General features: G+C 36.8%; 4 protein-coding genes across 9 annotated transcripts; 3 read left to right on the top strand and 1 right to left on the bottom strand.

Moving 5' to 3' along the window:
* The first annotated feature begins 18,514 nt into the window (after positions 1-18,514).
* LOC131435030 (homeobox protein orthopedia) lies at positions 18,515-143,635 on the top strand. Of its 4 annotated transcripts, none has more exons than XM_058602492.1 (8): positions 18,515-20,115; positions 66,447-66,631; positions 66,713-66,871; positions 141,767-141,836; positions 141,968-142,096; positions 142,246-142,371; positions 142,459-142,712; positions 142,775-143,635. In XM_058602492.1, the coding sequence occupies exons 1-8, from the start codon at positions 20,082-20,084 to the stop codon at positions 142,967-142,969; spliced, it is 1,152 nt and encodes a 383-aa protein (XP_058458475.1). In that variant the 5' UTR covers positions 18,515-20,081; the 3' UTR covers positions 142,970-143,635. The 4 variants fall into 4 exon arrangements, with proteins under 4 accessions (XP_058458475.1, XP_058458478.1, XP_058458477.1 ...); XM_058602494.1 differs by having other exon boundaries at positions 18,516-20,115; positions 66,737-66,871; XM_058602493.1 differs by having other exon boundaries at positions 18,517-20,115; positions 142,474-142,712.
* A 355-nt stretch (positions 143,636-143,990) lies between these two features.
* On the bottom strand, positions 143,991-155,319 carry LOC131435029 (uncharacterized). Of its 2 annotated transcripts, none has more exons than XM_058602490.1 (7): positions 155,145-155,319; positions 153,655-153,944; positions 153,190-153,584; positions 152,696-153,130; positions 152,282-152,633; positions 152,081-152,225; positions 143,991-152,021 (listed from the first exon to the last, which is right to left on the bottom strand). In XM_058602490.1, exons 1-7 carry the CDS (start codon positions 155,209-155,211, stop codon positions 151,552-151,554), a joined length of 2,154 nt encoding a protein of 717 aa, XP_058458473.1. In that variant the 5' UTR covers positions 155,212-155,319; the 3' UTR covers positions 143,991-151,551. The 2 variants fall into 2 exon arrangements, with proteins under 2 accessions (XP_058458473.1, XP_058458474.1); XM_058602491.1 differs by lacking the exon at positions 155,145-155,319 and adding an exon at positions 154,859-154,998.
* Positions 155,320-160,207: 4,888 nt separating this feature from the next.
* On the top strand, positions 160,208-162,957 carry LOC131438754 (uncharacterized). 2 transcript variants are annotated; one of them, XM_058608996.1, is made up of 4 exons: positions 160,208-160,482; positions 161,330-161,447; positions 161,511-161,716; positions 162,218-162,957. In XM_058608996.1, exons 2-4 carry the CDS (start codon positions 161,381-161,383, stop codon positions 162,746-162,748), a joined length of 804 nt encoding a protein of 267 aa, XP_058464979.1. In that variant the 5' UTR covers positions 160,208-160,482; positions 161,330-161,380; the 3' UTR covers positions 162,749-162,957. The 2 variants fall into 2 exon arrangements, with proteins under 2 accessions (XP_058464979.1, XP_058464977.1); XM_058608994.1 differs by having other exon boundaries at positions 160,208-160,466.
* A 17,558-nt stretch (positions 162,958-180,515) lies between these two features.
* LOC131436326 (uncharacterized) lies at positions 180,516-248,845 on the top strand. The gene is made up of 3 exons (XM_058604991.1): positions 180,516-180,850; positions 193,893-194,056; positions 247,356-248,845. Exons 1-3 carry the CDS (start codon positions 180,784-180,786, stop codon positions 248,493-248,495), a joined length of 1,371 nt encoding a protein of 456 aa, XP_058460974.1. The 5' UTR covers positions 180,516-180,783; the 3' UTR covers positions 248,496-248,845.
* The last annotated feature ends 39,513 nt before the right edge of the window (positions 248,846-288,358 follow it).

The raw sequence follows: 288,358 nt of genomic DNA on the forward strand, positions 1-288,358 counted from the left end.
GGTGGGCCAAACATCATATACCATTCAATTCAGCTCGACGAACTGACCAAATGTATGTAGATGTATGTGTGTTTGACAGATATTGTCACTCAATTTTTTCGGAGATAACTGAACCGATTTTCGCGAACTCAGATTTCTAAATTTCATTTGTATCCGACATCCGTTTCCGGAAGCGAAGCGATTCGAAATTTGGCCTCGCGTGTCACTTTCTTCAGATATCATAAGAATATTCCGATTTTTTTTTCAGATCCAACCTTCGGTTCCGGAGATAGTGTGCTTTGAGTAAAAATTTCATTCTCAAGATTGTTCTTTTTTTTTTAATTCATATTTGACTTTTATAAAATAAACTCAAATTAACAGGTCTGATAGTGCCATAAAAATATCCAAGTCCGATTTCCGGTTCAAGCATTACAAGGTGATAAGTTTTCATAATTTCAAATCGTCATGGAAAATTGTAAAATATCTTCTGAGTTGTGCTCGAAACTATTCCAATTTCTAGGTCATGCTAGTTTATGACTATACGAACTGTTTTTAGTAATACTGGATCCTTGATTTATTTCAAATAGCCATTGAATTCGAAGGTGCAAAAAAAATAGAAAATTCTTTTGAATTAAGCTTAAAACCTTTTCCAGTTTGTAGTTCATATTATCTGATGGTTTAGTTATATAAACTTCATTAGACCGGTATTCATTTCTCGGTTCCGGAAATCCGAGAAACTGTGGTTGAAATTTTTAAAATGGGCTTTACTTAATTTTCTCAAATATGGTTGGATCGATTTTTACTAATATGAATTCAAATGAAGTATTTAAATGTAGTAGTATTATGCAAAAGAAGTCTTTTAATTCAAGAGCAAAAAGATTTTAGAATGTGAACATAGTGGCCCTTATTACCGGTATCACTACACGGTGAAAAATAGTGAAGTGATTGTGTGAAAATAGAGTGAAGTGAGTTTAGGTCCTCAGTACGGAAGGCGCTTCAAAGGCAAAAGTAATTATTTGGATGAACTTGATGTCATAATAAACATCACGCCACCAACATTTTGTTGAAAAAATTAGTTTTTTTCCACCACAGTGATCACTTCACTATACGTGATACTGGTAATAGGTGGAAACAAGTGAAGTGACATGTAAGTGAAGTGAATGTGAAAGTGGAGGTGAGAACGGTAATAAGGGCCAGTTTCCCAAATATTAAAATTTTAAAGATACAAAGTTCCACAATCAGACTTTGGACTTCAGTGAGATCTAAGCTAATTAAAATTAACATCCGTAACGGGGTTGCGATATGTGCAGAGCAGTTCAAATTGAACTGCTTAGTGCTATAATGCTATTCGTGATAAAGTAAGATTCTTAACTGCGAACAAAAAATGTCGAAGCTTCAGGTGACAGGTGCGAATTACGAAACCAGAGAGCCACGGTTTATGGGTCCAAATCTAAATAAATATAAAAATAATACGTCATAAACAGCATAAATATCTTTTTCAATATTTGAATTTCATTCGTAACTCATTATTTAAGCACTCTTATTGCATTGTGACGTTTATAATCTACAGTTGAAATTGTTACCATTATCGCCCTTTTTAGCTTTATAATAACATCGTAAAAACATGTGTAACTCCGCTGCATTTAATCAATTTCTTTACGGAATTTTTAAGAAAAAAAACACTGATTTGTGCGTCCTCTATAGTGTGCGTTTTATAGCTTTGATTTGAATAAAAAGGACATTTTTCGTGATTGATTTGCTTATTCAAAAGGTTCCTCTTCCACCAAAAAATGCTTTCTGAGAGGGATGGCTATTCCTGAAAATTTGCTATTAGAAAGACAAAATTTGAAAAAATTTGCGTGTGTATTCATTGCACTGATATCGCACATTTAGACATACGTCTTTGTTTTCCGTATAGGATGAAATACGAAAAATAAAACCGCGAAAATAGTGGCATGGTCGCATCGATTCTAGTAAATAAAATTATATATTTGAAATAATTGGTGGTCTAAACTTACATTAATAACGAACAATGTATAATTTTTCCTGTTTACTAAACCGTTCTCATAGCTTCTCCTAACAGGAACTACAATTTCGTATACATAAAGACTGTCCCAGAAAGTATGGACGCAACCAAAAACTGCCGCGATTTCGCAATGGTTCAGAATCTGTCAATTTTTATGGCTGCGTCCTGTTGTTTACACTCTTCTCTAACCACTTGTGCAGTTGTTTGTTCGTTTTCATTGATTTGTTTCGAAATGCGTGGACTTTCAGCAGAACAACGTCGAAAAATTGTGTACAAATGGTGCATAGAACGCGGAATGTCACTGAGAAAGATAGCAAAAATGGAAAGAGTAAGTTAAAAAGCCGTGCGGAATGCAATAAGGAAGTTCGGTGAGGATAGCACCTTTGAGAATAAACTGAAAACGAAAAAAGGTCCTGCTAACCCTCAGTTGGATAAACGTATACTGAAGGCGTTCGAGCAAAAGAAGGAGGTTTCAGTTCGGGATGTGGCCAAAAAAGTGGGCACTTCGAAGTCAAATGTTCTTCGTGCTAAAGAACGTTTGAATCTTCGAACCTATAAGAAGCAGAAACAACCAAAACGTAATCCGAAAAAAGAAGCATCGATCAGGCCGAGGGTTCGAAAGCTGTAAAATACGATTCTTGCTGGAAATTTGAACTGCATAATCATGGACGACGAAACCCACGTGAAACTCGATTATAAATCCTTGCCGGGACCCCAATAATATACGGTGCGAGAAGGGCAAGTTTTAAACCAGTCCGAGACATCGATTGAAGTCGAAAATTTTCATAGGAAAGCTGTAGTCTGTCAAGCAATTTGTAGCTTTGGTAAGATTTCGAAACCCTTCATCACCACTGCTTCAATGAACAGCGAAATATACATCAAGGAATGTTTACAAAAACGACTTCTACCCATGATTAGAAGCCACAAGGATCCTGTTGTCTTATGTTCAGATCCTACTTCTTGCCACTACTCGAAATCAACGGTAGAATGGTATGTCACTTTCATCCCAAAAGACATGAATCCACCAAATTGCCCACAACTTCGACCAATTAAGGCATTTCGGGCATTAACGAAGACACATCTTAGGAAACATGTCTCGGCAGCCGAAACCATTCAACAGTTCGAAAAAGATTGGAAAAAAGTATCAAAACTTGTCGCCAAGAAGTCTGTACGGAATTTAATGAGGAACGTTCGCAAGAAGGTGCGCCAGCTAGTCTACAATGGCTAAGTAGCAAATGTTGAGAATAATATTCTGTTGTTGTAGTCTAATATTATCAGTATACCGAATAAAATTTGAATGTCTAACACTTGTGAATTATTTACAGCGAAATCAAAGTGCGTCCATACTTTCTGGGACAGTCTTTAAGATCACTAAGCATTTTGCATAGCATGAACGCGACTATATAAACTGAGCCTCTTCACACACATAAAATTAGTATTGATCCGATTTGAGCTCTGTGCGGTTCGTTAACTCCGTGGAAATGGATTCTGTACTCATCAGCAAATGGATGTGGATTTTTATGCGCCGTTCTTAAGAGGAAATGATTTTTTTTCGGATTTCTGTTCATTTTTTGCATTCGAGGTGCTTAATGACTTGGGTTCAGAGGTGACATTATGCACGGAACCACCCGCGATCCCATTTCAACCAAAATATTAGTTGATTTTCTGATTTCGATTGGTTAAAATTTGGTACAACTAATCGATTGTTGTTTTAACTAAACTGTCATTTTTGTTTTTCGATTAGCAGAAACGATGGTTGATACAACTAATTCAACTGTTTGAAAAAAACTGCTGTCAATTAGTGAGGACACATACCTTTCAATTTCAACAAATATTTAAGTTGAAATAACTGGCGTTGTTATTGAAACAAAATTCTGTTAGTTGAAAAATAAATCGGTTTCATTTGTTTTAAACATTGCAAATAGTTGAATCAATTTGAACAATGTTATTGATTTGCGAAAATAATCAAAATATACTTACTAATACACGTCATGATCTATTTGAAATAAGTTCGGTATGTTGAGATTCATGAAAGAAATATCGTTGTTAAAATATAAACAGTATTTTATATTGACATGTAATATCATTAGGGCTGGGAAAACCATCGATCACTGCTGATTTCAAGTGATCTTAGCCAAGGAATAAATTATCATTACGAAATCAGAACTGATCTGATCTCTAAGTGACTTTGATTTTTGTATGATCATGATCATGTCAAGTCGAGATCAGTAAAGATCTAAATTCTAAAAAGATACTTCTGATTCGATCGGAAATGATTGATGTAGAAAAACGTTTTTAATCAGCAAAAATGCCCGGAGGGGCGAGTAAATTAGCGAAATTATTAAATTTACCTAAACTGAGTATTGAAAGATGATGCCTTCAAACGGTTGAACTTAAGTTATGCACTGATAATTTTAGTCAATTTATATGAGCTTTGGTGTATCAACCGCTGGGAATTGGAATTTTGCGACGGCAATTCAAACGCGCCATTCAATCGCAGCGCGTTCTTTGTGTTTGAAACCCTTCGCTCCTGTTACTTTTATAAATTAAATTCATGTCAAAAAGCTGTTCATTGCTAATGCATGAACATCATCATCGGTATCAAACAGCTGGAAGTAAAACAGTCTACTGGAAGTAAATCAATGATCGAATTTGAAGCATAAAATTTTTGCGCATACCTGAAAGATTACGAGATAATCATTCATTAACATTTTCTAATATTTTTTCATCTTTAACAAGGTTAACTTTATCACAACACCGCTGTTAGATAAACATTTGTTTAATAAATTTCTCAAATCGAATGAACACAATTTCACCGAACGCTTTAACCATCGATGTTGTTTTCATTGACATTTCGAAGCGACGCGAACAGATTTCAACTACAAAAGTTGTTGATTTTGCATTGCGATTATTGTTTTGCTTTCAACTGTCTCCGGCATTTGACAGCATTCAAAACAACAATTCAAAACAAACTCAAAACAACAATATTTTTCAACTACTTGAATATATGCGAATCAAAAACCATATTGGTTGAATCAAAAAGAAATTAGTTAAATAAACTATTGCAAAAATCAAAAACTGCGATATCGCAATTTTATGATCGAAGGGTTCTCCGTGTGCAATAGTTGTATAGCACTTCGTCAACAGCTCGAACAAACCTAACGAACTATCTCTTGTAGTGTTTCATGCTACGTACATATATCATATTCCCAAGTAACAAGCCAAGTCATTAGGTTTTTATTAAAATTTATAACGATTTTGTAATTAATTCAGCAATGTCTACGTGTTTCATTACAGCTGTAATTAATTCCTCCTTTGATAATAGTAATATAATAGTTTTTAGTTCGATTTTGAAGTTTGAAAAAAAATTTTTTGCAGGGACTAATTAGTTAGCCAAACTTGTGTCTTATCACTGTTTTTTTTTAGTTAGATTGCAATGTACCAAAAATAAAATAACTAGAGCGAGAATAAAACAATGTACACATTCTCAATATTGCTTTCAAAACATTAATGAAATTCTAAATTTTTCAAAATTTCAATACCTTACTTGCAAAACGGTACAATACAAGTGCAAAAAATTACGTGGTTGTGTAGGCTACAATACCGAATAATTCAAAAATTCAATGTTCGAATTCATTCATCATCCACTACAAATCGTTTCAAGCCATTCAGAATTTCTAAATTTTGGTTAGGATTTAATATGATATTAATTGTAATAACTTACTTGTCAAACCCGTCTCGGAAGTATAAATTGTATAGTGGTTTGAAAGAATATTCACAAATCGAAAGTTGTCATCTTCGATTTTACGAACTCTAAAACTAGAAATTATTGATATTATTATAATTATTGATTTTGAGCTATTTGTGGTTTGCTTCATAAACCTAATGAAGAATTGTCCACTTGGTTGGATTGTGATCTTTAAATGGTTTTTAGTAGGTTTTTGTGAGAATTATAATGTAACAATCGAGACTGCTACATGTACTCACTCAAATAGAAAATGTTACTTGTTTCACTTAAATTAAAAATGTTACTATTACAAAAAATTAGATAATGTGTTCGTCTTCATGGTGTTTGTTATGAAATTGACGGCGGCGAATATGTTTGAGTTTGCCTCGGGCGCCAGAAACGCTCACTACGTTCCTGAGTAATAGACACAAATTCTAGTATTTCGATGAGCTATTTGCAACCTTAATGAATCTGTTATGTTGAGTTAATTTACTTCGGGTGCGAAAAAGTAGTTGAATCTGGACTTACCATATTACCTTGGTCTGAATTCTAAACCTGTATTCTAGACCTAAATTCCGGAACTTAATTTAAAAATCGAGTTCTGGAATTCTGGAAGCGCACATCTGATAATCATACCCTATAGATTTCAATCGTACAGAAACTGCTTGTTGAGTCACTCCCAATGATTTTGTAAGCTCCTCTTGCGTTTATTGTTTATTGTTTATTTTTTGGAGCAGGGAAAAGCCCGATGGAGATCAATTTTGGCAACCTCTCTCTCCAGCAGGCATAAAATCTCCTCATCTTTCGTATCAACAGATTACAATGATCCAACCGATACAATAAGGCTTAACACTAACAATAAAAACTAATAATTAAAACTAAACCTATAACCCTATATCTAGTTGATGACACCAAGCACTACAGGGCAGCGATAGTGTTCTTGCTTAAACTGGCGGAGAGAGAAGAGAAAAATGGATAGGTAAATGGATGATGAAGGTTGGTGGAGGGGGTGGAAAGTAAGCGTGGGCGAACAACGGGGTTAGAATCGGCAAGTAGATCTAATTAGTGATCGAAAAGATGGTGGAAGACGGAGGAAAGAAGGAAGCGCGAGCGGGTTAGTATTTGCAAGCGAATCTGATTAGTTTCCAATAGAAATAAAGATGACGAAAAAAATAAGAGGGAAAGCGAAAGGGTTAGTATCAGCAAGCGAATCTGATTAGTTTCCAACGGTGATGGGAGAAAGACCTAGTGATGGTTGAACAAAAATACAAACGATTACAGACAAATCCTGATCAAAAGTTAATCTAACAAGTGACAATGAAACAATCGCTTGATCATATTTCGAGATAGATGAAAGTCGAAAACATTGGAGCAGCTATTGAATATTCTGCACATACTGGAAAATGGTTCATTGTAATCATAATTTGTTCGTGCAATGGGTGAACTCAAGAAACGATGAGAGATAGAGATAGATTACGTCTATGAATGTCCAGATTAATCAATTGCAGAAGTTCGGGACAATCGATACGTGATTGTAATAGATCAGCAACAAAAACGGCTTTGGAGACATTCCTACGAACAGATAGCAGATCCAGGTCAATAAGCTTACAACGATCTTTGTAGCTAGGAAGATTAGTGGGATCCCTCCAAGGTAAATTGCGCAGAGCGATTCTAACAAATTTACGCTGGATAGCTTCGATGCGTGCAATGTCGATTGGATAGTGAGGTGCCCAGACAACAGCTGCATATTCTAGCATCGAACGGATAAGAGCACAATATAATGCCTTAAGACAGTATACATTAGTGAAGCTCTTGGTAACACGAAAGACGAAACCCAAGAGCTTGGAGGCCTTTGAAATCACATAATCGATGTGACTTTTGAAGTCCAGCTTGGAATCAAGAATGATACCCAAATCTTTCACGGAAGATTCACGTTTCAGTATATTGTGCGAGATGCTATAGTCGTAGGTAATCAGTGAGCGTTTACGAGTAAACGACAAAACGGAACACTTCGAGGCATTTAAAACCATTCTATTATCCTGACACCAGTTTGTGAATAAGTCTAACTGTGACTGCAAATATATAGTGTCTTCTTGACAACTAAATAAAATAACTCGAACTCGTCTGCGAAGGATAGTTTGTGGCATTTCAATATGAAGTTGAGATCATTGAGGTAGAGTAAAAATAAAAATGGTTCTAAGTGACTGCCTTGAGGGACTCCAGAGTTGACAGCGAAAGGCACTGTAATGAAGTCTCCGATCTTCACAGGCGACCGATTAGATACGACTCGAGCCAATTTAGTAACGATCACTAAAACCAAGTCTATTGAGTTTTGCTACTGCTATTTGGTGGTTTATTTTGTCAAAGGCTGCAGAGAAATCAGTGTAGATTGCATCAACCTGTAGGCGTGCTTGTAGAGATCGAACTTTAAAAGAAGTGTAGCAGAGTAAGTTTGTTGCAGTTGATTGTTTCGGCATAAATCCGTGCTGAGTTTCTGAAATGTAGTTGTTGCTGTGTGTGTGTTTTAAGAAATCCAGAACTATAGTTTCAAATAATTTAGATATGGCACATAGTTCAGCTATACCACGAAAATTGGATACATCGGCTTTATTTCCCTTCTTGAAAACTGGGAAAATAATGATTTTTTTCCAAATATTTGGAAATGTTCCTGATCTAAGAGAAATATTGAACAACATCGACAATGGAATAAGAAGACTCTTTGAGCACTAGGATCTTCGTCGAGTAAAACCTCCAACTGTTTGTCTGCGATTTTTTTGGTTGTCTAGAGCGAGGCCTGTTTCCAACGCTGAAATCTCTATTCATGAAACGTCGAAACTATTTCTTACATGATTTAGTTTATCAGTTGGAATATTATCACCATAAACATCCACAAGCATTTGAGAGCCTGAACTCACTACTAACAGGGAATAGTGTTAGTTTAAGAAAATAAAACATTTCCTTGAATGGAGTTTTTTGGATTTAATATACCTTATTCAAGCTAAATTAGATGCTAATTGTTACATTGATGAACTACTATATGCCAAAATTTATTTGATTAATAAGCTGATTTCCAATAACAGGGATCCACTGAAAACCTTTCGATCATTTACGGTTAGACTATGTCCCTAGTAACAAACTAAAACGTCCCAAAATTGTGCATCGGAAACTTCAACAGAACCGGATTGCAATTTGATGCAATGAATCATGTTTCGAAATATGTCAATTTCGAAAAATTACAAGCGCACCTTTCGCCACAGAAACAATTCAATTGATATTGATGTTGCAGTTCGGCTTAACGCTACCGGACTGTCTGGAATGGCAAATAAAAATCCTATTTCCAACCGTCGAATTCTAGGTTCGCTCTCCCTGGAGCCACCAACCGGCGGCGGAATACTGGATCCCAACTGCACCACCAGCAAAACCACTCGTACAAAGGGAAAACGCTTCAATTTATTTCCCATTTGCATTCGCGTGTATCGTATCTGTCACGTGGAAAGGAGCGGGGGTGGGTGTCGATAGACGATGGCGCGTATGCAAATCCTCCAAAGTTCTGAATCGACACCAAGATGACCTGGAGCAACATAAAGAACCGAACGGCGGTGGCGACAACGACAACGACGATGACAACAACGACGCCGACGACGACGACGGTTTTGCGATAGTGGAAACGACTACTATTCGTAAATCGCTCGGGAATTAGTTTTACCGCCCATATCTGCAGCGCAATAGAATAGCATTAGCGCGGGCAAACGGCAATCTTGGCGCGAGGTTTCGACACGTTCAGTCGCGAGGATTTTCATGGGATTTGCTGGTAACGATTCGAAAATTCCCCTGCAAAGTAAAAGGCATTTACCACGCGGAGAATCTGGAATATTTGTCGAAACGATTATTGCCAATTTCATTGTCATGTCACATGTAAAAACTTGGAGGGCAATATATTTGAGGATGGGCACCGGGCGAAAAATAGATATGATCGCAATGCTAGCTTCTGTGTCGATAAAACTGGACAGAATGCGACGCCAAATTTTCGCTTTGCAATTTCGGGAAAAAATATTGAAGGGATTAATACTAGTGCATCTTGGGGCGAATATTATTTCATTGAAAAATCATTGAAAAGGAGGAAGTCGCCAATTTTCTAATCTTTTTATTTATTTATTATTCTTTACACTGCTGCAGTGTAAATTTCATGTAAAAATATCTAGTCGGCTATCGTCATCGACAGACCCTATGAAGGCTGTTCGATAGTCTGCCCTTCCTCTATCAGAAGCAGATTGTTACGGAAAAGCAAACCGAAATTGTTTTAAACAATATATTAATTCTTAGTTGGTTTGACGAAAAGTCGCCATAACAAAGTTCAGTTTTACAATGACTGAGTGGAAACAATCGGGAGATAAAAAATCTTCATTGAAAATCTGTATATGAAAATCTTATCAGAAGACTTTTGAAAGCATAGGGAATTACGCTACACTTGGTGTAATAAAAGGAGAAGGAGATGGGATAGTTTGTAGTGTTTACCGTATTTTACAAAATCAGGATAATGGTTTTACTTGAACAGTATCAATTTCAATTTTTAACTCATGCTATCAAAAATCTGTATATCAGGCCGAAAATCTTGGTCACAAATAGAGATGGCATTTCACTAGAGTGATACACCAGGGCGTAGGTTTCAATTCTACACTGCGGATACATTTGCTGCGCTCCACACAAAGAGGAAAGCGCACTTCTCAGTGTCCATTAGACAGACTTTGAGTGCGTGCTTGTGTTGAAAGAAGCTGGTGCGAGAGAATAATATTCTCTTTGCACGAATCGCTCTCACGTGCTCTCACTTAAATACACTTAAGTGATCACTGGCGCGTGATGGTGAGCGAACACTTCTGTGAACTTCAATTAATAGAGAGTAGATCTGGCCTTACTATGAAAAATTAGCAAGGAAAACCGATAAATTTAACGATAAATTGTTTTATTTTGATGATTTTGCGTGACCCACGCTTCTTCTACGCAAACCATACACAAGAGTGGTCACCGGCGTGTACATCTATGGTCACAAATTTATCTAAAAAATCAGTAAAATACAGATTAATCTGTATATGTGGCAACCCTGGCTAGGATTTAGATCATTGTTCGATGTACGCTTACCAACTCGGTGCTGTTGTAGAACTGTGTCTACCACAGCTCAGGATGGTGGAAATGGTAAAACGCATATGCACGGATTGCATAAGAACGCAGGTTCGAGTCCGGCTTCTGAGTGTATCTTTTTCAAAAAAATCATCTTTTCTGTGAGTTTCTCATTCATTTAACTTCTTCAACATATGTTTCCACTCAGTCATTGCAAAATCGATATTAAAGTTTTCTAAAGTGATTGATAAGTAAGTAAGGTAACAATTTGATACTTCATTAACTCTACCGCGTGAAGTTGGCTGATTAATTTCAGATCAGAATCTAGGACCAGAATTCTATTCTAGAAATCAGTTCTGAAATTCTGTTTCAGCATCCAAGACCATTTTTTTCGTTTCCAGTATACAGATATAAAATTTAGTTCTTCGTCCAGAGCCCAAGTTACAGTGTTCTGGAACTAAAACCGAATTACAAAACTTGTTTTCAAGTCTAGATTTTGGAATCGAATTTTGGAGCTGAAATTAGGATCTTGATTCTAAATGTGGCTTTTAGAATAAAATTTTGAAAATGAATTCTGTACTTGGATCTGACACTGATTCAGATTTAGAATTAAGAATTCCGAAACTGAGTTTTTAACATGATGTTATGGAGCTGCAGACTGAAATCCATTCAGATTCAGAAATTCAGATCCAAAATTCAGATGTATTTCCAGAATTCAGTTCTAGACTGAATTCAAGAATCCAGGATCAGAATTCAGTTCCAGAATGCAGCTCTAAAATTTGGTTCCACAATTTAAGAAGTTCAACTAAACTGAAGAGTTTAGGGCGAAGTTCTGGATTTTAACTTAAGAACTGAATATCTAAGCTGAATTCTAGATCCAAATTTGAAACCCTGACTCCTGGACCGGAAATTCTATAATTAAAAGTTAACTGCAGACCACAATCCAAGATCCAAGTCCAGATTTCAGTGTTACGACTCAGGTTTAGAGTTCGTTGCCGAACCTAAATCTTGGTCTCGAATTCGTTTCCGAAATCATTTGTGTTCAGGTTCCGAAATCATTTGTTAATTTAGTGATAAAGCTATAAGCAGCTACTTAGGCAAAATCACGTTGTTCAAGCGGTGAACGATTAGCTGAACCCCCGAAGAGACTAGCAGTAAAAAATATTTATAGCAATAGGCGGCTTTAGCTTGAGCTTGAGCGACCACCCCTGGTTGCTACTCCGTTACTGATCGGGATTAGCTGAAATTGTACAGGGAATTTCTAGATGATCCGACCTGGGACTGGTAAATCACCTTCAATGTACATTTTCTGGTAATCCCAGTATTCATTGATCAGTACCGGCGCTGGCCAGGCCCGAACGTAGATCGTCTAAGGAATGGGAAGGGATGTTAGTCCTTAACTTGTTGTTACTAGAGGCCGTATATACTACTGCGCACTCCACAAGTGTCACGGGTGAAGGATATTTGTTAGTAAAAATTTCAGCATTGGTTTTCTTAGCGCCCGACTCAGTATGTTCCGATTTCAAGATGCTCGGATGCACCACTAAACTCGCTGACTTCCCGAGTGAACGTTTCAACAAGATCCTATATTGAAGTCCTGGGAAGTCTTGATTCACAGATCTTATTCGAGGAAACTAAAGAAAAATTTGCAATACTATCGCGTAAAGAATAAAAACTTACCTATTTTTGTAAATGAAATTACGTGATACAAAATAAACGAGTGAATAGGATTTAGACAATATAGTTGATTCATTGCATTGACATATTCTAAACAGTTGTTATAAAATCATTTTAAATCATCAAATAAAGGTTAACAGATTTCACTCGTGTCTTGATTGTGTATTATTTCCGCTTTATTATTTCATTTAATTATTAAAATTATTAATTGGTTATATTGATTGATCTGGGCAGTCGGCTACCGAGAAAAATATTAATTTATTGTCTGAAATATTAGTATCAAGTGTTTATTTAATATGTGTTCAATATACCGGTATATGTTATCTCTATTATTAACTTTGTAATATCAAAGGATTTGCGCAATAGTTGAATTTTATCATTCAATTTATAATCCTGAAAGACAATCAATAGCATGGAAGAAGAAAACATTCCAAAAAAAACTTTTCTCCGAAGATAGACGGAAATTGATTGGTTGAATGAAGAGATAATTTAGTAAAATAGAGCAATCTGAAGTGAAACATTGAAAATATCTGATAACTGAAAGGAAAAAAAACTCCTGCAATTGTCGCCTTTTACGACATGGAAGCAGGAACTCAGTGAATCAATTCTTGGTTCATTTTTTTCCGCCGGATTCGACACGGCATTATTTATAGCAATAGGCGTCTTAAGTTCAAATAACTTAATAATTAGACATTTTTTGCTTTCATGCACACAGCTAACTTTACTGGGATTGTGTCATTGCTCAGTTGCACGAGTGACACCTTATTGAAACGTTTCATTTTCCGCTCAGGGTGCATGTCATTGCTCAACTTTAACGTTTTATTACTCGTTTGTGGTGCGTGTCTTTGCTAAATTGCAAGCACGCTAAATCAAAAATTACAGTTTAGTTAAAATAACAATCGATTAGTTGTACCCATTTTTAACCAATAGATTTCAGAAAAACAACTTGTTTGTTGTATTGTTTAACTTTTATTAATACCTTGTTATCTATCTATGTATATAAAAATGGATGTAAGTTTGTATGTTTGTAACGCCATAACTTTGTAACTACTTAACGGATAGCAACCTAACTTGGCACAGCTACTTCTTGCATTTCAGAGATGGTTTAAAGAATATTTTTATAGGGGAGGGAGCGTAGCAAGGGTCATTAACAGGAGGGGGTCAAGAAAAAAATTAAAATAACTTGACTAGAATTAATACGTTTTTTAAGACCATAGAAACATTTTGCATACCTTAGATAAGACTATACGGTGGGTGGATGTAGCAAGTGCCTTTAAAAGGGGGGGGGGGGTGTAATGTTTAAAACGGCATAATTTTGAAACTACTAAACGGATTGCCACCAAATTTGGCAAAGTTACTTCTTGCTCTTCTGAGATGGTCATAAGAATGTTTTAATAGGGGAGGCAGCGTAGTAACTCTCCTTAACAGGGGGGGTCATGAAAAAATTGTCTAATTTGACGAGAATCGATACTTTTTTAAGATCATAGAAACAGTTTTCATGTATAAGATATGATTATATGGGTGGTGGATGTAGCAAGTGCCTTTAAAAAGTGGTTGTAATGTTTGTAATGGCATAACTCCGGAACTACATAACGGATTGCTATCAAACTTGGTACAGATACTTATTGCTCTGTATGAATGGTCATGTGTATTTTTATGAGAGAGGGGTAATTAGTTAGTTGTTTATTTTAGTCCGGTTTCAACCTATCGGTCATTCACCGCGGGAGCGTAGCAACGGTCTTTAACGAAGCGTAGCAAGGGTGTCTTGAAAATCAATATGAAATAAAAGGGCAAGAATGTCAAGATCGTGCTGGATAGTATTGCTATCGTTAATTTGAATGAAGTAGTACTGCTGTCCTTATTGAGGTGGTCATAAGGGTTATCATGGATGCGAGCTGTTGTAAGTTCACTAAAAAAAGGGGAGTTCAAAGTAAAATTTATTCATCGAGAAGCGATGCATCTTGACAAATACAGATACTACTTTTATGTCAATGTAGATTAAAAGGCTATTTTAAGGGAGAGGGAGTACAGCAAGTGCCCCAAACATGGGAAGTGTAAGGTAAAATTGATTGAATAACAACATAAAACTGCTCAGAGTATTACACTAAGTAGGAGAACTTCGGGAATTTTTTTGGGCCTTTTCTTCCCGAAACATTTCCGAGCAACGCCGCGTCATTCAGCTAGTTTGAATATATTTGTCGTCAATAATTCGTTCTTTCGTATGAATGCACTGTTACAATTCCAGAAGTGAAGCAGTAAAAGTTGCAATATTCACACAATCAATCAACTAATATGAATGATTTTTTTATTTTTTTTTATTTTTATAAAAATTTTTTTATTCAGGCCAATTTGCGTACAAGCTTTACATGGCCGAATGAGCCATGTTTTTATTAGATAAAATAATTTTTTTACCGTTGGATCTCGTTGTCACCCTTTTTCTAGGGGGAGAGGAGCTTCCATTTTTATCTTGCGATGATTGAGGGGCACTTTGTTCGTGGCTCGTCTCGTCCTCCATTGCCGCATCGGTGGTATCGTTGTTGGTTTCCGTTTTTTCTTCGTTTTCCTTGTAATTCGCATTCTTGGGTTGGTTGTTAGTTGCTGTAGACGCGCCTTGTTGTGCATTAATTGCAGTTGTTGGTGGGTTTGATGGTACAACAGGAGTACTGCGCTCACTAGTTTCCGTTGTTGGGCGGTTGTCCTTATTTTTGTTTAAAGATGTCCTTTTTGCAGTTTCAGTGCAAGGTTTGCCGTAGTGTGCAGGTTGTTCACAAAACTGACATGTAACCAGTTGATTTTCATACGTAATCAGCGTTTTACACGGATGTATCCCGTCTTGATCACAAATGATGTAAGATGGAATTGCTTTACGTAGTTGCATACGTACTACTCGCACGCCATTCCGGATACCCGGAAAAAAATTCCGCCATACTTCCCTTTCGATGGAAAGAACTTCACCGTACTGCGACATACATTCCCGAACATACCCCTCGCTGGTCTGCGGGGGAAGGTCATGCACGCGTACTTCTATGGCATTGTCCACCATGTACACAGGGATTTTATATTTAACATTGTCATGATCAATACTGTGCACCCCGTTATTAACCGAAGCAAATGCAATTGCATCTTTTTCACGTTTGAACATAATGTACACACAGTTAGACGCCTTGTTGAATTGAATCTCACTTACATCAGTAACGTTTAGATGCATTCGTTCTTTTAGTAGGATTTCAATTTCATTTGCTGCTGGTCTAACTTTGCAGCGCTTGAAATCAATACAAATTGAATTTGGCCTTGTAGGCCAAGTTTCAGGCTTTGTTAAATCGTATTTGCCCATTTCGTACACTCTATTGTTCACTACACTGTATTGTCTTTGTTTCTATCGTCTCGACCGTAAGCAATTGTCGACTGAGTCTGATGAGATGCCAGCACGAACTCTAATGTGAATGATTATTGATATCCGGAAGTGTGAAAGAATCATGTTAGTTTTTATTCGTATTCACATTCTCCCACCTTTTTTTAAGGATGTTTGTTCTGGCTTGGATGTCTGTTTTCTTTGCTTACCAACGCATTCTGAGTGAGGAACTGAGATGAAAATGTGGATCAAAGAGTATACAAAGAAATGTAATAGTAGTTTTTTTTACCTCAGAGAAACATCTACTGGTATAACATCGATTGTATTTTCAAGTTTTGGACGATTGCATGAAGAAGCAGTCTTATAGACTTCAGTAAGTTGTACGGAAAGGTGTTGTGAGTGGTAGTATTCGAAAACAAAATAAAACTCCATTCACGGAAAATAATAACTAAAGACTGTCCCAGAAAGTATGGACGCAACCAAAAACCGCTGCCATTTCGCATTGGTTTAGAATTTGTCCATTTTTATGGCTGCGTCCTGTTGTTTACACTCTTCTCTAACCACTTAGTTGTTTAGTTGTTTATTCGTTTTCATTCGTTTGTTTCGAAATGCTTGGACTTTCAGCAGAACAACGTCGAAAAATTGTGTACAAATGGTGCACAGAACGCGGACTGTCACTGAGAAAGATAGCAACAACGGAAAGATTAAGTGAAAAAGCCGTGCAAAATGCAATCAGGAAGTTCGGTGAGGATAACACCTTTGAGGATAAACCGAAAACGGGTCGAAAAAAAAGTCCTGCCAACCCTCAGTTGGATAAACGTATACTGAAGGCGTTTGAGCAAAAGAAGAAGGTTTCAGTTCGGGATGTGGCCAAAAAAGTGGGCACTTCAAAGTCAAATGTTCCTCGTGATAAAGAACGTTTGAATCTTCGAACCTATAAGAAGCAGAAACAACCAAAACGTAGTCCGAAACAAGAAGCATCGATCAGGCCGAGGGTTCGTAAGCTGTACAATACGATTCTCGCTGGAAATTTGAACTGCATAATCATGGACGACGAAACCTACGTGAAACTCGATTGCAATATTATACGGTGCGAGAAAGGCAAGTGTTAAACCAGTCCGAGACATCGATTGAAGTCGAAAAATTTGTTAAGAAAGCTATGGTCTGGCAAGCAATTTGTAGCTGTGGTAAGATTCTTCACCACTGCTTCATTGAACAGCGAAATATACATCAAGGAATGTTTACAAAAACGACTTCTACCCATGATTCGAAGCCACAAGGATCCTGTTGTCTTCTGGCCAGATCTTGCTTCTTGCCACTACTCGAAATCAACGGTAGAATGGTATACTACCAAAAATGTCACTTTCGTCCCAAAATACATGAATCCACCAAATTGCCCACAACTTCGACCAATTGAGGAATTTTGGGCATTAACAAAAGCACATCTTAGGAAACAAGTTTCGGCAGCCGAAACCATTCAACAGTTCGAAAAAGATTGGAAAAAAGTGTCAAAACTTGTCGCCAAGAAGTCTGTACGGAATTTAATGAGGAACGTTCGCAGGAAGGTGCGCCAGCTAGTCTACAATGGCTAAGTAGCAAATGTTGAGTATAATACTCTGTTGTGGTAGTCTAATATTATCAGTATATCGAATAAAATTTGAATATCTAACACTTGTGAATTATTTACAGCGAAATCAAAGTGCGTCCATAGTTTCTGGGGCAGTCTTTAGGAGAATATTACCTTTGGAAAAGTCAACATATGTGTTTCCGCTCTAGGAGTTTTCAACCACAGAGCAACGGGATCCGGTTTGAACTAAGCCAACAAAGTGCAGAATAAATGGATAACTTTTATCGCATGTGCATGAGAAAAAATACTTTGCATCATTACTCAAGTCAGTCAGGCCAGTGGCCGGATAGCGGTGGAATTCATATTCTACTTGAGCTCCGTTGGATTCCGGTTGGAATGGGCAAGGATCGTTCCCCCACCCCGTTGGGGTATTCGAAAGGCAACAGAGATGTCCAGAGGATGACTGTGAATAATCCTGCTAAAGTTTGGATAGGGTTTCCGTAAAATAAGCCTAGTACGATGGTTGTTCAACGATTCGTAAGGATTGCTTGCTTTCATGAGGATCGTAACACTTAGTCATGTAAATGTCTCCGGTATACTAAGAATCGACTACGGAGATCACATAGCACAACTCAATTTCAGTTTCAATACTTTTCTTCGCAAACTCAAGTATTCCAGTTTCAAGCATACTCGCGCCGAATGAAACGTAAAGGATCGTTGTACGGTCAGGACAAAATATCCATTTTTCTCTCTTTCCGGGATACATTTCTCGAGTGGGCCAAGTCAGAAAGAAAAACAACAAAAACACAATCATCCCGAGAAAATGTGGGGGAAAAAACTGAAGTGCAGCCGATAGATTACTACGGGAAGGGCTGCATACGCGCAGGCCCTGGAAAGGAATGCATGCCAAGTTCTGCAGTTCTAGCGCTAGCAACAGCTTACCAGTAGGCCACGCCTACCTTCCAGTGCCTGCTTGACGATCGATTTTTTTCGCCAGTTGTTGCTCCGCTCTGCGATGGAATCGTAAGGCCCATCAATTGTACTGCCGAGGCGAAAGGTTTCATGCTAATTCGTACTAGCGCTGGATTTACCATAACATCACGGATAACTGATCGAATTCGGTGTAGTTTTGACAGTCGGTACATGTGTTTAGCAGCGAAAGCGATGAAGTGTTCACCAGTTGCCGAAAATTGATTAAAATCACGTGTTTACGTGCATAAAAAATGACACTCTAATGGATTTTCTGTTTTGGTACTGTTGGTCACGCCCACCGGTAAGTGCGGAAAAGAGAAAACAACTCGTCACTGGAATGGCTGTGAATAAATGATGAGCAGTGGAAGTGTGAATGAAACGGCTTGTCTCGGCGTTTCCTGTGTTGTTCTTGGGTGGTGTGCTTTGAAGATATTGCTTTTATCTGGTTGATCCATCGTCGCGCACACACACGCACACAGCGTTGTGTGCCCTGCGAGTGGCGTTGCGCCCCGTTCCTCCGGTTGTTTCCGCTGACCGGTTTTTGTCATGGTTGTGCATAGGAAGACTAGCTATAGCGACTGTTGCGCTCTGTCACTGTCGTCGGATGCTGTTCAGTACTGAAGCAGATCTCGCTCGGAGTGCGTTGTGTATTGTTTTATCGCGGGTGGCCCAGGAAGCCCCCTGGATTCGTTTGACTTCGTCTTAAGCTCGGACACACCGTTTATCGGCTCGCTCCTTACCGCCGTCCGCCGTCCTCAGCCGTAGTGTGACTGGGACCGCCTTTCCTGCTGCCTGCTGCTTCCGGATCGGTTACCACCCCTTCTGAGGGTTCTCCGGGCTCTCTGCGGGCAAATCAAACACAGAAACTAAATCCCATCAGACCAGACCAGACCGGACCGGACTGATCTGTTCGCCGAGGCCGCACTACTGTCGTTACTTGTTTGGTCAGACCACACACCGTCGGGGCGCCAACGTCGGAGAGTTTTGATAAGTAATTTACCCCGACGCTCCACACCGCCGGCTGCAGTAATGAATTAAATTTGTTACTTACTCATTCAATTAATATAGTCTAATTAATGAGCGTGAGAAGTGTTTGCCGCTGCTACTACTGCTGCTACTGCTGATTTTTTTTCTTGCTGCCAACAATTCTCCGACTTCCTTAGCCAGCTGAAGTTTTCTACTGGGTGAAGGTGAATGTGAATTTTTGCATTGAACGCACACACACACATTGGCTCGGGCCGGAAGGAAAGTGGAAAAAAAACGTGAAAGTGTACATCGGGCTGTGTAACGAGGGTGCAAATTGGACGAGGCTGAGTGATCTTAAGACCGCGATCTTTTCTAGTGTTGTTGCCTAATTAAAACCGAGCTTACCAGAAATGGATATGCGTAATTGATAGTGTAAAGAAACGGACTTTTCTCTCGCGACACTCTCTGCGATCCAGGTGGAAGTTTTAGCCTAGTTCAGCTAAATATTGTTGACTGTTGGTGTGCGGTATGGTGGAAGTGAAACATTCGGTGGCAATGAAAAATTTTAAATTTATTGGATGATTAGTGTACGACAGTGGAATCTGCCGCTCGGAGTGAAGAACAAAAGGAAAATTCTTACCACACTTGTTACTAAAACTTCAAGCTGTCAGCTCTGTCCATACGAAATTTCTCAGCAAATATGCTGAACAATCTGAGTGCAGCCGGACTGGGAGGTAAGTTTCCAGCTAGTCGGGATGAAGATTTTACGGTGCTTTCAGTCGTGGGATCCTACGCTTCTAAAGGCAAATATTTGGAAAAAGATGCTAATTTTTCGAAAAGTATGTTATATTGTTGTATATAAAAAAATACACGAATGTTTCTAGTTTGTTTAATTCAAGGGTCAGGAACAGCTTGAATGCTCTTGTTTCAAATTTCATCAAATGTAGAGAGTCACGTGAAGTGTTAAGAACATCGGAAATGGCTTGTATTTTTTCATACGATACGATACGATAGACCTTGCAAGTCTTTGTTTCATAACTCCACATGATCGAAAATTTCAATAAGTAATCATGGAACCCAAACGCTTTAGCTGTCGGCGCTGTCGATTTTCGTGTCCACAGAACGGTCCTGGAAAAACTGCACCAATTGTGTGTAGTTTACTTTGACAGGTTTCAGATATTATTATTATTATTCGTTTATTTGCCCTCGGCTTTAACCAATAATCAATAAGCATCAAACCGATCTTGTATATTTTCCTTGCATACGAATATGGAATTGTCATTAAAGTATCATTAGTCCTACATGCTACTGTAGAGCTGCACTAGTAATCTATATATATAAAAATGCAGAGATCATTCTTTGTAATCGCATCACGTAAGAACGGATGGACGGATTTACATGATTCTTTTTTTTGTTTGATCCGTTTTTACTCCCACCGGGTTCGTACATCAAAAAAATTAGGAAAACTTTGAGGAAATGTGGGAAAAATCCATAAAGTTGTTTTGTATGGGTAATGGAATTTTCCACTGAAAAAGTCGCCAGTGATTGCTAGATCTACGATTGATGTTTGGTGCGCAACGAGTTGCATAAGTGTTTGGCCGTCGAAGAAAATAATACTAGATTGTTGAAAAAATCGTTTGGCGCGCTACGAGTTGTTTTGTGTGAAGATTTCACATGCATACTTGATGTGATGTGATTCCACAAACGAATTTCCAGACATGACAGTCACGATATTTTTTGGTGCACATCTACGGTCCTCCATGAACCTGGCAACAATGATGATAAACTGGTTGCACTGTTGAGTTCTCATCATTACATTCATAACACAAATGTCAAACCGCGAGAACCTTTCGATTCGTTGGCTCATTTGTTTATATTGAGATTTTATGGTACAATTAATATTTTGTTTGTTATGATGTAATCAGCTTCTCTATTTAAATTAATAGCGAGAGGACAGTTTACAGCAGATATGAATTATAGCAGTAAAATGGGAGTTACATTGTATACTTTTCGCGTTGGAAGCTCGGAAAGCTCAGAATTCCAAGTGCTAACACAGAAGATTTCCGACGTTCCATTATGTACTACGAAAAAGTCAGAGTAGATTGCATAAATGTTAAAAAAATCAAAATCTACGGTTCACGAGTATACGGAAAAAATGAGCATAATGACCTGGCTTTGGATGCCCATTTTTCGTGCTTTTCCGTTTTTTTTTCGTTTTGCTTATCTTGTTAGTTATTTTTCGTCGTCAATCGTCTTTTAATATTATGGTATCGAAATGAGTGACAATGTTGACATTTGATTCTGCCCTACTCATGGCACACTTTAATCGAAATGATAACAATGCAATTAATCTCGCGCTCCACCAAGCGGTGAGTGCGGTCATTTTAGAAAGTACCAGGTACGAACTAGATTTTTTTAAATTATTGTAGGCACATACATGTCTTTATTATATATCTTTAGTGATTCGTCATTACGTCGAACCACGTGCTTAATTGGGTCTCAAAATTATTGCTTGCCAAATGACTTAATGACGGATTGCTATGTCATATGTTCTAGAAAACCGCTGTAGGCAGGAGAAAAAGTTCTGATATCATTTACCAGTCGATGAATTGGGTGTTCATTGGAGTCAAATGGATAGTATTGGTCATCGCGGGGGCAAGATTAACAAATCAGATTTTTTTTCAAGAATCAATGAAAAGACTGTACTGTAGAAGCGCTAAGGTCGAACTAAGAGATTTTCCTTGCATTTTTCTTTCTAATGATTTAGATTAGACTAAGCGCACACAGTAAGTGGTTATTAAATATCATTGTTCAAGATGATTACCATAATGAATTGAGACTGTTATTTTATGTTGCATATTCTGTGAAGAATGATCGAACTGTTAAGATCAATACCAAATTAAAATTCAAGCGTCGTCTCCAAGCAATCAAATGTTCCGCAGTACCTGAAAATATCGAGCTTTATTAGAGCTCTAAAGTACGCATGGTACGCTTTTTGATAACAGATTCTGAGACAAATTTCTCACTGCTTGAAAGCTGTACACACCGAATTATTTTTACGGATGTCGGTACAGTTTTACTGACTTTCAAACAGCTGAACACATTCGGTAATCCGTTCAGTAAAAGTTTTATTTGCTGAATGAGAGAGTAGAGTTCCACTGAACTTCGATCTGTCATAATTCTAATGACTTCTTCATCATTCAATACCGACGTTCGGCGAAATTTACAAAACAGTTCTAAAAATATGTAAACGTCTTGACCCGTAAAGTATTACTGTTTTTTGGTAAATTGTATTAGAGATCTGTGAAAGGAAGGAGCAATTTTGTTTTCAAAACATATTTCCATCCGATTACATAATTTATTACATTAAATTTGCTCTCCAGAAATAATTTATACAAATAAATATTTTTAGAGTGCTGAAATAAAAAGTAGTAGAAGGCTTTTTGAATATATTCACTAAATAAAAATTACCGCTAGGAATCAGTATTATCTATTTTTCGCAAGCAATCAATTCGCACCACTATCTTTTCTCTACAAATCTAGAAATTTTCACATTTTTACGTCCAAAAATTATGTTATTTGACAGATCTGTATTTCTGCTGAATGTATAGTGATGGTTACTGAAATTCTTCATTATTTTTTATTACTTTTCCGAATATTGGTAGAACTTTCACTGAGTTTGTCAAGAGAAATGACATTTCAGAGTTCACAGACCGTGTCAGTAAATAATAAATAACCGTAACTTTTACATAGGAGTTGGATAAATTTTACGTATATTTCAGTAAAAATAATATTTTACAGATCGTTGCCGCAAAAATTATTACCGAACACAAAAATAGATATTTTGTGTGTATAAGAAACTGCTTCAAAGTTTGTTCTGTCGGGTGAACATTCACATATGAGTAATTCCATAAAAATGGACTGTTCAGAATATAAATCTGTGCATTTGTTCAATTTTCGCTTAACAGAAGTATTTCATATTTTAACAATAATCTTTGGTGATGTTTCTTCTTTTGAAGCTAAAGTGAGTGTGTGTCGAATTCCGTTGATTGTAGGTTAAGTAATCAGAAAAATAATGGAAAGAAACGTTGACCACTTAGTCTTTTGACAATTCTTCTGACGAGACGAAGTTCGACGGGTCAGCTAGTGTTATTATAAAACACAATGTGAAAATGTCTAAATTAAAGGACCGAAAACAGCTTTGCTAGTGCTATTAAACATATGGAGTTTGATGTAAAAAAAACTTTCACCTGATTTATTTTTTTATTCTTTACTATTAACAGAACAGAAATTGAAATAAGTAAAAGCACAAAAGAACTGCTCTGAACAGTACAGCGAGCATGTTGTGATGGTGATTTCCTGTCGAAGATATTTATTGGGTCCCTACATCCCTACATTTATCTCCTATGATTTATATCTTATCTTTGACGCGTCTCGAACCTAGAAACTTTTTCTTGGCATTCTTTGTTGAAGAACTTCCTTTTCTATTTAAACCATGCCGATTATATTTGATAATAGTGAAATATTTTTTTTTTTTGTTTCTTTTATAGAGGCTTTAACATTAATGTCATTCACCTCTTCGGGACAGAAAAACTTTCTGACCCTATGTGCGGGGTTGGGAATCGAACCCAGGCGGGCTGCGTGAAAGGCATCGACTTACCCATCACACTATACCCGTCCCCAATAGTGAAATATGTTCAATTCATATCTTATTGCTATTTTGTTCAGAAACTTCTTCTTAGCACTGTTGTCTGGTTCGATTATTCGATTGTAAACTACATTTGATTTCCAATGAGTAGAATTAGTCGAATAAACAAGATAAATAAAAATAAAATTTACAAAGCTCCGTTTCAGAAATTCAATGCAGCTATTAATTTGTTTCCTAAAGTTTTATTTTTCACCAATCTGCTCTATTCTTAGCTAGGTTTGATCGTCGCACTAAATTAATATTTACAGTATAAAATCTCTAATGCTTGTACATTTTATATTAGCGCTTTATAGTCACATCGAGCCATAACACCCAAATAATACTCCTTGTTGACGGTCTGACCTTCTGGAGGAAATTCATGATACACAACACACTGGTTTTCGTCGTATTTCGATGTCGATGGCCTATCGCTTCCCTCATCATCATTCATAGACTCACGGCCACTTCTGAAACGTTCGCGCCACTGATAAACGACTGTTTTCTTCAGTGTATCGTTGCCGAAACACTCTTCTAACATTAGCAATGTCGTCGCCAATTCGTTGTAACAAATTCAAATCTATTTTGAAAATTGTACAAAATCGACGATACGCGCAATCGCAGATGTACTCAATACAGCGTTACTTTTACAAATGTCAAACAGAAAATTTTATAGAATATCATTGACAGATGTGGCAACCTAAAAATATCTAATCTGGTGACTGAAAGCGACACACGATGGTGATTCCGGTTACTTTTTGATCAAGATTGTAGGTTATTTCATTTTTGGTATCTCTCCAGTTGAAGAATTCAATACCATTTTAACATGTAGCACCCGTTTGCCACACTTTCGGCCTTGTCTCGTAGTTCTAAAGGGTTTAAATGGTCGCTTTTGACTAAAAAAGTATCATCTTCATCCAATATTCCTTGCGATTCGGCGAACATTTTCGATTCTTCAACATTTTCGATGGAATTTCTTGTCCTTCATTTCTCACATAAAAATAATTATCTCTAAATCTTTTAAGCCGTCTTTTGCATGTTGATTCTGATATTATATGACCACCATTCGCCTCAAGAAGCATTTGATACGTCACTGCAACACTTTTTTCAAATGAAAGCAAAAAAAAACAAATAAATATCATAAAGAGAGCTAAGTTTAAGATTGAATTTGGTAATCATTTGTTGACTTTACTAAATAAAATTGCTGCCATTTTTTAGCAGAGACTCAATTTCATTTTGATGTTTCAGTTGAATTATCAAAAACGGTGTTAATCCACTTAGCAGTAAGATGATACCTTTTTCTATCAATCCACATGTGTTTTTTGCATGAATATTCTTCGGTGTTTAAGTTCCCATGACATTATTTTACTGATTGTTGTTTTAGGCGGCAATTTGAGATTTTAATCACTCTTTAATGATGGAACTGCAAAACGGACGAATTTGCGTTGGATTGATTCAAGGTATTGAATGTCTCGAAGGTAAAACGGTGACCAAACGACAGATGCATACTCTAGAGTCGAGTGTATCAAGCTACAGTTAATTAAAATAGTCTTGGTCGATTTTCCCTTTTTTGAGGAAACGATAAAGCTTTGAGAAACGACTCGATACTGGAACCGGAATTGTTTCAAAATGTTTGTAAATCAGTGTAGACATCTTTGAGAAATCGTAGTTCGAATTAAATTTTTGAGCACCTTTAGAATCGAAAACTGAATACCACTAGAACTGAAATAAGTTTATTTGGTTATCGATTATCCAAACCTGCAAACCCAATCAACCTGATAAATTTATATGAAATAGACATTTTTATATCCCCGAAACCGGAAGTTGCATCGGACTGAAAAGCCAGATGTTTTATAGGATCTTAAAACTTTTCATTTGAATCTTAGATCGGTTCAGCCATCTACGAGAAAAAAGAGTTACACTATTTTAATTTCGTTTCGGAACCTTGTTTGGGAGCATACGATTTTTCATATGAGTCTGAGTTTGTAGAAAACGGTTGTGTCATCTCCGAAAAAATTGAGTGAAATTATTTGTCACACACGCATTTGCTGATCTCGACGAACTGAGTCGAATGGTATGTGGGAGTTATGTTCTTCCAATAAGTAGTTTAAATCAATATAATTATGGAATTGCTTTCAACTCGAAAATTCTGTCATCTTCTGGTTTACATATGTCATATTCGAACGATTATGTTGCCAAAAACGAACCGTGCTAAAATCGGTCCGAGGCAAACTGTCATTAGAATGGATGCTGTCACAGTCTTTTTGGTACTTATAAACAATTGTATGTAAAAGCATAAAAAATCGGGTTTCACGTTGCATTGCTTTGTCATACAGCGCTCAAAACTCCTACTGCTGGAATAGGGAAAAAAGTCGCTTACACAAAAATGTCGATATCTCCGTTTAAAATGAACGGATTCTAACAATCTATGGCTTGTTGAATAGGTATTATCGTGCGGAATCTAAGTCTGGACACATATTCTGTTTTCAAGGTCAAGTGTGACAGATACTGTCAAAAAATATAAAACTTTGTTTAACTCAAAAAATAAATATCCAGTCTCAAAACCGTTCAATAACGTTCAGGGTGATGGGGAGGCCTTTCATTTGCGACTAATTTGATCAAAATCGGTCCAGCCATCTCTGAGATCTCGACCTCTTAGTTGACAACACACACACACAGTTCGTCGAGCTGAATCGATTGGTATATGACACTCGACCTTCTCGGAAAATTTTTCTAAAGTTTGAGCGAATTCTATACCTATTTTTTATATATATAAAAAAAGGTAAAAAAAAATATTTTCAGCCAATTTGAATTTCTCTCTCTCTCTCTAAAAGAAGACACTGCTGAACTCAAAAGTTCGAATTAGTATTTATAGTCAATTTTAAAGATTATCTTTGCTGGATTTAATTTTAAACCTATAGATATCAATTGAAATAATATTTTGGGTTTTAGCAAAACCCAATGATAAATTCAACGTTTTTATTAGTTCAACTAATATTGACAATTGACGAAGCAATATTTTCACTAGTTTGAACTATTTTTTTTCGAAATTTGATGTTGAGTTCGATAAAATATTTGGACGTCATGCAGAATACCGTTTTTAATATAAGGTAATAGCTTACAAAGAATTTAAAATTTACTCACTAGCAGGATAGACCGGGGCTTAATCGAACACTTTTACGAAAACGAACAAATACCTATTACAATTAGGTTTCTACCTAAATTATCTACACCGTAGTGTAGCTTCAACCTTCAGATAGTTAGAAAGCAAAATTATGACATTACATTCCTTCTGTGGAACAGAGTTCACAGCTTCCTAGCGTACAGAATCATTGCTTGGTTGACACTTTGCAGGTTAGGACTCGAACATACGACAACTGGCTTGTAAGACCAGCGCTCCATGCATTGAGCCGCCAACCCGAGTAACAATCAGCTTCAGCTCCCAATTTTTAATATGGTTTAATATGGATATATTAATTATTATTAAGATGGATTAGTTTTCGTGAAAAACCACGATGAACTGACCAACCTAAAATTCCAGAATTTTAGAAATCGCGGGGCTAAACCGGACTCTTGAGTTTTACACAAAAATGAAGTACGGATCCAGCAGGGCATCAAATCTCAAAATACCTTAATGAGCGCGAAGAAATGAATTTTCTGTAGGATTCAACCTTTCGTGAGAAATAATCCTGTTCACCGAAAATATAGGTACTTTCTCGAAACTTGATGCCCTGCAAACCCAAACAATTGATGCTGAAACTGACTTTATAGAAGACTATTTGATTGTTCCGCTACAAATGTTTAACGTTTTGCTTAAATTTACTGTAAGTCTAGTATAAATAAATGATATAAAAAAGTGCAGTTACCAATGAATTAACATTGTTATTCACATCCATTCTATTTTAACTGTTTGTGGTAAAAATCGTTTTCACTAAAACTTGTACTCGTACATAAATGCTACGAATAAATTAAAACGAACACCAAAACACTGTGCAAGCAACTTCAACAAACACGTTTCGGTTTCTGTGTCTCATGTTGCGAATACTTTTTTAAATCTATGCGAAATGTACTTTCGGAAATCACTCATCGATAATTTCGGATGCCATGAAAAGAACCGTTTAGTTTGTTGGTGCTGCGATCTGTTAAGCAATGGTGTTGTCAGGTTGGATTATCTGTAAATCCGGGCAAAACATCAATGGTGCTTTTCACTCATCGTAGGATAATCACAGGAGCTCGTCCGTTACAGTTCTTCGGTTCAGAGGTGACTGTGGTCGATCAAGTTAAATACGTCGGGATTATTCTTGATTCTGAAACTGAATTGGTCTGCTCACATTAACTTCAGGATTAAAAGAGCTTGCATGGTTTTCGGCCAATGTTAGACGAATTTTAACTTGTATGGAGGAGAAAGGAGAAGTTGCGACAGTTCAGTCAAAGCTAAATCATCTCCAAAGGATGGTCCAAATGGCGATGACAGGAGCATTCACGACAACACCTACTGCTGCTCTAGAGGCGCTACAGTGTATTAAACCACTACACGTGTTCCTAAAACAAGAAGCATTATCCTGTGCATACCGTCTTAAGGTTACAGGGCTTTGGAACAGTAACCCTATACATTATGATACTAGCCACACTTGCTTGTGGTTTCAAATGGTTACCAGGGATGAGTATTTATTCGCTCCTACTGACCTTACTCATATGCAGTTTTCCTTTCAAAACATTCAATGTGAACTATCCTCTATCTCTTCTGGTTATTTGGAACGACAACTTGATGAACACATAGTTTGTTATACGAACGGTTCTCTGTTGAATGATCGTGCTGGTGTCTACTGTCGTGAAATGAGGCTAGAGCCAAGCAGAAATCTACGCGATTCTGTGTAGAATACAATCGGCACTTCAGCAGAGAATCTGTGGTAAACGAATTTATTTTTGTTCCGACAGTCAGGCAGCCTTAAAAGCCCTCAGTTTGAATAATTCACGGTCGAATCTAGTGATCGCATGTCGGACTCAAATTGAAGACCTCAGCATTTCAAATGCTGTTTACTTCTTATGGGTACCCGACCATTCTGATATTACTGGAGATGATTGGGCCTATGAGTTGGCTAGAGCTGGTGCGAGAATGATTTCGTTGGCCCGGAACCAGCTTCACCACTTTCAACTAGTTGGATAAAGCACACGCCAGCTACTGGCGCAGCTTGCAAACTTGCGCTTAGACAAAAACATTTTTACCAGATTTGAATCAGAGCTCTGACTGGATATTGCAAACTCAATTATCACATGGCTACTATTCAACGTGCTGAGTATTATTCGTGTGATTTGTGTGAATGCTATTAGGGTACTTCATATCATTTGATATGTAACTGTCCCGCATTAACGCAACTACGTATCCGGGTTTGTGGTTCTCCATACATGGTTGAGTCTGTGTATGCGGAGCTAAAATTAAACGATATTCTATCGTTTCTCACCCAATGTGGTAAGGATCTAAAGACAGAAAGGTTCATCGTTCTTCCTAAAGTGAATGAATCCTTTCTGTATTGGCCTTAAATAGGTTTTAGCAGATTGTTTGACATCCATTATGAGGTGCCGAATTTATTTCTGTCTGTACATACTGCAAATCGTTCTGCATTCCCTCCCATGTTCATTTTATCCTTCCCTTGCCATCAGGAAACTGATGAGAAGCTACGGCAAGGCACAAATCTCCAAATTACTAGGAACGTGCCACTTGAGCCAATTAGTTATGATTCCTGATTGTTGGTGCTGGCGATGAGACATGCATCATCGAGCTTTGAATTACTTCTACGACAATAAATAAAAATTGTGTTTGAATGATGATATAGCTTAGCGAAACAGAACAACAAAATTTGAAACGTTAGAAAAAGAAAATCAGCTGCAACTGTGACCAATTACGACAAGAAAGCAGCAACCCAGTTGATCTATTTTTGGATCAATTATTTGACGCCGGATTCCAGACGACTGGCTGGTTCTGTCTAGTCTGTCTGGTTCTATTAGTCTCCCAGTTGACTCCAGCCACTAATGTCAATAAGTCAAACAAAATTTCATAGAAACATGTAGACAGTTGCAGCAGATATTGCATTTCATTACTTGCTTTCTAGTCGGTTAATCTATATCGAAACGTTCGAATCCAGATATCAACATCCGAAAAGTTGTCAGAACTTGAAACACTGTACCTACTGTGCTTTCGAGACATGCTGACAATGCTGCGCTCCTGTCACTTTAATGAATCAAATTCATGCGTTTTATTGGGTTTAATCTAAATAGTACAGTGTAATCAGCCAGCTGGAATTAAAGCAGCCTTTCGTCGCTATAATCACTAGTTGGAATGTGTTAAAAATTTTGTTGTTATTATTTAAAACCCTACGTGCATTTAAAATATTGCAGTCATTATTTCTCAGTTGGGAATTTATTCAGTAGATATTTTTTATGGATGAAATATAATAATTAAATCTTGCACGAATCACTTCGGTGCCGAACTGAAACGTAGTGCAAATTCAGTATCGAATTATCATCGCAGACTCTTCTTTCTTTTGATTATCTCGCGATATTTCTGCGAGTGAAAATTCGAATACTCGAGATCTAACTTGCATAGAAGAAGATAAAAATTTTACCGTCAGTTATTGACCCGTGTTAAAAACCGGTAGCACCTGAGCATACAAATCGCGATTCGCAAAACACAAACAATTTCTAGATACCAGTAAGAAAACATGTCAAAATATTTTTAAGACCATACCACATCAAACACACATTAGCATCTGATTCAAATCGTGCCGCCACAGATGCAAATGAAGACAAACTTCGGCCGTTCAAGCAACCACAAGCACAGTTTAACGGTGCCCATTGTGGTGAAGTGGCGATTGTCGTCAGACACCAGGTCTTCCAGGTTGGACTCCACCCGTAAATTGCCAAACATTCCGCAAACGAACCAACGTACTTCGGAACATTGCTTACCTTTGCGTTCGGAAGTACCGATTCGGCTGGGGGCCATATTGGAAAGTGACATAAATCAAACGCGAATTAAGCCTTCCGATGTGGGTGCTACTGTGGCTGCTGCACCATTCGAACGTTGCAGAACTATCAGCAAATTATCATAAATTGGGAAAATTTTACCACCGCTGAAACGATAACGCTTAACGTGTCATTGCACTTTCGAATTTATCTCCATCGACCGGACCGACGACGACATGCGACTATCCGGGTAATCCCGAATAGAAAATGTAACGTAATAATTTGGTATAAATTAACAGCACATGCATAATGTAGTGCTAAATAGTGCGCCATTGTAGTCAACGGTTAGGGACAACTGCCTCTAGCGGAGGGAAAACAAAAAAAAAACCGGACTCAAGCCAGAGATCCACGAGCGCTTTTACAAGCAGTGTAAATTTGCATTTATAAAATGATAATTAATGATATTATAATTGAGCGATAACAATTGAAATTATGATAATTTAATTGGGAGTGGTATAATTGAAAGTGGTTTTGTGACGCTTCATTGTTGTCGTTGAGAAAATTCGTTGGCCTTCTGGTGTTAGTATTTAGGATGAAGAGACTCAAAAATTTAAAACGAAATAATGTTTTCACTCAGAGACTATTCTGTCGGGCAGTTCTTGTGAACTTTGAGGTTTTTTTTTGGTTCCGAAAAAGTGCATGTTTCATCTCGATTTCTTCTCGTTTCCCCCAAATGTTCTTTAAAGTTGTTACATAAATGGTGTAAACCTTTGCATCTGTTTAGCGATTTCAATTGAACTGATAAGTCGCTGGCGAAACATTATAAAATCGAGTTCTTGGTGTTTTATTGACAGAAACGTTAGCACACTTTAAAAGCTAGTGCTTTTTGAACCAGAATACTTTCAGACTAGGCGATAGGCACACAGTAGAGATGGTTGGGTAAGCATTTTTTTAAACCCGATCCGTACCCGAATGATAATAAAAATCTTTACCCGTGCCCGACCCGAACCCGAAAAAAACCCGAAATCCAACAAAATTTTTTAACCCAAACCCGATGCGTACCCGTTAAAAATGTAAAAATGTACACCCGAACTTGACAAACATATCTGTACCCGAAGCTAGCCAATAGCCGTAGAGTTCGGTTTCGGGTACAAATACCCGAAATCCGACCATCTTTAGCCCACAGACAAAGGTTGCTGTCAGAGTGCAAGTGTCACGCAACACTCACTTTAACAGCAACCTAAAACTGGCATAAAAAGGCGAATGGACAGTGCCTGTATTGATGTGATTGCGAATAAATATGATGCCTTTCTTTTGTCGTGAATACGACTTACTTTACTATAGGTCGCCTTTTCAAAATTTACCCTCTGAGAGAGTGATAAGTTTTTGATCGTGAATATCTCTTGTTGTATCTAACGAATCAACATAATTTTTGCTACAGGCCATCGGAAATATGATCACAATTTTATGATAAAATCTTTAGTTGTGTGACATAATCTAAAATAATGCAAAATTAAACTTTTCTGAAATGTTTGGTATAAACGAGTATCAAAGGGGATAATTCATAAGGCGCGTTTGCCATTCTCGTATTTTTAAAGCTCATAGCTCAGTGATCTGTGGAAGGATTTATATAATCTAACTACCAATAGAATCGAAATTTTTCTACTTAAACATGTATAGCAAAAGCATTGAAGTATTTCAATAGTACACTATTGAAAAACCTGTCTCATTTGACCCATGTCAACACCAACCAATCAGAACGCGTTCTGAGGAATAGAACAAAATATCTGCTGCTGTACAACAAATCGTTCTGTACGATTAAAATTCTGTATGCAACTATTTTTATAGCCGTTAGGACTGCCCATTAGTGAAAAAGCTACAAACGAAATTACGTAAAATGAAAGCTCCTAACAAAAATTGAATCAGTTTGGATTCTATCGCCAATGCGAGCAGATGTATTTTGTGCCGTTTGCAAAGCTAGTTTCGCTTCCGACAAGAGCGATTACGTCACAGCTGCCAGTCATTTGCATGGATGAAAAAGCAACGGTGGAGAGCATTACAAAAAAATCAGCCGTTCTAATGGCTCTAAAAGTTTTCTAAAGAACTATTGGGATTTGTTGTTCGCAAATCGAAATATCCTCAGTTTAGTGCAAATCTAGAACAGTTTGGTTAGATTTTTGCACTTTTCGCTGTGTGAAATTCACAGTAATCGAGATCAAGTGAAACCTTCTTTGTTTTTGCGAAAAATGTGGAAAAGGGGAATGCTTGCAAAATTCATACAATTGATCAACTAATTGATGTTCGGAAGTGTTAAGGAACATGTCAGTTGTTTTCGTATTCACGACATCCAGTTATGTCTCTGACATTACTCACCCGCCTTTTTTACCGTAAACAGTTATTTGGGATTTACTTGTCCATCCTAAATTAACAATCATCGATGTTTAGCAGTGTTGACTTTCTTCGATTGAAGAGAATGATACTTCATGATCCATTTTGATTCTTCTGCGACAGAAAATTTCCGAATCATCTCTTTGAGATTGATTTACTGGTTCTGAAAAGGGCCGATTTATTAAGTCTTTTCTTAAATAACAATGTTGTTGATATTCTCGATGTTTGACATGATCAGTAACTAATTAGAACAACTGGTAGAGAATTCATTATCGTTTCGTAGTTTTCAGTGCATAACTGAAGTATAACTAGTGTAAGCATTTAATGTCAATAGGGTCGTAGACATCTGAAACCGATTCTCGAACTCGGCATAGTAAAATGGCGAATCAGAATATTAACATGAAATTTTACTGATTGCTCAGTAATGGATATCAAGGGCGTAGTTAGAGTTTCTGGCACTCGAGGCGAATTTTAAAAATGTTCGCCCCTGCCAGTTTTTAACACCATGGAAACAATCACACATTCACATTTTCAATTTTATTAAATACTTTTAGCAGTCTTGAGCATTACATCACAAATCTCACTCTGTTAACTCCCCAAAATCCTATTGGACATTATTGTCAGACCTTATTCCAGTCAAGTGGACCATTCTTCGTAATGTTTATAAGGCAAAATGAAGAATCAGCATAAGCCGGCGTTAAATCTATTTTGAAATGATTTAAAGTTGAAGGAAGTTTTGAAACCTTCTTTACAATAAACATTACAAGGGGTCAGGGTCTAAATGATGAAAAAAAACTTAATTTTAGCGATTCAACCAAATAAACTCAAACTTTTTGCATTATACAAAGCATCACTTGAACAACATTTTGTAGTTTTTGCATGGAAAAATATTGATAAATATGGCGATGAAGAGATATTTTAGAGAACGCTTCTTAAAAATCATGATTTACGGTGTCCACTGTATCTCAGCACAGACTAGTCAGAAGTCAGCAAATCAAAGCAGTATAGACAGAGTAGATGTTTTTCTAAACCCCAACGTTTCTGTATGGTTTTCTTTTTCAATTTTTGATGGTTGTTTAAAGTCAAAAGTATGATTTTTCACGAAAAAATCCGCTCTTTTGTAGCTGTGAAACCTTTTCAACGGAACAAATAACGAAAAGGAAAACGGTGGGATCTGGTGTTTTACTTGTGGAAAGTGTGTGCAAAATTTGAAACAAAATGGTGCAGTAGTTTTTGAATGACGATGGACACGGACTTTCAAAACCAGGTATAGAGAAAAACGCGTGTCAAGTTCTTGGTGTATAAATCGAAGGAACAAGGAGTAATAGCTCTTGGGAGTCCGTACATTCTAAAAAAACTTATTTCATTTGCATTTTGTTATAATGCAACATTTCAAGAATGTTTTGTCAACTTTTTAAGTCAATCGAAGCAGAAATCTTGGGTCTGTGCGTGGTCAACGGGACGGGATAAAAGCCCATAACTTGCTGAGTTTTATCCCGATAGCCTTGAAAAGTCCACAGAAAACTCGTTGCGTCAAAAGTTCTGAAAATGAAACATAAAAGTCATATATTTAATCTTTTTTTTCTGTATTTTAAAAATTTATGTGATGTCGCTAAATGCTACGGTACACTCTTAGAAAAAATTTAATTTACGCTTGACGTAAATTCATGCATGCCGTATTTTCTTTAATGATGATACAATATTCCATCTTCTAACATGTAAAAAACCTGTTTTAATCCACCTAGTGGTGTAATGATGCCTTTTCATGTATTAAATTGTGGTATTCTATTCAAAATTTTTCTCTTCGGTTTTTGAAAGAAACCAAGAGATTGTATGTGCATAACACACAGCATGAAACAGTGCTTTGCTCGCGTAGGTCATCCTTAAGAAAACAAAGTGGGTTCACTGTGGGTTGCACTACTGGCACCGGAACCCAAGAACCGGTATAATCGAAGTCGGTTCATACGGCCACCAACTAACATGACTCACACACTCTACTAGTTTTTTTTTTTTTTTCAAATTTTGAAGATTTTATACAATTTTGCCATCGCACTCTAAATGACGATTTAAATATTTGTTGTATCCGAAAATATGCAGGAATTTTTGGTAGGCCCATAAGAACTTTCATTTGAGCCTAAGATTAGGAATAACGGTTTTGAGTCCAGTTTACAACATCTTATACGTTATTTGTTTCGCCGGTTTTAGTGACGGTGTACACTATTGAACACACTTTACCCCATAACTCCGGAACCGGAAGTCAGATCCGGATGAAATTCAGGAATTCCGTATGGGACCATGAGACCTTTCATTTGAATCTAAGTTTGTCGAAATCGGTTCAGCCATCTCTGAGAAAACCTAGTGAGATTATTTGACACATACACACACACACACACACACATAATTTGTCAAATGACGGAAAATTTTATTTGTAATGACTTAATGTTAGATGAGCTTGAATTTTACTGGTTTCGACTGTAATTTACGTTATGCTAGCAGGTGCGACTGTATGAATTTAAATGCACTTTTTACCAGCCAAGCAGATGCATGCTTCTGTGGCTCAGTCGACTTACTTGCGATCCAATGATTCTCGGTTCAAGTCGCGGCGGTCGCTATCAGTATTCTATTCTTTTTATTTCAATGAATTTCATGTCATGGAGTTTTAGACACAATATTGAATGTTCTTTCACGTAAATTTGCGTGAACTGCGACGCTCCATTTGTGTGCATCTAATAAGATGCAAAATCACAGGGTTTTTTCGAAGTGTGTAGACTGTTCTCTTTTTATTGAAGGATGTGGTATTTAAACTAAGAAAGTAACAAGTATGTTTCAAAAAAACATATCATGGAATGAATACTAACTTTTGCTTAACAATTTATCTACTATTTTAAAAAAATGCGCTTCTATGGTAACAAGATTCAAAGATCGTCCAAAATCGTATTAAAAATAAAAATCACCCGATTTTTTCTCAAACCGCTGTATCTCGAGAACGGTAGCATATAGCAAAATTTTGATCGGCGTTCTTTCATAAAATGTTATTAAAAACAAAAAAAAAAACTTTTTTCATGATTTTCAAAAATGTACATTAATTTAAAAACACACAACTTTCTCAAATATTATTTTTTTGTTTTTGTTTCAATTATAGAGGTTTTAACATCTTAGGTCATTTCGCCTCTTCGGACCAGAAAATCTTTCTGACTCTATGTGCGGGGTTGGGAATCGAACCCAGGCGGGCTGCGTGAAAGGCATCGACTATCCCATCACGCTATACCCTTCCCCCTAATCTCAAATATTATTTCTCAATTCTACAAATTGGACGGAATTTTATTTTCGACTTCAGCTACAACATGTCAGAAAATAAGGAAAAAATCAAAAATATATTTGTTGAGATATTTGAAATGTTTTTCGACCGCACCAATTTTTATTACATAGTCCTTAAAATCATCTGAAGCATTACTGAAGATACCAAATCGATCTAAATCACCGTTGGGATATATGTTATTGAACATTTTCCAAGGATTTTTCTAAGTCCTTTCTCAAAAGTAAGGCTAGAGTGAAAATGGCCAACTGTTGTAGAAATCTCTTTCGTTTTACCATAAATAACGCTTATGCAAAATTTGAGCCAAATTAAAATATACAATAATAAGATAAAAAAATATCTGTCATTGGCAGTGTAATTGCTGTGCTCTAACCGTGTCTAAATCCTCGATTTTTTTGCTTGACCTTAAATGAAAGAAATAAAGGAATTAATCACTAAGGAGACGGGTATAGCGTGATGGGTAAGTGGATGCCTTTCACGCAGCCCGCCTGGGTTCGATTTTCTGCCCCGAAGAGACGAATGACCTGAAGAGTCAACAGATAAAAAAAACCTATTTTATTCCACCTAGTGGAGTAATGATGACTTTCTCATACCAATCATACTATCCAGTGTTGGTGATTGCCGAAAATTTGACAGAAGCTGCTATATTGCTATCTATATTGTATACAACATTTTCAATCCGGTAGAAGATGCTACAAGAACTCGAATCTCTCAATGCATGAACCGTGAGAGAATTTTGCTACATTTCTTCGCTCCACTTCATATTCTTACTAAAGGGTGATTTTTTAAGAGCTTGAGAACTTTTTTAAACAATAAAACGCATAAAATTTGCAAAATCTCATCGGTTCTTTATTTTAAACGTTAGATTGGTACATGACATTTACTTTTTGAAGATAATTTCATTTAAATGTTGACCGCGGCTGCGTCTTAGGTGGTCCATTCGGAAAATCCGCTTTTTTATCGACAAATTTTGTTCAGCGATGAGGCTCATTTCTGGTTGAATGGCTACGTAAATAAGCAAAATTGCCGCATTTGGAGTGAAGAGCAACCAGAAGCCGTTCAAGAACTGCCCATGCATCCCGAAAAATGCACTGTTTGGTGTGGTTTGTACGCTGGTGGAATCATTGGACCGTATTTTTTCAAAGATGCTGTTGGACGCAACGTTACAGTGAATGGCGATCGCTATCGTTCGATGCTAACAAACTTTTTGTTGCCAAAAATGGAAGAACTGAACTTGGTTGACATGTGGTTTCAACAAGATGGCGCTACATGCCACACAGCTCGCGATTCTATGGCCATTTTGAGGGAAAACTTCGGAGAACAATTCATCTCAAGAAATGGACCGGTAAGTTGGCCACCAAGATCATGCGATTTGACGCCTTTAGACTATTTTTTGTGGGGCTACGTCAAGTCTAAAGTCTACAGAAATAAGCCAGTAACTATTCCAGCTTTGGAAGACAACATTTCCGAAGAAATTCGGGCTATTCCGGCCGAAATGCTCGAAAAAGTTGCCCAAAATTGGACTTTCCGAATGGACCACCTAAGACGCAGCCGCGGTCAACATTTAAATGAAATTATCTTCAAAAAGTAAATGTCATGTACCAATCTAACGTTTAAAATAAAGAACCGATGAGATTTTGCAAATTTTATGCGTTTTATTGTTTAAAAAAGTTCTCAAGCTCTTAAAAAATCACCCTTTATTTCACGCCCTTAAAAAAATTACAGTCTGATAATGATCGTTGCTGTGTGGAATTTCCCAAGAGAGAATCGCAAGTTGACAATTATCGCAGAAAATCGAATCGATGATTCAACTTGATGATTCTCATACTAGGTTGCAATATTTCAAAACCCTTGTGTGGAGCATTTACAGAAATTTTCATAGACACAACTTATACAAAGGTTATATGCACATAGTTAGAATAAGCGGCAATAGTAAAATGATTCTTTCGCAACTATCAACTGCCTGTATAGAATCGGATCGCGAAACGATAATAAGCTACCGTTTGTTGCTTCAGAGAGGATCCCCACAGCAGCGTGCTAACCTTTGATTCTCATACAGGTCATCGAGAGAAATTCGCTCTCGCACTGGTGTCGATTCTATGTTAAATGAGCCATCCCGGGTTTTTGTTGTTGCGATGATATCCGTCTCTACTGATTCCATCGTGTGAAGAGTTGCCAGTGAACGTTCTTTGATACGACAAAAGCCATCCTTGATATTGTCATATATAATACTGTGGCATTCTTCAAAATAAATTTCTTCGATTTTTAAAAGAATAACGGAAATCGGATCCGAATGAAATTCAGGAATTACGTATGAACCCACAGGACCTTTCATTTGAACCTAAGTTTGTGAAAATCGGTCGTGCCATCTATGAGAAAAGTTAGAACACATATTTTGACATTTTACCCCACAACTCCGGAACCGGAAGTCGGATCCAAATAATATTCAGGAACTTTGTATGGGACTACAAGACCTTTCACTTGAATCTAAGTTTGTGAAAACCGGTTCAGCCATCTCCGAGAAAAGTTAGGGCCAAAAAATGTTACGTACGTACTGAGTCGAATGGTATATGACAGTCGGCCTTCTAGGCCTCAGTTCAAAAGTCGGATTTCATAGTGATTGCATAACCTTTCTATATGAGAAAGGCAACAAGACTTAATAAATAAATAACACTCAATACTTAAGGCAAGCTTCAACTGTAAACGGGGCATTTCATATCTTCATTTCGAGCGTTGATTTAACAAAACTATGGGTTTCCTAATGGTTAATTTGAATTTAGTTCCTATTCTTTGTTGAAGATTGCTGTAATGTAAATTCCATGTAAAAATATGGAGTAGTTCCTGAGATACGGTTGCCAAAAATGGGACATATTATTTTCGCAGAGGTAAACGGTGTGCATTGTAGAGCCTCAGGAATTACTTCTGCAACAAACAGTATTTTTTTCTTTCTTTTTATTTGTTCTTGAGTTCTCTATGGATGGCCGTTTTTGCATGATTTTTACATAATATGAAAAATTTTCTATTGTTTCATCAAATTTGTTTAAAAACAGGAGATGATTTTTTTTACAACTTTCTCAACGATGTTCCACTTATAATTCAATGCGCTTTAATCCGGTATAAAATTTATTTAAATCAATAAAGCTGTTCTCTATTTATCTTACTTACTTACACTAATGGTGCATATTCCGTCTCCGGAACATGACCGAACGAATTGTAGATTTCCAGGATACTCGATCTTGAGCCGCCGTTCTCCAATAGCTCTGTACTCCGGCTGCGTGTGCATCATTTTCGATTGTCTACCACGCAGTCGACGCCATTCTCTGCTAAGCATCACGTGGGTCATTCTCTCTTCCGCCATTCTCGCTACATGGTCAGCCCACTGTAATCTGCCGTATTTTAGAAGCCTTCAAATGTCCGCCTGTTTATATACTTGATACAGCTCGTGATTCATACGTCTATGTCATTCTCCATTCTCTTCTTTGCCACCGAGTATTGAGCGGAGGATATATCTCTCTGTACTCGAACATCTCTTTCCTTCAACGACCATGCCCCGTGACCGTATAGGGCAACAGGTAGTATCAACTACTTGTATAGAGAAAGTTTTGTGCGTGTCTGCAAGCTATGGGACTTTAGCTGGCTACGGAATTCATCGAAAGCCTTATTAGCAGCTGCAACACGATAATATAAGAACTCGTCAATAGTCAACAACCTCGTATCGTACCACATCAATCCCCGCCTTGGATCCTAAACCGTCTGAGCTGCCGCGTTCTCTACCAGCCATCATGTACTTAGTCTTGGTTGAGTTTATCGTCAACCCTATTCTTACAGGTTCCTTCCTGAAGGGCACAAAAGCCTCTTCCACAGCTCTACGATCCACGCCAATAATATCAAACATATGTATTGAACAACAAATTTGAGAGCGCGTCGCCCTGCTTCAATCCATCTAACGTCATGAAAGCATCGGATGTCGTGACAGCTATCTTGATGCTTGATTTCAATCCATCGAGCGTTCTTTAGTTATCGTGCATACAAATTTGACAGTTTGTCCCACTTTGAGCAACGATATCTGAGGAACAACTCGATATTTTTACATAAAATTAACACAAGCAGTCCAATAAGAAAAGGATGAAGGAACGAAAAATCCCGTTTATTGGAGAATTCTTTAACCCTTTAATCTGATTTTATCAGTCTGCGCTTTATAAATCAATATTTGTCTAGTGGATTTTCAACAGAAGTGCGAAAGACTTTGAATTTATCAAGTGTGGTACAGAATTATAAAATTGTTATTTCCATAAAGAGATCCATATTGCCTGCCTTTCCGAACACTAGGAAACTTTTGAAAGCATGTTAAATATCGCTCTCGTAAAAGTTTCCACAATTATTTGCTGACATAGTTATGAACCTTAAAAGCCAATGTTATTTAAACGAAAAACCACTTCTAAATTTAGCAACCGAGCTAAGAAATCGCCGCGTTCAAATCCGAATTCAAATCCTTGCTGTATCCCAATCACGGAGATTGTGAATTCAGCAGTCCGCAGTGAAACGACGTAACAAACCGTCGCGAAAAGGTTGCTGCTCCCCGACGAAAGTTTCCTAATGAAAATGAATAAATTATCAGTATCGATCGTCCCGGCAAAAGCTTCCCAAAGGGGGCAAAATCTGTGCCTTTTATCTTGTACCTACACCACCAACCAACCGCTAGCCTCATCCGACAACGACAACCGCCATTGCGGGATTTGAAAGTACCCGCCACTCATCGATGCGAATAAAAGCAAACTACCGAAAAGTGAGAAAAATCGCGCACCATTTCGGAACGGTCGACGAAGATGAAACGACTCGATGGCTTCAGCGTGGCACTGAAATGTTCAACAACAGCTTACGAAGCGCGAAAAATCACCACAAAGTTCCAATGGTCGCCTGCGCGCCTTTCCTGCACCGCCGCGGATGGCCATCAAGGCAACGGTGGAAAAAATGGGAAAATACTCCGAAGTCGTCATGCCGTCATTACATATTTATTCACACTTAATAATGGTGTGATAGCACGAACGAACGGGGCATGTTTGTTGTTTGTCAAAAAATATGGAACGTTGTTTTTCATTTGACAGTTCTCATATCATTCCGACATAGTTTGAATTCTGTCAAAATGAAAGTTGAAAATTTGCTAATGTTTTTAGCTTTTAGATTTCAAAACTTGAATATCTAAAACCTTAACACACTGCTAGGTGGACTAGTCGGTCCAGCTTTCATAATTTGAAGTTTTTCCTCTCCTGGGATTGAGTGAAAATGGTATACAAACCCCATCCCATGGCAATCATAATATCGATCCATTTTCGCGAAACACGTTCCATCGTTTTTCAACCAAACCAAGCCGAAGGGCCGAGAGAGAGAGAGAAAGTGAAACAACAGCGTAGAATTCATGCTTCACAAATACCTGCGAACCGAATGGAAAACCTTGATGTGAAATCGGCCCATCCTTTCAGGTCTAAATTGATGGCATGAGTTATGTCGCACTAACGCTCATTTGCACGGACTCGGACTTGTTCGCTGAGTTCTACGAAAAAAAACTATGATTTACAGCTGTACTGTTTCAGTAAATTAAAGTCGTTTTATTTTTGCTCCCGAAACTCAATCAGAAGTCCATACGGCGATGACCACCACGTCCGGCACAGACAGCTTCCCGAACATCGTCTGGAGCATGCTGCCACAATTCAAAATGAAAGAGACCCCCGGGATTTGAATAGGCAGTAGAACAGTACACAAACAAACGGCAAATGTGATGTCGAAACACGGACGAAGTGCCGTCGTAGTCGTGTCGAATGTTAGCGAGTAGAAACTGATGTGAAGAAACGTTTTCGGTGTTGTAATTTTGGAATTATTCGGGACTAATAACTACCGAAATCAGACCAGAATATTATTAACAGAACGGATGAACTGTCGCGAAAACATACAAAGCTTCGTCAACGTAGGTCAAAGTTGATGCAATTGGACAAAAACTCTAAGTATGTCTTATATTCACTATAAAAAGACTTATGTACTCATAGTGTTAAGATCCGAGACTCTCAACATCCGGAGAGAAGGATTTCAAGGCGTTATCTTTAGTCATTTGTGGTTTTGATTTGATATGAACACTCTATGCAGAATACTCTGTAAATGCAATTATAGGAACCAACCAAATCAAGAGGTTAGAAGGACAAATGTTATCGACATGTGATATATGGACAATTCAAAACTGTGCTCAGCAAATACATTAGGAATCTATAGATGTCGATCGATTCATCTGCGTTTAGAACAAGTTTCAACGAACAAATCCTATAACGACAAATCCTACAAACAAGTTTTGTATAAGTGATTTTTCTAAAATCAGTCAAATGCTCGAGTAAAAATTCCGACGAAAATCCTTATTGAGTCCCACAGTGAAAATATTTTTAAATCTATTTACAACAAACCCCTGTTAAACTTCCATATGTAGCAATACAGGCACTTTACCTTATCCAGTACAGATACTTCCTGGCAATATCGGGTAACCAGCAATAGAGTATTCGGTGAAATCTTCTTACAAATGCAGTTTCATTGGAATTTTGGCTTACAGTTTAGTTTTCGATGAAAAGACACTGGATAGGAAAATCAGTTTGAAAATGAAATAGTTTTGTTTTTTTTTCTCCTTAAAAGTGCCCATATTGCAAAGTATGAATTTTTGGTAGGGAACCACCATTTGACATAAGGTTTTAACCACCATTTGACACAAGAATCAAATCATACCAACGAAGATTTGGTTGAAAACAGCAACTGAGTCACGCTTCTTCTACAAGAATATCAAAACCTCTGCTCTGAATTTACTTCTTTTAATGTTCTCAACTAAATAAATTCACTTAAATGGTTGCCTTGATTATTGCTTCTGTGGACATCCGTTACTTCTAAATGCATCGGCTGGTTCATAATAAATTCATGTGCAAACTAGTGGCAAGCATCAGAACTGACTTGACACGTAACTGGGCATGCGTGATTGCGTTGTAAATAAACACTCCAAATGTACATTGAAAATAATCCCATATGGATTTCCTCTTGCTGGTTTTGCTTCAAAATAGAGATTAACATATCGTTTACTAATATTCCATCATAATAGAAAACTTTCAGGAAGCCAAAGGCAATAAATATGGTATGTTGTCGAAAAACTCTTCATTCTTTCGGAAAACTGATTTTCAACAAAACATATTTATTTTTGTTTATTTTTAATAGTGCAATCTAAAACAGCTGCACTGAAGCAGTGTAGCTATACTTTCTAATAGGTAACAAAAATTCATAAATTTAGAATGTATGCCATTTTTCATCAAACATTTACGAGAAATTGAGCAAAATTTATATTTCAACCAAAAATCAAGCTTTATGCTATTTGAGCATATATTATTTGAGAAATAGAATGTTTTTAATTTGATTGTACATTTGATAAACTGGTTTCACTAAACCTATCTATTCGGCAGAATCAATAGGTACAGTGTCGACTCCATCACATAAGTGTTAGTGTCCCATGCTGTAATGGAAAACAAAGTATCACATCACCAAAATTATCAGCTGGTATCAGAATATTGTAGATTATTTCTTGGAAAAAATATTGATGTATTTTGCATAGTATATTAAAACATTAAATTGCTCATTCTAGCATGTTGATGTAAGGCCCCTGCTTTGAATTTAGTTTCAAACATTCTATTTTTTCATGAATATATGCTCATACAAATGTAAAGCATGATTTCATATTGAAATATTAATTTTGATCAATATTTCGTCGATGTTTGATGGAAAATTGCATACATTCTTAATTTTGCCTTTCTCATACAGAAAGGTTATACAATCACTGTGAAAACCGACTTTTAAACCGAGGCCCAGATGGCCGATTGTCATATACCATTCGTCTCAGCTCGACGAACTGAGTAAATGTCTGTATGTATGTATGTATGTATGTATGTATGTGTGTATGTGACAAATAATGTCACTCGATTTTCTCAGAGATGGCTAAACCGATTTTCACAATCACAGATTCAAATGAAAGGTCTCACGATCCCATAGATCACTGTTGAATTTTATCCCGATCCGACTTCTAGTTCCGGAATTACAGGGTGATATGCACCAAAAAATGAAAAAAAAAAATATCGCTCACTTTCCTCAGAGATGGCGTGGCCGATTTTCACAAACTTAGATTCAAACGAAAGGTCTTATGGTCCTTTAGATCGTTATTGAATTTTATTCCGATCTGACTTCCGGCTCCGGATTAACAAGGCAATATTTCAATAATTTTAAATATCCTCAAGCAATGCTGAAAAAAGGTGCACATTTTTATAAAATTTACTGATAAATTCATCTATTTAGCAGATCTTGTTAGTTGGTGGATATATAAATCTACTTTGGGACTACTAGGTCAGCATTTCCGCTTCCGAACGCATCAATAATAGTGAAGAAAAGCTCCAAAAACGGAACTCTCTTCGATTTCTCAGAAACCGTTAAACCAACTTTCACAAATCATGCTTCAAATTAAAGCTCTAAGAGTCTATAAAGATGCTTTGTTTAATTTTCTATAGCGTGCAGCAGTCACGTACCCAGAGGGGGGGCCCAAGGGGCCCGGGCCCCTCCCGAAATCAAAAACAGATATATAATTATTTAGAAGGTCTCAGACAATAATGTAATACAATAACAGTTCCAGTGGAAAAGTTTAAAGTTTCTGTTAAAAACACCCGTAAAAGGCACAGAGAGAATGAGCTACATAAGCAATCTTCAGTAACATTATTTTTTTTTATCTTTGGGCCCCTCCCGAAACGAAATCCTGGGTACGGGCCTGGCGTGCAGGGTTGCCACATTTAAATCCATATTAACTTGACATAACTGTTTGCAAATTGAAAAGGTGATGGTAATTTATACCAAAGAAAGTTTTTGATTTTATTCAAGTTTGAAAAAAACATCTTGACAAAATCTTCTAGTGTTTTTGAAAACATAGGTAATATGAGAAAGGCATCATTACACCATTAGTTTTGATTTGTTGTTACATAATAGAAAGTTTAGCTACACTGCTTCAGTGCATCTGTATTGGATTGCGCTATACAAAATTAACAAAAATGAACATGTTGTGTGCAAAATCAGTTTTCCGAAAAGAACAAAGAGTTTTTCAACAACATACCGTACTTATTGCCATTGGCTTTTTCGAACAAAGGTTTCTATTTCGCTGGAATTTTAATAAATGGTATGTAAGCCTTTGTTTTGAAGCAAAACCTGCGAGAGAAAATTAATATAGAAATGTGTTGCTTGCTGATGGAGTGTGTGGTAGAGCAAGATAACTGAAATCAAATTATTTTTCACTAGCAGTTCTCAGCAAAATGGAAAAGGTTCCGTTCAAAGTTTCTACTTTTATTGAATTGTCATTCTAAGCAGAAACGACTGATTTGTTTCATTTTCATATGGTAGTTTTATCTTATCAAATCCATTATTGACATTACCTATACGCTTGCAAGGTGTCTGTCTCCTTAATCTGAACGGTTTTCTTCAGGTGTACGATTATTCATGAACTTGTTTATTTATTAATATTGCGATGAACAATGCGACCGCTATTATGGTAGAGAAAAATAAATAGTGTTTAATGGAAATAATTTTTAATGGTATTTCGTATATCATATATGTTGAGCAGAGCTTTATATTAACATACTAGCTGACCCGTCGAACTTCGTCTCGCCCAAACATTATTTGTAAGAATTTATGTTTTCGGACAGCAGAATTGTTAAACGACTTAGTTAACGTTTCTCTCCATTATTTTTCTGATTACTTAATCTACAATCAACGGAATTTGACACACATTCGCTTTACCTCAAAGACGAAATATAATTAAAAATAATGTGAAAATGTGAAATACTTCTGTTACTCAAAAATCGAGCAAATGCAAAGATTGTCATCTCATCCTTTGAGTCAATGCACTGAACAGAGATCTCTCTTTAATGGCTTCGTCGTAAAGCGTAAAGGATATCAAGTGCCATGTTTTCTCTTCCAGATGTGATTCTTCCTTTCGGGAATTGATATAAAAGCTCACTAACCAGAATTTTTTTCTATAGTTGTTCATTCGGTGGAGTAGGATATACATATTTACAATTTGTATTTAGTCCAAGTAACCAAAAGTTCGTAAAAAAGATTTGGCTTAATCTGCATACAAAATATTCTGAACAGTCCGTTTTTAAGGGATTACTTATAATTGAATGTTCACCCGACGAAACAGAACAAACTTTGAAGCAGTTTCTTGTACCGTTTTTAAAGCAGCGAGAAAGTTTTCTCAGAACATGTTCTGTACGTTCAAGTTGCCAAAAAGTGCCACGCGTAGTTCAGAGCTCTAGTAAAGTGGCTATTTTCCAGGTACTGTGGAATTTTTGGTTGCTTGGAGAGACGACGCTTAAATTTTAATTTGATATTGATCTTACCAATTTGAACGTTCTTCAAAGAATATGAAATATAAAATGGCAATCTCAATCTATTATGGTAATCATCTTGAATTGCCACTTATTGTGTGCGCTTAGTCTAACCTAAATCATTAGAAAGCAAATTGCAAGGAAAATCTCTTAGTTTGTCCTTAGCGCTTCTAAAGCAAAATCTTTTCATTGATTCATTCAAAAATTTTATGATTTGTAAACTCGTGCTATACTATTCATCTGACTCCATTGAATACAATTCATCAACTGGTAAATATCAGAACTTTTTCTCTTGCCTACAGCGGCTTTCTTTCCGTCATAGAGTCATTTGGCAAGCAATAATTTGGATACACAATTAAGCACAAAACTACTCGCTGCACGCCAAACGATTTTTTCTACGATCTAGTATTCTTTTCTTCGACGATCAAACACTTATTCAACTCGTTGCGCGCCAAACATCAATCGTAGATCTAGCAATCATTGACGACTTTTTCAATGGAAAATTCCATTGTCCATACAAAACAACTTTATGGATTTTTCCCACTTTTCCGGCAAATTTTCCTAATTTTTTTGATGTACGAACCCGGTGGGGGTAGAAACTAAGCAAACAAAAAACGATTCATGTAAAACCGTCCATTCGTTCTTAAGTGATGCGATTACAAAGAATGATCTCTGCATTTATATATATATATATATATATATATATATATATATATATATATATATATATATATATATATATATATATATATATATATATATATATATATATATATATATATATATATATATATATAAACTAGCTGACACGTCGAACTTCGTCTCGCCTGAAATTATTTTTTTAAATTTATGTTTTCGGACAGAGTTGTCAAACGTTCATGTTTCTTTCCATTATTTTACTGATTACTTGGCTTACAATAAACGAATTATGACAAATTCATATCCAACACATAAACTTCGTCCCGAAGAAGAAATATCATCAAGAATTATTGTGGATATGTTCAATGCTTTTGTTACGCAAAAACTAAACAAATGCACCGATTGCCATCTCATTCTTCGAGTCAGTGTATTGAACAGAGATTGTAGAACTATCTCAAACTAAAGGTTTGACATATGGGATGATGGAATGGATTGAATCATATTTGACTTATCGTAGTACGACCGTGAAAATTGGGGACTGCGTTACTCCATCATTCATCGTGAGCTCTGGCATTCCTCAGGGAAGCCATCTAGGACCATTCATATTTCTGCTATATCTAAATGATATGAATTTCGCATTGCAATGTATGAAGCTATTATTCGTCGACAATTTCAAGCTGTTCCATCTCATCAAAGATCTGAAAGGCTCAAATTTCTTGCAGTTACAGTTGGATGTATTTTCTAACTGGTGCAACGTCAACAGAATGGTTATGAATGTCTCTAGATGCTCCGTTATCTTCTTCTCTCGCAAACGAACCACGACCATGTATGATTACACTATTTCGCAAGCTGTACTAAAACGGGAGACATCAATTAAGGAACTAGGAGTGTTATTGGATTCAAAACTTAGTTTCAAAGATCACATAGAATATACCCTCTCTAAGGCATTAAAGATGCTAGGTTTCATCTTTCGCATCTCAAAAAATGTCAATAACATATACTGCCTGAAATCGCTATATTGCGCTCTAGTTCGCTCTACCCTGGAGTATGCTGTTGTTGTTTGGGCACCATGTTACCAAACTGATCAGCTGCGCATTGAAGCTGTCCAGCACAAATTCATTCGTTTTGCTCTTCGTCGCCTGCCCTGAATAGATCCATTGAATCTTTCAAGCTACGAAAATCGATGTAGGCTCGTACACCTCGATTTGCTAACTGTCCCTCGTGTTATCAGTTGATACAAAAGATGAGAAGGTTTTATGCCTGCTGGAGAAGGAGAATAAAAATCTCAGCTCCAGCGGGCTCTTCCCTTGCTCCTAAATAAACAAATAAACAAATAAACAGATGGATGGAAAAGAGATGACCAAGATAAATACATTAAATTATTAAAAATTTAATAGCAAATCCTTAGGGATTATTGAAAGTAATAAATTGGTTTTGAACGGTTGTCCATAACCTGCTTCACCAAAGCAAAGTCTTGGCATTACATTCCTTTTGTGGAATTTGGCCTTTCTGTTTCGACAGACTTCGCAGCCGATTCTTAGTGTACAGAATCATTGCATGGCTAGTACTATGGGATCCTACTGACACTAAGAACCCTTCCAGGTCGGGGCTCGAGCATACGACAACTGGCTTGTAAGACCAGCGTCCTATGCATTGAACCGCCAACCTGCTTCACCGCTAGTGATATTACTTAGTCGTGTTTGATGAATGTTCGTAGCATGATAATGACAGGATCAATTTTCGATTAACGAATTAGCGATAAAATGAAAAATTCTTGGACATTCGAAAGTTCAAATTACCCGTTTATTAAATATTGTGTCCATTAACTTTGACATGAACGCTGGATTCGTTCAAGAATTGTATCAAAAGGTCTCTCATTCGTCGAGCCACCACATCGCGTTTTGCTTAGTATTCAGTCCTGAGAATCAATATTCTATTCTAGCGGAGTGAACATGAGGAGTGATTATACCAGTATTCTTCTTATCGTTAAAGCCAATGTACAAAACAGCAGATCTCACAACTAATGGTTCTTACATGCCACGATTTCGCCTTCAGATATGATATTCATGATTCGCATAAGGTAATTCGTCAAGTAATTAAAAGTTCGGAAAATGAAATGATTTGGCTTAAGCAGCTTACAAATCTGTATGAAATGTTCAAAACGACGAATGCAACAATGAGAGACAATTTTGAGAGTGGTTCATACAGTTTTGAAGTAAACCACTTTTGAAAACTTACGTTAATCGGCTGAACAAACTTCAGCATGCTAAATGCCAGGAAAATATTTTCATCTGAACTCATTATTTCAACAGCAGAATCCTATCATTGATACGTAAAAAAATGATTTTGATACCCTGTTGGCCAAATCCTTCGGGAAAGTAGAGAAAAACTAGAAAATTGGTTCGTTTGGAATTGGAAATTTTCCGCTCAATGCATGCTAGATCTCCGATGATTGTTTGGCATGTATGGAGTTGTGAAATGCTAGCTGACTGTAGAGCAAAATATGAATACTAGATTATTAATAAAATACAAACGAGCTGATTTGTGCAAAAATTTCACTGAACCTACACGCTCATTGAACATAACTCAAAACTGAGTACCCATTAACTCAATTTCATAAAAAGTGCACGTAGTCAAAACTTGAGTTTCTTCACGTTTACTCATTTTTGAGTAAAGGAATAAAGATGTCAAAATTTGAGTAATAACAAATCAAAACAGAAAAATGTGTACAAACTCAAAATTTGAGTAAATCTAACTCAAACTTTGAGTTTTTCGAACTCTAATTTTATTAACGTATTTTCACTCTTATTTGAGTACATTCTACTAAACATTGAGTTCTTCAACCTCAAAATATTCTGTTCCACAATTTGTATTAGAATAGACCAAAATCATTCAATTTTTGTCTCATAACAGTCCGTGTGTAAAGACTTATTGGACGTTGGACCAAAATGTTCCAACAACCCATAACGAAGTGACCTGTATGGGACTAAAATTAAATGGTTTTGAAACCTGTTTGACTTCTTACTGGATGTACCTGTAACCTAGAACACCCATAAGAATCGCATATATGACTAAAATGGTGAACAATATCAGGAGACGGTCTTTGAATCGTCAATGAACAACAAATTAGAACAATATGTTCTGGACAAGTGTTTGTATTTAAATTAAATTCCTGCTCTTTCCCCATCCTCCGCAGTAATTACTTTTTTAAATGCAGCTGCGAGACGGTTGACGCATGCTCTAGAGCTGTGAGATATAGTTTTGTATACCACACAAGACATAAAGTCATAAAGCATATACAATTCAGGAGGAATGTCAACTCCGAAAACCTTAAATGATTTAAAAAAAGCATCTATCGCTTCTACAGAGTTTCTCTGTTCGAATATCAATTCATTACCCACAATTAGAAAATATTTTCCTTGTTTCATTGAAGTGCCCAAACATGCTATAAATGATGCTTGCTGTGTATTGTTGTTCAAATATTGCTGTATTGCGTCGATTGAATTGTCTTGTGGCTACAAAGAAAAATTTTCTGTATAAAAGTTCTAATCAAGTCAATATGTATTGCAATCGACGTCGTTAGCCAAAGTGTCAACTTTAGAGTTTGACTCTTGGCGATCTACACCAGGTGTATTTGCGTTAATATAGTTTATAATATCTATTAAAATCATCCGAGGACCTTTCTTAATTATCCCTATTTCTTGTAGATCAGCATCACTCATCAGAGATAGGGAGTTGTCGTTGATTTTTTGAGCTGTGCACATTTTTAAATAGGTTATTTTAAATAAATTAATAAAGCAAAACTCACCTTTCAATTTGTTAAAAGTTTCAGTATCCAATTTGATTGCAGCTTGATCCATTTTCTTCTACTGATATTTGATTTTCTTGCAAGATCACAAATAAGAGCACACCGAACAACACGACGACTAGATTTTTTTCACTCAAATATTTAAAAACTCAACGCTTACTCTATAACGCATGAGTAAATGTAAAAGAACTCATAGCTTGAGTTAATTTTAATCAAATGAGAAATCAAATTTTGACAGATTGCTCCAGTTTATGAATTTGAGTACCCGGAACTCAAACTTTGAGTTATGTCCAATGAGCGTGTACTTGTTTCACGTGATTCTTTATTTCGAATCACATGTTCGAATGAGTAAGGACGCCAAATGAACAGCATACAGGTTTTCATTTTCCGATATTTAAATTTGGGTACACAATATATCCGGAGAAGTAGTGAAGTATTCCCGTTATCGGAAAGGAACAGTAGCATGGTTCCCGATTGCTGTTCTCAAAAGTGTTCTCAGTTGCTGAATTGAAACTTGATAGTTCAACGTTCGATATATGAAACCACAGAGAGCTCAAAGCCTAGTTTCTTTTTCATATATTTCTTTCGATATTACCTGATGCCACTTGGTTTATGTTTTTACGGACTCGACACCAACGACTTCATTTTACTATTGGTTATGATAAGTGAGCTCTGAAAAATGTCATCGTTTTATTAAACGGTGTTCGAAAATTTTGTGTTTTTTTAAAAAATTATATATTTTGATCTGTCTTGTTGTATATTTTGTACTATTTAAGCTCTGTGAATCTAGCTACGTACATATTTCATTCAATTTTTCATAGGTACTGTTCTCCTTTTTTGTGATAATGTCTCAAAGTTCAGTTTGAGTTGAACATTAGGAGATCGAATATCAAAGGTTGTGAAGTACGACTCCAAAAAGCTTTGTGTTTAAGTATTTATGAATCAGATTTCTTCTATCTTGAAAAATGCCCATCGAGATCCTCGAGCTTCACACTGAAGTTAGGCTTTCACAACAAAGTTGCTATAAAATCACTGCACAATTTCCACACCGTCGACTCCAATGATCCTCAGGATCCGCTTTATTGGACAACAAACTAACAGATTGTTTTTGGCACTATCAAGTCATATATCGGCCTACTGGCATACTCTAACGTGTTGCAATCTCCCGTAACATGATTAGAAATCATTTCCCGACCCGGTGTGTGTGCTTTCAGTGCATCACCCCGCCAGCACCACGCCGCATTCCCCGTTCTCGCTCTCCCCGTAAGAGATCATTTGGTGTTCTTCGAAAAATATCAACCTCAAAACGTCTCGCTTGCTGTGTGGTTTATACACGCATGACTGACCAACGTCGTTCCTTTCCAGTGGAGTTTCAATATCGCGCTTGTTCGGGATATCTGTTTTCGACGCACTGGTCGATCAAAATACAAAAAAAAAAACAAAAAGAAAAAATACAAACCTGAATGACTCAAAAAATCGATAGTTTGTGTCGAGAGCGACAGACGTTCCGTGCCCAGCGAAGCATGAATGATAATCATAAAACCTAAAAGCGAAAAAGAAAACAAACTGTCGGATACCTCATTATAATGATCATTTTATTCAAGCATCCGCGCGCGGACATACCTTTTCGTACTCACGGCGAGTTCTGCGGCCTGAACCGGGTTGGGATGAATGTTATAGGACTTCGGGATAAGTCCGTGTGCGCCCCGGGTACCGACCGTTGGACCTGCGTTGTGTGGCAGTCCCTGTCACGAACCTGTCCTCACCTGAGGAGCTCAACATTCTCGCTCGCTTTATTGAGCATCGTTTGTTTGGTGTCTCGGAGGCAAAGTGCACCACAAACGGTAGCCAAAATCGTATACATGTGTTAAAATTAACACCTGGAATGCATACAAAAACAGTGTTGAAGCTGCTGCTGCGTTAGGAAAGCGGGACGGGAACGTAACGGATAGGATAGGATCGGATCGGAGTGATGTTGAAAATAATGAACAGATTTCATATATTTTTCATGAATTAACCACAGCACAGCCGTTCTTACCTGACGAGAGCGAAAAATAAACAAACGTGAGCCAAGTAAGGATACTTTCGGGAAACGGGGATGGTGGGGCGGCAATTTGCCGTTGATGGAATCTGACAAGTGCATTTGGGCTACCGGTTGTAACCTAGATCGTGGTAGAATGAGTATCTGTCATTCTGGATTCTCGTTTCATCGAATCCAACGTTTGTTGTTTTGTTTGAATGTCTTGCTATGCCCAATACATGAAAACACTTGATTTTTTTACTCGACTCAATTTTAACAATTGTTCGATTGAACGAAATCTCTATTTCCGAAATGCCTGCCAAACAAAGGATGTAATCCGGGTCCGATACTTTTTGCTTCAGAGCCACAAGCTAGTCACTGCATCTCTGCATAGGTCGAGAGAAAAAAAATGATCCTATCCTATTTAATGATGTAATATCTCTATTTAGAAGGTAACATGCATCGGTTATAGTTGACATTGAAACTGAAGGAATGCTCAATCGTACTTCGAAACGCGATAACAAATAATAATCGACGAAAAAGGAAATGACTTCTTATCTATAAAAAGCATCTGAATTAAAATATCCGAAATGCATTGGCGAATTTCTAACAAAATGTTGGTTTTCAAACTTATAGTTTTTTTTCTCAATCTCTAGGCAATCGGTTGTCGAGAGAGAAGGGTGAAGTTATTTTAATTGACGGTGTTGTGTATCATGAATTTCTTTAACAAGGCCAGCCGTCAACAAGAAGTATTATTTGGGTGTTATGAATCGTTTGCATGAAGCGATTCGCCGAAAAAGACCAGATTTGTGGGCAAACAACTCGTGGATCTTTTGCACCACGATAACGCATTATCCGTGAACATTTGGCTAATAACGAATACAATTCCGGGAACGTTTTGATCAAGGTAGTATTTGTCAATTTTGACCTGTTTCAGGAATGTTTACAGTCAACCAAGAACTTCAGTGAAAACAGGTCTTAAGATCTGCTCGAGCAATCCGCAGCTTATGTATAATTTTTCAATACTGTTCTTTGTCATGGAGCAACATATTGCTTACCTAGTTCTAAACTGAGGTGCTATGATAATAATAAAAGAAAACGATAGTTAGCTTTTTTGAATTTATATTCGATTATTTTCGAATGAACCGATTCTTACAAACAACTTTTACTCTAGTTTAGTGATCCTTGATTTGTCTCACAGTGAAACTTTATCTTCTGTAGTTACACTCATCCATCTGTTATTCAATATAGCGCTCGAAAGTGCGATACGATGATCCGTCGTGCAGAGAAATGGAACCATCATCAATAAGTTTCGCATGCTCCTTGATTTTGCGGACGACATTGAAATTATTGGCGTGGGTCGCAGAGCTGTGGAAGAGGTTTTTGTGCACTTTGAGAAAGAAGGTGTGCGACATGCGATAATGCTTTTAGCCGTGACTCCGTAGCCAGCTGAAGTCCCGTAGCTTGTAGTCACGCCTAAAACTTTCTCTATGAAACTCGTTGATTCTACCTGTTTCCCTGGTCGTTTAAAGATGTTCAAGTACTCGACGACTTCGAGAGAAAAATCCTGCGCCCAATACTCGGCGGTAAAGAAGAGAATGGAAAATGACGCAAACGCATGAATCACGAACTGTACCAAGTATATAAACATGTGGACATTATAAAACATGGCAGCCTACAGTGGACTGGGCATGTAGTAACAATGCCGGAAGAGAGAGTGGCCTACGTGATGCTCAGCAGAGAACCTGGTAGAGGTCGTCAACTCCAAGGAAGACCTCCAACTTGCTAGATGTGCGCAATCGAAGAAGATGCGCTCGCAGTGGGAGTACAGAGCGATTGGAGAACGGCGACTCAAGATCGAACATCCTAGAAATCTATAATATTTGCTATATTGAGTACATCTGTTATTGTGCGTGCCCTCGATTTTGTACAATTTTCAAAATTGTATTAAATTTGAAACAAAGAGTTTGCATTAAATTTGCCTTAAAAACGGTTTCATTGGTGCGACGACATTGCAAATGTTAGAAAAGTGTTTCGGCAACAATACTCTGAAGAAAACAGTCGTTTATCAGTGGCCCGAACGTTTCAGAAGTGGCCGTAAGTCTGTGAAGGATGATGAGAGAAAAAGAAGGCGATAGTCACAATTTTCATTGATTGTATCATGAATTTCTTTCACAAGGCCAGCCGTCAACAAGAAGTATTATTTGGGTGTTATGAGACGTTTGCGTGAAGCAATTGGTCGAAAAAGACCAGATTTGTGGGCAAACAACTCGTGGATCTTACACCACGATAATGCCATCGTTATCCGTAAACATTTCGCTAAAAATGAAACGAATACAATTCAGCAACCACCGAATTCACCTGATTTGGTTCTCTGCGACTTTTTCCTATTCGGTCGACTCAAGAAACCGCTCCGTGGAACGCGTTTCAGCATCCGTGACGAGATTATGGCAAAAACGCAGATGGCTCTGATGTCGCAGTCGATGGGGAGTACTTTGAAGGGGACAATATCGATTTTGATGAATAATCTTGTATTTTTCATATTCAGAATTCCGGGAACGTTTTGATCAACTTCAAAACAATAAACTTCAAGAACTTCAGTGAAAACAGGTCTTAAGATCTGCTCGAGCAATCCGCAGTTTATATATAATTTTTCAATGCTGTTCATAGTCATGGAGCTACATATTGCGTACTTATATATTCTGATCTGTTTCAGATATATTTTTAGTTATCCAAGGACTTCAATGAACCAAGAGTTTGGAACGTGAAGATTAAGTTCGTTAGTGTATTTTGTTGTTCTGGTAGATCTTAATGCCTGAAATTCAGGCATTAATGTAGTTCGCTTTTAGGTCGATAAACTTATTCTAGTGACTTTTTAACCTTTCAGTATCGCCTGAAAAGTAATTTCCCGGAAGCCCTGTATAATATTCCTCCACGGAAACGGTACTCCTCTCGCGAAAAAGTTTCCAAAACTGATTCCATCTTTTGAGCTTCGAAAACAGATAACAATCCGAGGGAGTCGAATCAGGCCAATGAGGTGGACGGAGAAACAATTTTTTGTGCTATGCTCTTAAGTTTCGGTATCATGTTAAAACAATTTTGGATGTTTCAAGTGAGGACGTTTTGCGGTGACTTGGTCCTCTAACCGTTCCACCAAAGTGCTAACTCTCTATCGCATATAGTTTATAAGCTATTTTATGCAAAGAAACAAATAATTTACGTTGTGTCTTTACAGAAAGTTGTGGAACATGGTTTGTCACTTAAAAAGAATCTCCACACTAATCTTGAAGACATCAAATGGCTCAGATCAATCGTTATAGCACATTAAAAGAAACTCGCATAATATAACGATCACTGGCAGCAATGGTGCTAGATATATTAAGGAATGAGCCATTGTTCGGACCTTGTGTCGGTTTTCCTTTATTACCTTTTTCTATAAATGTCGGATTGTTTTGCAGTCCTCGAAAGTTTTCGGCCTCGTTATGTTTGTTGTTTTAGGAAAATAATAAATGCTTCGATTTTTAGAGTCTAAAGGAGGAACTTCGACCGATTTTTTTTTTTTGTAAAAAGTCAGTTTCCCCATACTAAAGCCCATACAAACTTTAAACCTCGGGTGTTTTTGCATAGTTCTTAAGGGACCCAAAAGGAATACGAAAAGTTTGGTAGAGCTGAAATCAAAATTTTGTCCAATTCTATTATCCACGGAATGTATGCCATGACTATTCCAGAAAAACCGATGCTATAACCTTTCCGACCCATTGAGTCTATCACTCATTCTATTTTTTGATATGTAATAGCGGATCCAGGTTTTATCAACAGTCACAAATCGAAACCAAAAATCCCCATGATTCCGCTTCAGTGGTTCGAAACACGCTTCTGAAGTGCGCTCACGTTCGTGTTTCTTGTTAGGAGACTGCTTGCTCGAAATATTAGCATTCAATTTTTTGATTGTTGATGCTGTCTTTTGAATTTCGTTTCAGAAAATAGATAAAACCTTTTGGATGGTGTAGAGAACAGATAAAAGCTATGGTCATGGTTAAAAAACTATTGACACTTTTTCAATCACTTCTCTGCTCTAAACTCGATAAGACCTATACACTGGAACCTCAATTTATGCGAAGAGCCGGAAGTGCGTAAATTAAATTTCGCGTAAATTAAATAAAACATCGCTTTATTTCAAACTTTTCGCGTGAAAAAAGGTTTTTCAAATTTCATTTGAGTTTAGTGTAAATAACATGAACAATCCTACTAAGTTCGATGCTTTAGCGCCTGAGAACCATCTGAGTATGTTCTGAGACTATGGAAATGCTTAAGAGATGTTCCAATATCCAAGAACTACTTGGAGTATTGTTCTTAGGGACTACACTGTGTCACAGCAAGAACTACAACGGCCAATGCCTGTTTTGATTTACTTTTAGAGCTACACACACTGTTCCAGGTAGGTTCTCAATCGTCCAAAAACTTCAGTGAGTACAGGTCTCGAGATCTACACGAACATTCACCAGTTTATGTATAATTTTTCAATGCCGTTCATAATCGTAGAGCTACAACTCCAGGTAGTTTTTGGATGGCCTAGAACAATCACAATTGTCATATTGATCGCATGTGGCATCACGAATATGGACCGGGATCGATAAGGTCGTAAATGTTAATGTCTTCGATAAACGATAAAATCCTCGAAAGCGTGTTAAAATATTTAGTGCATAGAATTGTTACAAACATTATTATTCTTTCTTTATTCTTAGAAATTATTGTGTGAATTATATAAAATTTAAAGTAAGTTTTATATTTAAAGTGCAACGATTAAGGCTTACATGAATTCTTTATTATATTAGGATACAGAAGTTGTATTCAGATAACACGAGCGCTAATCGATTAAATGAATTATTCTTGTGCATGATGTAAGCTAATTGTCTATAACCTCAATGCATAGCTGCTAAGTTTATTCGCATTATAGAAACACCGAACAGTCTGGCCATAGTGAGATTCGCAGTATAACCCACTATAAGAAAACTATAATTGTGAGTAACATTATAACCTCAAATACTCTGATTACTAAAATAAACATATTGCAGCTTTGAGCTTTATTCGAAACGCTACGGAGAAATTTTCTTGGTCCGAACAGTGATTATATAGAATATTTGCTTTTCAGATAATTCTTGGATGCCCACGATCTTATTAGGATTCTTTGAAACTGAACAATTAATTAATGTACATTTCACAATATTCAATTCGCTGAAGCATTTTAGTTTGTTTTGTATGTGTCAAAACTTTCAAACTGTCATACAAAATGATGCAAAATCGGTACGCATCGGTACGTGCTGGTACAGAAGAAGAAGAAGACCCACCTGGCACACAGCGTGCATTGTTCAATTTTGTATAGCGTGCAGGATTGCCACATTTAAATCTATATTAACTTGACATAAGTGTTTACAAATTGAAAAGGTGATGGTAGTTTATACCGAAGAAAGTTTTTAATTTTATTCAAGTTTGAGAAAAAGTAACTTAATAGAATCTTCTATGGATGTTTTTGAGAATATAAGCAATATGAGAAAGTCATCATTACATCCTTCGGGCTGGAATCATCTATGATGGCCGAAATCCACTGGGTTTTTACGAGATCATCGCGTAAACTAAATTAAAAATCGCATTAATCAAAAAATAAATCAAACACGTAAAAATATGCGCGTACAATAAGTTCGCGTAAATTGAGGCTTCAGTGTACCTTCGAATGCGGTTGCTGATCGAGAGCTTCACTACAACAGAATCTTGGGCTACTACTTTTCGAACAAAAGTTTTCCCGCCAAGGGAACCATTTGAATATGACAATATCAATGATTTTATCATTGTTTAGCCTAATCGGATGTTGAATTTTTTTACGTAACCACCTAATATTTTGATTATATCTGATTTTTTTACCTTTTTTTATATATATAAAAAATAGGTATAGAATTCGCTCAAACTTTAGAAAAATTTTCCGAAGCCCGGAGGGCCGAATGACATATACCAATCGATTCAGCTCGACGAACTGAGCAAATGTCCGTGTGTGTGTGTGTGTCTGTATGTGTGTTGTCAACTAAGAGGTCGAGATCTCAGAGATGGCTGGACCGATTTTGATCAAACTAGTCGCAAATAAAAGGTCTCCTCGAATGGTTTTGAGATCGGATGTTTACTTTTTGAGTTATACGAAGTTTTATGTCAAAATTTTCAGTTTTTTGACAATATCTGTCACAATTGACCTTGAAAACAGAATATGTTTTCAGACTTAGATTCCGCACGGTAATAGCTATCCAACAAGCCACAGATTGTTGAAATCCGTCCATTTTTAACGGAGATATTTAAATTTTTGTGTAAGCGATTTTTCCCCCTATTCCAGTAGTAGAAGTTTTGAGCGCTATATGATAAAGAAATGCTTGGGAGCAACGAAAAACACGATTTTTTATACTGTTACATACAACTGTTTCTAAGTACCAAAAAGACCGTGTACAGCATCCTTTTTCATGACATTTAGCCTCGGACCGATTTTAGCACGGTTCGTTTTTGGCAACATAATCGTTCGAATATGACATATATAAACCAGATGATGGCAGAATTTTTTTTAATTATATTGTTTTAAACAACTTACAGCACTAAATGCTGGAAGAACATAACATCCATAAACCATTCGAATCAGTTCGTCGAGATCAGCAAATGCGTGTGTGACAAATAATTTCACTCAATTTTCTCGGAAAATTTCTTTTCTACAAATTCAGATTCATATGAAAAGTGGTATGCTCCCAAACAAAGTTCCTGAATTATGTTTGGTTCCGGCCTCTGGTTCCGGAACTACAGGATAATATATGAAACGAAATCAAAATTGTGTAACTCATTTTTCTCGTAGATGGCTGAACCGATCTAAGATTCAAATGAAATCTATGAATCATCTTAGATTCAAATAAAAAGTTTTAAGATTCTATAAAACATCTTGTTTTCCAGTCAGATCCAACTTCCGTTTTTGGAGATACAGGGTGATTAGTATAAAAATGTCTATTCCACATAAATTAATCAGGTTTATCGGGTTAGCAGATTTGGATAGTCGGTAACCAAATAAACTTTTTTCAGTTTTAGTGGTATTCAGTTTTCGATTCAGAAGCCACCTAAAAATTTAATTCGTGCTATGATTTCTCAAAGATGTCTACACTGATTTTCAAACATTTTGAAACAAATGTAAACTATACAGCTACTCAGTTGAATTTATTTGACTTCGGCCATACCAATTTTAGAATTCCGGTTCCAGTGTCAAATAGTTTCTCAAAGCTCAATCGTTTTCTCAAAAAAGCCTAATCGAGTTTCAGAAACAAAAATTCAAATTAAAATAAACTCATAGTCCCGCACAAAAATACAAATCAAACCGATATAGAAGATGACAATCCCGAAAAGCTTCAAAGTTGGACTCAAAACTGTTGTTATTTATTCGTCATATGTCCATACGAATCGGTTTGTGTTATGCTGGTTCCTGAATACCAGCTCTGGAAGTACCTTAAATTACCGTAAACTCTAAAGTGGAACTTACTGCGACATATCAAGGCATGTTTAATCGAATATCACACTTTTAGATTCAAATTCGATCCGATTTGCAGTTTCGACATTACAGAGTGAGTGATTAAAATCTCAAATTGTCGCTTAAAACTGCGGTCATTAAAATAATGACATGAAAACTTAAACACCGAAGAATATTCATGCAAAAAACACATGCGGATTGATAAAAAAGGTATCATCTCACTGCTAGGTGGATTAAACACGTTTTTATTTTCAGTATACGATAACCTCTAGGCAGAATGTTTATATCAAATGAGAAACATGAGCTAGTCGTTTCGCCGAATGCGTCATTTCGCCGAAAATCGTTCCGCCGAAAAGGTCATTTCTTCGAAAGGGTCATATCTACTTTTGAAACAATACGATATTTACTTTCGAAAAAATAAGAGAACAGTGCTGTTGGAATTGAGTATTTCAGAAACCAAATGAATTTGACTGTACTTTAACATTGTTCAATCAAACTGATGCTGCATGTTTTTCGTTTTATCCGGATTTATTTGCACAACTATTTCGGTTCGGATTTTGTGAAACTATTTGCTTTTTGCCTTTCTCATATAGAAAGGCTATAAAAGCACTGTGAAAACTGACGTTTGAATCGAGGCCCGAAAAGCAGAATGTCATATACCATTCGATTCAGCTCGACAAACTGAGCAAATGTCTGTTTGCGTGTATGTGTGTATGTATGTAAAAATATACGCACTCACTTTTTTTTTCGGAGATGGCTGAACCGATTTTCACATACTTAGATTAGAATGAAAGGTCTTATGGTACCATAGCCTGCTATTGAATTTCATTTGAGTACGAAATTCTGTTCCGGAGCTACTGAATAATATGTGAAAATTGAGGAAAATTGTGCACCTAATTCTCTCGGAAATGGCTTAATCGATTTTCACAATCTCACATTGCACAGGGGTTCAAAAGAGCAATTTCATGCTCTTAATTGATTACTCATAGGAACGTGGTTTTTGAGGTACAGTATCTTCAGCAAAGTTGCTCAGAAAGTTAGACGTCATCTTTTGGCAAATTTTATTTATGTGATTAATCCCGATAAAAGTGAGATAAAAATATTATTTTAGTTTAGAGCCAACTAAGGGGCTGTCCATAAAAGACGTCACGCCGCAAGGGGGAGGGGGGTGTTTCATGAAGTGTGACTTTTTGTGACAGGGGGGAGGGGGGGAGATTTTTGGAATATGACGTCCAATATTTTCAATGAGCGCATTTTTGAAATACCTAATTATATTACTGCTTTGCCCTATTTCCTGAAAAAATCTCCTCAATAAACATTTACATTCTATAGGAAAACGTGTATTTGTTGATGTAAAAGCTTCTTCTTGTAAATTCGGAAATGAGTGATGCAGGATATCATTTCTGTTGTGATCAGCAAAAGTGCACGGAGGAGCGACTAAATTAGCGTAATTAATGAATTATGCCTAATATGAGTAAAAAAGAAAAAGATGCCTTCAAATGGTTTAACTTAAGTTATGCACTGACATTTTTTTCAGTAGTTTGATTTTCTAGCATTGATAATAGTATATCATAAGAATCATATCTCTTATCTGATTCTGATGTAGTTTATTCAATTGTACTCCATCTGAAAAAGGGCTGGAGATCAACGATTTCAGACGTAGATCATGTCATGTCTTATCTTGATCATATGTGATTTTCCTCCACCAACATCAAAGCTTATCGAATCATCTAATGATTGAACTTACATAAATCAAGAATCATTTTAGCTCAAAATCACTACCCATTGTGTGACGGAAGATCAGTACCGATATTGATCGATGTGATTAAAATGTCACTGATCAACTGATAATGAAAAGATTCTCCGGCAGTGATCTCGTTTTGATGAGGTTTTGGTCTTTATTTTCTCAGTCCTGTATGCTACACTAAGGAAATATTATTCTTTACCTAAAACAATAATATATCTATATCGATTTTTCCCTCATATTTGTATGGTTTGTCATACATATTGAGAATGTATTGAGATGAATTTCATTTATTTTGAATTCGTGACATGTGACATAGGGGAGGTGGGGGGTCTTTACTTCTGTAACAATTTAGGACAAAGTGGGGAGGGGAAGTGAAAAATCGTCAAAAAAGTGTAACGTCTTTTATGGACAGCCCCTAAGGGACTAAGTAACTTCGGCAAAGTTGTTCAGAAAGATATTTCAAACAAATTTGCTGAAGGTACTATTCCCGTAACTTGAGTGTAATTCATGATATAACGTATTTTCTGAAAAGGATGTCCTAAAAGTATTTTTTGTAAGAAAACACATATATTTTCAATTTATATGAGTTTTTCATGTTATACAAAGTTTTTCATCATTAAAAACTACGCAACTTTCTCAAGCACACTAAAAGAAGCTATCTCGCTTGCAGACGATCGCAGACGAGTAACTCAACCACGATATGAAAGCTCTTTCGAAGTAGTTTTATATGCAAGTAGTCTCATCTGCACCTTTCTGCGCCTTTTCATGATAGACAATTTGAAATTTTGCAATAAAAAACATGAATTTGAAATTTTGCAATAAAAAACATGGCTCTATTTTATTAAAACGAAATGATAGCAGCATAGTATGTTTGAGAAAGTTGTGTAGTTTTTAATGATAAAAAACTTTGTATGACATGAAAAACTCATATAAATTGAAAATATATGTGTTTTCTTACAAAAACTGATTTCAGGACACCCTTTTCAGAAAATACGTTATATCATGAATTACACTCAAGTTACGGGAATAGTACCTTCAGCAAATTTGTTTAAAATATCTTTCTGAACAACTTTGCCGAAGTTACTTAGTCCCTTAGTTGGCTCTAAACTAAAATAATATTTTTATCTCACTTTTAGGGGGATTAATCACATGAATAAAATTTGCCAAAAAATGGCGTCTAACATTCTGAGCAACTTTGCTGAAGATACTGTACCTCAAAAACCACGTTCCTATGAGTAATCAATTAAGAGCGTGAAATTGCGCTTTTGAACCACTGTGCATTGTCTCAAAAGTTACTGTGAAATTTCATCCGGATGCGACCTCCGGTTTCGCAAATACGGGGCGATGAGTTTCACAGCTTTCAAACTGCCACGTAAAATAACGATACAAAACCTTTACGAACGATGCACATAGCGTGTTTTATTCAATTTCGTAACACGCTATACACGAAACGGTCACGAAGGTCTGCTTCAAGTGTATGATTTTGGTAAGACACGGTGCTGCGGTTAGGAAACATATTATCAATAAATGCGAATGTCAATGAATAAAAATTTATTTGAAAATAAAATATTCGTCGGAAGTGTAATAATACTGGCTGGTGGTGTAGTCATGTCAATGAAAACAAATAGCAAGTAATATTAACATACATACTGTTATGATAATGTTGTACGATTATAATAATAATGATAATAATAATAATAATAATAATAATAATAATAATAATAATAATAATAATAATAATAATAATAATAATAATAATAATAATAATAATAATAATAATAATAATAATAATAATAATAATAATAATAATAATAATAATAATAATAATAATAATAATAATAATCATCATCACACTACATGTCACACGGCAACGATGCTGTTCTCGCGCGGGCTGAACTATTCAACGCTGAGCCATATTTTGAACTTCGAAAACAGATAATAATCCGAGGAAATCCAATCAGGTAAATAAGGAAGACGAAAAAACAATTGGAGTTCAATGCTCTTGCGAATAGTTGCATTGTCTTGTAAAAAACAATTTTGGGTACTTCATGTTCGACCTTATGCAGTTACTTCGTTTTTTTTAGAAACTGCCCACTGAATGTGTGCCATGACTATTCCACAAAACCGACGCTATAACCTTTCCGACCCTTTGTGCCTATCAACCATTCTGTTTTCTGGTATGTAATAGTGAATTCAGGTTTCATCAACAGTTACTAACCGAAGCCGAATGTCCACAAAATTCCTCATCAGCCGGGCCAAACACGGCCCCGAAGTACGCTCGCGTTCGTGTTTCGCGATTGGAGTCTGCATACTCGGAAGATTGCCCTTTCAATTGTTAAAATTAGTTGACCTCTTCTAAATTTCGTTCCAGAAAAGAAATAACAGCTTTGGTTGGTGTGGTTCCTTGTAAAATAGAGCTGCGATTTAAAAAAAAATTATTTTTAAATTCATTGCACTTAATAATACAAAACTATTTGCTGGTGTTGGTTCTTTGCCTTAAACTCGATAACTCCTATATTAAATTTTGACGAAAATTGCAAAGATTCTGATGCAACATTTCTTATAAACCCGTTTCTATTCACTTCTATGAAACTTTCCATAACTCTCGAATGAAGTTTCCCGATATCACCATGATACTTCATGATACCTCCCACAGTGCTTACTGGTTGAGAAATATCAGCGAAGCGCGGAACACCGTCGGGTTTCCTCCATTTTGCCGTGCGGTATCAGGTGTAAAATATCTTTCAGACCATCACTGGTTCCGTGCAATCGACCCGACTCCGCGCAGGGGCGATGAAAGCAACCGTTGAAAGCGTTGATAATGTTCAATTTAATTTTATTAAAACCTATTTTATGCTACCACGTTTTATGTAGCTGCACGTCATTGGCGGCGTCGACGTCGTCGTCGTCGTTCTCGCCATCATGGTCGTATCTCGGTACGTGACTATGGATCCGAAAATGTCCTGGCATATAACTGCTGTTGACTGAAATCGATTTACGCTCAAGAGAACGGAAGAGCACACATAGACACACACACACACAATCGCACACTGATCGTGGCATTTTGTCGAAAGAGGAAGTCTTCCGGTGGCGGCGTCGGCGGCGGCCATGAGCACATCTCAACACCTGCAGCGTAAAATTCGACGGTGGAGAGCAAAGCAAGTGCCTGTTTATGTCAGGCACTTCCAAACTGTTGGCAACAATCCGACAAAGTCTGAAAAAGATGGGGGGCGGGGAGGTTACAAAATGCATTTTCGCTTTCCTAGTTGAAAGTTGTGTTTTCCATTCGGAATGTATCGTACATTTTTCCAGCAGGCGGAACAGGTTGACATTAAAGTAATGAGAATCGACTGCACTGGCCGGGAACCAGTGAGAGCGGATAGCAGTTCGGTATGGAACGAGATTCGAATGACCGGCTTTAACTAATTAGCGCTGCTGGGCTATTCATTACCGATCGACACTCGAACATAAAAATCAATAAGGTCAATTAGTTGTAACATTTGTGCTTTTCCGCTTTCTGTTTTTTGCAGGACCGAAAGAGTGTGACTTGCCGAAAGCGGGCATCACTTCACTGCACGGTGGCAACAGTTTTGGTTCGGTTCCAAATTCGGCTGGTTCGGATAGCAATGGCAATCGGTTGCACGTGAACAGCAGCGGGTCTGCTGGTGGGACCGGTGGTGGTCTCTGCGAACCCCACAACATCCACCAGGATCAGGTAAATGTAGCTTGGCGTCCTGCGATGCGCTCCGGCCCGGTCATCTCCATCCAAGTGAACACATTTCTTACTCTCCCCTAGAATACCGACAAAAATGGCAAACAGAAAAGGCATCGGACTCGCTTTACCCCGGCCCAACTGAACGAGCTGGAGCGGTGCTTCTCGAAGACGCACTATCCGGACATCTTCATGCGGGAGGAAATCGCCATGCGGATCGGTTTGACCGAATCGCGCGTTCAGGTAGGTGATGATGATGATGGTCCCTAGATGCGTTCGGTTTCATTAAATATTCACACAGCATTTCGACCGAGCGCAATAAAAACGTCAATCACTTACGGTACGGCCCGGTTCCTCGTTCGTTTCCGGCGGAAAATTTCGTTATTGATTGCGTGGAAAGTGGTAGAAAAATCAGCTGTTCGGGAACGTTACCACACCCAGCATTGGCACCTCCTTACATCGAACCAGAAAATCACGTACCGCTGGCACCGCTATCCGGACTACAACCCGGTCCCTAATGGAGCGCAATGATTTTACATAAAACTCACCCCTCACTCACAGCGCTAGCGAGCGATAAATCACTTTACTCGGCCGACCGAGGTTGGGATGCGTTTTCGGTTCGGTAATGTTTACAGATGGTGTATCTAATCTAAAAAGGATAATAATGTAACTAATGCTTTTATATTGTTCCTGATGGTCTTCTGCTGGTTGACTTTTTGATCTGATGGGTTTTGTTGCACACAATAACCCGGATCGGTGGGGTGGCCTGGCAGCCGGCAGAAACCTGCCAGGTTTTCGGGTTCCATCCCTTGCAATTGACTGCGGTGGTACGCGTCAGCCCTGTCAGAGTTGGCTGGCTGTCTTCGCAGCAAAGTGTTAAATAAGAAAGTCCCCCGGGAGATGGCGATGTGTATATCGATTGGGTGTGTATGCGTGTCTGTCTATGTGTGTGTGTGTGTGTGTGCGGAGAGAAGTTGGTCTTGCGAGAAATAGAAATTGATGTGTTTTCTTCGTCGCATGCACTTTTGTGTGGACGGGTTCATTCCGAGGTGATTCGGAATACCTGGAATACCGGGAATCGAAGTTAGCTTCCAGAAATATCAGTTAGAAATCATGGAACCGATAATTTTATTTTCTCATGAAATCATGATAATTATTCACGATTCTAAGATCAAAATGATCCATTTCACGATAAATAACTCTTCTCCAATGAAAATTCAGCATAGTCGGAATAAGCGTCACTAGCGCAACCTCACAGTTCCGGTTGTCTTTCCCGATATCACTTCGAACCTCCAGAATCAAGTGATAATGATAAATTGAAAGGTAAAATGTAGACAAACTCTACTTGAATTTTTTACTTGGATGAGTGAAATATTCATTTAATAATTAATTGTATCTATTAATTCAACGACTGATAGATAATTTACTTCACAAAGAGATCATGGAAGGAGTAAGCATGGCCACTTCCTTCATTTGCAAACACAAAGGAATATTTTGTATAAACTCGTATGAATGTATTTTCATTTTAAGTACCGTTAAGTTTTCCTATTGCTTCAAATAGTTCAGAATCATTGAATTGAAAATGATCTCTTGGAAAAATGTACTATTTGCTATTCACTATTTCTCTGTTCGAAGCCATAATATTTTGAATATTACTTTCGAAACATGTTAGAATCTTGAGTGAAAATACGACAATCAAACCATTTCGTTCCATATTTGTATTTTTTTACATTTTCTGTGATTTTTAATTTTTATAAATACTTTTATTTCTGAAGGCAATTTCATCAGTTCATCTTTGCCGTACCATCCACTACATATAGTACTCCAAATATAATATTTTACCAATATAATTAGTATTAATAGGGGAATGTCGTCTAGGTTGGACCACTTTTTGAATTTGCTCTGTATCTTTTGTTTATATTGGAATATTCTTAATATTGGACCGACATAAGAAACTTCTAGTTAGGGTGAATTGCTGCGCATTACATAAAAAAAAGTTATTAATAAAACGAAAAAATGAAAAAGTAGTCCGGGTTGGGCCACTATTTATTCTGAACGAAATATGTACTAAAATAATTTCAAATGATCAAACATGGAACTATTTATTATTATTTTAATGTAACATCAATCAGTTTTAATAGACTATCAATAAGAATTTTTACCTTTTGATTTTCTCAAATGTTACCAAATTTTGCACTGAAATTTTAATGAAGCTAAAAGTCCGCCATAACAACAGATTACTATTAAATTTTGGTAGCGATGGTTCAATCATATCTGGAAAACTTTAAAAAAAACCAATTATGTCTCTGTTATAAGTAATTTTCGATGTTCGTTCCATAGTAATTTTCTAGGGTGAGGAAGACGATTTTATTTTGTAACCAGTGAACTTCTTTGCCAATCATTCGGGTTTCTAAAATTAGTTCTACTACAGACGATATATTTGCAATTTTATAGAAAAATCGTCCAATTTATCATCTCATATTTTTGGGGGCAAAACGACCCGAATTGTGTGAGGCAAAATGCTCAAGAATTCGCTTACAACAATTATCCATAAGTTATCAATTTAATGAATAATAATAAACAATCTTCCATCTGGCAAATATTTCGTCAGCGAAAAGTCTAAAGCGTTCTTTAAAGAAGAATAAGAAGAAGAATGTCCCACATATATTTCAATAGACAATTTTTATGGGTTTTAGAAAATAAGATATTTCAAGTATTTTTCAATGTATTCAGAGAGTATTTGTATGTAATTTTGAGAAATAATGATTACGGAAGATAGTCATGCATGAAACTCATCCGTGTTATTCTCTATAGTTAGGATATAGCTACATTTCCTTAGGGGGTGCGTGTTACCCCATCTACCCCTACATATTTAAAACACCAACTCGATCATAATCATTGAAAAGAATAGATGGCTATTTTCATAGAAATTGATGTGCAATCATCAAAACACGTACATTCAAAGGCGCTTTAAAATTTCAGGCGTACGAAGACATGTTTCACCATAAAAATGCAGTTCGTTGTCGATTTTCTATTTACTAAAACATAAAAAATCAATTCTACAATATGTAGTATTACCATTTATTTATGTGCAGAATATTTTCAAAGTTCTATGTTTGTGTTACGAGCAGTTGTATTGAAAATCAAATGTGAAACTTATTCATTAGAAATTATGTTTGCTGTTTTTGTAAACATCAATTCAATTCTTGTTTACATTACATAGTAGTTTCCATGAGTTTCACAATTGTTTTTGCGCTGATTTAATGGCAGCATTTGTAATGGGATCGATGCATGAGTTTTTGTATCAGTTGCACAATAATTGTGAATAAATGTTCGTGACAACGAAAGAACTTGAAGATATCTTGCACAACACAGAAAAATTGCGCTTTTTCCATAACACAACAGTTACTACAATAGTAATTTAAACTAACTTGATAAATTGCACAATCTGTAGAAAAATACAGGACAGCAACTTAACGTGCTACTTGGGTTTCATAATGATTCATTGACTTTAGCGGTCGGGAAAGTCTGTTTTCTGAAGAAAGAATTGCATAGCTGAAAACGCCATATTACAACTTGTTCATTGAATATCTCGCCTTAAAAGCATGGATAAAAAATCTATCCTGACAATGTCCAGATAATTTAATTTAGATGCGTTTAGTGCATGAAAACATGTATTTGTCGCGGTAAACATGAAGTGAATGTTATTTTTGTGAAGGTGTGAAGGACGCGCCATTTTTTCTGCTCCAGTTATCTGGTAACGTAACGAAACATGAGACAGAAATAAAATCGGCTCAGCAAGGCTGCCAAACAAGCGGTAGCTTTAGTGGAGGCAGACACATTTTATGAAAACTTGTAACCGAAAATATCGAAACTTTTCTGGTCAACCGGCCCATCGAGAGTCATTTTGTACATATGCAAGAGAGCATGGAGAGAAATGTAATACGCAGAGCGAGACACGTGGTTATACGCGACCTACTGACCTCAGCCCTTAAATTCTGCGATAAAAACGGTTTCAATGGTGCGACAACATTGTAAATGTTAGAAGAGTGTTTCGGCAGCGATCCGTGAACATTTGGCTAAAAACGAAACGAATACCATTCAGCAATCACCGAATTTACCTGATTTGGCTCCCTGAGACTTTTTTCTATTCGGTCGACTCAAGAAACCGCACCGAGGAACGCGTTTCAGTGCACGAGATGAGATTATGGAAAAATCGCAGATGGCTCTGATGGAAAATTGAATATAAAAAAATGTTTCGAGGATTGGATCAAGCGCTGGCATTAGGGTGTTGCAGTCGACGGAGAGTACTTTAAAGGGGACAGTATCAATTTTGATGAATAATCTTTTATTTTTAATTTTCTGAATAAATTCCGGTGACTTTTTGATCAAGGCAGTACACTGTTGCGAATCCTGTTCTGTAGCAGTTCCTTCATTTTCTGCACTATACACAGCTTGGATAACTTCAGAATCCGTGAAAATATCAGGATTATATGGACCGTAGCAAGAAATCCTGCTTTCACATTGTACCGCCCTGCAGCAGCTCTTATGGATTCGTTTTCCAACATTATAGACTTGATAGCCCGAAAAACGTCGTTCACATGAAATTTACCCTTTTCAGATGTACCGTTATTCTGAAAGCTATCGAAAAACGATCTCAAGGCACTAAACGAAAAAAAATGATGTGACCCAACCCTGAATACATTTGAACAACTAGACAACAAGCGTTTTTTTCTAATCGCGAAACAAAACATGCGAACAGGTTAAAGAAATAATAATTTCTCTTGAAAAACTTGTTAATGGTTAACCACATAATGGAAATATATACTTACTTTCGAGGTTTCATCATTTTTGTCCAAGCTTTGGGCTGTTTTTCAAGGTTATTCCGAAACTTTTAGGACTACCAAAAACAAGACAAATGCACAAAACTTTCACAAAACATTCTTCGTGACAAACAATGCACTGAAATGTTCGCTATCATTGGGAATAATACTTCCATGATATAACACCGATGGCAGCACGTGACGACATTCCCCGATTCAATAAAATCTATTATTACTCAGTAATTCCATGAGAAACTGATACCCGATCTCTCATAATTACGTCATATTAGGAAAAATCGTTCTCCATCGAATTCTCCATTTTTTTTCGATTATAGAGGTTTTAACCATAAGGTTATTCGCCTCTTCGGGCCAGAAAAATTTCCTGACCCTATGTGCGGGGATGGGAATCGAACCCAAGTGGGCTGCGTAATATTTGGAAGAATCGTTCTCCATCGACAAATATTAGACACTTATTTTTTTGTCTATTTTGTCATTAGGGTGACCATTTCGTTGTCAGGGTGGAACAAAAAACTCGATTAGTTTCGATTTTCTTCAAAAAAAATTTTTTTTTTTAAATCATAACTTTTGAACTACTCAGCCGATTCTGCTAACTTTTGGATATGTTGTCAATAAAAAAAAAATTTTTAGAGAAAAATATGCCAATATTGTAAAGATGAAGTTTTGTGTTTGAAAAATTCAATTGTATAAATTTTTCATGATATTCATAGTTTACGACCAATAGACGCTATGAAATTTTTAATTTTTTTTGAAAGCTGAAATATTTTTACATAACATATCCAAAAATTGTCAATGTATGTTTTTCTGTTTTTGAGTTTTTTAGAATTTTGTTTAAATTTTAAATTTTTGTACTTTCCGTGTTTTTTCGATCGTCTTTTAAAAGCTCAAAACAAAAAAAAACATGCATTGCCAATTTTTGGATATGTTATAAAGAAATGTTTCAGTTTTCAGATAAAAAATATTAAATGACATAGTACTTATTGATCGCAAACAATGAAAACCAATAAAAAGTTATACAATTGACTTTTTCAAACACAAAACTTCATCTTTCAAATATTCGCAAATTTTTCCTAAAAACTATTAGCAATTATTGGCAACACATCCAAATAATCCAACATAGCAAATTATAAATAAATAATCCAAAATCGGCTGAGTACTTCAAAATGTATGATTTAAAAAAATGTATTTGTTGTAGAAACTCGAAAATAATCGATTTTTGTGCCACCCGAAAGGAAAGGAAATGGTCACCCTAATGACAAAATTAAAAACGTGTTTAATCCACCTAGCAGTGAGATGATACCTTTTTTTACCAATCTGCATGTGTTTTTTGCATGAATATTCTTCGGTGTTGAGGTTTTCATGACATTATTTTAATGACCGTCGTTTTAAGCGACAATTTGAGATTTTAATCACTCATTACTCTGTAATGTCGAAACTGCAAATCGGATCGAATTTAAATCTAGAAGTGTGATAATCGATTAAAGATGCCATGATATGTAAGTTCCACTTTAGAGTTTACGGTAATTTAAGGTACTTCCAGAGCCGGTATTCAGGAGCCAGCATAACCCAAACCGATTCGTATGGCCATATGACGAATAAATTACAACAGTTTTGAGTCCAACTTTGAAGCTCAATCCCATCTTCTATATCGGTTTGAATTTAGAAATTCATCATCATGTAATTCGAGAACCGGAATTCATAATTGGATAAAATTAATTATTTTGTATATAAGTTTATTTTAATTTGAATTTTTGTTCCTGATATTTGATTAGGCCTTTTTTGAGTAAACGATTGAGCTTTGAGAAACGACTTTATACTGGAACCGGAATTCTAAAATCGGTATGGCCGAAGTCAGATAAATTCACCTGAATAGCTGTATAGTTTACATTTGTTTCAAAATATTTGAAAATCAGTGAAGACATCTTTGAGAAATCATAGCACGAATTAAATTTTTGGGTGCCTTCTGAATCGACAAAAAGTTAATTTTTTTTATCGGCTATCCAAATTTGCTAACCCGATAAACCTGATTAATTTATGTGGAATAGACATTTTTATACCAATCACCCTGTATCCCCGAAACCGGATGTTGGATCTGGCTGAAGAGCAAAATGTTTTATAAAATCTTGAAACTTTTCATTTGAATCCTAGATGATTCTTAGAATTCATTTGAATCTTAGATCGGTTCAGCCATCTACGAGTAGAATGAGTTACACAATTTTGATTTCGTTTCATATATCATCATGTAGTTCCGGAACCAGAGGTCGGAACCAAACATAATGCAGGAACTTTGTTTGGGAGCATACGACTTTTCGTATGAATCTGAATTTGTAGAAAAGAAATTTTCCGATAAAATTGAGTGAAATTATTTGTCACACACGCATTTGCTGATCTCGACGAACTGATTCGAATGGTATATGGATGTTATGTTGTTCCAGCATTTATTGCTGTAAGCAGTTTAAAACAAAATAATTTAAAAAAAATTCTGCCATCATCTGGTTTATATATGTCATATTCGAACGATTATGTTGCCAAAAACGAGCCGTGCCAAAATCGGTCCGAGGCTAAATGTCATGGAAAAGGATGCTGTACACAGTCTTTTTGGTACTTAGAAACAATTGTATGTAACAGAATAAAAAATCGTGTTTTTCGTTGCTCCCAAGCATTGCTTTTTCATACAGCGCTCAAAACTCCTACTGCTGGAATAGGGAGAAAAGCCGTTTACACAAAAATTTCGATATCTCCTTTAAAAATGGACGGATTTCAACAATCTATAGCTTGTTGGATAGGTATTATCGTGCGGAATCTAAGTCTGAAAACATATTCTGTTTTCAAGGTAAATTGTGACAGATACTGTCAAAAAACTGAAAATTTTGACATAAAACTTTGTATAACTCCAAAAGTAAACATCCGGTCTCAAAACCATTCAATAGCGTTTTGGGTGACGGGGAGACCTTTCATTTGCAACTAGTTTGATCAAAATCGGCCCAGCCATCTCTGAGATCTCGACCTCTTAGTTGACAACACACATACAGACACACACACATACACACACACACAGACATTTGCTCAGTTCGTCGAGCTGAATCGATTGGTATATGTCATTCGGCCCTCCGGGCCTCGGAAATTTTTTCGAGAGTTTGAGCGAATTCTATACCTATTTTTTATATATATAAAAAAAGGTAAAAAATAAGAGTCTAATATTTTTCGATGGACAACGATTCTTCCAAATATTACGAAATTATGAGAGAACGTATATCAGTTTCTCACTACTTGCTGACTACTAATTGTAACTCGAACTGTTAATGGAATGTAAAATGAGAGAACCACTTCGAAGCACCATTGAGTTCTATTAATTTGAATGCAATTCAATGATATTTCGAATTTGTTCTCTCATATTATTATTAGTTTTAAGTATCTCGGTATTTATTGTTAACCTACTCAAAGACACTGTTTTCATCAAACGATTAGCAGCTATAAATTACATAAAAAAACCTGTTTCAATCCACATAAAGCTCCAAAATAATAAAATCAAAAAAAGTGTCAAAATCAGAATCGACCTTCTCCGATTTGGATGAAACTTTGCACATGGCTTCAGTATGGCAAACCAAAAGTTTTGAACCGATTCAGAGGTCAATCCGACTCACGACTGATTTTTAAAAAGGGCGTATGCATTTTTGCATTTCACAAAAATTGCCTTTTTTCAAATCGTTGTAACTTGGAAACCGTTAATTGTACAAAAAATCCGGTCAGGAAGAAGTTGTAGGGAATCGATTGGACACTCTAAAAAAATATACACTGAAAAAAATTTTTGATTTTTTTTCTCAATAATTACAAAATAATCCGAAAAAGTTAAATAAAAAAAGCATGGTTTTAATTTTTTTTGACAGTTTTTATTTTAAAGTTGTTATTAAAACCTACAGATTGATGGCTATCCCATCCGAGCCTTTTGAAAAATGAAGAAGTTACAGCCAAAACAATTTACAGATATATTCGAAATTTCAAGTTCTCGTTTAAAGATAATCATTTAAACAGTACAATATTATTCTACAGGCTAAAGACAATAAATTTGTTCATGATATCCTTTCTTCTAGAAGTAGCTGTTCTTCAGATACTTGGATATTTAATTATAACACCATATTTTGCAAATTGTATGAGTACTACGTGCGTTCGAATTACAACGAGACCCGTGAACTGTTTTAGCTGTAATTTCTTTATTTTTCAAAAGGCACGGATGGAATAGCCATCAATCTGTAGGTTTTAATAACAGCTTTCAAATAAAAATTATCAAAAAAAAAAATTAAAACCACGCTTTTTTTATTCAACTTTTTCGGATTATTTTGTAATTATTGCGAAAAAAATCAAAATTTGTTTTAAGTGTATATTTTTTTTTAGTTCCCTACAACTTCTTCCTGAACGCCATTTTTGTACAATTAACGGTTTCCGAGTTACAACGATTTGAAAAAGGCAATTTTTGTGAAATGCAAAAATATAAACGCCCTTTTTAAAAATCAGTCTTGAGTCGGATTGACCTCTCCATCGGTTCAAAACTCATGGTTTGCCATACTGAAGCCATGTGCAAAGTTTTATCCAAATCGGAGTCTGATGATCTGCTAAGAATTTCTGGAATTGCTCTATGTTATATGAAATACCCTACAATTATCGTCGGCGCATTTTCACGAGAATATAAAAAATGTGGCGTATTCGATTTCTTAATCCGCATAGAAACCTGAAATATATTTAGAAAAACATTTTCAAAACAAATGTTGATTTTTAGCGGTGTTAAGAAATTCGTTCCTTTCGCCACATTTAAATTTGTATTTTACAGGAGAAATAAAATACAGATTAATCTGTATACCTGGTAATCCTGTTTCGCACGGCATATTTCGAAACCACACCCATACTAGTATAAATATGTGTTCTACATCAACACGTTCATTTTCGCATTGCGTTCCACTATCATTTTGATGAATCTGATGCTTTTGGTAGAAAAAGGAGAAAATTCGATTAATTCTTTACGATGGTCTGTGGGACTGAAAAGTGCCTTGAATTGTCACGACCAACAGGATCTGCATTTATACAGGACTGAGATGGCTCTTGGCGTGTACAATCAGCAAACTCGTCCGAAGATTGACTTGGAATTCATTGTGATTTCCAAATTGATTAGAAAGAAGATGAAACAATCCATTTCGAGTGGAATCAGTAGGTGGATTTGGAACATACAATGAATTCCACCTTAAATTCCAGACAACCTAACTTAGCAGCGTTCCCATGACGACTGACAACTTCCACAGGCAGGCTTTCGATGTGGTTTTTCTGTGTGCGACTGTTCTGCTGTTCTGTGGTGCGAATAGACTTGAATGGTTCATGATTGGAGAATTTTTAACCATTTTAACCATTCTTTTTTTTTAACCAGCTGTCGAGGTTGTGGAGAAGCATGGTCTTCAAATATCCGTACGCAAGGAACCGTTCGGAGACTAACCGAATTGTATGAAAATCAGGAAAACATTTCTAGTAAGAAAACGTGGTGAACTGCTTGGTGACATGACAGTTCAACATAAACTGTTATGCACGGACGAGTATTGAAAAACTTTGTTTTTCTTAACAAAACCGATTCAATCATGTTATCGTTTGCGTTTGGTTTCCAGGAGAGATTGTTTATTTTAAACTTTATCTTTGAAATCAATTCAATATCGTATAATATTCCCCGATTTCAACTAGTTTATTTGATTATCAGAAAACAACCCGGGTATTCATGGTTCGTACATTCAAGCCAAAGTGAAAAACATGACATCAAATCAACAGTCCAAACGTTTCCGTTCGGATCTAACAATTTAATTCCTTCAAGACAGGATTCACTCTTTGCTACGGAAGCCGCACGAGTCCGATTCTCACAAATGCTCTCAGGGCGACTACTAACTGGTGCGTTGGTTTCGACTCCAGGATAAGATTATTGCCCACATAACACCATAACGGACTGGCCATTTCGAATGCCACACACCACAACTCATGTCATTGCGGATTTACGGGCAAGATTTGTGACACATCTTGTACAGTATAGTTTCACCGAATACATTCATTAGGATGTTGTTTTAAATCAAGCACACACACACACATCGACTGAGGGCGAACCTGGTTCAGATGAAATGGAAAAGGATTATAGCTGGAAGTAGTCGTGTGTCATGTTTATGCAAATAAGAAGGTAAATTGTGGAGAGGGATTCGAAGGAATTATATCTCGTGTTAACATAATCTTCCGGTCGTTAAGATCGAGTTCGGAGTGTTTTGTGTCAATACCGGATGATTGGTATTGATGTGACATCCACGAGTTAGGAAAAAATCGTCCTCTTTTCGAACAATCCACCGTGCAGAATCGTTCTCAATTAACCGGCGGCAGTCACAATTAACTGCCAGCCGAAATGGCTTCTGATCCTAGAAATGACCACCGTCGGCTCGAAAAGCAATCAAATCATCAAACAAATCGCTTTCCTGGGGGGAGGGATCCCAGCATCCTTATGACTGACAAAATTGCTGTCCCATCGTTTCTACCGCCGCCAACGCTGCCTCCTCCACCGTTTCGGTAGAACTCAGTTGGTATGTTGGTCACCCCCCGGTTATTCGCAAAAAGCAACCAAACGACGGAGTGGCTGTGGGTGCCTGGCAGAAAGAAAGCAAACTCATAAAATGATAATGACACCATAAAAATCGAATCACGAAAATCTTTTTGCCCCTCCTCAGATTGCGTAAACTGGTCGGGTCCCTTGCTGGCTTGCTGGGTTTTGCCATTTCGATTCCAATACCCTAGCACCATCAATTTGAACGAGGTTACTTTCTCGCAAACATGTTTCCTCCAGCACCACCACCAAGGTTTTATCCCCCGCACTGGCAGGGACAAGTGAATGATAAGATTGGTTATAGCCTGCGAACGGGAATTGTTCCGAAGGAATGCAACACCGGAATAGAAATTTCCATACGTGCTGGATAAAGTTTGCACATAAAGGACAAATTGCGCACAGCAGGAATTTTCCCAAAACTATCTCCTCCTAGCCTAACTTATCTGCAAAGCTACAACTAATTACAGTGGTTCATTATATCTAGCCAGCAGAGGATATCGGTTGCCTTTTACCACGGGCAAAGTAAAACTTGAACCCTATAATTAGCTAGATTGGAAAAGTTCATCCTACGGTGGGCCGTGTTTTCTTGACTCTCAAACCCAACTATGGCCACTAACACTCTGTTTGTGTGCTGCATCCACTCTGATCCAGTTAAAGCTACATAGTTAAATAACCTTGAATTATGTGAGAGATTTTCGGGGAGACGTGCTGCAGTCAGTACACTCGAAGAGGTCTGAATGAACCGGTACCGTACGTAGAAGCAACCATTCCAAAGCCAGCGAAAGCAAGCAGGGATTCCAGGAGTTTGAATAAAAAAAAATAACATCCTCGAGTGTCGGATCTCTAAGTTGGGCTGTTTTGGTGCAAAGACGTGACCGGATTCCTAAAATCGGGCCCGCAAACAAGATCCTCATTGATTGATTTATGTCTTCGATAATGCGTATGAGCTTCGGGTATAAAGACCATTCTTATCGGACGATTTAGGTCGGTACGGGAAATTTGCATCGGCAGGCTTAGTGACGAAAGTCGGGTTAACAGTGCTCACTTGGAATGAGGCAATTTTTTGTTATGAAATATTTCTATTTCTAGTTCAATCAAACATTCAGTTATTCGTATTGTTAACATTAAATGTAAATATTAACAATTCGTTCAATGAACATCAAAGCGTCAAATTATACAATGCTAATTTATAAATTGCAAGGAATGCTAAAGACTGTTTTTGTGAAAACAATGTGACAATTTAAAATCACATTAAGGGTTTGAATACACTTCAGAAATAGGAGGTCAAAGTGTAATGCTTGATCTATTTGAAGGATTTCCTATGTTTTTTGCGTTACAAATGAATCATTACTTACAAACGAATTCGCACCCTCTCATTTTGCTACTAACGTGGAAGGCGATAGCACTCAGTCGATGTCGTTCTATTTTTTTTTATTTAAAAAGTATTTTTATTCAGGCCTGTTTGCGTACAACCTTTACGTGGCCGAATTAGCCGATTTTTTAAATAGTGTATTTTTTGAAGTGGATCTCGTTGTGACTCTTTTTCTAGGAGGAGAGGAGCTTCCATTTCCCTCCTGCGAGGGTTGAGGGGCACTTTGTTCGTGACTCGTCTCTTCATCCATTGCCGCATCGGTGGTTTTGTTGTTGATTTCCGTTCTCTTTTCGTTTTCCTTAATGTTCGCAGTCTTGAGATCGTTGTTAGTTGCTGTAGATGCGCCTTGTTGTACATTGGTTGCAGTTGCTGGTTGGTTTGATGGTGAAACAGGGGTACTGCGCTCACTAGTTTCCATTGTTGAACGGTTGACCTTGTCTTTGGTTGAAGATGTCCTTTTCGCAGTTTCGGTGCAAGGTTTACCATAGTGTGCAGGTTGTTCACAAAACTGGCATGTAACCAGCTGATTTTCATAGGTAATCAGCGTTTCACACGGATGTGTCCCATCTTGATGATGATGTAAGATGGAATATCCTTACGTAGATGCATAAGTACCACTCGCACGCCATTCCGGATACCGGGGAAAAAATTCCGCCATACTTCTCTTTCGATGGAAAGGATTTCACCGTACCGCTACATATTCTCCCGAACGTACTGATCGGTGACCTGCGGGGGGAGGTTATGCACGCGTACTTCTATGGCATTGCCATGGGCACAGGGATTTTGTATTCAATGTTGTCACACTCAACACTGTGCACCTCGTTTTTTACGATTTTCAATCCTATTTTATCAAAGAACACAAAATCGCAAATACCTAATAAATAAACTTATCGAAATTTCACTAAATACTTCCGTAACCGGTTTTATAATAGCAAAACCTGTTTTAATCTACCTAGTGGTGTAATGATACCTTGCTCATATGTTTCATAGCATCATAAATATACCTGTGGAGTTCTAAAAAAACTGATCATTGAATAGAAATAGGAAAGTTTGTTCGGACGTCTACAAATCCTGTTTACCCTATAGCTATGGAATCGGAAGTCAGATCCAGATGAAACTAAAAAATTCTATATGGGGCCATAATATCTTCTACTTGATATTGAGTTCTTGCAAATCGATCAAACCATCTCTAAGAAAAAGACTTAGTTCCATTTTGGTGAATTTGAACAAATTCTTTCGTTTTTTATCTTCACCGCTTTGAAGATATACAAATTTTAAAGCTCTTTACCTTGTTATTCCGGTACCAAAAGTCGTATTCGGATCAGAGCTAATGAAAGTCATTTTCAATGATTCAAAATAAACGAATCAAAAATTACAAGAAATAAATGTCACTCTCAGTTTCGCTTGCAAATTATGAAAGCGATACCCATGTCCAGTAAACGACTTAAGTGGAACAGTAGTTTCAACGTTGTGTTCTTTCTTTCATTTACCCTTTCAGTCATTTTCGGTTTTCAGTAAAAATTGCATACTGTACATGCGTGTCGATGGTCGACCGAAGCTTTGAGAATCGATAATGGCAGAAAAATATGTTTACCTGTTGGTGCTCGAATCTGTAGTAGTTTTGGTTTCCCCAGAGGTTCTGTAATTACTTCCACTTGTCATATTTTAGGCACTCTCGGATCCAGATTAAATGTTCTAGAAGTTTTTAAATATCTATAAGACCTTTCATTTGAATCTAAGTTTGTGAAAATCGATTAAGCCATCTCCGAGAAAAGTCTGTGCATATTTTTATTATATACATACACACACACAGACAGACATTTGCTCAGTTCGTCGTGCTGAATCGAATGGTATATGACATTTGTCGGTTGAAAAGTCGGTTTTCACAGTGCAATCACATAGCCTATCTTTATGAGAAAAGCTAAACTTAATGAACAATATTCAACAAACGATTACTATTAAAAAAAAACAAAAAAATACCATTCATTTATTCCAGATTTTGGATACTATTCAAACCGTGGTCATAATCAGTTATGGCATTTCACTAGAGTGATACACCAGTGCGTAAGTTTCATTTCTACACTGCGGATACATTTGATGTGCTCCACACAAAGAGAAAAGCGCACTTCTTCTCAGTGTCCATTAGACAGACTTTGAGTGTGTGCTTGTGTTGAAAGAAATTGGTGCGAGAGAATCACATTCTCTTCACATGAAACGCTCTCACGTGCTCTCGCCTAAATGCTTCCAAGTGATCACTGGTGCGTGATGGTGAGCGAACACTTCTGTGAACTTCAATTAATAGAGAGTAGATCTGGCCTTGCTATGAAAAACGAACATTCAACGATAAATTGTTTTATTTTGCTGATTTTGCGTGCCCCAAATTATTCTATGCAAACCATACACCAGAGTGCTCACCGGCGTGTACACCTCTGTAAAAGTATCTGCATCCACCGCAGAGAATTTATTTGCTCTGCTCTAGCACTTTGGTGCGATTCAGTGGAGGAGGTAAAGGGAAATAAACAAACGCACTCATGATGCGTGCACACTTTATACAACAATGGTGTAAAAGAGTAAAAGAGAAGAGCTCTCGTTTAAGTTGTCAGTGCGAGGGGAGAAAATTTGCTTGCTCTTCGTCACACAGAGGAGATGGACATATCTGATCATAATAATGGTATATCATTATGATGATCATGACATAAGAAATATATAGGTATTATGAAATAATATAAATGAAACCTATAGCTAATATGCATTCAGTAATAGCCGTTCAACCGAGAAGGTTGTGTATAGAAGCGTACAGTTTAATAACGCTGGTTAGTTTACACGCGTTAAATACGACAACGGTTGAACTACAGGTAGAGACCTGTTGGCAGCAGCCGTTAAAACGTAAAATCGTGCTGCATAAGAGAGCCCTAGTGCTGGGCCAAGCTGGTGAAGGAAACAACAAAGGGCGTTTCCCAAGCTCTACCCAGGCCACAATACACAGCCACAAGTGCTGAGCAAGAGAGTGCAAAGGCACATCGAAGAAGGAGAGTGCAAAGGCACATAGAAGCAGGAGAGTGCAAAGGCTCACCGGTGCGAAGGCACTTCGGTGTAGAAGCATATCGGTGCGGAGCACAAGGAAGAAGGAGACAAGACAACTCGGTCTTTCCACTGCCATACAACACGCAGGTATACACCGGTGACCTGCGCTGGTTACAGCTGGCGAAGACAAAAGTAAATCGGAAATCGAGTGGTGCTTGATCTCAGGTAGCAGTAGCATCACATCCAACAATCAGCATCCAACAAGAACATCTAGAGCAACGAGGATCTACACGGCAGTGCAACGGAGATAGACAACAATTTCAAGGTAGAAGTTTTTTCTTTTCCTTTTGATTGAGTACTGTATAGTGTTGGTTTCATTTTTTATTTTAAAGTTTGATTAAAAATTTTAATGTGATGGATGAATCCATGGACGTAAATCCTAGCATGAATCCTATACCCCCACGAACGAAAAAATATCAGGAGAGCTCTTCTGGGCCTTGGATAGTCTTTTTTAGACGTATATCAAAGCCATTAAACATTTACCAAATTTCTAAAGGTTTGACATCACGATTCTCTTCAATCAAAGAGATCATAAAAGTATCAATCAAAGAGATCATAAAAGGCTTTTTGTTCCAAATGTAATGAATTGTACGAACTGCAAAAAATTCGGCCACACAGCTACTTACTGTAGTAATAAACCAAAATGTATTAAGTGTGAAGGACCTCATAAAGATAATGATTGCAACAAGGAAATTGAAAAATGTATTTATTGTGGGGAAAGTCCTCATGAGGATATTTCAGTATGCACTGCATTTAAAGTGCACAAAGACAAAATTAAGCTTTCTTTAAAAGCACGGTCTAAGCGCACATATGCAGAAATGCTTAAAACGGTCATTGATGTCCCCCCTTTGGAAACCGAAAACGGGTTTTCAAATCTAGAGGAACCAGAGGACTCTGACTCTGACGAAAATAGTGAAGATAATTCGTTTATCACTACCCAAGGGTCAGTTAAGAGAAAGAAGTCTTCTTCCAAATTACCAAAAAAGACACCTAAAGTTTCATCTTCAAAAAAAGATCCCCGTGTTAAACAAAAAAAGTCAAAACCAAAGACTGTGCCTCCTGGTTTGTCAAATTCACAAACCAATCCAGGATCTAGCACAGAAAAAGGTAATAATCCTGTGGGCTCCATTTCACAGCCACCAACAGGATTACTGAAGTTTTCGGAAATTGTTGAATGGATTTTCGCAGCATTCAATATATCTGAACCCTTAAAGACCCTCATAATGGCATTCCTTCCAATAGCTAGAAATTTTTTGAAGCAGTTATCAGCTCAATGGCCAATTGTCTCAGGTTTTGTATCTTTTGATGGATAATTTATCACCCGCCGCAAATGATACAATCACTGTCCTGCAGTGGAATTGTCGAAGCATCATGCCAAAACTTGATTCATTTAAAATTTTATTGCATAGTCAAAAATGTGATGTATTTGCTTTATGCGAAACATGGCTTACTTCAAACATAGCCTTAAATTTTAATGATTTTAACATTATACGTCTCGATAGAGATTCTCCGTATGGTGGAGTGCTTTTGGGAATTAAGAAATGCTGTTCCTTTTATAGATTAAACATCCCTTCAACTTCTAGTATAGAAGTTGTTGCTTGCCAAATAAACATTAAAGGCAAAGATATTTGCATAGCTTCGGTTTATATTCCTCCAAAAGCACAAGTTGGACAGCGACAGCTTAATGAAATGGTTGAAGCCCTTCCTGCTCCACGATTGATTCTGGGGGATTTAAATTCGCACGGAATGATGTGGGGTTCCGTTTACAATGATAGCAGATCATCTTTAATACAAAACATTTGTGACAATTTTAGCATGACGGTATTAAATATGGGTAGCATGACACGGATCCCAAGACCTCCTGCACGCCCAAGTGCATTAGATCTATCTCTTTGCTCAACATCAATTCGACTAGATTGCACCTGGAAAATATTGCCTGATTTACACGGTAGCGATCATTTACCAATCATCATCTCAATTAGCTGTAACAAATGTATTGCTAATTCAGCTAGTATTCCATATGATTTGACAAAAAATATCGACTGGATTAAATACCAAAGTAGTATCTCTAGTATTTTGAATTCAATGGAAGAGCTCCCTCCACTTGAAGAATATGACTTCCTCATTTGTTCGATTCTGGAGGCAGCAGAACAATCCCAAACTAAACGCTTTCCTGGGCCAACGACTAACAGAAGGCCTCCCAACCCCTGGTGGGACAAAGAGTGCTCAGAGGCTAAACTCGCAAAACAAAATGCTTGCAAGACGTTTCTAAAACGGGGAGGAGGAACTCCTCAGAATTTTGAAAAACTTATGGTTTTAGAAACCAAGTACAAGAGCATACTTCGAGCCAAAAAATGTAGCTATTGGAGACATTTTGTCGAAGGTTTGTCAAGAGAAACCTCAATGAGCACTCTTTGGAATACGGCCAGACGAATGAGGAATCGTAACGTGGGCAATGAGAGTGATGAATACTCGAACCGATGGATATTTGACTTTGCTAGGAAAGTTTGCCCAGATTCTGTTCCTACGCAGAGCATTATACGTGAATCTCCTCCAAATAATGGTTTTATTAATAACCCATTTTCAATGATGGAATTTTCTATAGCACTCTTGTCTTGTAACAATAACGCCCCTGGGTTGGACAGAATTAAATTCAACTTGGTGAAGAATCTGCCCGACCTCGCAAAAAGACGTTTGTTGGAATTGTTCAACAAGTTTCTTGAGCAAAATATTGTTCCACCTGACTGGAGACAAGTGAAAGTTATCGCCATTCAAAAGCCGGGGAAACCAGCTTCCAATCACAACTCATATAGACCCATTGCGATGTTGTCCTGCATCAGAAAATTGTTCGAAAAAATTATTCTGCGACGTCTCGACACTTGGGTCGAGACGAACGGTTTGTTGTCAGATACTCAGTTTGGCTTCCGTAGAAATAAAGGGACGAATGATTGCCTTGCATTACTTTCGTCTGACATCCAAATTGCCTTCGCTCAAAAGCAACAAATGGCATCTGTATTTTTAGACATTAAAGGAGCATTTGATTCAGTTTCCATTGATGTTCTTTCAGACAAGCTCCACCAACATGGACTTCCAGCGGTTATAAATAATTATTTGCACAACCTTTTGTCAGAGAAGTGCATGTATTTTTCACATGGCGATTTGGCAACATTCAGAATTAGCTACATGGGTCTCCCGCAAGGCTCATGCCTCAGTCCGCTCCTCTATAATTTTTACGTGAATGACATTGACAGCTGTCTAGTAACCCCATGTACACTAAGGCAATTGGCAGATGATGGCGTGGTTTCAGTTACTGGGCCCAAAGCTATTGATCTGCATAAACCATTGCAAGATACCTTAGATAACTTGTCCGATTGGGCTGTTCATCTTGGTATCGAATTCTCTGCGGAGAAAACAGAGTTAGTCGTCTTTTCAAGAAAGCATGACCCCGCGCAGCTTCAGCTCCATATGATGGGAAGAATGATCCAACAGGTTTTAACTTTTAAATACCTCGGGGTGTGGTTCGATTCCAAATGCACGTGGGGAGGACACATTAGGTATCTGATAACGAAATGCCAACAAAGAGTAAATTTTCTTCGAACAATAACAGGATCTTGGTGGGGTTCTCATCCGCAAGATCTAATAAAATTGTATCAAACAACGATACTTTCAGTGATGGAATATGGATGCGTTTGTTTTCGTTCCGCTGCAAACTCTCATTTTATCAAACTTGAGCGAATTCAGTACCGTTGTTTGCGAATTGCCTTAGGCTGCATGCACTCGACACATACAATGAGTCTTGAAGTTCTGGCGGGAGTTCTTCCATTAAAAGATCGATTTTGGGAGCTTTCATCACGCCTGCTAATAAGATGTGAGGTGCTGAATCCCATGGTAATTAATAATTTCGAACGACTAGTCGAGCTTCGATCTCAAACAAAATTTATGACAGTATATTTTAACCATATGTCACAGGAAATCAACCCTTCAAGATATATTCCTATCCGTGTCAGCATCCTAAGTGCCCCTGACTCAACTTTATTTTTTGATACATCCATGCAGCGTGAAGTGCGTGGAATCCCGGATCATCTACGCTCGACGGAAATCCCAAAAATATTTTCAAGTAAGTTCAGGCATATTGACTCTGAGAAAATGTTTTACACGGACGGATCGCGAATTGAAGAAGCGACAGGGTTTGGTATGTTCAACAATAATGTTTCGGCCTCATTTAGGCTTCAAGAACCTGCATCTGTTTATATAGCAGAGCTAGCAGCAGTTCATTATAGTTTGAGTGTAATCGTCACATTAATTCCAAACCATTATTTCCTCTTCACAGATAGTCTGAGTGCAATTGAAGCCATTCGCTCAAACATGACTGGCAAGACTGAACCGTTTTTCCTGGGCAAAATAAAACAGTGCCTGAACGACATATTGAACAATAATTATCTAATCACTATAGTCTGGGTCCCGGCTCATTGCTCCATTCCTGGCAATGAAAGAGCCGATATTTTAGCCAAACGTGGTGCTATTGAGGGTGAAATTTATGAGCGACCGATTGCTTTCAACGAATTCTATAGCTCGTCTCGCCAAAGAACACTTGCCAGCTGGCAAGCATCTTGGGATAGAGATGATCTGGGTCGGTGGATGCACTCAATTATTCCGAAAATATCGACAAAGGCATGGTTCAGGGGACTGGATGTGAGTAGGGATTTCATTCGTGTGATGTCCAGACTCATGTCCAATCACTACACGTTAGATGCACATCTCCTTCGAATTGGGCTCTCCGAGACTAATCATTGTGCTTGCGGAGAAGGTTATCGGGATATTGATCATGTCGTTTGGACATGCGTGGAGTATCGTGATGTCAGATCTCAACTAATAAATTCTTTGCGTACCCAAGGTAGACTATCCAATATCCCAGTTCGAGACATTCTTGCTTGTCGTGACCTTTCATACATGAAACTTATTTATCATTTCATAAAGAAAATTGGAGTTTCAATTTAATAAAGACCCCTTTTAAGACTTAGTTCTGATCCCAGCTGCGTCCATGAGTTCAACCAATAGCTAAATTAGAATAAAAAAAATGTAAAATTATGATACAAACAAACTCGAAACAGTTTATGAAATTATCAACAAAATGTCTGAAAATAACAGCTTATTTTATAATTTATAGAAGTTAATCGTTTGGTTCAAATAATATTTCCGAGTAGATTTCATAATTAATGACGAGTTACCTAAGATGATATTTAAGCTATAAGAGAATATGTTTTAATAAATTCAAATCGTTGTGACTATGTTAGAATTAAATTAGGATAAGAATATTATGTAAAAGTGATGCTACGGCGAAGAAAAACTTATGTAAACTGCCTTAAGAAATAAACGTATTTATAAAAAAAAAAATATAGCTAATATGATTCTCCAGCGTTATGTTAAAACTTTTAGTGAAGTTTGTCAGTGCAAATATGCTTCCTATTTGAATAAACTCAAAAACAATCGACAAAAAATCATAATTTGCAGTAAATATTATTTTGAGACAGTTTATAAAAAAGTTTGCCCACTTGCATAAAAACAAGTAGCAAGATTTTTTAACAATCTAGCTGCTTTTAAAAGACTATACATTTTTTGTCCATTATTTTTCCATTTTGACCTTTTTGATTCTGAAGAAAACGTACGCAAAATTTGAGCCAAATCAAAATATACAAAAATTCAAATTAATAACAATTTTTTTTCGTTTTCCCGTAGAGCCGCTCTTCAGTGAGGTAGTCGCGAAATTGACAAGACTCTAAAATGTGAGAACAAATGCTGAAAACCTATTTCTAGATGTAGTTTAGTAATTAAAACTTTTACCAGTAACAAAATAGAAGGTTTACTGCCATATTATTACCGAATCGTGCCTGAAACGCTATTATGTAGTTTTACGTTGTATCGATACATTACTTATCTTACCTGTCAGTCTAGTTCTGTGGTGTTTTTGGCTGTATCTAGATAACGCCTCCATATAGCTCGATCCGTGACCGCTCTTCGCCAGGCACTCAAGGCCCTAATATATCGAAAATCCCCCTCCACGAATAACAAATAACGAGTTTAAATTTATAACAAACATTATAACAAAAATTGATGTAGGCTATTAACTTGTAATTGCTTGTCATGTAGAAGTTTGCTACCTCACAGTTAACCAGTTTGAGCAAAGTGCGGATTATGTTGATTCGCGAGGTGGCATAAGCACTTCAACATAATCTGCTAATGCACTGATGGATCTAAGACGGAACGTAATACTAAGTTATAATTACTTGCAGATCGGGACACTCGATATGTCAAACTGAACTGATGTGCATCGACAAAAATAGAAAAGAAAAGCGATGATGTATTGTTAAATGGTCGAACTAGTTGCTCTTATAAATGTTTTGCTTTCATAATCGAAATGAGAGGAAAGTTTACTTTTAACTTTTCTTTTTGGTATTGCATGAAACGAGACTTCAACAAATGCAATAACAAGTAGCTGAATTTTAAGTGTAGACAAGCGTCGCAATTCACTTAAATTTACAAACCAAAGTTTGAGGAAATGAGTGTTTCCTTCAACTTTACTAATAAACTAATCAACCTGAATTTTAGATCGAAATAGACACGAAATTAATATTGTCTTTACCCAAGGCAATACGCCATGCTTGGTTTTCAGCACATTATGAATGATTTTGGAGCATTTAGCTTTAAAAAATGAGCGCGAGTTTGCGGTTCAATGCATAGGGTACTGGCCTTACAAGTCAGCTATCGTACGTTCGAGTCCCAACCTGGAAGGATTCTTAGTGTCAGTATAATCGTAGCACCTGTCATGCAATGGTTTCTGTACGCTCTGAATCAGCTGCGAAGTCTGTTGAAACAGAAAGTCAAATTCCACAAAAGGAATGTAATACCAAGGCTTTGCTTTGTATGCAATATTCTTTTCAATATGAATGATTTTGGAGCATTTAGCTTTAAAAAATGAGCTTATATAACTTATGTGAAAATATCTTCCATATCCACAAAATGCTTGTTTTTTTCCTCAAAAAAAAGACGGACCGGCAGGGTTCTATTATCAGAATTCACCAACAGCGTACGTTTCGTCCGAGAAAGTAACATGCAAAATGCTCGCCTTGCTTCCCATATGCGACGAAAACAAACGGGAAACATATCCTCAATCCGAATCGGTGCACCATTAATTTGCCCAGTCGGAGGCCAAAAGTCATATATGCTCGGCATCATGATGATGGGAGTCCAACTAGGAAACAGACCGGGCCCGGCCAACAGTCAACGGATAAAATTTCCAAATCCCCGAAATGTCAATTTATATGCGGGAATAATTTCTTCCGTAATCCACGGTCGGTTCCTTAAATCCGTTTGGCATGAATAAACGGCCACCGCTGGCAGAAATGAGCCGTGGTGAATGTTTGGATAGAAAGTATTGTGAAAGTAGAACGTTTCGGTTGAATCCGAGAAGTTTAGAGATTGGACAACAAACGCAACTAGTACAAGACCTACTTGCTCTGACATGTATTTTCGGTCGATCATAACATGAAATTGAGTCGCATGAGCGAGTCCACAGTCAAAGCCGCCGACCTTCGCTGTTACACTTCTAACAGAGTTATTTGAAACCGAAAAGGTGTGTAAAGCGTTACGGAATAGAAACTGGTTTACGACGGAGTTTTCTCCTAATAACTGACACTCACCACGAATGATTTCTCGGTAATTGAATCGCGGCCACACGAATTCTCTGTGGTCAACACGATATACGATACGATATGAAAATCGAACGCTGGATGATAACATTAGTTTTGATAAAAAAAAAGTTCCCGCGGTCGCTATTCGGGATTCCAAACCATGGTTTAGACAATCACACACAGCAAATCCTCACTGAATTTATTTCACATCCTTCTACCACTCATCGTCATCGTGTCCAACCCTTTTTCCTTCCCCCAAAACTGCACCACCATGAAGTTGTCATTCCAGCCTTCAGATCCAGATTATCTCTGCTGATTGTTTCGTTTACAAAACAATTTGACTTCATATACACACTTTATTAGTTTCCGGATGTGTTTTCCCCTAAGGCAAATGCTAAATTTTCGCACCCGGAGATCCGTATAGATTTGCGGAATGTTTTTTCACAAATTTCCATTCCCTTTGTCGGTGTCTGTGTGTGCGTTGTGGTGTTGGTACAAATCGCTGGCGCGTGCCAAGCATTCCTTGATCCTCCCATCTGATGTACTCTCGGGTTGCCTCGGGAAAAACTTGACACGTGGCGAAATTTAATAAGAAAATAAATAACGTTCCACCTTTTTCGAATTCGAACCTGTTGATGCTGGCTTGGTTCAACAGCAGGTCGTGACATAAGGCTTGTTCGCGACAAAATTTGGACAGATTGAATTTGGAATAAAACAAATTGTTCTGTTAGTCCAAGATGCATTTTTACTTCTTTTAATTGAGAATTATTGGTCATCTTAAAATTAATTACAGTGACCTAATTAGGTTGTATGAAGAAAATACAAACTTTTGAGTTTACTCCAGTCGTCTGTGCAAACTTCTTTGCAACCGATTTAGCTACTTTGGTCCAAGTTTTTCGAAATCTTTCTGTAGTTGTTGTTGTTGTTTATATTGAGAGAGTTCTCTCTTCACCGGAGCTCTGAATCGACTGCATTCCGACAATTCCACAAAAGGAATGTAAGGCTTTACTTAGTTTGAATGAATCTGAAAATGATTTCTTGTAATAGTCGGACTTAATTTCCTTCCCTTTCTCAGTAGAGATCTGCAAATTAGTCGGAAGGCGCGTCTAAATAGAATTCTGTATTTTCCTTTGGTATTCTTATGGTGTAAATCATTCTGCAAACTAAAAGTTACGTTACAATCTGACAGACGAGAAGTTATGCAATCCGATGTTATAATGAACCCTGCTCGCGAGTTCTATAGTAAATTTCTTAACCGAATTTACAAACTAAGATGCAAATAAAAGATCTGGAAATTCTTAAAAAAGTCGATCCAGATCCGACTTTCGGTTCCGGTACTACAGCGCGATAAGTGGAAAATTTTCAATTTCATGAGTATTATTCCAGAAGTAATGGCAAAGCTAGGTGCACATTTTTATATAACTTGCTGGTACGGAATAAGAAAATACCACCGCCTAGCACACAGCGTGCTTTTTTCAATTTTATATAGCGTTCAGGGTTGCCACATTTAAATCTAAATCAATTTGAAATAACTGTTTATAAATTGAAAAGGTAATGGTAGTTTAAACCCAACGAAAGTTTTTGATTTTATTCAAGTTTGAAAAAAAAATCTTGACAGAATCTTCTAGTATTGTTTTTGAAAAAGGCATCATATAGATCGTCTTACGTTTTCCGTATTACAATTATTATAGTACTTGTTACTAATTAATTTTTGTGCAAAATAAATTCAAATAACTTTTTAGCCGTCAAATTTCGATTTAGGCCGTAGTTTTAGTTAAAATTTACTACCCGATAGAAAATAATTATCGAAATGTCAAATTTTTACCAAAACTTCAAATCATTCGCCTTAACTGTTTTGAGTTATCATTCTCATAGTGATATTGAACGGAATCAAAATTATTGTTGATTCGGGTAATGATAATCGATGCCGAAAATCGGGTATGTTCAATGGTGATATTATATAATTGGATATTTTCGCAACACTGCGCCTTAAACCATTTATTTCTATCCAAATTTGTGACAGTTGGTTGAACAGTTTTTGAGAAAATCAAGTGCACATTTATCTTTTACTTTTGCACATAAAGACTGTCCCAGACGCACTTTGATTTCGCTGTAAATAATTCACAAGTGTTAGATATTCAAATTTTTCTCGATATACTGATAAAACTAGACTACAACAACAGAATATTATTCTCAAAATTTACTACTTAGCCATTGTAGACTAGCTGGCGCAGCTTCTAGTGAACGTTCCTCATTAAATTCCGTACAGACTTCTTGGCGACAAGTTTTGACACTTTTTCCCAATCTTTTTCGAACTGATGAATGGTTTCGGCTGCCGAGACATGTTTCCTAAGATGTGCCTTCGTTAATGCCCAAAATTCCTCAATTCGTCGAAGTTGTAGGCAATTTGGTGGATTCATGTCTTTTGTGACGAAAGTGACATTTTTGGTAGTATACCATTCTACCGTTGATTTCGAGTAGTGGCAAGAAGCAAGATCTGACCAGATGACAACAGCATCCTTGTGACTTCGAATCATGGGTAGAAGTCGTTTTTGTAAACATTCCTGGGTTTTGAAATCTTACCGCAGCTACAAATTGCTTGCCAGACCATAGCTTTCTTAACAAATTTTTCGACTTCAATCGATGTCTCGGACTGGTTTAACACTTGCCTTTCTCGCACCGTATAATATTGCAATCGAGTTTCACGTAGGTTTCGTCGTCCATGATTATGCAGTTCAAATTTCCAGCAAGAATCGTATTTTACAGCTTTCGAACCCTCGGTCTGATCGATGTTTCTTGTTTCGGACTACGTTTTGGTTGTTTCTGCTTCTTATAGGTTCGAAGATTCAAACGTTCTTTAGCAAGAAGAACATTTGACTTCGAATTTCCACTCTTTTGGCCACATCCCGAACTGAAACCTACTTTTTTTGCTCGAACGCCTTCAGTATACGTTTATCCAACTGAGGGTTATCAGGACCTTTCTTTCGACCCGTTTTCGGTTTATCCTCAAAGGTGTTATCCTCACCGAACTTCCTGATTGCATTTCGCACGGCTTTTTCACTTACTCCTTCCATTTCTGCTATCTTTCTCAGTGATAGTCCGCGTTCTGTGCACCATTTGTACACAATTTTTCGACGTTGTTCTGCTGAAAGTCTACGCATTTCGAAACAAATTAATGAAAACGAATAAACAACTGTACAAGTGGTTAGAGAAGAGTGTAAACAACAGGACGCAGCCATAAAAATTGACAGATTCTGAGCCATTGCGAAATGGCAGCGGTTATTGGTTGCGTCCATACTTTCTGGGACAGTCTTTATCAATCGGAATCGGAAATCAAATCCGAATGGAACTCGGGAATTTTGTATAGGATCACGAGACCTTTATGAAAATCGGTTCAATCATATTTGGATTCTTAAAGTGATTTCCGTTTTTAACGTTTCCACTACTGTTTTCGGCTATTCTGGAACAAACAAAAACGGTTATTTGAATCTAATTTTGTCAAAATATGTTGAGCATTTGTTTAAAAAGTCAACGTGAACTTTATTTGCAAGTTTTTTACCACTAATCCTAGTGTTTCTAAAACAGGACACCTTTAGCCGGATTCAGTTGAAACTCAATATCGGAAATTGGATCAGGCATCTTTGAAATCATAGCTGTTCTATTTCAAAGTTTTTCGACCACTATGCGACCGATGCTAATTACAAAATGAAAGCTCCAAACATAGGAATTTCAGGTAAATAAAATAAAAACAATCACAGTAGGCGAGCGAGTTCGAAGCGGCCCCCTGTCACGACGCCATCTTGATGAGATCAAAATCGGAACTTCAAAATCAGCTGATTGCAACGTAAACAAACAAACAGTAATACTTTTGTTTTACGTATTTACCTTGTTTAGTGCACGAAATGTAGTAAATTTTGGGTCGATTCTCTCACAATAACTGGTCGGTTTACCTAAAATACAGCAGACAGTGTTTTGGGACATCAAGTGGAGATAATTTTCACAATTTGAGAGTCGCGATGATTATCAAAATATCGCAATGTTTGGGGCTCGACGTAATCGGCATACTTTCAAATGGCTGGTGCTCACATACCGGTGTCAGATGGGTGGTTCGAAGCGAAAAAATTTCGCTCTCGCCTCAAGTTTTTGTATATAATTATTCGCTCGTTTTTATAGAAAAATTTATCAGTGAAGTCTCCATAATTGTGATTATGAGGTGATTCTATGCTAAGAAGAAGTGAATTTTTAATTATTATTCGTATGGAGACCAGTGATTCGACGGAAAAATCACAAAACCTAAACCAAAACCTGTCACCTTTATCGATATTTGGTGCTTGGTGATTACAGAGAACGAACATTCAAGGAGATATGATTTCCGATTCGACAAGAGTTGCATAGTAGGTGAGATTAAACGACATTTCCTTCATACTCAAAAATCTGAAAGTGCTTATATATGCAGACGACATGAAACTCTTCATGGAAATTAAAAATATTAACGACGCTGTAATATTCCAGAACGAAATCAATCTATTCCACATTTGGTGCTGCAAAAGTCTACTCCAACTCAATGTAAAAAAATGTAACTCAATAACTTTCAGTAGGAAAAATGAAACTATACCTATAAACATACATCTAGGAAATCAACTTGTAGAAAAATGTAAAATTGTAAGAGATTTAGGCGTAATCTTAGACTCCAAGCTCACTTTTGTGGAACACTACAATACCATAATCAATAAAGCTAATAGCATGCTGGGCTTTATTAAACGCTTCAGTCATAACTTTCAGGACCCATACACAATTAAATTATTATACACTACATATGTCAGACCTATTTTGGAATATTGCAGCCTAGTATGGAATGCATACAATATTATTCACGAAGAACGCATCGAATCTATTCAAAAACAATTTCTTTTATATGCACTTCGTAAATTAAACTGGACAGCATTTCCTCTACCATCATATGAAGCACGCTGCATGCTCATCAATATACAAACACTTAAAGAACGCCGCGACTTTGCAATGCTTTATTTTATCAGCGACATTATTTCTCAACGCATTCAAACAGCTCCATTATTATCGCAATTAAATTTTTATATACCTAGCCGTCAATTACGTTCCAGGAAATTATTTTTAGAAAAACAAGCTAGAACAAATTATGCAAAATACAGTCCAGTCATTCGAATAATGCGCCATTACAATCAATACTGCGAATATCTTGACCTTACTATGTCTAAAAATCAAATCAAATCTCAGCTTTGTCGTAGAAATAATGCGTAGTATGTAAGTGAACATTGTAAACAATTTATATGTAGTCTACATTTGCTTGACGAAATAAATAAATAAATAAACTCTAGTGGTTTCATCGTGTACCACGGTTAGCTAGCTTAGAACGAATCCTTGACCTCCTATCTACTCCAAATTTTCAAGTCCGCCACATCTATGGTAGGAAATGATAAGTCGTCGTTCTTCAGGAAAATAGCATCCACATTTTGTCTCACCCTTATCTTTTATCCTTCACTGTGACCGATGAGGATGAGAAAGGCATAATTAAAAGAAACTTAATTCTTTGCATTTCATATCTAAATATATCGAAAACTGCTACTTATAGGAGTTAACTTGCTTAAGAGATTATTTTTCATTTAAAACTTATAGCTGAAAAAATGTCTAAAAATTATTTCAGCTGTATTTCTGCCTTTCTCATCTAGAAAGGGTGGGCAATCATTGTGACAATCGACTTTCAAGGCCCGACTCGAAGGCCCGAAGAGCCGAGTGTCATATACCATTCGACTCAGTTCATCGGGATCGCAAAATGTGTGTATGGGAAAAATAATGTCAATCAATTTTCTCAGAAATGGCTGAACCGATTTTCACAAACTCAGGTTCAAATGAAAGGTTTTATCATCCCATAGATTGCTATTGAATTCTATTCCGATTTGGCTTCCGGTTCCGAAATTACAGGGTGATATGTACCAGCAAAATGAAAAAAAAAAATTTCACTCACTTTACTCAGAGATGGATGAATCTATTTTCACGCACTTAGATGCAAACGAAAGGACTTATGGTCGCACAACTTGCTATTTAATTTTTCTCTTATCCGACTTTCAGTTCCGGAATTACATGGTAATATGTGCAATTCTATGAGAAAATGCGCACTCAATCTTCTCTAAAAATTTTCTAACCGATTTCCACAAACTGAGATGCAAATAGTAGATCTTGAAATTCTTTAGAAGTCACTGAGAAGTTGATTTTCGGTTCCAGTAGTACATTGCGATAAGTGGATAATTTTCAATTTCACACTTTACTCTATTTTTAAACACACTTTACTCTATGAAAACATGATGAAATTCAATAGTAACTTATGGGACTATGAGATTTTTTATTTGAGCCTACGTTTGTGAAAATCGGTCAAATCATCTCTGAGAGAAATTAGTGACATTATTTGACACATACTCACACGACGATGCAACAAAGAGTAAAATTCATCTAGATTTGGCTCAAAACTGATTTAATTTGTAGGCTATATTAGTTACTTACTAAACGAATCGACTTCGGCTATACCAGTTCCCAGCTATCGGTTCCCGAAGTACCAGAATAGTGGTCAAAAACTCTGAAACGAAGCTCACTCATTTTCTCAGAGATGATTTGATCAACTCAGACTCAAATGAGGTTCTCTAGTCTCATAGGTTGCTGTTGAATTTCATCTAGATCCGCTTTCCGATTTCCGAACTATGAGGTAAAGTGTGTTTAAAATTTCTAACCGTCATTTAGTGCAAGGATTCAAAGTAAAGAAAAATTTCTTGTTAACATAACTGTTTAGAAAATTGAGAAGGCTTTGTTAGTTTATAACTAAAGAAAGTTAATTATTTTATTTATGATTGAAATAACATTTCTTGATAGAATCTTCTAGTGATATTATTGGGAATATAAGTAATGTGAGAAAAGCATCATTACACCACTAGGTGGATTAAGAAAGGTTTTTTTTATGTATAGATTGGTTATGTTCTGTTGTTTGAATAACTAATTTTTATTAGAAACATGAAGCAGGAAACGCGTCTAGAAGTTATTTCAACTATAGCTTTTTACATTTTAAATTAAAATTAAAATCTAATGTGGATATTAGGCCAAAATTTGAAATAGAAATATTTTCAAAAAATTTGAAGAGACGAGAATTTTATTAATTTGATTTTATGGCAATTCTTAAATTCTCGTAATAGTGTTTCACTTTTTTTGTAGTGTATATTTGTTCAGAATGCGCGATCGATTTCTTAGAACTTCCTTCCTCGTCCTCACCATTTTTGTACAAAAATAGTTACGATTAGAAGAAAAAATGTGCAATTCAACAAGAATCTGAGTTCCCGTGAAAATATTTCGAGAACGATTACTTCTAAGAGAAATGTAACTACGATAAAAATTATTACTTTTAACATGCAAAATAATTTTCTAGTGATTAACACTCCTACAAGCATGCCTATTTCACTTACATCAACCACCAAGCCTCGAAAACAGTCGGAACGGTATTTTCAAATGGCTGTATCTAGGTTGATTTTTTTTTATCAGTGAATTTTTTGAAATGTCAAGGCTATACTGAGGATAAAAAAGATCAATTTTCTACAACTGAAAATGTCGGAGCAAGTGCTGTTAAAAGTCTTATGTTTCACAATCACTGCATTTTTTTAGTAAAATTGTTTTATTCAGGCCAATTCGCATACAAGTTTACGTGGCCGAATGAACCATGTTTTTATTTGATAAAATAATTTTTTACCGTTGGATCTCGTTGTCACCCTTTTTCTAGGGGGAGAGGAGCTTCCATTTTTATCTCGGTGGTATCGTTGTTGATTTCCGTTTTTTCTTCGTTTTCCTTATAATTCGCATTCTTGGTTTGGTTGTTAGTTGCTGTAGACGCGCCTTGTTGTGCATTAATTGCAGTTGCTGGTTGGTTTGATGGTACAACAGGCATACTGCGCTCACTAGTTTCCGTTGTTGAGCGGTTGTCCTTGTTTTTGTTTGAAGATGTACTTTTCGCAGTTTCAGTGCAAGGTTTGCCGTAATGTGCAGATTGTTCACAAAACTGACAACTGGTTTGTGAGACCAGTGCTCTATACATTGAACCGCCAACCCGGGACTACCACCAAGTACATAGGAATTTTATATCTAACATTGTCATGATCAACACTGTGCACCCCGTTATTAACCGAAGCAAATTGCATCTCTTTCACGCTTGAACATAATGTACACACAGTTAGACGCCTTGTTGAATTGAATCTCACTCACTTCATTAACGTTTAGATGCATTTGTTCCTTAAACAAGATTTCAATTTCGGTTGCTGCTGGTCTAACTTGGCAGCGCTTGAAATCAATACAAATTGAATTTGGCCTTGTAGGCTAAGTTTCAGGCTTTGTTAAATCGTATTTGCCCATTCCGTACACTCTATTGTTCACTGCACTGTATTGTCTTTGTTTCTTTTGCTTCGACCGCAAACGATTTTCGACTGCGTTGGCTGAGATGCGAGCACGAACTGATCACTGCATTGTCGTGAAACTTAAAATTTATCTTAACAATGATTTCGAACCTGAATAAAAATCATAAAAATAGATATTAACAATCCAATGTGGAGACAAAACTCAGCCGGGGTAGGTTAGCCGAATTTGAAAAAAAACATGTGAAACACATCAAATGTATCAATAAACGTTTTCATTAGTTAGAAAAAGTTAATATGCATCATTTTGTATTATGTAGGTAAGTGAAAAAACTCCCCTTCTTGGTATTTGAGGCTTTTTAACTATTTTGGGCTTAGCTTTCCATCTTCAATTCTACCTTTTCCTCCATCAGCGTTCGCGCTTACGCTTAGTTTCATTTTTTACTCCTCCAATGCTGCACACCTAGAAAAAATAGTGTAAATTTACGTCTTCTGAGACCGACATATTCGAGCATCAAAAATGACTCATTTTTACAGGTAATCGAACACAAGTTTAATGCTGTTCGATATATTTTTAACTGCTGCAACGTATAAGTTTACACGTCTGCTTGAAAAGTGGGGTATGCTTGAATTTCATAATTTTGTACCGTGTGATTTTATCGGAGAGGTAGTAAAATTTTGGATCAATTCGCGATTTACTACCTTGATGCTCCTCCGAATCAGTTCGCATACTCGCCTTGGGGAGAGGTTTGACATTTTCAGGATGACATAAATCTGCAGCAGATTCTGTACTGATGGGTGAGTTTTGTTCGAGGTTGGGTCAATCTGCGACAAATCCTGTCAGGAACTCTAAATGCTAAAAGTTTTCAAGCTTTAATGACTCTAATCTCTTATTTCTGTTTGTCAATAATTTAAATTTATTTCCAGTACTTATTTTGCATGTATATTTTTCCTTCAATATAAGCATAATATCCAATTCCGTCCAAAAAAGGATAACATTTCACGAATGTCTAAGCCAAAATTAGATATGCTTATCCTTTAATTTGATTTTTTCTGGCAATTTTATAATTTTTGAATAAGTAGTCCACTTCAGTCGATTTCATAAAACTTCGTTTTTGACATCATTTTTGTTTTTTATTATTATTATTTTTACGTTTCGTCTTTGACTCATCAGTGCAGAGCAGTTCAATTTGAACCGCTAAGCTGACGTAAAGTTTCTGCTATTTACAGAACACTTTTTGTTTTGTAACGGAGTTCGAATTGAACTGCGGTTCACTAAGCAGTTCAATTTGAACTGCTCTGCACTGATGAGTCAAAGACGAAACGTAGTGAAACGTCCTTGTAGTTTTATTTTTACTCCAAGGATCAGCCCCATGAGGTTATTCGAGCTATTGATGTGGAACAAGGCAACCAAAATTTCTAATGATCTACAATCAAACCAACACCCAGTGATGCCACTTTTCTCTGAGGTGAAATCCGTATATTTGGTTTCAAGTGTCATATATTTGCGTAAAATTCTTATTTTCATTATGTCGTTTATTTAACCACGTGCGTAAAATTAACAGTTTGTGACTCTGAGCCATAAAGACAGGCTCCCAAAATTGAATGATAGGTGGTGAATAGATGTAAGATTACTCATATAGCTTGACAGGCCAACAATAAGTACAGATGTGGATCATAAGCTGTTTTCAGAAAAAAAATCGCGAGATTGAATTATTTCCCGTAGATATCTGGAGAAATAATGCAAAATCCGTAGATTTCAAGAGGTTCATCCGTAGATCCGGCAGAAATCCGTAGATCTACGGATAAATCCGTAGGGTTGGCATCGCTGCTAAGACCTAACATTGTTTGTTTTATAGCCGACGAAATTACACAAATATCTTTGTACATACTTGCGATACGGATTTCAATATTTAAGCTTCTCTTCGCCAAGCTTGTGTTCAAGTTTTATATGCAAGCAATTATTTGTATAGCGTCAAGTTTCTCTACCATTCTGCGATTTCGGTTGAAGCGATAAACTTTTTCTCATTATTAGTGGAGTTCATCTTATATAAATTAGAAATTAATCTTACGCACTCAAAATTTACCCTGCGGTAGTTGTCAATTTCTTATGCGAAACGACATTGCATGGAATTTCATCCGAGCTTGCCTGACACAAGATCTGAGCATACCAATTAAAGCTTCAAATCGTTTTATGGCACTTTTTGTTTTGCTGTCTAGCAACAACCTACCTCCAGCATGTTACGCGTAGGACTGAAACGTTAGCTATAATTTTGCTTCTATTTATTGATTCTCGTGCTTCCGACAGTTTCGCTTTTGCGTCGATTGACTAATCAGAGCGATGCTTTCCCTTTGATCCGATATGCCGGAGATTTTTAGCAGACAAAATAGGACACTGCTCGCTACTAATCTAAATTTCAATCATTTATAATTGAAAATACGTGGCTTGATACATTCCAATCGAATCGTAGAAATATTTCTAATCAAATAATGAAATAATATTGATAATTGATACAAAATGTACTGAGCTGTAAGTGTTTAAAACCTGACCACATTTCTACGAGTATTCTTCCTTGAGTTTCTGATTTGCAGCCCTATATAGAAAATAAACATGTGTTCCACATCAATAAAAACGATTATGTGCCCTAGCACAAAATTTGGCTAATCCCTAAATGATCATTTTTCTACCAAAAAATAGTTTCCATATTATACATTGGCCATTTTAAAAATGTTTTCTTTAGTCAAACTGGTTTATCTACCCGATCTAAACAAATAAATAGTCATACTGAAGATATGTACAAAGTTTCATCCAAATTGGAATAAGTCGAACCAGACGCCTGTCGCCTTTTCTACCGCTGTATTTTGGAATGCTTCCGAAAATAAGAAAAATTTTTAAGCTGTGTTTTTGAGTAACACAGACGCTTAGACGATGAAAAACATTCACTCATTTTTAATTACAAAAAGCAAAGCGAAGTTTTTAACTTTTGTAGATTTTGACTTCGCAGCCAACTCATCAAAGTACAGGACAATTGTATAGCTAATGTTACGATTGTATTGCTAATAGAAATGCTTCTAGATCGGGGCTCGAACATACGACAACTGGTTTGCGATTGGAATGCGAAAATGATACGCTTCACTTTTGTTTCTTTATTCACAAATCCTAAGCGAGTTTGTAGTAAGCTTTATAAAAAAATCTGGTAACTTGTAGAACAAAAAAATTCACCTATTTTAACTGATCGTACCGCCGCTGTCCGTCCGGTTTTCCGTTTCCCTCATGCCTACCATTCGGTTGGTGGTGGCTGTTTGCCCACACTAAAAGTCCATTTGCCTTGGAAACTGGTCTTCCGAGGAACTTCTGTAGGTTCATCTGAATCATACTGTTTACACATTTCACGAACAACAGGAAAATATTCGAGCGCATGCAGAACCGACTGGCATCGGTGTGTTGAATCGTATTGTGCCGCAGCCCGCCTCTGCGCTAAGCTAAGAATTAGAAATCACGAGCATTCAGGTGGTTAGGCAACATTTGTTTGAACAGCTCTACCGTAAAGATCTACCTGTTTTCGAATGCCATAAAAATGCCTACCGGTCAGTCCGACCAGCGCACGGAATCGCTGGCGACGTGAGGAAAACGTCATTAGTACAAAATTTCACACCAGCCTGCCAAAATATTTATTAGTCTCAGTTTTATTTACTCATCCATATTTCAGTGCTTCGTCGGATGATGTTTTCGCTGCTACGGTTGTGTGCCTCCGGGAAGGTCGCTTTCAGTACTGTTTCTGGTTCGAAATTTCAGTTCAAACGTGTTCCCGCATTATCAACCCATTTGGAAACAGCGGAATTGAATTTCTCCCCAATTCAACAGGACATTGAGTAATCGCAGTCGAACTTCTGTTTATCTCGAACAGGATGAAATTAGCCGTGAAACCGACAAATGGAAGTCACCCCTGAAAGTTCCCAAGCCAAGATCAGAAAGTCATCTCACCACCTCCTGCCGGGTATCAATCCCTCACCCGGAAAAAGCCCGGAAAGATTTTCCCAACATGATAAATAGTGCGGCCAGTAATGTGCTATTAATCCCAAATAGATTTACTAACAAAAGATTTATTTTCACACTCTTCGTTTCTTCCCGACCCGTGCACTGGCAGTTTCTATGGCGAGGATTCCTCGTCCGCCCCCGCACTGGTCGTGTTTGTCTTTTCATCAGACAGCCCAGTGTCTTCGGTAGATGACAATCATTTCCCGAGGGTAGCTGCTGTGATGGCGAATTGGCAGAAGACACAGATTTTTCATCACCCCCACCGAACGGGCACTGCCAACGCGCTACCGTACCATGAAAAACCGAGAAAATTTTCCCTGCAAATCTCAACGACGGCGACGACCGATCGTCCGTCACAGCGGGGTACCGGAGCATCCGTTCCGTCGGTAGTTCTGGTGTTGTTCGGGGCAGAAGCGGCCGATGAATGCCATCCACCCGAAGTTTATTTTGCGTCCGTGTAAGGTTGCGGCAAGCGGTGGCGGGTTCATTATTCACTAGTCAGGATTCCGGTGAACAGTTGTAAGCCCGGTTGGAAATACCACGTCATAAACACGGACAAATTTTTGCCTCTGTCATTTCCTGTCTGTTCGTATGCGAAATCTTCGGGATGTGAGTCTCACATGTGAGTGTGTGTGCGCGGGAAGATACCGTGTCCGGGTGGGATGTTGGCTCTAACAAATGCAAAGGTATAAAATTCTGATGGAACCAAGTTGTATATTTTAAATTTGTTCTAAGCATTTTGTTTGAAATGATTATGTCAGTCTCAGTATTTGTGGGTTTAACTAATATATCAGGTAGAGAAAAGAAGAATTCCATGGTTTTTATTCGATCTTCTAGACTCAATATAACATGTTTTGGTTTGTCCAGTTTGGGTTAAATATGCACCGTTTTGTTCCTAAATGTTTTACTAATTTAGCTCTTAATGGCTCTCTCAAAGAGTTCTTCAACACTATAGGCGAAAACCCTAATAATTTATGTTCACGGTAAAACTTTTTTTTATTGTTTTATTCTAATTTCATCGATGGTAATCGCTTGATGCTCGATCCAGACTATACTATCTTCCGAAGTTTCTGAAAAGTCACTTTAGACATGTGTGCCCTGTCGATGTCCTGATGAAATACGGCACCTATTTTGTCGGAAAAAAATTACCGTATATGGTTAATCGCTTGCTATAAATGATTCAGTTGTTGACAGTAGGGGATTTAGTGTTTTGACAAATTATTCCTTTTCGAATCCACCAAATGCCCGCAGAACCTTCCTGGTCATTAGTTCTGGCTTAGATACAATTTTAGTTGCTTTACGGCGTTTAAACCACGACTGTTTTACCAGTCGATAATATCTTTTTGGCGTGAAATGTCACCACCAATTGCATAAACATGAAATTGTTAGAAAGTGTCAGAATGGTCCGAAGAGGCGAATGACCTTAAGGTTTAAACCTCTATTAACGAAACAAAAGAAAAGCTCGATCAATACAAAACATCGAAACATCGAATATCTATGGCCGATAATTGGATGGATGGATTACTTTTTACTCAGTCCGATATGTTCTTCTCTTAGTCACAAGTTAGTTTTTTCAAACCCGATCCGTACCCGATAACAAATAAAAATCGTTACCCGTACCAGCCCCGAACCCGAAAGAACACACGAAACCCCACTAATGTTTTTAACCCGAACCCGACCCGTATCCGTTGAAATTGAGAAAATCGGCACCCGTATCCGACCCGAACCCGACAGACATATCTTTTTGCACACCCGAACCTAAAAAATACTCGTCGGGTTCGGGTTCGAGTTGGGTTTTGGATACAAATACGCGGAACTCGCTCATATCTACTGTAGGCCAAAGCATCAGCTGAAAATTTTATTACAAAAGAAAATCATACTCCCCATCAAAATTTACTACTAGAGCTTAGTTTGCTTTTTAACGATTTTTGGACGCAATTAAAAAAAAAGATTACGAAAAGTTACTTGGAAGTAATAAAAGCCTTATGTTATGTTTGTGTTTATGTTTTCAAAAATATCACTAGAAGATTCTGTCAAGGTATTTTTTTCAAACGTGTATAAAACATGAATAAAAACAAAAACTCTCTTTTGGTATAAACCACCTTTTTGTTCTCAAATGTTCACTATTTTAGCTTCCTAGTGGCTCTCTCAAAGAATTCTTCAACACTAAAGGCGAAAACCCTAATAATTTATTTTCAAAGTCAAACTTTTTTATTGTTTTATTCTAATTTCATCGATGGCAATCACTTGATGCTAGATCAAAACTGTACTAGCTTCCGAAGTTACTGAAAAGTGTGTGCCTTGTCGTTGTCCTGATGCAATACAGCACCTATCCTGTGGAAAAAAATTACCGTATCTGATTAATCGCTTGCTAGAAATAGTCCAGTTGTTGTAATTGTTTTCAAACAATTATGTCAAGTGAATATAGATCCAAATGTGACAACACTGCACGCTACACAAAATTGAAGAAATCTCGTTGTGTACTAGGCGGTGGTGTTTTCTTCTTCCGTACCTGCACGTACCTATGAATACCGATTTTGCATCATCTTGTATGACAGTTTGAAAGTTTTGACACTCATCGCCCTATAATTTCGAAACCGGAAGTCGGATCTGTATGAAATTGCACAGTATATTTCCTACAATAAAAGCTTTAATTTGAATCATCATTTGTGAAAATTGGTTTAACCGTTGCTGAGAAATCGAAATGAGATCGGTTTTTGGAGTTCACTATTACCGGAGCGTTCGGAAGAAGAAACCGGAGACTAGTAGTCCCAAAGTATGTTTAAATAACAAATAGGGTCTGCCAACTATATGAAGTAACCAGTAAGTTTCTATAAAAATTAGCACCTCTTTTCGCCATGACTTTTGAAAAAATACTCATGAAAACGAAAAATTTTTCACCTATCGCTTTATAATACCGGAAAAGAAAGTGGGATCTGAATCAACCTTTCGTGGACTTTTTAAAAATATTCAAGGAATAATAAGATAAAGTTCATAAGCAAGTTATGGGACCATAAGACCTTTCGTTTGAATCCAAGTTTGTAAAAATCGGTCGTGCCATCTCTGCGAAAAGTGAATGACATTTTTCCATTTTTTTGGTGCAAATTATCCTTTAATTTCAAAACCGGAAGTAATAAATCATAATAAAATTCAATATCAGTCTATGGGACCATAAGACCATTCATTTGAATCTGAGTTTGTGAAAATAGTTTTTTTTGTAAATACAACTTATTTTACTATGGAGCTCCTTTTCGAAATAACACCTGTACAAAAATGGATAGAACTTAATCGGGAATATCCCTTGTTGTATTTAAGGCAGTAACATCATTTCTTCTTCATACCACCGGTAATATGTTCAGCAATTTATGTTAAAACTTTCAGTAGTATTAGATATCCCAAAATAACTCAAAGCTGAAGTTTTCTAAAATGTTTGGTATGAACGAGCATTAAGGTGAAATTGAATGCCAAAATAAGGCGCATAAAATTACAAGCCCATGAATTGAACGAATCATCGCAAAAAGCGTATCGTGCAAAACCGACATATAGGAATATGGAATATTTTCAGTGATTGAGTGCATGTTTATGTTGTTTAAGACGGTCTATTTGGCCATTCGATTTTAAACCAAAGTGTTCTAATAATTGATTTTCTCGCCTATATCGCAATTATTCATACTTTGTTACAGATCAAAATCTTTGACATGAGCTATATATATCTATGTAATTCTTCAAAATCTCTTCAATACTCAACTAAATTACGAATAGTCTACGTTATAAATTGAAAATATTTGGTTCCATTACTTGTTATACGTCGGTCGTCGTCATCATTTTACCATCATTTAGTATCTCAAAAAATGCAATTATTCAATATTTTGTCTAAGATTCAACAAATGTATTGTAATTATTTTTCTTTGCCTTCCTTATGCTTCCAGCCGTCTTGGCTGGCTGTCAAACGCGTATCAAAAGATTTAAGACTGTCATGGACAGTGCTAGTAGGAAAACCAAGCTTTTTGCTAAGTTTTCTTACTGACAGATCCGGATTTTATTTGTAACCGCACACAAATGCTTTTTGCACTTCCGACGACATCTTCGATCTAAAATCTTGTTGCATCACCACAAATTGGTTTTACACAAGGAGTCTGAGAAATATTCCATGTATTGATGGACTATTTCCAACGATATACGTATTTGGGGGTGTCCAGATTTTGTCGCGAACAAACTTCATTGCTCTTCAAGGATTATAGATTGATGAATAGAATCGAATCTTGAAAACAAAAGTATTGTTTTCTTTGTCAGACTGGAAACTTTTTAAGCCACGTGTTAAAGGGAACATAATTGGTATGATGAATAAGAACAAATTTCCAAAGAATACCTAGCAGAAACTCATTTCCAGTCAACGGTTTAAGCGGAACAGTAGTTGAAGATTGTGTTCTTTCTTTCATCATTCAGTTATTTTCGGTTTTCAGTGAAAACCATATACTGTGCAGTGTCCATGGTCAACCGAAGCTTCGAGAATCGATAATGACAGATAACGATTCACAAGGGTTTTTACCTATAGGAAGGGCAAAGTCTTGGCATTACATTCCTTTCGTGGAATTTGGCCTTTCTATTTCAACAGACCTCGCAGCCGATTCTTAGCGCGTGCAGAATCATTGCATTGCTACTACTATGGATCCTATTGACACTAAGAATCCTTCCAGATCAGGGCTCGAACATACGGCAGCTGGCTTGTAAGACCAGCTTCCTATGCATTGAACCGCAAGACCCGGGACATTTACCTTCAGGAGCTCGTATCTATAATACAGGGAGGGCCATTTAAAGTGGAAGCATTTGTCTCTGAAAAAAAAGAAAAAAACATTTTTTATTTATTTTCATTTCGATTATAATTTACTTCAAGTTCAAGGCGATATGTTACAACTATATTTTAGAAATGATATCCCGTAAATGGCCACCTTTGGCCTCGAGTACAAAATTAGCCCCTTTTCCCATTGTTTTGGCCAATGTATAAGGTCCGTATGACGTCGATTTCACGTCGTATGTTGTCTTAGAGTTGAGCTATAGTTCTTGGTTTATCAGCACATACCATGGATTTCAAAAAACCCCACAAAAAATTCTGATGGTGTCAAATTTGGTTAACTCGGGGACCAGTAAAAATCACCGTTTTTCGATATGAATCGTCCGGGAAGCAATTGTGGTAACAAATCGATTGTTGGTCGAGCTGTATGGCATGTTGCACCGTCCTGTTGAAACCATTTTCATGAACAGTGGACATCGCAAAATCACTATTTTGTCTCGATAACAAACTCCATTGACAGTTTTCGTTGTTCCATCATCGTCTTGAAAGCAAATAGGAGTCAATCATCATATCCGCACAAACACCACATCAAACTGTAACTTTCTTGAGGGTTTTCAGTGACATAAAGCCGACAATTTTGCTTATTAATGGATCCATTTAACGTGAAATGTTCCTCATATGGTTTTCACAATTGAGAAGTTATTTTGTAAAGCTGATCAATTTCAGAGCATTTTTTTGGTGTGTACTGGTCTATGGTAAAATTGTCCTGAATGACGCTTTCAACGCGGTCGATCTGACAATCTTGTCAAAAATTATTGGGTTGTCCGATGCTTCCACTTTAAATGGTCCACCCGGTAGATTTGATTTCCAAAGTGGTTCTGGGGTGTAATTACTTTGATTTATCATATTGTAGACACTCTTCATAGCCAAATCTGAGAGATTTAAATTATATCGATGAAGGAAAGAGAATTAAAATTCGACTGGTTCTCTCTGCATACGTTATTTTGGTTTCGTCTGATCTTAGGTGAACGAGTTACGTTAACATTGGTACTCTCTTTTTTTGCAATGAAAGGCGGAAATGCATCGTCTCTCTTCGTTTGTTTTGGAGGCGACCATTTACGAATGAGACGATAAAAACGTGTTTATTCCACCTAATAGTGAGATGATACCTTTTTTTCAAACAATTCGTATATGTTTTTCTGCTTGAACATTCTTCGGTGTTTAATTCTCATGGCATTATTTCCATGGCCGTCGTTTTAAGCGGTAATTTGAGATTTTAATCACGTGGAAACTGCAAATCGGATCGAGTTTGAATCCAAACGTGTGACAATCGATTGAACATTCCATGAGATGTAGAAGTAAGTTGTTATTTATAGTTTTTCGTCATTATTTACGGTGCTTCCAGAGCCGGTATTCAGGAACCAGCGTAACCCAAAACGGTTCTTATGACCGTTAATTAATATGACGAACAAATTGCAACAGTTTTGAGTCTATTTTCTATATCGGTTTGAATTTAAAAAACTCATCTCCCTGTAATTCGGATGCCGAAATCGGTAAAATTCATAAATTTTGTATGGGACCATAAGTCTTTCAATTATAATTATTGTTTACGAAATGATGAGAAAATGATTGAGCTTTGAGAAACAAATCGACAAACCCGATAAACCTGATTAATTTATGTGAAATGAACATTGTTATACTAATCAACCGGAAGTTGGATCTGACTAAAATGCAAGACCTTTTATTTGAATCTTTGATGGTTTTTGGATTACATTTGAATCTCTGACCGGTTTAGCCATCTACGAGAAAAATGAGTTACACTATTTAATTTCTTTTCACATATCCTGTAGGGAACCGGAAGTCGGATCCATATGTATTTCAGGAACCTTGTTTGGGAGCGTACGACTTTTCATATGAATCTGAGTTTGTAGAAAACGGTTGAATCATCTCCGAGTGAAATTAATTGTTACACACGTATTGCTGATCTCAACGAATTGATTCGAATGGTATATGGGTGTTATGTTCTTCCCGCATTTATTGCTCTCTAAGTAGTTTAAACCAATATAATTATGGAATTACTCGAAAATGCTGCCATCATCTGGTTTACATATGTCATATTCGAACGATTATGTAGCCAAAAACGAACCGTGCTAAAAACGTTCCGAAGCAAAATGGCACGAAAATGGATGCTGTACATAGCCTCGGAAAATTGTTCTAAAGTTTGAGTGAATTCTATACCTATAGGTAAAAAAACGAATTGAAGCTGTTGGATTGGATTCTTTTATTGAGAATGCATGACAAATTTAAGTTCTGATCCCTAATTTTCATCAAATTAAAGCGTTTCTGTTTAATTGAATAAGCATTTAGCATTAGTAAATCAATAAATAGTATTTTAGACTAGGTTTCGGAACTCCCCGGGATCTAGTTTAAGTTCATTCAGGGGTTAGCCAAATTTTGTGCTAGGGCACATAACCGTTTTTATTAGTTTTACGTTTCGTCTTTGACTTATCAGTGCAGAGCAGTTCAAATTGAACTGCATAGTACTAAACTCGGCAGTTCAATTTTAACCGCTAAGCAGACGTAAAGTTTCTGCTATTTACAGAACACTTTTTGTTTTGCAACGGAGTGCAATGTCTTATCTGACGTGCCGAACGAAAACGTGTTTTCGACTATTTCTGGCCGATGCAGGTTTGGTCATTTAGGGGTTAACCAAATTTTGTGCTAGGTCACATAACCGTTTTTATTATTTTTATGTTTCGTCTTTGACTCATCAGTGCAGAGCAATTCAAATTGAGCTGCTTAGTGCTAAACTCGTTTAAGTTTAAGTTACGGTAAATAAAAATAATACTCTGTATGACCCCATCGCGAAACCGAAGCCTTGGTACTACTCATTCAATTCGTGGAATTTGACCTTCTATTTCAACAGGCTTCGCGACCGATTCATAGCGTACGGAACCATTCCAGATCGGGACTCGAACATAAGACGACTGATGGCTTGTAAGACCAGAGCCGTATGCATTAAACCACCAATCCCATCGACGGTGACCTGAAAATTTGACTTATTGATTGCAGGAGTGTTCCATGATCATACCAGGTTACCGCCACTGTACGGCCGTTCGCTGGCAAACATTAAACATATTCACATTCCCGAGGAATCACTCCTGTCCGCCGCTCGGAAGAATGGTTTCCCTAGTTTACCTTCACGAATTTGGCGGCTCATGTGTGGCCCGCTGTGCAGTAGCACGCGCGTTGCGTTGCCTTCGTAGCTTCCCCGCTGATGAGGGTCGAATCGGGATCGTCATGCCTTCCTGCCTGTAGGGTAACGGATGTTAGTGTGTACAGTACGAGGGTTGACGGGAGGGCAGGAAAATCCATCCGAAGTGTGGTGTAATGAAAACGTAATAAAGGTATTATTAGGACACGAGATTTATTGTTTATTTATTAATAACATGCAAATTGATAACAGCCGGCTGGAATCAAGGAGCATCGTAATTTGGAATTGTTTTTCGTGCCATGATTTTTGAGGGAAGTTGTAATCCTATGTAACTATGGTGTTCGATCAAAGTTGTGTTTATCGATAATTTCATTATAACGGCATACTGTTACTTGTTTTGCGAATCGAATCGAGTTGCGTGTCGTTCAATCGCTATGATGTATCAGCTCTGATTAAAAACAAAAGACTTGTAGTTCACAAATATGATTGAAACGGGCTATCCGAATCTAACAGCAAATTGACAGTAATTGATTGATTGGATTCAGAGTTTTCAAATCGGAAGTTTTTGAAATTTCAATTCCGGTAATGTGCGTTGTGATGTTTTATCCTGTTTCGTTCGTGGACAGTTCAACCATCGAACCGATGACGAGTGCTGAAAATTAGAAGAGCTTTCCAATGTAACAATCCTTCGGGATGACGAGCAATCGGCACTGTACTCAATCATCCATACATCTTCGTCCGAGCGACAGAACCCAAACCGAACGCACCACCATTTATCCATCCATCTATCATTTGTCGCCGATGTTTGGGAAAATGTTTGAAATTGAAAATTAACATAACGACTTTCGGGAAAATCCATTTGTACCGAACCTGCTTCTATTTAATTTGCGTTTTCCATTGTCGAGCAGCTTCCAAAGAAACACCGGAGCAATTTTGTACGCTGCATTCAAATGAAACACGAGTGAGTAATCCCAAGAAATTCCTCAGGTCTTATCTCATCTTAAAGGAAGGCATGTTCACCATTCTAGAGCAGCTATTCATTAAATTCACTTCGTCCTGAAACTTGCAGGAAACATTCCTCCGCAAGCAACGATTGTCTTCGACTTTGCTAACTCCGATAAAAACGAATATTATTAACCAACGCACACGAATGCACGTACCAGGAAACGAGAAACCGCCTGGATGAAGTGTTATTTCTCAGCATCTAAGACTGTTCTTGCTTTCCTTCACTGTGATACGGAGTCCTACCTGTGTCAAAACCCCTCGATCTCGTTTCCACCACGTCGTTGTCGTTATCATCGTGGTTACAACCGAGCATGCGAACAGTTCTGTGCTCCATCCGTCGTCGTAGGTAGAGGGCACTGTGCGTTCGCACATGTATTCATTATCAATTTTCCTCAAAGTTTCATGCATTTAATCCTCCAAAGAATTAAAGTAGATTAAATGTTGCTCGGGTTTGTTGCGTCTACTAGTCCCGTGCCCGTAGGTTGAATGTGTTTTGTTCAGGTGATATTTTTTTCTCCGACGAAACAATGGCGATTTCTTTCACGTTAAAAGCGATGGCAACCGCAGAAGGTTATGAAATATTTCGAAAATGCTGTTGTTTAAGGGGTTTTCTCATGTGTTTGAGTATTTGAAAATGAGATCTGCTTCATGGAATCGATAGTTAAGCGCTGAATTCTTCCAAATTGGTTTTCAAAAGTAATCAAATAGTTTTTAGCAATCTCATTCAAATTATTCATACTCGAGTGTGACCGACTAATAACTGAGTAGAATTTGAAAAATTAGTTTCCTATGAAAAAAAGCAACTTACAAGAGATTTCAAGACACCATGATCCTATAGAAAAAATCCAGAAGTTATCAGACTTCAATTACTCCGATTTGGAAGAAACTTTGCACTCGATTCCAGTATGACAACCATTTGTTTGGCATGGATGGAGATACAAATTCGACACAAGGCTAGTTCCGAATAAAAATTTTTTCATACGCTTTTTTCAAATCGTTATAACTTGGAACTAATAAATACACAAAAATGGTGCTTAAGAGGTTGCAGTAAATTGTTTGACTATTGTATAGAAACTTTAAACGAAACAAAAGTTTAACGCGCTTTCAAAACTCAAAAATATAGCCGACAAATTTAGGTTCGAAAAATTCGAAAACCTTCGATTTATTTTTTATGGTTTTCTTGATCTTGATCAGACACTTGACGTTTATGTGATTGGTTTCTTTTTTTAAAATTAACAACTATTATGGTAAACAATAAAAATAAAAAATGTTGCTAGCGGAAAAAAATCTGCAATTTTTTACGTCTTAATATTTGAATTTGTGTTTGGGAAAATCGTTGTTTCCGTTTCTGTGGAAATGATGTTAGCTCTATTTTAGAGGTTTCCACTATTATTTCCGTTACTTCTGGCACCGAAATCCAATCCAGCATTCAAATGATATACAGGGATTAAAGGACCTTTCATATTTTCTCCAGATGGTTAGTTAATAATTTTACTACTCTAAATTACTCTTTAAAACATTATTTTGTTACTATCACTAACTTACCACTACTTATGACTATTTGCTACAATGTTCTACAAATCTAAACTGATTCCGTTGGACAACTCCGCTAGGGGTCCAAGCTCCAGGTTATTGTTATTCTCACCAACTAATGTTATTATTTAGACTGCCGGTTAGATTCTCACGAAGTTAAGTCGATATTTTGAATTTTTGTACGGTTTGCCCATGTGTCATTATTGTTGCTGTTGGATTTCTAATTTGATAATTATTTAAGTGGTTGGGTAAGCAATGTGAATAAAAAGTAAGCTTTCTCCATTTTGTATTACGTAGGCACGTAAAAAAACTCCACTCCTTACGATCGGTATATCCTCCTGTCATAATTATACTGCCTCGTTCATCGGTCTTTACCAACGTTCGGTGAAATTTACAAGTGTATTTGAATGAGCTCATGAAAAAATTTGGTCCAAGTTAATTTATTTGAGAATATAACGAGTTGAGCATTTCACGTCACAACTTTTTCGATGCAAGACTAAATCAATGTAACGGATACTATTCCCGCCGAACGAGTCAGTAGTGTTTACTGAAGTTCTTCATTATTAATAATTGAATAGCTGAAAAAATCTTCCATTTTTTTATTTGTTTATGAAATTTGGAATCAATAAAACTCTGCCTCCAGCAGGCATAAAACCTCCTCATGTTTTGTTCCCACATTCCATAGTAAATTGCGTAGAGCAAATCGAACAAATTTTCTTTGGATAGCTTCGACGCGCTCATCGTCGATTTGATAGTAAGGTGACCAACTAATAGCACCATATTCAAGCGTCGAACGGACCAGTGCCTAATATAATGCCTTAAGGCAGTGTACAAAGTTCTAGGTTACGTGTAAAATAAATCCCAAAAACTTGGAAGCCTATGAAATTTTATATAGTCGATGTGGTTTTTAAAGTTTAACTTGGCATCAAGAATAATATCAAGAAGTCTTTTACAAACGATTCGAGTTTTAGTGCTTTTTTCGGAATGTTGTACTCGTATTTCATGAGCGAGTATTTGCGAGAGAAACAAATAACAGAACATTTTAGGCATTCAATACCATCCCGTTGATTTGACACCAATTGGCGAATGAATTAAGCTGTGAGAGTAAAAATATTGTGTTTCTTGAGATTTAACCTGATTAAATAGCTCGAAATCATCAACAAAGGACAGTTTACAGCATTTCAGCGAAAAATTGCGATCGTTAAGGTATAGTAAAAATATAAATGGTCCCAAATGACTGCCCTGCGGGGTACTCCAGAGCTAACAGCGGACGGTGTTAGCTCAATTGGGAAACAGTAATGACATTTCAAATTTAACAGATTATGTCAATAAAACAAAAGCGAATGCTCCGTAATAGTTTCAAAAGACATACTAAAATTCTATAGTTTATTTGCAGATTACTATGAGATGGATCGATTTAAGGGGGGAGGTAGGGTCTAAACGATGAAAAAAATCATCATTTTTGCGAATTTTTTCCAGAATTATCGCTCAACAAAATAAATTCAAATGTTTTGCATTATGAAAAAAATCATTCGAACAACAATCTTTCGAATATTGAGAAATAAGAAGAGGTATTTTTCAGAACGCTTCTTAAAAATCATGATTTACGGTGTCCACTGTATCTCAGCGTAGACTAATCAGAAGTGAACAAATGAATGGAGCATGGTTAGAGTAGACGTTGGTTTCTGTTTGGGTTTTTTTTAAGTTTTTGGTGGTTGGTCAAAGCGAAAACTACGATTTTCTACTACGAAAAAATTCGCCATTTTGTAGCTGTTAAACCTCCCCAAAGTTACAAACAACGAAAAGGAAAACGTCACTTCAAGAATGTTTTGTCAAGTTTTCAAGTCAGTCGAAGCAGAAATCTTGGGCCTGTTTTTACTTAGATAAGCAAAGATAAAGGTCCTTAACTTCCAGAGTTTCGTACCAATAGGCTTGAAAATTTCACAGAAAAATTCTTCAAATGTTTTACTATAAGAAAATGTAAAGAAAATAATAAATGATTTTTAAAAAGTGTTAGACCCTACCCACCCCTTAACTGATCACCCATTTAAAATAATGTTTTACAATTGGTTACAGTAAAAATAATTAGCAATTTGATGTGTACTTATTTCTCATGTATACTTTTCCTTATAATCATTATTATTAGCATTGTTCCAAGTGTACATTGCTCTTCGCGAAATATACAACTCGACCAACCAACCGTGCCCAAAATTTGCCCAACCTATTCCAAACAATCACGATTTACAAATACAAAAAGTAAGGTCATACTGGAAACCGTTACCATTTTTGTAGAGTATTGAATACCCTTTTCAGTGGAGCCACGTTACTTTACAAAACTAGAAATTTACTCATCCATGCCGAAAAATGAACAAACGAACAAACTTGATCCTGTGCAAATGAAAACACAAAAACACCTGAAATTAGGTCGATATGTGGTCAACCTAATACTCCACCAAAATCACCATAAATGGCACCATTGCCTATTCATAAAACACGAGCCCCATGTCATCAGAATTATGATCAGCAATTTGTGATTCAATTCTCAACAGTGTGAGATAACCATAAATAACTAAAAATTTAAATTGCCTCTAATTTTTGGAAACAGTGATAAAAACTCATCACGCCTTTTTCGTACCCGCGACGACGGTAGTATATCGGCAGAATTTAATTCCGGTTAAAAACTTAACTGAATTTAGTTTTATTTTTGGAACTCAGAAAATGCATGCTGGAACCAAAAATCGCAACTTGTGTTACGGAACTAACTTTAGCTTACATACGTTATGAACTGATGAAACATGACTTGAAAAATAGAAATAAAGGACGCGGCCAAAGTGAGCTCACCACCACCAATCATTTGTAGTGTGAATCTAAGTCCAAAACTATTTTTTAACTTTGAAAGTTTGATGGAAAAGTTTTGTTATAAACACCTCGGAAAATCCATCTTATAAAATGCATAATTCTAGAACTAAATTCATTACCAGAGTTCTCTATATGGATTCCCAACTAGAATTTCGTCACTGGATTCGTTTTCAGTTGGTGAATTTATTTTCATTTGCTGAACCCTGGTCTCGAAACTTTGGTTCTGGTGTAGACTCAATAGTCGGTTCTTTGCAAATAAAGTATTCCCAAAGTATTATGCGAGGTTTTTTCCTAATGAGTATGTAAATCCATGAAAACAACTACTATAAGAATGTTTGATTTTCTTTTCATTCTAATGTTTTCGTATTATTTAGTTGCATGGTAGAATATGTTTCTCGTCAATAAGTCGTGTTTTAGTACAGATGTATCGTTACAATTTTCTGGAAACGAAGGTAACACAATCAACTAATACTAGCGATAACATTTATTCGAAAGTGCGAAAGAAGCATGTCAGTTTCATTCGTATTAACGTCCTTCAGTTATGTCCGTGACATAACCCACACACTTTTTTGCAAACGGGTTTAAAATGAGCTACAGAAACAAAAATTGGCCAGTCTACTTTTGAGGACTTTCAGAAGCCCCGAGGGCCGAATGTCACATATCATTCGATTCAGCTCAGCTGAACTGAGCAAATGTCCTTGTGTATGTGTATGTGTCTGTATGTGTATTGTCAACAAAGAGGTCGAGATATCCCAAAACGCTATAGAATGGTTTTGAGATCGGATGTTTACTTTTTGAGTTATGTTTTTTGACAGTAGCCATCCATTTTGACAGTAGTTTATGTTTTTTGACAGTAGCCATCCGTCCATTTTCAACGGAGATATCAACATTTTTGTGTAAGCGACTTTTCCCCCTATTCCAGCAGTAGGAGTTTTGTGCATCGTATGACAAAGCAATGCTTGGGAGCTACGTGAAACACGATTTTTTATACTGTTACACACAATTGTTTCTAAGTACCAAAAAGACTGTGTACAGCATCCATTTTCATGACATTTTGCCTCGGACCAATTTTAGCATGGTTCGTTTTTGGCAACACAATCGTTCGAATATAACATATGAAAATCAGACGATGGCAGCTTTTTTGAGTTGACAGCAACTCCATAATTATACTGATTTAAACTACTAACAGCAATAAAAGCTGGAAGAACATAACACCCATATACCAATCGAATCAGTTCGTCGAGATCAGCAAATGCGTATGTGATAAATAATTTCACTCATTTTTCTCGGAGATGACTCAACCGTTTTCTACAAACTCAGATTCATATGAAAAGTCGTATGTTCTCAAACAAGATTCCTGAAATACATATGGATCCGACTTCCGGTTCCGGAACTACAGGATGATATGTGAAACGAAATTAAAATTATGGGACTTATTTTTTTCGTAGATGACTGAACCGATCTAAGATTCCAATGAAAAGTTTTAAGATCCTATAAAACATCTTGCTTTTCAGTCAGATCCAACTTTCGGGTTAGGGGATTAGTATAAAAATGTCTATTTCACATAAATTCAGGTTTATCGGGTTTGCAGATTTGGTTAGTCGATAACCAAATAAACTTATTTCAGTTTTAGTGGTATTCAGTTTTCGATTCTGAAGGTACCCAGAAATGTAATTCGAACTACGATTTCTCAAAGATGTCTACACTGATTTTCTAACATTTTGTGTCGTTTCTCAAAGCTTCACCGTTTCCTCAAAAAAGGGCGAATCGACCAGCACAATATTAATTAACTGTAGCTTGATACGCTCGACTCTAGAGTATGCATCTGTCGTTTGGACACCTTTTTACCTTCGAGACATTCAACACCTTGTATCAATCCAACGCAAATTCGTCTGTTTTGAACTTCGTCGTCTTTCGTGGACCTTCCGAGCTACAAAGATCGTTGCAAGCTGATTGACCTAGATTTGCTTTCCGTTCGACGTGACGTCTGTAAGGTAATTTTTGTCGCTGATTCAATAACAGGTCGTATAGACTGTTCAGATCTTCTACAATTGTTACACTTAGATATTCATCGCCGTACTCTTCGTTTCCACCCATTTCTTAGAATACCCTCATCTAGAACTATCTATGGTTATTACGAACCTTTGACTAGTATGTGCCGCCTATCTAATAATTGCTCCAATTTATTTGACCTTCAACATTCTCGTAATGTTCTAAAAAGGTTGTTTCTCAGTTATCTGTCTCGATAGGTTCTAGTAATTAGAATAGTATATTCAGTATTAGTTTTCTCCCATTATTGTACAATTTCTAAATTTTAGTTTTAACTTATTATGTGTTATGTATCATTTGGATCATTGTAATTTGTTGATGCAAAAGATGAGGAGGTTTTATGCCTGTTGGAGAGAAAGTTTTGACTAAACTAGCTCCACTGCGCTTCTCCCTGCTCCACAATAAACAATTAATTTTATCCAATTCTGACTTCCGATTCTGGAATTACAGGATGATGAATTTGCAAAATTCAAACCGATATAGAAGATGACAATCCCGAAAAGCTTTAAAGTTGAACTCAAAACTATTGCAATTTATTCGTCAATTGGCCATACGAATCGGTTTGGGTTATGCTGGGTCCTGAATACCGGCTCTGGAAGAACCTTAAATAACCGTAAACTCGGAAGTGGAACTTACTTCGACATATCATGGAATGATCGATTGTCATACTTTTAGATTCAAATTCGATCTGATTTGCAGTTCATTCATTACAGAGTAATGAGTGATTAAAATCTCAAATTGCCGTTTAAAACGACGGTCATTAAAATAATGTCATGAGAACTAAAACAACGAAGAATATTCATGCAAAAAACGCACGGGGATTGATCATAAAAGGTATCATCTCACTGCTAGGTGGATTAAGCACGTTTTTCATATCATCATTGATGGTGAAGTGATTTTCGAAGGTTCGAAAAACTTATGTTTCATCCAAGCACAGAGTCGTCAAGTAAATTATCTATTCCAGTGAAAAAATCTAAACTCTACAACAAGTCATTTCAAATTGTAATTTCGTTCCGCGCATGCTTATAAATAATTCACAGCCAACAAATCGTTCGTCTAACTTCCACCCGAATCAGAGGACTGCTTCTTTTTGTGTGGACGGATCCAAGGGATTCAATCTCAAATCACCGACGGCAAAATTCCAACGGAATGAAAAAAAAACGAAACAAACCGTTCCGAGTTACATCTTCACCATTTTCCGAAAACGACTCATGTGACTGATGGATGTGACTGAGCAAACCGGCAGTGTTAGTGCGCTGCAGTGTGAAGCGAGTTCACGAAAGCACACCAACACAGGGGAGCCTTCCATAACCATCCGACGCCACCCCACCCTACCCGAACTGGAAGGCGCTGTGTTTGCCTGCGAAAGGGGATGGAATAGGAAACCGACCACCGTTCGTCGTTGCTAGACTGCTGCTGCTGCTACGGTTCCGATCTGGGTCGCTACTGGAAGTTGTCATGGAAATATTGCCCCATCTCCGTTCGCATCCGATGGAAAACGGGGGAGAACGAAAAGAAAGGGAAGACGAGCCACACAATGGCATACCCTAGATACCAATTTTCCACGGCACTTGGAGATTTAGAGTGCTTCATATCGTGCACAACGAACCTCGCGTTGCGACCGAGTCCCGTACTTTCTCACCCAACCCAGAACCAACTGGATGCCGTTCTCGTTGGGACCCCGGGCATGGTTGGAAGCTAGAAACGGAAATGGAAATAAAAATAAAATAAATCGTTTGCTCATCTCATCCACTCTACGCCAAAACGGGTCCGTTAGGTCGGTATGCGTTGGCATGCGTGGGATGGGGCAGTCAGTCAGCAGGGATTTGCTATAACAGCGCTGGCACTGGTGAATGACGACCTTCTGAAATGGTAGCCGGAGACAGTGGATAGTGTGGTGCGACAAAACTAGATGCAACTTTGGTTACCCACCCAGAAAGGTAGGGGTGTGCAGGGGAAAGGGAGGAGAGAGAATGTGGGCAGAAACTGAAAGACAAAAAAAAACCGTAATGGTGGTCCTCTCGTTGCCATAATAATAAAGCTATGAGCATAAATATGTCTATAAGGTATAAAAAAGAGCTGAAATAAAATAAAATCCGAATGGAAAAAGTATTCCATTCTCGTTTAGTTGGGATATCGCTATTCGGTATTTGAGAGTTTTGCACAGAAACTCTGTGCTCGGGTGCTGTTTGCGATAGGAAATTGTCGTTCCGACATTGCCATTTAGTTAGTTTGGCTTTGGGGCGAAGTGATTTTGGGAAAACAGTTTCCCAAGAAACTACGTATTGATCAGTTCGAAAAAAGTCTTCAACTCAAATTTCTCTCGAAATATCTTCATTTGTGCGTTCATTCTGAATCATGACGTTTGGCGAAATTTTTCCCTCCCCCCACTCGCAATTAGTGCAAATGAGTTGATTAATATCCTCTGCTCATCGGAGCCCTTGGCCATGACTAACCAGCTCCAAAGCAACCGTTCATTCATCTTTCTAACCCCGTGACGCTTTTCCGGCAGGGAGTGATTAATTACCTTTCTCATTAGGGTCAATTTTTAGGGTTTCAATCCATTGGACCGACCGACCGACCATCATCGATTCGTTACCCTCGCCAGATTGGAGCTTTGTTTCGAATCTCTCTCAACAGATTTATGGTTACCGAGCGAACTACGGTCGGCTAGCCTTGGTTTCCCAGGAGACATAAGATGTGTACCTTTAAGTTACCAACCATAGTAAGAAAATATTCTTCCTTGCTGAAGGCAGCACCCCATTTATCGTCGCCACACCGAGGTCCGAGTAGTAAAACAAGGAAAAATGCTATTCCGTTTCCCTTCTCTTCTCGCTCTGTATTTCGAACCGCTACCGCACCAGTTCCGACCTAGCCTCGATGTGTCAAAATCATGGAAACGGTGGCTTCCGTTTGCTGATGGAAAATATTGTACACCATAAAATTCCCACCGGAGATGAAAGCTACAAGTAAAACTACTTTAGATTCGACTGAAATATAAATGATGGAAATAAAATTCTATGAACACCGACAGAGTGAATCAAAGTGTCAACTGCTTTTTCGGCTTCTTTTTCCCCGTCCATCCGTCCGACCGGCGAAAGCTTGTGTGTTTGTCGCTACCACGATGAAGTTTCACCCACCCGGGCCCATCTGTTCCCGGAGCTTCGGAGCTGCAGGCAGTAGGCAATCGAATACGGGGTGGAAATTTCGTCCCCGAACAGGACAGGACTTATCGCTTACGTGATGGAGATAGTTTTGAAATATTTTAAAATTTTGTTTCACATCAACACGAGCTGCTGCTTGAGGATTGAGATTGCGTCTATCACGTCAGCTTTGTATTCCGATACGTTATCAACAACGAGGGAAGAATGATGGTGTTCCCAGAGGGGATCTGACAAGAAAAATCATTGTCAATCGCAGGGAAACTTGTTTCTCAATAATAGATGTGTGATATGCCATAGAATTGTACGATCTTTTAACTATTTTAACCGTAATTATGGATTATGAACAATTACTTTTTAGAGTGGTTAGTGGAATAAACTAAATTTTCTGGAACTTAAGACCTGATTTTGAAAACTCATAGTTTCTCTGACGGCATATGCGAGACTAAACATAAACTGATGTATAAGCGTTCAACTTCCAGCAATATAGCATCGCAGAGCCGTAGTGAACATTTCTGGCGCCCGAGGCGAACTCAAAAATAATCGCCCCTCCAATTTTTTAACAAACACCATGAAAACGAACACACATTATTTCATTTTCCTGTAAGGTAAATGCTTGTATGGAATGAATGAATGGAAAGTTGAATTCTGAAAATGAATTATGAACCTGAGCCCTAATATTGAACTCTCGACTTACTCCTGCATTCTGGACATGAATTTTAAATGCTGCACTAGAGTTATAGAAATTGATTCTATATCTGAATTATAAATTTGTATGCTGGAGCTGTATTCTGGTTCTGGGAATGATTTCTGGACCTCAAATCTGAGCTTTTATTCCAGGACATGTATTCTGCATCCGATTTATCGACTTGAATTTTGGACCTGAATTGGAAGTCTTGGTTCTGCACCAGAATTCGAGGACTGTATTCTGTATCTAAATTCTGGACATGAATTTTGAGTTCTGTGTTCTGGAGTTGGGTTCTGTAAATTAATTCTAGATCAGGAACTGAATTTTAGAGCTGGATTCTGGTTCTATCGTCTGGGAATGAATTCTGGACCTGGGTTCAGAGCTTTAATTCAGGACCTGGATTCTGCATCTGATTTCTGGACCTGTAATTGAGACCAAAGTTCTGGAAATGTATTATAGAACTGGATTCTGGACATCAACTCTGGATCTGAATTTTGGGTCTAAATTCTACACGTACACTTTTGACCTGCTTTCTGGGCCTATATTCTTAACTAAACTTCGGAGTAGAACTCTGATCCTGGATCCGGAATCTTGATTCTGAACACTTAAATTTTACTACTGAATCTCGGCAAAAAAATGCCAAGATTTGCACAGCTGAGTGCTCGGTAATCATCTCAGTAAAATGTATAATTACTGAGAATCTCGGCAATCCTAAATTTGTGAACTATGAATTATTGCCGGATTAGCCAGTAGAAATTTTGCTTTTAGTTCGCAAAAGCGATCATGAATTTCCGAGTCATCAGTAAATGAACGAAGAAATAGTTACTCTTCTTTATTGTATGAAATAAATATCATAAATGTTAAGGTGGAAGAAAGAGGGTGTTTTAATAATGTTGATTTTAATCTAGCATACATAGAAGACAAGCAAACTCCTAAAGAAAACATCTAGGCTAAGCACAATTTCTAGTGCGCATTAAGGGCTGAGGATAGTACCGTAAAGTGGTAGGTATTTTGCTATTTTCCTGTTTCAAATTAAATTTTCTTGGAAACGGTGCAGAATATAGAAAAACCCACCTGACAATGTCTTCGAAATTTAGTTGAGATATTCTGTGAAATTTTCAGAATGATTCATTGAGTTTAGCGGTCGTGTTGTATTTTTTCTGATTGAAGAACTGCTGAAAATTGGAACGCTCGGAAATGCATACATTGTTCATCGAATATCTCGGATTTGAAGGCTTGTATCATAAATCTACAGTGACAAAGTCTAGATAATTTAGTTTAGATGCGATTAGTACATAAAAACATACATTTGCTGATTTCGGTATATTTGTTGTTTACTGACAAGCTCAGCATAATATTTTTCCAAACTTCGGCAAAAGAATGCGCTTTACCGAAATATCAGCATATTTAACGTATTTCGGAAAAGAGCATGTGAATTACTGAAGAATCAGTAAAATGTGTTGACGATCTATTTCGGTATTTCAATATTTCGAGCTCGAAAATCGGATTTAAGTGTGTGGACTTGGATTTTAGACCAGAATTCTGAATTCTGGACTTGAATTCTAAATCTGTTCTGGAATTGGATTTCGTAAATCAATTTTGTAGGGTAAGGGCTCCCTATTTCATCTCATTTGTAAGGACGTCGCCTTCAAACCCCGATTTAGCCACTAAAATCACTGTAACTATTTCATATTACTGCTTCATTCGCCTTGCTCCACGTTGAAAATTGATTCACATTTCTTGAAAATTGAACTAATATTTATAAAACACCTAAAAACACTAATGATGTTTTCACTACTCTGCTCCTAATTTCATCTCAATGGATTTTTATCCATCCTATCGTTGATCTTTTATTCATCCTATAAATTAGCAATGGCGACAGCAATCAAAACAAAATATTCCACTATTACACTCTCACCCGCATTCTCATGGCTGCCAGATGGCTGACTAAACGCTGCCAGCTGGAAAAATATGGCTTGCAGACATTCTGGTGACCGACTGCCTTACCGCTGCCAGATATACAACTCAAACGATACAACCGTACCCACCAGGATTTTTCCACATTATTATTATTGGTAAAAAAATTTACTCGTTGAATTATCTATTTAATGGGGCAATGACTTACGGAGATCTAAAGAACTATCTTTTAACATCATTTTATTAGTGAAAACAGATAGAACAGATATAGACTTTCTATGCAAAGTAATACATATTTTCTATGAAAATACCTGGCATCTCTGTGCACAGACGATGAAACACACACACACACACTTCACAGCGTTATGTTGGCGTATAGCGGAATGACACCAGTGCTACTAGATTTGCCACAATGGTTATTTCATTAGTATTTAACACGCTCTTTCTGGTAATATTCGAAGCCAAAACAGTTTTATTTAAATATTAATATCAATAATATAATTAAACTAATGTCAAGGATACCAAAAACATACTATTTGATAATAATTTGAAGAAGAAAAACAATTTATTTTTTGTAACAATATGAGATAACTTGGCAACTTTGCGAAACCAAATGAGATGGAAACAAAGCGCAATCAAGTGAATTAAGTGAAAAACTTTCATCTCATATTTTTAAAGACTTTTATTGTTTGTCGGGTAATTTTTGAAGTTTTACATCGTTAATTAAACAAGTGGCAAGTGAACATTACTAATTATGAAGTCATCCAGCATTCAATGGTAGTGTAATTGTGCGAAAAAGTGATCATGTTTTGAGACGAATCGATTAGTACATAATCAGAAACATGACGAACTGTAAATCTTGAGACGAAAATGTGTCCTAAATTGAAAAGTGAGTTTATTTTAAGTGGAAAAAACCAAACACGAAGAACTTAAAACCATTTCTTTCAATAGGAAAGTGTGACAATAGCTTTTATAATCATTTTAAAACATTTCACAGTTTGATTCAGGTAGGTTGTAGAATATTATTCATGTTCAAAGTAATGAGGTGAAGGGATGAGATGGAAATAGGAGCTCAGATGAAATAGGGAGCCGTTGCCCTACTTGGATTCTGAATCGAAAACTGGATTTTAAACTTGGATTCTGGTTTTAGAATCCGGAGTTCTGCTCTTGACTCCAGAACGTTAATTCAGAACCTGGACTCTGTATCCGATTTGTGGACTTGGATTTTTAACCTAGAATTTGGACCAGCATTCGGGACCTGTGTTCTGGATCTGAATAATAGAACTGGATTTTGGACATGAATTTGAGATTTTCACCCAATACTAGGATTCTGGGAATGAAATCTGGAACCTAGATTCTGAAAATGAGTTAAAAAGCTGAAATCTGAACCAGGACCAAAAGTTTCAGAAAATATTTTTATTCGTTTTATTTTTTTTTGTTCATGCTTTCCGAAGCATGCTATGATTCTGGATAAAACGTTGCCTTATCTTAAGGCACGATTACATTAGCCAGTTTATCTGCACAAACTTGTGCAGTTTGACTGTATCATAGTGTAATCGGTTCGCAGTTGTCTGCAAGCAGTCAAAATCGGCTTGACTGTCCATCTGTATGCAGTCAAAGTGTGCAAATTATCTGTGATAATGTAATCACAGTGTGATCATAGTCGACAGACAAACAGTTGATGACGGTACAGACAAATTTGACTGTTTCTGAAACTGTTGTGCAGAAGTTGTCTGCCACAGATTCTATGACAACCAAAAACTTGTTTATTTCATCCAAACACAAAGCAAAACGTTCCAGCACCAGTGTGAGAAGTGAGTACACGTGGTTTTCCCCAAGAGGGTTGGTTTCGTGATCAATTATTTTCTAATATGTAGAAACCAGATAGTAATAAAAACCCTGTTTTAATCCACCTAGTGGTGTATTGATGGCTTTCTCCTATTACTCATATTCTCATATTCTCATATATGTGGTATTCTTCGAAATTATATTTTATTGCTTCTTGAAAGAAAACAAAAAAAAATCAATTAGCACAACCAGCAACTAACAAAATGAAACAGTTTTGCTATTGCAGGTACTTCTGCAACCGGTGTAAATGAAGTCAGTTCGAATGACCATCTGTTAACATGACTTACAAACTATATTGATTTTAGTCAATTTTATAAGATTTTATATGATTCGGCCATCGTATTTTAAACGAGCGTTTAAATTTTAAATACTTATAATTTTAAAAATGGCAAAAATGAAATTTTAAACACTTGCATCCGCGCAAAGTTCAGAAGCTCAGGAGTTTTGGCCTTTTGTTTGAACCTAAATTTGTGAATATCGGTCAAACGACCTCTACGAAATGTAAGTGAGTCCATTTTTGAGTATATGACCACTATTTCAGGAACAGGAAGTCGGAAATATCCCAAGGCTCTTTGTATATGATGCTGTGGCTCTTTAGTTTTATACACAAATATTGTTTATTTTACAAAAAAGTACTTAGAATCGATCGAAATCGATTAACGAGTATTGGACCCCAATTCCATCTCTTAACCACGTGTACTAGCTTCTCACCGAACCGCTTATCGCATATTTCGAAGAATTCTTAATCCTTCACGATAAAGTGCAATGGATCTCCAGCATAGTACTGGAACGTTTTGCTTTGTACTTGGTTGAAATAATTATGAAAAATTAAATAATGAATTAATGAAAAAAGTATTAACTACTCCAAATTAAAAAATGCTAAATGGTAACAGAAAATGTACTTATTTGAAATTTTTTTCTAGATTTTGTAATTATTTACCGAATTTCCAATACCTTATCGTTCGTTCATTAGTTCGATAATTGAATTGATTACAAAGCGTTTGGTAATAAAATTGTGGATCTGTCAAAATCTGAACTCTGCCCCAAAGCGAATTCATACCGTTATACCATATTTGAAAGAGCTTGGACTGGAGACAACCTTCCCAAAATTTCAACTCTTTAATTGTCATATTTACGGAGGTAGGATGATTTTCATTGCATTTGATTTTTGAATCTACCACTCCATTTACAATTTATTGAAAATGTATTTGTTGCGTGAAAAATACTCAACAATTGAAACATATTTTTTCACGCTTTCGATCTCGGTGCCACTCTGGATTTTTTAGTAATAGAAGATATACCCGTATGATGTGAGCGTTGAGACACAAACGTGTAGATAATGATGTGAAAGAATCTCATTTTTTTTTTGTTTTTATGACATCTGCTAAACATATCAAATATACATCATAATCATATCATAGAACAAGCAACATCGTATATTTTCATCATTTAAAAATTGTCGAATTTTGTATTAGAAAGAGAGGATTTAGGGAAAGCATTGGAATTATGTTTGCATATGAAGAAAAATACTGCAGAGTCAAATCAAAATCAGATTCAAAGTTCAGGAAGGATACAATCAAAGTACTTGACTGGGAGCTTCTCCCTCACCGTCGTATTCATTTATTTCCGAATACTATTTGTATCAAAAGACACTTAATCAGTGAACACCAAGATACAGATAGGAAATAAGAAACAGAACAAGCAAAGTACTGTAACAAAGATGAAATATTTTATTATAGAATCACTTGAAATGTAACTCATTCAGCGATAAAAAAAAGTAAGGAAAACAAATATGAATTTAAATGAAATGACTACCATTTGTTTTCATCGAATAGCCACGCATTGACTTTGCACCATTTCAATTCCTACGAAGAAGTCGAAAATGGGATGTCTGATTCTGGAGGTATCCACAAATTGCCAGAAAGAAGGTCACTATTTCGACTATTTTTTTTTTGCTCATTCAAAATAAACGTTTCATTTTAAAAAAACCACGCTCACTTCATATTTGGTTAATAAATGATTTTTAGATACATCGAAGAGCTTCGGTTTCATATTTCTAAAAACTGTGGAAAAGTTCAGTATTTGAAATTGTCTAAAATAATAACCATGCGTCTCCGGACCTCGGAAAAATTTTCTAAAGTTTGAACGATTTCTATACCTATTTTTGATATTTATAAAAAAGATAAAAAATACCGGAGAACATTTATATTCCTTCTTTAATTGCTTCGAAACATAACACATCAAGTAGCAACGCAACGAACTTCCGTTTGTGAGATCAGATCGATATTTTATCATAATGCAATATTCCGTGAAAAGTTCTCTGCCCCACAAACTTTCTTCCAATGTGATCACTTTGTTCAGAAAAAAACTGCAATAAACAGCCCACTCCCTATATTTAAGTCTGTAACCAGTTTGATTTGTCTGATCAATGTAATCACAATACAGACATGCTCAAAAAGTCTGTCACAGTCAAACATAACAACGGTCAAAGTATTGACTGTCGGCAGTCAAACTTGACTGTTGCAGTCATTTAACTGTGAATAGTGTAATCACATTGCCAGACCAAATATAAACTGCAGAAAAATTACTTGTCTGTGGTAGATAAACTGTGCCAGATAAACTGGCTAGTCTGGTCGTAGCTTTAGAATGGTATGGTATTTTTTATGCCAAATGTTTTTGAACTTCTGGAACTAAAATTTAAAAAAAAAATTCTGAATCTAGATCTAAAATTTTAAAACTAACTCTAAAACTCAGGAAAATGTTGAGGTTGAAGTAGTTAGTTAGTTAGTTTTCTTTATTAAAGAGACTTTCAGCCGGTGGCTGATTAAAGTTAAAGTAATTATGTTCATGCCAAATGTAAAAAAAATTGCATGAAACATCAAGATCTAGTTTTTTGCATGAAAACTCTTCGGTGTTTCAGTTTTCATGACATTATTTTAATGACCGTCGTTTTAAGTGGCAATTTTAGATTTTAATCTCGCATTACTCTGTAATGTCGAAACTGCAAATCGGACCAAGTTTGAATCTAGAAGTGTGACAATCGATTGAGCATTCCATGATATGTCGAAGTAAGTTCCACTTTAGAGTTTACGGTATTTTCAGAACAGGTATTCAAGAGCCAACATTACCTAAACCGATTCGGCCATATGACGAATAAATTGCAATAGTTTTGAGTCCAACTTTGAAGCATTTCGGGATTGTCATCTTCTACATCGGTTTGAATTTTAAAAATTCATCATCCTACAATTCTAGAATCGGAAGTCAGAATTGGATAAAATTAATTAATTTTGTATGAGACTATAAGTTTACTTTAATATACATTTTTGTTTCTGAAATTCGATTTGGCTTTTTTGAGAAAACGATTGAGCTTTCAGAAACGATTCGATACTGGCACCGGAATTCGAAAATCGGCCGAAGTCAGATAAATTCACCTGCGAAGCTGTATAGTTTACTTTTTTTAATCTTTGAGAAATCGTAGCGCAAATTAAATTTTTGGGTGCCTTCCGAATCGAAAACTGAATACCACTAAAACTGAAATAAGTTTATTTGGTTATCGACTATCAAAATCTGTAAACCAGAGAAACCTGATTATTTTTGTGAAATTGACATTTTTATACTAATCATCCTGTATCCCTTAAACAGGAAGTTGGATCTGACTGAAAGGCAAGATGTTTTATAGAATCTTAAAACTTTTCATTTGAATCTTAGGTGATTCTTAGATTTCATTTGATTCTTAGATCGGTTCAGCCATCTGCACGGAACCACCCGCGATCCCATTTCAACCAGAATATTAGTTGATTTTCTGAATTCGATTGGTTAAAATTTGGTACAACTAATCGATTGTTGTTTTAACTAAACTGTCATTTTCGTTTTTCGATTAGCAGAAACGATGGTTGAAACAACTAATTTAACTGTTTGAAAAAAAATGCTGTCAAGTAGTGAGGACATATACCTTTCAATTTCAACAAATATTTTAGTTGAAATAACTGGCGTTGTTATTGAAACAAAATTCTGTTAGTTGAAAAATAAATCGGTTTTATTTGTTTTAAACATTGCAAATAGTTGAATCAATTTGAACAATGTTATTGATTTGCGAAAATTTTAGTCAATTTATATGAGCTTCGGTGCATCAACCGCTGGGAATTGGATTTTTGCGACGGCAAATGAACGCGCCATTCAATCGCAGCGCGTTCTGTGTGTTTGAAACCCTTCGCTCCTGTTACTTTCATAAATTAAATTCATGTCAAAAAGCGTTTTATTGCTAATCCATGAACATCATCATCGGTATCAAACAGCTGGAAGTAAAACAGTCTGCTGGAACTAAATCAATGATCGAATTTGAAGCAGAAAATTTTTGCGCATAGTTGAAAGATTACGAGATGATCATTCATTACCATTTTCTAATTTGTCACCAAATCTTTTTCATCTTAAACAAGGTTATCATGAATTGCTCAAATCGAATGAACACAATTTCACCAAACGCTTTAACCCTTTAACCTTAACGCTTTTGTTTTCATTGACATTTTAAAGCGACGCGAACAGATTTCAACTAAAAAAGTTGTTGATTTTGCATTGCAATTATTGTTTCAACTGTCTCCGGCATTTGACAGCATTCAAAACAACATATTTTTCAACTACTTGAATATATGCAATTCAAAAACCATATTGGTTGAATCAAAAATAAATTAGTTAAATCAACTATCGCAAAAATCAAAAACTGCGATATCGCAAATTTTCGTTTCACATGTCATCCTGTAGCTCCGGAACCAGAGGTCGGAACCAAACGTAATTCAGGAACCTTGTTTGGGAACATACGACTTTTTATATGAATCAGAGTTTGTAGAAAACGGTTGAGTCATTTTCGAAAAAAAGGTAAAAAATTTAGTGAAATTAGTTGTCAATTATTTGCTGATCTCGACGAACTGATTCGAATGGTATATGGGTGTTATGTTCTTCCAGCATTTATTGCTGTAAGCAGTTTAAATCAATATAATTATGAAATTGTTCTGAATTCGGAAGTACTGCCTTCTTTCCAATATGTCATATTCGAACGATTATGTTGCCAAAAACGAACCGTGCTAAAATCGGTCCGAGGCAAAATGTCCTGAAAAAGGATGCTGTACACAGTCTTTTTGGTACTTAGAAACAATTGTATGTAACAGTATAAAAAAATCGTGTTTTACGTTGCTTCTAAGCATTTCTTTGCCAGACAGCGCTCAAAACTTCTACTGCTGGAATAGGGGAAAAAGTCGCTTGCACAAAAATTTCGATATCTCCGTTAAAAATGGACGGATTTTAACAATCTATGGCTTGTTGGATAGCTATCACCGTGCGAAATCTAATTCTGAAAAACATATTCTGTTTTCAAGGTCAATTGTGACAGATACTGTCAAAAGACTGAAAATTTTTACATAAAACTTCGTATAACCCAAACAGTAAACATTCGATCTCAAAACCATTTAATAGCGTTCTGGGTGAAGGGAAGACCTTTCATTTGCGACTAGTTTAATCAAAATCGGTTCAGCCATCTCTGAGATCTCGACCTCTTTGTTGACAGCGCACATACATACACACACATACACACAAACACATCTGCTCAGTTCGTTGAGCTGAATCGATTAGTATATAACACTCGGCCCTCCGGGCCTCGGAAAATCTTTCGAAAATTTGAGCGAATTCTATACCTATTTTTTAAATATATATGAAAAAAGTAAAACTGATGATTTGGCAAGGGATATGCAGCTGCGAAGCAAACACCAAAGTGTTCGTGACGAATAAGACGATGGACTCGAAACTGTACAAGGAAGAATTCCTCAAAAACAGCGTACTACCTTTCAATAAAACTCATAAAAGTCCCGTGAAGTTTTGGCCAGATTGGCTAGTTGCAACTACAGTCTAAAAATAATCCAGTGGTACCACGATAATAACGTAGGCCGATAAAAACATAAATGCCCGGCCCATTGAGGGCCCATTGGCTCCAGACGTATGATTGTATAAGTGACATAACCGACAAATCGTACTTTTTTCTCCCCGATCGATTTTCTAGAAGATTTCGCAAATCAGTAAGGTTCATTTGAGAGCTACTATTGATCCATTGATCGAGTTCGAAGATAAAATTGCTAGAACTCCCAATTCCGGCGTGTAATATTATAAGTTACGTAATCGACAAGAGGCACTTTTTTGTCTCCACGCCACTGCTCAATTTTCCCGGAAACGGCTGAACTGATTCCAATAACCTTAGGGGCTCGATATTAATATTGGTTTGTAGATGAAATTTGGAGTTCGTATGGCTGATCCTTTCGGTTCGGGACGACAACCAATAAATCACATTTTTTCCATCCGCACAACTTTTTCAGAAAGTGACTAATGTCAATTTATTGCCCATAAGGTATTTCTAGTTTAAATTAAGTTCTTTTTTGTTAAGGAAGTGTAGGCAGATAAGTTCGTATATCAATATTTACAAAAACTTCTCCAAGATCGGATTGCAGTAGAATAAGAATTGAATAAAACGGGTATAGTGTGATGGGTAAGTCGATGCCCTTTCGCGCAGCCCACCAGGGTTCGAATCCCAACCCCGCACATAGGGTCAGAAAAATTTTCTGGCCCGAAGAGGTGAATGACCTTAAGGTTAAAACCTCTATAAAAAAAAACAATACTTGTATAGATTTGCTAAGTAAACTGGAATAATTTTTCTAACAATTCAAAGCTCACAGTTGAGCTCTAGCGATTGTCATATTTTCCGTCTGTATTTCGATCGGGAGTGAGTTTTCCGTTCCGGATGGAAATTTCGTATTCAGTAAAAAGACTGAATCGGGATGAAAATCAGACAAAAATATTGTCCGGAATTCACTTCAGTCCGTTCATTTTTTGTAAATTTATGCTAACTGGGGGCCCGTGTGAGGTTTAAAAACATTAGTATAACGTATTTCAGACAGGAGCTGATACACTAGATGCATAATCCGGTTAAACTCTGGTTTGGAAAAACGTGCACTCGAAGCTTGAACGCATAATAAAACACATATCTTGTTGTTTGGTAAAATCACTTACTTAGATCCCGTCCAAATCACCAACAGCTCTACATATATGACAAAGTCCAATGAGTCGTCATCCTTCTGTTAAGTTGGTGAAATATTAATCTTTTATCTTTCCCGGTGAATGATGGAAATACAAACGGTCGATGGTTACCACCAAGCTGTTGTAATGTTCAATATAAATTGGAATGGTATTAATTCCCAATACCAGTTCCTACGAAACTTTTTTTAGTCAATCATGATGGTATCAGTGTTCCCCTTCAAGACCGTCATCATAAAGCAACGCATTAGCGAAAACAATTCCGAGGCAGTCATCAACAAAAAAACACACATTAAAACTGACAATTTTGCGCCAAATTTGCATCCTAACAGAATCTGTCAATAGTAAAAATAAGCATATTCAACTTTAGTTCAATTTTCAAACTACCTTTTTTTGGCACTGACGAATGAAATGACATTCCAATTTAATCTTCTATTCTCATCTCATACACACACACACAATTATTTACGAAACTCTCACTGCAAGTTCAATTCAGTTGAAAAATATGACAACCAAACCAACATCAACCCAGAGCGCCAGTACATCGAATTCAATCTATTTTCAATTTGTGCGAAATGGAAATAAATTCAGTGTCGTATCTTTCGTCATTTGTATGTATGTGCCGTTTTGAACATTTCACTGGATTGATAATCGGTTTTCGTTTCAACAGACCACGCGGAGGGACGGACGGGCGGACGGGTCACTTTATCAGCAATCTTTCAATTGCAGCGAACTACCATGCCAGTGTTTCGCAAATTGTTTTCACTTTGCATATTATATTTTGAAGTGTGTCGGTTCCCTGGTTAGCGAGTTATTTTCGGGTTGGCCACAATATTGCAGAATACGTTCCAAAATTAACTACTAGTTTCGGTTGGAGCAAATATTTTCCAAACTAATTGATGTAACTATTTCTCGCTACGAACGACCAGATATGCTCGAACGTGTATTCCAGTTTGCGGTGGTTGGTTTTTGTTGAAATTGATAATTGAAATTATGGATCTCAGCGTATGAATAAAGATTCGGTAAAACTCGGTAACACAGCGATCACGCTGTTAGTGATGTAAAACATGTGGAACAAAAAGTGGAAATCCTTTCCGCCGTCAACCAAGAAACGCACTTACTGCGGAGGGGTTGAAATATTAAAAAGAGCATATCATCGTTATTTGATGATGGTTTTTTTTCTATATTATCATTTCTAGTCACCCCACCGTTGCGGTCGCAAATAGGGTGAACAATAGCAATAATAAGATTTACACAATCGACACCGGCGGGTGCCGGAAAAGTCAACCCGAGGGAGCGAACAACGAGGCGTGAAAATCACATCCACAGGGCGGTGGTGTGCAATGGAGGGTATAATTCTGACTGATTCAACTAGCAGGGATTGTTGCAATTTCGATGAAAACACGTCTTACTTTAGTATCAGAGTAGCCGTTAAAAGATTTGCCATGGGAGAGAGTGATAAATTTTTGATCGTGAAGATCTCGAGTTATACTGAACGTAACAACTTCATTCTATCTCCATGTCATCGGAAATATGGTCAGCAATTTGTGATACAAATTTCAGCAGTATGAGATAACCATAAATACCTATAAATTAGAGTTTTTTTCACTGTAATAAATTCTACACGCTTGCTTATCTTCATTACATTCGATTGTTGGTTTCTATTAAGAGGCGGGTAGGGTCTAACACTTTTGAAAAATTATTTATTATTTTCTATATGTTTTCTTATAGTAAAACATTTGAAGAATTTTCTGTGAAATTTTCAAGCCTATTGGAACGAAACTCTGGAAGTTATTGACCTTTATCTATGGCTATCTCATTCTACGAAGAAGCAAGAGCGCACAGACGTAAGATTTCTACTTCGATTGACTTCAAAACTTGACAAAACATTCTTGAAATGTTTCGTTATAATAAATCATAAAAGAAAAAATATGATTTTTTGAAAATGTTAGACTCTACGGGCTCCCTGGAGTAATTAATTGTTTCCATTGATTTTATAGACAAAAACCTTTAAACGCGTTTTCCTCGAAAGCAGGTTTTGAAAGTCCGTGTCTATCGTGATTCAAAAACTACTGCACCAATTTTTTTCAAAATTTTCACACATTTTCTACATATAAAAAACCAGACCCCAACGTTTTCTTTTTTGTTGTTTGTTACTTTGGGGAGGTTTAACAGCTACAAAATGGCGGATTTTTTCGTGAAAAATCGTAGTTTTCACTTTGAACATCCACCAAAAATTTAAAAAATAAAAAAAAATCAAACAGAAACATTGGGGTCTAGAAAAACTTCTACTCTAATTATTCTGTGTTTGTTTGTTCACTTCTGATTAGTCTGCGCTAAGATACAGTGGACACCGCAAATCATGATTTTGAAGAAGCGTTCTTGAAAATACTTCTTCACCGACTTATTTCTCAATATTTTTCCACGAAAAAATTACAAAATGTTGTTCGAATATTGCTTTTTATCATGCAAAACATTTGAATTTATTTTTTGAACGATAATTCTGGGAAAAAATCGCAAAAATGATGATGTTTTTCATCGTTTAGACCGTTTTATTTCAGAGCTATCATTTTTGACGGAGGACTACGTCTTTCTTTACTATGCTCACCTGAGAGCATTTTCAATATTTTACAACACGAAAGTGTAACGTAATTACTCCAGACTGATTTCTTAATAACATTTTTCCTGTTCGAGTATTTTCACTAATTCTTCCACGAAACGAATGGAAAAAGATGTAGGATTGTTGTTGAAACCATGTTTATCACGTAAACACTGTTTAAATAGTGAAAAATAAGTCCAAACACGAAACATCAAAATCAACCGAATCTATAAATAGACCCTGTTGCACGTTTGCTAGCTTCAGTCTACGATAATCCATGAACGAAGACATATCGAGTTCACAGGGCTCCTACGTCTGCGTCAAGACAATGGAACTACACCCGGGCTTATTCCACTGGTGCTTCAGCAGTGGCGAATATGAGGTTCCGTTCCTCAAACCTAAACGCAGAAAAACAACAACTAGTTCTGTTGGACATTCGCAGTGTAATTTGCGTTTCAAACAAGAACGATTGCGTCATCCAGCTGCTGGTCGTTTGCATTAGAGAAAAATACAACGAAAGTAGAAAAATACAACGAAATCAGTCGTTCTAATGGATTAAAATGTTATCTAAAGAACTATTAAGATTACTTCTTTGCAAATTGAAGATGAAAATCATAAGTTTAGTGCAAATCTAGAATAATTTGATTAGCTTTGTGCTTTTTTCGCTGTGGAAAATTCGTATCAAACGAGTGCAAATAAAGCTAGCATTTGACTGCATCGCGTTAGAGAAAAAGGTTCGAAAAGTGTTTAACATCGTAGAGAATTCCTCAATTTGGTCCTTCTGAAAGCCGAAAATGAATCCCGTACAGCATTATGATAGTTTCCCTCACTCAAATGAAATATTGAAATATATGAGCGATTGTATGACTTTTGGTACGATCATCTAGGCTCAAACTTACAAATGACTTTGAATAGCGCCCTTCTTCCTGGAATGGAAACGTAATAATCCGCAACAAAACAGTCCCTTCCAGGACTCCAAAGCCACTAACGGTCCTTTTCAGGACCCCAAAAGTAACGTAAAGAACATAATTAGAAAACTGTCTTAAACTGCCGTCCTACTTCCTAGAATACAAACGCAATCTCCGAAACCAAATGGTCCTGTTCAGCACTACAAAATCTTGAACGGTTAAACAGTATCAATTCAGTTAATATCTCATTAATATTACACATCTCGAATGTAGTCCTACGTCAATCTCACGGTTATGTCTCACCGAAAAAACGTTAATACCGTAATGACTACTAGCCACTAGATGGCACACTACTACCGACAAAAATTTTAGTCGCGGTTGTCTTTTCTATATTGGCAGGTATGTTGTATTGGAGAAGAAGACATAAACGAAACATAAACTTCTTTTTGAAATTTTTTCTTATAAATCGCTGTTTTCTTCATTCGACTTCGCGAAATCGACTCTCTCGCTGAAAACTTTGAGCACTCGGAAAACAAAAACCAAATACACTGAGGTCTTTTTTATGCGTTTTTTACGCGACTTTTTTATGCGAATTCTCAGAGTTATGCGGTTTTTTTATGTGAAGTTTCAGAGTTAGAGCAAATTCAGCAGCTAGGAGTTCTATATGGAAGATCTATCATAGAACAGAAACTGGAACAAACGTATCCCCAGCAAGCCGTTCTAGTTTCATTTATTCAACCAGTTCTTGTGTCAAATTTAAAACTGGTCTACGATGCCGTTTCATTTTTTGTATATTTGAAACACGAGTAAAACACTGCTGGGGCTGCCAGTTTTTCTTGTTATAAAATCTAGATTTAAATTTTGTAACTGACATAAATTATGCATCTAGAATCTGCGTTTTTTTTTGGCATTGAAAATGCCTTATGGCGTTTTCGTTTTTAATTTGCACTACACCGGTGCAGTGCTACACTGAGGCATGAATAAACGAACAAATATGTCGAAAACATAAACAGTAACCATTGACTACAATTAACGATTCCATTGCACAGAGCTACACCAAACTTTTGATGAGTGCTACACCAGTGGTATCGGTGCAGAAAAAGTGTAGCACTGGTGTAGTGCAATTGGTAAAAACGAACCGGTGTAGTGCAATTTAAAAACGAAAACGACATTACTCATCGCTATACGGGGCCGGGTGTCAATTAAAAGTTTCAAAAATAGCCGCGTAACCTTTTTTGGTCATAATTTTGAACGTTAATAACTCAGTCATTTGTTGATGGATTGATATAATTTAACAACCAATCGATTCGGAAACGTTTAACTTAAACATATATGGCAACGTCGTTTCAGTATTTCAATAGCATACTATTGAAAAAATGGTTAGAATCGACCTATATTTTCATCCACCAATCCCAGTTGTACAAAATGACGTCAACTTCTTGTTCGGCATAGGAGGCTTTGCGTCATGCATAAAAAACACCGCATCGTTATGCGTAGTATGAAGAGAAATCTATAAATATAGGCTGCACAATATTTCTTTGCCTAGTTGATGTTTGACTGTGAATGAAACAAGTAGCTCGTCCAGTGAGCTGATGACTGGTTTGTATATGCGTTCACTTGCTGGATTGTCGCTTTTGCATTATGTGTTGGTGAAATTTCCTGTTGTCTGCGCAACACCGTGTATTTTTTTTTTTTTTTGCATAAATATCTGTTTATTAATCTTATTTTTGTGTATTACATCAACATTTTTACAGTACAAGTGTTTTGGCCCTTTGGCCTTTCATCTTTGTTGTTCATACGATTCGTTATTAATAATAGGTGTTTTAGTTACTCTTGTTTTACATACTAATGTTTAATCATAATATTTATTTGCGCAACACCGTGTTCGCTTGAGTATCTTATATATCATCTAGCTGTTGAAGAACCGAATCAGCGTGGTTACCGATTCTTTTGAAATATTTCATGTAATTAGCAAATTTTTTGGTCGATTTTGCCATTAAAAATGCCTTACACTTCGCTTCTCGAGACTGGATGTCAATATAAAACATGCAAAACTAATCGTGTAACATTTTTTGTCATAATTTTGAACGCTGATAACTCAGTCCTTTGTTGATGGATTCATATAATTCAACAAACAATCGATTCGGAAACATTTAACTTAAACTTATGAGACAACTTCATTAAAATATTTCAATTGCATACCATTGAAAAATTGGTTTGAATTGAGTATTTTATTTTGGCTCTCTGGTAATTATCAGGCGAATTTAGAATTATCGGCGATAGATTTTTCGGATCGAATTTGCAGCGCTTGTTCCTCGATGATTTGTTAATGGATTTTCCTCATTTAAATGATTCCAAAGCTTCAATATTGTAAGCTAAAAAATGTTTTATTTTGTCAATTTTGGATCGGTTTGCATACCTAAATCTCCATTCCCATACGAACAAAACGGTGGCGCGCAAATGGATTCAGTATAAAGTTGTGTGATGATGATAATCATAGATACTTCTTTTTCATTATATGTGACTGAACAAGTTGTTGTCCCACCAGGAATTCAACGGTTCAAAAAATTCAAAATTAAATTCTGAAACTTATCTAAAAGCGGCCTCCTCCGTTTAGTAGTATAAATGACTTCCACAGGCTCACATATGAAGTACAATTAGATGCAATATCGTATAGTTTCAAAGATAAACTCAAGGTAAGCTACCCTGCGATTTTACATGTATCGTTTGAATAGGAATCCTTGTAGAATTTTTTTAATGGCCAGTTTCAGTTCAATTATTATTTGCTTCAAAACAATAAGCGTCTTATGGCAACACGCGTTGTAACTATGACAATGTTCATTCATGTGTTAATAGCATCAAGTTACGATATGAACAAAATTTCTGATTTTTGTTGCGTATCCATTTCGTATATTCCTAATATGCCAAAGCGAAAATCAATGTAAGTAACTAAATATTTTATGCGGACTATTGCACATGTTTCCTTCCTCGTATTGTTGCCATATTATTTACCGACACTTTCCGAAGATTATCGTCGATTTTGAAGAAGGATTAATAAAATTACACTATTACTGAGTTTACTGGTACAACATTTTTCATTAAAATAAATAAAATCTTCTCTTGGATCGAGTAACTGTTTATAAAATTAATAAGTTTGTACGTTTCTCGAAAATTATTATCGTAAAACAAAATAGTTTCATTTGTTTAGGTTTAAATCTTTAGGTTGTTTATATCTAAAATTGAGCTTTCATGTAACTTTGAATTCATCATAATTGACTTCTAGTTAAAGGACGTTATTAAAAAATTTAACAATGTAAAAATTTGTGGAAAGGGATCAAAATTGAATAGAATCAATTATCAAGAAAGGATCTAATTGTCAATTTTATCATTCGCTAACAATCTAAGCGCTTAAACTAGAGCAAGTTTGTAATTAGTCAATTGAATAAGTTTTTAGTTTAGTGTATCATCATCATTATCATCTTTATTTTTGTATTTATTATGAAGACCCTAGAAACGTTCCATTTTTAATGTTATTGTGTTCGGTCGTGTCTTGAATACAACTCCCCTCTCTAATTTTTATGCGATTTTTCAGAGTTTGCGTTCCGTTTTTTTATGCGGTACGTAAATTCGCATTAAAAAAGACTTCAGTGTACAAGTAGTACACCGGACGGCGCAGCCCGGAAGGTTGGAAGATACAAAAAACATCATTTGACATATACAATTATTCCCCACAATCGCTTCAAATGCGCACAAATTCTGAATTAATACACTATCCACTAAGATTTTACGTAATTTTTACATATCGGTTTAGAAATTTAAATATGGATATATCGTAACACATGCGAAAAACATCAAAACAATTTTCAAGCAGTTTCAACAAGGCAGTCTTTTTTAGCTTTTTAATGGATTGTTTTGCTTTGACACTTCTCATGAGTTTTTGGCTAATAAACTTGTTAATAAAACCAATTTCATTTTTGTTTTCTTTGTGCTGTCCTTCAGTAATGATGGTGACAGATAAATAGAAACAAATTTTCTGATTTTAATAACAAATTAGTTTTCAATGAGAATTTCGTGTTGGATTGAAATATTGCTGGTTTGTGTCCAGGATATTCGCCAACTAAACACATTCTCTAAAATTAAGAGTTTTTTTCAGCAAAGTAAATTCTCAATTTTAACTAATTTCATAGTTATTTTGGAAATTTTGTTGTTAAAATCAACTAATTCAAAAACAGTAATACGAATTAGGCGCAGAGCTAATTTCGGTCGTTCCGTTTACTTTGCCGCCGACAATGACTCGAGATTTTGTTATTATCGATTTATGTTATTACCCTACAACTCTAGAACCGGAAGTCGGATCCAGATGGAGTTCAATAGCAGACTATGGGACCATAAGTCACACAGACATTTGCTCAGTTCATCGAGCTGAATCGAATGGTATAGGACTCCGGGCCTAGGTTCGAAAGTCGGTTGTATAGCCTTTCTACATAAGATACGCAAAACAGAAAAGTTCTGGTAACCGAACGTCGGAAAAAAAACTCCTGCAATTGGGGCTTTTTACGACATGGAAGCAGAAACCCAGGATTGGCTAGGTTTCTCTTGTCCGGAGAAAGATTATAGGTACAATCAATCTTCTATTGGACTTGTACCCCCCAGCCCCTAAGAATCTATTTTACTTTAAAAGCAAGTCTCGTTAGACAGTACAAAACCTTTTTTTCAGAATGTAATACCCAAACTCATGAAATTTTATGCTTCATTTTTCAACGATTCGTTGAAAAAAGTTAAATTAGTTATGATGCCATATCATGATTCCCTTGTAAACTGATTTCGAGTTTCCAAGTTGGGAATGGGAGATTTTTTCCACTCTCAACTGACAGAATGGTTTATATAATCTTTCAGAAAAAATCTTCCCCGACAACACTCATCCTGTCTAGCAGCAAAATTACGAAACGTCGTAATCGTAGATCATTATTTCACCACTCGTAGCTTCAGTGGCACTAAACTCTCGTATTTTGTGATTGTTTTTCAGTCGAATTTCAAACTCCCTTCCCGTTCGCTCGTGTGAAACGGCTTGTTTTCGGTTCCACAGTCTTCGTATCGCAATTTCATACATAATAATCATAACCATAATGGTAAACAATAATAAATAATAAATACACGGCGGATAGCAAATACTGAGGACAGTGGATGTAGGGCGCGATTCGGTGTGTCCTCTTGGGATTTCCTCGAAGTAGAATGGAAGCTACCCGGTTTTTTCTTCTCCTAAAACAAAAAAAAACGTCCATGTGCAGGAGTTTTTCACCATGATGGGGTCCCGTTGAATTAGCTGTTTTCTTCTACTACACTTGCCGCGCAATCACATTACATTTAACGAACTTTTGATTTGTAATGCGATTTTAAAAATTCATTAAAGTGTGACTCTTCGTTATTTTTTATCCTCCCGTAGGTTTGGTTCCAGAACAGACGCGCTAAATGGAAGAAGCGAAAGAAGACTACCAACGTGTTCCGGACTCCCGGTAGGTAAAGACATTCGGCAATTGCGGCGGGATCAGCTCCCCGAGTGTCGGAAATAATTTTTTATGATGTTAAAGAGGAACAAATCTCGAAGTGACTAACGTTTGTTTGTTTTTTTTTTATCGTCTCGCAGGTTCACTGTTACCCTCACATGGCCTGCCACCCTTCGGAGCGAACATAACCAACATTGCGATGAGCGAAAGTTTATGCGGTTCCTCGATGTTTGGCGGTGATCGCTGGGGCGTTAATCCAATGACTGCTGGTAAGCTTTATCCTCCGCTGCCATGAAACCGAAACTAATCGATTGAATAAACTTTCCCCTTCACATTTTTGCCCTTGCCTACCGCACTAACCGCCTGCTTCATGACTAACAACAACCTGCCTCCCAAAAACGCGCAAAACCGCAACTAGGATTCGGTCAACTAAATCAAACCACATCCCTGTCATCTTCGCTCAACGGTGGGCTAAACTCGGGTATTAATATCTCATCCGCCATGGGCGCCGGCGGCTATCACAACTATGGACTGAACACTTTGGGTAATAAGCTCCTAACCCTTTGATCACCCTTCAACCAACTGTTTAGCTACTTCCTTAGGCAGATGAATCACATTGATCTAATCGTAGATTTCCCATTCCCAGGTGATACCATGATGTACCAGCACTCGGTAGGAGCCGTTGGTTGCACTGGGAGTTCGCCTACTTCGACCCCGCCAAATATCAATGCGTGTTCGTCGTCGACGCCACCGCTGACCAGTGGTCAACAGCAACAGCAACAGCAGCAACAGCAACAACAACAGCAACAGCAGCAGCAACAACAGCAGCAACAACAACAGCAACAGCAACAAGGTGCTAGTCAAAATGAACCCAACGGAGACATGGTAATAACTTAAGATTTTCTGGGGGCTCCCTTCCCTCACCGCGTTTGGTCTTTGATTTTCAGTCCAGTCAACCAGGCGGAAACCAGCACAGTATTGCCAACTGCCAGGGACTCGGTTCCGGCACACCGGATGGTGACGATGATGTTTGGCGAGGCCACAGCATAGCCGCCCTGCGAAGACGCGCCTCGGAGCTGAACCAGACGATGCCGTCGTATTTGCACGCACACAACTACGACCACCACAACTCGGTGTATTGACTGGAGCTGTTCAAGTAAGTGTGGCCAGATGAAGCAAACAAATGAAAAACAAAAACGAAAAAAAAGGAACACGATCCCATTTGTATTATATAGTACGATTTACCTTGTAATAATCAATATGCAGCAGAGGGAGGAACTGAAGCAACTGAAAGTTTACCGAATCAGTATTATTGATAACGCAATTTTTAAGTTTTGAATCCTACAAACAGCATTCGGATTATGGTGGATCTAAACGACGACCCTGTTCGGGCAAACAGTGAAGATAGAAGCTATCGCAAAAAAAATCCCAGTATACGACCAGAATAATACAGTTAACCAGTGATGGAATGCGTCGGATGACTCATCGGACGCAAAATGAACGATGTATACGATCTGTCAATAAATCTAGGTTTAGATTTTCTAAATATGCCTGTGTCCAATGCTGTCACATCAGACATTGCACGAGTGAAACAGAGCTATGTGAAACATATATACGACCCGGATGCGTTCTCAGAAGACAAAATATGGGCAGAGAAAAGTAAAAATAAAAAAAACCATTTGATAATAAGCAGTTTGTGGTTATTAGTCATCTATTCTACTCGTCGAAACAAAAAAAATCTATTTAAAAATAAAAACTTTACAGAATATGAAATTCAATTTGCTAACGAGACAAAATAAGAAGCTAACATACTTGCAGATACAATGCAAACCACTGCGCATAAAAGTGCGTCATAGGAAGGGACAACAGTGTAATGCAGTTTTTTCTTTAAATTAGTTCTCATTTGTTAACTCATACTGCTCTATGTTTGTATAAAACAATATAAGCAAAATGAAAAAACGTAGCCTCCATTCTGCTCATTTTTGTACAGAACAAGAAAAACTACACAGATAAATAGTCGATTATGTTTAGGTAAGCTAAATAATCATGCAAGTACAGCACAAGACAACGTAAATGATTCAAATAAAAATGAACTTACTTGAACCCAGTGTATACGAAAAGGAAAATATAATAAGTAAGGTAAGCAACTAAGAACAGATGTATGTTAGCAAAATATTTCATTATTGATATCAAATAAAATTGATGAAATGATACAGTGTGGTAATTAATTGGCGTCAGGAACATTGCAAAACGAATTCGACTTGTGTTAAGAGTGGATTCCGAAAAAAAGATCCATTTGGTAGTATTTGGTAGTATTTTACATCCGAAAATTCTTTTAAAATTCTAACAGTGATAAATGATGTGCAAATCCATATCCTTTCCGAACGAAGAAAAGGGAATTTCACGATGATGTTGTGCATTGTGCAAACCAATGGTTCCCAAACCATTTTGGTCGAATTCCCATTTTGAATATACATCTAACTTTTTTGCAGTTGATTTGAGTTGCAAATGTAAAACAGTGCGAAATTGAGAGAATTATGGTTCTCTTCTAGATTCTATCAGGTGAAAATAAAATGATACATTGGCTTAGAAAAACAGACAGCGACAGAGAAACTAAAAAATCTCACACGTCATTTTCATATTCATTTTACCCCAAGTTCCATTTTTGTACTGAATTGTGTTCACGTTTAACAATATAATATAAAACCGAAGTACTTCCAGAAGACCGGATGGAACGTTACTGATGTAAAAAGAGTCTAACAAATCGTTTGCATACAGTTTTAATGACAACAGTAAACTCGTTGTACCGTTTTATCCATTTTTTTCTTGTCATAATATTCAGTTAAAATTCAATCTACAATCCAGAAGCAGGTCCAATACGATCTATCAATATTGGTCCATATTACGTAGAAAACTTCAGCAATCCAAGTACATACAAGAGGAATGGCAGTACTAACCCTTTTAACCCGTTTTACCCCAACTTATTTCATAAATCGTATCATTGATTAAACATTTCATCTCATCTCGAAAATAGGATGAATGCGGTTGACTAAAATCAGACCGACGACACGACTAGCCACTTCGAAGGAAATCGGATTAAAAAGTGTCCGTGAGCAATTTACCGTCAGTTACCACAAATATAGCGACCCCTTGTTTATAATAAAAATGAAATAATCAAGCAACACTGTTCTGGTTGCTACAAATAGTTACCAAGGTACCCTAGAAATATAAATAAACAAATAAATTGAGAAAGTTCGTCTGAATTCAAATATCGCTAGGTTGCTTCTGGGAAGTTTTAAAGATTATTTAGCATATTTTTCTTAACAGATTTATAATTTCAGTTTGACCAGATGGTGGGTAACAATATATGCTTTGGAAAAACCTACAAGCTTTGGTTAATTTGGTTTCAAATCTGAATCTACAGGAATTTGTACGAAATCTAGCTGTGTGTAAACAGATTTCGCTGTGGAGCTCTAAATGAACTACGAATGCGAACTGTACTATGAATATACTCGAAAATGTTACGAAGTTACCATTTAATTGTTTCCTGATGAGAAATGGAGACATGATATGTTGAATGTAATGCCGTGCGATGGCGTTGATGAACTCAAGAATGATTTCGCCTCAAGCTGATAGGGTCTGTCTAAGTCGTCTTAACCGTTTTAATTTTTCGTCATATTTTTCTCGCACAAGTTATTAGTAATATTTTGTCGGATCGTTAACCATATTCGATAGTATTAATTTCGAGTGTCGTGATTTCAATGGCTGAATTCGGTTCCTTAAATTTTTTTTTATTTTCATTGCTTTTCTGTTTAATCGAACCGAGTTCTCGATTATTTGATGGAAATTTTCCAGTGGTACGAATTGAGACGCTCTTACTTGTTCAACAGAACTGATGGACTTTATAAATGATTTTTTTCCAGAGTAGAATTCGTCAAGCTAACTAATCTCCTTTGGTGCTTTTCCTATTTTGAAGGCCGTCCACTTAATTGGATTTCTGAGCATAGGCGCATAAGCAGACGATGTTGAAGCCTTTTTAACAAAAATCGTTAGATGTGATATGAGTTATTCATTAAAATTAAACCCATAATTCATTTATATTTGCATTCGTTTTCTTACTTTGCGACATATGATAAAACCGTGGAGTATTTCATCATTTACACTCATTGATTCGTTTTGTTCGATTCATATTTTTTTAATAGAACAACAAACGTAACCAAGGATATCCGCCCTTATTCTGAATAACGACGTATTGATTTTTCGATCGAATGTGGTTCGATCGAATCATAGCTAGCGTTATGGGGAATACAAATGAAATACGAAGGAAAAAACGATACGATGTTATTCAGAATAAGGGCGATCGTTATTCTATAATCAACAGTTTATCAACCTGGGTTGCCAGTTCCAAACTTATTTACCAAGATCTCATTTTGACAATACGAGTTACTGAGGGGTAGTTAAATGTACGATACAGTTTTAAAAGCGAGTGGCAGGTCGTGTCGTCGATCAGACCCTGTCAGCTTGAAGCGATCTCAATCTTCAGTTCACCAACGCCATCGCACGGCATCACATTCAACATATCATGTCAATTGTATGAGTGCGCAGTGCTGCTGTTTTGGCGCGCACGAATTTGACATTTCTCTCCCCTACTTCTATGTACGAGATTCGATGCGGACTCGCCTGAGGGCACCATGCACGCAAAAACGGATGTTGCCAAAGATTTGTTCGGGAAATGTGAGAGGTGGATATCTTGTTAATATGATGTCTTAGCTAAAATCGACTGATATCACGTAGAAAACCCGTAAAAAGTAGATTACAAATTATGTGATGTAATATCGGCTTTTATTACCGTTCTCACTTCCACTTTCACATTCACTTCACTTACAGGTCACTTCACTTGATTTTACCTATTACCAGTATCACGCATCGTGAAGTGATCACTGTGGTGGAAAAATTTTTTTTTCAACAAAATATTGGTGGCGTGATGTTCATAATGGCATCAAGTTCATTCAAGTAAATACTTTTGTCTTTAAAGCGACTTCCATAACAAGGACCTACATTCACTTCACTTGATTTCCACCGTGAAATGATACTCATAATAAGGGTCACAGTCACTTCACTTTGTTTTCACCGTGTAGTGACACCGGTAATAAGAGCCATCGTTTTACTTTAATTTATCCTATCGAAAGTGGCCCTTACACGAGACAATATTACTGTCAATACAAGGAGTATTGAAAATATTTTTGATCGTGTAATGGAAACTTCATTATATTGACAAAAATATTGTCAAAAAAATAAACTGCTCATCAATCCGACAATACTTTCTCTCCAGAGAGGAAACTGTCAAATATGTGCAATGAAGTCTTCTCTCAATGTTTTAATGTTCAGTTGCAATATTTGAAGCTCCAAGCGCTAGATTTTTTCGAAAAATGCGGACTCAAGTTACCAAGTGAATTGGATTGACGGTATTGACAATACTTTGGATTGACAATAATATTGTCACGTGTAAGGGCCGCGAAAAGGCCGTAAGAGCAAGTGACCGTTTCTCTTTATTTACACGGAAAATAAAAACTGACTTCTTTTTACTTAATTTTGAGTTTTTTTGAATCTTTTCTTTCAATCGCTCTTTCCATTGTTATCAAAATACAAAAAGCAAAACCACCCAACAGCGAGAGTTTCGTTCAATAAGCTAAAATTAAGTAAACCGTATCAACCAGAAAATGAGTCAATACGACTCAACTGCAGAGTAAATATAACTCATCTTTAAGTATTTTTTGCACGTGCCTTACGGAAATTACGTAGAGCCACTTTACCTAAAATTAGGCTACTGAACGGAACCCCCAAATTGGGACGAATGTACTCAAAATTAGGATGTTTAGCGGTTTCGTGTACTTTCTCTTTTGTTAATTACCACGCGGTTTCCGCGTTTGTCATTCAACTCTTTAAATAACATGATACCTGAAACCTTCGACTTTCAGGTGCATTATAATCTCGTTACAATAATCGAAAGAGAAACTAAACAAAGAGTAATGTATTTTGAACTGAGTTTTGAATGGAACTGAATTGTCCCTCGTATAACATATAGAACTAAAAGCACAGACTAACAGACATGACAGTATGAGTAAATTCTAATAAAAATAATTTTTCGTGATGCACTAGTTCCACCTATATTGTACTGCGCGAACTATTTACTATCTGTACACCCCTTGTGTTATGTAAAAGTTTTTTTTTACTAGTTGGTTTCCCCTCGTTTGTCAACACCGATCAGCTGCTTGCAGGGATGCCTGCTTTCATCAAAATATTTGAAAATTAATCGTCGCAATAAATTGTTGGATTACGTTGATAATTTATTGAACTTTTTCGCGATGTTGGAAGGTAACCATTTATTTGACTCAACGTTGTTCATCTAGACTATTTTTTATTGTGTTGGTAGTTTTCACCCGAAATTAAGTGGCGGCAGACCAGAAGCAAGTAAATATTGTAACAAAACGGGTTCGATTTTGTATTGCGTTGGAGGATGAGAAGTAGACACAATTATGTATATAGTTTTGGCAATATGTATTAAATCTGTATCCTGCATGAAATTCGCATGGACGTATACAAATCAATACATTACAGGTAATTCTGTATGAATGGCAACTCTGTTGGTAAATGAAAAAAATAAACACAGTATAGATGACAGACAGGATGTTTTTGATAGGGTAACGTGGCGCCATCATGACATATGTGAGTACTGTCCCAACTAAAGGAATATTCGAAATTACCGTTAAAATGATTGAAGAATCTAATTTGAGTGTCCTGTCTGTTAGTCTGTGCTAAAAGCTTACACTACACAGGCGAACTAACTGTTATATCTGTTGCTTTAAAGTCGAGCGATAAGCTGCAATAATCCAACCCTTTTTGCATCGATTCTTATAATCAATAATATCGATTATTTATACGATAGTGATACTTTACAAGTAAACGAACCCGACCATTAGCGGCCCTTACACGAGAATTATTAATGTCATTTTTAATGATTACTAAGTAATGATGTATTTCAAATTTGATAGAAAACTCGTCATTACTGCACCATACACGCTCATTAAAATGATATTATTTTTTAGTAATGACATTTTTGATGACTCGTGTAAGGGCCGCTATTCAAAAAGTCACTCGCCGCAAATACAAGCGGTGCCAGAATTTTGATTATGTTAATCTAGTTGATCACTAGTCATAAGATCACTATTGCTGCAGAGTGATGTTATTACTAAAGACTGTCCCAGAAAGTATGGACGTACTTTGATTTCGCTGTAAATAATTCACAAGTGTTAGATATTCAAATTTTATTCGATATCCTGATAATATTAGACTACAACAACAGAATATTATTCTCAACATTTGCTACTTAGCCATTGTAGACTAGCTGGCGCACCTTCTTGCGAACGTTCCTCATTAAATTCCGTACAGACTTCTTGGCGACAAGTTTTGCCGAGACATGTTTCCTAATATGTGCCTTCGTTAATGCCCGAAATTCCTCAATTGGTCGAAGTTGTGGGCAATTTGGTGGATCCATGTCTTTTGGGATGAAAGTGACATACCATTCTACCGTTGATTTCGAGTAGTGGCAAGAAGTAGGATCTGGCCAGAAGACAACAGGATCCTTGTGACTTCTAATCATGGGTAGAAGTCGTTTTTGTAAACATTCCTTGATGTATATTTCGCTGTTCATTGAAGCAATGGTGATGAAGGGTTTCGAAATCTTACCGCAGCTACAAATTGCTTGCCAGACCATAGTTTTCTTACCAAATTTTTCGACTTCAATCGATATCTCGGACTGGTTCAACACTTGCCCTTCTCGCACAGTATAATATTGTGGTCCCGGCAAGGATTTGTAATCGAGTTTCAGGTAGGTTTCGTCGTCCATGATTGTGCAGTTCAAATTTCCAGCAAGAATCGTTTTGTACAGCTTTCGAACCCTCGGCCTGATCGATGCTTCTTGTTTCGGACTACATTTTGGTTGTTTCTGCTTCTTATAGGTTCGAAGATTCAAACGTTCTTTATACGAAGAACATTTGACTTCGAAGTGCCCACTTTTTTGGCCACATCCCGAGCTGAAACCTCTTTCTTTTGCTCGAACGCCTTCAGTTTACATTTATCCAACCGAGGATCAGCAGGACCTTTTTTTTGACCCGTTTTCGGTTTAAGGACTATTCACACATTTCAGTGAAAGTGCCTTCAGTGCGCCGTCAGTGTTCTTTTTTTTATCGGAACCCTTCCGTTCAGTTTCCGTACTGTTTCCGTTCCGGCACAGCCAATGCAATAACATACCGACTTCAGTGAAAATAAAAAATATCGGTGACGACGAATTTGAGTTTGCCGGACGGACGCTACATTGACGGCGAGCTGCACTGAAACGGCACGGTGCCGGATAGGTGTAAATGCGCGCATAGAAAACGAATGAAATAATATCAGTATCCGTGCACGGTGTCGTGCCGGCACTGAACCGGACCGGATATGTGTGAATAGTCCTTTATCCTCAAAGGTGTTAAAAATTGACAGATTCTGAACCATTGCGAAATGACAGCGGGTTTTGGTTGCGTCCATACTTTCTGGCACAATCTTTAGAAGTAGCTAGAATTGTTAAAATCGGTTGAGCCATCTCCGAGCTACTTGCGCGATAAAAAAAACAACGCGTTTTGTCGGTTACGCCACTTGTACCATCATATCTCCGGAACAGGAAGTTACAGACATTTTAAATGGCTCAATATTTGTTATCAAACGAATTTAACCTTACTAAAACCGGTTCATTCATCTACAAGAAAAATTAGCGGTAATAAAATACGTTGAAAAATGCACGCACGACCTCGTGGAGCTGAGTCGAATGGTATATAACACTGTGGGTCTCCGAGACTCCGTTCTAAAATCGGTTTTTCCAACAATTCTACTATCTTTCTATAGATACAGGCAAAATTATATTTTCTAGATTTCATTTTCGATTGAACGAAAGCTGAGGTTGTTGCTGACTTTTACCAATTTAGCTGTAAAACTACTACAGTGAAGTATCTTTTTATGTAATTTTTAATTTTAATTAAGTTTTCAGTTATGGGATTTTTTATGCAAATTTCCTGTGCGAATATCCAAAGTTATGCATTTTTGTATTTTTTTATGCGGTGCCTACTCCCCGAATTAAAAAAGACATGAGTGTACATACCTCCTAAGAGCAATATATGATTTACTTTCTTTCGTTACAGCAACTAACAATACAGTCAATTGATCTGCGAACAGGAAAACACGTGTACAAGCATGTGATCAAAGCTACGATACAGAATTTACTCTCGATGTCATTTATTGATTTTTGAATTCACATTGTTATGGCTCTGACTTGTCTTTTTAGACAACTACAGCTCGACAGTCCTTGCTTACATATTATATCTTAAACCTAATACATCTAAATTCCTCAGTGTTAGAGTAATGAAATTGAGCACCAAAACCGCCTTTATTTTTTCGGCACCGTCGGATTTCTACGGAGCTTCTACTGGCTTCCTGACAGAATGCCAGCGAAAAATTTTTGAAGAAACTGACAAACACAGTTTGCTTACTTACTATGCTACTAAAATTGTGCATAGTATGTAAAGAAATAAAACTCTACGCAATAACAATAATAACCTAAGCCTAGGCCAAACGACGCCGCCGATTATTGCAAAACGCAAACGGCGACCTCCAAAACTCATCAACCGGTCGCTCATCGTAGCGGCAAATCCATCGCTTCCAGTAGAGTGAATATCTTCGACGGAATATTATCCGTAGGTAAGGTCACCTTCATCACGAACCGCTGAACGAACAGCCATGGTGCGGAAACCTCCTCCAGATAGCGCTCTCCAAGTGCGGCATAAATCTTAATGCAAACCTCAACCGCTTCCTGCAACATGGCGAACTTATAGAACACGTTATGAATGACGATGAAGCAGGAATCGATAGTGGAAATGTTCGGCCCGATAGCAACCACAACCGGGGTGAGTCGCAGTTTGAATCGCTCCAGAATTTTCCGACGAAGTCTCAGAGAATTGATGACGTCTCGGAATTCCTTGCCATACAGAACAAAACTATGTGCTATCTCCAGCCGGCCGGGACTCCAATACCTGGCTGAACGTTTCGAAGGTTTGAACAGCAAAGGTAGCAAAATCAACGTGGAAACTTCGGGATTGACTTCGTCTGAAAAAAAAATAGGGTTGGACCTGGTTTATCGAAAAAACCAGGAATGCTACACTTACACTGGTCTACATTGTATTCAATGACGCTTTGTAGGAAATTTTCACTCTGTTCCATATAGCGTAAAATGCTGGACGAATATGTAGGCCAATTTTGACTGAAAGCATTAATTGAATCGGGAAATTCACGGTTGAAGTCTTCCAGAAACTGTAAAGAAATTGTGAAAATTTTCACGGCTCGGACCCATATTTTGTTAATCTCACCAGTAAGTATCCATTGTTTTGACTCAAGGCGGGAAACAATTCAATGACCTTGATGGGCGATAATTTCCGGGTGCTGACTTTTCGCCACTCGTAAGAGCTGTTCCAAACTTGTTTTACATTGTCGACAGTTTGGAACACCCGCAGCTGAGACATCGGATTTTTCTTACATAATAACTCGCGGGGAACATTTCCCGTTTTGAACGATTTACGTTTCACGTATCCAAAACGATCCGGTAGTTTACCATGGGCACGACCGCGATCTTTCGGTCGACGGAAGTAAATGGAGGAGTTCTCCTTCGGGTAGAGTTCTTCGATTGCTGCGGCGAATTTTTTCATTTCCTCGGGCGGTATACTAGAACATAAAGCAAAAATGTTGTAACCAACTTAAAACGGTGTTGCTGCCTTCAAACATACACTTTACAATGTTTGTCCATCAAATAATTGATGATGTTTGCTGTCAGGATATTACGCTGGTTACATGTCAAAAACTGTGCAGACAGTGTGTGTCGCATCATGGAACATGATTGGACAATTTTTTTCAACTCAGTCAGGGTATTCATCTCTTTTTTGCTACCATCCATTGCGGATGTAAACTCCTTCAGTAATTCGTCTTCTTCAGAAACATCGAAGTTTACAAATGACTCATTGCCTTGCATCGCCGAAGAGTTGCACTGTTCTCTCATTTTTGTTAACTCAGATGATTTACTTCTTCCCAAATATCGGTATCGTTCCACTAGCCTCCCACTTCTTCCGCTTATGTGACTTTGACTGCAGTACAAGTCTGCCGATTCGAGCGGGAAAAGTTCATTAATCGCTTGTGCCCAGCGTGCAAAGGTTTTCGTCGATACCCTAAAAAACCGACACACAGTTAATCAACAACGAATGAACAGCATCAAATGCATACATACTTGGCATTCGGACTAGCAACGATTAAGTAATTTACCACTGCATTAGCTAATTGTATACCTTGTACCTTGTCCAACCTTTCAAGTTCAAGCAGTTTCCGTGTGAGTGGCGATTCAGCAAGCAACATCTTCAGTCTTTCCACTATCGGCATATCCCAGTCTTGCGCCATTCGCGACGCACTGTCGTCCGCTCTTTCCGGAAATCCTGTGAAATCTTCATCGGATTCATAAAATCTTTCATAATCGGCTGAATTCCCCTCATCCGGGTCATTTTCAACTTTCAGACGTTTCGATAATGGTTCTCCCTCGATTTCTATCTCAAAGAAAGGATCGCAGTCACTGTCAGCGCCACTCGGTTGTGTCGTTTCACTTGGTTCCTGAAACTGATTTTCGACTCCCTGTAACAGAAGCAGAAACAAACCGTTTTAATGGAACTGGGACTTCTGGTCAAAAATAATATGTAGATACCTGTTTATCGAAGTCTAGCTCCTCGACCGTCATAGTTTCATAGGTTCCATATGTATCGCTTTTAGATGGCAGCGATGGTAAAGGAACGTCCTGAGCGACTGTCGGGGTCGGTTTCCTTTCAGTCAATTGACTAGCTTTATTACTGTCCTCTGTAGAGTAATCGTTAGCGAGTGAAGTCTTGAGTTCAGCATATCTTCCAATGAAAATAGCGCGTTTTCCTAGTTTGGGAATCAACTCTCTAATGATGTCTTCGGTTAGGAACATGAACGCTTCCTCGTTGACTTCTTCATCTGGTTACATTGGAATACAATCATTAAATTTGCTTAATCAGAAATGTTATTTTAATCGATTTATTTCCTCTTGCACTAAGCTGGTTACTGGAAAACAACTTTCAAAATACTTAGGCACTTGACACCTGTCTTACAGTCACACGATAGTGCCAGAAAATCAGTTTCAAAATATTTCATAGCAAAGTAATTATGAAAATACACTATGCCCCTGATATCTGAGTTTTTGTTAGCTTAGTTCAAAATTAAAAAGCATCGGCTACAATTCATAAACCTGACTAAAAAATTGCGTTAGATAGTTAAATGACTTTACTCCAGATCTGCAAATCATGGTAATTCTTTGTTCATTTTCATTTTCGAACAATACGGTGTAATTTTACATTTCACTAGAATTTTTTCAGCACCTGGCGAAATGCAATAGTTTCATTTCAATCAAATTTTATATGCAGAGTTCGACTTTAAGCTAATCGATTGTTTCGGGCAGACACCACATAAATCAATTGTACTACCTTTTTCAAAAATCTGTGAAAATATTTGAATTTCGATAGTCCCACGACAAAATGGCCTAATTGTAAATGAAAGATTCTCTTCGTTTAATTTTTCCTTCACGATTTACCGGATTAATTTTATATTGGCGACTTACTCTTTGCAAAACTTTCAAATTAAAATCTCAAGCTAACGATTTATATTGGAAACATTCAAGGAATTGCAGTAATGGCTCCGTAATAATCAAAAGAGAAAGTAAACAAAGAGGCTCTTATTTGCATTTAAGCCCTTTTGCTGTAGGACTATCTATTGTCATAATGGGCTCACTACTGTCACCTACGCGACTGTTCGCCACAATCATTTAACTTCGTTCCATAACGACGATGACAATATTTTCTTGTCTATTACAAAAAAAAACCAACCCGTTGTACCTGATTGGGTCATTTCTCACACGCAATTCTCTGCCAACGCGCTCGAATCACATTCGAAGTCAATCGGAATCAACAAAATTTAGCTTGTGATATTAACCACAAAACACAGCAAAACAAAAACGACAAGAACCGAAGCTGCCAAATAACATAATATTAAATCACACAGAGCAATCTGATGACGCAGCAGCACTACTTCGGGCGTAACTCTTCATGCACTGAGGCAGCGTAATTTTTCCACAAGTGAACAAAATCAAAGATAATTATTTCAAATCTCGCCATAGCTTACCACTAAATCGTTCAATCAAATCACCCAAATTCCACTTATTCAGAATATTTTTTACAAAATTATCCATTGTGCTTAAGATTTTACAGTATAAATCACTACACAATTCCACCAGACTTAATTTACGTTTGACGTTTTACATCATTTCCGAAGGAATGGAATTTCGACGAACAGTAGGTAAACATTCTCACTGTAAAGATCGCTCATGCGCTCATCCGCTCTTTTGCACTTCAAGGGGAGTCGAGTGGTGTGCTATACTGAGTGTACTGTACGCAAACGACTCACCGCACTCACTATCAGTGTTGCCATTGTTATGGGAATGATTTTGCATAAACAAAAAAGTTGAGTGTTCAGATGTTCATCGAACAATCTTATTCAATATCGTTAGTTTACTGGTATGTACAGACCGGTGAGTAACTTTGAAACAATACGAATTAAATGAAAGGACACAATGATGTTTGAACATTATGTGTCTATTGTAACCTATATGCAAACAAAATGTTGTTATTAGATATATGAATCCTACACCAGCAATGAACCATATGAATCGAATGCATAAAGTCACATGGAGACTTACAACCTTATTCAAAATATACAAGAAAAGTAAATAAAACTTAACCCAATGTATATTCTATATTCTTTAGATGTGTCATTTTTATCTTACACTGATGTTATTTCATAAAAGGCTTATGATAACTTATAATCTTTTATGCAAGTGTACATAAAACCTGTATGCTATCGAACAAATTTTAAATCTACATGTCCATTACGAAACTATTATATATATTAATATATACGAGTTATAGGGTTATTGTACCAATAGTCATCTGTTTAGCAGCGATGCCTTGTTTGCAGATTTATGTGTAAATCTGCAATTTCTAAAATAAGCAGCAAACATGTTTTAGTTGCAAACTTTTTTGCAGTCTCACGAAATCACGATTTTCACTGACATTTGTCAAATCGTACAGACTTTGTAAATCTCCACGGCTTTTTCTTTTGCACACTAAACCATTTCCGTGCATCATTCTTTATGAAAAACTTGAAATCCGAAGACTTTCTTACGAGTTTACAAACTTTTTAAACCCTGTCTGATGATATTTAAAAATGTTCACCTGACATCTCTATTCACTAGTAGACTCACAATACTTTTGTGTCGATTTACTCGAACGAATTGTGATAAAATCAACTCTCAGCAGCAATACCGCAGAAAAAATAATTCGAAAATTATTCAACAGTACTGTTATAGCGACACTGAAACTCGAAGCGAATACACCTATTTTCACCTTACCCTGAAAATTAATCTATCGAACAGAAACAGCTAATCTCACTCTAACTAACGGTATATGAGATGAAATCACGAATCCAATTCTTTCAACTGTACCTAATTCTTGTCGAAGCAAGTGTATGCTACATTTTCCAATACACAAACAAAATAGCAGCTGTATAAAAACCTGTGTTAATACACCTTATGGAGTACTGATACTGATAGATATTTTATTTGCGAATATATTAGGGTTACAGTGGTATTTTGGCCCACTTTAGGATTGATATTATTTTGGCCCATTTTGTAAAAAAATATCCACGAAATGTAAAAACCCTTCCGCATTAGGTAATTCAATGTGATTAGCTTCAAATTGATGCAACATGGGTTACTTAGCATCGATTAAATCCATTAAATTTGTTAGGTGGGCCAAAATACCTGTTACCCTATAGATCTTTAATTACCGTTGGCCTCTGCAGGGAAATGCCTAAAAACCTACTTAGTGATGAACTTGATACTGAACCACAGCTTAATTCAATCCGTAGATTTAAGGTTCCACAAGTTGAGACGTAAACGTAGGAACGGTACAGTCATTAATAGAAGAGAAATAACACAGAGCGAAACCGTAACTTGCTATAAGTCCATTAGAAAAATTCACCGACAAATATGAATGCATCAAAAATAGAGCTGTGCATTTACTGTTTATTATCAGATGCTTGAAAAATATATTGGGCTATTGTACCAATAATCATTTGATTAGTAGAATGTTATTTTCTCGATTACTCGACTTTCAATAAACTAACGGCTCTAAGAAGAAATATCACAGAAAAACTAGTTCGAAAATTGTGTAGTACTACCAAATACAAATAATAATACGCCTAAGTCCCATACAAACATATCGCCAATGTTTGGTTCACAAAACATTCTAGTCCATCCTTCTACTAACCCTCGACAATGCCAAGTCACCATAAATATTCCTTTCTGGCAACTTCAATTAATGTTGCTATGGTTATATTTGTTTATTTATGGTTCCATAATAAATAAAAAGATACCATCACAGTTTCCTCGAATCCGAATTTTAATTCAAATAAATAAATTCTTTTCTGGATTCGGAAAATGGTTAATGCAATGCATGGTTATACATGCGCATAATGAAACAATTCAGATAGTTAGAATAAATGTACATTTTAAATAGTTTTATGCAGGACTTTTTTGCCATTTCTCTCTAAGGCTAGTGCACAATTTCACGATATCATCTAGATTGGTATCACGAATTGTTGGTATGGTTAAGTTGATAACCAAACGTGTTTGCGAATTGATAAGTATGATAAACTTAAAAATGTGCAGATGAGTCACGGTGTTATTTTCGAAATTATCCTTGGGTGCCTCCACAAAAAAGTTTTGGTTGTATGTTTCTTATTGCATACTAATTTTTAGAGAATCATTTGTTGATCACGACTAGGTATCAAACCAGATTTAAAAAAGTTATTTGTATTCGATTTAGGAGCGACATAAACTGGTGAATATTACGATAATGATAAGACCATCTAGAGATTAGATGATGATTTAAGGGGTCGTGCGAATTATCTTACGATTCCACACTGATCACTTGAGTCCGGATGTTCCATACATGATTATTGGTATCTGTTATCTGTCTCTACGATCGTGATTTAATTGTTTGAAAGTTTTGTTTTGGTGTATACACTAATGTATAATTCAATGTTGTAACATAGCTAGACATGAGTAAAGGCATTTCTCCTTGACCGCAGATGAACTTTTAATTTCCTATATAAATCATTTGTATTTGTTCCATCGTGTCCTGTGAATCCTACAATAAAAAGATTTAAAATTAATATAGTGATCCACAAACATACAAATATTTTCTTTAGTCTCCAAGCATGATTCAGTTTTTCGTCATAATAGACAGTATCCATGGTGAAATGATTTTCTGCCTTCAGCGTTGCTAGTTATTTGAAAATTTCACCTAAATAGATTGTCACTCTGAGTCACTTTAGAGTGTACAGCGTAGTACAAAACGTGTCCACGAAAATTCATCAGAGTATTCCGTATTATAATTTGTATTTGGTACTACTGTTATAGCAACGCGAATGTACCTAACTTCATTTTACTCATAAAGTCAATCCATCGAACAGAGACAGCAGATTACACTCTAACTAATAGTTTTCGTATATGACTATTGAAGCTGAAATAAATGAGAGTACCGTTACTTTAAGTACGTTGCTTGCTTTCGGAACCTTTGATTAATTAATCTTCTACCGATTACTGAGCCGTTCCTACGTTTACTTCTCAACTACTAGAACCTTTGATTTCCGGTCAGTACTGGGAAGGTGATGAAAACAAAGATAAACTCAAGATGGAATGGTCTATGATTTCTTATATATTTTTAAATAGGACCCCTCGATGATTTCGGTTTACCGTTAGTTGTAGCTCAATTATTATTTGAAATAAAACAACAAGCGTCGAATCGCTACATGCGTCGTTACTATGACAATGTTTGTTTATGTGGAATTAATCTTAAGGTGCAATATGAAATAAATCGCGGCATTTTGCTGCATATCTGGTGGATTTTGAAACAGGAAAACAAAAATCAATTGGAATTTTTGCTAAGAATCTGTTCAATTTGCAATATTCTTATCTTACGAAGCATTAAAGTGAATGGATGTTACAACATATTTTGTGCGGTGTGTTTACATGTGTTTACTTCCTTCCAAACTTGTTTCTATGGAATTTTACCGTCATTTTCAAATATTTATCGACGTTTATTAACGAAGGGTCAACACAATTACACTATTACTAAGTTCACTGGATCACGATTCGATATTTTTCGATGGATCGTATAGGACACTGCAATCTTGAGTTATCTTTGATGAAAATCTGCATGACCACATCGCAATAATCGAAAGAAAAACTAAACAAAGGGAAACTGTCACTTTCTTATATATAGGGTAACAGAGGTATTTTGGCCACTACATATATTTTGGCCCACCTAACAAACTTTATCGATTTCATCGGATTTTATCGATGTTAAGTAACTCATTTTGCATCAATTTGAAGCTAATCACATTAAATTACCTATTGCGGAAGGGTTTTTTAAAGATATTACAATATTTGATGGATATTTTTATGAAGTGGGCCAAATTAAAATCAATCCTAAAGTGGGCCAAAATACCTCTGTTACCCTACATTTTATTTTTATTTGCTGTGTGACTGACGTGACAGGCTAAGTAACGTTGCCAGGTATACCAGTTTCTCGGTATTTATTCTGATTTTTGGCCTCTATACAGCAATACAGGTACTGTTCAAACAGGTAAACAGCAGTGCAACAGTGTTTTCACAGTTCTGTTAAAACATTGTTACACTGAAGAAGATTGAGAATAGCCCACCAAAATACTAGTATCTGTGTTTGTTACTATCTGGTGACGTGAGTGGCGAAATAGCAAAAACTTTTAAATATAGTGGAAATAAATAAATTTTTTCTTCTTGATCGATTTAGTTTATTCCAATAACCGGTCAAACAAGTAATTTTTAGATAAATACAGTTTTTATAGTTTTGCTAGGATAGGCATGGCAAAAGGTTGTCGTGGGATCTTTTCTTTCGCTCATTTATATAAAACCCGGTGACATTTTCCTGGTACTTATATAATATTGACTCTGATACAGGTATGATACAGATAGATTTTCGCAAAGGACTCAGATTTTAGGGAAATTGACCTGGCAACGCTGAGGCTAAGGCCAGTCGTTGCTCATTTTGCCCTATACGCCCATTTGCAAAAGTCACCGAGATTTAGGACTCTACTGTAATACTGTTATTGAGTACTCCGTCTTGTCTTGTTTACATTCATTATGCGAGCTAGTTAGGATACTTAATGTGATGAATAAGGTTCTATATTGATTGATTGGAAAATCGGTGGTAAAAAATACGTCGAAGTTTTGAGATAGTTTAACATCAGAAATACTGGGAGTAGCCATGAAAAATAAAATAGACTGATGTTTACTGCTGTAGCGAATGGGGCACTCACATTTCAAAACAAAACAAAGAGAGTGTGAGTATCTTTTCGGGTGAGAGAAACTACACGGTGAATTGATTGCATGTTAAATTGTTATATGGGTATGACGGCACAGAAAAAAAACTTCTGGTTATTAGGCTTTGATAAGAACAGTCATCGACAGCGATGCCAATGCCAATTGGATTTATACGTATATCTACGGATTTCTGTCTCTTCAACGAAATTAAGTCACATGAAATCTACTGATTCAGCTTTATTTTTACAGGAATCTCCAAGTTTTGCTTTACTTCTCAAGATATACTCAATATGTTGTTATAGCATTTTCTGTTAGGTGCATCTAATTCATTTTCGAGTCGTTTGTGAATTACATCGAGGTTGTTACAATTCTTGTTTTGTTGTGTAGATATTATAATTTAATTTAATGCCTATTAATAGCATTTTACCAGGAGCTAGTTTTCAAATATATAATATGAAGATATCTTAGCCAAAAAGTTGAATGATTGTTACATACTAAGATTTAATTCCTTTGTTCGGTAATATTTTTGACGAGAAATTTCGGTAATCTATAGAAATGACCGATATTTCGGTACAAGAGTTTTATTTTTTAATAATTATGCAAATTTTACCGAACCGAACCGTTAAAGTTTGCATAATTACCTAACAATCCGTTAGATCGATTTTTTTTACAGTTTACGGTAGTTGTTTGACAGCTCAGCAATTACCGAATTAATTAACGAATGTTCAGCTGTTGAAAATTCGGTAAAAAATTATCGAATTCTGCGAAATTTTCTAAGTGTATACTTAGGAATTGATTTGTAATGTCTTGGTCGTGGTGATTTTCAAATTATAGGAAATTGTGGAAGTTCAATGAAACACTTCATGTGTTGATATTATTCTAGTCACTCCAGCAACTTTGACTCTGATCAAACCCAACAATTTCCACCTAAAGGATGGATGAATACGTGAGAGCGTACCTGAAACTTTGGGAATTGGATGAATTGATACCAAGATTTAAAGGTAATTTCTATAAACTGAACATCTAATATTCCAATCTCCATTCTTTAATTCGATTTATTTTAGATGAAGAAATTAACGAAAAAGCGTTCAAATGTTTAACGGAAGACATCATACGGGAGCTTATTCCAAAGTTGGGCAAACGAGCTATTTTTCAAAGGGCCTACCAAGAATTCCGCGATGGATTAGCGAATGATACCCAGCAAAGTGACGGTGTTCTACCGGACGAGTCAGCTGACGAAAGTGTAACCGAGCCGCAGCTAGAAAACCAGGTAATTTTAATTTTTAAACTCTTGTCAGTAGGTCACTGAAAACACCACAATATGATTCATGACTTGTGTAGAATTATCCATTAAACGGAACTCTTTTGGAAAACAGATGTCGTTTTTAAACACTACTATGGTTTTCCTGATAATAAATCGTTTCTAAGTAACCGCCTTGCATCGCACTGCTTGCTGATTACAAAAAAAGAACAGGACCAGCTGCTAGTGGCTCACTCACATAGTTATTCCATTGGTTTAAACTTGCTAGCAAATCACATATCATTTATGTACAATTTGTTGTTAACTAAAACGATAACCATTTTTTTAATTCTTGATTCAAAGTGATCTCTCCACCCGCGCAAATGAATTGCCATACTGAACACGTGTGCAATGTTTTCTCCAAATCCGAGTATGTGAAGTCAGAAGACTTGCTACTCGTTTCTGAAATTGCTCACTACCAAAAATAATCCAAAACAAGACATCTAATTATGCTTATTATTTTATTTTTAGGAAGACGAACAACAATCAGAGAACCATATAAAACCATCCGTTGACATAAAAATCGAATTCACGAATGATAATATTCATGTTGTCGAGGTTCTGGAACACATTCCTACGCCTCAACAAGTAGCAGAATCCTCAAATGTAAGTGCTCCGAACAAAGGCCACACTCCGTTCACACTGGTCAGTATTGCCCCTCTGGACGAGCTGTCGGAGCAAGATTACAAAACAGCAACCGATTTACGGGCTTTATTGAGCTCGTGTCTTGATGGTCGCTTACATGCAAAAACATTCCTCACGCGCTCCAATCGGGCGGTACTAAGCAGAGAAATTGTAAAGTTTTTGTTCAATAAAAATGGGGGCATTTTGAGCAACGAAGTCCTGCACAGCTGGGCCCGTGCCGTGGAGGTGGTGTTCAGCACCGAAATCACAGCACTTTATTTTAGGCAGTCCGAAGATGGTTCAACCTGTTCCGGTATGTTGTTTGATTCCTACCAGGAAATGAAAAGTTTGCGGGATGAACAACAAGTTAATAGTTAAAAATAAAGTCTTACGTGTTTGAATAAAAAGTTTTATTTCTTTATTCAAGATTAATAACAATTGTCAATGATAGCAAAGTCTGGCAAACAAAGAGGACATGCTTCCTGATCACGCTGCACCTTCGACTCCAATTTTTTTTTTATTTCCTTGTCCGAAATTCCGATAATCGTGTTAATTACAATGAAATATAAAAAAAATTGCTTCTAAAATTGTTTCCTATTTCATTAATATTTATTTAGGGGTTAGCCAAATTCGACTTACCCATCACGCTATACCCGTCCCCATGATCAGAACTTAAATTTCGAACCTGAATTAGTGAACTGAACTCAATTCCAAAATCTAGTTCTAGATCCCAAGTTCCGAATTTAATTGCATGAAGGTTCTGAACTCCGAATTCTGAAACTGAATCAAATTAGGGTTCGGAAGTCGAAAATTCTGGTTCGGAGTTCAGATCTGCAAATTTGTTCTAGAATTCATATATTGAATTTTGTTTCAGAATTCTGAAGTTGAATTCCTGAATCAGAATTCTTAATACGAATTCTGTACTCGCAATACTAAATTTAGTTTTGAAACGTAGTCAAGAGACCAGTTCCAAAAATCTAGTTTCAGAATCTAGAATAAGGAACCAGTTCCAGACTCTTAGTTTTAAATTTTGAACATGTACATATACTGAAACTAAATTCTAAAACTTAATTTAAGTTGAGTTTATGTGAACCAAAATCCGCAGCTTCTGAATTAATTTCAAAAATCCAGTTTTAGAATTCAGTTCTAGAATCCAATCTATATGAGGTTTAACATCAAACAGAAGGTCTGTTGTTGCTGTTGGTAAAAGGTTCTCACCAAGATGTACAGTAACGTCTAACGCACATGATGAAATGATCGATTTTTGACCATTTACATTCGTCCAGTCGAACATCGAGACTGAGACCGAATACAAGTTATACACCCCGATTCTGTAATTCGTTCGAATCGGATTGTTTCGATCGAATTCGAAATTTGGCACTCTGTAGCTCGATCGATTCGAGTTTTCCATACAAAAGCATAACTCGATCGAATTAAAGAATGCAAATTTTTACATTTGTTCAACAAAATCCGGTTCGATCGAAATACAGAATAGGGGTGATAATACGGAATACTCCGACCATTTTTCGAGCACACGTTTTTCGCTATAAGGTACACTGTCAAGGTACGCTGTCAGCGTGACAATAGACTTTTGTAAATTTTCTATAAAACTGACAATGCTGAATTCAGAACACCAAGATAACCATAGATACTATTTATTATTTCAATAAACAGTGGTTTATGCAAAAACAGTATAAAATATACTAACTTTAGATAGAGATAATATTTGTAGGGCTTTGAATTTATAAGCTTGGCAGTTGAAATAAATGGTACGATATAAACCTTAAATGATTAGGATTTCTACTTATGCCTTTGTTTGTTGAAATTTTACATTTTGTTTTGTTTCGAAGAGTAAAATGATTTCTTTACAAATAATTAGAGTTGTTTTTGATGCATATTTTCTTCGATTCGAGGCCCGGATGGTATCGGCTCAGTTCGTCGAGATCACAAAATGTCTGTACGTGTTTATGTGTGTGTATGTATGCATGTATGTATGTATGTGTGTATGTGACAAATAATGTCACTCAATTTTCTCAGAGATGGCTTAACCGATTTTCACAAACTTAGATTCAAATGAAAGATCTTAAGGTCCCATACAACGTTTCTAAGGTATATGGACCCGACTTCCGGTTCCGGAATTACAGGTTGATATGCACCAAGAAATAACAAAAAATAGCACACACGTTTCTTAGAGATGGCCGAACCGATTTTCACAAGCTTAGATTGAAATGAAAGGTATTATGCCTTAATACAAATTTCCTAAATTTCATTTGGATTCAACTTCCGGTTCCGGAATTACAAGGAAATACGTGCAAACTTAATAAAAAATGCACACTCGATATTCTCAGAAATTTATTAACCGATTTTCACAAACTAAGAAGCAAATAAAAGGTCTTAAAATTCATCAAAAAGTCCAAATCCGACATTAGTGTCATTTAATCCATATCCGACATTAGTGAAAATTTTCAATTTGATGAGTATTTTTTCACAAGCGATTTCAAACGAGATGCACAGGGTTGTTACGAAAAATTTCAAAATCAAAACGCGCGAAATCCGCGCGAAGTCAAAAACTAAAACGTGCTAAATCCGCGCGAAATGTAAAACTGAAACGCGCGATGTTTGAGTGAATCGTAAGACAACCATCTTTATGCAGGTTATAATTTCCGCAGAACTTGAAAATTCACTTAAATATAATTTAAAAATCTGCATAAGTTTGTCATATGAACGCAATAAATAAGTCCGCATACAACACGTCACTTCGAGAAATCCCATGGAAATGATTGCATTTTTATTCTACAGCTTTTTCGATGCTAAATTAATGCTTAATTAATAATTAAAAATAAAAAAATGCTTACAATTGTGATATTGACAGAAGTTAAACAGATTTCAGCAAAGATATTTTTTTTGCTTCAACATCTTGCTCGGCTAGCATTTCCTTCTTGGTAAGAAGAATTTTAAGATAGACCACATCAAGATGATCTGATTTTCTCTTTTTACTGTTGTCAGATTTTACTCTGTATCTGTCAAACTTGTTCTCCAGCAGGCATAAACCCTTCTCATCTTTTGCATTAATAGATTAAAATCACCCAAATGATACATCTAGTGCTTCTATAGTAACTAAATGTAAAGAAACAGTAACATAAGAAACGATTTCTTGATAACATTACGTGATAAATGAAAGTCGAAAGAATTTAAACATCAGTTAATTAGTTCCAACATAGGGAATCCGAAGAAAAAAATAGGATCGAAGATTACGACATCGAATGACAAATTGTAACAATTGCAATTACTCGGAGCAATCGATCTGCGACTGAAGTAGGTCTGCCACAAAACTAGCCTTACAAACATCTCGATGGACAAATAATAAATCGAGACCAATCAGTTTGCAGCGGTCATGGTAACGCGGTAAGTTTAAAGGATATCTCCATGGAAGACGTCGGAAAGCTAATCGGACAAATTTGCGTTGAATCGCTTCAATGCGTTGGATATCGTTTGGGTAATAAGGTGACCAGATAACCGCAGCATATTCCAGTTGAGTGAAGTGAAGCGCAATACGGAGCTTACAAGCAATGTACATCAGAGATTTTTTTAGTAACGCGAATAATGAATCCTAATAGCTTAGAGGTTTAGAACATAATAAGCTCTATGTGCTCTTTAAAATTTAACTTTGATTCCAGAAGAACACCCAGGTCCTTAACAAACGATGCGCGTTCGAGAACAGTTTGTGAAATATTATAGTCGAACTTGAATACAGACTTTTTGTTACTAAAAGAAATAACGGAGCATTTAGTAGCATTTAAAACCATTTTGAAATATGAAATATGAAAGTCATCGGTAAACGATAGTTTTATACACTTGATCGAAAAATTTAGATCGTTGAGATACAATAAAATTATGAACGGTCCAAGGTGACTTCCTTGAGGAGCTGCAGAGGTAACAGCAAATGGTGAGGTTGTACAGGCTCCTATTTTCAATATCATTCCATGACCAGTTAGATCTGATCGAAGCCAATTAAAAAATAATCCGTTTAATCCCAGTCCACTTAACTTGAAGATCGTTTGTGATGATTGATTCTGTCGAACGAAACAGCGAAATCGGTGTATATAGAATATACTTGTAGTCGTGCTTGTAAAGATCGTATGATGAAGGAAGTGTAGGTTACTAAATTTGGGGAAGTTGAAGGCTTTGGCATGGATCCATGCTGAGTCTCAGATATGTAGTCAGAGCAACTATGTATTATAAAATCCAGAACTATAATTTCAAACAGCTTCGATACAGCACACATTGTTGTCATTGTTCACATAGAATTTCTTCCATACTTCAAGAAATATTCCAGAACGCAAAGAACAATTGAAAATGTTGGATAGTGGCACCAACAAACTGTTAGAACAATTTCTTATCACCACGAACGGAATCCCAGAACTTCTTCGTTTCTTTTCTTGTCTAACTTCGCTAAGTCTGTCGTGCAAATTTTGCTTCAAAAATGCGATTTTTATCGCACTCAAAATTTGTGACCATATTATTGAAGAAATGTTTTCACTGAAACGATATCTTCCATCAGACATCAATATCCTTGAGTGCGAAAATCTTTCGATTTCTGCATTGAAATGGGAAAACGCAATCACATATATCGAAAAGTTTTTGTAATTCCTGATAACAGCTCTGTTAAAATAGCAATTTGTCTCACTCGAGATCGAAGAGCAAAAAATCTAAATTTTGTCCACTGAACATTTTCTAGAACCGCCTTCTAGTAAATTTTGGTTTTATCAAGGTGAAAATTCACCAATTCGGCCAGCTCGACCAATTACTGAAACGTTCGCCTATCTTTAATTTTTAGGGTTTCATAAAACTCACAAGCTTCAAAAATTTGCAAAGAACTTTTTTTTTTCGAACAAATGATTCACAAATGTGGAATGATGGTTTTTGAAATTCGCGCGAAATCCGCGCCATAGCATTAAAATCTTAGCAGAAACCGCGCTAAATCCGCGAAAATCGCGAAATTCGCGAAAACCGCGAAATTCGCGCGACCGTAACAACCCTGGATGCACATTTTTATGAAACTTTCTGCTAAATTCATCTAATTGGAAGATCTTGTTAGTAAATATATAAAACTACTTTGGGACTACTAGTTCCCAGTTTCCGCTCCAAAAGCATCGATAAAAGTTAAGAAAAGCTGCAAAAATGGAACTCACTTCGATTTCCCAGCAACGGTTTAATCGATTTTCACGAATCATGATTCAAATTAAAGCTCTTATTGTCTTTAAATATATGTGCAATTTCATCATGATCCGACTTCCGGTTCTGAAATTATAGGGTGATGAATGTCAAAACATTCCAATCGTCATTCAAAATGACGATGCAAAACTAGTACGCGACGGTACGTGCGGCTTTGCTCCGTTCGCAGCGTGCCTTGGTCAATTTCGTATAGCGTGTTGCCACATTAAAATTTATATACTTAAGGTAAAAAAAAAAAAATTTTTTTATTCTTTTGTCCAATTTGTACCTACTTGTTAGTGTTATTACAAGAACATGATAACGATGGTTTTCTATAAAAGTACACTTATTGACTTTCTCATATCGAAAGTTTATGTCATCTCTTGAAAAATTGATTAGTGAAAATTGGTCCAGAGGGCTAAGTGTTCTATATTATTCGACACAGTTCATCAAGCTGAGCAATGTATGTGTCTGTGCTTATATATGTGTGTGTGTGTGTTAAATAATGTCACTATATGTCAAATAAAATATCTCATAGTCTCATAGGTTGCTATTGAATTTCACACCGTCATTTAGAGCGACGATGCAAAAAAGTGTAAAATTCTTCTAGATTTGGCTTAAAACTGATTCAAATTGTAGGCTATATTAGTTACTTACCCAACGAGCGACTTCGGCTGTACTTGTTCCAAGTTCCCGGTTCCAGAAGTCCCGGAAATAGTGGTCGAAAAGTTTAAAATAAGACTCACTCAATTTTCTCAGAGATGTTTTGATCGATTTTCACAAACAGGCTCAAATAAAAGATCCTATAGTCTCATAGGTTGCTGCTTAATTTCATCCGCATCCGACTTCCGGTTCCAGAACTATAGGGTAATGTGTTTTTAATCATTTAGTGCGACGATGCAAAAGAAAAATTCTTATTAACTTGACATAACTGTTTACAAATTGACAAGGTTATGTTAGTTTATACCAAAAGAAAGTTTTTATTTTATTCAAGATTGAAAGTTCTTCACAGAATCTTCTAGTGATATTTTTGAAAATATAAGTAATATGAGAAAGGTATCATTACACCACTAGGTGGATTAAAAAAGGTTTTTAGTAATTCCTATTACTCACATTCCTGGTATATTACTATTTATAATGTCCAATCATTCGGCACCCTTGCAGTCCGGTCAAGAGAGAGAAATCATGCATGATTGTTTTTTCTAAAGTAAACATGTTATAGTATACAGTTTTTATTATATTAATTATTATTACTTACGCTTGGATTGTTGAAAAGCCTCAAGAAAAATACATAAGCAAAGCCTCGGTATTAAATTCTTGTAGTGGAATTTGACCTTCTGTTTCAACAGACTTCGCAGCCGATTCATAGCGTACAGAACCATTGCATGGCTGGTGCTACGATCCTACTGACGCTACGAATCCTTCCAGGTACGTACAATTGATACGGTTCATTTCAACAATAATCTTTGTTGTATTACCGAATATATCAGCAAAAAATAAAGAACAAAAAAACTTGAACAAACTTGAAAAAAATGTGCGGGTGAAAACGCTATTTGTCGGTTATATGATTATATGATATAATTCAATCTTCAGAACCGGAAGTGATCCATAACCTAACAGTAGCTTTCAAACGAGGCAAAATTTGTTGAAATCATTCTAAACTTGATTCAAAACTGTTTCAATTTTTAGGTTAAGCTAGTTGCTGGCCAAACAAACCTGATTTCAGCTATGCCGGTTCCCAGCTCCCGGTTCCGGAACTCCTTTCATATGAAAATAGACTGCTTTTGAACTTTGTTAGGATCTCATTTCCGGAACAGCGGGGTGAGATGTATTTGAAATTTTAAATCGTCATTTAGAGCGAAAATGCAAAAAAAAACGAAGAATTCCTATTAGAATCCCTTGGTAATATTAATGAAAACATGAGTTGTATAAGAAAGGCATTATAGCATCAGTAGGTGGATTAAAACAGGTTTTTAAAACAGTATTGGAATGCACGTGATAATAGCAATTCCTCGAAAATTACGCTAGTCTGATTTAGAGCCTAATTTGAAGACAGATACTAAGAAGAAAAATTTTCACATTTCGGAAAACATTCCTGTTGCTAGAGATAAGTTGAAGAGATGGTGTAATCGTGTTGTGCTTGCAGTTACTAATTATCTAAAAAATATTAGTGCTATTCCATGCACACATTTGGAACAGGAAATGAAACATAAAATTACAGTAGTGTATTTTTCGAGATACTTTTTATGGAAAAGCGAGCGTAATAAAAAAAAACAGGTTTTTTTATTGAAAAATTAATGCATTCGAATTTAGTTTTAGATCGATGATTTTTTTCAATCAAATTTTCAATTCAAGTGATATTTATTACATATTACTCTGGTTTCACATGGCGTGTAAATGTAATATTTTTTTTCTGTATAGAAAAACATCGGGAACAATGTACAGAAACATGTCTGAAATTTTACCAATGTGTTGGATGTGTTACACATAAATTTTGGATAAATATGATAGAGCAACTTATAATACGAAAATGCGGGTAGAGCCTGGTTGGCAACAGTCCAGTGACATTAACTTTCCAATCTTGTTCGAGCACAGTTGCTAGTTGATAGTGACATTTAGCAGCTCTGTTCAGGAACTCAGTACAAGACCACAGGAACTTTCATTATAACCTAAGTTTGTGAAAAAAAGCCATCGCTGAGAAAATTGAGTGAGATCCATTTGAGAAAATATATTCTCCCTGTGCCTCCAGAATTGGAATTTGGGAACCAGGATAGCCAAAATCAGTTTGTTTGGCCGTCTACTGATAATGATTATCGAATGGAGTAATTTTGGGTTCAGTTCAGATTTTTTTTTTGGTTTTTTGTTTCGCTCCTCTAAGTGATGGTATGAAAATTTTTACACACTTTTCCCTATAATTTCGGAACTGAAAGTCGGATTGAAATGACATTCAGAAGTTTTGTATGGGACAATAAATCCATTCATTTGAAAGTTTGTGAAAATCGGTCACGCCATCTCTGACGAAAATTAGTACACATATTTTGATTGTTATGCACATTTTACCCCATAACTCCGAGACCGTAAGTCAGATCCAAACAAAACTCAGGAATGTTATATGGGACCACAAGACCTGTCATTTGAATCTAAGTTTGTGAAAATAGGTCCATCTATCTAGTAAAAAAGAAGAGAAAAGCTAGTACAAAAAAACGTTACATACACACATACACACAGACATTTTGCGTACTCGACGAACTGAATCGAATGGTATATGACACTCGGCACTCCGGGCCTCGGTTTAAAAGTCGGTTTTCTCTGTGATTGCATAACCTTTCTCTATGAGAAAGGCAAAACCGTAGAAATGTGAATTATTACATTAAAATAAGCTTTCAGCTGCAGAACACATGATTTAAAAACAATGTTTCTCGTATCTCTATGAATCACATCCTGGAATGGCCGTTCAATTCTTGTCTTACAAACCGGTTGTCGTATGTTTGAACCCCGACTCGGAAAAAAACCCAGTTACAATGGGATCGTGCAAAGGCTTTATGCACAAAGCATCGGCAGTCTTTTGAAACAGAATGGTCATACTAAGACGCACTGGATTCTTAAAAATATAAGAACATCAACATCCACATCGAACTTACTGCAGACAAAATCCATACCTATCGCACATAAACTACAGTAAAGTAATCAAAACCGTAGTAAAACTTAAGCGGAGTTGAAAGAATGACCCCAACAGTTAAAACTATGATTATCTGTAGTTACGGGGTTGCCCTTACTACTATTATTACAGAAACTGAATTACTCAGCAGCATCAACGGGCACACCACGCTGCGCTTTTCGGGCGGCCAAAAGAAAAGCCCTTCGGATCTCGTAGCTCAGGCACAGCATTGAACGGTGTTCCAGTCTATTGATTTTCCGAACGCACGCTGAGCTACCTACTCCAAGACAGGTTGAAAACATATACCAACTGAGGCAAGATGTAGGTATATTAGTACCAGACGTACCAGCAGCGTCAAAGTACAGCACTCAATTTATTCCATGTATTATTTCGAAATATTCATGCATTCATGAATATTTATGAAATTAGACACACAAAAAATGCTTCGTACTGTGAGCCCACTTTACGTGAATGAGCGTTGTGTCGGTTCTGTACCTCTACAGTCATGCGAATGTAGTTATTTCATGGCTTAGCACTAGCAGAATATGTGAACCGCTATAACTTTTCCCCATCCGTCGGAATCGGAGCATTATGCTGACTCGATTTCGGTCTAAGGTCAAGTGACTCATACAAGCGCACTCAGGCTTTCCTGCTGAATATTCAACTTTGTGTTCGTGTTCCGGCGGTCCCATTGTTAGTGCGGACTTTTTATTCGATAAAGTTTGAAATGCAAATTCAACTGTTTTCGATAGAATTTTCGAAGAGTTCCGAAATTTACGTTAGTTCGATTTGGGACTCGTAGCTCAGTCGTAAGCAATATATGGATATTTGTACCAATAGTCATCTCATCAGAAGAGTAGCAATGCATTTTTTTCCGATTATTCGATTTTCAGTCAACGAATTGTTATCGAATCGGGAACAATATCTTTGCTTCGGCTCTAAGAAGCAATATCGCAGAGAAAATAGATTGAAAATTGTTCAATACTGTTGTTATAGCAACGCGAAAACTCGTAGCGAATGTACCTATTTTCATCTTAGCCTTAACCTTTTCACGACCATAAGATATACAGGACTAAATATGTCAGTACAAGACAATATTTTAGAGAATATTACCAGAAAAACATAGCAGGGTGCATAAGTTTCCTATAATTTGATGGGAAATATTTTTCGCTATGATTCTTAGAAATAAATAAAAGAAGAGTTGGGTTTATTATATCGCAATTTAATTTATTGCTTTAATTGCTTTAATTATCAGAATAGTAAAATAGATCGTTATGGCATTCTACGAAACGATTTCATGTACTTGTGGACGTTGCACATAACACATTTATTATGTGTTCTCTTTTCTATACGTCATTTTGCACAAACTTTTTTAGTGTAATAGAGATTGATAGTTCTTTTTACTACTTCGTTCAGAAACACGTTTGTCGCCTTAGAAAGAATTTTTCTTTAACATTCCGTAAAAAACATCGATTCAATTGTAATTGAACAATCTATAACGATTTTTATAGAAGCGTTAAGGGGTTAAGATAAATCTATCGAATAGAGACAGCAGATTTCACTGTACCTAATGGTTTTGCCTTTCTCATATAGAAAGGCTTTGTAATCACTATGAAAACCGACTTTTTAACCGAGGGCCGAATGTCATATACCATTCGACTCACCTCGACGAACTGAGCAAATGTCTGTGTATGTGTCCGTCCGCGTATGTGTGTGTGTATGCGTGTATGTATGTAACAACATATGCATTCACTTTTCTCGGAGATGGCTGAACCGATTTTCTCAAACTAAGATTCAAATGAAAGGTCTTATAGTCTCCTAAAAATTTTTAGAACATTTTATCGGGATCGGACTTCCAGTTCCGGAACTAAAGAATCAAATGAAAGGTCTCATAGTCCCATAGTCTGCTATTGAATTTCATCCCGATACGACTTCCGGTTCTGGGGATATAGGATGAATGTCAAAAAAAAAATGAAAAAAATATGCACTCACTTTTTTCAGAGATGGTTAAAATCGATTCTCACAAACTTAAAATCAAATGTATGGCCTGCTATTGAATTTCATTTGGTTTCGACTTTCGGTTCCGGAGTTACATGGTAATATGTGAAAATGAGAGAAAAAGCGTGCATTCAATTTTCTCAGAAATGGCTCAACCGATTTTCACAAACTAAGATTCAAATGGAAGGTCTTACAGTTTCCTAAAAATTTGTGGAACAGTTTATCGGCATACAACTTCCGGTTCGGGAACTAATGCGTGATAAGTGGAAAATTACCTATTTCATCAGTATTTTTTCATGGAAGATGATCAAAAACAGGTACAAATCCCATAAAACTGTCTGACAAATTCTTCTAGTTTGCAGAACTTGTTAGTTTGTGGGCATGAAAACTTAATTCGGCACTATTGGTCCCCCTTTTCCTGTTCCGGAAGCACCGAAAGCGGTGAAGAAAAACTTCAAAAATAGAATTCACTTCGATTTCTCTGCGATGCTAGAACCGATTTTCACAAATCTTGAATTGAATTAAAGCTCATTTATCTTTAAAGCTACTGTGAAATTTCATCTGGATCCGACCTCCGGTTCCGCAGTTACAGGGCGATGAGTGTCAAAGTTTTCAAATCACCATATAGAATGACACTAAAACTGTTCCCGAAAGTATGCACGCAACCAAAAACCGCTGCTATTTTGCAATTGTTCAGAATCTGTCAATTTTCATGGCTGCGTCCTGTTGTTTACAATCTTCTCTAACCACTTGTGCAGTTGTTTATTCGTTTTCATTAGTTTGTTTCGAAATGCGTGGACTTTCAGTAGAACAACGTCGAAAAATTGTGTACAAATGGTGCACAGAACGCGGACTGCCACTGAGAATGATAGCAAAAATGGAAGGAGTAAGTAAAAAAGCCGTGTGAAATGCAATCAGGAAGTTTGGTGAGGATAACCTTTGAGGATAAACCGAAAACGGGTCGAAAAAAAGGTCCTGCTAACCCTCAAACGTATACTGAAGGCGGTGGCCAAAAAAGTGGGCACTTCGAAATCAAATGTTCTTCATGCTAAAGAATGTTTGAATCTTCGAACCTATAAAAAGCAGAAACAACTAAAACGTAGTCCGAAACAAGAAGCATCGATCAGGCCGAGGGTTCGAAAGCTGTACAAAACCATTCTTGCTGGAAATTTGAACTGCATAATCATGAACGACGAAACCTACGTGAAACTCGATTACAAATCCTTGCCGGGACCACAATTTTATACGGAGCGAGAAGGGCAAGTGTTAAACCAGTCCGAGACATCGATTGAAGTCGAAAAATTTGGTAAGAAAGTTATGGTCTGGCAAGTAATTTGTAGCTTCGGTAAGATTTCGAAACCCTTCACCACCACTGCTTCAATGAACAGCGAAATATACATCAAGGAATGTTTACAAAAACGACTTCTACCCATGATTCAAAGCCACAAGGATCCTGTTATCTTCTGGCCAGATCTTGCTTCTTGCCACTACTCGAAATCAACGTTAGAATGTTATACTACCAAAAATGTCACTTTCGTCCCAGAAGACATGAATCCACCAAATTGCCTACAACTTCGACCAATTGAGGAATTTTGGGCATTAACGAAGACACATCTTAGGAAACATGTCTCGGCAACCAAAACCATTCAACAGTTCGAAAAAGATGGGAAAAAAGTGTCAAAACTTGTCGCCAAGAAGTCTGTACTGAATTTAATGAGGAACATTCGCAAGAAGGTGCGCCAGCTAGTCTACAATGGCTAAGTAGCAAATGTTGAGAATAATATTCTATTGTTGTAGTCTAATGTTATCAGTATACCGAATAAAACTTTGAATATCTAACACTTGTGAATTATTTACAGCGAAATCATAGTGCGTCCATACTTTCTGGGACAGTCTTTACCTCTTCACCGACTTATTTCTCAATATTTTTCCACAAAAAATTACAAATTTTCTTCGAATAACGCTTTTTATTATGCAAAACGTTTGAATTTGTTTTGTTGAACGATAGTTCTGAAAAAAAAATCGCCCTCTTTAATCTTACAAAATCTACACGTCTACGTTCCGAAACCGGAAGTAGTATCCACAACCAGTTTAGGAATTCCGTATGAAACTGTAAGAAGAAAAGTGTATGAGTGTTTGCCAGTAACAAATATGACCTACAAATTGGAACAGTTTTGAATTTAGTTAAACCTTTCTCATGCTCTATTTCGATTAAATCAATTAAACGAAACTGAACCTGCGTGTTTGTTACTTTTGCATATGTAAGTCAAGCTAAACAGCATGAATCAGCAGCATAAAACATGTAGTAGGATTATTGTTATAATTGACATCACTACACCACCGGCACGGTATTAGTACACGCGAAACTTGAAATTCCGATGTATATACATTATTTCAAATTAATTTCAATTCAATGACATGCCTTTATTCTTTCGGTCGCACTTATCATAAAATAGCTAGAATTTTTATCAACCGCAGCACCGACGACTTTTACCAACATACAGAACAAAGCACGCATCGTTCGTGTTGTGTTTTTTTCTTTCACGTTGCACGTACCGGTGTTGTATTGTTATTCTATATGGCGGTTTTGCAACCATAGACACTCATGTAATTGTGGAACCAGAAGTCAGATTCGGATGAAATTCAACATTAGCTGACAGAGACAACGTGAGCTTTAATTTAGATCAAGATTTGTGGAAATTCGTTCACGCATCGCTGAGAAATCGAAGTGAGTTACATTTACTGAGTTGTTCTTCACTACTTTTGGTGCTTTCGGAACAGAGAAAGGGAGGACTAGTAGTGCCGAATTAAGTTTATATGCCCACAAACTAACATGTTATGCAAACTAGGAGAATTTATGGAATTTCTACCTGTTTTTGACCAGGGTTCGTGAAAAAATATTCTGGAAATTGATAAATTCTGCTTATCACGCTTTAGTTCTGGAACCGGAGGTCGGATCCGGATAAAATGCTCTGCAATTTTTTAGGAAACTATAAGACCTTTCATTTGAATCTTAGTTTGTGGAAACCGGCAAGGCCGTGTCCGAGAAAATAGAGTGCACAATTTTTCTTTAATTTGCACATATTACCCTATAACTCCGGAACCAGGTATCGGATCCAAATGAAGTTCATTAGCAGGCTATGGGAGACCTTCCATTTGAATCTAAGTTTGTGAAAATCGGTTCAGCTATCTCGGAGAAAAGTGAGTGCATATTTTGTTACATACATACGCAAACATACATTTGCTCAGTTCGTCGATTGGTATATGACACTATGGATATCCGAGGCTCCGTTCGATAGTCGGGTTTTCCAGCAATTCTAATACCTTTTTATAGAGAAAAGCTAAAATCGATACCAATATTTTTGAGAACTTCTCAAATCTTGACATTGCTCACGCAGAGAAATGAAGCATGTTTAAACTAACAAAACTGTTAGTAGATTTTTAAATTTGATTTATGATGTTTTCTAACTAGAATATGATTGTTTTGAACAAATTTTTCCTTTCAGTATCAACAATGTTCTCTGTTTGATTTGAATCAAATTTTTTTTCTAGTCATATGAAAAAATTTTTTTTTGCTGATTCTATTGTTGAAATAAACTAACTATATATTACATGTCAACCAAAGTTGCGTTGATGTTATCGGCAATGTTGATTCAATCCTGGTATACCTTTATATCACGACAAAAATTGGTTTAATTGATCAATAATCTTTTTTTTTTATTCAATAGTAACATATTTGAAGGCACACTGCTTAAGCTCTAAGATGCCAAAGGCATTTTCCTATTTTAATTAAGAACTAACTTAAAACTAGGGTATTATAATTAGGGTAGTGGCGAGTTCCAGTCGCACTGGTCGATTCTGGCAGATTCAGTCTGCAGCTGGCGATCGGCAATGGTCAGTGGATTAAATATGACACTAGTGTCTTCCAGATGACGATTATACGTTTCAATGAGACCCAGCGGGTGGCCCGCATGTTGTTCATCGACTGAAGCAGTTTTCCCGTGGGCGATGATGTTGCCTAAGAGAATGAAAAAAGTATAGAGAAGTAATTTTGTGGAAAACGGGGTGAAAAAGGGGGCATGAGAACGAATTACTAAAAACGATAAAGATCTAATTAGTTGACATCGAGATGGTGAAGAAACGGAGAAAGGAGGAACGAAGAAGTTAGTGGCAGCAAAAAGATCTTGTTATTTTCTACAGAGATGGTGGACAGGCGAGGGATTTGGAGAATCGGGCGGATGTTAGTCTCGAACCTGTAGGTGAAGATTATTCTTAGCCTCGACAAGAGAGAGGATACTACGGATTACACTTGTATATTAATGTGTTTAAGGTACTGGTATATTAATAATCTTATTTGTGTTATGATACAACAAAGTTTATTATTTAAATGGACCACATTAAATTTATTCCTTATAAACCAGGAAATTACACATTTTTTTACAAAACAATTATTTGATGCAGATATCTTGACCTGACTGATGAAGCACCAAAACATTGGATACTAATCAAAATACCCGGGCATCAATGTGAATAGTTTTTAAGAATTTTTAACGAGCATACATCGAAAAAAGTAGCATACAAAGTTACCTCGTTAATTAATTTAAAATAAATCATTTCATTCTTAAAACCAAACCAAAATATGTGATTATAACAAACAAAAGCGTTACTAGAAAAAGCTAAATTCATAATTATTTATTTCAACCAAAAAGTTTGTAAATTTGAAGCGCTTAAACTAGAGTTTGTTGTTTTAATACTTATTTTTCAAACTGAATTTACTGTAAAATTGTCAGACATAAAAATTAACAGGAACACACAGAGAAAAAAAAATGTAAATATAATCAAATTTGGGTTTCACGCAACGTTTTTTTTTGTTAAAATAGTGACAAAAGAAAATCTGGTTTGATATAGAAAACATTGCTGCTTGAAACTACAAAACACGATAATCAATTTTACTCAGTGTGTTAGTTTGTTTCAAACGACATTTTGATAAAAGCAACAAATATTTCACTTGTGCGTTCCTGTCAAATTCTTGACAAACAATTTCACAGTGAATTCAATTTGAAAAATTTGTTATGAATGAACGAACCTTAGATAAAGTTAAGAATTGTTTCGCTTTAAATTCACAAACTTTTTAGTTGAAATAAATTACCTTAATTTTAGCTATTTCAACTAACGCTTTTGTTTGTTGAAATCATACATTTGTGTTTGTTTTTAAAAATAAAATGAATTCTTTCAAACCAATTTACAAGGTTATATTTTATACTACTTTTATTTCGATTTATATTGGATTAAAAATTTCTAGAAAACAATTATTGTTAATTTTGAAATTTATTAAGACAATTGATCGTTTTGTCATTCCCGTTGCTACACGATCAAATTATTCACATACCGCTGTAAAGCCTTTTTTTTAATTTTTATAGCATCCAAACGATTCGGTGCTCCATCAGTCCGACCAAAACAGAGAACCTGCATCTAATATTTTTTGTAAAGAAAATGTGTTATGTAATGTAATGCAAATTTTTAAAATATACTTTATCATCAATAAACACACTTGTATTGTTGGAAATGAAAGAAGCAGATCAAATTTTACTCATGAAACGCGTACAAACTTCTTTCGCGGGAGACAATAATGTTTATACGCGCGAGAAAAAATTGTTCTGGTTTATATGAAATAATACTAACGCGGTTCATTTAAACAGTAAACTTAGTTGTATCATTACACAAATAATATCATAGACAAATTGAACTAAGTTTTTTCTTGATGTGAAGGTACCTATAGCAGGATTGAGTCAACGGGGACATTGCCGATAACATTAACTCAACTTTCGATGACATGTAAAAAATTGTTAGTTTATTTCAACAATAAACTCAGTTGGAACAATTATATTTTTGGTTTGGCTGGACCAACCTTTTGATTCAAATTAAACAGAGATCATTGTTTTTGTTGAAGGGAGAAATTGGTTTGTAACAATCATATTCAACTTGAAAGGAATATAAATCAAATTTAAAAAACTACTAACTGTTTTGTTAATTTTAACATGCTCAATATCTCTGCGTGTACGCACAAGTAGAATATTTGTTATTTCTATCAAAATATTGATTGAAACAAATTAATCTACTGAGAAAAATTATCATGTTTTGTAGTTTCAAGTAGCAATATTTGCAATATCAACCCAGATTTTCTGTTGTCACTATTTCAAAAAAAAAAAAAATCGTTGCATGAAACAAAAATTTAGTTATTTTTACAATATTTTTCTCTGCGTGCTCAATGGTGTAAACATTATCACGCATACGGTACAGAGTATAAAGTTTCAAAAGTGGCAGAATATCCTATGTCTGGGAGATTTTTCTGTGATCTGCTCGCTGCTAGGGGGAAAAACATATTTTTCGGGAATTTAGTCCCGTTGTTGTTTCGGTCGGTTAATTAGAAAATGTCCCGCATGTTTATCTGAATATATCCAGATATAGTCGTATATAATTGTGTCTTCGAAAATCTGCTCATGTGCTGAAATGGTACTCCAAATCAAATGCATTACCTTTCGAAAGTAATCAACACTGCACAAAATAACACATTTTTACTTACAACATTGATTACCTCTCCGGTAATACCTATTGCTGTCGTGCACGGTCAGGCAAACGGGAAGGTAATAATTTTCTCCTCCATGGTGCGATAATACGCACCGGTTTTGAATTACCCGTTGGAAAGAAAGCTCCATGTGTAGGAATCAAACGATCATCTTCTAGAGTTCACATTTCCAGACCGCATTTTCAAACTACAAAAACATTATTCATCGTTGTATGCGAAGTCAGCCAGCAATACCCATGAAAATACTAACTGTAATCCGAGATTATGCACATTCCCTCTTCTTCGAACGTTTGGAATAAATTGAACTTTTTTGTTATCCATTTGTACACTCCAAGTATTACCAAAGAAAAGTTCGTTTGTCTGATTCACTCTCTCTCTCTCTTGTCTCCTTCTCATCGTCGTTCTCAGATCGAGAGTAGATTCGAAAAAGTAGGAGAGCCTCTCTCGCTTCGGGTGCACGTTGCGTTTTTCTATCTCTTTCGCGCTTACCTACCACTCGACCGGGTCGGGTGAAATGCAAGTATAAACAAAACGCAGGCGGTCGATACTCGCCAGAGCACCAGTGAACTACTCTTGTAGGGAGCAAATCGAAACTCGTTCACTCGCCAGATGTTATTCGAAACCAAAATTTTAATACTCTATCCCTCCGCGAGCGTGTTTTCCATCAGTCATTCAGTGTGTATCGTGATCTCAAAGCAAGTCGGACGTGTAGATGGAGTGTTGTGAAGTGTGATTACATTTTTTTTTCAATTGATTCATATCTTCCTTTCCTTGCCGCAACTGATCCAAAAACCGTACGGTCGGATTGATGTGTGTGCGTGAGCGAGTGTCGGTTGGCTGTGTGCTCGGTATACTGTAAACTGTGGAATACTGTGTCTAATCCGGGAGGTATTACGGAAATTTCCCCTCGCAGCGAAGGAAATTAAAAGCGAGTCACGAAAGAGCGCTGTCATAAATATGGATAACTACGTCAAGAATTTGCTGAACGGCTGGAATATGCCGGAGCTGATCAAAGTTTTTCAAGGTATGTGTTCGCTGTAGATTTCTAGGTATTCCAAGGGATGGGAATTCTTTGAATTATAGTGTAATGAGAATGCTGGTTTTCGGAGCTGACTGCCGCACATATTCTGCTCGTTCGATGTGGGTAATAAATAATGATTGTAGTTCAGTATCTATTGTATTACGAATGAATCGTGCCGGGTTGAGAGAAAAAAAATAAGCGGGCTGGTTGCCAAGGCGGGGGGTACCGAGTTTTCTTTGCAGGTTATTACGAATTCCCTCGACTTAATGGTCGGGTGGTTGGCTGGTTGGCTTTGGTTGCCTCGATTCGGTTAGTCGGTGACGACGGGTTGGTTAAGCCCAATGGTTTTCTGCTTGTAGCCGCCACGGTATGTGCCTGTGTCTGTGCGCACAAGAAAGCGAATGCCACTTTAGTCTCGTTACGAAGTGTTGTGCAGTATAAATATTATGGTTCCATACTAGAGCTTATTCGCCAACTCGGTTGGCATGTACCGTAATATTTTCAACGATTTAAGAGCGATTGTAGGAAATATGCTGTTGTAACACAAAGTTTCTTTCGTGTTTTGCTTTGCGCTGAAGGAAAATGATTGCGTTTACTTTTTTTTTTCTCACTTTGTGCTGCACTAGTAGAGCCACGCGGAGCCTCACACGCTACTGGTCACAGGGTTGCCATATTCCGACCGATGAATGGGTATCTCAATTGGTAATGATTATGGAAAATTGTAGTCTATCCGAATCCGCCGTTCTGCGAATGACTCAAGTTGGATGGCGATTAGGCGTAATTCTGATCGTAGGCGTATTGTTACGATACTAATTAGGGATTATTCTTCAACTACATCCGGAAAGATCCGCTGAATCACACAGTTTCCAAGGAAACCAGAGCTGAAATCGAAACTGACACTGAGATCACAGTTCTCAAAAGTTTTTGGCAGTAAATTGAAACTATGAAATATCGAACTTTGTTTTTTTTCTTTCAAGAGGAAGATGGGGTAAAATTCACAACCGGATTAAAATGTTGCTTTTCTAGGAGGTTGCCCATTTGATTTGCAAAAAAAGAAGTACGGGTGTGTAATGTCAGAGACATAACTGGATGTCGTGAACACGAATAAAACTGACACTCTTTCTTCATACTTTCGAATATCAATTAGTTGATCGATTGTGTGAATTGTGCAAGCTTTCCTCTTTTTCACTACTAGAATTTTAAACGATACTCCTAAACTAAAGTACAGATTAGTTACATTAAACATTCTGACACACAATTAACTATTACGAAATAATAGTTCTTCATGATAAAATAATGGTGGTTCTGAAAGGAACCTTTCATTAATGGCTTCTAAGTCGATGCTATGCATTCTATATAGCAAATTAGCATAAGAAGATAAATTTCTGGCATTCAGAAGGGCCAAATTGTGTAATGGTCTGAGATATTAAACACTGTTGCGAATTTTGCACTGCGAAAATTGCACAAAGCTAATCAAATTATCCTGAAAACTGACTCTGTGACCTGAGCGTTTGGGGCTTTACACCACGCAAAAGGTCTACTTTCATTGCCCACTGCTCCTCCTGATGACCGAAGTCCAAATGAGAGGACGACCTGAGCGTTTAACGTTTTATACTTGGTTTGTTCTTACTGATGTTGGTGGGAGAACCTCACTTCGACATCCAGTTTAGTCTGTAGCAATAAGAGAAATGAACAGTTTTTATTCAAAGATTTCCTTTACTATTTGTTTAGTAGATTCTGATATGTGCCTGACTACCTCAAAACAGTCGTCCGGATGCGAAAAAGGCAAGCAAGTGTGATTAATTTTCCATTATTTCCAAAAGTTTTAAAAAACTTTGTTTTTCAATTATTTTTAGGGTTTTTTCACGCTGTTCAATACTTAATCACGAATTCCTAATCATATTACCGATAGCTTGAAGAAAAAATATGTTGTTGGATTAAGTATATCAAAAGATATTCGTGGTAAAGTTCTGCCCATTCTTGTACAAGGTAAATTTTGAAAAGGCGACCTATAGTAAAGTAAGTCGTGTTCAGGACAAAAGAACCGATTTGAAGAATTCTGGAATTAGGAACTGGACCTGATCTCAAGAACTATATTCAGAACTTAGAATAGACTTAGATTTCAGATGGATTTTAGTAGACTACAATTTCGAAACTGAAATCAGTTCCGGAATCCAGTTCAGCACGCAGGCTCTGAATTCTAAACCCATATTCCGGAACTAAGCTCTGAACTTGAAGACGATTTCTCGCCACGACTACCAAAATGGCTGGCACAGAGTACAGTAAAATGTCGCATAATTCTTTGGGAGTATTATTATAATTATAAAGAATCGAACAGAAGAATTCTGGAATAAGAAACTGGACCTGAGTTCAAGAACTTAATTTAGAACTAAGAGCAAACTCAAAGTTCAGTTGCAATTCTAGAACTACAATTTCGAAACTGAAATCAGTTCCGGAATATAGTTCCAGAATCCAGTTTCAGAATGCGAATGAGAGTTGCCACCTGAGCGTTTGAGAAGGTGCGTTCTCCGTCGCTGTTGGTTGATGATATCGCTCCCTTGACGACCGGAAAGCAAATGATAAATCATTCTCACGACGTCTGCTTCCGACCAACAAACAAGAAGAAATGATCAATTTTCGACCACGGTTCCCTTTTTATACGCATTCAGATGATGTTCTTGCGCGAAAAGAGCCAAGCAAAAGTAAAGATTTTTCTGCGTTGTTTTCAAAGTTTTAGAAAACTTCATTTTTGTTTTGTTTGTGGTTATCTCACACTGTTCAAAATAATATCCTAAATTCCTGATCATATTTTTGATGAAATGGCGGAAGAATTATGTTGCTGCCCTTAATACAAGTCGAGATATTCACGATTAAGTTCTACCCATTCTTCCATATGGCTAATTTTGAAAAGGCACCCCATAGTAAAGTAAGTCGTATTCACGACAAAAAAAACTAAAAGCTTATCATGACTACAAAAAACTATCTGAAAAATAGAAATTATGTCGTTATTGCATGTAACTTCATGTGATCGTTTCATAGTAACTTTCTTGTGTTATGAAAACAGTTGTGTGCCATAATTTCGTTTTACAAACGGGACATTTTCATTGAAATTTAATAATCGCTCAAGTCGTCATCTCAAGTTTATGGGTTTCCTCAGAATGCGACTTTCGGTAATGAAGTTACGAAGTGAAAAGTACAAAAAAAACTTTTTTAATTCATCTAGTGGTGTAATGATACCTTTCTAATATTACTTGTGCATCACTAGAAGACTGTCAAGATTGTTTTTTCAAACTTGAATAAAATCAAAAACTTTCTTTGGTGTAATCTAGAGTGCCTATAACCAGAGTGACGACATCTCATCCGTAATTTTGGCAACAATTCAAAACATTCCATTAGCTTTACATTGAATTGACAGGTCGTTTGCTCGTTTGGAACTGGGAGCTGTCATTCCAAACGAACAGCTGTCGCCACTCTGATTATAGTCACTCTAGTGTAATCTAGTTATGTCAAGTTAATATAGATTTAAATGTGGCAACCCTGAACGCTATACAAAATAGAACAAAGCACACTGTGTGCTAGGTGGGTGCGTCTTCTTCTTCCGTACCAGCACGTACCAATGTGTACCGATTTTGCATCATTTTGTATGACAGTTTGAAAGTTTTGATACTCATTGCCCTATAATTTCGGAACCAAAAGTCGGATCTGGAAGAAATGGCACAGTATCTTTTAAGACACAAAGAGCTTTAATTTCAATTCTGTATAAAATGTTCAAAACGACGTATGTAACAATGAGAGATTCTCTTTGTTTACTTTCTCTTTTGATTATTACGGCACTCTTAGCAATTCTTCTCTTCAACTATTTACCGATAATAATAACTAAGGCTATCATCTTTCAATCTGCACTGAAGAAACTATCGAAAAAAGCAGGAATATTTCGCAATATTCGAAAGAGAATGTAAACAAAGAGAATCTCTCATTGTTACATACGTCGTTTTGAACATTTTATACAGAATTATGATTTGTGAAAATCGGTTTAACCGTTGTTGAAAAATCGAAATGAGTTCCGTTTTTGGAGCTTTTCTTCACTATTACCGGTGCGTTCGGATGCGGAAATGGGACACTAGTAGTCCCAAAGTAGATTTATATATCCACCAACTAACAAGGTCTGCCAACTAGAAGATTTTATCACTAAATTTTATAAAAATGTGCACCTCACACACACACACAGACATTTGCTCAGTTCGTCGAGTTGTGTCGAATGGTATATGATTCAAAAGTCGATTTTTACAGTGATTGTATAGCCTTTTTATATGAGAAAGGCAAAAAGTGCACTCAATTTTTCTCAATAATCGCTCAACCAATTTTTACAAGCTTAGGTTCAAAGTAAAGGTCTTACAATTTCATAAAACCTCAGCGAATTAATCCGCCTACGACTTCTGGATCCGAAATTATAGGCTGATAAGTACACTGAGGTCTTTTTTTATGCGGTTTTTTTACGCGACTTTTTTATGGGAATTTTCAGAGTTATGCGGTTTTATTATGCGAAGTTTCAGAGTTATGCGGTTTCCCCTCTGCGAATTTTTTTTATTCGAAGTTTCAGAGGTATGCGGTTTTTTATGCGGTACGTAAATTCGCCTAAAAAAGACTTCAGTGTATATAAATTTCATTTTCATGGACCCGTTTTAATACATGAGACGAAAAATTTGAGCCAAATACTTTCAATTAGCCGTATAATGCTTCACATGGACAGGTCTGGTTCTTTGATGACCAAATACATTTTCGTTTCCGGTTCCTGGAGTATCGGAAATAGTGATCGCTCCAAACCGGAAATCATTCCGAACTTCCGGTTCCGGAAGTACAGGAAATGGTTGTCAAAAACGAAAGTCTTTTCATTTTCTCATCGACGGCTGAGCAGATTTTCGCAAACTTTAACTCAAATGAAAAGCTTTACTGTCTCATTGACTTTTGATCGGATTCAACTTTCAGTTCTGGACAAAACGGCGAACTTTTAAACCGTCATTCAGAGCGAAAATTGAAAAAAATACACGTAGTATTTATATTAACATGACTCAAAACTATTTTTGAAATGAAAAGATTAATCTAACTAAACTTTTTTTAATTCAAGATTCAAAGAAAAGTTTTTTTTGTAGAATCTCTAAGTAATATTTATGAAAACATGAGTCATATGAGAATGGCATCATTACACCTCTAGGTGCATTGGACCAGATTTTCAATACTATGTTCATTCTATACCCACTTTAGAAATCTTGAGAGACAACAATGAGTGACGTTTTGGTCACATTTTCCATGTTTTTTTTGGGAGCGCGTTATTTTGCAGAAAGTTGCGTTTGGTCGGATGCTATTTCGCCGAAATAGTACAAGGGTAGTTTGTTTTGTTTTCAAATAAATATATAAAATACTTAAAAACTACTTCGTCATACAACATATCGACTTGATATAATGTATATAACTATATAATATTCATTTATAGTTACGAAAATAATCAAATACGTAAAGTTATTAAATCCGATATTCATCAGATATACATTCGCTCATATAATCCTAAGATACTATCGGATACAAACCATTTCTTCAAGGTTTTGATATTGGTTAACAGTACTTTTAAGCTAGGGTGGTTTGATTTGCCACTTTTTGCAACCTCTTGAAATAGTTAAGTACGAAATATGACAATTTTTTTATATAAAACTATCCATAATTATTTCAAAAATTGTCTTAGAGCTTTGAAGTTCTCTACAATTTTACGTATTTTTAAAAAATCTAACATTTTGTTGAACAAATCATTTCTCTAGAATTAATGAGAGAATAGTTAGAACGAAAAAACAGTTTTTTAACCTTTAACTACCGAAATTAAGCAAGTTAAAACTACCGAAATTAAGCAAGTTAATTTTTCTATTTGTCTTTACACACGTGCTCGAACATAGTCGTTCATTTCCGTAAGACCGCATCAATAACCCTTAGAAGACACCAACAAGGAAAAGTCAATGATAAGGCCGCCAAATAATCAAAGGCATACAATTGCAGTTTTGAACATCGTGCAATGGAAGAATTCACTGAAATGACCCTTTCGGCGAAATGGCATTCAGGAAAATGGCTTGTTATCTTGAAACACGGATAAAACCACTTTGCCAATTTTTCTCATAAAATCATTAATGATAGACATGACCTTGAGAAGTAAAGTTTCATGATTTCTTAGTCTTAGTACCGGCAATGAATTGGTATTCGTGCATATTATCGAATTCTGCCCCGTTATATTTTTTACTAAAAGCTGTTATTTTAAGAGCTTATTTGAAATTTAAATAAAACACATGCCAAATTATGAAACGGCCAAAATTTATTTTCAAGACAATTTCTTGGCATTTAACATATAAATATGGTTGTGATGACCAAACAGTATGCTTTTCGGGATGTATCGGTTGACTTGATGTCCAAAAGAGTGACTGTAGACCGAAATTTGGTAATTACGTTCTTTGTGGTGGTCTCAGATGGACGATTATGTGCACTATAAAATTCACTAAGTGCTCGAAAAACAGTTTTAATTGAACATTGAATTTGCAAGCAAATTTCCATGATTTGGAAGCGTTGTTATGAAGTTAAACTATTCATGATGATTTTCCAAACGATACTGAGTAAAGACGTCACTTTACACTGTCAAAACAACTTTCAGACAATAGAGTAATTCCCACTGAATAAAAAAAAACGCCTAAAACTCAATCCTCTCTAGATGGAAATGGAAGCTCCTCTTCCCCTAGAAGAAGGGTGTGAACAAGATCCATTAATAAAAAAATTTATTATTTTATCTAACAAAAATATGGTTTAATCGGCCACGTACAGCTTATTCGCAATTGACCTAAATCAATTTTTTTCTATGAAAACCTCCTAAAAAACACCCGTTATTGGTTTATGTATCTAAGGAAGGGTCTCCACTTTACCCCGCATGCTTCTAAGTATAAGAAACGTTACAATACTGAGACACCTTTCGATTGTTAATTACAATCAACATCAGTGTATCAAAATTTTGAGTAGTTTTCAAATTATTGAATAATGAACACACATTCATTCTAGAAAGTATTCCATTCATGCAAACAGTAATACTTTCTTGAATTTTAAAGAAACCCTCTTTTGGAAGTGCGTTTTGCCCCGTTGTTTTGATGCCTTCTGACCAGTTGTTGAAGATCTCTCCTACCTCTTAGTTCAGAAACATGTGACTTCTCGTAATGCGAAATTTTGTCGTGAATACGACTTACTTTACTATGGGGTGCCACTCTGAGAGAGTGATAAGTTTTTGATCGTGAATATCTCTTGTTGTATCTAACGAATCAACATAATTTCTGCTACATGCCATCGGAAATATGATCACTATTTTATGATAAAATTTTCAGTTGAGTGACTTAATCTCTAATAATTCAAAATTAAACTTTTCTGAAATGTTTGGTATAAACGAGTATCAAAGAGGATAATTCATAAGGCGCGTTTGTCTTTCTCGTATTTTTAAAGCTCATAGCTCAGTGATCTGTGAAAGGATTTATATAATCTAACTACCAATAGAATCGAAATTTTTCAACTTAAACGTGTATAGCAAAAGCATTGAAGTATTTCAATAGTACACTATTGAAAAACCTGTCTCATTTGACCCATGTCAACACCAGCCAATCAGAACGCGTTCTGAGGAAGAGAACAAAATATCTGCTGCTGTACAACAAATCGTTCGAGCAAAATGTTGCGAATAGTGTTTGATATCGTAGTGAGTTCCACAATTTGGTCCTTCTAAAAGGCAGGAATGAATCCCGTACAGCATCCTGATAGTTTCTTTTAATGAAATGCAAATCCGAAATGAAATAATCGACATTAAAATTCTATATGCTGCTATTTTTCTAGCCGTTAGGACCGCCCATTAGTGAAAAAGCTACAAACGAAATCACGTAAAAAGAAACATCTTAGCAAAAAGTGGATCAGTTTGGATTCAATCGCCACTGCGAGCAAATGTATTGTGTGTCGTTTGCAAAGCTAGTTTCGCTTCCGACAAGAGCGATTACGTCACAGCTGCTAGTCGTTTGCATTGGTGAAAAATCAACGAAAAGAGGAAAACGGTGGGGAGGGTCACACAAAATCAGCCGTTCTAATGGCTCTAAAAGTTTTCTAAAGAACTATTAGGATTTGTTGTTCGCAAATCGAAGGGAAATATCCTCAGTTTAGTGCAAATCTAGAACAGTTTGGTTAGATTTGTGCACTTTTCGCTGTGTGAAATTCAGAGTAATCGAGATCAAGTGAAGCCTTCTTTGTTTTTGAGAAAAATGTGGAAAAGGGGGATGCTTGCATAATTCATACAATTGATCAACTAATTGATATTCGGGAGTGTTAAGGAACATGTCAGTTGTTTTCGTATTCACGACATCCAGTTATGTCTTTGACATTACCCACCCGCCTTTTTTTCTTGTTGTTCACGATCAGGTGTTTTGCCCCAAATGAATTTAAATTTTTAGGAGTTTTCAACATGTGGTATTTTATGTATTTTCCAATCGATACTGCGAGAATTTATTTGTTATTAAGAGCAACTTTCCCCAATCGATTCTACTTTAATGTACAATAAAAATAGATTGGTGTGAAGTAGATGCTAGAAATCATTGTACTTTTCAATCTTGAATTTGAAAGTACCCGGCCTAACAAAGTGAACACGATTTTTTTGGTTCAAAATTAACTTTATTCATCAACGTAATCTCCATCAAGAGCAACGCAATCATTTCAGCGCCGCCCTAACATTTCAATACCACTTTTGTAGAACGATTTATCTTTTGTTTCAAATTTCTAATCAGCGAGCATTTTTTCAGGTCTACGAACAGCCAGTAGTCACTGGGGGCCAAATCTGGTGAATACGGTGGATGTGGGAGCAATTCATTTGCCATTTTTTTTAGTTGATAATATAATTTTAAAGGCACACTGCTTAAGCTTTAAGACACCTAGGGCATTTTCTAATTAAAAAAAACTACTTCAAACTAGTATAATTTCAACTATCGTAATGTCGCATTGGGGTAACGGTTATCTACTCTGGAGAACAAAACTACCTACAAATTGACAATGGTTGATGGGTAGGAGCTTATTTTGGTTGGTAATTTTATAGATGAGAAAGAGAGAAACAGAGAGAAGTAATAATGCATAAAATAAATTTAACAAGGAGGAGAGGAGCAAAGGAAGCTAGAGTGGGAAAAAAGATATTAAAGCTTGCTTCAGATAGAATTGAAACAAAGACAATTGCCTGTATTTCAGTTATTTATTATTGAATTCAAGATCTTTTTTCATACAAATGTAGCGTTTTCTTCGTACTTTTAATATAAAATACGAATAAAATTTTTCGTTACGGTTTCGAAGGAATTTTCGAATTTTTCCTGTAACACGGTTCATTAGGCGGCGCACACCTTCTTCGTCCATCGTTTTAGCTATCTGATTCCACCAGGTCGTCATCTGATTGATGTCTTTGACAACCTTTCCTTTTGCCTTGAGTCTCCTCTTCATGATTGCCCAGTATTTCTCAATAGGGCGGAACTAGGGGCAGTTGGGTGGGTTAAGGTTTTTCGGAACAAACTGGACCCCTTTCTCTGCATACCATTCTTGAACGACTTTGCTGTAATGACAGCTTGCCAAATCTGCCAAAATATTACGGGATGGTCGTGGGATCGAATCAACGGCAAAATTCGTTTTTGGAGACACTCTTTTTGGTATAGTTCCGACGACATTGTCTTATTTGTAACGAAAACTTTCGTTTTTTTGCCCCAGCTGCTAATGCCCTGCCAAAACAGAAGTTTTCTTGCAAATTTGTCGACAAAAACAAATTTAAATTTGGCTGGAACATTCCCCCGAGCCGCTGCCAAGTACTCAGTAGGTTTCATCGTCCATCAGAAGACACTGGTCGAACTTGGTTAGCACCTAGTCATATAGTTTCCGAGCACGAATTTTGACCACACTATTCTGTTTTATGGTCCGATTTGGCTGTTTGCTAGCTCGATACGACTTGATTCCTTCCCGGAGTCGAGTTCTCCTCACGGTACTATGGACAGCACCGAATTTTCTGGCCAAATCACGATTCGACAGATTAGGATTCCTCTTAATCGTATTCAAAATCTTACCACGCAGTTTCCGGTCGACAGTTCCACTCCGACGATTGGCTTGAGGCTTCCGAATCGTCGTCAATGTTTCCTTATACCGTTTGATAACGCGTCATGCGGTATTTCAGGGCAATTTCAGCTGTTTAGCTAGCCTAGATGCAGACCACAATGGATTTTCTAAATAACTGTGCACATTTTTTTCCCTTCTTTCGGCTTCCATGTTGATTGTTTACAAAGTAGAGTACTGATTTGCGGAATGTCAAAAATCATACGTGAAGCTGACAAAATTCCCGACACGTGGGCGCCAAGAATTTCCAAATCCGTCCACCAAGAGCGCCACAATATGAGCAAAAGTTTATTCCAATTCTAAATAAAGCTAGCTTTATTAGTTGACAGTAGAGATGGCGAAGAAACGGGGAGGGGGGGACGAAACGGTTAGTGACGTCACAAAGATCAAATTAAATTATATGAATTATTTTGCCATTGTTTTGATTGACTTGTGACACGGTGCGTTGCGTTGATGGAAAATTTTTTTTGTTCGGCATATGCGGTCGTTTCTTTGCAATTTCAGCCTTCAAACGCTCCAATAACGCTGTATAATATTCACTATTAATGGTATTTCCTTTCTCAAGATGGTCGATAAAAATTACACCACGCACATCCCAAAATACCGAGGCCATAGCCTTTTCAGCCGATTGTTGTGATTTCGGGCGCTTTGGATGAGGTTCACCAGATGACGATCGTTTTGATTCCGGAGTGAAGTGATAAGTCCATGTTTCATCCATTGTCACATACCGATCTAAAAATTCCGATTTGTTACGTTTAAACATGGCCAAAGACTACTCAGAATCATCAACACGTTCTCGTTTTTGGTCAACAGTGAGCAAACGCGGCACCCACTTTGAACAGAGATTTCTCATAGTCAAATGCTCATGCAATATAAAGCCAACACGTTTTTTTGATATCTTCACGATGCTAGCTAACTCACGCAACTTCACTTTTCGATCATTAAAAGGGTTTTTTTGGATTTTTTTTATGTTTTCTATTGTTACCGCCTCATTTGGACGTCCACTGCGTTCTGCATCATCGGTGTCGCCAGTGTTTGAAGCCAGAAAACCAACGTTTTATTGTTGTTTCTGATGGAATGGAGTCTCCATAACACTTTTCAAGCCATTGCTTCGCTTGAACGACATTTTTCCCCATCAAGAAGCAGTGTACAATTGAAACACGAAATTGTTTTTGATCCATTGTTTTGAAAATAAGGAAAGTAGCGTCACTTTTGGCACAATAACTCACAAACTATAGATGTCTTTTAAAGGTTAGTATTAGCTGAAAAAAGCTGATTGCAATAAAACTAGCGCCATCTATGTGTTAGGGCCGGGACTTTTCAGCCCAGGTGTTATTTGTTACTAAGTTCATGTTCATGATGGTTTTTCGTACACGAAATGTTTACTGGAGCTGAAATGACTACTGGAGCCGTTATCCTATATAGTGACTTTTCAGAACCTCCTGTAGTTTAGTTGGAAAGTTTTGATGCATCGATTATACAGTCTGGGTTTGATATCAAGCGTTTATCATCTTTTCATGCAAAGTAGCAACCCGCTAGAATTTGAAGACTGTTTTCAGGTGTTGTTTTTATTCAGCAGTCATTTGCCTGTCTGTGCGTACAGTAATCAATGTCAGTGATTTCCGTTGCACCCGTCCGCTGTGAAGTTGGAAATAGGATTTTTGTGTGCTACTGAAAATCATCGAGAGTTTTACCTAGTTTACTCGTTTGAACTGTAATTTAAATATTGTAATGAGTGAAAGAAAAGTTGGTACCGTGATATTGAAATTGGATGAGCAGTTGTTAATGGCAAATCGATCGAGTCGTTTCTCTGATAGATCAAGTTCAAACCATTTAATTGTATGCATCATCTCCATTATTTTAGCTTTGAAAGACATGTACAACCGTTTTAATTAGTACTTATAATCTTCCGCGGTGTATGTACCGGACACTGCAAAAGACTACAAGCAATAATGAAAATACATGCATATCATTCGATACGAAATAAAACAACTGATGACGGGAAAGTGGTAGTGATAATATACTGGTAATTTCAGTCGATGGAAACTTTGCGATAAAAATCTTTTATCTATGTTTAAATTCGAACAATGCCCATATAATCGGGATCCGTTATACATAGTTTCAACTCGTTCCAACATCGATGAGTACTATCTCCCACTGAGAATCTTGTGGAACCTGTAATTGGAATATTTCTCCTAGCATCAACTGATTCTCAATCCCTTCACGGCATTAAAACTCAGTACGACGACGACTAAATTAAACCTGCCCTACCCGCAAATGGCAACACTGTTTGCCCTTTCTGCCTGACTGCGGTATCCGGCCAAGGCGCGCGGGAATGACGAGGAAAATTTCTTCGCACAATCTCGCCGCTTGGATCACTGCGCAAACGCTCTGCTATGAAATTACCGCTAGTTCCAGTGAATATAAAATATCGCCAACCCGGTATTTCACTCTTCCCAAGAATTCGCCCGTCTTGCGTAATATCGTTCCCCCTTTCCCCCGGGGGTTTTATCTGGGTGAGTGTGTGTGTATGCACAAAGAAAAGGGTGAACGGGGACCAGCGGAAGAGATATATAAACGTTCCGAATTTTATGAATGTTTCAATGATTTACATAAAATGGAAAACCTTCGAACAATGGACTTCTTTCTGCGGCCCTGGCAACCGGCTCTGCCTCGGAAACGTACCCGACGAGGCAGCCACTAAAAACACACAGACATAAAAGTTCCATTCCAACGTCAGAAGCATTAAAACTTTGTCTTATTACGAGAATTTTAGTACCTACATAACTGGTATTCGTCGTCTTGCTCTAACATTTTTTTTCTTCTTTCTTTTGTGTTATTATGCTATTTTCTTTTCCAGAGGAGGAAATCGATGAAAGCGCGTTCAAGTGTCTGAAATACGACATGATTAAGGAGATAATCCCGAGGGTGGGCAAACGGGCCAAGTTCGTCCAGAAGTACGAGGAATACAAAGAGAATCTAACGGAACGGCCGGCATTCGGCGAGCTGCAGCTGGATGAGAAGGTATTATAAATTCTTTTTGTTTTTTTTTCTCATCTCCAGATCCCGTGTGATCTTCAATTCCACCCAAACTACTGTACTGTTCTCTCTGTTCGTCTTCTCGGCTCTGTGCATCACTTTCTGAAATTTCTAAGCAAAGATTCGCGCGCTCCGCTAATGGGAACTGGGTAGCCTCACTCGCGACGGATGTGGGCATGCTGTTATTATTGTTGTTCTTGTTGTTGATGATGATGTTGATGATGATGATGATGCTGGCATTGAGAAGAAACTGGAGAAACTTCGAGGAATACACATAATATGAGATAGTACCGGGCGATGAATATCTTGATTGTCGGTTGGAAAAAAAATTAAATAAGCGGGTAGCTGAAGTATGAAGCAGGGAACGATAGAGAGAGAGACAGAGAAAGTGCACAAAACTAGAAGGGGGAATGGAAAAACGAAATTCCTCGTTTCGCTTGTATTTCTCATGAAACATGGTACAATGACGATGGTATTCCAAGTTCATTAGACTTGAATATATGTTATTCACGTTGTTTCGCTGCTATTCACGATGACGATAGGTTTGCCGGTCGGTAGGGGTGCTCGAATTTTGATTCTGGTACTTCTAGGAATATATTAGGATTTTAAATTTAAATTCAAATTTATTTTGGTTCTTCCGCTGTTGAGTAGCTTGGCGAAATTCACGAATGGGTTCGAGGAATGTAGATCTGGAAAGCTTTGATCATACATTATTCAATATGTAATTAATCATATTTATTTCAGATTCTGTTTTTGTTATTCATTGTTAGATGTTGTTTACCCTAGTTTTAAAGTTTCAAGACAGTTGTTGTAATAAAGATGTTCCCTTGAAACAAAACAAAAAAAGGTGGGACTGTACTTTCATAAATCATTTTGACAACAATAGTATGACAGAAGATCTCGATCAGAATTGAAATACTTGTTCAGTCTCGATGGAATTTCATGTACGTATTCAACAGCTAGATTTTGATAAAACGCCAACATGGGAATTACTGTTCGATCAGTTCATGGAACCCGTACCAAAAAGAGACAACAAAAATCTTTCTCTCCCTTCCTACAACCAAATGATTGATTCTATCTCTGTTTGAGGAAGCACATGTCAAGTTTGTTTCGTTTCCGGGATTCCTTACACACAACGAAGATCGAAAGAAGTAGTTTAGCTCAGAATTGAAAAAAGCTCAAGAACATGCTGAGAGGCTCAAAAAATTACATGGTAGAAGCAAAATAAACCTGTAAACCGCAGAAAATACACCTCCAGAAATGCGTTTCAAATTTAATACTTCGAGCAATTATCGTACGGATTGATTTCAAATGTCGTTCGAAGCTGGTTTGGAATTTCGAGTGCAATTTTTTTTTATTTATTTTCAGAATCTGACGCTTCAACCGTGCGTATTTGTATATTAGAATGTGCTGAAACCAAACCAATTTTCTGACTTTTTCCTACTTAAAACCTAGGACCAGACCAGAACACTGGGTACTCAATTTTAGAGCAGATTTCGAGCTAGTTGAGATTAATGGAAGTTAGTACACAGAAATCGGCGGTTTTTTAATGGAAATGGTTTATACGAATTTTAACAGTTACGGCTTTTTCACATTGCTCTTATAACAGGTGTTTTTTTAGGAGGTTTGTTTTTCCAATAGGGATTACTCTATTGTCTGAAAGTGGTTTTGACAGTGTAAAGTGACGCCTCTACTCAGTATTGTTTGGCAAAGCATCATGAATAGGTTAATTCCAGAACAACGCTTCCAAACCTTGGAAATTTATTTTAAATATTAGTGTTCAATTAAAACTGTATAAAGCGCAAAATTATCTTCAGTAATGAGGCGCATTTTTGGTTGAGTTGATACGTCAACAAGCCAAATTGCCGTATTTGGAGCCAAGATAATCCACACGCCGTTCAAGAATTACCGATGCATCCCGATAAATGTACTGTTTGGTGCGGTCTATGGGCTGTTGGAATCATCGGTCCTTATTTCTTTAAAAATGAGGAAGGACAACGCGTTACCTTGAATGAAAATCGATACAGAACCATGATCAATATATTTTTGTTTCCAAATCTTCAAGATATGGATGTGGACAAAATGTGGTTTCAACAGGATGGTGCCACTGGTCATACTGCTGCCGAAACAATCGTCTCATTGAAAGAACATTTCAATGACAACATTATTTCGAGTAATGGATCGATAAATTTTTATTTTTAACGCTAGCAAATTTAAACGCTAGCAAATTTTATCCAAACGCTAGCAAATTTTTAACGCTATCAAATTTTATCCGGACCCGACTTTCGGTTCCAGAATTACATGGCTATGTGAAGGTAAATAAAATTCTTTGAATTAGCCATATGATATATTGCGTACGTGTTAGTTGGTAACCATAGAAATCAATTTCGCATTATTACTTCCTGGTTCCAGAAGCACTTCCGCCAATCTGAGCGACGAGGCAAAAAGGCATTTTTGCCTTTCTCATATAGAAAGACTACACAATCACTGTGAAAAGTGACTTTTGAACAGATGCCTGAAGGGCCGGGTGTCATATACTATTCGACTCAGTTCGTCGAGATCACAAAATGTCTGTGTGTATGTGTGTGTATGTATGACCAATAATGTCACCCAATTTTCTCAGAGATGGCTGAAGTGAATCGATTTTCCTAAATTCAAATTCAAATGGAAGGTCTTATAGTCCCATAGCTTGCTATTGAATTTTATCGTTATCCGATATCTGGTTCCCGTGTTACAAGGTAATCAATTAAGTGATTGATTGTGGGAATTGCACAACTTTTACTGCTTCGCTTCTAGAATTAAAACGGAGCATCTATATTGCAGTATGACTGGAACTGAATTTGGAACATGGAAGCTTCGAATTCAGTTGCAAAATTCTGGTTCGGAATCTAGATCAAAAATTCAGTTCATTAATTTAGTGTTAGAATTCTGGAACTGAACTCTATTTCACTATTCAGGATCCAAATTCAATTCCAGAACTAAATACTGAACTTGAATTCCGAATCTGGCATGAAGCACTAAATCCAGTTCCAAAATCTTGTTCCAGAAGCCAAGATCCTGAATTCAATTCCAGCATGTTTAAAGGTAATGAAGTCAGAAACTGCAATCGGGAATTAAATTCAGGTTCTGAAGTCAGTTTCAAAATTCTGGTTTAGATTTTAATTTTTTTCCAAAATCCAGATTTCGAACTTTAGATTAGGGATTAGGGGACGGGTATAGCGTGATGGGTAAGTCGATGCCTTTCACGCAGCCCGCCTGGGTTCGATTCCCAACCCCGCACATAGGGTCAGAAAGTTTTTCTGGCCCGAAGAGGCGAATGACATTAATGTTAAAGCCTCTATAATTGAAACAAAAAAAAAAAAAAAAGATTTCGAACTCATATAATTAATTTTGTTTCGGAATTCTGAATTTTTGTCCCAGATTGAGAATTTGGGATATAAATTTTGAACTCAAATTAGGGCACTAAATTTAGTTTCAAATCTAATCAGTGAGCCAGTTCCAAAAATCTAGCTCCAGAATCTAGAATTAGGATGCAATTTCGGATTCGAAGTTTTAACTTTCGAACCTGCATTATCGAACAAAATTCTGAAACTGAATTCCAAAACTGCATTCTAAAACAAAAATGCAGGTGGGCCTGAGACTACTTTAATAGCATCGTCCCTGTGAGAAAATAGGCAAGCCAACGTAATAAGTTTTCCTCAATGTTTCCAAAAGTTAAAGAAAACGTTATATTACAATTCCTGATAGCTTGTAGAAAAAAATATGTTGTTGGGTTAAATACAACAAGAGATATTCACGATTAAGTTCTACCCATTCTTGTACGGGGTAAATTTCGAAAAGACGCCCCATAGTAAAGTAAAAAGTACAAAAAACAGAACTCACTTCGAATTCTCAGCAACAACTAAACCGATTTTCATAATTCATGATTCAAATTACAGCACTCATTGTCTTAAAAAATACTGTGCGATTTAAACCAGATCCGACTTCCAGCTCCGAAATTATATGGCGATGAGTGTCTAAACTTTCAAACAGTCATAGAAAATGACGATGCAAAACCGCTACGTGCTGGTACGGAAGTAGAACACACCACCGTTTTTCGAACGAATCACACAACGGGATTTGTTCAATTGAGTATAGCGTGCAGGGTTGGCACATTTAAAGCTATATTTTCAAGGAGAAAAATCTGTAAATCTATGTCGGGGATCAAAATTCTGCATTGAAAATCTGAATATTTTCTATATAGAGGTTTTAACGGTTGCTGATCGACGTTTCAAAAATTTAATGATGGTCTCCTTTGGGGTAGAACACTCAAAAGTTTTCTTCGTCAAGTTGGGTGTAACATTCCAAATAATTGGTACTGAATAGTTGAAATCAATTGCTTCTGACCTCTAATTCTTGACGAATAAAATATATTTTTCTATTCGACTCAGCTCGACGAACTGAGTAAAATTTTGTGTGTGTGATAAATATTGTCACTCATTTTTCTCGAAGATGGCTGAACCGATTTTCACAAACTTAGATTCAAATGGAAGGTCCTGAGGTGCCATAAGAATATCTCAATTTTCATTCGGATCAAACTTCTGGTTCTGGTGGGAAAGTATTTAGTGGAAAAATGTCAATTTCAAGGATTTTTTTTTTCATAGGCTACCTTTTTATATTGGCTAGTGGTTTGCAAACCATGAGAGTCTGTAACCAAATAAACCATTGATAGTTCCATAAATGATTTGCTGAATTTTTCGTAGGTCATATTTGTGTATGGTTGAATGAACCGAATGTCGCTATGCCGATATCCAGCTTTAGGTTCCGGAAGTACTGACAATAATCAACAAATGTGATAAAATGGAGTTCACTTCACTTTCTCACATATGATTGAATAGATTTTCACTAACTTAAATCCAAATGTAGTATATCAATGTAGTAGTAAGTATTAGGCAACAGAAATCTTCAAAAAAATTTTCTAAACTTTTTAGAATTGTAGTATTTCGGGGAATTTCTGCTGTAATATACAGGAGAAAATTAAAATGAGAAAGGCATCATTACATCACTAGGTGGATTAAAGCAAAGCATTTTAAATTTATTTCTCTCAATGGATATTATTTATTATCCCTCAAATAATTCAAATGATTTCTTCCGTTTAAAAACTGTAACTTAAAATGATATGCGTGGATTGGCATGAACTTTCGAAGTCAACGCTTGATTTTGTTTCGGTAATAATGTCAAATTTAACAATGTTTTCGTGAATGCGTCAAATCTTAGGCTATGTGATATCAAAAAATCGAATCTCACTGTTAAATGGATTTAGATCGTTTCGACTTTCTCCATAGAAAGGTAATAGAAATGCTGGAAAAGACGACTATTGATCGGAGTTCCGGAGACCCACAGTATTATATACCATTCGACTCAGCTCGATGAGGTCGGGAAAAGTCGTTGTGTCTTTATGATATCTATAAGCTTAGGCTCGCTTGAAAGCTACTATTGGGTTGTAATACAAGTTCTAAAATCAATTGGCTGTCGCTTCCGGTTCCGGAGATATGGCGGTATAAATGGCGTAACCGACAAAACGCGTTTTTTTCTATCCACACTTTTGTTTTAAGAAAAAAGTTACCAATGATCAAGTTCAAATGTATTATTGCTGATACTTTTGGTTTCAGGAATGTGGTCGAATCTACGACGTAAGCTTTGAGACACGCTTTTCTAAACTAATTGAAACAATCTGCATAATTTTTTGTTAAAAATCAGCCCAAATTCGTGTCAAGAATTATCCTAACGAAAAAAATATGCTTCACTGAGACTGCTAGAATGACAATAGAAAGGTATTATCTCACTACTAGGTGGATTAAGAAGTGGCTTTTTTCAATAATTATTATCAAAAGTCGTATAAAAATGCATAGAGGGAAATTCGATTGAAAAACTTAAACTATCATGAGAATTGTGCAATGTAATCATAAAACCAGGATCGTAACCCAGGATTCCGTTTCGAGAAGAGTCCTCAGGTAGAAAAAATAAATGTGCATAATTTTCGGTACGCCTTTTACCGGCGTTTTTAACAAACACTGTAATCTTTTCCACTGGAACTATCATCACTAAGTATTTAAATAAAAATTATGACTGTGTCTAGGACCTTCTAAATGTTCATTTCTAGAGCACAGAAATCCACAAGACTGCTGTTAGATTTTGATAAGTGGTCCAACATTAAGTTTGTTTTTTTTTTTTTTTAATTTGATGGTCATACAAACCTACTTTGGCTATACAGGTTTCGGTATCAGGTTCTGGAAGTAGCGGTCTTAAATGCTAAAATGAAACTCACATCGATTTCTTAGAGATAAATTGACGTTCGGGAACAGAAAATAGTTCGAGGAAGCCAAATCAGATGGAACAAGGTGGATGGACAAGTAATTAGAACTCTAAACCGTTGATTTTAAGCATGGTAGAGATGTTCATGGGCTTCATGTTAGGTCTGTTCACAGCGGTTTCGGTCTTTAATCGCTCCATTCATGCACGCTAATACTTGCATTGAGGTAGTCCTCCGAAAGTATACTATAACAATCCCAGAAAAGCGACATCACGATCATTCCGACCCATTGAGCCTCTCTTCCTAGCACTCGTGCCATTTCGTAGCACGACTTCAGTCCACTGTTGGGTATCATCATTTTATTCTCTGGCGTATAATAATGGATCTAGCCAAACATGTACTCGAAGTGCACTCATTCTGCTCATCTGCAGAATCTTTCCCAACCGTGGGAAGCTCGCGCACTTTCTGGTCATCTAAGAAGTGTATCGAAAATAAGCTATCTACAAATTTTTCCTTCAAATTATGATAAAAAACTATATCTTATTCAAACTAAAAATTGATCCTCTATTGTACGAGGTAAAACTTGAGCATAATGAAAACCGGAAGAAATTTAAGTTATTCCTGTACGAATTTTCGAACTTTTAATCAAACGCTCTTCATCAAGTTCCGGGCAAGAGTTGCATCGCATTTTTTTGGACGTTTGAGCCGATTTTTTTTGTACTCCTGCATGTTCCCAGCTGCCTTACTAGTCTTCTTGAAGACCCTCTTCACAATTATCTGGTAACGTTCGATGGGTCGAAGCTGAGGGCAAGCCAATTGAGAGTGGTTTTGGCATAGTGAGTCGACGCTAAATTCGGCCAAAACAGTGGCTTCTTATATAAAGGCAGCAATCTCTTCTGGAGACACTCAGATCGATAGATTTCTGCATTTATAGTTCCGGTACAAAATGGTTGACTTCAAACCACAGGAACATATTGCTTGCCATACCAGTACCTTTGTACCGAATTTCTCCACTTGAATCGACCTGTCCGCATCGCTCACATCCTCCCCAACGACGACACTAAAGTATTGTTGACCTGGAAGGGTTTTTGAGTCCTCCTTTACATAAGTCTCATGGCCCATCAAAACGCAAGCATCCGGACACTGCAAAAGACGCGAATACAATTTCCGGGCCCTTGTTGCTGCTCGCTTCTTCTGTTGTACACTTTGTTTCGAGATTTTCTGCTTCTTATAGGTCTTCAGGTGATTGTGCCTCTTGATACGCTGGATCATTCCGACATTCGTTCCTGCTTTTTTGGCCAAATCACGTATTGATATTGATTTGTTCTTTATGATTATAGATACTACTTTCTGGTCCAGTTTCGGGTTGGAAGAACCGGGTTTTCTGTCTCTTCCTGGTAGCTCATCCAAAGAATAATGTTCCCCAAACTTATTAATGACGGTTTTAACACTGGCATTATGAATTCCAAGCCGCTTCGCCAATTTTCGCATAGTAATACCCTTCTCACTTAGCCAAGTGTCCAGAACCTTAATTTTCACTTTCTTTCCAATACGCGACATTTTGAAAACGCAGAATTTCAACCGCACAAACAAGTAAACAAACGAAAGCTAACAGCCAAACGCACAGCATGCCGTGATCTGAGAATAAAGAAACCATGACAAATACATGCTTACAACACAAATGTATGTGGATAGCTTATTTTCGGTACACTCCTTAGTATAATTCAGTGCTTTTTATTATTGTCGTTTGTTTAGCTCCGCATTTAACCTCCATTTTATTTAGTTTTGACACTGTTTGCTTCGTATCAAACATATTTTTGTTTTTGTTTCGGAAGGGGCCAGGGCGCCATGCCCCCCACCCTCTCTGGGTACGTGCCTGCATAAAGCCATGAAACAAAATTGTTCCGATAACCGATAAATTTTTTCGGATGAAAAATTATTTCAAACTGAACATTTTGGTTGCATCGAAATTGTTAATATTAAAATATTAATTCAAATAATCAGCTCAATCACTATACCTAAGTATTAAAAGATGACTTTTTGGTAAAGTGCTGCTTTGCAGAATATTTATTTTGCGTTAAAAACCGAATATCAGGAATCGAAGGAATATCACTTCATATTTAGGGCAAAACGACTAACAAATTTGATTTAGATTGTTCTTTAACACAAAATAAATGTTTTGTTTAGCAACACTTGCCCAAAAAGTCATATATCAATAATAGAAAAGTTGTCGTACCGTTTTGATGCAATGTTTAAGCTCAGGTCATATTTGCAAGATGTTTATAGCAAGGCCTCGCTAACAATTGAGAACAATTTTATTTAGGTACTTATTTAACAAGTACCGAAAAACCTGTTATAATCCTCCTCGTGGTATAATGATACCTTCCTCATATTGCATATATATTCAAAAACATCACTTGAAGATTCTGTCAAGATTTTTTTTTCAAGCTTGAATAAAATCAAAAACTTTCTTTTGGTATAAACTACCATAACCTTTTCAATTTGTAAACAGTTATGTCAAGTTAATATAGATTTAAATGTGGCAACTCTGCACGCTATACAAAATTAAAAAAGCACGCTTTGGGCCAGGCGGTGGTGTTTGCTTCTTCCGTACCAGCACGTACCGATACGTACCGGTTTTGCATCATTTTGTATAAAAGTTTGAAAGTTTTAACACTCATCGCTCTTTTATTTTCGGCACCGGAAGTCGGATCCGGATGAAATGACACAATATCTTTCAAGACAATGAAAACTTCAGTTTGAAACTTGATTTGTGAAAATCGTTTTAACCGTTGCTGAGAAATCGCAGTGAGTTCCGTTTTTGGAGCTTTTCTTCACTACTACCGGTGCCTTCTGAATCGGAAACCGGGGGATAGTAGTCTCGAAGTTGATTTATGTATCCACTAACTAACAAGGTCTCTTCCAATTAGATAAATTTACCAGTTAGTTTAAAACAAAATTTGCACCTCGTTTCGACTTGTAAAAAAATACTCATGAGAATGAAAATTTTTCACTTATCGCGCTGTAATACCGGAACCGAATGTCCGATCATGATCAACTTTTCGGGGACTTTCTGAAGAATTCCAAGACCTTTTATTTGCTTCTTAATTTGTAAAAATCGGTAGTTCCGAAAAAATTGACTGCGCTTTTTCTCATAGATTTGCACATATTACCTTGTAACTCCGGAACTGGAGGTCGGATAAAGAATGGTGTGCAAAAGTTAATTTTCTACTCGCTGTAATTTTTGAACAGTTTTATGTAAAAATGAAATAAATAATTTTCTAACTATCAATTGTTGACGGAATATTGGTTTTGTTAAATATTCAGAAATATTTGTTAATGCAAACGGCATTATTGTGAAATTTTATAAAGTAACCCACTTCGCTCCCCCTACATGGGATAAAGCGGGAACAAAAACAATTTTTTTGATCGCTCTGAACAATTGCTTAACATAACGGATATTTAAGATAAAATAGTTTTTAGTCGGTTTATTAATCACTAAAGACAATGTAAATTTTTATACGCATTAAAGATCCAGGGTTGTTACGGTCGCGCGAATTTCGCGGTTTTCGCGAATTTCGCGGTTTTCGCGAATTTCGCGATTTTCGCGGATTTAGCGCGGTTTCTGCTAAGATTTTGATGCTATGGCGCGGATTTCGCGCGAATTTCAAAAAACATCATTCCACATTTGTGAATCATTTGTTCGAAAAAAAAAAGTTCTTTGCAAATTTTTGAAGCTTGTGAGTTTTATGAAACCCTAAAAATTAAAGATAGGCGAACGTTTCAGTAATTGGTCGAGCTGGCCGAATTGGTGAATTTTCACCTTGATAAAACCAAAATTTACTAGAAGGCGGTTCTAGAAAATGTTCAGTGGACAAAATTTAGATTTTTTGCTCTTCGATCTCGAGTGAGACAAATTGCTATTTTAACAGAGCTGTTATCAGGAATTACAAAAACTTTTCGATATATGTGATTGCGTTTTCCCATTTCAATGCAGAAATCGAAAGATTTTCGCACTCAAGGATATTGATGTCTGATGGAAGATATCGTTTCAGTGAAAACATTTCTTCAATAATATGGTCACAAATTTTGAGTGCGATAAAAATCGCATTTTTGAAGCAAAATTTGCACGACAGACTTAGCGAAGTTAGACAAGAAAAGAAACGAAGAAGTTCTGGGATTCCGTTCGTGGTGATAAGAAATTGTTCTAACAGTTTGTTGGTGCCACTATCCAACATTTTCAATTGTTCTTTGCGTTCTGGAATATTTCTTGAAGTATGGAAGAAATTCTATGTGAACAATGACAACAATGTGTGCTGTATCGAAGCTGTTTGAAATTATAGTTCTGGATTTTATAATACATAGTTGCTCTGACTACATATCTGAGACTCAGCATGGATCCATGCCAAAGCCTTCAACTTCCCCAAATTTAGTAACCTACACTTCCTTCATCATACGATCTTTACAAGCACGACTACAAGTATATTCTATATACACCGATTTCGCTGTTTCGTTCGACAGAATCAATCATCACAAACGATCTTCAAGTTAAGTGGACTGGGATTAAACGGATTATTTTTTAATTGGCTTCGATCAGATCTAACTGGTCATGGAATGATATTGAAAATAGGAGCCTGTACAACCTCACCATTTGCTGTTACCTCTGCAGCTCCTCAAGGAAGTCACCTTGGACCGTTCATAATTTTATTGTATCTCAACGATCTAAATTTTTCGATCAAGTGTATAAAACTATCGTTTACCGATGACTTTCATATTTCATATTTCAAAATGGTTTTAAATGCTACTAAATGCTCCGTTATTTCTTTTAGTAACAAAAAGTCTGTATTCAAGTTCGACTATAATATTTCACAAACTGTTCTCGAACGCGCATCGTTTGTTAAGGACCTGGGTGTTCTTCTGGAATCAAAGTTAAATTTTAAAGAGCACATAGAGCTTATTATGTTCTAAACCTCTAAGCTATTAGGATTCATTATTCGCGTTACTAAAAAAATCTCTGATGTACATTGCTTGTAAGCTCCGTATTGCGCTTCACTTCACTCAACTGGAATATGCTGCGGTTATCTGGTCACCTTATTACCCAAACGATATCCAACGCATTGAAGCGATTCAACGCAAATTTGTCCGATTAGCTTTCCGACGTCTTCCATGGAGATATCCTTTAAACTTACCGCGTTACCATGACCGCTGCAAACTGATTGGTCTCGATTTATTATTTGTCCATCGAGATGTTTGTAAGGCTAGTTTTGTGGCAGACCTACTTCAGTCGCAGATCGATTGCTCCGAGTAATTGCAATTGTTACAATTTGTCATTCGATGTCGTAATCTTCGATCCTATTTTTTTCTTCGGATTCCCTATGTTGGAACTAATTAACTGATGTTTAAATTCTTTCGACTTTCATTTATCACGTAATGTTATCAAGAAATCGTTTCTTATGTTACTGTTTCTTTACATTTAGTTACTATAGAAGCACTAGATGTATCATTTGGGTGATTTTAATCTATTAATGCAAAAGATGAGAAGGGTTTATGCCTGCTGGAGAACAAGTTTGACAGATACAGAGTAAAATCTGACAACAGTAAAAAGAGAAAATCAGATCATCTTGATGTGGTCTATCTTAAAATTCTTCTTACCAAGAAGGAAAAGCTAGCCGAGCAAGATGTTGAAGCAAAAAAAATATCTTTGCTGAAATCTGTTTAACTTCTGTCAATATCACAATTGTAAGCATTTTTTTATTTTTAATTATTAATTAAGCATTAATTTAGCATCGAAAAAGCTGTAGAATAAAAATGCAATCATTTCCATGGGATTTCTCGAAGTGACGTGTTGTATGCGGACTTATTTATTGCGTTCATATGACAAACTTATGCAGATTTTTAAATTATATTTAAGTGAATTTTCAAGTTCTGCGGAAATTATAACCTGCATAAAGATGGTTGTCTTACGATTCACTCAAACATCGCGCGTTTCAGTTTTACATTTCGCGCGGATTTAGCACGTTTTAGTTTTTGACTTCGCGCGGATTTCGCGCGTTTTGATTTTGAAATTTTTCGTAACAACCCTGAAGATCTCATCTAAATAGTGAAAATAATCAATAAACCAAAATGTCTCCGTTTTGATCCCCCCCTTCCCCTAATCATGTAGCATGTGAAACCGAAAATTTTTTGTCTGCTTTCTGTCGCCTTGGTGTCACCATGCAATGTGATTTATACGATCATTTGTTCAAATAGTTTTAAAATAAAACTTATGTACGTTATTCAACATAAATTGAATTATTTGGATAATATGTTGTTGATAAATTGCTAAAGATCCTGCGATTTGGTAAGATATCTGCAGTGCTAGTCTCAAAGTAGCTCTCTTTGCCTGATCTGGTATAACACGATCTCAGTTCTACCCAAGCAATCTATTCCGCTTTGTAGTGGTAGTGTTGTTTACTGTACAAACTTGATAGGAATTCAAAGACGAAATTTTGGTAGGATTTTTGTAGCGTCCCCACGCGCACTCGCCCATAAATGCTTTATCATTCGAAAAACTATCCAAACAGAATACGGGTGAACAACACTTATCTGCTTGCGATACACTTTCAGTAACTACTGGAGTATGTTTGAACGCTTCGAGTCTTTTTTGTTTCATTATTTTCTGTTCACCAGCAAATCCATTCCGGTTCCATTTCTATGGATCCATTATTTCAATCGACTTGGAATTTATCGGTTTATGCGGTTTGCCACACTGCGGTCTGTATTCGGACCATATTTCCGACGATCGTCGCTCTCTCGTCGTATGTATTATGAAGTTTCTTATGCCGCTCGCCTCGCCGATATGAGACTGCAGAATTGTACTTTTTTTTTTATTTTGAAATAGGCTTTCCCGCGAGAAAATTAGTGCAACGTTAGCTATTGGTAGCCCTGGGGGCTGCTTCTCTCTTCGGGTTTTGCGGGTGTGAGTGTGTGCCAGTGGCACTGTGAATGTGCCGGTCTGCAAATAATGTGTACGCCAAATGTTCGACTTGTTGCTTACTTTCTGTTGTGCCTTCAATTTTTTTTTGTCGATTGCTACTCGCAATTGCTCCGCTTTAAACTAACAATTGCGCGAATTTTTCGCGATCAACACTTAAGGAAATTAGTATTCGCGTTATGCAATGTTGACTCGGAATGGAAATCAAGAGTTTGCAGTCTGTTGGTTTCGTGTTTACAAATAGGAATTATGGCTTACTTTTCGAAACACAAACAGTTTGTGGAAATAGGTTACAACAAGTTGCGCAAAAAAAAATTGATTTTTAATTTGATATCTGCTTCACCATTGGAAATATGTACTACTAAAAATGTCATACATTTTACGGCAACAAATTAAACGATCATTAGTTGAACCAATTTCGGTGGCCTTATACAAAGCACGATTCGCTAACGGATTAGGTCTCCAATAGTCAAAGTCTTGGTATTCCACGAAAGCTCGCCAACTCATCGCACTAATTTCAACCTGTAAGCGGTAAGTTTTTACACAGGTGCTTTTGCAGTTTGTATTATCAGTTCGTGGCAGGCCAGAGACAGCTGAGTGGCGCTGTTTGGAACATTTTACACGAAAGCCAAGAATTTTTTTGCTTATCTTAGTCTTGTACTCGGTTTTGGAAAGATGAATATATTAGTTTTGTATGTCTTTTTTACTTTTTTTACGCTGAAGTAAAATCAGACACTACATTCTGATGCGGAACATGATTTTCTGGTTCAACACTTTTGGCCGTCGTTTCCTAAGAATACAAGACGATTGCATGACTTGTTCTATGAATTTATTGACACTTATAACAAACTCTCGACACTGTGTCTTCAAAAAATGATGAAATGTTTTACGTGGCTGATGACATTTCTTTTCATATTGTCAGGGTGGTTGTAATTTCGTTAATGGTTGGCAAATGTTTAGGTTATTTTTGATTAGTTCGATTACATTTTCAACACTCGTGGTGTTAGTGAACTAGAAAAGATTTGGCACTACGAAACATTCCTTTGCAAGACAGTAATCAGCCTTAAATTAATGAGCGAAGAATTTGTTGCTCCTGAATTGCACTCTGAAGTTATTTTGAAACCCCTTGATTATGATTCGTTTGGAATATAATTCGGCTCCTTCATTCGAGTATTTTTTCCATAAATACGTTTATTTCATAGGCAATATACATAAGTTTTTCTTCGCCGTGGCATCCACAATACATAGTACTTTAATTCTAATACATTTCGAATATCATATTAGTATGTTGGTGTTCATTAGTTAATCTAAACACTGTTTTTTATCATGCGATTTGCTATTATAAATTACATTAAATAAAATACATTTATTTTGTAAATGATCTTAAAACTATTTAGGTTTGTTTCTATCAGTTCATCACTTTTATTCATTATAAAATAGTTGGCTATTGGTTGAACTCATGGAAGAGAAAGGGTTCTAACATAAAATAAAATTGGAACTCCAATGGACATATCGAAATGATAAAGCAGTTTCATGTAAGGAAGGTCACGACAAGCAAGAATGTCGCGAACTGGAACATTGGATAGTCTACCTTGGGTATGCAAGGATTTTTTTAGTTGAGATCTGACATCACGATACTCCACGCATGTCCAAACGACATGATCAATGTCGCGATAACCTTCGCCACAAGCACAATGATTAGTCTCGGAAAGTCCAATTCGAAGGAGATGTGCATCTAACGTGTAGTGATTGGACACGAGTCTGGACATCACACGAATGAAGTCTCTACTCACATCCAGTCCCCTGAACCATGCCTTTGTTGATATTTTAGGAATAATTGAGTGCATCCACCGACCCAGATCATCTTTAACCTAAGTGTTCTTTGGCGAGACGCGCTATAGAATTCGTTGAAAGCAATCGGTCTCTCATAAATTTCACCCCCAATAGCACCACGTTTGGCTAAAATATCGGCTTTTTCATTGCCTGAAATGGAGCAATTAGCGTTGACCCAGACTGTAGTGATTTGATAATTATTATTCAATATGTCGTTCAGGCACTGTTTTATTTTCCCAAGAAAAACGGTTCATTTTTGCCAGTAGCGTTTGAGCGAATGGCTTCAATTGCACCAGACTATCTGTGAAGAGGAAATAGTGATTTGGAGATAATGTGACGATTACACTCAAGCTATAATGAACTGCTGCTAACTCTGCTATAAAAACAGATGCACGTTCTTGAAGCCTAAATGAAACCGAAACATTAAAATAAAGATGAGTCAGGGACATTTAGGAGGCTGTCACAAATAGGAATATTAAAGTGTCGATTTCCTGTGACATATGGTTAAAATATACTGTCATGAATCTTGTTTGAGATTGAAGCTCAACTAGCATTAATAACCAGGGGATTCAGTACCTCACATCTTATTAGCAGTCGTGATGAAAGCTTCCAAAAACGATCTTTCAATGGAAGAACTCCCGCCAGAACTTCAAGACTCATTGTATGTGTAGAATACATGCAGCCTAAAGCAATCCGCAAACAACGATACTGAATTCGCTCAAGTTTGATAACATGAGAGTTTGCAGCGGAACGAAAGCAAACGCATCCATATTCCATCACTGAAAGTATCGTTGTCTGATACAATTTTATTAGATCTTCCGGATGAGCACCCCACCAAGATCCTGTTATTGTTCGAAGAAAGTTTACCCTTCGTTGGCAGTTTGTTATCAGATACCTAATGCGTCCTCCCCACGTGCATTTGGAATCGAACCACACCCCGAGGTATTTAAAAGTTAAAACCTGTTGGATCATTTTTCCCATCATATGAAGCTGAAGCTGCGCGGGATCATGCTTTCTTGAAAACACGACCAGCTCTGTTTTCTCCGCAGAGAATTCGATACCCAGATGAACAGCCCAAACGGACAAGTTATCTAAGGTATCTTGCAATGGTTGTTGCAGATCAATAGCTTTGGGTCCAGTAACTGAAACCACGCCAACAGCTGCCAATTGTCTTAGTGTACGTGGGGTTACGAGACAGCTGTCAATGTCGTTTACATAGAAATTATACAGGAGCGGACTGAGGCATGAGCCTTCGGGAGACCCATGTTGATGGAGCTTGTTTGAAAGAACATCAATGGAAACTGAATCAAACGCTCCTTTAATGTCTAAAAATACAGATGCTATTTGCTGTTTTTGAGCGAAGGCAATGTGGATGTCAGACAAAAGTAATGCAAGGCAATCATTCGTCCCTTTATTTCAACGGAAGCCAAACTGAGTATCCGACAAAAAACCGTTCGTCTCGACCCAAGTGTTGAGACGTCGTAGAATAATTTGTTCGAACAATTTTCTGATGCAGGACAACATCGCAATGGGTCTATATGAGTTGTGATTGGAAGCTGGTTTCCCAGGCTTTTGAATGGTGATAACTTTCACTTGCCTCCAGTCAGGTGGAACAATATTTTGCTCAAGAAACTTATTGAACAATTCCAACAAACGTCTTCTTGCGAGGTCGGGCGGATTCTTTACCAAGTTGAATTTATTTCTGTCCAACCCAGGAGCGTTATTGTTACAAGACAAGAGTGCTATGGAGAATTCCATCATTGAAGAGGGGCTATCAATGGAATAATCATTTGGAGAAGACTCCCTAATAATGCTATGCGTAGGAACAGAATCTACGTTACGATTCCTCATTCGTCTGGTCGTATTCTAAAGAGTGCTCATTGAGGTTTCTCTTGACAAACCTTCGACAAAATGTCTCCAATAGCTACATTTCTTGGCCCGAAGTATGCTCTTGTACTTGGTTTTTAAAGTCAAGATTTTTTTCAAAATTCTGAGTAGTTCCTCCTCCTCATTTTATAAAAATGTCAAACGGCATTTTTTTTTGGCGTGTTTGGCATCTGAGCACTCTTTGTCCCACCAAGGGTTTGGAGGCCTACTGTTAGACGATGGATCAAGAAATCGTTTGGTTTGTGCTTGTTCTTCGGCCTCCAGAATCGAACAAACGAGGAAGTCATATTCTTCAAGTGGAGGGAGCTCTTCCACTGAGTTCAAGGTACTTGAGAAACTACTTTGGAATTTAATCCAGTCAATATTTTTTGTCAAATTATATGGAAAATTGACTAAATTAGCAAAGCCTTTGTTACTGCTGATTGAGATGATGATTGGTAAATGATCGCCAACGTGTAAATCAGGAAATACTTTCCAGGTGCAATCTAGTCTAATTGAAGTCGAGCAAAGAGATAAATCTAATGCACTTGGACGTGCGGGAATTGGTTATTTGCAGTAGAGTACCTTCGTTTCCCGAGGAATTCTCTGCACCGGGTTAAAGGGTAGTTTTTTTTATAAACGTCTGTATATGTTGATCAAGTGTTCTTTGCTCTGGGTAGCCAGCTTCCGAGGAAGCTTTAAAGTTATTTTTTGTTATCAGTCAAAATGAATTTTTTTCTGAAAATACGACATATGAAACGAAATGTGCGACATTGAACTCGTTGACTTTTGAAGACTTCTAAGTTGACTTTTCGTTTTCACAAAACATGATGGAATTTTTGTTGAATATATTTTGGGTGACAAATAGTGTTATCATGACTTCATTCGTTGATAGCTTAAAATGAGTTTTATACTTTTCTTGGGGAAATTATGATCATGATTTGAAAACAAAAATTATCCAGTTTTTTTGAGAACGCTCCGGAATAGTATTACTAGTAAACATAACCGGTCAGTTGGGTTAACCCTTCGTGAATATCGTGCCGTACTGAGCCCAACAATGAGACAGTAAGTTGTTTAGCATTTGTTTTAGCACTAGTCAGTAATAGATCGAAAACAATAGCCAGTGTCCTGTCACACATTGTTCAAATTAAATGTTCAGGTTAGTTCGCACCGCATGCGTATAGCTCTTGGCTCCTGGAAATTTTTCTGGTTACCGAGAGTTTCATTGATTCAAGGTTTCAGTCTTTTTCAAGGCTACCTGAATCACTAACAGTCCTTTTAAAGACTAACAATTAGTCAGCCTTTCTCAAGGTTATACAAAGAGTGATATTCTAATATAATCAGTCTTTTTCAAGACTAAGAAATTAATCAGCCTTTTTTAGGCTCAAAGAACTATTCTTCGAACTAATCAGTCTTTATTAAGACTATCACAAAATCAGTCTTTATCAAGACTTTTCCAAACTAGGAGTCTTTTGCCTAGTTAATTTAATTTCAAATTTCATTCATTTCAAAAATGCCTGCGTCCAACCGGAAAGGCAACAAGCCTAAGGCTAAAAATAATTCAATACGGAATAAATCACAATCAACATTTTTCTAATAACATTCACGATCTTCTAGAATCCGAATGTAAAAGACGGTTTTCCCTTCCGTTGATTCTATGCCGTCTAACAATATTTACGAGATTCTTCTGGGAAGAAGCATCAATCTATGCCACCAGTGACGGTGATGATTTCCGACTTCAAAGCGTTCCGTACTGAGCTTTCTACTTTTCTCCCGGAAGTAAAAGTCTCATTTCAAATCGGACGAAAAGGTGAATGTCGAGACTTGGTTGATGGATTGGAAGATTATGAACGTCTTATTCGATATTTGTCTGAGAAACTTCATAAATTTTATTCATATGATATAAAATCAGACAGACCCTTCAAGGCTGTCTTGAAAGGCTTATCAAATGATCAAAGTACTGATGAAATTAAAAATGAACTAAAAGAATTGCTTGGTTTTGCCCTTTCCCAAGTAATACTTATGAAAAAAAGAGCGAATGGTACTTCTAAACCACGCTCTGGATTTTCCCATGAACTTTACTTAATACACTTCAATCGAAGTGATATAAACAATTTGAAAACTTTAGAAAAAGTACGTTTCATTTCCCACATTAAAATTCATTGGAAACATTATAAACGGCATAATCATATTGCAAACTTAACGCAATGTCGTCGTTGCCAAGGCTTCGGCCATGGAACCAAAAATTTTCATATGGATATACGGTGTTTGAATTGTGGTAAATCGCATTCGAAAGACGTTTGTCCAATGAATGAAACCACTGATAAATTTTCATGTTCAATTTGCGATGGAAATCATAAATCCAATTATTTGAAATGTCCTGTCAGGGAAAAAAAATTTTTCTTGCACTTACTGAATTCTTCACATCCGTTCCAAAAATAGCTATATTTCATTTAAAAGTAACACTTGAAATTCAAATATCTTGTGGCTGAAGTCCAAAATGATATACTGTAAAATTTTTAGAAAGCAGAAATAGTATTTTTAATTTTTTCAACAAAATTTAATGTAATAACGCTAAATTTCCAATAAAAACAATGCTGTTAAAATTTTTGCTAAATGCTACCGTTCTCGAGAAACAGCGGTTTGAAAAAAAATCTGGAAATTTTTATTTTTGTTAAGTTTTTAGATGATCTTTGAATCTTGTTAACATAGAAACAAATTTTCGTGAAACAGTAGATAAATTGTTAAGCGAAAGATAATATTCATTCTCTGATATGTTTTTTTCTTCTAATATTGGAATGTTCAGAAAATATGTTTCCTAGTTCTCTGATATAAAATAATCTGTTATTTTCTTAGAGTAAGTCGGTTGTTATATTTTTCCTGATATTACTTAAACGTACCTGTTGGTTATTGAAGGTACACTGAGGTTTCTTTCTACATAAAAAACCCTTCTTATTCCACCTAGTGGAGTGATAATGCCTTTCTCTTCTTTCATAACAGTCTCATGAAAATATATTCCTTACTTGCATTAAATAATTTCGGATACTAATTTTGACACCAGTTGATTCAGATTGATTCGAGTAGTTCACAAAAGCATGCTTCAGTGTTTATGCCACACAGTCAGCATCATTTTTCAAAACTAGTGCTTGACATTTGCGTTGCCTATTTGTATGAAAACAGTGATGCTAATCTAAAAAAACCCTTCTTAATCCACCTAGTGGTGTGATAATGCCTTTCTCTTCTTTCATAACAGTCTCATGAAAATATGTTTCATACATTTATTAAATAATTTTAGACGCCAATTGATTCAGATTGACTCGAGTAGTTCACAAAAGCATGCTTCAGTGTTTATGTCACACAGTCAGCATCATTTTTCCAAACTAGTGCTTGACATTTGCGTTGCCTATTTGTATGAGAACAATGATGCTAATCTAAAAAAAGCCTTCTTAGTCCACTTAGTGAAATTTTCATATATCTTGAAAAATCACCATAGGGGGGAGTACATGAAATTTTCAAAATCGAAAAAAAAATTTTGATGCCAAAAGGCTTAGAATTGCATGAAACGTCGAGATTTAGTGTCATCTCGAAAAAAAATTTTTTGGAAAAAATCGACTTTTTGGGACTTAGAAAAAATATGAAAATTTTTCTAAGTCCCAGAAAGTTGATTTTTTCAAAAAAATTTTTTTTTGAGATGACACTAAATTTCGATGTTTTATGCAGTTTTAAGAGTTTTGGCATCAAAAAAAATTTTCGATTTTGGAAATTTCATGTACTCCCCCCTATGGTGCTTTTTCAAGATCGATAATTGTCAAACCTTTACCACCGGGCAGCACCCCTTAAGCATGTCCGATTTAGGTCAAATTTTGCATGAAGGCTTTTTTCGAGGTGCTTAAACTTTTGAGCACTAGAACTTTACGAAAATAGAGTTGATCCCAAAATTTTGGCACCCTTATATATACAAGAGCGGTAAAAATCAACGTGTTTTGTCGGTTACGTCACTTATACCATCATATATCTGGAACCAAAAGTCACAACCATTTGATCTTCGAACTTGATCAACGGCCCGACAGTAGCTTTCAAACGAGCCCAAGTTTGTTAAAATCGGATCAGCCATCTCTGAGAAAATTGAGCGCGTTCAAATACAACGCTTTTTGTCGATTACGTCACTTATACAATCATATCTCCGGAACCAAAAGTCACAGTCATTTGATCTTCGAACTTGATCAATGGCCCGCCAGTAGCTTTCAAACGAGTCCAAGTTTGTTCAAATCGGTTCAGCCATCTCTGAGAAAATTGAGCGCGTTCAAATACAACGCTTTTTGTCGGTTACGTCACTTATACAATCATATCTCCGGAACCAAAAGTCACAGCCATTTTATCTTCGAACTTGATCAATGCCCCGATAGTAGCTTTCAAACGAGCCTAAGTTTGTTAAAATCGGTTGAGCCATCTCTGAGAAAATTGAGCGCGTTCAAATATCTTCGAAAAGTGCACACACATACACACACACACATACACACACACACACATACACACACACACACACAGACATTTTCCGATCTCGTCGAGCTGAGTCGAATGGTATATAACACTATGGGTCTCCGAGGCTCCGTTCGAAAGTCGGTTTTTCCAGCAATTCTAATACCTTTCTATAGAGAAAGGCAAAAAGCCTTCTTAGTCCACTTAGTGAAATTTTCATATATCTTGAAAAATCACCATAGGGGGGAGTACATGAAATTTTCAAAATCGAAAAAAAAATTTTGATGCCAAAAGGCTTAGAATTGCATGAAACGTCGAGATTTAGTGTCATCTCGAAAAAAAATTTTTTGGAAAAAATCGACTTTTTGGGACTTAGAAAAAATATGAAAATTTTTCTAAGTCCCAGAAAGTTGATTTTTTCAAAAAAATTTTTTTTTGAGATGACACTAAATTTCGATGTTTTATGCAGTTTTAAGAGTTTTGGCATCAAAAAAAATTTTCGATTTTGGAAATTTCATGTACTCCCCCCTATGGTGCTTTTTCAAGATCGATAATTGTCAAACCTTTACCACCGGGCAGCACCCCTTAAGCATGTCCGATTTAGGTCAAATTTTGCATGAAGGCTTTTTTCGAGGTGCTTAAACTTTTGAGCACTAGAACTTTACGAAAATAGAGTTGATCCCAAAATTTTGGCACCCTTATATATACAAGAGCGGTAAAAATCAACGTGTTTTGTCGGTTACGTCACTTATACCATCATATATCTGGAACCAAAAGTCACAACCATTTGATCTTCGAACTTGATCAACGGCCCGACAGTAGCTTTCAAACGAGCCCAAGTTTGTTAAAATCGGATCAGCCATCTCTGAGAAAATTGAGCGCGTTCAAATACAACGCTTTTTGTCGATTACGTCACTTATACAATCATATCTCCGGAACCAAAAGTCACAGCCATTTGATCTTCGAACTTGATCAATGGCCCGCCAGTAGCTTTCAAACGAGTCCAAGTTTGTTCAAATCGGTTCAGCCATCTCTGAGAAAATTGAGCGCGTTCAAATACAACGCTTTTTGTCGGTTACGTCACTTATACAATCATATCTCCGGAACCAAAAGTCACAGCCATTTTATCTTCGAACTTGATCAATGCCCCGATAGTAGCTTTCAAACGAGCCTAAGTTTGTTAAAATCGGTTGAGCCATCTCTGAGAAAATTGAGCGCGTTCAAATATCTTCGAAAAGTGCACACACATACACACACACACATACACACACACACACATACACACACACACACACAGACATTTTCCGATCTCGTCGAGCTGAGTCGAATGGTATATAACACTATGGGTCTCCGAGGCTCCGTTCGAAAGTCGGTTTTTCCAGCAATTCTAATACCTTTCTATAGAGAAAGGCAAAAAGCCTTCTTAGTCCACTTAGTGAAATTTTCATATATCTTGAAAAATCACCATAGGGGGGAGTACATGAAATTTTCAAAATCGAAAAAAAAATTTTGATGCCAAAAGGCTTAGAATTGCATGAAACGTCGAGATTTAGTGTCATCTCGAAAAAAAATTTTTTGGAAAAAATCGACTTTTTGGGACTTAGAAAAAATATGAAAATTTTTCTAAGTCCCAGAAAGTTGATTTTTTCAAAAAAATTTTTTTTTGAGATGACACTAAATTTCGATGTTTTATGCAGTTTTAAGAGTTTTGGCATCAAAAAAAATTTTCGATTTTGGAAATTTCATGTACTCCCCCCTATGGTGCTTTTTCAAGATCGATAATTGTCAAACCTTTACCACCGGGCAGCACCCCTTAAGCATGTCCGATTTAGGTCAAATTTTGCATGAAGGCTTTTTTCGAGGTGCTTAAACTTTTGAGCACTAGAACTTTACGAAAATAGAGTTGATCCCAAAATTTTGGCACCCTTATATATACAAGAGCGGTAAAAATCAACGTGTTTTGTCGGTTACGTCACTTATACCATCATATATCTGGAACCAAAAGTCACAACCATTTGATCTTCGAACTTGATCAACGGCCCGACAGTAGCTTTCAAACGAGCCCAAGTTTGTTAAAATCGGATCAGCCATCTCTGAGAAAATTGAGCGCGTTCAAATACAACGCTTTTTGTCGATTACGTCACTTATACAATCATATCTCCGGAACCAAAAGTCACAGCCATTTGATCTTCGAACTTGATCAATGGCCCGCCAGTAGCTTTCAAACGAGTCCAAGTTTGTTCAAATCGGTTCAGCCATCTCTGAGAAAATTGAGCGCGTTCAAATACAACGCTTTTTGTCGGTTACGTCACTTATACAATCATATCTCCGGAACCAAAAGTCACAGCCATTTTATCTTCGAACTTGATCAATGCCCCGATAGTAGCTTTCAAACGAGCCTAAGTTTGTTAAAATCGGTTGAGCCATCTCTGAGAAAATTGAGCGCGTTCAAATATCTTCGAAAAGTGCACACACATACACACACACACACATACACACACACACACATACACACACACACACACACACACACACACACACAGACATTTTCCGATCTCGTCGAGCTGAGTCGAATGGTATATAACACTATGGGTCTCCGAGGCTCCGTTCGAAAGTCGGTTTTTCCAGCAATTCTAATACCTTTCTATAGAGAAAGGCAAAAAGCCTTCTTAGTCCACTTAGTGAAATTTTCATATATCTTGAAAAATCACCATAGGGGGGAGTACATGAAATTTTCAAAATCGAAAAAAAAATTTTGATGCCAAAAGGCTTAGAATTGCATGAAACGTCGAGATTTAGTGTCATCTCGAAAAAAAATTTTTTGGAAAAAATCGACTTTTTGGGACTTAGAAAAAATATGAAAATTTTTCTAAGTCCCAGAAAGTTGATTTTTTCAAAAAAATTTTTTTTTGAGATGACACTAAATTTCGATGTTTTATGCAGTTTTAAGAGTTTTGGCATCAAAAAAAATTTTCGATTTTGGAAATTTCATGTACTCCCCCCTATGGTGCTTTTTCAAGATCGATAATTGTCAAACCTTTACCACCGGGCAGCACCCCTTAAGCATGTCCGATTTAGGTCAAATTTTGCATGAAGGCTTTTTTCGAGGTGCTTAAACTTTTGAGCACTAGAACTTTACGAAAATAGAGTTGATCCCAAAATTTTGGCACCCTTATATATACAAGAGCGGTAAAAATCAACGTGTTTTGTCGGTTACGTCACTTATACCATCATATATCTGGAACCAAAAGTCACAACCATTTGATCTTCGAACTTGATCAACGGCCCGACAGTAGCTTTCAAACGAGCCCAAGTTTGTTAAAATCGGATCAGCCATCTCTGAGAAAATTGAGCGCGTTCAAATACAACGCTTTTTGTCGATTACGTCACTTATACAATCATATCTCCGGAACCAAAAGTCACAGCCATTTGATCTTCGAACTTGATCAATGGCCCGCCAGTAGCTTTCAAACGAGTCCAAGTTTGTTCAAATCGGTTCAGCCATCTCTGAGAAAATTGAGCGCGTTCAAATACAACGCTTTTTGTCGGTTACGTCACTTATACAATCATATCTCCGGAACCAAAAGTCACAGCCATTTTATCTTCGAACTTGATCAATGCCCCGATAGTAGCTTTCAAACGAGCCTAAGTTTGTTAAAATCGGTTGAGCCATCTCTGAGAAAATTGAGCGCGTTCAAATATCTTCGAAAAGTGCACACACATACACACACACACACATACACACACACACATACACACACACACACACACACAGACATTTTCCGATCTCGTCGAGCTGAGTCGAATGGTATATAACACTATGGGTCTCCGAGGCTCCGTTCGAAAGTCGGTTTTTCCAGCAATTCTAATACCTTTCTATAGAGAAAGGCAAAAAGCCTTCTTAGTCCACTTAGTGAAATTTTCATATATCTTGAAAAATCACCATAGGGGGGAGTACATGAAATTTTCAAAATCGAAAAAAAAATTTTGATGCCAAAAGGCTTAGAATTGCATGAAACGTCGAGATTTAGTGTCATCTCGAAAAAAAATTTTTTGGAAAAAATCGACTTTTTGGGACTTAGAAAAAATATGAAAATTTTTCTAAGTCCCAGAAAGTTGATTTTTTCAAAAAAATTTTTTTTTGAGATGACACTAAATTTCGATGTTTTATGCAGTTTTAAGAGTTTTGGCATCAAAAAAAATTTTCGATTTTGGAAATTTCATGTACTCCCCCCTATGGTGCTTTTTCAAGATCGATAATTGTCAAACCTTTACCACCGGGCAGCACCCCTTAAGCATGTCCGATTTAGGTCAAATTTTGCATGAAGGCTTTTTTCGAGGTGCTTAAACTTTTGAGCACTAGAACTTTACGAAAATAGAGTTGATCCCAAAATTTTGGCACCCTTATATATACAAGAGCGGTAAAAATCAACGTGTTTTGTCGGTTACGTCACTTATACCATCATATATCTGGAACCAAAAGTCACAACCATTTGATCTTCGAACTTGATCAACGGCCCGACAGTAGCTTTCAAACGAGCCCAAGTTTGTTAAAATCGGATCAGCCATCTCTGAGAAAATTGAGCGCGTTCAAATACAACGCTTTTTGTCGATTACGTCACTTATACAATCATATCTCCGGAACCAAAAGTCACAGCCATTTGATCTTCGAACTTGATCAATGGCCCGCCAGTAGCTTTCAAACGAGTCCAAGTTTGTTCAAATCGGTTCAGCCATCTCTGAGAAAATTGAGCGCGTTCAAATACAACGCTTTTTGTCGGTTACGTCACTTATACAATCATATCTCCGGAACCAAAAGTCACAGCCATTTTATCTTCGAACTTGATCAATGCCCCGATAGTAGCTTTCAAACGAGCCTAAGTTTGTTAAAATCGGTTGAGCCATCTCTGAGAAAATTGAGCGCGTTCAAATATCTTCGAAAAGTGCACACACATACACACACACACACATACACACACACACACATACACACACACACACACACACACACAGACATTTTCCGATCTCGTCGAGCTGAGTCGAATGGTATATAACACTATGGGTCTCCGAGGCTCCGTTCGAAAGTCGGTTTTTCCAGCAATTCTAATACCTTTCTATAGAGAAAGGCAAAACCCTTCTCAGTCCACTTAGTGGAATTTTCATATATCTTGAAAAATCACCATATGGGGGAGTACATGAAATTTTCGAAATAGAAAAAAATTTTTGATGCCAAAAGGCTTACAATTGCATGAAACGTCGAGATTTAGTGTCATCTCGAAAAAAAATTTTTTTGAAAAAGTTGACTTTTTTTTCTAAGTCCCAGAAAGTAGATTTTTTCAAAAAAATTTTTTTTTGAGATGACACTAAATTTCGATGTTTTATGCAGTTTTAAGAGTTTCGGCATCAAAAAAAATTTTTGATTTTGGAAATTTCATGTACTCCCCCCTATGGTGCTTTTTCAAGATCGAAAATTGTCAAACCTTTACCACCGGGCAGCACCCCTTACGCATGTCCGATTTAGGTCAAATTTAGCATGAAGGCTTTTTTTGAGGTGCTTAAACTTTTGAGCACTAGAGCTTAACAAAAATAGAGGTGATCCCAAAATTTTGGCACCCTGATATATAAGAGCGGTAAAAATCAATGTGTTTTGTCGGTTACGTCACTTATACCATCATATATCTGGAACCAAAAGTCACAACCATTTGATCTTCGAACTTGATCAATGGCCCGACAGTAGCTTTCAAACGAGCCCAAGTTTGTTAAAATCGGTTCAGTCATCTCTGAGAAAATTGAGCGCATTCAAATACAACGCTTTTTGTCGGTTATGTCACTTATACAATCATATCTCCGGAACCAAAAGTTACAGTCATTTGATCTTCGAACTTGATCAATGGCCCGACAGTAGTTTTCAAACCAGCCCAGATGTGTTAGAATCGGTTCAGCCATCTCTGAGAAAATTGAGGGCGTAAAAATACAACGCTTTTTGTCGGTTACGTCACTTATACAATCATATCTCCGGAACCAAAAATCACAGCCATTTGATTTTCGATCTTGATCAATGGCCCAACAGTAGCTTTCAAACGAGCCCAAGTTTGTTAAATTCGGTTCAGCCATCTCTGAGAAAATTGAGCGCGTTCAAATATCTTCGAAAAGTGCACACACATACATACATACACACACAGACATTTTCCGATCTCGTCGAACTGAGTTGAATGGTATATAACACTATGGGTCTCCGAGGCTCCGTTCGAAAGTCGGTTTCTCCAGCAATTTTAATACCTTTCTATAGAGAAAGGCAAAAAACTTTGTGAGATTTCCGAAATCTATTTTTTTATGCCGAATCGAAATGCATGAAACATCGAGATCTGATGTAATTTGAACAGGTGCGTACCCAGAAAAAATTTTCGGGGAGATCGGGGCTGAATCGGACATATTTTAGAAATTGAAAAAAAAACAAACATTTAAACTGAGTTTTTACCCAAGCCATTCCCAAGTGCGTTTACAAAATCGATCCATGAATCGAAATAATAGCAGGTTTATAAGATTTTTAAGCTGTTCGGTTTAACCATGTGCCCAGTCCAGCCCCTGTCTCCCCTAATAATTTATTGAGTTTCGGGGGCGATCTTTCAAGTGATTTCTTGTTAGTCTCTTCTCAAAAGTGAGGCTAAAGTAAAAATGGCTAACTTATGATACAAATTGTCTCTTTTGATGATAAAAAATGCTTATGTAAAGTTTGATCTAAATCAAAAAATGCAAGAAAAAATCGACCTTCGATGTCGTATGGAATTGCTTTTCAGTTATATCTCTGACATTACCCATCCACCATTTTTCTCTGAACCCAATTGGTATTTTCATAGCAAAAGAAACTTTTATCTTTTGTCCTTAAAGCTGTTTCTAACTGACTAATATCTTACTTGGAATACATTTTAGCATTTCTTGGTACGGTTGTGCATTGGTCAAATATCATTATTATTCCTGCATGAACACCGAGCACAGGTAGTTCGGATGTTTTATACTGCACTGCTAATGGAATAAGCATATGAAATCAAAAAAATCTGCACACATTACTTTAGTTAAACTTTTTCAATATTTCTATTGCAAACGAACAGCCATACGAAACAACTCAAGAGACAAGGACGAATTGAGCTCACAGTCATTTTTGCGAATAAATTTTCAGTTTCAGTTGTTATTAAGCGAAATTAACACAACAAATATGAGAAAATTGATGAAATATCAATAGGAATCCATAGGACGATTAATATGATTTAATGTTTGTGGCAGAGGTGGAAATAAGCCCATTTTGCGCATGAAAATGTGAATCAAGATTTCCGATTGTGAATCAAATAACCGAACACAGTGAATTAAAAAATTTGGTAACAAAACTGATATTGCGATTATTTTTTAAAATGTTGGAACTGTATAGTACACAGAGTAGCAGCAGACCTTATGCATACGCGCTCTTTTTATTGCGCTGAGACAAATTTGTTCTCATTCTCAGAAGACAACCATGCGCAGGCGAGGAGCTTTAGCTTCTCTCACAAAAACTAGTTCGCGCATTTATCTACCGCGGCAGAAATGAATGTACAGCGCTTCGTACGTTCTCAGCGCATTTCGCCAAGAACGGGGTTCGAGTGCTCCAGTTACATGAGAATAATCATCGCAACCTGTGCTAATTAACTCACCAATAAGTCCCCGATCGCAGTATAACATTTATACAATTTTGTAAGAATATTAAGCCCTACATTTTTCGGCAGTTGTGTTTTCTAAGAATGGTTTAATTACTTTCCTTGGCGTACGGCATAATATCTTGAATTAAATAGAGTAATCACGTTAATATTTTTAATTATATTAAACTACTTTCCAAACCTGATAATATCGATAATCGGAGTAATTTTTTGCACTTTAACCCCCTGACGAATGACTATTAATGGTTAAATCCGGGATGAATGAAAATGACAATGTAATAATAATAATAACAATAATTCACTTTAATGAATTTTGATTCCGAAAAATATTTTAATAGGCATATATTATCGAATAAGATCAAGATTAAAATATCTGATTTCTATACAATTAGATTGAAATGATCGGTTCGTCATCAATATCTAGTATTCGAAAATCGTGGAAAGTTTCCATGTATAAATCAACACATTTGCTCTGAAAGTACCGGCTAAGATTTATCCGGTTATCCTAATCAAAGCTTTTTGCCCGGTTCTTGCACTAAAATGGCTCTGAACGTTTTCTGCCCTGGAATGTTCAAGTCCGATTTTGGCATACAAAATATTAATTCGGTTTTCGTATTCAAAACTACTTAAAGGGGGTTTCAACGATAAGTTTCACTTATCAGCCGTTTATATAACGCTTAATCACTTTTTAAAATCTGCTATGTTTCAAATAGTACCACACGTACAGATTTTTTCGATAAAAAGCTTTAGAAATTAATGTTTCATTCATGTTAACTTGAATATGTGTATTGGACCGCAGAATTTTTTTAGATTCAAAACAAAGTTATTATGAATTGAATTTTATTCAGATTCAAGCAATTCCCGATTGAGCAATTCCAGAATTATAAGGGTCAGGATCAGAAAAACTCCATAAAAAATATTAAAATTGGAATATAAATGAACACCAAAAGGTTATAAATCTTCAAAACTGGTCTCTCACATACATTTCAAATTACCTTCTATGTCGAATGAATAAACAGAATAAAGAATTTATTCAAAAAATATTACCAGTTTTTATGCTCATTTGATAGAATGTTTTGCTGGGAATCTACGAATAGTTTAGGCATCATTTTCAAATTTTAGCATCTAATTAGAAAGCGACACCCATATGTAAAAGATCCTGAATTCTTGAACTTTACAGGCAGTGAAAGTGTTAAATTCGAAGATACTTTTGAATCAGGTCTGGAATAATAAAGATCGAAAAATCATCAAAACATAATCACTAGCGAAGATGATCGTTTGTGATTTTTCCCAATAAAGATCACTACTGATCTAATCCTTTTAAGATCAGTTGATCAGTGATCTTTGAATCACATCGATCTTCCGTCACACATAATAGGTAGTGATTTTGAGCTACTATTTCACTAATTCCTGTAAGATCAAATCACTGGACGATCGCCCTGGTTGGCGGTTCAATGCATAGGACACTGGTCTCACAATCCAGCTGTCGTATGTTCGAGCCTCTACCTGAAGGATTCTAAGAGGCAGTAGGATCGTAGCACTAGCCATGCAATGATTATGTACGCTATGAATCGGCTGCGAAATCTGTTGAAACAGAAAGGCCAAGTTCCACGAAAGGAATGTAATTCCAGGACTTTGCTTTTCGATTAGCTTTGTGCATTGTGGAAGAAAATCACATATGAGCAAGGTCAGACATGAGTGCCGCGGTGAGCGGTGCGAAAATTAGTGAAAACAGTAGTCCTACAAGAATTTTTAACCAATGTTGCACATATTCTTTGTGTAACTAATTCATTCACCGATCCTCGGTGCGGTTATCCTGTCTTCGAATATGCCCGTCTCGAACAATGTTGAACTGTTCACTGCACGAAAGAGAGAAGGGTGAAAATGAATATGCAATAATCGTAGAGAACCTGAATATACTAATACATTCTTTGCTGCTGGGATATATCGTGCATGCTCGTTTTATACATTCGTTCATTTACTTTACTCTTCGAATTGGTTCGAATAGCGTCACTGCGATGATCGTTGGATTCTATTATTCGCGAAGCATTCTTCATCTAATAAATTCATCATATCTCGGGTGAATAAGATGGGTGAAATCCTAAATCGTTGATTTGAGTCATGACGTCGACGCTTTTGGGTGTCGGTGCATTGCTGTGTAGAAACGATTTTTTTCTGTCGAATGTCCGGTCGATTCCTGACGACGGAGAGTGGGTGATTTCACCAGGAGGTCATTTCGCCGCCATAGCACAGGGGTTCAACCACATAAATAATAACATAAAAAAATAACTATTTAATAAAAATGAAATATTTTTTCTCGATTGTCAGATAGTTATTCTATATAATGTCGAAATTTGAGCCAAATTGGTCAACGGGATCTTTTACTTACCTTGCGCGCTTTCGGATGTTGTTGCTCGATTGGTTCTTAAACTATTACAATTTCAGCGTATGATTACGTCTACTCATTCTCGAGGTGTTTGATATTTGGCGTTCTAAGAGAGAATCGAATGCTGATTTTGCCAAGTGGTAGGTCGTTTAGTAGCAAAATTGCCAATCAAAGAAAATAATAATGTGCAAGAACTACGAATACGTATAATCTACCAATGTAAAAAAACATTAGAGGGTTGTATGCAAGACACGACCGATCACGATTACATTAAAAATGAAATAATTCTTAGGTACCCATAATATATACAAAAATAAAGATGATGATGGATGCACTAAAAGTCACAAATTACAAACTTACTCTTACTTACAATTTGATTCTTTCAGAACAATTGATTCTACTCTACAAGGTGAGATGAAAAAACTGCAACAAAGTAAAACGCCATAATTTTTTCATTTTTTTTTTAATTTTATTGAATGAAAGCAAAAAATGTCGGAAATAACATCAAATTTGAGAATCGGTTTAGATTTGTTCGAATTGGCCACCTTTGGCACGAACTATGGCCTTCAAACGGCCAATGAAACCATCACACGCTGCCCGAAAGTGGCTCTGCGGTATTTTGTCCCATTCTCGGCGAAGCGCTTGCTTGAGATGATCGACACTTTGGTATTTTTTAGTGCCAACCTTGCTTTCCAAAATACCCCAGGCACAATAGTCCAACGGATTGGAATCCGGAGATTTTGGTGGCCATTGTGCGGTGGAAATGAAGCGAGGAACCTCATTTCTTAACCATTCTTGGGTGGCGCGTGCTGAGTGCGATGGTGCTGAGTCCTGTTGGAATGTCCAAGGTCTGCGGCCGAAATGTTTGCGTGCCCAGGGCTTCAGAACTCCCTCCAAAATATTTTCGCGATAGATTTGCGCATTTATTTTGACCCCACGGTCGATGAATACGAGCGGCGAGCGACCATCGGCTGTTATGGCGGCCCACACCATCACCATGGCCGGCTTTTGAGTTCTGGTGGCCAACCGAAGTTGCAAATTTTCAGCTGACCTCTCTGGCAAGTAAACACGATCATTTTGTTTGTTTACAAACTGCTGGATAACGAATGGTTTCTCATCGGAGAAAACCAAATTCGGCAGTTCACCACTTTCGGCCAAGCGAAGCAACTCTTTAGCTTTTTCGAGTCTAACTTTTTTTTGCGCATCAGTAAGATCTTGCACTTTTTGGAACTTCAATGGCTTTAGTCCAAGCTCATTTTTCAATATTTGCCGAATGGCATATTGCGATATGTTCAGCTCACGAGCCATTTTTCGGCCACTGCGACGCGGATTTCGTTCAATTCGCTTCTTCACTTTTCGAACCATTTCTGCCGATGTTGCTGTTTTTTTTCGTCCACTTCCTTGACGTCGGGCTACGCTACCAGTATCACGGTAACGAGCGATGGTACGAGACACAAAAGATTTATTCACTTTTAAATGCTGGAGGGCTCTAACGATAGCCACTTGTGGTTTTCCAGCCAAATGCAAAGCAATCACACTATCACACTTGAATTCCATCACAAATAACTTTTTTTCTGAAAAATTCCCACCAAAATGCTTTTGTGCGCTTGTAAATAATATAATGAGCTGTCACTAGAATAAATCTGACAGCTGTGGGACGAGCGGTTTAGAAATGGCAGCAGTCTGAAGTTGGTTGCAGTTTTTTCATCTCACCTTGTATTTTGATGCCTTCAATAAATTTTTACATTTGAAAATTTTTGGAAAATATCCTTTAAATGAAAGTCAATTATGATGATTTCAAAGGTACTTAAAAGATCAATTTTGGATACGAACAAGCACAAATTATAAATCTGGACAAATGAAACGATTTTATATCATAATAATTTTCAAGGCAGAGAACGTACAAACTTAATCATTTTATAAACAGCGATTAGAGATGACTTTAAATATTTTGATCGAAAAATGTGGATGTGAAAAACTTGAATAACCGTCAACCAATAAACTCTGTAATAGTGTAATTTTACTGATCCTTCGTTAAAAAGCATCGATAATCTTCGGAAAGTGTCTGAACATAGAATGGCAGCAATACAAGGAAGAAAATATGTGACACAGTCCGCAGAACATATTTTGTTACTTTGATTGATTTTCACTTTTGCATATTAAGGAACCAATGCATATGCAACCAAAATCCTTAATTTTGTTCATATTGTAACTTGATTTTATTAATAAATGAACGAACATTGTCATTGTTACAACGCATGTAGTGATAAGATACTTGTTGTTTTGATGTAAATGATAATTTAACTGAAACTACCGCCAGTTTAGTAAGGATTTAAATTATTTAAAGCTTGTCTTGAGTTTATCTCTAATACTGTACTTTATTGCATCTGATAATTCTGTATATGTGAGTCTGTGCAACTCATTTGTACTAAGTTCCGAAGCTTTTGAAGCGTTTTATTCCTGGTGGGACAACAACTTGTTCAAATCGATACTGCATAACGATTTGCATTGCATTATTTTTGCTACACTTAGTCTGGATCTCTTCTATAAGATTCTTGGAAGCAAGATTCGAACAAAATGTTATGCTTTATACGAATAAATCAATTTCTAACTATTCAATTAGGTTACACGATTATTGTTTGGTTTAATATTAGGGTCTGAGGGATTATGCTGAGAGATAGGTCTTTGTGTTTAGCCACATTTAATGCAAAATAATTATCTATGATTATCATCGTAACACAACTTTATACTGAATTTATTTGCGCGCCACCGTGTTGTTCGTATGTAAATGGAGATTTCAGTATGCAAACTACCCGTTGACGAATTAAAACATTTTTAAACTTTTTCGAACCAAGTTAAATGAGGAAAATTTATCAATAAATCACAGAGATACAAGCGCTTCAAATTGGGTTCGAAAAATCTATCGCCGGTAATTCTAAGTTGGCCTGCTAGTTACCGGAGAATCAAGATAAGCCATGGGTAAACTAAAGCAGAAATGTATTCATGCATATATTTATAGATTCCCTTTTGTGCTATAGTTCATACTGAGCAAATCGGACGAGAGTTTGACATCATTCACTGAGACTGTCATTGGCTCGTGAAAACATAGGTCAACTCAATCCAATTTTTCAATGGTATGCAATTAAAATAAATTAATGTCGTTATCATATAAGTTTAAGTTAAATAATTTCGAATCGATTGGTAGTTAAATTATATAAATTCATCAACAAATGACTGAGTTATAAGCGTTCAAAATTATGACAGAAAAAAGGTTACGGTTTTGCATTTTTTTAAGTTGACACCCAGCCTCGTACAGTGAAGAGTTAGCAAAAGCGACAATCCAACGAACGATTGCATATACAATCCAGTCATCACCTCACTGGACGAGCTACTTGTTTCATTCACAGTCAAGCATCAACTGGAATCAAGAAATGATTTGCAGCATATATTTATAGATTTCTCTTCATACTACGCATAACAATGCGGTGTTCTTTATGCATGACGCAAAGCCTCCTATGCCGAACAAGAAAATGACGTCAATTTCCACAGCTGGGATTGGTAGATGAAAACATAGGTCAATTCTAACCATTTTTTCAATAGTATGCTATTGAAATACTGAAACGACGTTGCTATACATGTTTAAGTTAAAAGTTTCCGAATCGATTGGTTGTTAAATTATATCAATCCATCAACAAATGACTGAGCTATTAACGTTCAAAATTATGACACAAAAAGGTTACGCGGCTATTTTTGAAACTTTTAATTGACACCCGGCCCCGTATAGCGAAGAGTAAGGCATTTTTAATGCCAAAATCACTGCGTGGTGGAAGGAATTGGACAGAACAAAATCAGTTATGATGGATAAGCACTCGAATTGGTTGAAAACTGTATAGGAAATTATTATCAAGAAAACTGAAACTCTACAAAATAAAATCCAAGATGGCCGACCTATGGTGGATTTTGCGGAAAGCAATCAGCGCTCGAAACGTTGAAGGTATTAATTTAATAACAATTTGAATCTACTATCAAGTAAATTTTTGTTAAAGATTGGCTGAATTATCAAAAATAGATCAATCTGCCGTAAAAACGCTTCTAAATCTAAATTCTAAATCGTCGACGACACGGTTCGAATCAATACATATTGACAAGGTATTGTCTATGTTGTCTGAGATAAAACTAACTAAGCATCAATATTTTGTAGTTAATGAGTTGATCAACACAAAGACAAGACTTACACTGATATATTACCATCGTACCACAGTATTATTCGTGCTAGAAAACAAATATCATCCTGGCAACCAACGAATAGACGAAACGACAGCACATCAGGAAGATATTGATAAGAAAGTGTTACCAAATGGTTCTCAAGAATCTGTTTCAATCGGAAAATTGGGTTCTGACGGTAGCACGAGCAATAGCGAGTACATATAAGCAAAGTTTTAATTAAGGCTATTCAGAAGATGGGAATATATTTGTAAACTCGTACGTCCCTTTGCAATTAAAGGTGGAAACTACAACTGCAGAAAATAGAATTCTATAGAATTCCGGCCATCTCCAACAAGCTACTGCAGAGCAATTAGATTCCAGTTTGCCAATGAGATTACGGAACTTTCCGTACAGTAGGAGAAATACATCATCAAAGAAAAAAATACGTAACCTCACGTCCGCATGTTATTATTACTACTCTAGAATATCAAATAAAGCACATGCTAAAGTTAGCGATGGTAGATGGCAAGGAAACTTTATGCATTTAAAATACTTTTATTTTTTAGTTTTATTCATACCTTATCACAGGTGTGCAACGCGCTGAGTGAAACATCATCGTGTAACTGTTATTTATGTGGTGTTACAGCTAAGGAGATGAATAAAATTGATGATTGCCCAAACTAAGATACGAAGTGAGGGAACCAACCAGGAATTTGATTAGTGTTTTTTCTTTTGAATATTTTGTTCATCTGACCTATAGACTAGATTTCAAAAAGTGGCAATCCAGAACAACTCAAGAGAAAGAGGTCTTATCAACCATGCAGTTGGAACTTAGATCAAGATTAGGACTAGTAATAGACAAACCACGCAGTGAAGAATCTGGAAACTCGAATTACACACGGAACGACCGAAATTAGCTCTGCGCCTAATTCGTATTACTGTTTTTGAATTAGTTGATTTTAACAACAAAATTTCCAAAATAACTATAAAATTAGTTAAAATTGAGAATTTACTTTGCTGAAAAAACTCTTATTTTTAGAGAATGTGTTTAGTTGGTGAATATCCTGGACACAAACCAGCAATATTTCAATCCAACACGAAATTCTCATTGACAACTAATTTTGTTATTAAAATCAGAAAATTTGTTTCTATTTATCTATCACCATCATTACTGAAGGACAGCACAAAGAAAACAAAACTGAAATGGGTATTATTAACAAGTTTATTAGCCAAAAACTCATGAGAAGTGTCAAAGCAAAACAATCCATTAAAAAGCTAAAAGGGACAGTCTTATTGAAACTGCTTGAAAATTGTTTTGATGTTTTTCGCATGTGTTCGATATATCTTTATTTAAATTTCTAAACCGATATGTAAAAATGTCGTAAACTGTTAGTGGAAATCGTATTTATTCAGAATTTGTGCGCACTTGAAGCGATTGTGCGTAATAATGTTTTTACGCGGAACAGTGAAGTGAATTTCGAATGTTTCACTCTAATTGTGATGAAGTTTTTTTGTATCTTCAAACCTTCCGAGCTGCGCCGTCCGGTGTACTATTTGTATTCGGTTTTTGTTTTCCGAGTGCTCAAAGTTTTCAGTGAGAATGAAGAAAATAGTGATTTAGAAGAAAAAAAAATTAGAGGGTTGTATTCAAGACACGACCGAGCACAATAACATTAAAAATGGAACGTTTCTAGGGTCTTCATAATATATACAAAAATAAAGAGATTATGATACACTAAACTAAAAACTTTTTCAATTGACTAATTACAAACTTGCTCTAGTATAAGCGCTTAGATTGTTGGCGAATGATAAAATTGACAATTAGATTCTTTCTTGATAATTAATTATATTCAATTTTGATCCCTTTCCACAATTTTTACATTGTTAAGATTTTGAATAACGTCCTTTAACTAGAATTCAAAGTTACTTGAAAGCTCAATTTTAGATACAAACAACCTAAAGATTTAAATCTGAACAAATGAAACTGTTTTATTCTATGATAATAATCTTCGAGAAACGTACAAACTTATTAATTTTATAAACAGTTAATCGATTCAAGAGAAGATTTCATTTATTTTAACGAAAAATGCTGTACCAGTAAACTCAGTAATAGTGTAATTTTATTAATCCTTCTTCAAAATCGTCGATAATCTTCGGAAAGTGCCGGTAAATAATATGGCAACAATACGAGGAAGAAAAATGTGGAACAGTCCGCATAAAATATTTAGTTACTTACATTGGTTTTCGCTTTGGCATATTAGGAATATACGGAATGGATACGCTACAAAATTCCGAAATTTTGTTAATATTGTAACTTGATGTTATTAACACATGAATGAACATTGTCATAGTTACAACGCGTGTAGCCATCACACGCTTATTGTTTTGAAGCAAATAATACTTGAACTGAAACTGGCGGTTAACCAAATTCTACGGGTTCCTATTCAAACGATACATGTAAAATCGCAGGTAAACTAACCTTTAGTTTATCTTTGATACTATATGATATTGCATCTAATTGTACTGTATATGTGAGCCTGTGGAACTCATTTATACTACCAAACCGAGGAGGCCGCTTTTAGATAAGTTTCAGAATTTAATTTTGAATCTTTTGAAGCGTTTAATTCCTGGTGGGACAACAACTTGTTCAGTCACATTGTCACGTTTTTTTTCGTATGGGAATGGAGATTTACGTATGCAAACCGATCCGTTGACAAATTAAAACATTTTTAAGCTTACAATATTGAAGCTTTGGAATCATTTAAATGAGGAAAATCCATTAACAAATCATCGAGGAACAAGCGCTGCAAATTAGATCCGAATTAGATCTATTGCCGATAATATTAAATTAGCCTGATAGTTACCAGAGAACCAAAATAAAATACTCAATTCAAATAAATTTTTCAATGGAATGCAATTGAAATATTCAAATGACGTTTTCTCATAAGTTTAAGTTAAATGTTTCCGAATCGATTGGTTGTTGAATTATATAAATCCATCAACAAATGACTGAGGTATGAGCGTTCAAAATTATGGCAGAAAAATATTACGCGATTAGTTTTGCATGTTTTAATTTGACACCCAGCCTCGGGAAGCGAAGTGTAAGGCATTTTTAATGGCAAAATTGACCAACAATTTGCTTTACATGGGATATTTCAAACGAACCGATAACCACGCTGATTCGGTTCTTTAATAGCTAGATGATATATAAGATATTCAATCGAACACGAAGGTTGTGCAGACAGCAGGAAATTTCACCAACACATATTGCAAAAGCGACAATCCAGCAAGTGAACGCATATACAATCCAGTCATCAGCTCACTGGACGGGCTACTTGTTTCATTCGCAGTCAAACATCAACTAGGCAAAGAAATATTGTGCAGCCTATATTTATAGATTTCTCTTCATACTACGCAGAACGATGCGGTGTTTTTTATGCATGACGCAAAGCCTCCTATGCCGAACAAGAAGTTGACGTCATTTTGTAAAGCAGGGATTGGTGGATGAAAACATAGGTCGATTCCAACAATTTTTTCAATAGTATGCTATTGAAATACTGAAAAGACGTCGTCATACATGTTTAAGTTAAAAGTTTCCGAATCGATTGGTTGTTAAATTATAATAATCCATCAACAAATGACCGAGTTATTAACGTTCAAAATTATGACACAAAAAGGTTACGCGACAATTTTTGAAACTTTTAATTGACACCCGGCCCCGTATAGTGAAGAGTAAGGCATTTTTAATGCCAAAATTGAAAAAGATGTTTATGTTTCGTTTATGTCCTTTTCTCCAATACAACATCGTATTTATACCTGCCAATATAGAAAAGACAACCGCGTCTGAAATTTTTTCGGCGGTAGTGTGCCATCTAGTGACTAGTAGTCATTACGGTGTTACCGTTTCGGTGACAGGGCGCCATATAGCTGCAGATTGCAGAAGCCAATTCAACCATTCATATTGGTTGAAAACAACATTTTATTTCTTAAATTCAACTAAAAAATTAGTTGAATGGAAATGAAATGTGCCTTAGCTAAGAAATGACAGCACGTTTAATTTGTGAATTCAACTAAAAAAAATAGTCATTTCAACAAATATTTTATTATTATTAAGAGAATGGGAATAAAAAATCTAAATCAGCAAAAGTAAGATTTTTTTAGTTGTCTCAAAAAATAACTAACTAAAATTGCAAATCAACTAAATTTTTCGCGAAAATGCTGATTTCGGTCGTTCCGTGCAGGAATACGGCTTGGAGTTTTTTTTTTTTGGGAATTCCAATATCCAATGCTTGGATGCTTACTAGATAATAAAATCAACAAATTTTCTTGGGAATTCCGTTTTGAGGATCATGAATTAATCAAAAAAATATTCTTTCTTGATTAAACGCGGGGAAAAGGATTTGTCCAGTATTCTAAATATGAGATATTATACAATTATACAAGGTACAATTCAAAAGTTCTTTTTAAACAGCGCGGCTCTTAGTGTCGCCATTTGCCTGACATTTTTATCCGTCAATTGTGTATCCTCCAGTGTTGTCGCATAAAATTTTAATCACATTTCGACGTATAGCCGCTGAGATATCGCGCTAAATGATTTTAGCTCTTTTTGAATGAATTCACACACAATTTCCGTGTTTTTTTTCCGTTCACAACATCTTTTGGCTGACCCGAACGTTCGTCGTCTTCCAAGTCCTCCCCGCCCCTCTTGAAAACGTTTAAACCACTCGTGAGTACGGTTACGGGAAAACAATCATCACCATACACTTGTTTCATCATTTGATGAGTTTCGGTAAAAGTTTTATCAAGTTTAAAATAAAACTTAATGTGGACTCTTTGTTCGATGCTCATTTTCCGACCGACACTACAAATGTACTGTCACATTTAGCGCGATATTTCAGCTTTTACACGTCCAAATGTGATTAAAAAATTTTCACAGCAACACTGAAGGATACACAATTGACGGATAAAAATTTCAGACAAATGGCGACACTAAAAACCGCGCTGTTTCAAAAGTCCTGGAACTTTTGAATCGTACCTTGTAGGTTAACAAACCGGGCGCGAATAATATCATTTTTATTCGATTTAAATCAATTGCAGTACGATATTGAGACAATTGTACGATTCGGCGAATTTACTCTTTCGATGAAATGGTTTTCGACCCCCGCCATGCACTCAAATAAGACGGTCTAATACTCGGTATTGATGATTTTTCATTTTTCGAGGCGTTCCGCCCGGGTTGGCGGTTCAATGCCTTGCGAGCCAGTTGTCGCATATTTAAACTCCGACCTGGAAGGATTCTCAGTCAGTCAGTGAGATCGCAGTACTAGCTATGCAATGATTGTGAACGCTTAGAATCGGCTGCGAAGTCCGGTGAAACAGAAAAGTCAAATTCTACAAAAAGAATGTAATGCCAAGACTATGTTTTGCCCACAAAAAGTGAAGCCATGACCGTGTCGATTTCAGTCCATTGCTGGGTACTTATTCTATGCCCAAAGTCGTTCCGATTCCGCATCAGTGCAGCCAAACGTACTTCCGAAGTGCGCTCGCGTTCGTGTTTTTGGGCCATAGTTAGCATGCGCTGCTCCTAGTACCAGGATAATTTCTATTCACCTATCGAATCTTACCCAAAATGTGGCGTCTGCGTTCTGTAATAATTCTTCCGGTCAGTCAATACCATTTTTTGACATTGTCCTGCGTCACAACGGAGGGCCTGCCACTGCGGACTTTTTTGTTAGAGGTGGCTCCGACTGGTAATGAGAGCTTCTGTAATCGAAGTATAGATTTTCATATATTTGTAGCAATAATTTGTATTCAGAAAATTATGAAAAGAATATTTAATCTGGACAAATTCGCCTTTGAAAAGAAAGTTGTCACTAAAAAAGAAACAGATTTGGAGCTGTCTGAAGTCTACCGAAGAGTATCATTTACAGCTTTTGATTGACAGAATCTGTCCAGCTTGCAACGAAATTTTTCATAACGGTTTCAAAGATGTGGTACGTATTCAAAAGTTTCAAATATATCTAAATATATTTTGTAATCAATTTCTTTTTATTTTAGAAGGATCATCGTACAGTAGGAAGCTACCAAAACACTATCAAGTTATGCGTTTGTAACGATTCTGAAGGCTCAGAACAACCAATGCACCGGCGAACAATTAAATTTCTTTAAAGGCGATTTGCAAAAACTCACAAGATATCGACCGAAATTTTTCATAATAGGGGACTTAAATGCTAAGCATGTCCAGTGGAATTGTAGACAAAATAACCGTAATGGTAAAGTACTTCATAATCAACTCTCAGCTGGTTACTTCACAGTTCTTCATCCCAGTAATCCGACTTGCTTCTCTTCCGTAAAAACCCCGTCTACAATTGATCTGGTTCTAACAGATCAAAGTCACATTTGTAGTGAACCTATTACACATGCTGACTTTGACTCAGATCATCTTCCTGTAACATTCAGACTTTCTAATGAAGCTTTAATTAATCCAATTAGTTCTATATTCAACTATCATAGAGCTAATTGGTTGGATTACAGATCTCACATTGAAAATCATGTGGATCGAGAAACTATTTTAGAAAATTCTGCGGACATCGACACAGCAATTGATAATTCGAATCATTACACTATCGAAGCTAGAAATCTTTCAGTTCCCAAAGCTCAAACTAAATTAAATTCTACTATCATCGATGACAATCTTCAACTGCTCATTCGGTTGAAGAATGTTCGTCGACGACAATATCAACGTTCTCGTGATCCTTCTATGAAAAACATAGTTAAGGATTTACAAAAAGAAAATGAAAATTTCGCTAAAGAAGTTGAACAAATTAAACCATATTCTAAACCTTTCTGGAAACTTTTTAAGGTTCTTAAGAAACCTCAGAAACCAATTCCTGCTCTCAAGGAAGGAAATCAAATACTTCTTACAAATGGCGAAAAAGCTCAAAAACTTGCTCAGCAGTTCGAGAGTGTACACAATTTTAATTTGAACGTTGTGAGTCCTATTGAAAATGAAGTCTCACTGAAATATGATCATATTTCAACCCTAGTGTTATTACAAGATGACATTATTGAGACGAATTTTGATGAAAATTAATCAATTATTAGGAAACTTAAAAGCATGAAGGCTCCTGGTAATGATGGAATTTTTAATATTCTTATTAAAAATTTTCCCGATGTTGCCTTGAGACTCCTGGTTAAAATTTTCAACACTTGTGGCTGAACACCCAATTTAAATCTTAATAATTTAATTTTAACTCATATTCCAATAAATAGTTATTTAAAAAAAAGGCTCAGAACAAACTAATGTGCCGTCAGATCAGAATGTGATTGCTTTAGAAAACATTGTGGTCTGTGCCGGTAGCGTTTCCCATAAACAGTTAATCATCGTGAGATAACCAATCTCTCTGCTTCTTCGAAACTTTTCGAAATTGTTGTTACAGGTGCTATATTGGACCGAGAAAAAAAATTACATATCATTCGATGAACATGGATTTATACCAGGAAGATCTGTTACAACAAATTTATTAACGTTCACATCCAAGTGTATCGTTTGAATGGAAAATAAGGCACAAATGAATATTTTACCTGCAAAGCTTGTGTCTTGGTTAATCACGAACCATTCTAGCAGAGTTTTACGAGTGAAACTGAATAGTAGCACATTACCGCATTTCTTGAACAATTCAGAAGTTCCACAAGGCAGCAACTTGGGACCCTTGCTTTTCACGTGGTTCTAGAATGGCTCCAATCTAATTTGTTGCGAACGATTTGAAACTGAACCTTGTGGTTTGAGCAGTTGAGATTTGTCGACTAGTGTGTCGCAAAAATAAAAGGCAAGGCCTTGGTAATAAGCTCCTTTTATGGAATTTTACCGTCGGTTTCAACAGACTTCGCAACTGATTCATAGCATACAGAACCATTGCATGGTTGAGGCTACGATCCTATTTATACTAAAAATCCTTCCAGGTCGGGACTCGAACATACGATAAGTGGTTTGTAAGACCAGCGCTATATGCATTGAACCGCCAGCCCGGGCGAAAATTGCAAAAATAAACTACTTATTATTTACGTTTTATCGAACAATGAGTATTAGAACATTCAAGTACAATATTTGTGGCTCAGTCCTGACTAGAGGTTACCAGGAGTACAGCTGGATGAAAAATTATCGTTCAATTTGTATCGATCTCTTATAATCTCTAAGGCATTACACTAATTGGGTTTCATTCAAAAAATCACTAAGGATTTCAAATATCTGCACTGTCTGAAGACGTTGTACTGCTCACTTGTCCAGTCAATTCTTGGGAATGTACCAGTGGTTTGGTTTCTTTGCTAAATTTCGTGGCGAATACGAGCTCAAATACGCTTTGTTCGTTCGGCGCTGCGAAACTAACCATAGCGAAACCACGCCAACCAGGTACTATTTCCGACTCTTAGGAATCGATACGTTGCAACACCGAATTCAACAGACATATATTCACAACGATTTTATTTTATTAAAACATATTGCTCTTATTTTTAAATATCGTATTAGGTATTTCGTCATTTATTATTAAATCTACTCAAGGATATTATATGAACCAAACGATAGACTGCTTTAAATTATAAAATAAGCTGTTGTTTTTATACATTTAGTTGATAATTTCATAAACTATTTCGAGTTTGTTTGTATCGATACATCAGTTCTATTCAAATTTAGCTATTGGTTGAACTAATGGACGCAGTTGGAGTCAGAACTAAGTCTTAGAAGGGTCAATTATTAAATTGAAACTCCAATTGTCTTTATGAAATTATTTAGAAGTTTCATGTATGGAAGGTCACGATAAGTAAGAATGTCTCGAACTGGGACTTTCCCTCGGGTACGCAAAGAATTTATTAGTTGAAATCGGATATCATGATACTCCACGCATGTCCAAATGACATGATCAATATCCCGATGATTTTCGCCACAAGCACAATGATTCGTTTCAGAAAGTCCAATTCGAAGAAAATGTGCATCTAACTTGGACATGAGTCCCTACTCACATCCAGTCTCCTGAACCATGCCTTTGTCGATATTTTAGGAATAATTGAGTGCATCCACCGACCCAGATCATTTCTATCCCTAGAAGCTTGCCAGCTGAAAAGTGTTTTTTTTAGCGAGACGTGCTATAGAATTCGTTGAAGCGCAATCTATCGCTCATAAATTTCACCCTCATAGCACCACATTTGGCTAAAATGTTGGCTCTTTCATTGCCTGGAATGGAGCAATTTACCGAGGCCCAGACTATAGTAATTTGATAATTATTATTCAATATGTCCTTCAGGCACTGTTTTATTTTGCCTAAGAAAAACGGTTCCTTCTTGCCAGCCATGTTTGAACGAATGGCTTCAATTGAGCTCAGACTATCTGTGAAGAGGAAAAAATGGTTTGCTGATAATGTGGCAATTACATGCAAGCTATAATCAACGACTTTGCTTTGCTCAGGTTTTTGAAGCCTAAATGATACCGAAATATTATTGTTTAACATACCAAACCAAGTAGTCTCTTCAATTCGTGATCCGTCCGTGAAAAACATTTTCTTAGAGTCAATATGCCTGAACTTACTTGAGAATAATTTTGCGATTTTGAGCGTAGGTGATCCGCTGCATGAAATTCAACAAACATTGATCATCGGTAAACCGATTAAAGGGAAAATTTATGCTTATTAACTACATTCCGAAGTAAATTTTTGGATCCACTACGAAATACAATCCTGCTTCAGAAGCGATTTCACATCAGAACTCTTATTGGATATAATGAGCCTGATAGGTGCATGTGTTCAAACGTTTACTTCGGTGGAAAATTATTTCGAGTTTTGAGAATCATCTAGCAAAAAAGAAAATAGTTTAGTTTTATAAGTTTTATTTAAACCGGGTCTAAATAAAACTTATAAAACTAAACTAATCATCTAGTAGCTTTCTTGAAAAAGCCGGGAGGGTAATGTTCGAGACATAACTGGATGACGTGAATACGAATAAAACTGACATGCTTTTTCCACACATCCAAATATCGCACGTACTAGTTGGTTGATTGTGTGAATTTTGCAAACTTGCAATGCGTAATTGTAACTGTACAATTACTTACCTTATCTAAATGTATCAAGTATACGTCTCCACATAACTCGGTCCATGGTTGCTGGTCGCCAGCCACTCAAGACACGGTTGCTTCGGAGATCACCCTCCACTTGATCGGTCCACCTTGCTCGCTGCGCTCCTCTTCTTCTTCTACCAGTCCTCTGCCAACATAGTCCAGGTCTCGGGGCCATAGAGAACAACCGGTCTAATGAGCGTTTTGCAGATGGTCAATTTCGTGAGGTGGCGTACTTTTCTCGACCGAAGGGTTTTTCTGAGTGCAAAGTACGCACGATTTCCTGCCAGAATACGTCTCTGAATTTCTATGCTGATGTCATTATCGGCGGTCACCAGTGAGCTCAAATACATGAACTCGTCAATTATAAGGTGGAATACACGAGAGCAAAATATTACGGGTTTGTGTAGGGGACAAGAGCGTATGAATCAAAAATGCAATGTTCAAATTCATTCATAAATTGAAAAATCCACAACTAATCTTCTTTAGTCATCTAGGATTTCTGAATCTAATTTGGGAATTAATATGACATTAATTTCAATAACTTACTTGTCAAACCCGTCTCGAAATTAAAAATTGTATAGTAATTTGAAAGACTATCAATAAACCAAATTAAGGAATTGCAAAATGGAAAAATATTAATATCCACTCGTAGTATCTCTACTCCCTTCAAGAATTAATGAGAAATACTGATACTTTTATACTGATATGATATGCACTTCACAAACTAGATATTTTTAGTGAATATCTTACAAGCCAGTTGTAATTCCATATAAGAAACATTTTGTTTGAATATTATTCAGTTTTTTTATATATAAAAAAATACACAGTTGGATTCAGCCACTTCCAACAATTTCGCAATAGGTGAGAACATCAATTACAAGAGCATTTTCGTTAGAAGTTTAATGACCAAATTGACCGTCTTAAACAACATGCACAAATGTGTCTCCCTCATATTAGTCATTTAAAAAGTGTTTGTTAGTGTTTGTTTTACTAACGAACAAAACATATCGTTAACCTACTGCACTCAACCACTGAAAATATTCCGTATTTCTCTGTGTCGGTTTTGCGCGATACGCCTTGAGCGATGATGCGTTCATTTTATGCGGTTAAACTTCGCGTGCCTAATTTTGACACTGAATTTCACCTGTTTTTTATCAAGTAAAATTTTTATTGGGCTCATTTGCGTTAGCTCAACATGACCGATGGCAGCTTGTTGTTAGGTGGAAAAGAGTAGGAGTGGAAGCCGTATTATGGGGCGGCCTGCTCTCCTAGAGTTAGTAAATGAGTGTCAGGAGGGTGGGTCCTACACTGTATTGATTTTAAATATATTTTGATATTACAAATCATTCATTAATGGCTTGCATCTTTTAAACACACTTTGCATTTCCGGGTTCTCGACGTTCTCCGGATTGTAACGAGCAAGAGACTATACTAGACTCGGATGCTCTGTTGGTGTACTAAGGATGTTGGTGTGGCGTTTATGGATGATTTCCAGCTGTTTAATTCGGTTGGGGTAGGACCACTGTAGAAGAGAGAATAAGAAAGAGAGGGCACTAGGTTTGCATGTTTATGGTTTTTAAGAAGTTATAGAGGTAGGTCATGTGAAGGGGATCTCGGATTGCCAAAACATCACGGACTGGAACATAAGGTGGTCTACCTCGGGCCCTAAGGAAATCAATTAGCTGGAGTCTGACCTAGCAATACTCGGAGTACGCCCAAACAACATACTCGATGTCATGATAACCGTCTCCGCAAACGCAAAGATTACTCTCACTAAGGCCAACACGATGAAGATGCGCTTTGAGCAAAGAGTGAAGTCTTGACATTGTGCGAATGAAGTCCCGGTTAACATCCAACCCTCGGAATCAAACTTTCCTAGACATCCATCATTCCAGAAGGTTTGCCAGCTTACGAGTGCCTCTTGACGAGAACGACTGAAAATTTCATTGAAGCAGATTGGTCTTTCCTTGTAATGCACCCATCTTGGCCAGTGAGTCCGCCATTTCATTGCCCCTTACGGAACAATGTGATGGGTTCCAAACCAAGGTAATCCGGTATGATTTTTCAGATAAAGCACTCAGTTGGTCTCGTATTTTCCCCAGGCGAGTACTTTCCAGGCTTCACTGAGCGAAGAGCCTCGTTAGCGCTGAGACTGTCCGATACAATGAAGTAGTGGTCTGTGGGCAAAGTTTCAATGATCTCAAGGGTATACTGAATTGCAGCTAGTGATGGGCAATACGGCTCATTTCAATGAGCGGCTCTGAACCGAACGCTCTTTCGTAAGAGCCGGTTCAATTGAACGGCTCATTGGCTCTTTTTCAATAAACGTCAATGTGGAGAAGCGGTGCGAGAGAGTGAGTGTGAGAGCCACGTAAAGGCATGTACGGTATGGGCGATCTAAAATTGTGTTTCACAACTAGAGGTGTCCGTGTGCGAGGAAGCGGGATATTAAAATAAATTAGTTGAAACTCCATTTGGAAAAAAATCTATTTTTCTTCTCCTATTACGACAGAATTCTTTGAAAATTCACAACTGAATAAATGTTCCTATGTATTTTTGACAGCTTCATTAGAAAACATGATCGTTTAACCAACAACGCAATGAAATTTGGGCGTACACAGGCACACAGATTCTCCAAGTTGAAACGCAGATTTTAAAATGGCAACTCTGCTTGAGAGCCGTGGTTCGTTCGCTCATTGCTACGAGTCGGTTCAAATGAACGGCTCGTGAGCGCTCGCCCATCACAAATGGCAGCTAGTTCTGCGACGTAAACTGAAGCCGGATCACTGAGTTTATAGGAGGCATTCAGGAAATTTTCATTAATGTCGTTTTCACTTGAGAAAACTGAAACTGACCCAGGGTAGTTTCATCAAACAAACACTTTTCACGTAACTGTGGTGATTTTGCACTCGTTTTTCAGTTCAACAACGTTAAAACTAGGTTCGAAACTAACTTCAAACAAACGGTTTGACAGCAGTTAGGGTGGAAACTGGGTTAGGTTTGGTATCAAGCGAAAACGACATAAAAATACACCCAAACCTCCATTTACGTGCTTTATATATGTATATTTGTATTCTTATACGTACGCATGTGAGCAAGGATTTGTATTTCTTAATACATATAAATGTTGGTGAAGTAAAAGCGATCATTTATATGTATGAATATATACACATATATGCAGACGGGTGAGTGTGTAAGCATACATACATACATATATAAGGTTCGTAAATGGAGGTTTGGGTGTACCGAAGCCAGTGAACCCGTCGAGATGTGATCCGTCAGTGTAAAACATTTTATTACAGTCGACTTCTCTAAATTTGTCTATAAAAATATTTGGGATCACTTGAGGGCATACGGGATCCGGAAATCCATGAATATCTTCTTTCATGGATGTGTCGAAAAACACAGTAGAATTAGAAGTATCATAGAAACGAACACTGTTGTTAAGGGTTGTAGGAAGAAGAATTATTATTACGTGTCATGAAATCAACGATACTGGACTCTTTTGAATTTCACCTTAATGGTCGTTCATACCAACCATTTTAGACAACTTATTTGTGGTTATCTCCTACTAATGAAAATTTAATCGTAATTTCCTGACCGATGATATGGAGAAAAGTTTTATTGCGTTATGAGTTTAATACAACAAGATATATTCGCGATTAAGTTCTACCCATACTTGGGTAGGATAAATTTTGAAAATGGGTCCCATAGTACAGCAAATCGTATTCAAGACAACATACGTAAAATACAACAGTTGTTCTTTGTAGACTTAATTGTAGGAAAACTTTGCAGTATTCAGCAGCTGAAAGCGATTCAAATCCAAACGAGAGCACAATTTGAGCGTTTGACGCTTTATACCAGGTTTGTTGTTATTGATGTTGGGGGAAAAACCTCACCACAACATCCATTTTTTTATATAACTATTTAATGGAATATGAGTTAAAATTAAATTATTAAGATTTAAATTGGGTGTTCAGCCACAAGTGGTGACTTTTCAGCCCTATTATATATATGATTTAGTTGTTACCATGAGGACATCATTTGCTTCCGCAATTCTGAGATTTTTGTGTAGGGAAAATTCTAAACCTACTTGCATTGTGTAATAGGGAAAAGGAACTAACTTACTAACTAATACAGAGAGCGAATCGATTCAATTGAAGATTGCATCGATTTTTGTCGGAATTTGCTTATAATATTATGTGACATTATATCTAATGGTTTTATATTTGTGAGTCTGTGTAACTCATTTGTACTAAACCAGGGAGGACGCTTCAGAATCATTTTCAGAATTTTATTCTGAATCCTTTGAAGCGTTTTCTTCCTGGTGGAACAACAGCTTGACCAAATTGGTACCGCATAAAGCATGGCTGGTCTGAAAATTTGTTTATAAATTAACAATTTGTTTTTTAGACAGAGCTTAGAATTTCTGTTTATAAGAGGATATAAACATTCAATCTATTTATTACACTTTGCCTGGATTCCTTCAATGTGATCCTTGAAAGTGAGTTTTTTGTCATACGTTAAACCTAAGTATTTAGCTTGATCAGACCATGTCAATTCCAAGCCATTCAATTTGAGAATGTGATTATTGTTTGGCTTAAGAAAAGAAGCTCTTGGCTTATGAGGAAAAATAATTAATTGCGTTTTTGCTGCATTTGGTTTAATTTTCCATTTTGACAGATAATCACTGAAAACATTTAAACTTCTTTGTAGGCGACTGCAGATCACTCTTAGATTTCTACCTGTGGCTAGCAGACTTGTGTCGTCACAGAATAGCGATTTCTGACAACTAACGGATAGATTTGGAAGATCAGAAGCGAAAATATTATAAAAGATTGGAGCTACGCTCGAACCCTGCGGAACACCGGCTCGTACGGGTAGCAATTCAGATTTACAATTCTGATAACTAACCTGAAGAGTACGATCAGTTAAATAATTTTGAATCATTTTGATTAAATTAATAGGAAACTGGAAATCAGACATTTTTGCTATTAAACCTTTGTGTCAAACACTGTCGAATGCTTTTTCTATGTCTAGAAGAACAACTCCAGTGGGTGCCCCAGAAGATTTATTTGCTTTTTTCATGTTCGTTACTCTGACAAGTTGATGAATAGTTGAATGTGCATGACGAAATCCAAACTGCTCTGGTAAAAAAATTGAATTCTCATTTATAGGAGACATCATTCTCAACAAGATAATTTTATCAAAAAAGTTACTGATAGAAGAAAGTAAGCTAATTGGTCGATAACTTGATGTTTCTGCTGAATTTTTATCAGGTGTGAGGATAGGAATTACTTTAGCGTTTTTCCATCTTTTTGGGAAGTAAGCTAATGAAAAACACTTGTTAGAGTCTCAAGGCAACATCGGGAAGATTTTTAATAAGAACATTAAAAATTCCATCATTACCAGGAGCCTTCATGTTTTTAAGTTTCCTAATAATTGATTTAATTTAATCAAAATTCGTCTCAATAATGTCATCTTGTGATAACACTTGGGTTGAAATATGATCATATTTCACTGAGACTTCATTTTCAATAGGACTCCCAACGTTCAAATTAAAATTGTGTACACTCTCGAACTGCTGAGCAAGTTTTTGAGCTTTTTCGCCATTTGTAAGCAGTATTTGATTTCCTTCCTTGAGAGCAGGAATTGGTTTCTGAAGTTTCTTAAGAATCTTAGAAAGTTTCCAGAAAGGTTTAGAATATGGTTTAATTTGTTCAACTTCTTTAGCGAAATTTTCATTTTCTTTTTGTAAATCCTTAACTATGTTTTTCATAGAAGGATCACGATAACGTTGATATTGTCGTCGACGAACATTCTTCAACCGAATGAGCAGTTGAAGATTGGCATCGATGATAGGAGAATTTAATTTAGTTCGAGTTTTGGGAACTGAAAGATTTCTAGCTTGGATAATGTAACGAATCAAATTATCAATTGCTGTGTCGATGTCCGCAGAATTTTCTAAAATAGTTTCATGATCCACATGATTTTCAATGTGAGATCTGTAATCCAACCAATTAGCTCTATGATAGTTGAATATAGAACTAATTGGATTAATTAAAGCTTCATTAGAAAGTCTGAATGTTACAGGAAGATGATCTGAGTCCAAGTCAGCATGTGTAATCGGTTCACTACAAATGTGACTTTGATCCGTTAGAACCAGATCAATTGTAGACGGGTTTTTCACGGAAGAGAAACAAGTCGGATTACTGGGATGAAGAATTGTGAAGTAACCAGCTGAGAGTTGATTATGAAGTATTTTACCATAACTGTTATTTTGCCTACAATTCCACGGGACATGCTTAGCATTTAAGTCCCCTATTACGAAAAATTTCGGTCGATATCTTGTGAGTTTTTGCAATTCGCCTTTAAATAAATTTAATTGTTTGCCGGTGCATTGGAATGGCAAATATGCTCCAGCGATGAAATAAATTCCATGAATGGTTTTAACTTCGATTCCCAAGCTTTCAATAACTTTAGTATTGAAAGAAGGTAAAATTCGATATTTAATTTACCGTTGAACAAAAATGGCAGCTCCACCACCAATTCCAGTAAACCTGTCAAATCGATGAACCACATAATGTGGATTACTTTTCAATTTGACATTTGGTTTAAGAAAAGTTTCTGTCACAATGGCAATATGAATTTTGTGAACTTTGAGAAAATTATAAAATTCATCTTCACTCAGTTGTAAAGATCGAGCATTCCAGTTTAAAATATTCAAATAATTGTTTAACATCGCTGTTAAATTTTAAATTCATTATAATATTATTTGCAAATTGCCATCCGATTTGAAATGCTTCAAAAAGTGATGAAGTCGAATTCATTCGGATGATCATTTGAAAAAGTTGATCTTGTAGGTAGATCATTTTATTTTCAGTTATATCGCCTAAATCAACTTCATAAGCCGAGTAAAAAACATCATGAAAAAAAACTTCCTTCAAAAAACTATGCCTATAAGCGATTACTGGGTCGGTTGAAGCGGTCGAAATCCTACTTAATGATTCAAAATCGACCTGTAAATTACTTACACGCATTGAAATCTCTACTTGGCTGTCTGTTGTGGAAGTAGCTCTAACTTCACTAAAAATACGCGGAATAAAGGGAGAATCGTGAACATAGGAAATGTTTTGTCAAGAAAAGTTTCACCTTTGATCAGTTCCCAATCAGCGATTGATGATAATGACGAGATAATTTTTCAGAGCCTGAATACCCTATCGGTTCGTGTGAGAATACGTCTATAATGCAGTCTATATTTGTAATAATTTAAGAAGTTTAAATTGAAAATAAATATCCAACCAAATCATAAATCTTATAAGTTGCCTATTTTTTTTGAGGAAAATACGACCATAATTTGACAATCGTCCTTCCATTGAACGCGTTTAACACTTTTATTCAGATTATTAGTCCCTTCCGTGAATTTATTCTAACCGAAACATTCTTTCTCCACTTGCAGGACCAATCCGTCAAGGCGTCATCCCAGAAGCCAATCGTAATCAACTGGCCCCGCATCGAACGCGTGTGCGGACCGATACCGATCTACCTCAAGAACCTGCTGAAAATGTGCGGCTACGAGCAGGAAAGCAGTTTGCGGAACCTCAACGATGACGACTTCGTCGACATGGAACGCTTCGCCCGGGAGGAGCTCATCCATCTGGTGCCGGCGACGCAGTTCTACTTTCACATTTTCTGCAACGATCCGGCCCGGGAGTTCCGGCTAGTGCCCGGCCATCGCAAGCTGTTGATGCAGATGAGTGCCTACCTGAACTACACCAATGCGGCCAGCGAAATGCAACGGTTAGAACCGATTATAAACAATCGAATTGAGCGGCAGCCGGTCGAGCGAGTCGAAAGAGTGGAAAGAGTGGAGAGAGTTGAAAGACAACCGGCTGACCGTGTGACCGATATCAATCTGGTACGGGAACTGCGGGAGCAACGAGCACTGATGCAGCAGCTACAACTGCAACAGCACCAGCAGCAACAAGAACTCGCTAATCAACCGCCCGAAATACTGCAGGATCACGTACCCGACGTGAAAACCATTTCCACCAAGAACCCGCCGTTCGCCTTCGAGCAAGCAACCGTCTATCCACCGCTCAGCGACGAGGCACGGGTTCGGAAAATCCAAAACATCATCATCAAATTGATCGAAATGTGGAGTGACAAGCAACCGATCAAGCTGCAGCTAACGGACGAGATGATCAACGTGACGTACGAGCTGAACGGCTATAATGCCTTTATAAAGTGTCCGATGTGTGCCGTTCAAATTAAAGTATCCAAGTTACCTACCAAGAAAGGCGACCGGTTTGTGATCTCAAACTTCTCGAAGCACGTCATCAAAATGCACTTCTCGCATCAGCAACAGCAGCAACTGTCGCAGTCCCAGCAGCAACTGAACGACAGCAGTCGGTCCAGTCTGGACAATTCGACGTTTTTCGGTGGAGAAAACTCCGATAGCAACAACTATCCGTACGACGAATTTTCCATCAAACGAGCGCGGATGGAGGAGGAAGAGGACGAAGAACCGGACATCCTACCACAGATGTTGCATCCGTACGTCAGCATCAAGGACGAAGTGATAGATTTGGATGCGTAGTTTTCTTGCTCTCTTTTTTTTTATTTTGTCTAGATTGTTAGGATCGAAATTGTACTCGGTATACTGGAAATAGCTAATTAGACGGAGATATGCAACACAGAACTCACTAGGATAAGTTCAAGTATTTAAACTAATTTACACTAGACGGTTAGACGGTTGTTAGATGTTTCGTCACTGACGAGTGTCACGTGACGCAACCTGGAGTATCAAAAAGACTTTTTTGCTTTCTGTTTAGTTTAGTAGTAGTTAAGGCTATGATGTGTATATAGGCTGATAGATTTATAGTGATGAACAGCATTACACAATTAATCAATTCCATTTTATCGTCTCCCAGAATCAATAAAATGCGCGCACCCTTTCAAAAAGTATGTTTTTATTTTAGAACATTTGTTATACGTTATGTGTAACATATTCAGAACGATCTCGATGATATTGGAAACTATGCTCTACCACGCGATATTCAACGAAATTTGCACTAAATGGGACTGATAGGCAAGTACTTTGCATATGGGACAAGAGTAGATATTTTTTTACATTTGATGAATTAACCCACAATATTAATTTCAGTTTATGTAATTATATTAAGAATAGACTTCATTCATCTAACTATTTTTGGATTTGTGTTAAGACATAAACTGCCGGTTTACGCATAATTGTCCCATATCCTGTGGAATTTCCTATGTATATGGACAGTTAGACTTAGAACAGCAGTAAAGCAGTCTTGAACTTAAAATTCATTCTTCTAATCAACTCAAAAATGGAGTAAATCTATATGGGACTGATATGTGAGCATGGATAGTGAAGGTTTGTTGAATATCATTCAATTTCGGTTGCCGAGGAAGCAAAATGGAGTTTGAATCTGGATTCTGTACCAAGATTCTGGAGCTTATATGTCAATTCCTAAATTCTGGAGCTCATATGTCAATTCTGAACTTGAATGCCGACCCTGATTATTCGAACTAAATTCTGAACCTGGACCAGAATTTTGTGCCTGAACTCTGACTCTTAATACTGAATTTAGACTTGAACTCTGTATCTGGATTGTAGTCACGAAATTTAGAACAGAGTTCTGGGTCTGGCTTCTGGATCTAAGTCTTGTTCCTGGACCTGGTTTCTGCAATTTCGTGAACTTGGAATTGGATTATGAACCTGAATTCTAGATCTGAATCCAGGACAGGATTCTGAACTATAAATTTTTGCCCTGGACCTGAACCTAAATTTCTGAGCCTGGATACTGAATTTGAGTTTTGGGCTTGCATTTTGGACCTGAATTTTGGACTAGAAGCAGTACTCTGAAACGGGATGCTGGACCTGAATGTAGAAACTGCATCTAAGTTCTAGTCCTGAGTTTTGGACCTAGACCTGGTGTCTGAAAATAAATTCTAGGTCTGAATTTCGGACCTGGACCTGGTTTATGAATTTGAATTCTGGAATTGAATTCTACACGTGGATTCGAGAGCTTAATTCTGGACACAACTCTTGACCTGAATTCTGAACCTAAATTATGGATCTAAACTCTAGGCCTGGATCTGTACTCGTAGTTGTTGAATTCTAGACCTAGATTCGGAAACTGGATTCAACAATTCTTGACCTGAATTCTGAACCTGGAATTGGGACCAGATTTCTGAAGGTAAAATCTGAACTTGAATTCTTAACCTTAATTCTGAAAATGAATTCTTCACTCAAGCCGGGTATAAATAAACGATATAAAAAAAATTCTTCACTTCTTGGATCTGGATTCTAAACCTAAAAGTTGGATCTGGACCTAAGCTATGAACGTGTACTTGGATCTGGATCAAGCACTTGAACTCTGAACCTATATTCGGGAGCTGGATCTGTATCGGAATTCTTAACCTGGATTATGAATAATGATTTTTCGACCTAAGCTCTGGATCTGAACTCTGAATCTGAATTCTGGACCTAAATATTTTAACTGGAGTTGGGTTTTAAGCCAGAATTCCCGACCCGGATTATGGTCCTGAATTCTGGATCTGGACTAGAAAATAGGAATCTTGATCTGATTTTTGGACCGGGATTTGCATCTGAATTTTAGGCATGAACCTGGATTCTTCACCTGAATTCTAAAACTGGATTTTGCATCTAATTTTGGACCTCGACTTGGATTCTCGGTTTGTATTCCAAACTTGATGGTCCTGGATTTTGAGCCAGAACTTTGTATCTAGACCTGAACTCTGAATGTAGATTCTGGTTTCTGAACCTATATTCTGAACCAGATTGTGGATTTGAGCTTAAATTTTCAACCTGAATTCTTGACTTGAATTATGGAACTGGATTCGTGATCTAATCTCTACACTCGAGTTTAGTACCTGAATTCTGGACTTGAAATTTTCCACCTGGACTTGCATTACGGAACTGAATTCAGCACCTGAATCTTAGACCTGTATTCGAGAACTGAACCTAAATCCTGAACATAGATCTGAACACAGAACATGAATTCTGAGCCGTAATTTTAGATCCCGATTCTGGTTCAGAATTCCGAAAGTATTCAGGACCTAGTTTCTTAACCAGCTTCCGGTATTTGATCTCTGAACAAGGTTTCCGGACCTGATTTGTGGACCTGCACCTGAATTATGGAATTGGACTTAGATACTGGACTTCATTTTTGAATCTGGAACGTGTTCCGTAATTCTGAACTTCGATTCTGGATCTGGATTCTGCATTTTAATTTTGTACTCTACCCAGGATTTTCAATCCAGGACTAAGTCAAAGCTCTGACCACTGAAAATGTTGACATTAAATTTCCTCGATAATGAACCTTGTGGCAATTTTGGAAAACAATTAAAACAAACGTTGCACTTTCTTTCCAGGTTTTTAAATAATCATCCTCGCTTCCAGCTCGACCATAGAGTCCGCATACAGATACACAACTTGTCACGGATTATAGACATTTACAAACCTAAACTCTGGATCTGGACTAGACAACTGGAATCTGAACCTGATTTCTTAACTAATCTTTTTTTAAACCTGAGCCTGAACCTAGTTTGACGGTTCAATGCATAGGACATTGGTCTCACAAGCCAGTTGTCGTATGTTCGAATCTCGACCTGGAAGGTTCTTAGTGTTCTTAGTGTCAGTAGAATCGTAGCACTAGCCATGCTATGATTCTGTACACTATGAATCGGCTGCGAAGTCTGTTGAAACAGATAGGCCAAATTCCGCGGCAGGAATTTAATGCCAGGACTTTGCTTTGCTAGATTCTGGGTTTTTTCAAATCTCGGTTTGGACCTGTATTCTGCACCAGAATTGTGAACTTCGAACGTGGCTTCTGGACATAAATTCGGCACTTGTTTTCTAGAGCTGAATTCTGGACTTAAATTCTTAATTAGATTCAGGATTTGAACTTTGAATCTAAATTCTGGACCTTGGTTCAAAATCTAAGTTCTGAGCTGGGAACAGAATTTGTGACTTGAATTCTAATTTTTACGTTTGAATGCTGTATCTGAATTCTGGACTTGAATATTGACCCGGACCTGAATTACGCAACTGAATTCCGCACCTGAATTTCAAACCTAGATTCTTGATCTTAGTCCTGGAACATGGAACTGAACATTGAACTTGGGCTCTGGGACTTGGATTCTGGATCTTGATTCTGGATCTGAATTCTGGACCAGACACGTTCAGACGTGTTCTAGATCTAGTTTCCTGGACTTGGTCTCTAAACAAGGTTTCCGGACCTGATTTGAGGTCCTGGACCTGGATTCAGAACCTTATTTCTGAAGATTGGTTTTGGTATTGAAGTCTGAACTTCTTTTCTTGATCAGGATTCTGCATCTGACTTTTGGATTTACCAGGATTTCGAATCCAGGTCTACGTTTAAATTATGACACATAAAATTGTTGACCTGGATTATGAACCTAAACTTTGGATCTGAACTAGTTAAAGGGAATTTTTGACTAGTTTTTTTTTACCTAGGTTTGAATTTTGAACCTGAACCTTGGGATTCTGGGCTTTGTTTCAAACCTCCGTTCAGGACCTATATTCTGCACCTGAATTTTGAACCTGGACTTGAATTCTGAACATAGATTGTGGATTAATAGATTAATTTTGGATCTCGTTTCTGGAACTGCATTTTGCACTAAAATTTTGAACGAGGATCTGAATTTTGGATCTGGTTTCTGGAGCTGAATTCTAAACCAAACTCTGAACCCAGATTTCTAGACCCGAATTCAGATCCAGATTCTGAGCTTGGTCTGTATTTCGAATCTGAATTATGTATTTATATTCTGGAGCTGGAATCTGGACCTAAATTTTGAATCTGGTTTCTGAACCTGAATTCTACACCTAAATTCTGAGCCTGATCTACAATTAAAGTCTGGACCAGAATTATGTATCTTAGCTCGGAACCTGATTGCTGATCTGGATTCTGAACCTTCTTTATGGGCCTGGATTTGAATTCTGAAGCTGTGTAGATAGTGGATTCTGCAATTGTATTTTGGATTGGCGACCAGATTTCTGAATCCAAGTCTAAGTCTATGTTCTGGCTACTAAAAATGTTATAAATCACTAAATTCCGGCTGCATCGAGCAAAAATGCTGTTACGTTGACAACAAGAAATATCCGCGATCAACAATATATACGAAGTTCTTGATCTTAACTTTGGACACCCATTTCGAAAATCCGTTTGCGTGAGCAGTAATACTATCGATCGGCAGGATCACAACTAGCGTCATAATGGAGCCAAGAAGTGGAAGCAGTATTTAGAAGTAAGGGAAAACGATTAGGACAAACCCAGGGCTGTCGGATTATGATATCGCCAAATTATTCGATGCTATAGCCAAAGTACTGACTGAAACATTCGTCTGCCAAAAGGATCGTGGTTTTTCCGGGCCTGTAAGCAATTGAATCGGACACTGGAATAGAATCTAGCGGCCAAAAGACGTGCCCGGATGTTGTACAATGAGGTTCTTTCGGAGTACGATGGATGCATACCCATGGACTGCGAAACGTACGTGAAAATGGATTATAAACAGCTTTTAGAAAAAAACTCTGTCCCTATCAAGTTCAAACTTGATTTTGCCAGTACCTACGCAAGAAATCATATCGTCTGGTAAGATATTTGCAGCTGTGGACATAAAATCAGGTTTTTTGTGACAAACAAAACTATTAATTCTAAAATGTACCAACAAAAGGGTTTAAATTCTTCCGTACAATAAAACTCACAATTGATCCGGAAAGTTTTGGTTTGATTTGACTAGTTTCCACTAAAGCAAAGAACTGTGTTTAAAATTGTAATCCCACGTTAGTCGTCTGTATTTGTTTTATATCTTTTCTTTTATACAGGAAAGATACCAGTACAGTGGACTTTCAAAGCATTGAAAAATCGAAAAGTATAACAAAGGAGCTCGAGTACAACAGAGCAGAATTTCTACGGAATGATAACTGTGTGGTCGCTCACCTCTTGGGCCTCTGCGTGAGGCTACGAATAGAACCCTGGTTGGCAGTAAAAGGCGACTTGCGGGTGAACAATATCCGACTATTGTGAGACAGGATGCAATCTGTAAAAGTTTTGAGTGTCGATTGAAGAAAAGCTTCATTTGGAAAACTTTATTAGCACTTTCATCAAGGAAAAGTTTCATCTACGAGGTGAGTTTGCGCAGTTTTCATGTTCATGAGCTTGCATAACTTTCAACCGTTTCGAAAAGTTTACAACTTTTGAATCTATTCGAATGAAGTCGTTAACAGTTTGTAAAGCTAGCAGTTAGGTTTCTACAATATTTTTTTTTACTTAAAATAAAATTATTTCGATCCGTTACTGATTTAATTAGTTTATCATATGTATGCATGATTCAATAATGTAAAAAGTAAATATATTTCACTCTTGAGGAAAATATCCTCATGACCATTTCTGAAGAGCAAGACGTATCTGTGCCAAGTTTGATAGCAATCCGTTCAGTAGTTTCGTAGTTATTCCGTTACAGACATTGCGCCCCCCCCCCCTTTCCATTTTCTTAAAGCCACTTGTTGAATCAACCTCCCATAGTAGTATTTAAGAGATGCAAAATGTTTCTGAAGTATGTACTCTCGTTAAATCATATGCATTTTTTTCATACCCCCCCCCCCCCTTCCTTGTTAACTATTGCTACGCTCCCTTCTCTATAAAAAACCCTTATGACCATCTCTGAAGAGCAAGAAGTACCTGTGCTAAGTTTGATGACAATCAGCTCAGTAGTTTCGGATTTATGTCATTACATACATTACACTCCCTTTTTAGAAACCCTTACTACATAAACCCCCACAAATACCCTAGAAAATCATGTATAATTTGTGCAAAAAGTATCTGTGGTCTTTGAAAAGTATCGATTCTCGTTAATTTAGACAAATTTTTTCATGACCGTTAACTGGGTTAAGCACACGCTCTTCGCTCCCTCCCCCATTAAAATACCCTTATGGCCATCTCTAAAGAGCAATAAGTATCTGTGCCAAGTTTGGTGACAATCCGTCATGCCGTTTTAAATATTACACCCCCTTTTCGAAGGCATTTTATCCGTCCACCCCCCATATAGTCATATCTAAGGTATGCAAAATGTTTCTATGGTCTTCGAAGCGTATCGATTCTTGTCAAGTTATCTGAATTTTTCTTCTTTTTACGTAACTCTTTTTACGAACCAAATCCCAAACAACGTAAACTTTTTTTACGAGCCAAATCCCAAATAACGTAAACTTTTTTTTACAAACCTACTTCACAAAAAGAGATTTGGCCTACATCGAAAGCGATTTCCGGCTCATTTATATTCTTTGGAAACTACTACAATATGGTAATTTTTGGAACGGGTTTGATGAGTAGATGTCGGAAAACGGTGTTTGAGGTGGTCCTGAAATTCAAGTTAGCTACTTCCGGTTTCTTGATATTCCGTGATTTCGGAAAGAATTAGATTTCAAAACGATCACAAACATCTTTCTTTTTTGGTACCTACACACCAAATTTGTGCTAAAAAAATATCCATATTGTAAGTATTTTCAAAGTATCAATAGACCGGAAGTGATCATCTTGGATTCAGAACGATCACAAACATCGTTTTTATGGCACCACATCAAATCCTTTTCGAAAATACCCGTACTGTAAGGGTTTTCAAGGAATTTCAAGAAACCGGAAATCGTCATCTTGAATTTCAAAACCTTCTCCTACATCGTTTTCTGACATCTGTTCATCATTCCCGTTCCGAAAATACCCATATTGTTAGAAGTTTCAAGCAATATCAATAAACCGGAAGCCGCCATTTTGGATTTTGAAACGAGCGCAAACTTCATTTTCTTGCATTTACTCTTCACATCCGTTTAGAAAATAGCCATATGGTGGGCGGTTTCCACATTTATTACACAAAACTTTTTTTACGAACCAAATCCCAAATAACGTAAACATTTTTTACGAACTACCTCTTATTACGAATTGTCAGAATATTGTCATAGAAGATATTTTCAAAAACGATCTTTCTACGAAGTAGGTTCGTAAAAAAGATTGTGTTATTTGGGATTTGGTTCATAAAAAGGTGATTGGGTAATGTCATGAGACATAACCGGATGACGTGAATACAAATAAAATGGATATATCTGAACTTGCTATTTTAGAGCCTTTAGAACTGAATTCTGAACCATAATTCTGAATCTGAATTCTGAATTTCAATGTTGATGCTAGAATTCTGAATCTAAGCTCGGAAACTGAATTCTAGAACTGAATTTTAGATCTGGATTCTGGTTTTTAGCTTTTTTTAGTTACAAAATTCCGGTCCAGGATTCAATTTTCAATTTCGTATCCAGAGCTCTGCTTCTAGAATCCAGAAAATTTTCAGAATCAGTTCCTAAGCTCAGATACACTTTTAGAATTGTGGAACTGTGTTTTGAAACAAAATTCAAAACTAACATTGCATTCTGGAGTATTTTAGAATTGAGTTCTGGAAATATAACTGAATTGTGGAATTTAATTATGGTCTGAACTTTAATTTTAGTTCCAGAATTCAACTCCAAAATTCAGATTCAAGTCCAGAATTCACTTCCGGAATTTAGTTCCAAAGTCCAGGTGTAGAATCAACGTGCTGATCTAAATTTCAGAATCCGGTTCCAAAATTTAGGCTTCGAATCAAGCTTTTAAACTCGGTTTCAGTTCCAGAATTCTGGCCTTGAATTCCGGACGGAGAACTGAATTTTAGATCTGGATTCTTTAAATAAAGAAAATCAGATCTTGGATTTTGAAACTGAATTTCATAATTGGACTTCAGACTCGAATTCTGTCCCTGGATTATGGTCTGAACAGAAAGAGTCACCTACAAGAGCTAGAATTAATGAAGCATAGAATTTTTAACTGCACTTTTCGAACATTTAAAAAATTTTTGAATTCGAATTCTATATAATTACTTAACACTACTGAAAATTATATCACAGATTGCTGATCATATCTTCGGTAACGTGAAGAAAAAAATATGTTGATATGTTTAAATAAAACAAAAGATATTCACGATCAAAAACTTATCACTCATTTATGTGATAAATTTTGGAATGGCACCTCATGCTAAAGTAAGATGTGTTCACGTCAACAAACCGAAAAAGTATGCAAAAATTTTCCAATTAGAATCTATCTGTAAACCTTCACTGAACTGATTATTTCAACTTCCGATTTGCATATTTCAACAGATGAGTAATTCTAATAGTTCTTTTGTAAACATTTATAGCCCTTAAAAGGGCTGATTTGTAGAATTTCCACGGTCGTTGTTTACTTTTCGGAGTGTTTTGCTAGAATGCAAGGTGATTGCTTGATCCTGTTACTGGAACTGAATTCTGGACCTGAACCAGTCGAAACCATGCACTTGCTCTAGGTCCTGCTCAGTCAACTGCGTCAACCTCAAAACCGTCGTCGCGGGTACCAAAAAGGCGTCGTGAGATGATATTGGCAGATACCATACATTTAAGAAAACTTAAATTTTGAAATATTTGTGGTAATGTCATACGACTGGAAATTTTATCATAGAATGCTGATCATATTGCCGAAGGCCTATAGCAAAAGTTTTGTTAATACGTTAGATACAACAAGAGATATTTACGATCAAAAACTTATCACTCTCTCAGGGGATAAATTTTGAAAAGGCGCCCCATAGTAAAGTAAGTCGGAGTTCCGGAGATATAATGTTCACTTATAACGTAACCCTTTAAACGTGTTGTTTTTTATCCGCTCAATTTTCTCGCAGAATGCTGAACCAATTTTAATGAAGTTAGGATCAGAGCTTAAAATTGTCACGTATTCTCAATCAAAGAATCCAACCCAACATCCTCATATTCGTTATTTTATTGTCTCATTCGTAAATGACGAAGAGAGACGAAGCATTTTCGTTTCTCATTAAAAAAATAATAATTGTCAACGTCACTCTTTCCTCAATGACAAGACGAAACCAAACTGACGTCTGCAGGGAGAATCAGCAGAATTTCGATTCTCGTTCTTTCATCCGTGTATGAAAAATCTGCGACACTTGGTTATAAGGAGTGTCTAAAATATGATAAATAGAAGTAATTACATTCCAGAACCTCTTTGGAAACCAAAACTACTACAGATTCGAGTACCAACAGGTAAAAATCATTGTGAATCGTTCTCTGTCATTATCGATTCTCAAAGCTACGATTGAATATCGACACTGCACAGTATGCCATGGGACTGAAAACCGAAAATGGCTGAAAGAAAGAACGTAATTTTGAAACTACTGTTTTTGCTTAAGTCGTTGACTGCACATGGATTTTGTTCTCATAGTTTAGTTAGCTCTGATTAGGATAGTCTGGAAACTACTATTGGTTCATTAAACAGGATTGAATTTCAAATGTTTCGGTGATATAATGGCATAAGCAACGTAAACGTCAACAATCATTACCGCTCACTTTTGTATATTGATAAACCGATATCAATAATTTTAGGATTATTACTGATACGCTAGGTCTGAGAAATGTTGTCAAATATGTGACATAAACGTTCAAGCATGCTTTTGTGGACTACCCAATTCAATCTGAGTGAATTCGTGTCAAAAATTAGCCCAGATTAGCGTCAGAAATTATCTCAATAAAAAGACAAAAAATATTTTAATGAGACTGTGTCGATAAAAGAGAAAGACAATATCACACCACTAGGTGGATAAAGAAAAGGTTGTTCATTGTTTATTTTATTGGTTTGCTAGCCAAGTAATCTTCAAATCACTGGCAAAAAATCTTTTATAACACATCACTCAACAAGTTGTGTGACTAACTAAGAAAAACAGTTTTTTGTCAAAGTAAATTTTATCCATCAATATAATCTCCTTCGAGAGCAATACAATCATTCAAACGCCTCTCTAACTTCTCGATGTCGTGCTTGTAGAAAGATTCGTGTTTTACCTCAAAATAGGCTTCACATTCAGCAATTGCTTCTTCATTTGAGTTGAATTTTTTTGGCGACGAACATTTTTTTAAATCAGCGAATAGTCAGTAGTCACTGGGAGCCAAATCTGGACTCTACGGTGATGAGGAAAAAATTAGAAATTAAAAGTGTAATTTATTCAATTGAGCCATCGTTGCCATCGATTTGTAAATTGATGCTTTGTCTTAGTGAAATAGTCTGTTTTATTTATCAAATGAAATAGTTTTTCCATGATTTTTGTATTCAAACGATCTGACAAAGTAGTATTCGTTATTGATTTTTTGTACCTTTTCAAGATAGTTATACCATGTACATACCAAAATACTGAAGCAATAGACTTCCCAGCGGATTGTTGTGCCTTTAGATGCATCGAACGTGGTTCGCTGACTGCAATCTATTCAGAAGATGATTCCTTTTAATACCGAAGTGAAGTGATGGATCCATGTTTCATCCATTGTCACATATCGACTCAAAAAATATTATTTACTTCTGATCAACAACATGTTGTTGATTGTGTTCGACTGTGAGTAAACGCGGCACCTACTTTGAAAAGAGCTTTTCCATGGAAATATTTTCATGCATAATTGTAAACACAATGATATCTTCTGATATCTTTACGGTAAATTGACACAAACACAATCAACACACGAAATTGTTTTGAACCCATTGTTTTGATAATGACAAAAGTAGCTTCACTTAGATGACTGTCACTTTTTTTTGAAAGTCATATGGATTTGACGATGATAGCGCGATATGTATGTCAATCACACAACTTATTGAGTGATGTGATATAATGGATTCCTTTTATTGCAGTTTATTCAACGGAATTTTAATGGATTCTATCTGTGTTTGGCATAGTTTGTCCTACACTCAGTTATTGTAGAAATAAATCAATTCCTGGCAATTTTTATGAATTGTTTGTTGATATTGTGGCAATGACTATTCTAATTTGATTCAATCAATGTTTTATTTTTTTTGTGTTGAACAACAAGATTCAACTTTAAAGCGAACATATTTTGTTTGAATCTGCCAAATCTCAGTTTGAAACAACATTTTTTTTTTGGTTTGATGGGCAACTAATCGGTTTGTTTTGAATAACCAGAATCACGGAAATCGAAAACCTCGTAAAAAAGACTTCGTAGGTTCGGGTGTATGGTGCCTTGGTATCTCGGTATCAACAGAAAAAAATCGATTCCGGAACATTTTCAACTGGATTCCAAGGACCAATACAACCACAAAGACTTTTTTGGTGAGAAATTTCTCGTTGACTTAGAATTGGTCTGAAATTGTTTGGTTAGGAAAAATCGAGATCTATCGAAACATGTATGCACACGCAGATAACTTTTGTTACCGCCGAGATGAAGGAATGAAGAATTTAACAATCACTCGTCATTGGAATGAAATGATGGAATAATAATTAGAAATCATTGAATCAAATAGGAAACTATTTGTTTTAAAATTTGCAATAATTTAATTCTGCTTTAGTTTCACTCTTCAGAATAGCCATAATTGCTGCACTTTGCTGAGAAAGTATATTAAAAATTTGTTTGAGTTAGCTTATTGAAGATTTGATTGTCTTTCTGATATTTTTTTTTTTTTCATAAATACGTTTATTTCATAGGCAATATACATAAGTTTTTCTTCGCCGTGGCATCCACAATACATAGTAGTTTAAACCTAATACATTTCGAATATCATATTAGTATGTTGGTACTCATTAGTTAATCTAAACACTGTTTTTATCAAGCGAGTTGCTATTTTAAATTACATTAAATAAAATACATTTATTTTGTACATGATCTTATAACTATTTCAGGATTGTTTGTATCAGTTCACCACTTATATTCAATATCCTATAGTTGGCTATTGGTTGAACTCATGGAAGAGAAAACAGTTTAACATAAAATAAAATTTAAATTGGAACTCCAATGGATTTAATGAAATGATAAAGAAGTTTCATGTATGGAAGGTCACGACAAGCAAGAATGTCGCGAACTGGGACATTGGATAGTCTACCTTGGGTACGCAAGGAATTTATTAGTTGAGATCTGACATCACGAAACTCCACGCATGTCCAAACAACATGGTCAATATCGCGGTAACCTTCGCCGCAAGCACAATGATTAGTCTCGGAAAGTCCAATTCGAAGGAGATGTGCATCTAACGTGTAGTGATTGGACATGAGTCTGGACATCACACGAATGAAATCTCTACTCACATCCAGTCCCCTGAACCATGCCTTTGTCGATATTTTAGGAATAATTGAGTGCATCCACCGACCCAGATCATCTTTATCCCAAGAAGCTTGCCAGCTGGCAAGTGTTCTTTGGCGAGACGCGCTATAGAATTCGTTGAAAGCAATCGGTCTCTCATAAATTTCACCCTCAATAGCACCACGTTTGGCTAAAATATCGGCTCTTTCATTGCCTGGAATGGAGCAATGAGCCGGAACCCAAACTATTGTGATTAGATAATTATTATTCAATATGTCGTTCAGACACTGTTTTATTTTACCCAAGAAAAACGGTTCATTTTTGCCAGCAGCGCTTGAGCGAATGGCTTCAATTGCACTCAGACTATCTGTGAAGAGGAAATAATGGTTTGGAGATAATGTGACGATTACATTCAAGCTATAATGAACTGCTGCTAACTCTGCTATATAAACAGATGCAGGTTCTTGAAGCTTGAATGAGGCCGAAACATTATTGTTGAACATACCAAACCCTGTCGCTTCTTCCATTCGCGATCCGTCCGTGTAAAACATTTTCTCAGAGTTAATATGCCTGAACTTACTTGAAAATATTTTTGGGATTTCCATAGAGCGTAGGTGGTCCGGGATTCCACGCACTTCGCGCTGCATGGATGTGTCGAAAAATAAAGTTGAGTCAGGTACATTTAGGAGGCTGACACGGATAGGAATATATCTTGAAGGGTTGATTTCCTGTGACATATGGTTAAAATATACTGTCATGAATTTTGTTTGAGATCGAAGCTCGACTAGTCGTTCGAAATTATTAATTACCATGGGATTCAGCACATCACATCTTATTAGCAGGCGTGATGAAAGCTCCCAAAATCGATCTTTTAATGGAAGAACTCCCGCCAGAACTTCAAGACTCATTGTATGTGTCGAATGCATGCAGCCTAAAGCAATTCGCAAACAACGGTACTGAATTCGCTCAAGTTTGATAATATGAGAATTTGTAGCGGAACGAAAACAAACGCATCCATATTCCATCACTGAAAGTATCGTTGTCTGATACAATTTTATTAGATCTTGCGGATGAGCACCCCACCAAGACCCTGTTATTGTTCGAAGAAAATTTACTCTTTGTTGGCATTTCGTTATCAGATACCTAATGTGTCCTCCCCACGTGCATTTGGAATCAAACCACACCCCGAGGTATTTGAAAGTCAAAACCTGTTCGATTATTCTTCCCATCATATGAAGCTGAAGTTGCGCGGGATCATGCTTTTTTGAAAAGACGACCAGCTCTGTTTTCTCCGCAGAGAATTCGATACCAAGATGAACAGCCCAAACGGACAATTTATCTAAGGTATCTTGCAATGGTTTTTGCAGATCAATAGCTTTGGATCCAGTAACTGAAACCACGCAATCATCTGCCAATTGTCTTAGTGTACATGGGGTTACTAGACAGCTGTCAATGTCATTCACGTAAAAATTATAGAGGAGCGGACTGAGGCATGAGCCTTGCGGGAGACCCATGTAGCTAATTCTGATTGTTGCCAAATCGCCATGTGAAAAATGCATGCGTTTCTCTGACAAAAGGTTGTGCAAATAATTATTTATAACCGCTGGGAGTCCATGTTGGTGGAGCTTGTCTGAAAGAACATCAATGGAAACTGAATCAAATGCTCCTTTAATGTCTAAAAATACAGATGCCATTTGTTGCTTTTGAGCGAAGGCAATTTGGATGTCAGACGAAAGTAATGCAAGGCAATCATTCGTCCCTTTATTTCTACGGAAGCCAAACTGAGTATCTGACAACAAACCGTTCGTCTCGACCCAAGTGTCGAGACGTCGTAGAATAATTTTTTCGAACAATTTTCTGATGCAGGACAACATCGCAATGGGTCTATATGAGTTGTGATTGGAAGCTGGTTTCCCCGGCTTTTGAATGGCGATAACTTTCACTTGTCTCCAGTCAGGTGGAACAATATTTTGCTCAAGAAACTTGTTGAACAATTCCAACAAACGTCTTTTTGCGAGGTCGGGCAGATTCTTCACCAAGTTGAATTTAATTCTGTCCAATCCAGGAGCGTTATTGTTACAAGACATGAGTGCTATGGAAAATTCCATCATTGAAAAGGGGCTATCAATGGAATCATCATTTGAAGAAGACTCCCTAACAATGCTATGCGTAGGAACGGAATCTGGACAAACTTTCCTCGCAAAATCAAATATCCATCGATTCGAGTACTCCTCACTCTCATTTCCTACGTTACGATTCCTCATTCGTCTGGCCGTATTCCAAAGAGTGCTCATTGAGGTTTCTCTTGACAAACCTTCCACAAAATGTCTCCAATAGCTGCATTTCTTAACCCGAAGTATGTTCTTGTACTTGGTTTCTAAAACCAAGAATTTTTCAAAATTCTGAGGAGTTCCTCCTCCTCGTTTTAAAAACGTCTTGAAAGCATTTTGTTTCGCGTGTTTAGCATCTGAGCACTCTTTGTCCCACCAAGGATTTGGAGGTCTTCTGTTAGACGATGGACCAAGAAATCGTTTGGTTTGGGCTTGTTCTGCGGCCTCCAGAATCGAACAAACGAGGAAGTCATATTCTTCAAGTGGGGGAAGCTCTTCCATTGAAGTTAAGACACTTGAAATATTACTTTGGTATTTAATCCAGTCAATATTTTTTGTCAAATCATATGGAATATTAACTGAATTAGCAATGCCTTTGTTACTGCTAATTTAGATGATGATTGGTAAATGATCGCTACCATGTAAATCAGGAAATACTTTCCAGGTGCAATCTAGTCGAATTGAAGTCGAACAAAGAGATAAATCTAATGCACTTGGACGTGCAGGAGGTCTTGGGATCCGTGTCATGCTACCCATATTTAGTACCGTCATGCTAAAATTGTCGCAAATATTATATATTAGAGATGATCTGCTATCATTGTAAACGGAACCCCACATCATTCCGTGCGAATTGAAATCTCCTAAAATCAAACGTGGAGCAGGAAGGGCTTCGACAATTTCATTAAGCTGTCGTTGTCCAACTTGAGCTCTTGGAGGAATATATACCGAAGCAATGCAAATGTCCTTTCCTTTAATGTTTATTTGACAAGCAACAACTTCTATACTAGAAGTCGAAGGAATGTTTAATCTATAAAAGGAATAACATTTCTTAATTCCTAAAAGCACTCCACCATACGGGGAGTCTCTGTCGAGACGTATAATGTTAAAGTCATTAAAATTTAAGGCTATGTTTGATGTAAGCCATGTTTCGCACAAAGCAAATACATCACATTTTTGACTATGCAACAAAACTTTAAATGAATCAAGTTTTGGCATGATGCTTCGACAATTCCACTGCAGGACAGTGATTGAATCATTTGCGGCGGATGATAAATTATCCATCAAATGATACAAAACCTGTAAGAGCTGGCCATTGAGCTGATAACTGTTTCAAAAAAGTTCTAGCTATTGGAAGGAATGCTGTTATGATGGTCTTTAGAGGTTCAGAAATATTGAATGCAGCGAAAATCCATTCTACAATTTCCGAAAATTTCAGTAATCCTGTTGGTGAATGTGAAATGGAGCCCACTGGATTATTGTCTTTTCTTGAGCTAGTTCCTGGATTGGTTTGTGAATTTGACAAACCAGGAGGCACAGTTTTTGGTTTTAAATTTGGCTTTTTAGCTTTAACACGGGGATCTTTTTTTGAAGGTATAATTTTAGGTGTCTTTTTTGGTATTTTGTGGTTTGTTAATCTCCTCTTAACAGACCCTTGAGGAGTGACAAACGAGGTATCTTCACTATTTCCGTCAGAGTCAGATTCCTCTGGCTCCGCAAGATTTGAAAAACCGTTTTCGGTTTCCAAAGGGGAGACATGTATGACCGTTTTGAGCATTTCTGCATATGTGCGCTTAGACCGTGCTTTTAAAGAAAGCTTCATTTTGTCTTTACGCAGCTTAAATGCAGCGCACACTGAAAGATCATCATGAGGGCTTTCCCCACAATAAACACATTTTTCAACATCTTTATCGCAAAGATTATCCTTATGAGGCCCTTGACATTTGATACATTTGGACTTATTACTACAGTAAGTAGCTGTATGTCCGAATTTTTTACAGTTCGTGCAATTCATAACATGCGGTACGAAAAGCCGAACAGGAAGACGAATTTTATCGATATAGACATGGCTAGGCAATGCAGATCCGGCAAATGTTACGCGAAACGAATCTGAGGGACGATAAGACTTTTTTCCATCGACAATAGATGCTGAGTACAATTGTTTGCACTCGAGTATCTTAACTCCCTCAAGCATGGAGTTTTTAAAACGGCCAACTCCATTTTTAAGTAAATCATCTGCTGTCAGACTTGCTTCAGTCACAACACCGTCAATTTCTACCTCCTTCGATGGAATGTAAACTCGATATTCAATAGCAAATAATTTACAGGTTACAATATCGTTTGCCTGTTTCAAGTCGTTAACTACAACTCGAATTTTATCTCTATTAACCTTACAGATTTCTTTAACTTCAGAGAAATGTGATGTCAAATCCTTTGTAATTTGCATCAAGTTTAAAATCTTTTCTTTTTTTCGAAGATAGACTATCCATGGCCCAGTGGTACCCTGTGGATAATGTTTAGCCCTCGGAGTATTTAAACTTTTACTAGTATCCGGAATCGGATTCGGATGATCTTCCATGAGATCATCCATTACATTAAATTTTTTTTTGTAAATTAATAATACCAAAATAAAAACTTATGTTTAGTAAAATTTCAGATATAAGAAATAAAAAATAAATTAAATTAAATCTACCTTGTAGCTGATGTCTCTGTTCCTTTATCGTGAAGAACGACGTGAAGCTCTTCCAACGATTTCCAATTGGCAGTCTTTTGCTGTTTCCAATTGGCAGTCTTCTGTCGTTTACTGCTATCTCAGTTGCTCTGCCGTCGTTGTGAACACCACTGCACTTGCTGTACCTGACCCCAGGTACAGTGCTTTTGCTCTTGGTGGCGATCAAATGCGATGCTTGCAGTGTAGCACCTCGCGATATATGCCGTCTCTTTTGATCCTACGCAGCGTACAAATTCTGGTACCTGGTAGATCAGCACTGGGTTGCTTTAGCACCTCTGTGCCTTTGCACCCCTTCGTCTTCGCACCTTTATGCGATGGCACCTCTGTGACTCGTCACTTCTATGCTCTCGCACCTCTGTGTCTCTACACCTCTGTGCGTATGAACGGGATGGCCTTCGTTGCTAGCTTTCCAGTCGGGAAACGCCCCGAATATTGCGTTTGCTATGGGCAGTTTAACTACCTGAAGCTTAGAATTGTCTCGGTAGCAGCCGTTAACTCACGAGCCAGTACAATCGAAACACAACCTCTTCGCTTGAATGGTTTTTACTGAATGAGTCTTTCTGATATATCATAAACGATTTGTGTTTAATTACTTCAAACATTTACCCAACTCTTTCTCCATTTTCGGTACCAAACATAACAAGAATCCCGTATGAGTAATTATTTTCACCTCAGCTAAAATTATTACACTGATGAATTTCATTACATTTAATGAATTATCTTAAACATTTCGCCAAGTAGCTTCCTGGCTTCTGAATTCTGGTAAACATCTTCGAACAGCTTCCGGTGACGAACAAACCTGGGGAAACACGATTATTCCGTTGACTGGTGCCAACTTGGCCTCGCACTGGTTTGTCACCGAGCCCAGGGTAAAAACGGATGAATGTCGTACGATCGGGCGGTACGACAAGGTACCGGCACTTTCAGCAATCAGCCACGCGTTTTACGGAAAAGCAACAAGCCGAGTATCGTAATGATTTAATGAGTTTCGTTTGTTTGATGTCGTTTCTGAAATAATTCATGAGGAACACCCAGGATGTTAGGACGGAAGTAACGTCGGATGGCAGGTGAAAGATTGTTTCATATTTTTAGGAAACCCAACCGTTTTGAGGCAGAAGCAGTTGTATCTACTCGAGTGAAGAAGAGAACGTTGAAAGATGATAGGACAGGCTGTTCCGGGTCTGCTCTGGGATTTTTTAAAACGATTGGGACCGCTTGTAGGAAGAAATATGATCCGAGGTGATGTTTCGGTAGTTGAAATTTTAATAAATAACAAATTTGTTTCAACAGCAGGAAAGAATAAACCAACCTTGGATATGGATCAATCGTGATAACGGCCGAGTTCGATTTTTTCTCTTTCCGGAAATTACTGTGTCAACTAGTGAAAGTGATATAATGATTAATGATTCATTGCTTGTGCTATCAGTCGATTGCGGGAGGGTGTCTGGAATTTTCACATGAGTGATATTTGTACTTTTTTCATAGAAATCTTAAATCTGCATCAAGTGTTTTTTAGGTTGAATTATAAATGATGTCAGTAGCAGCAAATTAGATTTGAATTAGAGTTGAGTTAAACAATAATGCTGTCTAACTGTCAGTACGTAACATTCCGAATTTTCAATAGAATAAATAATCCCCATAATCTAAACGACATAAGCAAAAAACTGGTTTATTCCGATGCTTTATGTGTTGCCAGGCGTGTACACAGGATGAGGGGGGGGGGGGAGTTAAACCTCCTCCCTTCTCTTTAATTATTTGAGTCAATTATAAAATGATTAATTTTCGACAAACGGCTTTATTTTCATAAACTTTGCAAATAATCACATACATATGGAAATTTATCAACATGCTCTGAAATCACCCCCTACCGAAATTTTCTGGGTACGCACTGGGTACGTGTGTTGCGTGGTTAGTTCTACTACAAATATGATGAAGATTTCAATTATTGGGCGGAATAAAATGAGTGCCAGAAATTCAATTAAACAATGAATGCATGCAGATGTTCATACAGTTCCAACAGCAACACGAGGGAGGAAATTAAACTTCTGAAAATAACAATAAGCATAGAATCAAATTATAAACAGTCCTTCAAGTATACAGGGTCCGCCATCTAACTTTTTTTTCAACTAGCGGTTATTTCAACATTGGTAATCTTAATGCCACTTCTGATTAGACAGAAACTTAGTTTTATCCTTCCGCTGAACGAAAATGGTTGTGTAAACGCTTGAGGAACGCGTAATAATAGTGCAGTATTACTTTGAAAATCATGGTAATTTACCACTTTGAATTTGCCAAAAAATCATCTTCTCGGATGAGGCACAATTAACAATTTCTCCATGAAAGAACGAATATATAACATTCCTGCATTATTTTAGTATTTTTTCGCGAATGAGTGTCACAATACTTGAATTAGAAGAATTCAGGATCGTGGGGCGTATTTTTGTGTTTGTGCCTAATCAAACCTATTCATTTGTGAACCGTTTTAGAGAACTTTTTTAAGAAGATAACAAGAACAACAAGAACAACAAGAACAACAAGAACAACAAGAACAACAAGAACAACAAGAACAACAAGAACAACAAGAACAACAAGAACAACAAGAACAACAAGAACAACAAGAACAACAAGAACAACAAGAACAACAAGAACAACAAGAACAACAAGAACAACAAGAACAACAAGAACAACAAGAACAACAAGAACAACAAGAACAACAAGAACAACAAGAACAACAAGAACAACAAGAACAACAAGAACAACAAGAACAACAAGAACAACAAGAACAACAAGAACAACAAGAACAACAAGAACAACAAGAACAACAAGAACAACAAGAACAACAAGAACAACAAGAACAACAAGAACAACAAGAACAACAAGAACAACAAGAACAACAAGAACAACAAGAACAACAAGAACAACAAGAACAACAAGAACAACAAGAACAACAAGAACAACAAGAACAACAAGAACAACAAGAACAACAAGAACAACAAGAACAACAAGAACAAGAATTACAAGAAAAAAGAATAACTGAATGGTTTCAAACTTAACTGATATCAATTCGGAACATTCCCAAATTGTTAGCCTTGCCTTGAGCTGATGACCAAGCAAATTTAACTCGATTAATCGTTTTCAAATCCAGAAGCTTCCAAGCAGTACTTGAAAATTTCTGAAAAGGAACTTGCTTGCATTTTTTTTGTAAATCTTCATCGGAATGATTCTAAGAGAATTAACTTGATGCTTTACTTGTTTACATTGTTGCACAAAAGCTACTGTTTGATTTTTCCTCCTTATTTCCATCCTTCATATTCGTTTTTTTTTTTTCTATTGTTCAATTGATTTGTTTTTTATTCTTTTTAATGCTTTTCATGTCTACTTATCTTGTTTTCAATTCTTTCGTAAACGTTTTAAATATTATTATTTCTTAGTTGTTTTGTTCTTCAATTTCGCATTATTTGGTTCATATGATGGGTTTTCTTTCCAGATTTCTTCAATAGGATTCATAACATTTTTATTAAAGGCCTGCTTCGCATCTTAATTTCAATTCCATTTCCATTTTCCTTTCATTAAATTATTAACCATTCTCGGTTTTTCTACTATTTTTTCTTTGTTTAGTTTCCCTATTTCCTTCTTCACTTCCACTATCAAAATTTCTTTAAGATTTTCTTTCCAACATTCTTTTCATTTTGTCTTCCATTATTTGTTTTTATTCTCAATCCCCTGATTTTGCATCTCCTTTTTTTCTTTTTGTTTCCGTTTATGTATTATTTTTCTAGTTTTCTTATTTATTCTTCTTCTCTTTCTGTTTGCCTATTTTTCTTTTGCCTTTTCGTTTTTTTTTTCTTGTTTTAAATAATTTGTTTTTTTCTGTTCCTTTTTGCCTTTCTCATATAGAAAGGCTATACAATCACTGTGAATACCGACTTTTGAACCGAGTGTCAAATACCATTCGACTCGATTCGTCGAGTACACAAAATATCTGTGAGTGTATGTGTGTATGTATGTGTGTATGTGTGCGTATGTGTGTATGGAACTCTTTTTTGCATCAACTTTTTTTCGGATATGGCCAAACCGATTTTAACAAACGTAGATTCAAATGAAAGCTCTTCAGGATCCATATTGAATTCCTGAATTTTGTTTCGAGCGACTTCCGGTTCCGGAGTTATGGGGTAAAATGCGCAACAAAATGAAAGTATGTGTACTAACTTTTCTTAGACCGAAGTCCACTATTCAAATTTAGATTCAAATGAATGGTCTTACAGTCCTTTACGAATCTGCTGAAATTCATCTGGATCCGACTTCCGGTTCCGGAATTACAGGGTGATTAGTGTGAAAATTCCTATTTCAAATTACTTAATCACTTTTTTCAGAGATGGCGTGACTGGTATTTTATATTTTTATATTCCAATGAATGGTCTTATAAACAAAATTTCTAAATTTCATCTGGATTCGACTTCTCATTCCGGAGTTATAAGATAAAGCTAATGGAAAATTCAATAACATCACTTAAAGGGGCGAAACAAAAATCCTTAAAAAAATTAAACTTGTCCTCAAAATACCCCATTCGGTAGTATCGTTATCAGTAAACGGCCAAATTGATTTCGGCTACCCTGGTTCCCGGTTTCCGATTCCGGTGGAACCGGAAATAGTGGTCATATCTTCTCAAATGGATGTTCAGAAAATTGGATTCAAATGAAAGGCTCCATACGGATCCCCTGAATTTCATCCGGCTCCGACTTGCGGTTCCAGAATTAAAGTATAAAGCTTGTAAAAATTTTAATTTCATCACTTAAATGGGCGAAGCAAAAAACGTAAAAAAAATCAAAATCCACATCAAAACTACTCCAATAATTAATCATTACCAGTAGATGGCCAAAGTCAGCAATTCCGGATATTCTTTCAGGAATCGAAGAAAAATATTTTAAAAAATACCACAATATTGTTAATGATAGTATGATTGATATGAGAAAGGCACTATTATACTACTGGATGGTTTGAAGCAGATTTTTATTTTTGCTACTATTTATGTTTTATTCTTATAGTTTTCTTATTGATCCTTTATCTTTTTCTGTTTGCCTAATTTTCTTTTACCTTTTCTTTTTTTTTTGTTTCGTAGTTTTTCTTGTTATTAATAATATGTTTATTCTGTTCCTTTTCTATAATATTCCGTAGCTTTTAATGTGTGTTCTATATGATTCTTTTACTTTTTCATTCGTATTTTGCATTTTTCGCTCTCCCACTTATTTAGTTCTCCGTTTCACTTACTCCTCATTTACTTAGTTTTGACCACAATTTTGTTTCTTTTTCGTTAGATTCTCTATACCTCTTCGCGCTTTTTGCTATCTCTAATTACCCAAATCGTGTTTCTTATTTGTAATTAAATATTTAATAATATATCAATATTTCCTATTCCCTATTCCCAATTCCCAATTCCCAATTCCCAATTCCCAATTCCCAATTCCCAATTCCCAATTCCCAATTCCCAATTCCCAATTCCCAATTCCCTATTCCCTATTCCCTATTCCCTATTCCCTATTCCCTATTCCCTATTCCCTATTCCCTATTCCCTATTCCCTATTCCCTATTCCCTATTCCCTATTCCCTATTCCCTATTCCCTATTCCCTATTCCCTATTCCCTATTCCCTATTCCCTATTCCCTATTCCCTATTCCCTATTCCCTATTCCCACTTCCCTATTCCCTCTTCCCTATTCCCTATTCCCTATTCCCTCTTCCCTATTCCCTCTTCCCTATTCCCTATTCCCTATTCCCTATTCCCAATTCCCAATTCCCAATTCCCAATTCCCAATTCCCAATTCCCAATTCCCAATTCCCAATTCCCAATTCCCAATTCCCTATTCCCAATTCCCAATTCCCAATTCCCAATTCCCAATTCCCAATTCCCAATTCCCAATTCCCAATTCCCAATTCCCAATTCCCTATTCCCTATTCCCTATTCCCTATTCCCTATTCCCTATTCCCTATTCCCTATTCCCTATTCCCTATTCCCTATTCCCTATTCCCTATTCTCTATTCCCTATTCCCTATTCCCTATTCCCTATTCCCTATTCCCTATTCCCTATTCCCTATTCCCTATTCCCTATTCCCTATTCCCTATTCCCTATTCCCTATTCCCTATTCCCTATTCCCTATTCCCTCTTCCCTATTCCCTATTCCCTATTCCCTATTCCCTATTCCCTATTCCCTATTCCCTATTCCCTATTCCCTATTCCCTATTCCCTATTCCCTATTCCCTATTCCCTATTCCCTATTCCCTATTCCCTATTCCCTATTCCCTATTCCCTATTCCCTCTTCCCTCTTCCCTATTCCCTATTCCCTATTCCCTATTCCCTATTCCCTATTCCCTATTCCCTATTCCCTATTCCCTATTCCCTATTCCCTATTCCCTATTCCCTATTCCCTATTCCCTATTCCCTATTCCCTATTCCCTATTCCCTATTCCCTATTCCCTATTCCCTATTCCCTATTCCCTATTCCCTATTCCCTATTCCCTATTCCCTATTCCCTATTCCCTATTCCCTATTCCCTATTCCCTATTCCCTATTCCCTATTCCCTATTCCCTATTCCCTATTCCCTATTCCCTATTCCCTATTCCCTATTCCCTATTCCCTATTCCCTATTCCCTATTCCCTATTCCCTATTCCCTATTCCCTATTCCCTATTCCCTCTTCCCTATTCCCTCTTCCCTATTCCCTATTCCCTATTCCCTATTCCCTATTCCCTATTCCCTATTCCCTATTCCCTATTCCCTATTCCCTATTCCCTATTCCCTATTCCCTATTCCCTATTCCCTATTCCCTATTCCCTATTCCCTATTCCCTATTCCCTATTCCCTATTCCCTATTCCCTATTCCCTCTTCCCTATTCCCTCTTCCCTATTCCCTATTCCCTATTCCCTCTTCCCTATTCCCTCTTCCCTATTCCCTATTCCCTATTCCCTATTCCTTATTCCCTATTCCCTATTCCCTATTCCCTATTCCCTATTCCCTATTCCCTATTCCCTATTCCCTATTCCCTATTCCCTATTCCCTATTCCCTATTCCCTATTCCCTATTCCCTATTCCCTATTCCCTATTCCCTATTCCCTATTCCCTATTCCCTATTCCCTATTCCCTATTCCCTATTCCCTATTCCCTATTCCCTATTCCCTATTCCCTATTCCCTATTCCCTATTCCCTATTCACTATTCTATATTATCTAGTCTCTATTTCCTATTCCTTATTCCTATTTCTTATTAGGGCAACAGAGGTATTTTGGCCACTTCATATATTTTGGCCCACTTAACAAACTTTATGGATTTAATCGATTTTAAGTAACCCATGTTGCATCAATTTGAAGCTAATCACATTAAATAACCTATTGCGGAAGGGTTTTTCAAAAATATTACAACATTTGGTGGATATTTTATTTTTACAAAGTTGGCTTAAATAAAATCAATCCAAGCGCCAAAATATTCAATCTCTATAGAATTCTCATTTCATAGAAGATCGCATAACTAACTCTGATGTTATCAGCGCTTTTATTTTAACCGGGGGAGACCAGGGTCGGTTCCATTGTTAAGGGTGGCTCCAAACAGCGTCTCTCCCGGAGGAGCTATATCTAAGGAGGCAGTTCCTTTACGAGGCTAGGTACCGTAACCCTGGTAAGTGGGCTTACCAAAATATTCCAGCAAAAAAAAAAAAATTGCCAAATTTTTCGCTGTTTCATATAGTTTCATCTTTTCTCTCCGTCTGTTGCTCGTTAGTAGTGATATGTATGAAATTTCGTTCAAAACTGCTTGATGTCTTAACACAAATCCCAGAATGGATATTTTAGGGAGTTCCGACGGTTCGTGTTGCAGATGCGCATCAAACTTTTCTTCACAAACGGCTAAGACCAGCAACGGAATAAATGGTTCATTCAAAATAAACTACGAGACACAGTTTTTTCTTTACGGAATTGCTTGAAAAATACTTTTATATCAGTTGCATATGGCTTGGAATGTTAAACCTATAAAATCTTTAGTTTATCGCGTCATTTCAGTTCATCTGGAACGACGCCACTCCGCACAATATTGAACTGAGCTGAAGTGCTATAAGAATGCTGAACTGAACTTGTTGATAGCTCAATAAAATAATAGTACCGTTGATTCACTCCAGCTATCGGATTTTTAATGATTTAATCAAGACTCTAGGAGATGAAATCTTTAAAGAAACTTCCAAAACAGGTTCTACAAGGAAAAGTAACGTTTGTAGTTTCGTAGAATTAATTCATCATAAAACACATTCCATACATAGGTAACCTTTTCGTAATGTTACAATTTATAACATGAAATTTTGCTGACAATTGAAAAAAAAAATCGTCCCAAAAAACCTCGAAAAAATGATACAGCGGCGGCCATTACGAGATCAACCATCATGCAATAAAAAGCAACCATCAAACAGTACATAAAAAGGTAGATAGCACATTTTACCTTTGTTCCAGTGGAGTAAAAACCATCGTCAGGATCAACATTTGCCACATCGAGGGGACAGAATTTATAACCAGCAATCACAGGGGACCTGTTTTAAAATGCCGAATACCAAATCGGCAGCAATAACAACTTTTGCCGGTGTAAAAGACCCGTCAAAGTGACAACTTGTGAAGGTAGTTAACTAGCTTAGATAGAAAGTGGTCCGAGACGGCCTTTCGGTGACAAACCCAGGTGCAGGTTGAAGGATGAAGATGATGGCGGTAGAATAAATCCTAGTCTCTGGTCGGATCGGTTTTCGTAGGCACACACACACTTACACAAGTTGCCACGTTTCCACGTCATCAAATATTCATTCAATCTGCTCCGGAAGGCTTGTTGTTTGTTGTTGGATGAGAGGGCTTTGGACTTTTGGAAAATCGGCCAATGGACGCGGAAATTATCTATGCTGAACATTGGATAGCAAAGTTTGCACAATTTGTGGTGCCCAGGAAGGAAAGTTTGTTCGCTTTGGTAATGATGGTGCTTGCAGTTCAAATCCTCCGATGGGACTCAGCGCATTAACCTGCCATTAATTTATCATTTTAAGCCTGGTGGTTTGTCATGAGAACACATCACGAAGTGAGTTCCAAACTGTTTTCCATTTGAATTGGTAAAATTTCCGGCTGATTATTCCATTGATGTGATGTTGATTCAGTGGCAGTAGGAGAATCTAAATTATAATAAAAAACCATTTCTAGAGCAATGACAGACACGTTTCTGAAAAGAATTTACATCTGAACAGACGTTTTTTTTTGTGATTATTTTGCAGTAACGACCGAAACAGTAGAATGTCTCAGGTTCATTGTTCGAAGATGAGAGATCTTTGAGTTCTTTTCCTGTGAGATTCCTTTTCAAAAGCCCAACAGATTCTTGTGACGAGTTCTGGTCGTCAGGAATAACGACGTGAAACACGTTTGAATAAGGACAACTTTTGTGCTGTTCATCAGACAGAAAATTCTAGCTTTGTTCAAATGAAAACCGGTGCCTAAGGCGACACTGAGGATGATGTTTTCTTTGAGAATCTCCTTCTAAAAACAAGTTAGTTGCTTAAGAGAAACTTTCAGTTTCAGTCTCAATCAAAAACATCCTGTTGGGAAATTCACACTTCATCAATTTGCCTGGCATAATCGATTTTTCTCGTCCGTCCGTTCTCAAGCATCAAAATTCGCACTGCCGTCGACGGGAAAGCCTCAGCGCAAAAACGTCTATGCAAAGAGCTGGGCAAGAAGTTGCCGATGAAAGAACTGCTGACAAAAGTCGGTTTCCGTGATATATCACGAACTACTTGAATTCCAGTATCCCGGCCCAGTCAGTCAGTCAGTCAATCCAGCCGTGTGGTGGTTTTGGGAGAGAAATTGACAGTGATTTATGGTCTAGCAAATGCAGCCCAGAACCCGAGCCTACTCACTCACACACACCCCCTTAGACACACTTGCGAGTGAGGCATCCGGTGGAAAAAATGAGGCCTTTTTTTGTCACCTTATCTGTGCTTCCGCAACCGGACCAGCCAGATTTTTCTGTCCCCCGATCGGTAAATGAGCGTACGTGCCTACTCGGGTGGATGTCATCCGAAGTATTTACTCTGTCACTTGGAGGTTTATCAGTCGTTCATTAGTCAGCTCAGGTCCTTCGGGCCGTTCAACACATTCACGGTAATCACGGTATACCGGAACGCAATTCATCGCTCGATATCCTGCATCGTCTTGGAATAAACCGAAAATCTGAAAGATTTTCCCGTTTTCACATTCACTGATGGATGGTTCCCAAATTACATACTTTCCAGCGAGGCGAGGACAAATTCTTCAAGCAACCCTTTTCGATTCGGGATAGTGGAAAGGTTGGCCTGATTGGGCGTTTACACATGTTTTCCGTCCCAATAACAACTGCCTCTCGGGTGATGGTGGTGGTGTTTTTAGACTGAAGGAAAAATTGAAAATTTATCCGTGCGAGTTCTGGCCCAATGCATGATTGATGATGATTTATCGCTTTCTGGCGATTCTCGGGAAAAAGATGCTAGTATAGTGTAAGCAGTTGACCAGCAGGTTGCTTGGGTGAAGGTTGCCTAGGTCCAGAATGATGTTGTTTATGTGACGCTTATCGACGCTGACCTGACACTGAACTGACCCAGATTCAATTTTGTTTGGGAACCCGCTGGGAATATTTTTTCCTTGGAAAATGAATCTGAACCCGATTGATTTTGATGGACTGACGGTATAAATTGTTGCAAGTAAGCTCCATTCGTTTCGTTTGTTTCGCTATGCTGACATCAGCAGATTCCATTAAGATATTGACGCATTGATTGGCGTTGTATTTATAAACGAACCGGAATAAATTTCTTATAATGCTCGTTTTTCAAACTATATGACATGCATCTTCAAAAATATAAATGATTGATGCCAAATACGAGATACAAACCAGGCATCTTTGAACAACAATAGCTCCAATACTTGGATTATTGTCCAGAAAGGTACACCGTGAAATAAATCCAGAAAATGCTGATATTGTTGTGAATGCTGCAAAATACGTTTATGTCTTAAAGAACCTGTATTCTTTTAATTTGGAGCAGACAAAAATTCACTGAAGTTAGTTTTTGCCCAACTTGCGCTCCAGCAGGCATAAAACCTCCTCATCTTTTGCATCAACCGATTACAACCACCCAAATGACACATTTTCCTTAAATCTAGTGCTTCTAAAGTATAATTTCTTGGGCTGGTATCGTTTTGGCAACACTGCTTTTGACAGATCACGTGTGATCTTATGTCATTGTCAGACTTATTCAGTTTGATCTATAATTTAATCATGAATCGTCCTTAGGTCTATACACCGAAACCTCCATTTACGAACTAAACGGGGGTTCGTAAATAGAGGTAGTTCGTAAAAAAAGTTTACGTTACGTGTAATGAATGTGGAAACCCCCAATCACATGGCCATTTTCGGAACGGATGTGATAAGTGGGTGCAAGAAAATGATGTTTGGGGTCGGTTCAAAATCCAAGATTTCGACTTCCGGTTTATCGATATTCCTTAAACATCCTTACAATGTGAGTATTTTCGGAGCGGGATTGATGAGTAGATGACGGAAAACGATGTTTGAAGTAGTTCGGAAATCCAAGATGGTGACTTCCGGTTTGTCGATATTCCTTAAAAACCCTTACAATGTGGGTATTTTCAGAAAAGGATTGATGAGTAGATGACGGAAAACGATTTTTGATGACGGAAAACGATTTTGTAACGGTTTTAAATTTCAAAATTCTAAAAATAATATTGAGTCGAAAAGGTTCCTTTATCAGGAATAAGAGATTGCCATACTGAAGAGGTGTACATCGTTTCATCCGATTCGGAGAAAGTCGATCCTGCCAGTTTATCTGCTATTTATTTCTGGAATTGCTCATAAATGTTAGAAATTCAGTGTCATGTGGTTGTCTAACTGACTCCTACCACTTGAGCTAAATAATATTCCTTTTTTTCAATGGCTTACAAAATGTTAAATCTTATTCCGACGGGCCAGTTGACATGAGATTTTGAAAAGTTTAAATAAAAACAAATGTGTCGTGATGAGAGTAACAGTACTTTTTTCGACTTTATCACGTACACTAAAACAACTGAAAGTATAAAATGAAAATAAAAAAAATTGGAGAACCCGGTCTTGATTTGAAACCAAATTTTAATGTTTGTGGTTGCTTCCAAATATTAGATTGAGACTTCCAGTTGTTCAATAAAATATTGAAAGCATACAATATAACTATAACAATATAAAATTACTATAGCTGTTCAGACGTCTACTTGTTATGGTCATTTCGAAAATATAGTACAATATTCAAACAATAATGATTAACAGGAAACACCTTTGTCAGAAGCATAGCTTTTTTTTAAACGATATATAATCATATCGTAATGATCGTCAAAAAATACCGATACAACTGAACTCACCATTTTGATTTTTGAAGCGAATTTCCGAACCACTTCAAACATCGTTTTCCGTCATCTACTCATCAATCCCGTTCCGAAAATTCCCATATTGTAGTAATTTCCATGGAACCGGAAATTGGTTTCATTGGATGCAAAAACCTCTTTTTACGAAGTTGGTTCGTAAAAAAAGATTACGTTATTTGGGATTTGGTTCGTAAAAAGAGGTAACGTAAAAAAAGTGTTCGTAAACGGAGGTTTGGGTGTATTTGATCATGAATGGGCACTGGCAAAGTTGGAAGAATATCCACTTTCTATCGAAAAATTGTGTTCAGCGACGAAGCTCATTCCAGGTTGAATGAATATGTCAGCAAGCAAAATTGTCGCATCTGGAGTGAAAGTCGGCCACCCACGGAAGATGATCATCAATGTCAACTTCCCTTTCTGAGTAGCCTAGATAGCCGTGTAGTGTCGGTAGCAGTTTCCCAACTGGCTAAAAATAGCGCTACGGTCCACCTTTACCGGTGGTATAAGTCCACCAAACAGGTATTTCTTATTTTCTTATAAGAATTAATCCACTGGTTTCCTGTTCTATGTCGTAAAACACCACAAAAATAGGAACTCCAAAGTCAAGGTGTGTTTCCGTGCCGATGACTGAATGGCTGCAGGAGGTTAAACAATCCAGTCGTGAACGGAATATCTTGGGTATTTCCCTTACTGTGATACGCGAAGCTTTGGCACAGTGGACGACTTCTTTCTTCGCAACTCGTGGGATTTAAATGATTCAAGCATTTAAAAAAATCCCTCCATGGTTCGCTATAGGCGATAATAAGCCAATATATTTGGTTTCTTCTAATTGTTGTACGATAAGTGCGGGAGATGGAGTGTTCATTACTTGAATTGATAATGGTTAGAGTGGCACAAATCAATCTTCAGCATAAACGTACAGCAACTATGAATCTATCCAGACTTCTGCAAGAAGGTAGAGCTTCTATAGCTTTGGTTCAAGAACCATATTTGCAGAAGCGAAACTACTACGTTGTAAAATTGTTAAACCCAGTCTTTGTTGCCTTCGTTGAATTTCGCATGAGTTGGTAAATTGGCTCGTCTCCGATGAGCTTGAACCTTCGATATCTGATCATAAGTACATCTTTTTTGATCATTCAAGCGTTAAATTTGATATTTTCACATATCGTAATCCCAAATCTACAAACTGGGACCTCTATGAAGAGGGTTTGGCCACTAGATTTCACGGATAGCAACCAACAATTGAAACCCCAATTGATTTGGAAAATGTTGTCGACGAGACAAACTCACTCATAGTTACAGCATATGAAGAGGCTTGTCCACTTCGGATTGTGCGAGCTACTAGAGGAACTCCTTGGCGGAATGCTGAACTTGCTAGACTAAGGAAACTATGCAGAAGAGCTTGGAACCACCGACGCAGAGATGGGTCGGAAGCATTCGTGTCGGCTCGAAGGGCTTACAGAAATGCTCTTCGATCGTCTGAGCGAAGTGGTTGGAAAAGCCTCTGCACAAATGTCTCTAGTCTCAACGAGGATAGCAGATTTAATAAGTTACTTTCGAAGTCTAAGGACTTTAATGTCAGTTTCTTAAGAACTTCAGATGGTGAGCACTTGTCTGATGAAAGTGATGTACTTCACTGCCTTTTTAACACTCACTTTCCAGGATGTATGGATCCATCACCGACAGCTCTTCCCGAGACTTTTTCAGGTAGTTACGATTCTTGGGCCCTTGCTCGAAGCGTTGTGACGATTGAATCGGTCAAATGGGCAGTTGAGAATTTTGCTCCGTACAAATCTCCTGGAAAGGATGGAGTTTTCCCAGTGTTACTGCAGAAAGGGTATGAACATTTCAAACATGTTTTGAAGAAAATACTTACTTTTAGTCTTGCGACTGGATATATTCCAAGAGCCTGGCAGGAAATAATTGTCAAATTTATTCCCAAAGGCGGTCGCGACACTTATGAGGAAGCGAAGAGTTTCAGGCCTATCAGTCTTAGCTCTTTTCTTCTTAAAACAGTGGAACGCATAGTCTTACCAGCGTGGAAAGTCCACTACAACCCTGTTACATGATGTTGTGTACAACATTGAAAAAGCTTTCTCACAAAAGCAATCTTGCTTGGGAGTTTTCCTAGATATTGAAGGTGCCTTTGATAACGTGTCTTTCAATTCAATTCTGGAAGCAGCCCGTGGTCATGGCATACCTTCAAGTATCACAAATTGGATACACGCAATGCTTAGCAATCGACTTCTTTGTTCATCGCTTCGGCAAGCAGAGATTAGAAAACTGAGTGTCTGTGGGTGTCCTCAAGGTGGTGTACTATCCCCACTTTTATGGAACCTAGTCGCTGATGGTTTGTTAAGCAAACTACATAACCTTGCATTTCCGACTTATGGTTTTGCCGACGATTATCGTATATTGATGACCGGTATAAGCATTAACACTCTGTTTGATTTAATGCAACAAGCCCTGCAATCTGTTGAGCAATGGCGTTGTCAGGTTCGATTATCTGTAAATCCGGGCAAAGCATCAATGGTTCTTATCACTAATCGTAGAATAAACACAGGAGCTCGTCCGTTACAGTTCTTTGGTTCAGAGGTCACTGTGGTTGATCAAGTTAAATACGTCGGGAGAATCCTGGGGACTCAAATCCAGATACATTCATTGGATCTACACAACTATCGTTAGACCAATTTTAGCATATGGATGTCTTGTATGGTAACAGAAAGAAGAAGTCGCGACAGTTCAGTCAAAGCTAAATCATCTCTAAAGGGTGGTCCTAATGGCGATGACAGGAGCATTCACGACAACTCCTACTGTTGCTCTAGAGGCGCTACTGTGCATTAAACCACTACATGTGTTCCTAAAACAAGAACCATTATCTTGTGCATACCGTCTTAAGGTTACAGGGCTTTGGAACAGTAACCCTATAGATTATGCTACTAGCCACACTCGCTTGTGGTCTCAAATGGTTACGTGGGATGAGTATTTACTCGCTCCTAGTGACCTAACTCTCACATGCAGTTTTCCTTTCAAAACATTCGTGAGGAATGGTTGTCTGGTTGTCTGGAACGACAACTTGATGAACACATAGTTTGTTATACGGGCGGTTCTCTGTTGAATGGTCGTGCTGGTGCTAGTGTCTACTGTCGTGAAATGAGGCTGGAGCAGTCTCATTCGCTTGGTAGATACTGTACTGTATTCCAAGCAAAAATCTACTCGATTCTGTGTGGAATACAATCGGCACTTCAGCAGAGGATCTGTGGTAAACGAATTGATTTTTGTTCCGACAGTCAGGCAGCCTTAAAAGCACTCAGTTCGAATGACAGACGGTCGAATCTAGTGATCGCATGTCGAACTCAAATTGAAGACCTCAGCATTTCAAATGCTGTTTACTTCTTATGGGTACCCGGCCATTCTGGTATTACTGGAAATGAATGGGCTGATGAGTTGGTTAGAGCTAGTGCAACGAATGATTTCGTTGGTCCTGAATCAGCTTTACCACTTTCAACTAGTTGGATAAAGCACAAGATTCGTTCTAGGGCTGCATCCAAACTGACGCAGCTTGCAAACTTGCGCTTAGACAAAAACATTTTTACCAGATTTGAATCTGAAAATGTCTGTGTCTACAAGCATCATTGCAGTATTCTGGTCAGAGCTCTGACTGGACATTGCAAACTCAATTATCACATGGCTACTATTTACCGTGCTGAGTATTATTCGTGTGATTTGTGTGAATGCGATTATGGTACTTCATATCATCTGATATGTAACTGTCCCGCATTGACGCAACTACGTATCCGGGTTTTTGGTTCTCCATACATGGTTGAGTCTGTATATGCGGAGCTACAATTAAAAGATATTCTCTCGTTTCTCACCCAATTCCTGGAGTGAATGAATCCTTTCTGTATTGACCTTAAAAGGGTTTTAGCAGATTGTTTGGCATCCTTTATGAGATGCCGAATTTACATACTGCGAATCGTTCTGCATTGTCCCGGAAGAATGCAGAATGGAACGATTTCTTGATAACATTACTTGATAAATGAAATTCGAAAAATTTGAAACACTGAAACATTTGTTAAATGTATAATATATGTCCATAACTAGTTGTGGCATAGGGAATCGGAAGAAAAAAAGGAGGGAGGGTAATGTCACAGGTATAACTGGAGGACGTGAATACGAATAAAACTTCTACATGCTTCTTTCACAATTCCGAATATAGATAATCGTTTGTATTAGTTGTTGTGTGAATTTTGCAACGTTTACTGCTTTGCTTCCAGAATTGTAACGAGGAACCTACACTAAAGTACGACTTATTGAAAACATAACTTTACCATATAATCAAATAACACGGAACAAAGGAGAGTAAAAAAAAAAACAACAAACAGTAGAGTAGAGCAAAGGAAAACTTCGTATAATCCTTTAGGAATGTTCTGATGGTTCTAAAAATCTGATTACCGAATGTTGAATGCTTACAAATGCCGAGTACTTTTTACCATCATTTATTTATTTACACCTGAGTCCTGAACCAGGTTTCAAGAACTGAAACTGAATTCAAGAACTAAATTCGAAATTTTTGACTGGCTCAGAATTCAGTAGCAAAATTCAGATTAGGAATCCCGATCAAAAATTTAGTTTATGAATCTAGTTCAAGAATTATTAAATTAAGCTCATTTTCAGAGTCCGAATTAAGTTCTAAAATCTAGTTCCATAATCCAAGTTCCGAGTACAGTTCCAGCACGTAGGTTCAGAATTTCGGAAATTAATTCTGAAACTAAATTCAGAAATTAAATTCTGGCTCAGAAGTCAGTTCCAGAATCTAGTTCAAATTCCACATCCAGTATTCAAATGCTGAAGGCGATTACTGATAATCTGTTGTTGCTTCTGTTGGTTGAGGGCGACTGCTCGCCACGACGTCCGAAAAATGAATGAGAGCGCGACCTGAGAGTTTAAGGCTTTATGCCAAGCAAAACGTCTGTTATTGCTGCTGTTGGTGGAATGTCCTCATCCCGATTTCCAGTTCAGTGTAAAGCACAAGAAGAAATATTCGAGATTCGACCATGGTTTACTTTTCATACTCGCCCAGTTGAATATCGGGCCCGACTACACCAAAACCGTTGTTGCGGGTACGAGAAAGGCTAGCAGGCGTGCAGAGTTTTCTTCATTGTTTCTAAAAATTTGTGAAAACTTAATTTTAGAGTTATTAATGAAGACAAACTGTTGAGAATTTAATCATAAATTACTGATCATGTTTCTGATGGCATAGAGAAAGAGTTATGTTGTTGAGTTTTCTACAACGATATTCATGATTAAGTTCTACCCATTCTTACACAGAGCAAATTTTGAAAAGACGCTCCATGGTAAAGTACGTCAAAAAATGGGATTATGGGAAGATTATGACGTCAAATGTTTGCAATTTCAATAACTCGGAGCAATCGATTCACGACTGAAGTAGATCTGCCACAAAAGTAGCCTTAAAAACATCGCGACGGACAGATTTTGAATCGAGACCAATCAGTTTGCAGCGATCTTTATAACCCGGTAGGGTTAAAGGATATCTACATGGAAGGCGTCAGAGTGCGAATCGGACGAATTTGCGTTAAATTGCTTCAATGCGTTGGATATCGGTTTGGGAGTAAGGAGACCAGATAATAGCAGCATATTCCAGAGTTGAGCGAACTAAAGCGCAAGACAGAGCTGTAACGTAATGTACAGCAGAGATTTTTTTAGTAACGCGGAAAATAAATCCTAATAGTATAAATAATTTGGAGATAGTAAACTCCATACTTGGAATCCAGAACCCAGGTCCTTAACAGACGATGCGCGTTCGCAAACAGTTTGTGAAATATTATAGTCGAACTTGAAAACAGACTTTTTGCGACTTAAAAAAATGACGGAGCATTAAAAAAACATTCTGTTTATGTTACACCAATTAGTTACATTATCCAACTGTTCCTGTAGGACCTCTGAATCAGCTGCAGATTTGATTATATTAAATATTTTAAAGTCATCGGCGAACGATAGTTTCATACACTTGATCGAAAAATTTAGATCGTTGAGAGACAATAAAACTAAAAACGGTACAAGCTTCCTTGAGGAACTCCAGACATAACAGCAAATGGTGAGGTTTTACAGTCACCTATTTTCAGTATCATTGCACGACCAGTAAGAAATGATCGAAGTCAATTAAAAAATGATCCGTATAATCCTGGTCTACTTAACTTGGAGATCGATAAGTGATGATTGATTTTGTTGAACGCAGTAGCAGCATTATTCGTTTCAATTTTCTTCCCATTTTGCCTTCCTCTCATCAGTACTTTAGCAGTTCAAATTGAACTGCCGTCTTTGCCTGGTAGTTCAATTCAAACCGCTTAAACGTTATTATAGAGGCTTCTTTGTGAAAGGTATTGGCTTGAACCTGACCGTTTATTTATAAATACATTGAAACTCAGTAATTTCAGAGAGATTTGAATTCTCGGATACAAAAATACCCCAGATAACGTATGGAAAAAACTTGTAGTAGGGCTGTCGACAAGGGGCAGATCACTTCAAAAAGGCACATTCATTTTGGTACATTGTTCTACTAATACTTCATCCATTTCAAGTAAAATCTTATTAGACCTTTGGATTCTGAAAAGAACCATTTCTCCAACTTTCAACACAGTTGACAATTATTTCTAAGAGCAAACGAATCGTTTGGCGAACGGCGTACAAAGTAAATCTGTCACATGCTTGTGTGGTCTTCCCTACGGTGCTAACGTTCTATACCAAGTCGTGGCATCCATAAAGTTGGACATCGTTTGGATTAGTGAAGACACTTATTCTGATTGAAAATCGATTTTATAAAATCAAATTAATGTATATGAGGAAATCCAATTAGGTCTTTGCTGAAAATGGCTTGCGGATTATGACACTATCATTTAAGGCCCTTAGAACTGTCGAATGTATTCTCTCCGTTAAAAAAAATTTCGCACTTGTTACATGCGAAAGCCGCACTGCGAACAATGAACATAATAGATCAAAAGTTCAAAAGAGCGGTTTCAACGGCTACAAAAATACCAACGTATAGAGTTTTAAGGTTGATTATTTAAAGACTATCCCAGAAAGTATGGACGCAACCAAAAAACCGCTGCCATCTCGCAATGGTTCAGAATCTGTCAATTTTTATGGCTGCGTCCTGTTGTTTACACTTTTCTAACCACTTGTGCAGTTGTTTATTCGTTTTCATTAGTTTGTTTCGAAATGCGTGGACTATCAGCAGAACAACGTCGAAAAATTGTGTACAAATGGTGCACAGAACGCGGACTGTCACTGAGAAAGATAGCAAAAATGGGAGGAGTAAGTGAAAAAGCCGTGCGAAATGCAATCAGGAAGTTCGGTGAGGATAACACCTTTGAGGATAAACCGAAAATGGGCCGAAAAAAAAAGATCCTGCTAACCCTCAGTTGGATAAACGTATACTGAAGGCGTTCGAGCAAAAAAAGGAGGTTTCAGTTCGGGATGTGGCCAAAAAAGTGGGCACTTCGAAGTCAAATGTCCCTCGTGCTAAAGAACGTTTGAATCTTCGAACCTATAAGAAGCAGAAACAACCAAAACGTAGTTCGAAACAAGAAGCATCGATCAGGCCGAAGGTTCGAAAGCTGTACAATACGATTCTTGCTGGAAATTTGAACTGCATAATCATGGACGCCGAAACCTACGTGAAACTCCATTACAAATCCTTGCGGGGCCTACAATATTATACGGTGCGAGAAGGGCAAGTGTTAAACCAGTCCAAGACATCGATTGAAGTCGAAAAATTTTGTAAGAAAGCTATGGTCTGGCAAGCAATTTGTAGCTGCGGTAAGATTTCGAAACTCTTCATCACCACTGCTTCAGTGAACAGCGAAATATACATCAAGGAATGTTTACCAAAACGACTTCTACCCATAATTCGAATCCACAAGGATCCTGTTGTCATCTGGTGAGATCTTGCTTCTTGCCACTACTCGAAATCAACGGTAGAATGGTATGTTACCAAAAATGTCACTTTCGTCCGAAAAGACATGAATCCACCAAATTGCCCACAACTTCGACCAATTGAGGAATTTTTGGCATTAACGAAGGCACATCTTAGGAAACATGTCTCGGCAGCCGAAACCATTCAACAGTTCGAAAAAGATTGGAAAAAAGTGTCAAAACTTGTCGCCAAGAAGTCTGTATGGAATTTAATGAGGAACGTTCGCAAGAAGGTGCACCAGCTAGTCTACAATGGCTAAGTAGCAAATGTTGAGAATAATAATCTGTTGTTGTAGTCTAATATTGTCAGTATATTGAATAAAACTTTGAATATCTAACACGTGTGAATTATTTACAACGAAATCAAAGTGCGTCCATACGTTCTGGGACAGTCTTTAATTTCGGATTATCGTTTTTTATTTTTCGGGCCGATTAAATGTACGTTTTCTGTAACTCGCATGTAAACAACCAGCAGCTGAATTATGTAATCGCGGGATTCATTTCAAGTGGTATTTCTACGGTAATAAATGCTGTTTTAAGCATTTTACTCGAATGCGAAGCAACCAAATGCTGACTTTATTTGCACTCGTTTGGTGTAAATTTAGCACAGCGAAAAGTGCACAAAGCTAATCAAATCATTCTTGATTTCCACTAAACTAATGATTTTTATCTTCGATTTGCAAATAAAAAGTAATCTTATTAGTTCTTTAGGTAACATTTGAAGCCATTAGAACGGCTGATTTTGTATGATGGTCCCCATCTTTGTACACTTTTCGTTTTCTTTTGCAAACGACCAGAAGCTGGATGATGCAGTCACTTTTGTTTGAAGCGAAACTCACTCTGCGAATGTCCAACAGAAATATGCTCACAGAAGAACTAGTTATTGTTTTTTCTGCATTTAGGCTGGATGAACGAAACCTCATATTCGCCATTGACCATTGAAGTACCAGTTGAACATTGCCGGGTGAAGTTCTACTGCCTTGGCATCCTGCGCATCCGATCCGACAGCTAGCAAACGTGATTCAAATGTCGATTCCGAACCTGAATTTCCTTTAATTAATTCAATGACTTCATCGCAAAAGTCAAGCTAGACTAACTCGGTATCTATGACAGCATCGAATCGGCATTCAAAACGGCTTTAATTTGCGAATCGTTCCAGTTCCTTCCGGTATTTCTCGAGAAACTTATCACGGTCCAGATATCTTGCCTTCTGCCGGCCTGGTTGGTTTGTGAAGTCTTTTGTACAGTACGGAGAAGAATACGTCAATTATCCTACTGGAATCCACACCTCACATGGAATTGATTGCAAAATGTACGTCCGATGTAGGCAAATGCACTCTTCCAACAACGCAAATGTTTCCCATAGAATTTGATGCGGCTTCCGTGTGCTGACGACGATAATGACAGTGACGATGTTTGTGACAATAACGATTACGACGGACCACATTCGATTAGAGTGGCGGCATACGGCATTAGGGAAGCGTCTACAAACAGCAATTATCAGCCATCAATTTCAATTATGTGAACCATGTTTGCTGTCATCTTCGTGTACGGGGGACGTCGGAGCACAGGCAAACGCACATGACGCTGTGGGTAAGTTATTTGGGAACAGTATTTTCATGACAGTGTCACTCCATCTGTAGTCCACTGAGCAAAATATTTACTATAAGGTCATCCATGATGCATTTTTGTTTAGTACACTGATAAAAATTTACACGTTTACCTTATGTACAAAACATATAAACTATAACTATATGCGAAACACAAAAAAAAAACGTTGGAGTTCCATGTAGATTTTAAAATATATGTAAAAACTATGGATTTCGAATGGAATTTCTAATTTATATAAGATGAACTCGATTGATAATGGGAAATAGTTTATCGCTTCAACCGAAATCGCAGAATGGTAGAGAAACTTAACGCTATAAAAATCACTGCTTGCATACAAAATTTGAACACAAGCTTGACGAAGAGAAGCTTT

Source organism: Malaya genurostris, chromosome 3 (assembly GCF_030247185.1).
Source record: "Malaya genurostris strain Urasoe2022 chromosome 3, Malgen_1.1, whole genome shotgun sequence".
NCBI classification, from domain to species: domain Eukaryota; kingdom Metazoa; phylum Arthropoda; class Insecta; order Diptera; family Culicidae; genus Malaya; species Malaya genurostris.

Bases quoted from the DNA above. Each gene is read 5' to 3' on its own strand.
- LOC131436326 (XM_058604991.1), top strand. From the start codon at position 180,784: ATGGATAACTACGTCAAGAATTTGCTGAACGGCTGGAATATGCCGGAG. The intron at 180,851-193,892 runs GTATGTGTTCGC...TTTCTTTTCCAG, and splicing joins GCTGATCAAAGTTTTTCAAG to AGGAGGAAATCGATGAAAGC. The intron at 194,057-247,355 runs GTATTATAAATT...CTCCACTTGCAG, and splicing joins AGCTGCAGCTGGATGAGAAG to GACCAATCCGTCAAGGCGTC.
- LOC131435029 (XM_058602490.1), bottom strand. From the start codon at position 155,211: ATGGATAATTTTGTAAAAAATATTCTGAATAAGTGGAATTTGGGTGAT. The intron at 153,945-155,144 runs GTAAGCTATGGC...CAATGTAACCAG, and splicing joins TTTGATTGAACGATTTAGTG to ATGAAGAAGTCAACGAGGAA. The intron at 153,131-153,189 runs GTATGTATGCAT...TCGGTTTTTTAG, and splicing joins GTTGCTAGTCCGAATGCCAA to GGTATCGACGAAAACCTTTG.
- LOC131435030 (XM_058602492.1), top strand. From the start codon at position 20,082: ATGCTGAACAATCTGAGTGCAGCCGGACTGGGAG. The intron at 66,872-141,766 runs GTAGGTGATGAT...ATCCTCCCGTAG, and splicing joins TGACCGAATCGCGCGTTCAG to GTTTGGTTCCAGAACAGACG. The intron at 142,097-142,245 runs GTAAGCTTTATC...AACCGCAACTAG, and splicing joins CGTTAATCCAATGACTGCTG to GATTCGGTCAACTAAATCAA.
- LOC131438754 (XM_058608996.1), top strand. From the start codon at position 161,381: ATGGATGAATACGTGAGAGCGTACCTGAAACTTTGGGAATTGGATGAA. The intron at 161,448-161,510 runs GTAATTTCTATA...GATTTATTTTAG, and splicing joins ATTGATACCAAGATTTAAAG to ATGAAGAAATTAACGAAAAA. The intron at 161,717-162,217 runs GTAATTTTAATT...TTTTATTTTTAG, and splicing joins AGCCGCAGCTAGAAAACCAG to GAAGACGAACAACAATCAGA.